Genomic DNA, 272299 nt, shown 5'->3' on the forward strand with positions numbered 1-272299 from the left:
TGGCTGTGTTGACTGACTGCCCCACTCCCTTGGCCCTGTTCCAATGTTGCCACTGATTGTCTCCCCAGGCCTACCTCTCCCCTCACCCACAGCTGCACTGATACACCTCAGCCCCTCCCCCCCATGCCCACAAATCCTGGAGCTGCAGCCTAGTCTGCTGTCATGACAATGGAAACCTAACTAGGCCCCATGCCTGGGTCACACACATGCCTGGATATGACATGTTTCACACGTATGTTACAGGTCTTCTGCTTCATGACGCATGCAATGCTCTGTATCACGTTTTACCTCATGGTTTCCATGGGTTGTCTGTCATGTTTTGATCCATTCTGCACACTCATTATTCACCCCATGCTTCACCCTCCTGGGTTCTGCATGATTTCTACACATTTCTGGCAAATGGTTTCCATGTAGTGTGTGTGGCATGACCTGGTTGCATACACATTACACACCTTTCTTTACTCACTGTTCCCCATGTGGTTTCTGCTCACTGTTCATGTGGGTGCCCCACAGAGAAGTGACATGTTTCTCATGCCCATACATGGGCTCCATGTGTTCTTCAGCTGGGCTTCAAGTTTGTTCTCCTCCCAGATAACACACAATGTCCCCATGGCTTGGCATATTCGCTCATGGCTTTCTTGTGCTTCAGAATTTGTTGCAGTTGTCTGGGAAAGGGTCTTTTTAACACGTGGCAACGTGCATTCACCTTCCAGCTTACGTGCGTTTGACCCAGGCTTTCCACATGGCTTCTACATGTTCAACTCATGACACACACGTTAACCCATGGTTTATTCATGGCTTCCATGTTATACCCACAACTGACATGGTTTTTAACCACAACTCATAGGTCTTGAACCCATTCGTTATACACAGCTCACACGTGTCTGATACATTTCCCTCACAAATCACACACATTCCCCATGGTTTAACCATGGCTTACGTGTTAAACCCACAATAGACATAGGTTTAACCCACAGTTTATACATGGCTCACATGTATACATGTCCTCACGGCTCACACACAATTTACACCTCTTACTCAAGCTTCATGTCCACAGTTGACACACAGCTCAGGTGTGTGCCTCACCCATCCCTCACATGTGTTTGACATGCTTCCCAATTGATATGCATTTTTCCCATAGTGTATACACAGATCATATGTGTTTTACAACACAGTTTGTGTGTTTTACCCATGATTCACATGCACTGTGCTCACAATTTATATATGACTCACATGTGATACCCCCACTTCACATTTTCCTTACCCCTCACATGTCTACCTCATGTTTTCCTCCCAGTTGACAATGCAGGCTGCCTCATGGTAGGCTTAAATGTAGTTTACTCACACATATCATGTCCATGATTGCTACACGGCTCTTACCTGCACCTCACACAGGTGGGCCATGCAGTCCCCCTTACCCCGCTTCAGCTTACATGTCCATCACCCATGGGTCAGATGCACTTTACCATGCCCTGTCCACAGCTGACACATAGTTCCCATGCAGGGGGAAAGCTCTCCTCACACGCCTTGCCCATGGCACATGCCCTGGCCTGTCTCAGCCCAGAACCACGCATGCAACTTCCCCAACCCACCCCTCCATTTCTCCTTGTGACTCCTGGGCACACATGTGCCCCCCCCCCCACAAAGTGCTTGATGCATCAGAAAAGAAGAAACAAAGCCCCCATGGGGCAGTGCAAAGTTTCTTATGACTGAAAAATACCCTTCTCTGCTCCCCCCATCTTACCCTGGGGTAAGACACCCCCAGTCAGTGGCTGGGTTAATCTGGGATAAGCTCTACTCCCCTTGTTAAAAAATAGATGGATATCATATAAAAGCCCAAAAAAATCAGGCAGCCAGCAGCTGTCTAAGGGGCTGGGTCTTCAAGGACCCCCACCCCACAATAAAAAGGACCCTGGGAACAGGCAGCAATAAATAAAGGGTTTCCAGCCCGTTCCCAGGACATGTCCAGCACAGAAAGGAGACCGCAAAAGGGTGACAGAGCAAGACATGTGCAGCTCTGGGTGCTTCTGGGCTGAGAACACAGATTATAACCTCTCCACTCTACCCAAGACAGGCATGGGGTCCTGAAGCCGGCAGGTCCACGGTGCCAGGAGGGGATGGAGGCTTTCAAAGGAAGGAGATTTTCCACCTTAAAATGGAAAATAAAAAGTAGTGGGACAGAAGAAAGAGGGAAGACCAGAAAGAAGAAATGCTGGGATTACTGACCTCGAGAGAAAGCAAAAGAGATTGAAGTTAAAGCCCCTATAAAGGGCCCAGATGTCTTCAAAGTGAAAGGGAAAAAAGATCAAGCAACTTGGAGTGAGAAAAGAAGAGATAGCGGGAAGTTTCTCTTCAAAATGAGAAAACATAGCATATTGAAAAGGGAAGCTAAAGGCATTGGAGGCAGATTCACAGCTGGCAGGCTGAGGCACGCAGCGAGGAGCCTGAGGACTAGTAGTGGGGACCAAAAGACATCCCAAGAGCCATGTGAAGGTGGTGAAAGTGATTCCCAGGGAGGCTGGAAAAAGGCTGATGCTTTGGTTAGCCACATCCCCCTCCATTGAGGAGAGGCTGAAGGAGCTCCTGGTCTGGTGGGAGCTGTGGAGAAAGCCTCAGCATGTCTGCCGGGGGAAAAGAAAAGCCTGAATGACATCTACCCAAGAGCTGTAAAAGAGTCAGCCAAGGCAAATTCTGCCCCACTAATCCTCATGTATTATAAATCTTGCAGTCTCAGGGCAATCACGGGGGAAGGCTGTAAAGGGGAAGGAGAAAAGGTAAAACTTCCTCTTTTGTGAGGGCAGAACTTCCTCGTTTGCCATTTCTGTGGCGACAGAAAGCATTGCCCCAAACCGCAGGCAGGGGACAATGTGGGGGAAACAAAGCAAGACTTCCTCTTTTGCCATTACCACAGCAATGAAGCAAGTGGGAAGCACGAGAGTTCTTGAAAGGCAGGACTTCTGCCTCAGCTGTTTCTCCAGTAACAGACAGGAAGTCAGTAACAGGGACCCAAGCTCTAAAAGGTGCCAGGAGGCAAGAGATGGGGGTGGAGGGGACAGGATTTCCTGATGGGCTATCTCCATGGTAACAACTGATTGTCAAGAAATAAATCAACAAAACCACTGGCACAGAGGCCCCCTTGCAATAAAAAGGGGTGGGGGCTTTCTCCTCCATGGTTTCTATAGCGACAAGCAGGGAACAGAAAGTTTCCATGGTGACTTCCAGGAATAAAAAAAGTAAGGGGAGGTGGGACTTCCACCCTGACAATTTCTGACCCACCAGGAAGGAAATCAAGGGACAAAATAGGGAGGTTTAGATGTCTCCATCTGCTGTAAACACAGCAATGGACAGGGGCACAAAGAAACATGGCAGGCGCTCTTGCCCCCAACACGGCTGATGCTAATGCTATGTTGCCTCCCCAGTCAAGGGTTGCCCATGACCTGCCCACCCAAAATAAACACAGTTGATAGCGATGCCAGCCAAAACAAATATGACTGACACTCCCTCCTGAAGCCAAAACAAAACATGATCAACCTGGCCTTAGCCAAAACAAACATGGCTGATGCCTCCTCCAAAGCCAAAACAAATATGGCTGACATGCTGCTGCACATCTGACCCAGCCAAAACAAACATGGCCAACAGGTCTCTCTCCCCAGACACACATAAAAAAAACATGGCTGCCACACAATGGCCAGCCATAATAAATATGGCTGATGTCAATGCTGACCATAAACATAGCCAACATCTTCCCCAGCCAAAACAAATATGGCTGATGCTACACCCCCACCCCCCGCAAGCTAAAACAAACATGGCCAACACCTTAGAAAGCCAAAACAAACATGGCCAACACCATCCCTCAAGCCAAAAAAACATGGCTGAGGCCACCACCCAAAGCAAACAAAGCCAATACCCTTCAAAGCCAAAATAAATATGGCTGATCTCTTCCTGAAACCAAAAATCATAGCCAATAGCAATGTCAGCCAAAACAAATATGGCAACTGCAGTGTTGAACCATGACCAACATGGCTGCCACCAATACCAGCCCAAACCAAAGTGGCTGACAACTGGCCAGCCCGAAAATTTCGGCCAACAACATGGCCAACAATCCCCCTCTCCCCTTGACCCTGGCTGAACAAATATGGCTGTGATTCCATCCCCTCCAACCCCAACCCCTGCTGAACCAAAACCAAGATGGCTGACCAGTCGAATCCCGTCATGATCAAGATGGTCAATGCCCCCCTAAAATCCTCCCCCTACCCTCAAATATTGAGCTAAAAAAAAGATAGCTGATACTTTGGCTTTCATCAAGTCAGAAGGGCCACCCTAGCCATGTCCAAACCATGATGGCTGCATCAGCCTTGGCCAAACCAAAATGGCCACCACTCTGACTATTTCTGAACCAAGATGGCAGCTTCAGTCTGGTTTGAACCAAGATGGCTACCACCTTGGCCATGTCCAAACAAAGAAGGTCGCCATCGGTAGACCCGGCACCCTCAAAAACAAAGATGGCTGCCTGGTAGCCAGGTAATTGCAGGGGACAGGGCTAGGAGAGCCCCTGAAACCAGCTCCCTCCCCACATGTAAACACCCAGGGGCCCCCTAAGAGGCCATCAAGGGGGAGGACATCTCCCATCACTGTGAAAAACAGACCCCTTCTCCCAAACGGGGGAGTCCCAGAGGCTCCCCCAAAAACAGAAGGGGTGGACCCTGAGGCAGGAGTGGAGCGCCTTGAGGAAGCAGATCTGGCGGATGGATATGTAGATGGATGTCGGTGTCACGGCTTCTGAGGCCCCGGCGAGAGAACGACAGGAGTGGAGAGGCCATCCACGCTGAGGGACGGGGTGGGTGCCGAAGCCCCTGCACTGGTTGGGAACTGTTGAGGGGACGGGTTCAGCCGATGGCCCTCACTCCCGACCCACAGCCCCACCATACCTCTGTGGTGCCCCTCACTCCTGACTTGCACCCCATCCCATCCCCCCCACAGTGCCCCTCACTCCAAACGCAGTTTCCCCATAGCCCCATGGCACCCTTCATTCCTGACCTGCACCCCACACCATCCCCCCAGTGGTGCCACTCACCACCCTTGACCCATAGCCCTACCATTTCCCCTGGTGCCCCTCACTCCCGACCCGCAGCCCACCTGGAAGCTCAGCCTGGCCGGGCTCCGTGGCGCGATGGGGCTCAGGGTGCTCCAGAAGTGGATGGTCGGAGGCAGGGAGCTTGGGGTCAGCAACACCGGGGTCTGCAGGGGGAGACGGGTCAGGCTCTGCCCAGCTCAGCCTCATACCCTGGCTTCCAGCCCTACCCATCAGACCCCAGCCCTACACTAGCCCTGCCCCTCCGACCCACAAAGGCCCTCCCCATGCGAGCCAGAGCCCCACCCTGTGATTTCCATGGCTCCCTCTAACCTGTCACTGCCACACCCAGCTCCTCTCTGGCTCTACCCTTATCTTCAGGCCACACCCCTATTTCTGGCGCCATTCTCCCCTCCTTGATGCCACCCACTTCTTCTGGCCCTGCCTGTCCCTCTGTGGCCCCACCCCAATCTCACCCTGAATCCATTAGGCTCCACCCACCCCTTCCTAGCTCTGCCCATCCTGGCAGTCCAACCTCAGCCTCCCCTCTCTGGCTCAGTCCACTGCTATTTGGCCCCATCCATGACATGCAGGGCCTGGCCCCCAATCTTCTCCTTCCTGTATTTGGCCCCACCCCCTCTCTGGTCAGGCTCCATTCACTCCCTGGCTCACCAAGGTATGTCCAGAGAGAGCAGGGCTGGGAGTGAGGGCAGGGCCAGCCCCCCCAGGTGCCAGCAGAGCCCCACTGCCCCCCTTGTCCTGCCCTGGCAGCTCCAGGTCCCGTGGCTTCCGGCCCTTGGGGGGCTGTCCCTCAGCAGGGGCGGACACAGGGTCAGGTTCAGGGGGTGAGGCCTCCTCAGGCTCCTCCCGTCCTTGCCCAAGGGGCTCCAGCAGCTCTGGGGGGGCCGTGTGGTCCAGCAGAGCCAGGACAGGCTCTGCCCCCTCGAGCTTGGGCTCCACCTGCCCCAGTTGCAGTGGCTCCTCCAGGGGGCTCTCTAGGGCTGGGGATGGGGCCACGACCACCTGTGGGGAGAGTGGGATGCAGCCAGCTCAGGAGGGCCTTAGACTCCTGGGTTCCTACCGCAGGCCATGATCAGATGCTCAGATTCCCATCCAGGGCTGGGCCCAGACAACTGAGTTCCCATGTCAGGCTGACCCTGGATACCTGGATTCCCACAACAGACTGAGAGACAACACCTGGGTTCCCATCATAAAATCAGGGCTGGGACACCTGGGTTCCCACCAGAAGCTGAGCCCATAAACCGGGATCCCACCATGTGGTCAGGGCCTGGAACCCTGTATTCCCATTGCAGGGTCAGGGCCTGCAAACCATAGGGTTGTCCCCCTATCCCAACCTTACCTGCAGTTCCAGGGTCTCAGTGACTGCTGCGTCGGGTTCCTCTTCACCAGGGGCCAGACAGGCAGGTGGGGGTGGTGCCGAGGTGGGTGTGGGGCCAAGTCGGGCAGGGCCACGGAGCAGGGGTGGGGCCTGCAGCGACTGGAGTGTGAAGGTTGAGTACAGCCCTGAGCGCATGTACTCGTTGCGGCTGCTGCGAGGCAGTGGGGTGGGACCGGGGGTGGAGCCAGGGGGCGACACCTCCCCTGACCCCACCCCCCGGGCCTCCAGCTCCACCCTCCGTAGCCCTGCCCCCTCCTCGGCCCCACCTCCCTCCAGTTCTGGGAATGAGACGAACTTGTAGACGAACTTCTGGCCGCTGACCTTCCGGATGATGTTCTGGGGGAGCACGGGGAGGGATCAGCACCTGGATGCCTGCACTCCCACCATGGGACTGGGACCTGGACACCTGGGCTCCCACCACAGGGCTGGAGCCCAGATGCCTGGGTCCCACAGGGCGGGAAGAGACCCTGTCTGTACTCCTGGGTCTCAGGGCAGTATGTTGGGGGGAGGCCCTGCCTGGCCCAGACACCAGGGTCCCACAGCAACTTTGAAGGGATGGGGGTGGTGGTGAGGCCTTGCTCAGATGCCTGGATCTCCCAACAATTTGGGGTTTGGGGTGGCCTGTCCTGGACACCTGGGTCCCACCTTGTCGTAGTAGTAGCGCAGGGCACGGCTGAGCTTGTCGTAATTCATGTTGGGCTTGTTCTTGCGCTGCCCCCAGAGTCGGGCGACCTCCTCGGCGTCCAGTAGCTTGAACTCCCCATCCGGCGATGTCCAGGCAATGAGATGCCCAGCACCACGCTGGCCCAGCAGCTGCAGCAGGAACTGCCACAGTGGCACTGATGGGTCCGAGCCTCGGGGGGGGGGGGGGAGGGGCGAATACGGTGGGGTCAGTACAGCCCCCCAGGCCCCACACTCCCAATCCACAATCCTCTCCTATCACCCCACAATGTCCCTCCTTCCTGACCCACAACCTCCCCATCTCCCCACAATGTCCCTAATACCTGACCTGCAGCCCTCCCAGTCCTGTGGTGCCCCTCAGTCCCAACTCATAGCTCCTCCTGTAAACCCACAGTGCCCCTCACTCCTGACCTGCAGCCCCACATCACCCTGCAATACCGCTCCCAACCTGCAGCCCCTCACCTGCTGGCAGAATGGGGGGCTCCGTGCCGGGTGCAGGTGTCTCCATGGGCCCCCCCCACCAGACCCGCAGCCCCAGACTGGTCCCAGCGCCAGGTGGAGACTGGGAGGGCTGGGGGCTGAGCGGGAGTAGGTCACAGGTCCCAGCAGCTCTCCCAGGCCCCTTACTGGACCCAATATCTTCTGGTCACTGGTCCCAGTAGCACCTGGTAACTGGTCTCACTGGTATTTCCAGGCCTCACTACTTCCAGTAGCTGCTGATTATGGGTCTTACTGGTATCCCCAGGCTCCTACTGGTCTTGGTATCTTCTGGTCACTGGTCCCAGTATTTGTCAGTTGCTGGTCTCATTGGTCTTCCCAGGCCTTTTAGTTCTCTCAGTAGCTGATGGCTACTGGCCTTCCTGGTCTTCACAGGCCTCTTATTGGTCCCAGTATCTTCTTCTTATGGGTCTCATTGGTATTTCCAGGGTCTTACTGGCCCCAGAAGCAGTTGGCTGCTGGTCCCATTGCTCTTCCCAACCCCTTACTGGTTCCTGTAGCACCCAGGTACTGGTATCACTGGTCTTCCCACGTCCTTACTAGTCCCAATAGTAGCTGGTTGCTGGTCTCACTGGTATATCCAGGCCCTTGCCGGTCTCACTAGCAGCCGGCCACTGGTCCTACTGGTGTCCCCAGACCCCCCCACCCCCCCGCACGCTCCACCCCCCCCAACCCCGCACTACTCCCATTGGCAGCTCCGGGGGCGACGCGGCGATGATGATGGTCACGTGGGGAAGGGGCGGGGCCCGAAGGCCTGACTCCTCCCCCGGGGACGGGACGAGAGAACGCAGCAGCCGCGCCCCGCCCCGCCCCGCTGGAAACAGCTAGGGTGGGGGCGGGGCTGTGCGTCACAGGGCACGGCCTGCAAGTTCTCCCCCACCCCCCACATCTTAACACACTCTCCCCCCGGGGAACCTAGGCGGCCGGGCTCACAGGACATCCCTCACCTTCACGTCTAGAGAGAACCCAGGAGCCTAGCCCCGCCTCCACTCCGCTCCCACCGAACCCAGGAGTCCGGGCTCCCAGCCCCACAGGGACTGACACAGGGCTGACAGCAATGACTTTATTCACAGTTGGGTGGAGAGGCGACCAACTTCCAGCCCGGACAAAAAACCTAGGCATACGGGTTGCAACCCCCATCCTAGCCAGAGCAGGGAGAGCACCCAGACATCTGGGCTCCCAGCCCCCTCTTTCCCAGCCCCCCCACCCTGCTTCAAGAAAACCCAGGCATCTGGCACCCCATCCATGTGGGCAGAGGGGGAGCTAGAGCAGGACATCTCCCTGTGGCTCCTCAGGCAGGTCCTTGAGCCCCTGTAGCTCCCGCAGACCCTGGGCAGGAAAGAAGTCATCAGGCAGGGAACCAGGTGTCTGGGTGCCAACCTCCCTTCAAATGGCCTCCTGCTACCAGCTGCACCCGCTCTGGCCTCAGGCCCCCAGGCTGCAGTCCCCTCCCAGAGAACCCAGGCATCTGATTGATCTCACTTCCAGCACTAGGCGGATGTTGGCTTTGATCTTTGCGCTGTCCTTGGTCAGGGTCTCACTGAGCCTGGTGGGGAGAGAGAGAGTGCCTGTCATGGGATCAGGGATGTGCACAGCTCTGGAGGGTAGCAGCTGAGGACAGATGAATATAACAGCCCAGGGGGAGGGGGGCAGCTAGCACTGGGATACAGCTAGCTCTTGGTGGGGTTGACTTGGACAACTCAAGTCTAATACCCCAGGAGGGGGGCAGCTAGCACCGCAACACACCCAGCTCTGAGGTGGAAATGGCCAAGTAAAACACCTCAAAGGGGCCAGTGATCACAGGGCCCTGAGATGCAGAAAGCTCTGAGGCAGCAGTGGCTGAGAACAGCTGAGTGTAACACTGTGTGGCCAGCTCCTGAGGTGTAACAGATAGGAACTACCTGAGTGTAACAGTGTGAGGGGAGGGGGTGTTGCCTTGTTGCTCCCATAATGCAGCTGGCTTTGGGGTAGAATGACTGGAAAACAGCCAAGTGTAACACCTCTCAGACCTAGATGCAGCCAGCTCTGGGGTGGGGAACCAGATGAAAGTGGACCAAGTATAACACTACAGGGGAGAAGGGGGGTGTCCCTGATGCCACAATGCAGCTAGTTCTGGGGTGGAAAAGACATGGACTGGTTGTGTATAACCCTGAGGGAGTGGGTTTGTCACTGCCATAAAATGCAACCAGTTCTAGGATAGAACAGCCCAGGAACAGGGCTCCCTGGGCCCAGGATGCAACCAGCTCTGGTGTGACACATTCTGGCTAAATATAACCTGATGGGGTGGCGGGGGAGGCCTGCTGGTGCCACACTGCAGCCAACTCTGTGGTGTGGAAGCTGGGCACTGGCCACCTATAACAACCTAGGGATAGGGCTTAACAGGGCCATCATGCAGTCAGTTCTGGGGTGGAATGGATGAGGATGGACTGAGTATAACACTACAGGGGAAAGTTGGCTTTTGGTGCCTTGATGCAGCCAACGATGTAGGAGAGCACTAGGGACCAGCTGAGTATCAGCCCAGGGACTGGGCTTCCCAGTGTGGTCCTGCAGCCAGCTCTGGGACACAACATACTAGCCAAGCATAACACTGCAGGGGGCAGTTGCTGGTGCCATGTTGCAACCAGCTCTGGGATAGAAAGACTGGGTGCTGGTCAAGTATAATACAGCATGAGGGGGCTTGTCAGTGCCCCACTACAGCTAGCCCTGGAGCAAAACATATGGGTGAGTAGAACCCTTGAAAGAGGGTCTTAGTGCTATAACACAGCCAGCTCTAAAATGCTGCAGCTGGGTACCAGCTCAGTATAAACACACCATGGGTGGGCAGGGGGCAAGTAGGCTTGGTGGCATCAGAATGTAACCAGCTCCAAGGTGGAACTGCCTGAATATAACCTTGCAGGCAGACAGCATGTCTACTGAGATGCGCCCAGCTCTGGAATACAGCAGATGGGGACCAGCCAAGTATAACAGCCCAGGGAAAAAGCTCCTCAGGGTGGCACTGTGACCAGCTCTGGGGTAGAACACACTGCTTTGTATAACTCTGTGAAGATGGTGGGGGGACATGGGATTATCAGTGGCACGATGCAGCCAACTCCACCGTGGAACAGCCGTGTGCAACAGCACAGAGGTGACTCACTGGCGACATGCAGCCAGGTCTTTGGAAGAGTGCTAGAGACTGGCTGAGCATAACAGCACACAGAAACGGCTCCCTGGGGACAGGACACAGCCAGCTCTGGGATGGAGCACACTAAATACAACTCTGAGGCTTGCTGATGCTAAGCTCCAGTTAGCTCTAGGGCAGAGTGGCTAGGCACCAGCCCAGTATAAACACAACACACAGGGGCCTTACCAGTGCCATGATGTGCCCAGCACTGGGATGGAACAGCTGGTCACTGGCCAAGTATAACAGCATAGAGGAGACTCCCTGGTGCAGTGATGGGCCCAGGTCTGGAATGGAACAGCCAGGCACCTGCTGGGCAGAACCCAGCTGGAGGGTGGGGGGGACTTGCTAGTGCCCTGCTGCACTCAGCTCTGGGGTAAAAGGGCTGAAAACTGGCCAAGCATAACATAGCACAAAGGGGGCTTGCTGGTGCCACGATGCGCTCTGCTCTGGGACAGAGTAGCTGGGCACAAACTGAGAAGAATGCAGCCTATGGGGGCCCCTTGGTGTGGGGGTGTCCAGTTCTGGGGCAGCCGGGAAGGCACTCACTGGCTGAGCAGGAGGCTGCGGCGGTGGATGAAATGCAGAGCCTCAGGCAGTGTCAGCTCCGCGAAGAACCCATAACCCAGGGCCACACACACCCGTGATGGGTCTGGCCTAGGGGGAAGCAAAGGGCAGGGGTCAGAGTTCAGAGGATGCTGAGGGGGCAGGGGGAAGGAAGACACTCACACCTCAGCGCTGACGTAGAAGTTGCAGCCCAGGTCGACCTGCGTCTGGAGAGGGCCTGATAAATCCTGCAGGGAGGAGGGATCAGCGGGACCAGGACCTCTTGGGGACCCTGCAGTCCCCTCCCCCAAGGATGGAGGAGGTCCAGCTCCCAGATGCCTGGGTTTTCCCACACTCCCCTGCCCTGCCCTGCCCTGCCCTGCAGACTCCTAGGCTCTCCCAGAGCCCCCCCCCCCCCACAGCTCCCAGATGCCCAATTTCTCTCCCTCCCCTCCTCCCAGCTCCCAGAGGCCTGGATTCTCTGTCTACACCCCACCCCATGGCACCCAGACACATGGGTTCTGCCTCATGCCCCACCCCATGAGCCCCAGATGCCTGGGCTCTCCCCTCAACCTGGAGCCGCTCGAGGACATTGCGGAGCTGCAGCAGCTGCGCCAATTGTTCGAACACTGCATCACGGTGCCTCAGGATGTGCCTGGGGAGACAAGGCAATGAGGATGGCTGCAGGTCAGGAGTGAGGGGCACAGGGGGTGGGGGCTGCAGGCCAGGAGTGAGTGAGGGGCACCGGGGGGGAGGGGATGGGGGCTGTGGGTCGGGAGCGAGCGCGGGCACGGGGGGAGGGATAGGGGCTGAGGGTCGGGAGTGAGGGGCACCGGGGGAAGCGGCCAGCGCTCACTGCAGGTCTCGCTGCAGGACGTCGCTCACGAAGGCCTCGTAGCGCTGCACTTTCTCCGCTGGCGCCATAGCTCCTCGAGGATCGCCCGGGATCAAAGGTCACCACCAAGCCACACCCCCCTTCCCCTCAGAGCAGCCCTTCCGGCACAGGAAGGACACGTCTGTCCAGTTCCGGGCTGCTACCAGAAATTAAAAGGAGGGTACTTCCGGTTTGGGGGAACCTTCCCTCAGGTACCCTCCAACGTCACATCCTGCCAAGAAGCGATTATTCCCTCCCTCCCTCCCCCAGACTGTACCGATAGGACTGAGGGAGACTGAGGGGTGGGGCCTGGCACTCTCCCTTTCCCCAGGAACTTAGACCAGTCCCCGCCCAGCAGGCCCGCACTTGTGAATCAACAAGGGGGTCCCCAGATCTGACCCCCAGACCTTTGGGGGTCCTCACCTCGGTCTCCGTCTTCTAGTCACGGGCAATTTGGGTGTGAGCAGACCGAGACCTTGCCCGACCCAGCCAGGCCCCTCCCAGTTGGCCAAGTCGCAGCCAGCTCTGCAGGCGGGCAGCTAGGGAACGGCGGAGTATAACGGTCTATGAGCACGACCGAGATGCAACTAACTTTGGGGAGGAGTCATACAGAGCTGCAAAGTACAAGGCTGCCTGGAAAGGACCCCAAAGCACCAACTCTGGAGCGGGAAGAGTAAGAAGAGGCCGGTACAGCACCAGATGGGAGGTGGGGGACTGAGATGCAGGCACCGCTGGGGTGGCAGAGCCGGTGGCGGCCGAGTACAAGGTTGTCTAGTGAGAGCTCATATGTAGCCAGCTCTGGGGTGGAACAGCCAAAGAACAGGCAGGTATCATAGATCCGCCACGGCGCAGCCCTCGGCGCCCGGGTTTGCAGGGCCAGCACGAGGTCAAGGAAGAGGGACCGAGAGCGCGCCTGTGATGAGAAAAAGTTGATAATTACTAAAGTGCCCCCGCCCAGCCGGGAACAGGAAGCATCTCTGCCACACTTCCGATCCGTAATGGGTGTACTTCCGCCTCCGCTGGGGCATGCCGGAAACAAAAGTAATATTTGAGAGGGCGCCGCCGTGCTGGGTGTGGCGTTGGGCTGTCACCATGTCGGCTTTCAGGGGAGGGAAGGGAAAGGGAAGGAGGGAGAGAGAAAAAGAGAAAGTGGCCATGTTGTTCCGGGGCGGGCAGTTATTTCGGGCGGAGGGTGGCTTACAGAGTTGTGGCAAGCCATCGAGGGCTCCATGACAGGCAGTTCAGGACAGATGAATATTACTTTTCTAAAACTTGTAGGGGCCCCACGGGCCAGTTGGAATGGCCTGGCGGGCCTCATCCAGCCCCCGGGCCGCATTTTGACCACCCCAGATGTTTGGGGACTACAACCAACCACAATCTTGGAATGCCATATTGGATGCGATCCTCCCCCGCCCTTCAGCATGCACACGCCATCTTCGTTGTGGCAAGCTGTGTCCTTAGGGGAACCTCCACCTTGGGTAGCGCCCCGAAACAGCCGCCGTCTTCCACGCTGCCAAGATGGGTGTGGCAATGATATCATCTTGGGTGCGGCCTGCAGCGATTCTGGCCAAGAAGGTAGAGGGAGTCACTGCCTTGAGTGGGCTGATCAGGGAAGGCCTGAGGGGGCAACCTTGAGAACCTGGCTGAGCTGGGGGTAGTGGCAGGTTTGGGTTCCCTAGGTTCCTGGGGCAGAGCTTTACCCTTTCCCACCCCAAAGCCCATTGATGGAGGCAGGGACAAGCCCCAAGGCTGCACAGACAAGCTGCGCTCCAGAACCATAGAGACAGGGCGGGGACAAAGTTTTTAAGGAATGGACAGGTGCTAGGAGCAGACCTGGTGTGTGACAGAGCAGGTCCTGACAGAGACCATTCTGAGTAGGGCATGGATTGCGGTGTGCTGGCTGGCCCCTGTGGTGGGCTGCCATCTTGGGTGTGACAGGGCAAAGCTAGAGGCAGCTATACTTGGTGTGGCAGGAAGGGTGGGGAGGGAGCACAGCTGCAATGAGTCACACCTGCTGGAAGGGGGTGGGGAGTGGGGAGTGGTACAACACAGACCCCAATGACCACACCACAGCTTGGCTTCCGTGGAGACTTTTATTCATGTCCATACATTGGGTACAGCACATTCCCACCCAGACACACCTGGCATGGGGAAGGGGGGCTGAGGAGAACCCAGGTGTTGTGGGAGGAGGGGGGTTGTTCTGCTGAGCCTTAGACTGGAACCATTCCAGCATGGTATATAAATGGAGAATTAATCCTTCCTGTGCCAGGCAGAGCTGTACCCCCCTCCATTCCTGTCTTCCCCCTTCTCTAACCCACACAGGGCCCCAGCACAGAGGGTGAATAGAGGATCTTCCCCTTTGGGGTACAGCTCACAACAGCCTGTATTGGCATTAGACTGAGCTGCCTGCCACCCCACCAGGAGCTGGGAGCATCTTAGCACAAGGCAGCCCCTGCCCTGCCCACCCCCAGCACTCTACTGATCCACCCCAGAGCTGGCTGCACCCTGGGGAGCACTGCACCCAGAGCTGGGCACCTCTGGGCCAGGCCCACAGTTTTTGCATTGGCCAGGCCACTCTGGTGTCCCAGAGGTGGCAGCCTGTTGTGGGAGGAGGGAGCTTCTTTTTGAGAACACCCGAGCTTATGGCTCTGGCATGGGGCAAACACTTCTGGACCTGCTAGTGGCTCATGCAGCATATAAAAAGGCACCTATATACATATATACACACGCACACGTGTCCATACATACATACATATATATAGATAGATAGATAGATATATGGTGGAGCTGGGCCTCTATCCCCTGCAGCAGCTGCCCCCCCACCTTGGAAAGGGTGTACTGGAGTAGGAGGTAGGGCCTAGAAGTGGGGGGGGAGGGGCTCGATCCTGAGCTATGTAGCCTGAGTAACTTCCCCCCACCCCACATAAGACAGGGGATCCCTTAGCAGCCCTGGATCTGTTGATTGGGGGGGGGGGGGTTGCTGTGGGTGAGGAGGTAGCTGGAGGAGCAGGACACCCCTGGGACCTAGGTTCCCCCATGAGGGTTGGGGGTAGAAGCAGCCCCCCCCCGCCAACAGCCCCATCCCTCATCCAACTGGGTTTCATGTCTGGGAGTGGGTTAGCTGGCCCATCCCCCCTCAGGTTGGGGGGGGGCAGCAGCTGGCCCCTCTCTTTACCCCAGACACCTAGATTTGCCCCTGCCCACTTCCAGAGGTGGGGGGGAATCTCTATTTATAGTATTGCCATGAACAAATAAAACCTAGAAGGAAGTAAGGGGCAGAGCCCCACCCCCAGACCAGCCCCTACACCCCATTCCCTGCCCCATCTCCATGCAGTGTCCTGTGTGAAAGATCAGGCTTCAGGCTGGTGAGGAAGCCAGGCTGGGGGAGGGGCTTTATTCCAGCTCCACCCCCTCAGTGTCCAGAGGGCTGGGTCACAACAGCAGGCTGGGCCCGTGGGTCTGCCCATTCACTGTGGGGAGAGCAAGGGGTTACACAAGCAGCGGGGCACCCTCAGGCTCCCCACCTTGTGTCTCCCTGAAGGGGGTGGGGTTATAGAGGGCCATCAGGACTGCCTGGGGAAAGGGCAGAGCCATGCCAGAGTAGGTAGAGCCATGAGAGGGGTGGGGACATACCAGGTACATGGGGGGTGAGGGCAAGTACCTGACCCGGAAGCTAAAATTCAGTATCCACCACATGAAGGGCAGCACCCCCTGTGGGAGAAGAGACACTGGGGGGGGGCAGGGCAGGGCTGGGCTATGCTCAGGGAGTGGACCCTGTGGGGCTACAGCGGGGCAAGGCCAGGCCAAAGGGAGGGAGGGGCAGTAGGGAGTTAGGGCACTGCAGGCAGTACATTAGATGGAATTAATGCCCCCAGGGCCATGGGGTAACAAGACGTGGGGAGTGGATAGGGGAAGGGTTCGGAGGTCTCCGGGGGGGTGGGGGGAGTTGTCCAGAGGTCCTAGCTTTGTCAGGGTGTGTCTGGGAGGTTCTGGCAGGGCTGCTGCTGAGAGGTTGCAGCAAGGAGCTCCCACCTGACAGAGGAGGTAGCAGGAAACTTGTTGAGCTGCAGGTGCCCCCCTAGGCGGGGAAGGGGACATCTAGGAGGTACTGAGAAGCTAAGCTAAAGGGGAGGGGGAGGGAGGAGTGGAGTCCAAGGGGCAGGGTAGGGGTCTAGGAAGGCATGTGCAGGGGGGCCAGGTCCCAGCTGCATAGAAGAGGTACAGGGGGTTCTAGCTGATCAGGGCCAGGGGGCAAGGCAAGGGGGACAGAGACAGCTGTGGGGTCCCCCTTCTGAGCAGGGGAGGCCTAACAGGGTCATGTGGCTGGAGTAAAGTGTCCCAGCTAGGTGGTGGAAGACAGGGTCCAGGGTGTCCTAGCTGATCACTGAGGACCCGGGGGGGTCCCAGAGGGGGAAGGAGGGGCCCCACAGTCCCCAGGCCCTCACCAGAGTCAGGGAGGGAGGCCGAGCGCAGCCCTGTCTCCTTCTGCAGCTGGATCTCCTTTAGTGCAAATATTGATGTCGCTGCAGGGAGGATACATCAGAGGTTGAAACCACAACTCCCACCCCCCCATCTGTTACACCCTGACTTCAGCCAAGCCCTGCCCCTGCCTGAAACCCCACCCCTTAACCCCAAGTCACACCCCTTCCCCTTTAAGCCCTGTTTCTGCTGCCACCAGGCTATGAATTCTGGTCATCCTGCCCCCAAGGTCTACATCCCCCAGGCTGAAACTCAACGCACTATCCTAGGCCTTTCTACTCCCCATTAACCTCACCCCCAGGCCTATATCCTGCCTCCCCCTAGCCCAGACCCCACCATAGGCACCCACCTGCTGCCCTAGCCTCTACTCCCAGGGCAAGTCACAACCCCTGTCCTAGGCCCTGCCCCCACTCACTGTCCGGGAGCTTGGTGACACGCTCGCCCAGGCTCTGGAAGAAGGGGTGCCGCATGGCATCGTCAGCTGAGATCCGCTTGCGCCCCTCAAACTACAAGACATAACCCCACCCCAGCCATCAGGGGCGGGGTAAGGGAAGACTTGGCCCCACATGGAGCAGAGAAGAAAGGTGTCCCTTTGAAGAGGCAGGGCCAGTCAGGGACACACACAACCCACCGGACAGAATCAAAGGCCAGAGTCCACTCCCCCTTCTTCCAGCCCTTACAGGAGGGCCTATGGGTGTTGATACAGCCATGTGAGTGGTGGAGCCAGCAGGCCCAGGTCCAAGCCCTGGCCCCTGGGGTCAAAGGATCAGAGCCAGATCATTGGGGCACACGCACTGACTGAGGGAAGGGGCAAAAGGGGGAAGCCCCCACACCCCTGATGGCAGGGGCAGACCAATGGGCCTGCTGGAGATGGGGGGAGCCAAGGTCAAGTCCTACCCTCTGGGAGACAAGCCACACAACCCCCACTCACCTGCAGCAGCTTCCCCAGCAAGTCAGCCCCATCATTGTCCAGCCTTTGGGGCAGGGTGGGGGGGCGCAAAGGGCAGGAGAGAAAGGTCAGACTACCACCCCTGTTGTCACCTGCTGTCACCTTCCACCCCCCACCCCCCCATAAGGTCCTACCTCATAGTCAGTGTGCTACTTCCTGGCCCTACCCCTTTCCTCCCAGCCTCCTGGCTCTGCCCTCACTCACCGGGGGGAGTGGCTGAGCAGGGCTTCTGGGCGGTACTTGGGATAACTGTAGGCCCTGAACTCCTCATTGGACAGGATGCCTGGCCATGTCTCCTCCGTGGGGGTCCCTGGGAGGAAAGGGTGAGAGGGAGGAAACACCCCCCCCCCCCACTACACTTCCCTTGCCCCTCCCTTCTGTGCTTTCACCCCCCCCCAATTCCCTCAGCCCCTACCTCCACAACCCAGATTCCCTCAGCCCCCCAACTCTGTGCTCCACAGCCCCCACAATTCCCTACCCCCTGCCATCCTGCAGTACCGAGCATTCGGAAGATGAAGTGCAGCTGCTCCTCAACAGTGGAGCCTGGAAAGAGCGGGCGGCCTGTGGACATCTCATAGAAGATGCAGCCCACACCCCTGTGGGACACTGGGGTCAGGGTGCACTGTGGGGACCCAGGGATCTGGGATGCAGAGACACACCCACGGAGCGCCAGATATCTAGCCCACATGCCCCCACACAGGACACAGGTGTTTGAGATGCATTCCCACACCCCAGGGGAACCAAGGCATCTGGGACATACCCTGGCCCCCACCCCCATTGCAGGACACACACCACACATCCATGGCCCCCAGTCTCTTACTAAGGAAGCCAGGTCCCATGTTCCTGAGGGGGAGGGGTGGTCTGTGCTCTGGCCCCCAGCCCAGAGGCCATACAGCAGGGGTGGACAATTATTTCAGGCATAGAGCCACTTACTGAATTTTGGGAAGCCATCAAGGGCCGTACGACAGGCAGCCAGGGACAGATAAATATTAATTTTCTAAATTTAAGGGCCTGATGGGCCAGATAGAATGGCTTGATGGGCCACATTTTGCCCACCCCTGCCATACAGGAACTGTGTTCAGGAGGAGCTTGGGGGGCAGATCCCTGCCTCCCCCAGGGCAGTCACCACTCGGCCATGTTAGTCCAGTACTTGGTGGGGGTGGTTCTTGAGGAACAGGGGGGAGTATGGACAGTCCAGGGGTAAAAAGGGGTCTCCAAGAGGCTGTGGGGAATGGGAGGGGGTCCTGAGGGTCTCTAGGGAGTGAGGGGGAAACCTTAAAGCAGCTATGGGTTGGGTGGGTTCTAGAGAGGTCTTTGGAGATGATGGGGGGGAAGGATTGGATAGATTCTGTGGGGATAAGCAGAGTTCCCTGAGGGTCTATAGGGAGGCATCTGAGAGCAGGGCTGTGAGGATTGTGGAAGGTCTGCAGGTGTTGGGGGTGGGGAGCAATTCATACATGGATGGGGGCTGAGCACTCAGTGGAGCCCAGCAGCATGTCAGGTGGCTGCAGGGAGTCAGTGTGGTGTTGGAGGGGGGAAGCCCCGCAGGGCTCTGACCCATCATCAGTGTGGGAAGGGGGTGAGATAGGTGGTGGAACCCAGGAGGATGGGGGGGGGGGATGGTCAGGGAAGATGAGGAGGTCTTGTCCCCCACTCTGCACTCACCACATATCAATGGGAGTGGAGTAGTCAGTGGAGCCCAGCAGGATATCCGGGGGCCTGTACCACAGTGTTACCACCTCATTGGAGTATGTCTTGGTGGGTATCGACTTGGCCCGTGCCAGGCCTGATGGACAGAGATGAATGTGTCAGCAGGGCCAGGTCAAGGCAAGGGGCCTATTGGGGTGAGAACCTGGGGGCAGGGAGGCTGCAGGGCCTGGAGGGGCCTGTGGGTCAGTGAGCGAGCTGGGGGAGTCCCACCCAGGTTTGGGCAGGGTGTGGGAGGCTGAGGATGGTGGGGAGGAGGGGTCTCCCCAGAGTTGCTCAGCTGGAGCTCACTGCTTTCCCTGATGAACTGCTTGGGAAAAGCCTCTCAAAAGTTGGCCAGCTTGAGCTTGCCACACACATTGGTGCACAGGTCCTGGGTGGGTTCTGGGGTGCTATAAGGGCCATGAGGTAGGGTGCGGGGCCAAAGAGGGGCTCTTACTCAAGTCAGCCAGCTTCAGCTTACTGTACTCATTGATGAGCAAGTTCTAGGGGGCTGTGGGGAGCTCCTGCTGAAGCAAACCAGCTTGAGCTTGCTGTGCTCCCTGATAAAGCAGGCTTTGGGGGGGCCATAGGGGATGTGGGGCTCTCACCAAAGTCAGCCAGCTTGAGTTCCCCACGCTCATTGATGAGCAGATTCTGGGGCTTGAGGTCACGGTGTAGCACCTTCAAGCGGTGGCAGTAGGCCAGGCCCCGCAGCAGCTGGAACAGGAACAGCTATGCCCAGATAGGCAGACATCAGGATTGGGGGGAGTGTCCTTCTCCCTCTTCTTGCTGCTCCCACCAGCCTACAGCTGTGCTCAGGCTTTCCAGAGTGGCTGCATCCCCACCCCCCCAGTACTTGGGAATGCCTCAGGAGCCCCACTCCCAAGCCTCCACAAAGGCTTGCCCCGCTCCATTCACTCCCTCCCCCACAAAGCCTTAGGGACCCCTCAGAGCTGCCCATTTCCCCCCTCATACCTTGACATTATGCATGTTGATGACGTTGCCACAGTCATCCAGGTACTGCTTCAGGTCCTTGTCCTGGGTTGGGGAGAAGGAAGTCATCTGCTGGGGGCAGGGCCAAGCTTAGGGTCATGTGGTTTAGGGGGGGGGGGGGGAAGGGGGGGGGAAACCTGTGGGTCCCAGGGTCTAAGGCATCCCATGGCAGATTGAGAGGGGGGAGGGAAAGATCCTTGGCAGGCTGGGGTCAGGCATCCCAGGGTGGGAAGCTGAGGAGAGAAATAGAGGCGGTCTTTGTGGTTTATGGGGGGGTCCCAGCAGCCATGGATGCACACTGGCCTGAGAATTGCTGGGGCAGCTGTAGGGATCACAGAGGTTTCTTGGGGAGGTCTGAAGGTCACAGATAGGGCTAGGGATCCCAGGGGTAGATGAAGGGTTTCTGGGGGTCCCAGGGGGTTGGGAGGGATCTCACCAGGTACTCGAACACAAGAGTCAGGGCGGTGTCCGTGTGGATGATGTCATGCAGTGTCACAATGTTGGCATGTTTCAGGTCCTTCAGCAGGGACACTGCACAGGGGGATAGGGAACAAACAAACAAACAAACATCCATCCATCACTGGAGGGGCTCCCTCCACCACCAGCCCACTTCCCCAAGGCCCAAACCCAGTCGCCACCTATTTTACCCTCCCCCATACCCCCCCCCCCCGAGCCCTCTCCAAACCTGGGACCCCCACCTCTCAGAGCGCCCCCCCCACAAATCCCTGGGGCATACCAAAGGCTGCCCACCCCAACTCCACAGGTGCCTGACCCCCCAGGAAGCACCCCCCTTGGGACCTTCCCAGAAACACCCTTTCTACCTTGTACACTCAAGGGCCCTCCCACCTCCCCAGCACATGAGATGCCCCCACTCTGCCTGTGACTTGCCCATAAACCTCTAGAACCTTTCCTCCACCCCTGAGCCCCACCTGCCCAAGGCCCTGGAAACAGCCCCACCCCTCAGGAACCTCCCCCTTCTGCCCTTAAGAACTCTACTGATCCTCCGTTTCCCCAGAGGACCCCCTATACCCTCGCGGATGGCAGTGCATGGTGCCCCTTCCTCATGCTCCAGCCGAATTTCCTTCAGTGCCACCAGGTTGTCAGTCAGTTTGCTGCGGCCCTTGTACACTGTGGCATATGTGCCCTGGGGTAACCAAAAGGAGGGCGGGGTCAGGTGCAGGGAACTCAACCCCCACCCCCGACATACACATGTTGTGGGGAAGGCAATGCCACACCTATCCCCCACACTAGCTGTGTGTCACCCCAAGGCATATCCCACCCCCAATCTAGAGTTCTGTCCCCCATCCGGGGTCATGCTCCTCAATCTGGGGTCCTCATGGGGTTATGCTCATCTCCCCTCCAACCTAGCGTTGTGCCCCCATCTGGGGTGATACCCCTTCCCCAGCTGGGGTCAGCACAGGCTCAGGCCTCCCTAACCTGGGGTCACTCTCAGCTCATGTCCTCCACCCAGTGCCCCTCCATGTTCTCACCTCTCCCAGCTTGTCCAGTTTCACGTAGGTCTCTAGTTTCCCGAACCCAATCTCTGACTGAGGGAGGGAGAGACAGTGACAGTGAGGAGAAGGGGGTGGGCCATGGCCCCTGGGACTGTTTCAATAGCTGATGGGGGGCTCTGGGGGAGGCTGGGGGGGGGTGGGGAGGGCAGTAGCAGAGATCCCCTGCTACTGGGATGTGGGGGGGTAAGAGATGTCTGATGCACTGAGGGGGTTTCCTGGGAAAGGGAGGTGAGGGAAGGGGATCTGAGAGGGTTCTTGAAAGGGGTGGCCCACAGGAGGTTCCCAATTAGGGGGCTGGTGGGGTCCCACAGAAAGGAGCCCCATGGGGGGTGAGGGGGGTCTGCAGGGCAGCCCTGTGGGAGGGTCCAAGGGGGGGGTGTTACCAGGGAGACGCGGCGCAGGCGCCGGCTGAGTGGCTTGTCAAAGAGGGGACTGTTGAGTGACAGCTTCTCCAGGTAGCCCTCAGGCAGGCGGATGTCAGCCGGCAGCGACAGCCTCTTGTTGATGTCCTGGGGCAGGAAAAAGGGAACTGGAGATGGTTCCCAAACCCCCAGTAACACCCCCAGTACCCAGGACCCCCTCCTACACCCCTAACCTGTTTCCCCTCTCCTATCTCCAACCCTCTCCAGCCCCTCAGTGCCCCCATTCTACCCCCATGCTGCTCCCCAACCTCCCCTGTGCCCCCCACTACCCCCCAACATTCACCTCGCACCCCAATGCCCCATTCTGCCCACAAACCTCTCCTCCCCTCCACTGTTCCCACCCCCACCTCAGTGGAAATCTTGCGGGCAGTGCTGGGCCGTAGGCGGAGCCGCACAGGCGACTGCACCTCATCAGAAGACGTCCCCGAGGCCTGGTCGCTCTCCCCGTCCGAGCCCATCTTCAGGTCCTCCTGCACCATCTCTGTGGGGCCACATACCATGGACGCGCCAGGCACACAGACACACCGTCTCAGCCCTGCTCCAGGACCCTGTGCTGGCAGCCCTTCCCCCCCAGTGGCCACGGTAGGATGCACTATTAGAACCCAGGTGTCTAGGTTCCTCTTAGTCCTCAATCCCCACTCCTCTCCCAGGGCTGAGGGAGAACCCAAGTGCTCCGGCTCCCAGCTGTAAGCACCAGACACCACTCCCTGCCCCTCCTCCCAGGTGTCCTGGTTTCTTACAACCTCCCCTTGCTTTAATCCCACCAGCCCGTACTCCCCACCCAGAGAACCCAGGCATCCAGGCTCCCAGCCCCACCTGCTCTGCCCCCCAGCCCCACTTGCTCTGCCACACAGGGGGGAGCCCAGGCATCCAGGGTCACCTAAGGGAGCGCTGCGGGGGCCATGGGCGCTGAGGCTGCGAGTGATGCCCAGACGGGGCCGGCGCGGCAGGAGCGCATGGAGGCTGCGGGAGGAGCCCCAGGGCCGCCCGCTCTTCACCCCAGGGCCTGGTGGGGGGACCACAGATGGGGGGAGGGGGAGGAGTTCACATGGAGGATGGGGGGGATTGGGTCAGGTCACATATGTGGGGCAAGGTCAAATGAATAAGAGTGGGGCCAGAAGTGGAGCCACAAAGGGAAGGACCAGAGGCAGGGACACATGTGGAGGGACAGGCAAGGGTAGGTGTCAGGTGGTAGGGGCGGGGCCATAGGGGTGGTACAGGGGTAGGTTCACATGTGGGGTCCAGTGCATAGGGCAGGGTCACATGTGGAGGGGCAGGATTTGGGGTCACATGCAGGAGATGGAAAAGGGGTGCATGTGGGGCAGGGTCACGTGTAGGGGCATAGGGCAGAATCAAGTGCATAGGAGTGGGGCAGGGGGTGAGGCCACATGTGGAGGAAGGACAAGGGGCAGGACCACATGTGAAAAAGGGGAAGTGGATGGAGTCACAAGCATGGGGGCAGGACAGGGTCACACATGGGAGGGGCAGGACCACATGTGGAAGGAGGCAGGGGGCAAGGCCACACACAGGGAAGGGAGAAGAGGCAAGGCCACATGTGGGGGCAGGATCAGGTGTGGGGAGGGACAGGGTTACATGGAGAAGGGGGATGGCCACAGGGAGGGACAAGTGGGGGTGGGGCCAAGTGCAAAGAGGTGGGGCAGGTTCACAGAGGAGAGACAGAGCAGTAAGGTGGGAACAAGGTCACATGGGGAGGGGACAGGGGATAATGGGGCATGGTCATACACAGGGAGGGACAAGGGGTGGGGCAGGGGAGAAAATTAAAACAGACAAGGAAAAAAAAAATGAAAAAAAATAAAACCAGAAGAAATAAAATATGCCCTGGTGGGTGGGGGCAGCAGCTCCTGGGGCAGGGAGAGACCCCAGGCATCCCGGCTCCTAGGCCCCTTGCTCTAACCTCCCTAGGCCCTGTTCCCCCAACGAAACTGCGAGCCTGCCCCCTAAATGGAGGACTCCTTACCCACCCCACCCCCCTGCAATGGTTGGTTTTGGCACACTGATATGACAAACCCTTCCACCCCCATGATATGCCCCACCTGGCCACTGGCTGCTGTCCAGAGAACCCAGCCAATCACTGCTTAGCTCTACCTCCAATGACCACCCCTCCCCGCCACAGGGGGACCATCTTAAAGGGGCAGCCACTTCCCCAGACTGGCAAAGTGGTGGCCAAGAGCATTTTAGAGGCATAACCACATAAATATAAACCCTTAAAAGGGCAGCCAAGGCTCCAGGAAATCTTAAAGGAGTGACTGAGGTCCCCTTTAAAGGCACAGAGACCTTTTAGGGCCTTCCCTTTAAGGGCTGCATACCTTTAAGGGGTGGCCCATATGGGAACAGTTGTGACCATGGGTGGCTTCACAGAAGGGTGGCTCCACCTAGTGCAGTCTCAAAGGGGCAACCAGGGACCCTTTAAAGGCACAGCCATACTAATACAATCCCTGCCTAAAGGGAGGGTCATGGCCACACATTATCTTGAAGGGGTGGCCCAGGACCTCAAACCTATGCCTATAATAATGAGGGTCCTTTAAAGGGAAAGTCATAACCATAGACCACCTTAAAGGGGAACTCGCATGTTTAAAGGGGCAACCACAGGCCTAAACTGCCTGACAGAAATGCACCAAAACTGTTTATAGGACACCCACGTTCTTAAAAGGGGCATCCATGGCCATAAATTGCCCAATAAAAGCACACCCACAACCCTAAAAGAGCATTCCCTCTTAAGAGGGTGGCCACAGCCACAAGTTGCCCTACACACACAGCCACAACCTTGAAGAGGTACCCACATTCCTAAAGGGGCAACTACGACCATAAACTACCTGACAAAAACAGCCACAGCCTTAAATGAGTGTTCTCACTTTCAAAAGGGCAGCAACATCCCCAGACAACTCCTTTAAAATAATCTCAGCCCAGATTCCATGCCCCTACCACTCCAAAACAGGGATGGCAGGAACCTGGGGAATACAGGCTGGGGAACACCCCCCCCACCCAAACACTGGGGTCCTGCAGCAGACCGCACCCCCCTCACCACTGTCACTGCTGTTGTTTTCCTCAATGTTGATCTGGTCGCTGGGGCTCTTCTCAGCCGTCCGGCTGCCCCGCAGCGTCATTGACAGCTGCCTCTTGATCTTCTTCATGCGATCCATGGTGGGGCCAGGACAGGGGCCGCTGAAGGAAGATATGGGGAGTGTTAAACTGTGCTGGGCTGGGATGCTTTCAGCTCTGGTGTGGTACAAATATAAAACTGAAATGGAAGCTCAGGCAGGGCCCAAAGGCACCCAACTCTGGGGTGGTACAAGTGGGGAGGAGCAGTCGCATATAACACCAAAAGGGAGGCTCAGTCAGGGGCAGAATGCGCCCAGTTCTGTGGTATGGCAGTGGGAAAGGGCAGAGTATAATACTGCAAGGGGAGAACTCACTTAGGGAAAGGTGCAGCCAGCTCTGGGGTGGGGCAGGTGGACAACAGTTGCATGTAGAAGAGCACCTGGTTCAGCTCTGGGAGCAAGTGGAGTGGAGCCTGGCAGGTGACAGCAGGCAAAGGGGGTGGGGCTGGGTGCCTGGATTTTCTGGGCAAGAAGGGACTGAAGCAGGGGGCTTGGAGGCCAGATGCCTGGCTTCTCTCCAGCTCTGGGACAGGAGAGCGGGGTGAGAGCCCAGTCTGATCTCCTATAAGCCCATGACACCCCCCCTACATGCCCCACCTCCAAAAATGTAGGCAGGGCTTGAAGGAAGGCCCTGGGTTCAGGCAAGTGGATGGAGCCTCAGCTGGTGGGAGGGGGAGCAATGGAGGTGGGAGCAGGGACAAGGGCTTGTGGGAAAAGCTGTACCTAGGAGAGTCTCCAGGAGATTAGGGGAGAGGTCATAGGGTTGTGGGGGAGAGCAGGCAGGGAGAGGAACTAGTGGGCAGAAATGTGGGGTTGTAGGAATCAGTGGGAGAAGCCTGCAAGTCTGGGCCATGCCTACAGGTCCTCCAGCATCCCACACTGATCTGCTCTGCCCCCTTCAGAGACCTCTTCCCACAGCCCTATTATGCCTCCCCCTGGAGCAGGAAGGCAAGAGACATCAGTAGGGACCAGTCAACATCCAGGACAGCTCCTGCCCTACTCTCCCATGGGGACACTGCAGTGTGGGATAGGGGACAGCAGGGTACCAGCCTGGAGGCAAGGGTGTTGGGAACCCAGGTTCTCTTGTGGGGGAAGCAGGAGGTGATGGATCCAAGCAGCAAGTTGGGGATGGGGGCTGGACACCTGGGTTCTCTGGATGGGGAGTGGAGGCTGGGGGTTAGAGCAGAGGGAGCTGGGAGCGCATTCACTTGGTTAGTCCGGTGGGGAGGAAGTGGGGCAGAACAGAGACTGCTAGGGTAAAGCATGCAGGTGGGAGAGATGACAGAGCAGCAGCTCTCTACTCCCTCTCTGCCTCCCCAGCGTGGCTGCCCAATGCGAGTAGCTGGGAAAGGTCCAGCTGCTCTGAGAGAATAAAAGGCCAAAGCTCAGGATTAGAGCCCAGGGAGAGGCAGGGTCTTCAGCCTCCAGGGGATGCTGTCCCAGAGGCCTGATGTTCAGGCACATCCTTGTGCTGGGTCATTCCTGGCCTGTAGCTGCCTACTACAGCTCTGTTGTTCCCCTCATGCCTAACCTGCAGCCTCCCCAACATACCTCAGGGAACACATGGTGGGAGGGTTAGGGTTGAGGGGACAACCCACATCTCATAGCTGGGAGGAGGGATCTGGGGATCCCACATAGCCCCCCCAGAATGGGGGTGGGGTCTCCAAAAGCCTCCCCCCAGCTAATACAGCTAGTCTAGTTGGAGGCTATAAAGTCCCTGGGTGCTGCCCCAGTGATGGGGAACTCCCTCCCATCCCCCCTGCAGTCCTATCCATTACCTTCCTCATGAAGCAATCCCATACCTGGGGTTTGAGACAGGGAGGGGGCAAGAAGGAAGAGAGCAAGAATGGGAGTAACTTACCCACTCCCTGTAGCCAGGCTGCTACCCTCCAGGTCCAGAGGCATGGACTCTTCCCCACACCCAGTGCCAGAGAAGGCAGGCCCCCCAGAAGCCCCTACAGCCAAGTGCTATCTACCACCCAAACTCCATACAACTTCCCCACACAGATCTGCCATGCAAGACTGCCCTCCCCCAACACCAAGATTCCTCCCCACATTAGCTTGCTGGGCCTGTAGATGAGACCTGGTCTTTTCAGAGATGGGGAGGGAGAGGGGTCCAAACAGCAGAGATCCATCCCCACCCCCCTTCCTGGGAGAACAGAAAGCTCCCCCATAAACTCCTGGTTAACTCCCCCAGGCAACCCTGGATCTCAGAAGAGGTATGTGTGTGTGGAAGAAATCTAGTGACATAGAAAGATCCAGCCAGTCACCACTGCAGGGGATATGGGGGGGGGGGGGACACAGTGAATGGTTCCATCCTCTCTGAATTGGATTCCCAAGGGCAGGTGCCAGCCCAGGGCCGGACCAATGGGGAAGGAGAAAGGGGATGCATCCAGGGCTGGGCCACATTAAGTCCCATCAATTCAGGATCCCGTAGGCCAGCATGGCTCCATACAAGAGAGGAATCCAGGAAAGGGCAGAGCCCAGGCAGGCTGGAGGGGGAAAGCATATGTCAGAGCAGATCTCTGTCCTGGAAAGGAGAGCCACTGGATCCCAGCAGGGAAGGGAGGAAATGCCTTGAGGATCTACTTCAGCTACAGGGATCAACAGGATGAGGAGTGGATCCCAACCACCCAATCCCAGGCACTAAGGGAGATCCCAGTTGGGGCAGCGGGGGGGTCCCTTCTCTGCAAGATCATACTGGAGTCCCCAGAGATCAGAAGTCAAGAGGCATTTCCGCACCCGGGGCAGAGAGAAATCTCCAGGAATCAAACATCCCAACAGATTCCCCACCCCCACCAACCAAGGCTCAACAAGGGGTAGGCCCTAAAGACCAGAGGTCACCATCAGTCCAAGAGGAGCAGGGCCACCCAGGGTCAGAGGCCCCCCCAAGGATCAATGTTCACAGCATAGGAGGAGGGATTAAAGGTCACAGTGGAACCAGACCACACCCAGAATATGGGATATGGGAGCAGAAGACAGGCGGGCAGGACCCCTCGCCCCTCCGCTTACCCCGGCGGCGGCGGTTGCAGGGGGCTGGGGGGGGAGGGGGGGTTCAACGCGGCTGGTCCCAATAATCCTCGGCCATGGCCTCCGGCTTGGCCGTCCCGAGTTCGACTCCGCTCAGCCGCCCATGGGCACCCCGGGGAGCGGCAGGGTCCGCGCGACTCCTCCCTGCGGCGGGCGAGCGACCGACTATCAACTCCTCGAAAACCCTTACCACCACCCACCCTACGACTGCCCCACGACACCCCCAGCCGGGCCCTTTCACCCTGTTCCTGCCGGAACGTACCATTCCGGCCCCCAAGCGGGGGGACACTGCCAGGCTCCCCTACCTGGAACCCCTCCCAAGCATCTCTCTACCCCTTTCCGCCGTGTTTACAAGGGGTAGAAAACCATTCTCTTCATGGACTAAAGAAGGTACCGTTGATATGGTTACTTCGCCTCTAAAAAAAAAAGGCAGGAATAATGCGCCCCTTTTGGGGACTTGGTGCGGTCCAAGATGGAAGAGCCCGAGCGCGTCCATTGCTGTGCTCACTGGGGGGGGAGATAGCTTTCATTTCCTTGATTCACAGGAGCCGCAGAGAGAGGCCTGTCATTAATGACGGGGTTATTTCGTCATGATCTTGGAAATAAAGGCCTCCTCATGTCTCGGCGCCTTAAACTTGGGCCCCCAGCTCCGAGCCGATTCTGATAATAGTATGTTCCAAACAGTCGCCTCAATGGAACCGCTCCAACGGCCCGCCCCTCCCGCCCTGCGGGGAAGGTACCATCGTCACCCGCAGGGGAGGGGAGGGGGGGATGAAGTGAGCATTTGGCTGCGGGAGCCCTCTGCAGAGGGGCCGAGCCATGACTTCTCGTCATAAACCTCTGTCTGCGGGCTACGACACGCCCCATATAGTGCGGGAAACGGGGCGAAACCATAACCCCGGCGGCTCCATTCACTCTCTCTCCCAATGTAGAGTAAACTCGCCCTACTACGCTCTTTCCAAGCAAACAGGGGAGTGGGCTACATCATTACAAATAGGGGTGAGTCTCCATGTCATTCTAATAGGCCATAACTCCAGAAGGAATTTCGACTGCAACACGTCAGTCAATTAACCCCACGTAGTAATTAGAGTCTGAGGATTTTTTTACGTTGTTAATAAAGTCTTACAAATGCGGGGGGGGGCGGGGAGTTGGGTTCTTTCTTCATGCTAAGGAGGAGAGTTAAATAGTTTGGACCACTGAGGGGGCCAAGAGCCGTTAGGCGCTACCACAGAGCAAGCCCTTTGGGCGGGGGGATGAAGCTGGACAGCCGTATTTCTAACCAGACAACCAAAAATAAAACCTGACGTCATGTTTTGAGAAGGTTAAATAATAAATGCCGTTAAGTAACCAGCAGGGATGGGGAGGGGGTGGAACCGCCCCCCCCCCCCCCGGAGATCGGGAATGGTTTGATTCACAGGCAGGGCCCTGCCATTCTTGGGCGCAACCACATCCCAAAACGGGGGTAGAAAAGCGTAATTAGTATGCGACTTAACTTAGAACTAGAGGGAACACGACCTGGGAGGAAAGGGAAGAAGGAGAAAGTACGTTTGAGCTCCCCAACCACTGCGAGGTAGAGTGAGAATGGGAAAAGGGAGAGAGGAAGGGAATAGCTCCCTGCCCCCCCCCCCCAAGGGCTGAGTAATGGTTTGGTTCAGTTAGGACCGGGGAGCCTGAGCCCCACCACTACTCCAACCGGGGGGGGGGAGACCCCCCCCCCCATAGTAGCTCTTATCTGTATCTCCAGCCTTACCCCTATCCACCCACCCATTGCTTAGCCTGGGAGGTCTGTACAGCACCTGGCACCTCTCAGTCTTGGCCTGGGGTGGGGGGGTCTCTACAGTACCTAGCACTTCCCAATCCCAGGCTGGAGGGTCTAGAATCTCTAGATGGCACCTGACACCCTCTGAACTTGGCTTTGGGAGGGTCTGTACAGTACCTGGAGTGGCCCCAATCCCTGCCTGGATCCCCACAGTGCCTGGCACGGCTACATCTGCCCCTGTGAGAAGAATCCAGGCACCCTGCCCCTGCCTCCCCTAGCACTTACCTACAGCCAGCCTCCTCCATGCCTGCTCTATGGCTATGGATCCCCTGGAGCCCTCTGTTCTCCCTGGCCCTGCCCCGGGGCGGCCCCTGAGCCATTTGCCACTGGCTGGACCTGGAGCTTAGTTGTTTGCAGGAAACTGGCACAACCCAGGCAGTGCCTGCTTCTTCCCCTGCCCTCCCTGGGGCAGATGGGGAAAAGTGCCCCCCAGGGCAGTCTGTTGTGGGTAAATGGGCCCAGGGGAAGGGGCCTTGGGTCTAGACAGCACCTTGTACCCCCTGACCAGCCCAGGGGAAGAGGTCTGGGGTCAACCGTGGATCCAGAGCACCCTCTGCTGGAAGAGCAGGGCAGGGAAAGAGATGGAGGATGTGAAAAGGGAACATGGAAGTGGGAGCCAGCAGGGGAGAGTGGGGGAAACGGTTGGGCCCAAAAAGCCCCAGTTCTGAGGGGGCAAGTCACCAGCACAAATATTCCCTTTTCTCTCCCTCCAGCTCCTGCCAAAGGCACACTGGGCCAAGATGCAGCCAGCTCTGGGGTAGAAGGGCTACAGCCTGGTTGGTCGTGAGGTGGGGAGGGAGAGGAGTGGGGGGTGTCTACATGGCCCAGATGCCTGGGTTCCATCTGTGTACATGCAAGAGACCCAGACACCTGGGTTCTCTGTGTTTATGTGGGTACCTGTGAGGGTCCCAAATGGCAGGGGTCTGCATGTGCATCCCAGACTCCTGGGTTCCATGTGCATGCATGTATGCCAGAGGTCTGGGTTCTGTGTATGAATGTGTTCTGAATGCCTGGGTTGTGTGTGTACGCATGTCTGGGACATCTGGGTTGTGTGTGTTCTGGGCACCTGGATTCCACCATGTATATGTCCTCGATGCTGGCAGGGGAAGGGTGACATAAGCTTATAGATTGTGTAGTGAGGCTACTTCAACATGCTGTAATTACAGCACGTCAGAGTAGACTGTTAGTCAACTCCTGAGTCTTGTGCATCAGCATCCCTGTGCTGAAAAACAGCAGCAGGGACACTTTAAGTGAAGCTCATTCAATCAGTTTTAACTAAAGCACCCCACTGCCATTTTTCAGCCCCAGGATACTGATACATGTGATGCTTCAGGTGCTTTAATTAAAGTAGCTCTCAAAGCTGCTCTAATTAAAGCCTCCACCCTCCCACCCCATGTATAAACATCCTGCAGTTCTATGCATGTCTTGGATGCCTGGGTTCTACATGCATGTGTGGGTTAATGCCAGATTCCTGGGGTCCCTGCCAGGGCTGCCTCCCCCTACCTCCTCCATCCCCACAGTAGCAGTCCCTGCTGGCCCCTGGCTCCAAGTGGGCATCAGGCTCAGTCCCACTGGCACCCATCTGCTGCCCCCTTTGACCTGAGATGCAGCCAGCTCTGGAGTGGGAATAGCTCAATATAAACACAGGGATTCATGTTGCAAACTGCTGGAATGGGAGGGGCTGGGAGCCCCAAAGCCTTGGTTCTCTCTAGCTGTAGGGAGTATAGGAATGCTGGTAGAAGGGGGGGGTTCTCCCCCCAACTCCCTGGGCCCAGAAGAACTGAGCTCTTCCCACACCAGGTGACCTGGGTGAAAACTGGAAATCCTCATCACTAGGCCATGTGTGAACTGCCAGCTAGGCAATGAGTCCACCTGGATTCAAGGGAGAGCCAAAGAGACAGCTACAAAAACTCCTTCAACGCTGGCTGAGGGTATATCCCCTACTAGCCCACTCAGCCCCTAGATTGAGGGATCCATATAGCACCCAGCACACCCCAGTCCCAGCCTGGTGGGTCTGGATCATGGGGCACTGTACATCTGGGGAGGTCTGTACAGTACCCAGCAGGTAACTGGGTATGGCCATGCCTCAGTGCTCCACCTCAGACCTGCCTGCTTCTCAAGGCCTGAGGAAGCCTGCCCTACGTTGTTGCATGTGGCTGTTCCCTGGCTGCCCCTGCCCAGCTCACTCATCAGCCAGCCCTCAACCCGTGGTGCTATATGTAGCCATTCCCTAGCTAACTAGCCCCAGAGTAGAGCACACTGCAGAGCAGGAATGAGCCCTAGCAGGGCAGCACTACATGCAACTGTTTCCCCATTGCTGCATCCCAGAACTGGCCCCATCTTGGTGCCCAATGAGCCTTGCTAGGATGGTGTTTGTAGCAGCATGGGACTGGCCACATCACACCCCAGAGCTGGCTGCAGTTCAATAGCCAATGAACCCTCCTAGATACAGCAATTTCCTGGATGCTACACCCCAGAGCTGGCTGCAGCATCTGTGCACCGTGAGTCCGGCTGGCTGTATCTTGGTGTACAAAATGACCCTGTGAGGGCTTGTTATGTGGCTGTTCCCTAGATGCTCCACCCCAAAGCTAGCTGCACTGCAGCAATGAAGTCATGGTAGCATCCACTCAATGGCAGAAATAACTGGCTCCTTCCTGCCTCCAACCCCCTTTCTAATTTCCCCACAGAAGGGGGACATGGGGGGGGGGGGGGGGAAAAAAAAAAAAGAGAAGAAGGTATATAGACAGCCAGAAGCACCAAATCACAAGGCACAGACCCAAAGCAAGTGTCACGTGCAGGGGGGTAGTTCTTGTTTGACTGGTAGTTTAGATATACCCTAATCACATAACAGGGACCCAGCACTAGGACTGGGGGCACCCAAGGGGATTTACTTAACTGACAGCCACAGCCACCAGTTGCAGGATAGAGTCTCAGCCCAAAAGGGGGAGGAGGGCATAGCTAATGGAGGCAACCAGAGGCACAAGTCACAGGTCAAATATAACACTAGGGCACAGGGATAATGGGGGGGTACCCAGAGTAGGGGGGGGGGGTAGGTGCCTGCATTACTGACAGCCAGGAACATTAAATCACAAGTCAGAGGTACAGCACTAAGCCTTGAGGGCACACGGGGTTTGCCGAGGGGCAGGCACATGTTTAACTGATAGTCTGAGGCACCAAATCACAGGGGGCCAGGAAGAGACAGGAGCCCCCACTACTAAACATGGCTACAAATTTATTACATACGCGCGTGTCGTTCAAGTACATGGGGGGGGCATGGAGGGGGTCTGGCCCTGCCATGGGAGAAGGGGCCAGCAAGTGCCCTTCCCAGGGCCAAAAAAAGGGGGGGCCCTGGCTTAAAAATATAGAGCTCTCTGGGTAGGGGCAGGGTAGCCCCCCACCCCCACTTGGCAAGAGATAAATAGGGGGGCAGGGGGGTCTGTACAGCAGGGGCAGGGCATGGCATTGGGGGGGAGGGGTTAAGGCCTGGTGCCAGCAGGGGTGGGGCCTGCACCCGGCCATGGTGGGTAGGGCCAAGGCCAGGTCCCACCCAGAGGCAAAATGAATGGGAAAGGGATGGGGCCAGCAGGGCTTCACTCAGCCCAGAGCCATGGTAGGTGGGGCCAATGTATCCTCAGCCCAAGGCATGGCAAGCAGGGGTGTGGCCACACCCCACCCTGAGCCACAGTTTGTGGGGCTAAGGCTACACCCCACTCTGAGGCATGGTAGGGGAGAAGGGGGCAGGGCCAAGAGGCCCCGAACCATGGTAGGAGAGAGGGAGGGCCATGCCCTGCCCCGAGCCCCAGCAGGTGGGGCTGGAAGTGGGGCCAGGGCCAGCAGGGCCCAGGCCCACACTGAGGCCTGGAGGGCAGGGCTACAGGAGCCCACAGGAGGCCTTCTTGCGGCCTCGCTTGGCTTGCAGGGCAGCACGTGTGGCCATCTCGAAGACCTCCCGCACACCGTCCTTGGTCTTGGCTGAACACTCCAGGTAGCCGAAGGCTCCAATGCGGTTTGCCATGTCCCGGCCCTCCTCCGGCTTCACTGGCTCCTGCAGGGCAGGGAAGGGCACATCAGGATACCCATGTTCTCCACCCATGTGGAGAGGGACTTCAGACACCTGGGTACTATTCCCATTCTTGGGGTTTGAGGGTTGGGTTAAAGCAGGCAGTGGGAGCTGGGAGCCCAGACACTTGGGCTCTATTTCTGTTTGGGGTAGGGCAGGTAGATGGACAAGTTATTGTTAAAAAGCAGGAATAGAACTAAGGTCTCTGGGTTTCCTATTCCAGGCAGTTAAAGTGGGAACTGGGAGCCTGGGTTCTATTCCCCCCCATCCCCCCAGCAAAGGAGGAGGGGAAAAAAAAAATCCACCACAAACAAAAAACCCCCATAAAAGCATGGAGCAGGAAGTCCCAACATGGGTTCTCTCCCAGCTCTGGAAGAGGAAAAGAAGAGTAGGAGCTGGGAGCCCACACACCTGGCTTCTATTTCCAGTCTGGAGGAAGCAGGGACTGAGAACAAGGAGGCCTGGTTCTATTCCCATTTGGCCGCGGGGGGCGGGGCACATATTAAAAAGCAGAGAGAAAGGAGCTAGAGGCTTGGATACTTGGGTTCTAGGAGGTGGCAAAGAAGGAGAGCAGGGGTTAGGAGCCTGGACAATCTGGGCTCTATTCTTTGGATAGGTGGCGAGTCTAAAAAGAGAGGACTAGAGCAGTGAGCCAAGACCCCTGGGTTCTAGTCCTGTTCTTGGGGTTTGAACAGGTGGGGTTAGAAAGCAGGAAGTGGGAACCTGAATACCTGGGTTGCATTCCTGCTCTGGTGGCTGGTGGGTTAGGGCAGAGGAAATCTGGACACAATCCAGAAAGGGGAAAAGTGAGGTGGCAGTGTGCAACCCTGATTTTTTACCCCATGCTGGGCAGGGACAGTGAAGTGGAAGAGGCTGCCCTGGATGTCTAGGTTCCCTGCCCTGTGCCACATGGAACCCAAACGCCCAGGGCTGCCCACTGTTCCCATGCCCCCTGCTGGGTGGGGACGGGGTGGCCTAGCCCAGATGCACGAGTTCACCTGCTTCATTTTGGCGAGTTCACGGCGTGTGTGGTCATCATTGCGCAGGTCCTTCTTGTTGCCCACCAGGATGATGGGCACATTGGGGCAGAAGTGCTTCACCTCAGGGGTCCACTTCTCAGGGATGTTCTCTGCAGGGGGAAGAAGAGAGAAAAAGAGTATCAGGACAGTTGGGTTCTAGTGGTGGGGGAGGGGGAGAGTCTGGGGACAGTCCAGACTTCTGAGCAAGGCTGAAATCCAGGTAAGAGGAGTTAGGCACCTAGATGCCTGGGTTCTCCCCTAGGCTTGGGAGGGGAGTGGGTTTGATGTGGATGCCAGGACACCTGGGTTCTCCCCCAAGTTTGGGAGCCAGAACTTAGGGATTCTCGCCCAGCTTGCAGCAGTTAGGAGGGCCAAACTAGGACACCTGGGGTCACTCCCCAGCTCTGGCAAGGCCTAGGGTCTGGTGGGCTGAAGCCAGGACACTTGGGTTCTCCTCCAGGTCTGGAATGGGACTGGGGTCCATGGGGTAGAGCCCAGACTCCTGGGTCCTGTCCCATCTCTGAGGGGAGGTTGGCATTCTGACTGTCCATCCTGACTAGAACCCTGGAGTAGGTATGGGCTGTGGGGGCACCAGGCCCAGGCCAGGGTAGGACTTACCCAGGCTGTCAGGGCTGTCAATAGAAAAGCACATGAGAATGACATCTGTGTCTGGGTAAGACAGTGGTCTCAGGCGGTCATAGTCCTCCTGCCCAGCTGTGTCCCACAGTGCCAGCTCCACCTGCAAGTGAGGGTGTGAGCTCAATGCACAGCCACCCCTGGGACCAACAGCTGCCTGCCCACCCCAGATTGCCATGCAGTCAAACAGTGCAGCCACTCCGCCATCATTAGGCTTCAGCATGAACAGCACAACTTGATACCTGTTGGATTCTCCCAAGCCCATATGCCTCCCAAGTCTCCCATGCTAGGAACATATCAATGAATCCACTGTACCTCTAACTCCCAGTCACCTTCATAGTAGGAGAGCTCCCACCCCACAAAAACACTCAGCCAATAGGGTCCCAGCCCCGAAACAGGACACTACTACAACATGCTTCAATTAGTTGGACATGTCAGAGCATCTCTGCCCTCCAGTGGCTAGAGAAAGCCAAAGGCCTTCGCTTTCTCCCTGCTATGACCCACTTGCCACCCTCTGCCCTCCCTCCCCGCCCCACTTGCACCCATTTGCCACCATCCCCTCCTGTCCTCCACCAAAACATACCTGCTTGCCATCGACCTCGATGTCAGCGACATAGTTCTCAAAAACAGTGGGGACATAGACCTCAGGAAACTGGTCCTTGCTGAAGACTATAAGGAGGCAGGTCTTGCCACAGGCCCCATCCCCCACAATCACCAGCTTCTTCCGTATAGCAGCCATGTCTGGGAAGGAGGGAGTGGTATGTGCCTGTCAGGGCCCCTGCCTGGCCAAGCAGTGCCCAGGAGCACAAGGAGAAGGGAGGGGAGGGGCAAGGCACTGGCTGACTAACTACCCTGGCCAAGAGCCAGAGGAAGTCACTACCCTGGGTCTGTCACACCCACAGCCAGCAGAGGGGGAGGGGGAGCTCCCAGAATCTCATCCCCAGTCCTGTCTTGGGGACAGGTTTAATGTACCAGCCACTGCCAGAAAGGGGAAGGCCATACTACCATGGCTTCTGAATAGCTCTAGGGAGACTAAACCTTCCCTGGGCCCTGCCCCATGCCTCTATTTACCACCCAGATCAGGATTCGAACCAGGATCTGAACCAGCAGTCCGTGGCTCACAGACCAAGCCTCCAGCTAGTGGTTGGGAGGGCACCAATGAGGGAGAGCTGGTTGATAGCATCCACCCTCCTCCCTCCAGCCATCAAGCTCCAGGCTCAGGAGTGGGGCTGAGATTCAAGACCCTTGGGTTCTCTCCCAGTTTTAGGGGCTGGTGGGTTAGGGCAGAGGGATTTGAGAGCCTGAACACCATGGGCTCTGTCCAGTGGGGGGCAGGAATTAAGAGCAGCAGAAGCTGGGAGCTCAGACACTTGGGTTCTCAGCTTTTTTTACATCAGGACCCCCTTGTAAACATCAATGGCCAGCCCCAACCCAGTGCTTCTCGGTCCCAACCTGCTGTGCCCAACTTCCCAGTACATGGGGCAGAGGCCTCACAGATTGGAATTCTGCCAACCTATAAGGGAAAAGACATGGTTCCCCATGTCTCCCCTTTAAAGAAGAATTCATTTTTAAACCTTATTGATCCATTTTTTAAGTTTGTTCACAACCCTTTAATATACTTTTGGGTCACAACAGTGGATCACAACCCACAGGTTGAGAAATGGTGGTCTAGGGCACTAGCACAGCAGGGGCTGGGAATCTGGACACCTGGCTTCTCCCCCAGCTCTGGAGGGAGCCATGGAGGGAAACCAGGACAGGGAGGAGCACAGCAGTGGCCTGTTTCCCCACCTCTCCAGGTCAGCCATGCCACCTGCCTCCCCTGCCAGCTTGGCCTGGAGCAGCTTTATCCTGGGGCAAGCGCTCTTGCCCTGGCCCCCACACCAGCTGTCTCAAACTAGGAGTTGTCCCCAGCACAGAGTTGCCAGCCCCTGCCAGAACCACACTGCCACCAAATGCCACATCCTCCATGCCAACTAACCAGAAAGCACTCTTCTGCCCCACAAGTGAGCCAGACAAACCTTCCAAAGAGGCTTCAACTCAGTGCTTCCTTCAGCAACAGATGTGCAGGCCCCGGGGGGTGGGGGTGCAGCTTCTCCTCTACACCCCCCCCACCTGACTTTTCCCAGGCCTGACACCACCCAGTTTGAGCTTAGGCTAAGCTGCACAGGACCATACCCCACCCTCCCAACCAGGAACTGCCCTTACTCCTACCCTGACTCTCCCCGAGTCAGGATCAGTCCCCTACCACTGTGACAACTGAAATCAAGCTCCAGCCCCCAGATTTCCCCTCTCACAGCCCAATGGGAGAGCCAAAACCCTCCAGTTTATGACCCCTCCATGATTCAGCTTGGCCCCAAGGCAGAACTAAGGTCCCATTCTCCACCCCCCCCTTAGATTCTGACTGCACTACAGCAGTGCCAAGTCCCTCCATGCCTTGCCCAACGCATCCTAGGCAGAACCAAGAAGACCCCTCCACTCAAATAGAACCAAGTACCTCACCCCCACAACACAGCCCAGCTTGCAGTCACCTGGGCAGCACCAAGTCCACTCATTCCTCCAACAATTATGCCCACCCTCAAAAGACAGAACTAAGCTTCCCCCCTGGAAATAAGCAAATGCCTGGTCTCCCTCACCCCGTAACTTGTTCCAGTTCCCCCAGGGCAGCCCCCTAGCCTCCAGTATCTCCTCCCCTCAGGGCAGAACCAAGCCTCCAACCCAGCCCAGTCCCAGCCAGGACAGAACCAAATGGCTTCTCTCCCAACCTAGATCAGCTTCTCAGGGCAGCACCAAGCCACCCTAGAGTGCCACTCCCGCCCCCCCCCCCCAGGTGGAACTGAGCCTGCTCCCCCAGACCTCCTACTCCCCACAGCCAAATCCCCGCCTTAATGGTTTTATGTCGCTACCCCCACCGCACTGCCACATAGACCCGCCCCCCTACCCCCGCCAGCCCAGCCCGGAAGGGAGTTGACTTAACCCCCACCTTTCCCCTGTCTTCGAGCATGCGCGCAAGGCCACCAAGACCACACCCAAGCAACGCCCCCACCCCCTCGCAGCCCGCGCCAGCCAATCCGCGACCGCTCCCTCGCCCGCCGCGCGCCCCGGGGGCCACGTGACCCACGCCAGCTCCCTAGCCGGCCTCTCCTCCGGACAGGAGCCCCACGACCCTCCGTGGCGCTTGCGCAGAGCGCACCCGCCCTAATAACTCCCAGTGCCAGGGAGCTGCCCGTCATCGCAGCGGAGAGCCGCCACTAGCTCCGAGCAGTTCCCTTCCCGGCCTCAGTTCCACAGCTCACCGAGTCCCTTGGCCACCTCCGTTGCCGGCTCCGCCCGGCTCACACACTGCCCGGACCCTCCAGCCGCCTCCTCAAGCAAGCCCAGCCCACCCGCCTTGACAGACGAGGAAAAACAGCTAATGGAGAAGGCTATATACAGGAGCCTCAGCCAATCCCCGTCGGAGGGCGGGGCCCGGACCAGCAGTTGAGCTCGCCCACCTCCGCGACGAACCGCCAATAACCACGCAGGGTTCTGCCTTCTTTGTCCAATCGCTGTCGGAGAGTGGGGTATCGGGACAAGTGATGCCCTGCCCACGCTCCTTGATTGACAGGGTCGGCGGTCCACTCAAAGTGGTGTACAGGAAGGGCTAGGCGCGACACCCACTCCCTGACAGGCAGCAGGCTGCCCACTGGAGTTTTCTACTGTAGGTTTGAGCAATGAGCGTTGCCCCAAAGCGGGAGGCTTTCCGAAGGCCCACATCAAGCGCTGAGTGACAGGTGAACTTGCTCAATGGAAGAGAAGCCTGGGAAAGCGGGGTTAATACGTCAGGAAGCTGCGCGTCGATTCTGACTGACGGCGGGCCGCAGCCAATCGGAGAGGCGTAGCAAGTCCAAACCAATTCGCACGTTGGGGCGGGGCAAAGCTTCAGGGTTGTCTGTCAGCTGCCGTGCACGAATCAGAGAGGTGACCAATCAGCATTAAAGAGGGAGCCACGGGAGCACGGCCTCAAGGTGGGCGAGGCTAACGTCACTCTAGGTCACGCATCCGTAGATGATTTACAGTTTCGAGAGCCAGTGGGCTGGCCTCCCTCCTATTTGGGGTTCATGACTTCTCGTCAATGGAAATACTTCTGTAGCGGCTATGTTGGTATCGCCTCGCAGCGACCCCTTACGGCCACGTTGGAACCCTCCTCAGCCTCCCCCCAACTTGGCCATCTTGGAATCGGCCCCTCAGCTCCCCCTTGAGTGAAGCCCCTTACCCCCCCCCGCCCCAAATCTTGGCATCACCCTCCTACTGCCATCTCTGAGACAGGGTGTATCATCACAAACAGTTGTAGCCAATAGGTTACAGAGCAGCCAGGCTGACCTCAGTCCAAAGCTGTCCCTCTCTAGGGCACTTCCAAACTCAGCCCCTTCTCCATGCTCTGCCTCACCCCTTCCCCAGGCTAACTTTGTGCAGCACCTTGCCGTGTCCCCTGGTCCTCCTATATCCAGGCCCTGTCCCATTCCCCTCACCCCCATCACTTTGTCCTCAACTCCAAATCATAATTGCCCGGGACAGACCCCTGGACCTGCACTCCCAACTACACTCAAGCTAGGATTTCCCAGGAGTGTACCCAACCCCGCTCAATAAAGGGAGAAAAAACACCGCCATATCTACCTTAATTTGACTTAATCTCTCCACAGAGAGATGGCAAAGGGGAGGATGGTCGCAGCCCAAGCAGATAAAGGAACTAGAGAAAAATCTCACCAGGCTGAGCAAGGCAAAGACGTGGCAGATAGATTTCAACATAAATAACTGCAAGGTGACACACCTAAGGGGAAAAATAATCTCAACTCTAGCTATATGGCACTGTGTGATGAACTGTCACCACTTGGAAAAGAGAGCTTGGGGTCATTGGAGATGGTTCTCTACAAGCATCCAGACCTTGAAGACTACCCAGTTCTAGTCCCTGCACCTCCAAAAGGAAAGAGAAGAACTAAAGGTGCAGAGAAGGGTAAAGGATGATGGGTGATATGGAGGGGCTTTCACAGGAGAAACTAGAGAGACGAGAGAGAGTGTGGGGTGGACAGATGGATAGAGTGGGTATAGAGAGATAAACAGACCTATTCAGTTGAGAAAAATGCTTGAGGAGGGACATAAGTGTCCAGGGCAGATCCAGAGGGGTGCACTTGCACCCTCACTTTGATCCCTGCTCCACCCAAATTTTAAAACCATCTATCTGGCAGTGGCAGTACCATTTCTAGTCAGACAGTGCTGAGGGAATCACTTAACTACATGGCTCGTTATCATCTACCTCAGTGGTTGTCAACCAGGGGTACGCATACCCCCAAGGATCCTTTAAAAGGTTGGAAGGGATACGCAGAACAAATGAGAAAAATTACTGGGGGTGCACTGATATACCAGTCCCATATTGGATCAGTACCAATATAAGGAAAATTAACTGTATTAGCAATTGGTTCTTTTTGGCTGATGTGGCCAATAATGTGGCTGATAAATGCCCTGTTACATGCATGCAGCCACAGCGCACAGGCAGTCAAAAGCACAGCATGGCAGTGAGCAGCAGGGTCTGGCTGGTAGGTCTGTTGTGAGGGAAGGGGCAGGGGATGGGGCAGATCAAAGCCCCATGGTGAGGGAAGGAGTGGTACTGCTGCTGGGGCAGAGCGGGGGACAGAACCAAGAATGGCTTGTCTGGCTGGGTGGGGGCAACTCCCACCACTTCACACACACCAGGAGAGCATGGGGGCATGCTCCCCTAGATCTGTGCACAAGGTGAGGGCAGGCTGCTGCAGCAGGCTGGGGCCAGGGAAGCACCAGGTTCTTTCCAATGGAGGTGGTAGGGGTGGGCTGGAGCTGTGCTTGGGACAGGCAGCAGCAGCGCTGGAATTTTGAGGTGGCTGCAGGCCACCCCCTTTATTAGATTATATATTAATAATGCATTTATTATTAATTAATGTACCTGTCTTATATCACACAATTGGTAACATTAAAAACAAGAAAAAATATATAAAGGGGTATATGAAAACAGTTGAAAGCCCGATTGACCTGATCCCTTCTAAACTCTTCATTCTGCAGGTGTGGCTATCTTACACTCATTTTTATTGGTCTTGGTGTTCCACCAATCCAGCTATCCTTTCTTCTGCAATACTGCTGTCTGTTAGCTGCTTCTGGTAATGTAGCTCCTAGATTGTTTTTTGACACATTCCAAAGTCATTGACAAAGTTATATTTGTTCTTGCTTCAATCTTAACTTGAATAATACAATGCTAGGCCCTTAGCACATTAGTACAGCTTCCAGTTAAAAATAAATTGTGTTCATTTTGGGATGACATTTTATCTGTGTTTCATATGGGATAGTGCATCTCACAACGTGCGCTTGCCTAATCAGAATCCTAGATCTTTCCATGATGAAGGTTTACAAAACACTAAGGGGGCTCTCCTTCCAGCTTGGTGCACCACCACACCAAATGCAGCACTTGTCCAGAAGAGGCAGTGCATTAGATTGACCCAGCTTGCCCAACATCTGCATAGATCAGGTGCTTCAGCAAGGCTTTTTGGTATTTTTAACTACTAGCTGATTGAATCAGCTATTAGATAAAAGTGACAAAAAAACCCCACTGAAGTGCCTGATGTATACAGATGCAGGGAAGCTGGGTCAAATTAACAATGCTTCCTCTTCTGGTAAAGTGCCATTGCCCCCTACCCTCATGTCTGTCAGTGCCCTAAATGGCAAAGAAAAAGACAATGGTAATTTATTATTGACCGTCTGTCACCAAACAAGAAGGGGTCACCACATCAAGCTGCCAGGTAGTCAGTTTAAAATGCACACAAGTTCTTTCTCCTGAGTGTGTCATTAAAGGCTGGACTCATTGCCACCAGTTGCAGAAGCTGAGAATTGAGCCAGATCCAAAAAGGGATTGGACACATGCTTGGAGGAAAGGGGCATAAATAGAGTATGAGAGTTAGGGGCATAGCCTCTGAATTAGAACTTCCTAGACCTCAAATGCTAACTGTGTGTGTGATAGCCACCAAAAGGGCCAATCAAATACTGTGCATCATTTAGAACAGAATTGAAAACCAAATGAAGGAACATCATTGTGCCATGCTGCAAAGCCACAGGGTGCCAAAGTTTGAATCCTGTGTAAAGGTCTGCTCACCATGTTTCCAAAAGGATGGAGTCAAATTAGAAAAGGTGCAGAGAAGGACATCCAAGATGATCAAAGGGCCTAGAGTGGTGGCCAGGCCAGAGGACAACTATAAAGGCTAAGACTGGAGAGGAAAAGGCTGAGGGAGGAAAGGATGGAAGTTCAGGTGCAGATCCAGGGTGGGATTCACTCGTGATTCCTCCTCATCCATCCAAAGTTTAAAGCCAACAGCCTGGCAGCTACAAAAGCATTTTGAATCAGGCAGCAGTGAGGGAGTTGCTTGACTTCATGGTTCATTATCATCTAACTTGATTCTTCCTAATCTCATTCCATAGGTCTTCATGACCCTCTTCCCTCTGAAATGGTCTTTAAATGGTTATACTGTGCCAGGTATCCTTCTCTGAGTCTGTTGCTTCTGGTAACATAGCTCCCATTTCACAGCACTGAAGGCTGGTTTTTAACACTAGCTAGAAACATTAACTGAGGTGGGGAAATGCATTCAACTTAGGGGTGGAAATCACTTTCCATGAAGCACTGGAGACACTGTCAAGATATTCAAGCAAAGTAATCTGTTTGACAAATCTGAAAGAAATGTACATTTAACTAGAATAATAGAAAATGAGGCTTGGAAGGGACCTCAGGTCATCTAGTTCAACCTCTGGCTCAAAGCAGGACCATCCCCAAATTGACATCCCAGCCAAGGCTTTGTCCAGCCAGGTCTTAGTAAGGATGGAGATTCCACAACCACTCTGGCTAACCTGTTCATGTCTTACTGCCCTCCTAGTGTGAAAATATTTCCTCATATCCAACCTAAACTTCCCTTGTTGAAACTGGAAACCATTGCTTCTTGTTCTGTTATCTGAGAAAGTCTAGTTCCATCCTTTTTGAAACCACCCTTCAGGTAGTTGAAGGTTGTTCTTAAATCCTCCCTCAGTCTTCTCTTCTCCAGACTAAATAAGCTCAGTTCCCTCAGCCTTTCCTTATCAGTCATGTTCCCCAGCCCTCAGACCATTTTTGTTGTCCTCTGCTGGACTCTCTCCAATTTATTGACATGCTTTCTGCTGTGGGGGACCCAAAACAGGACACAATACTCAGCATGTAGCCTTACCAGTGCCAAATAGAAGGGAAGAATCCTTCCCTCATTCTGTCAGCAACATTCTTACTAACGCAGCCTAGCATGCTGTTAGCCTTCTTCACAAGGTCACACTGTTGGCTCATATTCAGGTTACTGACTGGACTACTGTAACCCCCTCCCCCCCATCCTTTTCTACAGAGCTGCTAAGTCAGCCAGTCCTTAGCCTCTACCAGTGCTTGGGATTATTCCATCCCAAGTACAGGACTTGGCACTTGTCTTTATTGATGTTCATGACATTTCTTTTGGTCCAAATCCTCCAGTGTATCTGGGCCTTTTTGAATCCTAGCCTTACCATCAAGTCTATTTGCTGCTCCACTCCACTCGGTGGCATCTGCAAACTTGCTGAGGGTGCTACCCATCCCATCTTCCAGGTCATTGATGAAGATATTGAACAAAACAAGCCATTGATTACTACCTTTTGAGCCCAACCATTCAGGACTAATGAAACAATATCTGCAATTATTTTTTGCCCAGTGCATTGGGTTTTTATAGAAGATAACGCAAATCAGTTCACATTCCAATAAAGGTTTGGGGTTTTTCACTCTCTTATGTAGGGTTTAGGTGATGTCTGGGATGGTTGGATAGAGATGATCCCACCTCAAGCAAGGGGTTGGACTAGATTGACATTTCTCAACCCATGGGTCACAACCCTAAAAGTGGGTCACAAGAATATATGAAGGGGTCATGAACAAATTTAAAGGAAAAAAATGTGGGAAACCATGGCTCTTCCCTTGGAGTTTGGCACAATTCCAATCTGCAGAGGGCTGCTAGGAGCCCCCCTGCCACCCATACTATGGGGGCTGGGACCTGGGGGCAGTGTGTTGGGAGTTAGGAACTCTAGGTTGAAACTGGCTATCAATGTTTACAAATGGGTCCTGGTATTAAAAAAGGTTGAGAACCACTGGACTAGATGACCTCCCTTCCATCCCTACTTCTCCATGATTCTGTGAGCCTTAAAGTGATCACTGTAGCTCTAGGCTCCTACCTTACTAGTGACACCTTGAGTTTCTTTTTACCAGGATAAAACCATGTTGTGTTAGATGTGATGAATCAGCACACTATCTGCAACCCCCTTTTCAGAATCCTAGATCCATCCATCTGGAGATCTATACAGGAATGGAGGATGCAGGTTAAGTGACTGGGAACTGATGTTCACCAAGATGCAGGATGCTGGAACCAGTGGAAACCCATTGAAATAGGGCTGCCATAGAGGGAGAACACTTTTCCTCGCATTGCTGAGTAGGATGTGGACCAATGGTTTGAAGTGGCAGCAAAGGAAATTTCAGTTGGATCTTAGGGAAACCTTTTTCACCCCTAAACCCAGGAAGCAGTGGAATAGACGCATAGGGAATGTGGGGAGTCTCCATCACTGAAGGTGTTCAAGAGGCTGGCTGAGCACTACTTAGGGATGATCTAGGTACAGCAATGTCTTTTCCTAGACTTCTGGGTTTTACTGGTTGCCCCCTCCCCACCTTTCTGCTACATGTCAGGGTGTTTTGAAGCCTTCCTCAGAGGCATTGGATGATGGCTGTGGCCAAGCCTGAGGGTGGGTGACAAATGGGCTGTGCCAATGTTCCTGCATGTCCTCAACCCTGCAGATTGCTGGCTACAGGCCCATGCCCCTCCACTCAGGGCCAGATTGGTATGGACTGGTAGGGAGTGAGACTGTTTGCCTTCCTCTGTAGTAGGGGCATGGCCTCTACTTGAGATCTTTAGAGCATATATAACATTTATATACCTTTTATAACAGCAGGATGTTGGTTGCTGCGATCTCTGCTTTCCCCGTGGCAGGGTCATGTGTGATGTCTGGTGTCATGTCAGGGCTGACAGATCAACTGTTTATTTCTGCTGGACTACTCTGATTCCACATCTACCACCTCAAAGTGGCCCAAGGGAAAATTAAAATGAATATAATCTCAAACATTTCTTGCTCAATTTCAATGCAAAATAAAAATTAAAAACCATAACTAATAATGGTCTTTAAATAGCCAAATAGGTTCAAATCACGAGGAATTGGCTTCTTGGAAGAAACCATTTAGTTTCTTCCTCCACAAAAGTGATGGCATTTTGGGGTGTTATATGCAGCTGTATCTCAGCTGCTCCCCCCAAAGCTGGCTGCTATTGGCACATGTGGGCCCCCTCTGGGTTGTTATAAGTGATCATTTCCCAGCCATTCAGCCCCAGAGCTGGTTGCAACCGGCCCAGGGATGGTTTCTTGTTTTTGGCAGCAGCTGTGGTCAGACTACTGTAAATCTTGCTAAATACTGTATTTATCTGTATATCATACTCCTCCTAAATAAGCACTCAAAAATTGAGATGATTTCCAAATGGCTTTGTTAAAATAGGTTTCAGCATATTGAGAGGAGACTGAATTAGGGGTATCATAATGCCCAGCGGGATGCCTATGCCATTATACATCCCCATTGGCTGAGCTTGGCTTACACTTGGTTATGAGTGAAAAAGTGTGGTTGTTTGGATTTTCTAACTTATTGAAATACCTTATTTTTAAGGAAAATATCATTGTTGCCCCCCTTCCTCTGCCAGGGCACTGGTCCAATCTGAGGGTGGCTGCTATGTGACTGAATATGTTAATTTGCAGTGGCTACCTCATTGCTTTGCATATGCTTGAACACAAGCATATCGTATTTGCAGACTACCATATTCTCACAAAGAGTTTTCTGAATCCCTTGCCAAATAAAGAACAAAAAAGAACCTCAACAGTAATAAATTAAAGATCTAAATGAGTTAACAAAAACCATTAATACTTTCAATTTGCTTACTGTTTCCATTAAAACTTAATAAATAAAAATAGTAATCAACAATCCTAAATCAGATAATCAACAATGCCCAAATTATACGTATAAAAGTAATCAATGCCTAAACTGTATGTATAACTGCATAACTGGCATCTAAACAAATTATGAATTAGTTACTAAAGTAATGCAATCTAAAAAACCTAAACGTTCATTAAAACCCAGAAAAACAAAACCCCTCTCAAAATGTGAAACCTGAATGTCCCCAAACCCAGAAAACTTGCAAAACTCAATAAAAATCAAATAAAAAAGACCTATTTTTCAATGAAACAACTTCAAAGAAAAGAAAAAAAGAAAAATCCGTGTATGTGCACACACAGTACAATGGGATTTAATGTGTGATCCATACTCGTGCCTCCATGATTCTGGGGTCATGTGTTAGATCCTACTGTGTTTTACTGCCAGTGCAGGAGCAGTCTGGGATCAAGGCTTGCAAGGGTGGGAGAGTTTTCTCCTCCATAAGCCCTGCAGCTGATACAGCTCATGGCAGGGGCAGTGCTGGGAACACCACTGTCACTGAGAGCCTGGTAAGCTGCAGAGCTGGCAAGTGGGTGGTGCACCCCTGTGGTTGGAAGCCCCTCAGTTGAGGTTCCCAGCCACAGGGGAGCACCTGACCACACCTTCAAGTTACTGTGTGATTAAGACAAGCTACAATGTTATTCCACAAAAAATGTGTAATAACTGTGTAGCTTACTGCTTGGTTTATCAAAGCCATTTAGTGGTTGAACATGTAGCTGGGTCACAACTTAAGATGCAATTAATCAGTTAAATGTAACACATGCATGGGGCTGTGTGCAAACTCTGAAACACAACCCAAAAAATACCTTCATCCCACATAAAATACATCAAAAGGCACCATTAAACCCCCACCAAACAACTCCAAGACACCCTTAAAACCCCCTGAAATGACTCCAAAACAGCCCAGAAAACCCTAAACTACTTTTAAAAACACCCTGGAAACCATGAAGCTGTAAACTCAAGATACCCTGAAAAGCCCCAAAATAACCTGAAAAAGGCCCTTTAAAACCCCCCAAATAACAAAGTACCCTGGAAAAACACAAAACAACCAAAAACATCTAACACCCAAATACCATAAAAATGCTATACTCCAAAATACCCTTAAAAGCCCAAATGACTCCAAAATATCCTTTAAAAAAGCTTCATATCGCCCCAAGAAAACCCAAACAAGCAAAAACAACTTAAAAAAACCTAGAAGTACCCTGAAAAATGCTCAAATGCTCATAAAATACACCAAATAGCCCTCAAATACCGTAAAACACCTAAGATCCCACTAAAAAGGGGTTCTTACCCCTCCCCCAGGTCTAAAAATGTCATCTTCAGATTAACCCAAACTGCTTCTTTTTCAGGGTTCCCAAGCTTGTGAGGCACCTCGTGCAGACAGAAACTGAAGTAAGCTGGTGGTCATCATGCTCCACCACCCCAGCATTGCCCAGTAGCCAACTTGGATCCCCTTTCCCCTCAGGAATGACCATGCTGGAACTTTTTTCACTTCTCTTGGAGCCATCTTGGAGCCTGAAACCCTCAGCAGCAGCCACCATGGAGCTCCTTCTTTCTCAGTAGTGGCCATCTCGGAACCTGTTCTTCCTCAGCAGCTCCCATCTTGGAGTGGTAGCCATCTTGGAGCCCCCTCAGCAGTGGCAACCTTGGTTGCACCAACACACCCTTTGCCAAGTGCCCCCCAAAACAGACCAGGCGGTGGGGGAAGGGCGCAGGCGCCGTTTGCAAACGTCTATTTATTCGTTAACTCCCAGTAACAGTTCCGAACTACGTCCCCTACCCAGCCTGTGCCCCAGGGGTGTGGGAGGGGCTCTGTGAAGGAGATAAGAGGGGTGGGAGTGGCACACCCCTGGGCCCCCAGGAACAACAGCAGCCCCTCCCCTGCTGGAGAGGGGGGCAGAGCCAAGACACAACACGACTAAATGGTGATGAAGGGGAGGTTAAGGCGCCTGGAGAATATGACATCACCATGTTGGCGGGGACAGGGCAGAGGGCAGGGCCACACAAGGCCCCACCCCCTCACAAAACGAGAACACAATGCAATGGGGTCCCAGGGAGGAGGTGGGGCCAGGGGGCTCAGCCCCACCCTAGCGAATAGTATAACGCACATAGGGGACTTCAATGTCACAGTCGTTCTCGTCGTTGCAGCAGAGCTCGAAGACGAGGGCCTTGACATGGCGGCCCACCCGCTTCTTAGACACCTTGGCCACGATCTCCGTCATTCTGCAGAGGGGGTGGGACCAGGTCAGTGCCCAGCCAGGAACCCCTAGCTCTGGCCCTCGGGGACACCCCACTACACTTGTTCCCACCCCCTAGGGGAAACTCCACTTGACCCTACCCACAACCTCTGCCTAGCCCTCCCCACCAAAGAGCCTCATCTGGCCCTGCCTGCCCAGCAACCCCCACCCCACCTTCACCTGACCGTGCCCTTAGAGGGACCTCCACATGACCTGACCGATGAGCCCACCCACCACCTTCACCTGACCCTGACCCTCAGTCTCTATGTGACTCCACCCCCTGGGCAAACCCACCTGGCCCTGTCCCCCACCTGGGTCCCACACCCCTGGGGACCCCCAGCTCAAGACATGCCAGCTCCCTAGGGCCACAGGGGTGTCCCTACCTGACTAGCCCTGGGGAATCACAATTGGGAAAGAGGGACACTCCCAAGCCCCCAAGGAGAGCCCCTCCCCCACATCAGCCCCTCCCCCAAGGGAAATGGGCCCCCCCCCCGAACTGACGACTGGTCCTGGCGCTCCCGTAGCTTGGCAGCTGGCATGAAGAAGGAGTAGAGCATGGAGACACCCTGCGACAGCATCGTAATCTCCAGCCTGTGCTCTGTCTGGGGGCAGCAAGTGGGGGGTAAAGAGGGTCAGCCATGGCCCCCCTAGACCTGGCTTCAACCGCTGCCATCCTGGGCAGGCTGAAACCCCACTTATACCCAAGCCACTACCCACTGTCCCAAGCCCCACTGCCTTCCCAGACCTGGGAAGAGGGCCCAGGCATCCAGGCTCCCTCCCAAATTCCCCCTGCTCTCATTCCCCAGCCCGCAACTCCCTTCCCAGAAAACCTAGACATCCAGGCTCCCAGTCCCCTCCATCTCCTGACATCCCTCCCCTCCCAGAGAACCCAGGTGTCTGGGCTCCCAGGTCCCTGCAATGCAATCCACATCCCACACCCCCCTGCTTCCTGCACCACAGCAAACCTTGAAGTAGTTGAGGAACTGCCGCAGAGTCATCTCCTCGCCATTAGGTTGCACCCCCTGCACCTCAAACCGGTCCCACAGTGTCCACTCCACATCATAGTACTGGGAGGGGAAGCAGCGGGGGGGAAGTGTCAGGGGACAGCTGGGACCCCCACACAGCCCAGCCGTGACCCACCCACCCGCTTAATCAGAATCTCCAGGACAAAGCCAGGACTCCCGTCTTGGCCAGACACACCCAACACCTGACCCGGAGCCCTGCAACCCAGACAGACCCCTAATGGCCTAGGCAAGATCTCCCACCTCTACTAGACCTCCACCCCCTCCCCCCAAACCAGGCTGGGGACCCCCACACACATCAGCCAGACCCACTTGTACCTGGCCGAGATGCCCTCTCAATGGCTTTGCCATGACCCCCCCAACACATGGACACCTTCACCAACGGTGCGGCCTGGCCTGGGCTCCCTGTGACCCAGCTGTGACTCTCAACCCAGCAAGACCCCACCACAACCCAGCTGGGACCCCTCCCATACACCCAGACCATGGCTTGGCTGAAATCCCCCGACTCAACCAGACCGCTGCCTCCATCCCTGGTTGTAACACCCACCCACAGCCCAGATAAAAATCCTCTCCCCAGCCAGGCCTCCCCCTGCCAATCCAATTTGCCCCTCTCCTGTCACAGTCCAGCCAGCCCCTCCCTTCCCCAACCTAGTCAGAACCAACCCCTCCCCAGCCAGGCCTCTGGCCTTCCAGCCTGCCTCCATGGTATTACCAGGTAACGCTGTACCTGGACAGGCCCCCACCAGCCTGGAATGGAGAGAGGAGGAGAAAAGAGAGTGGGGCTGGCTGGGCTGTAGAGTCACGGGGGCCTGGAAGGAGGCAGGCTCCTGACTGTGGGCAGGTGATAGCAAGGGATGAGGTCGGGAAGCTGTGCTGAGATGCAGCCAGCTCCGGGGACAACACATCAAAGAGAGAGCCAAGATGCAGCCATTTTTATGGTGTAACAGCCAGGAAATGTCTGAGTATAACACTGCCTAGGGAGGGCCAATATACAGCCAGCTTTTGGGGTGGAACAGCCGAGGACAGCTAAGTATACCATGTGACAAAGAGGACTGATATGCACCCAGCTCTGCTACGGTTAACAGCTGGGGAACAAATGAGCGCAACACATCCAAAAAGGGTTGAAATGCACCCAGCTCTGGGGTGGAACAGCCAAATATAATGCATCAGACAGCTGAGATGTGCCCAGCTCTGGTGTATAACAACCCAATTAAGGAACAGCCAAATATAACATGTCCCAGAGAGGGCCAAGATGCACCTAGTTCTGGGCTGGAACAACTGAGTATAATACATCCCAGAGATGGCCCAAAATGCACCCACGCTCTGCGGGGAGATACTTACCTTGTTGCGGGGGCAGGCAACGGGCTCAGAGAAGCCAACGAAGGGAAGGGCCAGGTTGAGGAAGCCATTCTTGTAGGAGGCCAGGAGGCGATGCCCCTGTACCACCTTGTACAGCTCCAGGCATGCCAGCCCCACCACAGCTGCTGTTGTTGTGGCAATAGCTGGAATGATCTTCCCTGCAATCAGCTTGCTCTGGGGCAAGGGAGGTGGGAAGGGAAGGGGGTCAGTGCTTGGAAACTGCCCTCTACCTTCCACCCTAATACTACCCCCCTCCTATGGCTCCAACCTCACCTTGTGCCGGTCGGCCGGGGGGATGTCGTAGTTCTCGGCCCGCAAGTTGGATGCAGCCACGATGAAATCCATGTGGAAGTTGGTGTCATCGTCCTAAGAGAAGGCAGAGGAGGGGGTCAGAGAGGGGCAGCCAGAATGCAGTCAGCTCTGGGGCAGAGCACCAGAGAACAGTTAAGTGTAATGTTGAACTAGGAGGGTTGAGATGCGGCCAGCTCTGGGGTGGGGTAGTAGAGTATAACGCTACAAGAGGGCTAAGATGTCCTCTAGGGAGCTGGGGCATACAACTCTTAAGAAGAGGCTGAGGGAACTGGGATTATTTAGTCTCAGTCAGAGAAGACTGAGGGGGAATTTAATAGTAGCCTTCAACTACCTGGGGGGAAGGGGTGTTTCAAGGATGATGGAGCTAGACTGTTCTCAGTGATGGCAGATGACAGAACAAGGAGCAATAGTTTCAAGTTTCAGCAAGGAAAATTTAGGTTAGATACCAGGAAAAACTCTCACCAGGAGGGTGGTAAAATTGTGGAACAGTAAAATAATGGAACTGGAACTTCCCAGAAAGGTTGTGGAGTCTCCATCCTTGAAGGTTTTTAAGGCTTGACTAGACAAAGCCTCAGCTGGGCTGAGATAATTGGGGATGGTCCTGCTTTGAGAGCAGGGGTTTGGACTAGATGACCTCTTGAGGTCTGTTCCAGCCCTCGTTTTTTACAATTCTATGCAGCTAGCTCTGCGGTGAGGTACCCGAGTAATGGCTGAATGTAATGTTCAACTCAAGCAAGCCGAGATGCAGCCAGCTCTCATGTGTAACAGATAAGTATAAGGCTGCATGGGGAGGACTGAGATCTGGCCAGCTCTGGGATGTAACAACTGGGGAACAGCTGACTCTAACACTGGATGGGGGAGGGCCGAGATGCACCCAGCTCTGAGGTGAGGCAGCTGGGAAACAGCTGAATATAACACTGAACCATGATGGCCAAGATGCAGCCAACTCTGGAGTGGGGTGGCTATGGAATGGCTAAGCATAATGCTCCCTAGGGAGGGCTGAGGCACGGCCAGCTCTGAGGTGGAGCAGCTAGAGATGGCCCAAATATAATGCCCCAAGAGAAGGATGCAGCTCACACAAGGATGCAACCAGATCTGGGGCGGGTCAGAGGGAACACCTGGAATACATCCCCACATGACAAGGGCTGACATGCAGCCAGCTCTAGGGTTGGGGCAGCTAAGGAACAGCTGAGTAAAATGCCATGTGGGGGGCTGCAGCTGGCACAGGGATGTAACTAGCTCTGGGGTGGGGCAGAGGCTAGGTCTGAAGTGGAGTGGAACAGCTGAGTAAAACACCACACAGTGGTGGGAGGTATCCTCAGACACGAGAAAGCAGCCAGCTCTCAGATGGAATGGCTGGGGGACAGCTGAGTACAGCGTTGCCCTGCGAGGGCTGGGATGCAGTTTACTAGCACAAGGGAATGGCCAAGTGGAATGGAGGGGGAGGTTGGCTTCTGGCTGGCTCTGGGGGCACCCACCTTCTCAAAGTCAATGGGGAACATGCGGAAGCCTTGCAGCTCCTCAGGGCTAGGCAGTGCTGCCTTCAGTTCCTCCAGCCGGCTGTCATCTGGGACCAGGGAAGGAGTAAGTGGGGTCTACCTGCTCTCCAACCCACTCTATACCCTTCCTCCTATCCCACACCCTCTGGTACTGTCCCCAGACCCCTGCTGTACCCCTCTGCTCCTGCCCCAGCCATCCCTACTCCTTCACTCCTGCCCCAGATCCCCAGACCCATGCTTTGGTCCCAGCCTCTGCCCCGTAACCCCACCTACACTCCTGCCCCAGCCCTCCTCTTCCCCTACCCCCAATCTTCCTGCCCTTGCCTCTTGCCACCCCCCCCCCCCCACACACACTCCATACCCTCCTGCCACAGCCCCCTGTTGGGCAGTACCAAGGGCAGGGCTGGCACTCTGCAGCTCCTGGTCAGAGACATGAATACGGACACCGGCCTTGGGGGTGAAGTCGGGCACTTGCACCTGGCGCAATAGTGTGGCCACAGCCCCCATGTCCTGTGACCCAGTCAGCCCATAGCTCTGTGCCAGCAGGTTGGCTGCTGCCACCACGTAGGACAGGTGCAGCAGCTGCAGCAGGAGGGAAAGGTGGGGGGGGGTGTCACTGGGGGAGGCAGACATCCCCATGGACCACCAGCACCACCTCCTCCCCCCACACCCCCTGGTACCTCCTGCAGACCCTCTATGACCCAGAGCACCCCACACAGAACCAATAACCAACCCCAGGCCACTACAGACCCTCCCCCCCACAGTTTGCCTGGTATGTGCCACATCACTCCACACAGACCTCCTAGCACCCTTCAGGGACCCCTACAAACCCTTGGGCCCTCCCACAAGCCCCCAGCACCAGCCTCCCCTGCCCAACATACCCCCCCCCAAGATCCTCACCTACTCATGAACCCCAGGGCAGTCCAAACACAGGCTCTCCCATCAACCCACACAGAACCCCAGGGCCCTCCACAGACCCCCAACACTTCCCACAGAGCCCCAAAGACTGCTCCACAGATGCTCAGCACCCTATGGATCCCCCAGGACTCCCCAACAGATTCCAGGACAGCCCACACCCCCCAGGGACCTCCCCCCAACACTCCTTGTAGACTCCCTGAACCCCTACATCCACCCCCCCCGCCCCAGGACCCAGGCCTTCAGCAGCCCAGGGCATTTCAACACCCCTCTGAACCTCTACAGACCAGCCAGGATCCCCAGTGACCTGCCCCACCCCAAACACCCCTTACATCTCCCTCAGTACGTGCCTACCCAGAATCCTCAGTGCCTCATCAATACCCTCCCAATGCCCTTCCAGTATCCCCAGTGCACCCCAGTCCCACCCCCAGTATTCCTGGTGTCCCACTAGTACCATCAGTGCCCCCAAGTATCTCTAGGACACTCACATTGTCCACGTCGAAGGTGAGGGGGTGGGGACAACGCTTGGGTCCTGACCAGAACAGTGTCCCCGAGTTGGTCTTCTGCAATGTTCAGGGCAGGGAAGGGTTAAACCTGATGGTCCCACCCCCTCCCCCCTGCTGTAGTACTTCCGTGTGCCCTGGGGGAGTGGGGTAGTGTGGTTTGTATAACAGCAGGTAAATGCCATGACAGCATTGCCCATGCTTGGGGAGTGGCCCGTGTCCAGGGGGTAAGACCATGCAAATACAGAGCAGGTGGACTTTATTGTACTAGATGTTCTCATAGGCAGGGCTATACAGTAGGGGATGGAGCTAGGACCTAAAGGGACAGGGGCAGGGCTCATCTGTCTGGGTGGGAAGTCCTGCAGCAGCTGTACTGGGTATAGGGCTAGGTCCTAACAGGGCAAGCCAAGGCTCTCACCTGGTTGGGCGGGAAGTTGTGCAGCAGCTGGCGGATGCCATTGCGGTACTGTGCATGCCAGTGGTGGCAGGCCCAGGCCACACAGTCTGCCCAGGAACGCGGGCGCTCGCTCACCAGGCTGCGGTGCACGGCCTCCAGCACTTCCAGGGGCTGCGTACCCGGCAGCCGCAGTGTCCGCTCCAGGAACTTGGGGTCTCTGTTGGGACCTGCCTGTTAGCCGGGACCTGCCCCCAGCCTGGCTGGACCCAAGCTCTTGACCTGGCCCAGCCCACCCTCACCTGCACCAAAGCCCCACCCTCACATGCAGCCAAGCCCTGCCCTCAACTGTACCCAAACCCTACCCCCATCCCCAGCTACACCCACCCCACCCCACCTGTAACCAAGCCCCAGAGACACCACTGCTTACCAGGAGCCAGGCCCCGTCTCCAAGCACTCCAGCACAAGAGTGCACAATCCCTGCCATCTGCCAAGCCACCCCGTTCCCACAACTGCCCCCACTCACGTAATATACTGGTTGACATTCTCTGCTGGCTGCTTGAAAAGACCTTCAAACTCATCACGCGCCCACTGCAGGGACACATGGCAGGGTTACTACAGGACCTAGGAGTTCAGTCTCCCCCTCCCCCCCCGGCAGGCAAAGAACCCAGGCATCTGGGTTCTCATCCCCTACTCCCAAACCAGAAAACCCAGTCATCCAGATTCCCAAGCCTTCTTGTTCCCACCCACTAGACCCCACTCCCCTCCCTAGACTGAAGTAGAACCCAGGTGTCCAGGCTTCCAGCCCCTCCCCTCCCAGAGAACCCAGACATCCCCCAGGGCACCTGCAGTGTGTGCTCAATGGCGTTAGGGAAGTTTTTGAGGGTGCAGATGGGGATGGACTTCTCAGGTGGGTCCTGGCTGGAGCTGTAGGACTCTGTGAGAAAGGGGATCACCACCTGCACATTTCCCTTGGTACCCAGCGTGCCTGACTCCAGCAGTGGCTTCCGGTAGTACACACAGCGCCGATCCATGTACATGCCTGCAGGGATGGGGGGGGAGAGGCAGCTGAGTATAATGCTGCACAAGATGTAGTTAGGTCTGCTGTGGGATGGCTGTATAATGCTGCAGAGGATGTGGCTAGTTCTGGGGTGGGGCACAGTTAAGCATAACTGCATCCTGGAGTGTTAACTTTGGGGTGGGGCAAGTTAACATGCCATATGGGATGCAATTAGTTCTGAGGTGAGGCAGCTAAATATGTTTGATACTGGACAGAATGCAGCTAACTTTGGGGTGCAACACAGCTGAGTGTAACACTGCACAGGATGCGACTAGTTCTAGGGTGAGACATGACTGAGACTCCACAAGTTGCAGCTAGTTCAGGGGTGGGCACATGTAAGCATAACACTGCATGAGATGTGGCTGCTTCTGGAGTTATGTGCAGCTGAGTGTAGCTATATGGGATACAAAGTATAGTGCTGCACAGGAGGCAGCAAGTTCTGAGGTGCAGCAGAGCTGAGTATAACACTGTAGAGAATACTGCTAGTTTTACAGTGGGGCATGGTCAAGCATAACAGTGCAAGTGATGCAGCCAGCTCTGGGGTAAAGCATCTCTGAATGTAACACTGTACAAGATGAAACCAGGTCTGGGGTAGAATGTGGGGCGGAGGGGGCAATACAGTTGAATATAATGCTACCTGAGATTCAGCCACAGTTCTGGGGTGAGAGAGCTGAGTATTAAGTCTGCAGAATGCAGCTACTTCTGGGGTAGGTGCTAGAAAACAGCTAAGTATAACACTATATGGAATTCAGCCAGCTCTGAGGTGGGCAGCTGAATGTAACACACAAGCTGCAGTTAGTTCTGAGGTGTAACGGCCAAGTATAATACTGCACAGAATGCGGTTACTTTTGGGGTGGGGCACAGCTGACTATAGTGCTATATGGGATACAACCAGCTCTGGGAAAGAGCACCTAGGAAATGGTCAGGTATAATAACCAAGACACCCAGCTCTGGGATGGGACAGCTGAGGAATGGCTGAGTATAACGCATCAGAGGCTGGGCTGAGGCCTGCTTGGGGTGGGGGAGTGGGAAAGAAATGGGAGAAACACAGGACACGCACGGGCATCGACATTGTCAAGGGCGTTGGCAACCCCATCCAGTGCCTCAAAGAAGTCATCATCGTAGACGCGCTCTGTGTCAGGTCCCACGCGCTCCTGCTGGCTCGTGATGTGTAGCTGTGGGTTCATCTCTCGCACAGCTGCTGCTGCTGTCTCTGACTTCATTTTCTGCAGGGTGCAGGACAGGCCAAATGAAACTAAGGAGTCTGGGCTCCCACCCCACTTCCTTCCCAAAGAACCAAGGAGTCCAGAATCTCAGCCTGCATCCCTCCCCCCCAGCAAGAACCCAGTCATTCAGCCTTTGGAAATGACACCAGAGAGAACCCAGGTGCCTGCAATAGGTGCTCAAATTGCTCTGCCTGAAAGACTGGGGGCACCCACTAAGTGGGAAAAAGTCCACCCTTGACCCCTCCCCTCCCACCCTCCCAGGCTCATCCGATTTCTTGTTTACAGGCCCTTTCCCCACCCCCCCAGGCTAACCCTCTCCTTCAGTCACTTCTTACCCAATGCTCTACCCCATCACTTCCTGTTCAGCTCCTAGACTCTGCCCCAACTTCATAGCCTACTCCCAGACCACACCCCCACCTGCCACTGGTGCCCAGTTCCCACTCCCAGCTCACCGAGACATCCCAGGGTCGGAAGAGGAACTGGCGGTTGAGGTTGGACTTCTCAATGGTGTCCATGTCGGTGACAGTGATGCCACCACCTGCACCGCAGCCCAGCCCCAGCACCGCAAAGTTCTTGAGCAGCTCGCAGCCAATGGCCCCAGCCCCCACCTGCCACACAGAGGGAAGGGAGGGGCCACCTCAGTGGGGCAGGGCCAAGGCAAGCCCTACCCCACCCCTGCTTCCAGTCCTGTTCCCAGGGCTTCCAGTCAGGCTCCAAGGCCCTGCCCCCACTTGCTATCTGCAACCAAGTCTCTCCATTTACTTTCTGCCTAGTTCCAGGCATGGCCCCTACTGGCTCCACGGACCCACCCACCCATTCCCTGTCCTGTTCCCAGGCCTCACCCCAAGACTTACTCCTCATTTTCTGTCCTACCTCAATCTCTAGCCCCACTTCCTATCCTGCTATAATTCCCCACCCCCATCTCCCCTGTTGCCAGGCCCCACATCACTTCCTGTTCTATTCCCAGTCTCAGGTGGACAAGCATGTTCCACCTTCATTTGGCAGCCACTGGGGACCTCAGGTGGCAACTCCTCCACGGAGCCATTGCCAGGGGTATGTATCTGGCTCACACCACAGATACCTGCCCCTTCTGTGAGCAAAGGGAGACCCTGGTGCACATCTACCTGGAGTGCACCAAGCTGCAGCCCCTTCACTGCCTCCTGCAGAACCTCCTGCTGAGGTCCTGGCTGTGCTTCTCCCCTCAGATTTTCATTTTTGCACTCCCCACCCACAGCCCCACCAGGGTCCTGGGACCTACTGGTCAATCTCCTCCTGCTTAAGCTTGTTATCTATCTGATCAAGGCAGTGGCTCTGATCGGGAGGACCCCAAGGGACTGCAGGGCTGTTTTCCTGTCCTTTGTCCATTTACATCGCTGGAAAGTTTCGCTGGGCAGTGTCCACTGACTCCTTACACTCATTTGAGGACCAGTAGGTGCTGTGCAGTATGCTCTGCTCGGTGATCCCCGCTCAGTACACTTGTTACAAATCTATAACCCCCACTCCTTTCCCCGTTTTTCTTTTATTGATCCTAAAGAATCAATTGGTATGTTATCAGTGATGTCCTCTGTAACAAAGACCAGACCTTGCCTTCTACTTTGTCCCATGCACACTAGGGAAGGAGCTGCATACATATTAGCGGGGTTGGGGCAAGAGACTCATTTCAGTGGGGGAGAGGGCAGGCTCAGCAGCTGTCACTCACCACAAAATACTTTTGCCGGCCCAGTTTCTCTTGCAGGTTAGCCCCAAACACAGCAATCTGCCCATCGTAGCGGCAGTTCCTCTGGGGGAGGTGAACACCCATCAGCACCTGCCCTGTGGAGCTCCTCACTCCCAATCCGCAGCCCCGCAATCCATCCATGATGCCCCTCACACCTGACCCACACTCACAGGGCGGCACTGCTCCTCGGTGAGCTGCTCCTCCTTGCCCTCCTCAGGCAGACACTCCAATGCATCAAAGTAGAGCCACTGTGTGATGGGCATAAACTTCCCCGAGCAGGCCTAGGGGAGAGGGAACATTAGCAGGGAGCCCTAGAGTCCAGGCTCCAACCCCACTTTCTCTTTCCCCCCACAATTCACTGTCTGCCCAAATCCCCACACACCTAGCCCCCCCATTCTCAGCCCCCAGATCCCACTCCCCTTCCAGAGAACTTAGTTGTCCAGACCCTCTCCCTTCCAAGTGCTGGGCTGGGAATCCAGCATCCAGTTTTGTTCATGGCACTGGGCTGGAACTCAGCTGTCCAAGTCTCCTGCCCTTCTCTTGCCAAAAGCCAGAGTTGATCCCATGTGTCCTGCTAACCTGACCCTCTCCCCTACCTGCAATGGAGGTAAAAGCTAGGTATCGGGGCCCCCAGCCCAGGTTGACAGCCAGGTCCAGTCCCCCATCTCTGCCCTCAGCTCAGGATGAAACCCAGGTGTTCAGGTGCCCCCTTTCCAGCCACAGTGGAATGTGTTTGGGTACTCCACACCACCCAGGGTGGAACCGAGGCATCAGTGTGTTCTACCCCCCCATACAGAAGAGACCCAAGTGATGGTGGTACCTTCATGACCTCCTGGGCAGCCAGCCCCCCAATAAAGGCAGCCAGGGGGGCCAGGTGCCCAGCAGCCTGGCAGGCCAGCTCCCGAATCAGCCCCTCATCCAGCTCTGGGCGCGGCCCTGCCTGCGCCTCCAGCAGTTCCTGCGCCAGCCTCAGCACCTCAGCTGCATCCTCCTACAAGCGGGGATTGGGAGGGTCCCAGAGGTCAGTCCTGCCCTCTGTGGCCCATGCTCTGCCTCCCACCAGTGCCCAACCTCCTCCGTCTTAACGCTGAGGCCTCACGCCCTTAGCCACAGGCCCCGCCAATGCCTTGCCATATGGCTGAGGCCTCACGCCCTGCTTCAAACCCCACCCGACTGGCCCTATGACCACCCCCACAGCCAAGCTCCCCATCTGTGGTGCTGCCCCTGTAAGCCCCACTCCTCCTTTGATATCCAACACCCAACCCCAAGCCCTACCCCTTTGCAGACAGCCCTGCCCCTATCCCAAGACCCACCCCTGCCCCAAATCTCCACCCCCTCTCCAATAAACCCACCCCACATTAAGCCCCACCCCACTGCTGATAGACATGTCTCTAGCCTAAGCCCTGCCCCATTTTGTAGTAGCCCCAGCTCCTGCCCCAGGCCTCATCTTCATTAGTACCCGCTAAGTACCCTGGGCCATGCCCCTTCCCTGTTAGCCCTGCCCACTCTCTAAACTCCATTTCTTGCCTGACAACCATTTCTCCAAGCCCCACCTCTTCCCTAGTACCTTGGCTCCTCTCTCTCAAGCCCTGCCTCCAGCTGCACCTGCCCACATCCCAAGCTCTCCTCTCATAACCCTGCACCCAATGGTAAGCCCGCCCTACCTGGCTGCGGGGGCGGGGCAGGCGGGAGTGGCACTGCTGGAAGCCATGCAGTGCCTGGAAGCCAAGGTGCAGCTGGGCTGGGCGGTCCCATTTCCCAAAGTCAGTAACCACAAACTCAGGCATTGCCAGTGACTCCCTCAGCCGCTTCTATGGGCGCAGCCAAAGGGGGTGGGGTTAGGTTCCAGGGCCCCACCCATACCTTTAGTCCTGCCCCAATGCCAGGGCCCCACCCACCTGTACCCCGGAATCTTTAACTCTACCCCCAAACACCTTCTGCCCCCGCCCCAGGGCTCCTTAGCTGTGCCCTTGAGACAGGTCCTCGACCTGAGGGCCTCCTTGGCCCCACCCCCAGGGCAGAGAAAACTCCTAGGCCTGCCTCCATTCTCTGGGGCAGTAATTCACCCCTCCCCCTTCCCAGAGCAGAAAATCCCAACCCCTGGGAGCATTACTCTCTGCCCACAAGGCAATAATTCTTTCCTCCCATTCTCTGGGCCAGTAATCTCATCCCTGGCTCCCCTCAGGGCAGCAATCTCCCCTCCTGGGGCAGTTATGCCCCCCCCAGCCCACCACTCACAAAGCTGATCTTCTTGGGCATCTTGACCTGAGCGACAATGCCACCACGCACGTAGTCCCCAAATCCGCTCGTGTCCCCGATACTGAAAGTGTAAGGACCTAGGGGGTGGGGGTAGAATCAGGGCAGGGGCAAGCTACAGAGACCACCCCCTATCCCACACCAGGGCTGCCAATAATGGACAACCTCCCACCCCCAATGGAACCCAGGCCCCAATGCCCAGGGATTCCCCCACCAAGCCCCCCAGGATGCCCCTGGACATGAGACAAGCTCCTGGACAAGCCGGAGGTGCCCCCAACCCAAAGCTGTACCCCTATACCCCACTTTCTTTCCCAGGCCCCGCCCCTATACACACCCTGCATCCCACTTCCTGCCTTAGGTCTGACATCTATATATCCTACTTCCTGCCCAGGCCTTACCCCCGCTCCCACTTTCTCTTTTAAGCCCCAGCCCTGCAGCCTACTTCCTGTTCCAAGCTCCACCTCTGCATCTCATTTCCAGTCTCAAAACTCACTTCCACAACACACTTTGTCCCAATCCCTACCCCCATACCCCACACGTCCCACTTCCTGCCCTTGACCCTGCTCCCAGCTCACCAAGGACCTGGATCTCCATTGGGGGGCAGTGGTTGAGCTCCTCCATGCCCTCCACCTCAGTGAAGGTGACGAAGTCCCCACTCTCAAACCCATGGCGAGCCTCGTCCAGGCATGTTACCTCCCCAGGGCAGCCCTGGGGGAATGGGGGGGGGAGGGGAGGGTGATGCTAGCATTGAGACCCAGGAATCTGGGCCCCTGCCCACACATTAAGAGGCTAGGAGGGAACCTAGGCATCTGGGCTCCCACCCTGAGAAATAGGAGAAGAACCAGGCGTCTGGGCCCCCATCCCCACACCCAGGACACAACCCGGGCATATAGGTCTCCACCCCAAGAGAAGGAGAAACTCCAAGCATCTGGGCCCCTAACCCCTCACCTTAAGAGCCAGAAGAGAACCCAGGCATCTGGGCTTCCAGCTTCCCTTGCTCTCACCTACCAGCCCACACTCCAATCCCCAAACACAGGCATGCAATCCAGGCTCCCACTCCCTGCCCCTAAGAACCCTGGCACTCAGTACCTTGGTCACCATAGAGACCATGGTGCTCAGAGGCTGTTCGCCATTGGTGTCTGTCACGATCATCTCATCCCCAAAGTCACAGAAAAGCTGTCTGTGGAGAAAGGGAGGGGGGGGAGTGGGGGAATGAGGAGGCCAGTCCTAATGCCTGGGTCCCATGGCAGGGATGGGGGGGGGGCTGTACTCACCCAAAGAGTCCCCGGATGTCAGCCACCACAAGCTTAATGCCCCGGGTATGGCAGAAGTCACCCACCCACAGCTGCTCCTCCAGGGGGGAATTGGTCAGGACCACTATCTGCCAAGAACCCAGGCATCCAGGAAATGTGAGACCCCATCACAGTTCCCAGCTGCCACTGCCTTCCAAGAGTGGGAGAGAACCTAGGCATCCTAGTTCCTGATCTCCACTGATATAACTCCAAAGGCTCCCCTTCCCAAGAACCCTAGCATCAGGGCCCCCAGCTGCCCTCACTCTAACTCTCCAGTCCCCACTCTTTTCCCACAGCTGAGAGAGAACCCAGGTGTCTGGGCTGCCAGTCACCACGGTAACCTGGGATCTGGATTCCCAGACTCACCCCTCTCCCAGAGAGCAGAGGCTTCTAGTCTCCCCACCCCCCGAGAACCCAGGTGTCCGACCTCCCAGCCATCCCTGCTCTAACACCCCCCTCTCCTCTCCCGAGGAACTCAAGTGTCCAGGCTCCCAACCCCCCCTGCAACCCCCCCACTACCCTCCAAGAACCCTGGCACACAAGCGCACCTGGAAGGCGGCCAGTAGGTCCTCAGTGAGGGGCTCCATATTGGCACTGACGGTCACGTAGGAGTTGAGCTCGGCCAGACGCGGCAGTGACACCTCTGCCCGGTTCCGCCCCACATCTTCCTCATGCAGGTAGAACTTGCAGAGAGGGAAGGCAAGAGTCAGGGGACTGGAGCAAGGGTGGGGGGGCAGCCCCGAGGCAGGATTGTGGGGCTCAGGGCAACTGTCTGGGTGGTGTTCTGTTTCATCACTCCCCCAATGGCCCTGTCCCAGAGCTGGACGCACTACAGAGGTGGGAGTAACAGACAAGGGGGGTAACATGGGTTGGTAGGACACACACATGGAACACAGGCATCCAGGACACACAAATATGCACACACACAGACATGCACGCATGTGCATATGCGCATATAACCTAGGCATCCAAGGCACACACACCCATGGAATCTAGGACACATGCACACAGACACAGGACACACCAGAACCCAGGAATCTAGGGGACACATGCATACAACCAGAAACACAAACAAACAAGCCAGGCAACTGGCACCCCCCACCCCACAAAGCCCAGGGTCTCTCTCACCTGCATGGGGGGTGGGCCCTACCTGCGCAGAGAGGTCAGCCCATTGGGCAGGCTCAGGGTCATGCAGGGTCACAGCCTTGACCCCACCCAGCACCAGGTTCTTGGCTACTTCTAGTCCCAGGCCACGGAGCCCGGAAACCAGCACAGCTGCACCTTGCATCCGTCGCATGGCCTCATGGCCCAGCACATACCTGTGTATTTTGGGAGGGAGGGGATGCCATTATACATGGCCAGGGCTGCTCTGCCCCAGAGCTGGATGTACCTTGGACACTCCCCAGGCAGTGTTAGACTGGGCTGTTCCACCCCAGAGCTGGGTGCATCTCAGTCCACCCCAGGCAGTGTTCTACAGGGCCACTCCACCCCAGAGCTAGCTGCATCTCAGGCTTACTTGCAGAGTGCTATGCTTGGCCAGGCTAGCTCTGCCCTAGAGCTTGGTATAGCTCCATACTCCTCCAAGCAGAGTTGTACTGGGTTGTTTGACTCCAGAACTGGATGCATGTTAGCCCTACCCATGCAGCATTCTATTGGGCCATTCCACCCCAAAATGGCTATGCCTAAGGTTTCCTCATGTGGCATTATACTTGGCCAGTCTCCACTGCTCCCTCCCCTCCAGCTAACTGCATCTCAACCCTTCCCCACTCAGTGTTATACTAGGAAATTCCACCACAGAACTAGGTGCATCTTATGTTTACTTATGCAGTGTTATACTCAGCCACACCAACTCTGCCTGAGAGCTGGGCACAACTCAGCCCTCCCCACACGGAGTTATGGTGGGCTGTTCCACTCTAAAGCTGGCCATATCTTAGGTTTCCCTGTGTGGCAATATACTCAGGTAGTGCCCACTGCTTCCCCCACAGAGCTGGCTGCATCTCAGCTCTCCCCATGTGGCATTATGCTATGCTACTCCACCTCAGAGCTGGGTGCATCTCGGCCCCATGCAGTATTATACTCAGCTGCTCCACCCACAGCTGGCTGCATCATGGGCTTTTTTGTCCGGCATTATACTCAGCTGGTCCCCAGTTCCCTCACAAAAACTAGGATCATCTCAGCCCTCCCTGAGCTGTGTTACATTCAGCCATCCCAGAACTACCCCTCCCCAGAGCTGGCCACATTTCAGGCTTCCTCATGGCGTATTACACTGGGCTTTTTCCCTGATGTCCCATGCCAGAGCTGGCTGGGTCTCAAGGCCCAGAAAGCCTTCCGCAGCCTCTCTCAAGGCACAGCAGGCCTTCCCCAGCTGTTTCACAGCCACTCTGCCCAAGGTTGCTGCTTTGGGGTCTGTTTCCTGAGGACTGTTATATGCAGCTGTGCTCTAGGCTGCTCCACACCAGAGCTGGCTGCATCTCAACCTTCCCCAGCACAGCATTACATTCAGTCATGCCCTGCTGTTCCACCCCATAGCTGGCCACATTGTAGCAACAAATTCACCCTCCTAGGGATATCTACTTGACCATGTTCCACTATCCCAGCCCCAAATCTAGGTGCATCCCAACCCTCCCCACACTGTATTATACGTGGCTGTTCCACTCACCTAGCTACATCTCAACCTCCCACCCTGCCCCATGCTGTTGTACTCATCTTCTCTCCTGCTGTTCCACTCCAGATCTGGCTGCATTGCACCCCTCCCACTAGAGTGTTATACTCAGCCATCCCCCACTGCTGCACCCCAGAGCTGGCTGCTGCTCCAAGCCCTTCCCTTTGCAGTGTAACGTGGCTAAAACAGGGCATCTTTCCTGGAAGATGTTCTGTATGGCTGCGGTCTGGACTGTTCCACCCCAGTGCTGGCTGCATCTTGGCCCTCCCTGTGTGGCATTATTCTCAGCCATTTTCCCTGTGCTCTACTCCAGAGCTGGCTGCAGAGCTATGCCCAGGTGGTGTCATACACAGCAGTTCCCCTGGCATTCTACCCCAGAGCTGGCTGCATCTCAGCTCCCCATGTGCTGTGTTATACTCAGCTATTCTTTTGCTGCCCTACCACAGAGCTAGCCACATCCCAGACCTCCCTACACACCATTATACTCAGCTGCCTCCTGGACCACAGCTGGCTGCATCTGAGCCCTCTCTTGACAACATCATACTCAGCTGTAACCCACCCCAGAGCTGGCTACATTGCAGGCCTTCCTATGTGCTGTTGCATTGGGCTCTCCCCTCCCCGTCCCACCCCACCAAAGAGCTGGTTGCATCAGGCACTCACAGCTGCCTGGAGTAAAGGCCCTCGTCGATATCCGCATCGCTCCCATTCCTGGCCATTCCCTGGGGGAGGACAGAAGGGGGTACTTAGCTGGGGGCCAAGATCTGGGCAGTAGAGGGGGACACATGGCAGGTGGCAAGAACATGGGGGGGGGCAGGGCACATGTGCAGAGGCAGATATCAGAAATCATGGGGAAAGGACATTGGGGCCTACTGGCATAAATCCCAAAGGTAAGGGGCTTGGTGGGGGAGGACTAAGGGGGTGATAGGAGCTGTGGAGGGGGCACAAAGCTGTGGGCAGCAGCTGTGGGACATGGCATGCTGAGGTGTTATGGGGATGGCAAAGCTTTGGGATGCAGGGCTGTGCTGGGGGATTGTGGGGGGCAGGGCTCTGCTGGGGGCTCTGGGGAATAACAAAGCTGTGTGGGGCCTGACTGTACTTGGGGAGGCTGTGAGGGAGCTGTTGAAAGGGACAGAACTGTGGGGGTGCAGAGCCATGCTGATGGCTTTTTGGGGAACAAGGCTCTGCTGCAGGCATGTGGGGGTGGCAGAGCTTTGGGGGACAGGGTCGTACTAGGGAAGATGTAGATGCCAGTCCTAGGCACGGGGAGGGACAGGCTATGGAAGGCTGTGGGCACTTCTGGGGATCCCCTGGGGCCATGCCTAAATTCCAGGGGGCTGGGTACTGGGTGGGAAGCGGGGACCATACAAACACAGGAGGCATGGGGGGTCTGGAGGAACCCTATTCATATTAAGGGGTTTTGGAAATCTGTAATCATGTTGGGGGATGTGGGGGGGCAGGGAGAGGATACCAGGTGGGTGGGTGGCATAGGAAGGGTGGGGGGGCTGGGAAGGCTGTGCTAATGTTGGGGGATGTGGGAGAACCTTGCAGAGGGTTTGTGGGGGGCCTGTACTCATATTAGGGGAGGCATGTAGAGGTCTAGGGGGGTGGAGCTGTAGGGTGTAAGGGGGGGGTCGTGTGTGAGGGCTGGACAATACTCACACCAAGGAGATTTGGAGGAGCTAGGGGGGGCGGGGTTGTACTCACATTGAGAGGTGGGGGGGAGTTCATGGGAGCTGCATTGACATTGAGGGCATAAGGAGGGGCAGGAACAGAACCACACTCATACTGCAGGGCACGTGGGGGGGGTCATACTCACGTTAGGGGGCGCAGGGGGGCACGGGGGGCTGCGGGCGTCAGTGCCGGGGGCGCAAGTGCTGCCCGTCTTCGGCTCGGACCCAGACACACGGCGCTTCTTGGACAGCGGCGAGCTGGACATCTGGGGGGGGGAGGAGGGAGAGAGGGGGCAGGGATAGGGGATGAATACAGCTGTTGCCTCTCCCAACTCCCTGACTCTCCCCCAACTGTACTGTGTGTGGCTGGCTCCTCCACCAAGCTTTACCCAGAGGTAGGTATGTCCTGTCCAGTCCCCACCCCTGTGAGTCAGGGCTAGTGACTCAGCCCAGTCCCAGGGGATGAGGCCAAAGTAGCTTGCCCCTAGGCAGGTACCAGGGTGGGGCCCAGGGCCCATCAAATCTAGACAACCCAGGCATCTGGAGTCCACCCCACCACCACAGCTCCCTTTTCTCCCAGAGAACCCAGGCATCTGGGGACCCAGCCTTCCTTGCTGTCACCCACCAGCAGAGTGCACCCCAGTACCAGGTTTTGCCCTAAACCAGATGGACCTCTACAACCCACTGGGCTAGCACTGGTAGACACCCACTGAGGGGTGGAGCTTATCCCCAGATAATGCAGCCACAACCACTGCAGGGGGCAGGGCTTATCCAGGAGAGTAAAGCCACACCCAAGGAAGGGTGGGGCTTATCCTGGGATGGCCAAACCCAGCACAGGAAACAGGTCTCATTTGTGGCCACCTGCCACTCTCTATGGTCACACCCACAGAGGAGTGTGGATTTTTGGAGGCTGGCACTGCTGTTCCCTACCTAGAACCCACTTCATTTGGGGCCTGGTAGGGGCAGGAAGGACCCAGGGGGAGCAGGGGGAGCCCAAGGTGCAGGCAGGGAGTAACAACAGCATTTCCCCAGGGGGCGACTATCTGCACATGAAGAAAACCTGGTATCAGGGGGGATAGCCCAGATGCCTGGGTTTGCTGGCCATTCTGGAAGGGGGCCGGGAGCCCAGACTCCTGGGTTCTGAGACCACAGTGAGTGCTGGGGGAAACTTGGCGCCTGGACACCTGGGTTCTGACTCATCAGTTTACACTTACTTCCAAAACTGGACTACAGCGGCAAACTAGAAACGTAGATGCCTGGGTTCTACTTGGTATTTAGGAAAGGGACAGTGCCCACAGGCCCCAACTCCCCAGTCACCTGGGGCGGTGGGGAGCAGCTGGGGCCATGGATTCAGAGAACCTCCTGAGGGACTAGGGAGGGTAGTGACAGGAACATGGATAGAACCCAGGTGTCTGGGGTGCCACCCTGGCCCCCAGGCTTTTTCTAGGCAGAGACTAGAAACCAAGCATCCAAGACTCCAGGCCTCTCCCACCTCAAGTCAGGACCACACCAAACCCTGCTCTCTTCCTCAGCTGGGGGAGAACCCAGGCATTCAGCTCCCAGCCCCTCCTGCTCTTACCCCCAGCTCCCACTCTCCTCCCAGAGTATCCTGGCAGCTTGAATCCCAGCTGCCCTGTGAACCTATAGAACTAGGTCTTGTCCCATAGCTCCTAGTCTGCTGCCTCCCAGATTCCCCTTCAGACTGCCAAGGCAGGGGTAGGGCTGACTCAGGTCAGGGGGTCCCCAACCTAGGAAGAGTCTTGGGACCCATGGACAGGCCCAGAGATGAGATGGGGAGGGGCTGGGTCCTTTGGGGGGGGTCATTCTGTGCTACCGGGGAGCAGGCAGGGCCTGATCCTGGGGTCCATATGGGGGGGAAGGAGCTAGACTCAAGGAAAAGGCAAATCCTGGGATGGGGGGCATCCTGTGGAGGGGCCTGTTTCCAAATTACATGGGGGAGGAAGAGAGACGCAGTCCTGTGGGGAGGGTCTGAGGCGCAGGTCTGTTTCAGATCATTAAGGGCCTGATCCTGAGGAGTTTGGGAGAAATACCAAAGGAAAAGGTTACAGGGAGGGGCAGGCCGGGCCTGATCCTGAAAGTTCCTGGGGACCCACATGCCGAGGAGGAAGGCAGGGTTGGTGCCCTAATCCTAGGAGGCCCAATCTTAGCCGTCAGGAGGTCACGAAGCTGGCGAGGTGGCCCCGATCCAGGTCTGGTGGGTCCCAATCCTGAGACGGGCGGTAAGGGGTGGGGGGGGGCAGTGCACGGTGTTGGGTAAGGTGGGAAAGGTCCTGACCCTGGGTCTGGAAGGTCCTGGTACTTAGGGGGCGGAGGCGATCTTAGGGACCAGCGGCCTGATTCTGATCCTGGGGCGGCCACGGGGCGAGGGGTGCAGGGCCCGATCCCAGCTCCGATGAATGGGGGCCCGATCTAGGACTGGGGTGACCCGGAGCAGGGGGCCCGATCCGAAACTAGTACCAATGAGGCTGGGGCCGGTGCGGCCGGGTCGGTGCCGCTCTCGCCGCTCCGCTCCCCTCCGCTCCGCTCCGCACAAGATGGCGGCGTCCGCCGGGCCCGGAACAAAACCCCCAGCTCGCGGCGCCTACCGGCCCCGCCCCCCAACCCCCGCCACTCGTCCATTGGCCACAACCTAGCTTCCTCTCACGCTCTCAATGGTCTGCCGCACCCGCCGCCCGCCTCCCATTGGTCCATTCTCTCGCTAGGGGGCAGGGCTAGAAGCGGACCCGCCTCGCAGTGACCCTGGGCCCACCCCTTTCCCTGCGTCACATAGGAGACCCGGATGGCGCTGAGATTTTTTTTTTTCCCCCCCCCCGATACCGATCGCCCCGCCCACTTGCCATCCCATTGGTCCGCCGCCCCACCAGGCACCTCGCCATTGGGTTGCGTTGCTACAAGGGGCGGGGCCTCTTAGCGTCCAGGCCTCCCACCCTTTTATGTAGCAGCAGGACCCGGCTGTAAAGCGAAGCGCGTGGGGAGGAGCCGGGTGAAGGTAGGTTCCGCCCACCGCCGCGGTGAATAATGCAGGATGGGGCGGAGCCTCGTGACACCACTACGCACCTTCCAAGCACGTGTAGGCTTGCGGGAAAGGAGCCGCTGCAGCTAGCTGGGGGCGGCGGAGGGGTGTGCAGGGGTCCCATGGCACCAAGATGCAGCCAGCTCATGGGTGGTGAAGGGCCGAATATAACTGAGGTGGGGGTCACCCGGGGTAACGACGCAGCCAGCTCAGGGGTGGGACAACTGGGAAAGCTGAGTAGAACAGGGCTTGCAGGGTTTGCCTGGCTTTGAGATGCGGCCAGCTCTGGGGTGGGAGAACCCAGACAGTTCAGTATAATACCCTGATGGACAGGGCTGCCAGTGGCATTGGGATGCAGCCAGCTTTGGGATGGGGTGAATTCAGCCAGCCCTGGAAAAAGGTTGAGTATAACATGAGAGAGAGTCAGCCAATGGAGCCAGCTCTGAGGGGGGTGAAACCAAAAAGCCAAATATAACATCCCCTTTGAATGGCACTGAGATGCAGCCATCTGTGGCACAGGGAGGGGTTGTCTGGCTCTGGGATACAGCCAGCTCAGGTAGGGCAGAGGGAAGGACTAAGTAGAACATCCATGGTTGGGAGCAGGGGAGAAATACAGTCATCTCTGGGGCATAGCCCAGGCCCAGACACTCCTACCCCAAGGCCTCCCCAGTACCCCACATCTGCTCCACCACCTGACAGAGGGTGTGTAGACCCTCTCAGATGCCTTTGTTCCTGGCATGGGTCTCGTACATGTGCATGCAGTCCCACCCGATTGCCTGGGTCCTGACTGTATGTGCAGCCCCTCCCTGACACTTGGGACTTTCACCAGTGTGCAGCATCTTCTGGACACATGGGTTCTTCATGTGCAGCTGCTGATTCTCTGGGTCCCAAGTCCAAGGTGGGGGTGTCTCCCACTCACTTGCATCCAGGGCTGCCATCCTGTTGCAGGGTGAAGCCTCCTGCCTTTGGGGGAGAAAAAGGGAGGGGAAGGGGGAAGCCCCCCACTCCAGGTGCCAGCCTGCTCTGGGCAGTACCATAGCTCCTCACCTACCACATGGTCCCCGCTTGGACCCTGCACACTAAGCCTGGAAGCCTCCCCAGTTCTGAGGCATCACTGCCAGCCACGTGCCAGAGTCAAACAGTGGGGCACAGAGTGGGCAGAAAGCAAAGCAGTTGCTGCCCCAGGCAGTCTCTGGGAAAGCTGTAGATTACAGTAATCTCATCCAGGCTCTCAGCCACCTGCCACAACTCACCACCCAGCCCCTGCTCCCCTCCCAAGGGACCCAGATGGCCAGGCTCCCACCTCATTTCTGGGCCCCCTCTAGCACCACTCCAGGTTACCAGCATCCCCTGTTCCCACTCTCCCAGTCACACTTCACCTCAGAACCCTAGCATCTGGGCTTCCAGCTCCAACCTCCCACCCCCAGCCACACCCCTCTCAAAGGGACTAGGGGCTTTTTGGATCCCAGGGGCAACAAAAGCACTGCCTGGGGGAACTAGGGTGTTCAAGGTGTTCAGGGGAAGGGGGTGCAGGGCAGGAAGCAGAGCAGTGGATGGGGTAGTGGGCATAGGACAGGGAGTAGGAAGTAGAACAGCAATTGGGCCATAGAACAGAGACCAGAGCAATGGGTGGGTTAGGAGGCACAGGCAGGGTGCCAAACATAGAGCAGCACTGGAGCAGGAATTCTCTGTCTCCTGATGTTCCCTTCTTCCTGGACACTGCATTTCCTGGAACACTTGCTCTATGGCATACAAGGTGAGGTCCCAACCCCTGGCAAGGGTGGGGAGGAAGGGAAGAGGGAGTAGAGACAGCTAAGCAGTAGCCATATTGCCTGCTGGGGGAGGGGGCACATGTTGTATAGGACAATACGGTACATAAAGGACTGCTGTAGAGCCCAAAGCAGCTAGATTCTATAGAATGGGGGGTGACTAACTCCTTCTCCACTCTAACCCCCTCCAGGGGAACCCAGGTCCCTAGGGTCATAGCCTCCCTGACTCTGACCCCCACACACACACCACACTCCCCTCCCAGGGAACCCAGGCATCCAGGCTCCCACCTCCCTCCCCACACCCCTTCCCCACCCCCCCAACTCCCACAGAAGCAAGGCATCTGGGCCCCCAACCCCCTTCCTGGTGATTAGCACCCCGACAAACACAGCCAGCTAGGCATCAGGCAGATCACACAGGTTTATTGGTAAAGGGGGGGGCCTATCAGTCCTCATCCAGAGGAGGGAACACCAGTGTCTTAGGGTCATAGTAATTGGGGTCCAGCACAGGCAGCCCCTGTGCCTCTCGCTGCCGCACCAGCCGCTCTGCCTCACGCCGTGCCCACTCCTGCAACCTGGGGGAAGGGGGGGAGGGGGGAGAGTCAAGAAGGATCCAGGCTCCCAGCTCCCCCTGCTTTCACCTCCCCCCCAACCCTCTGGCAGAGAACCCAAGCACCTAGGCTCCCACCTCTCCCTGTTTTCACTCTCTATCCCCCACTTCTCTCCCAGATAACCCAGATGTCCTGCATTTCCCACCCCCCACACACTGCTAACCCGTTGTCCGGCATATAGTGCATCAGGGTGAAGCCCATGACGACACAGACGGAGATGGTTAAGAAGAAGATAATGCGCATGCTCCACAAGTCCACAACTGGGTCGTCATCAAAGCCATGGTAATCCGGGTTCTGGGGTAGAAGGGGAGAGGGGGCATCAGTGGCTGGGGGGCACCACTTGCAGCCCCCCCACCCAGCCTGCTCATTGCCCAGTGTGCATCCAGCTTTGGGGCAGGGTGGCTGAGATACAGCTGAGTATAACAGGGCATGGAGTCTACTTGTTTAGTGTCCAGATGCGCCAGGCTCTGGGATGGGGTGGCTAAGAGATGGCAGAGTATAATGAACCCTGGAGACTGCTTATTCAGCGTCCAACTACACCCAGCTTTGGGCTTGGGGAAGGGAGATGCCTGCATAGAACAAAGCATGGAGACAGCTTGTTCGGTGTCCAGATTTGCTTAACTCTGGGGTGGGAGATGGCTGAATATAACACAGTAGGGAGTCAGCTTGTTCAGTGTCCAGATGCATCCAGTTCTGGAGTGAGTCCAACTGAGGCAGAGAGACAGGTTATTCAATAAGCAAGTGCACCAAGCTCTGAGGTTGAGGGAGAAGGGGCAGCTGCATTGAACAAAGCATGGAGACACCCTGTTCAGTGCCTGGATGAGTCCAGTTCTGGGGTGGGGCAGAAGGGGACACCTGGATATAACAGGGCATGGAAAGAGGTTGTTCAGTGCCCAGATGCACCCAGCTCTGCAGTGGGGTGGCTGGAAGATGGCTGAACTTAACAGGGCAGGGAAATGTCCTGTTCAATACCCAGGTGTGCCAAGCTCTAGGGTGGAGCCAAGTGGGCAGCAGAATATAACAAAGCAATATAACAAAGCAAAACAGTGCCTGGATGCACTCAGGTCTGGGGTGGAATGGGGTGGCTGGGAGGCAGCTGCGTATAATAAAACGCAGATGCAGCAGCCTGCCACCAAGCACTTGGGAACTGGAGCCCAGGCCCTGCATGACAGAGACAGAGACCCACTGCCAGGCCCTAGGGCCCAGACACCTGGGTTCTCTGAGTTCTGGTAAAGCAGTGCAAGTGTGAGCAGGGGAGGCTGGGAGCCTGGGCACCCGGTTTCTCAGGGAGGGGAGTGGGGGCTTGGGGATGAGAGTAGGGGGAGCCCAGATGCCTGGCTTCCATTTCCCAGTCTGAGAGGGCAGCAGGGAGTAGGAGTTCAAACCACCACCTCCCACCCTGGGAGGTAGGTCCTGGGAGGAGAGCTATCCTCACCTCATAAAGAAGCAGGCACAAGTCTGGCTGACCTTGGCGATGCCCTCTGCCAATCCTGGACAGGGGCAGAGAGGAAGGGAAGAGAACCCAGGCACCTGGCATCCAGCAGTTCTTATGTCCCAGCCCCTTGTAGAGCTGAAGAACCCGGGGGTTCAGGTTCCCAGCCCCCACATCTCATGGGGATGTGCCAGACCAGGGAGCCCCTGGGTGAGGGGAAAATTGAACCCAGTTCTCTTAGGTTCTGATGCCCCTGCCCCTCCTTATTCCTTAACCCCACCCTTTCTCCTCCTTGTGCTGTCCTGTGGCCCCACCCTCCCCCACTACCCCCAAACACCCTTCTGTCCTCCACTGCCCCTTGGTCCCGCCCCCAGTGCTTTGTCTCGTCTCTATACCATTGGTCCTCCCCCAAGCCTTGGCCTCGCCCCTTCACCGTCACCTTGCGCAGCATTGCTGTCTTGTGATCCTCAATGTCCTCGAGCGCCCGCACGGGGGTGGGGGGCGGCGGAACCCCCGGGGTCACGACAGCGCCGCCTCCTACGCTGCCCGCGGCCGCGGCTCGGCGGGGGCCAACAGGCATCCGTAATGCCAGCAGTGCCCGGCCACTCAGACGTAACGCCTGTCCGCCGCGCCGCAGCGCCGCCATGACAACCTCAGGCTCCAGGCCGGAGCCGGAAGCGGCCGGGAGGGGGAAGAGGCGGGCCACTCCGGAGAGTTTTCTTAAATGCTGGCGCGCCACAGTGGGACTATATGAAGAACTGGGGATGGGGGTGGAGTTAAATACTGTCGACTTTAAAAGGGGGTCCTTAAAGGGGCATCCAAATACTGCCTTTGTTACTCAGTGCTATAGAACTGTATCATGTAGGTACTTTTTTATTTACACCCCTCCCTGGACTGTTCTATGTTTTCCATCCACCCACTCGGACTGTACCACATCCCCTCCAGTGTCTTAGTGATATCCCCCAGGATTGTACTATCTTTCTTCCATGTATAACCCCCTCCAGTTTTTTGTTTCCCTTAGACTGTACCATCTTCATCCCCGCCGCCTCTCCCCACACCTGGATTTTCATATTTCCTCTTTTCTGCCCCCTGGACCGTACTATGTACTTGGTACACCTGGACTGTACCACGTTTCTTCCTTCTATCCTTTTAAATGGTAGTCTCTCCGACTGTACTTCGTGCTTCCCACCCCAGCCCTATGCAACCTTCCCCACCCACCATACCTGTGTCCCAGCTCGTTCCCTGGACTCTCCGAAGTACCCTAGGACGGACCCGTAGCCTTGCACAGACCCCAATCCAGGGGACTGCCAGATTAACTCCCAGCCCCTGCTGGGCCCTGCATCCTGGGGTTTCTCTCCCTCCCCTGGGCCTGGGGACATGCGGAGAGTGTTTCCTCCGGGAGCTGGAGGCTGAACCAGGGGAGACGCACGACACTAGGCCAGCAGGCTCTTCCCTCCTAGCCCACCTCTTTCTGCCTGGAATCCCTTCCGTGTCTCGCAGCCACTTCTCCCTGCCTGACCCTCGGATCCCACTGTGACACGTTGACACACGTGCATGACACCGGGGGCTGGAGGACCAGGAGTGCGGCGGCTGCAAGACCCGATGGGACATAATAGTTCGGTATCTTAGTGCAGTGACGTCACTCAGTAACTAAATCAGACCGCTGATTGACGGCGTCACTGACGAAACACATCGCTGTTACTGGAGAGGCCCATTGTCTTTCTCCATCAACAGGTGGTGTGGTTCTGATGACGTTATAAAAGAACGCTGATGACTACCTCTCGGATGCTGCGACGTTTCATCATTAAGTCACTGGAGCGCCTCAACCGGAGCGCCTCGCGAGCCGGGGGGCCTGCGTTGTCCCAGCCAATCAATTACGGTCTGTGGAGGCCATGGGAAAGCTCTACCAATCACCTGCGAGCGGCTGCTGACTTCACCAATCAAGTAGCAGTGAAGCCAGGACTAGTATACGGAGCTACCTATCTGCTGCCGTTCCAGCGTAGACCCTCTTTCCGTCCAGGGGAGGAGCTCTCGGTATACTTCACCAATCGCAGGGGACCTGAGGTGGCGCTGTGGCCTCTTCCACCCAATCGCAAACCGACGGGGGTTGGACCCCCTCCCATCGCAGCCCAGCTCAGGAGTTCCACCAATGACAACAGAACGTAGGCAGAATTTCACAAGGAGCCCCCAACACCCTCTACCCGCCGGGAGGAGGCGGTCACTTCAGTCCCCTCGACCAATCACAGGAGGCAGGAAGCGAGGCCTGGCGCGGACGAACCAATCCGCGTGGAAGGGTGGGCCTCCTCCCGAGCGGCGGCGCGACGGGCCAGTGGCCTGCCGGTGCGGCGAGACCCGCGGACCAATGGGAGCACGAGGTCGGGGGGCGTGGTCGCACCTGCTGCTGCCTTCAGGACTCGGCCGCTGGCGCCGCCATCTTGCGAGTCGGGCAGGCGGGCGGCGGGGGCACGGGGAGTGCGTCCAGCCCGGCAGGCGCCGCCCGCAGCGCCGCGTGGGACAGGTTAGTGCCGAGACGGGGCGCTGAAGGGGAAGGGCGGGGCTTCACAGGAGGGGGCGGGGCTTGGGGCAGCAGTGGGGCACTGGGAGCGAGGGGGTGGGGCCTGAGGGAGGGGCCCCTTCCGGAGAACAGAGCCATTCGCGCTCCTTCCCCACAATCCCAGAGAGCACAGGTGTCACCTCTGCTGCCGTCAGAGTTGGGGGAGAACCTGTCGTGAGCCCTTTCCTCTCCTTATCTGTCCCCAGGTCCCGTGGCAGCAGCTTTGGGGGCGTCTAGGTGCGTGGCAACGTCCCCCCTTCTCCCCCCCGACCCGGGGCCTGGCGAGCTTGGAGGCGCTGCCCCTGTTTTGGAGGACATGGAGTATGAGAGAAGGTAACCGGCCCCATAGAGCCATGTGGACTGTTCCCCATGCCCTCAGCCCAGGGACTTGCCCTGGGGGTCTGGCTTGGCAGGTTCAAGCTCTGCAGGGGAGGGGAGGCTTCCCAGGAGTGTCCTGGAGGGACTGCGGTGGGTACTAAGCTGTGCGTGGTGGCAGGGCCAGTGCTGGGCTAGAGGGAGGGGAGGAGCCACCAGACTGGGGTGTGGGAATGGTTCTGAAAGCCCCTTGATCCCTCCCCCCACTGTCCCATTTCCCCAGAGGTGGGCGTGGTGACCGCACAGGGCGCTACGGCACGGCAGAGCGGCCCCAGGACGAAGGTGGCAGCGAGGGGCGCAGCCAGCGGGATCACGATTATCGGGACATGGACTACCGCTCCTATCCCCGAGATTTTGGGGGACCTGAGCCCCCTATGGACTATGATGACTCTTCTGGGGAGCACAGCGCAGAGGTGGGTGCTCAGGTACCCACCAGCACACCAAGTGGAGGCCTTACCTGCCTTGTGTATTCCCCCCCGCCCCTGTCCCCTTCCTGGCCTTACTTCTGAGGATAGAGCGGGAAGGGCAAAATATGGCCTGCAGGCTGGATCTGGTCCTCCAGGCCATTCTATCTGGCCCATGGGGCCCCTCTAAAACTTAGAAAACTATTATCTGCAAGTGGTTGCCTGTATAAAAACTGCGGAGACGCTAGCGGCAGGAGGATCTGGCAGCAACAGCAAGGCCCATTCCCAGCCCCACTTCACTCCCAGTCCCCAACCCAGAGCTCCTGCCTAGTAGCAACTTCTGGTCTGTGACCCTTACCTCAGCCTCCTTCTGAGAGTAGAAACTCGGATAAGAACAGGTTCAGGTTGAAGAGAATCGTCTGTGATTGCCACGTGGGACTCTGGCTCCATGCCTTCATGTGCGGCTCCTGGCTAGAGTGTCAGGAACATCACATGGAAGCATGGAGTGGGCCCAATCTCATGACACAGGACTTTCTGTGGCTCCTGGCACTGTAATGTGGAACTGGGTTGGGCTGGCACAGTGCCACGCTCTGTTGTCTTGGCTATGCAGCCAAGACCTTCATAATGCCAGAGCAAGCCCAGCTTGGCCTGTTCTGGCTCAACCGAGCCCGGCAGCACATGGTTCCCAGCTGCATAGCCAGGACTGCAAGATGCAGCAGGAGTCATTCGGGGCCGAGCTGGGCTGGCTCCATGGCATACTGTGTGGTCCTGGCCTTGCAGCCAGGAACCCCAGGGGCTGGGCTGGCTTTGACAGGATGCACATCAGGCGCCAGTCTGGCTGGTGCCCACTGTTCCCAGCTGCAAGGCTGGAACTGTACGGTGCGGCGTGGAGCTGGCCCGGCCCCAGCAGTTCCCAGCTGGCTCCTGCTATGTCTTGTGGTGCCAGCCAGTAGCTGGGAACTGCACATTGCAGGTGGGATGAGCCAGGCTGGCTCCATGCTGTGCTGTGTGAGACCCAGGCTTGCCGCCAGGAACCATGCAGCAGAACACAGAGCCAGTTCAGCCTGTCCTGTGCCCCCCCCAACAGTATGTGGTTGTGGCTGCAAGGCCGGGACCTGAATGGTGCAGCATGGAGCCAGCCTGGCCTGGCTTGTCCCAGCTCTGGCACGCTGTGCCTGGCTGCAAGGCCGGGACCCATGCGGTGAGGTATGGAGGGACCAGACTGTCTCCCTGCTCTACTACAAGGTCCCTGGCCTTGCAGACAGAACTGCATTGGACTGTGCTAGCCACATTCTGTGCCATGTGGGTCACAACCTTGTAGCCAGAATGGGATGGGGGTATGGTGGGAGGTAGAGAGCCAGCCCCACCCAACACACACCCACAACTTCCAACAGCCCCCACACACTCCCCACCCCATATCCACACCTACATTATCCTACACACCCACCCTTACCCACACACCCCACTCACCATACACCCCTGCACACCCTCACCAACTCCCCAACCACACAACCCTCTACATACATCCCCTTACATGCCACACACACAATATGCATGAGTAATAGTGTATTTTGAGCTATTATGCAATCGTCTCTAGATACGCTATGCAAACGCACACAAATCAAGACAAAACTATACTTTCATGGGACGGGGCTATATGCGTGGTCATCAATAGCTCAGCAAAACTTGTTAAGTGGCCTTCTAGCTGAAATAATTGCCCACCCTGATAGAGGCTTATCTGCTGCTTCTTGCTGCCGCTGGCCTCACCTCCAGTATAGGCTCCTCCTGCCTACCCTGCCCTTTGGGACAGAGGCCTCTTCCCCCTTGTCCAGTTTGGGGCAGAAGCTCCTCCTTGTGGTTGAGATCCCACCCTCTGCCTTGTTACAGGAATGTAAGCCTGCCTTGTTCTGAGGAGGGATTAAAAGCCCTGATCTCACTGAATCTCTGTTGACCCCTCCCCCTGAATATCTCCTTTTAGGACTCCTATGAGGCATCATCAGGCTCAGAGCCACTGCGGAAGCGGGACAGCCCAAGTGAGGCGCTGGGCTTTCCTGGAGACGGCGACTACCGGGATCAGGACTACCGGCCTGAGCCTGAGGAGGACGAACAGAAGGCCAGCAGCATTATTATGCTGCGCATGCTGCCCCAGGCCGCCACAGAGAATGATGTATGCCGCCTTTTAAATCCAGGCCCTGCCTCTTCTTTCAGCCCCACCTCCTCTGGGGTAGAGGGCCCATCTTCTGCCCTATTGCTGGAGGCCAGCAGCATACTCATGTTTTACCACAGAGAATGATGCACTGTCTCTTTAAATGCAGGCTTCACCCCTTCTGTCTCCCCCTCCCACCCTGACCTGGGTTGGAGGGCGCATCCAATGCTAGCTTCAGGAGAACAGTGACGTGCTCATAGTGTGTCATTGAGAAAGATGGGTACTGCCCCTTTAAAATGAAGCCTTGACCCAGAAGGTCAACAGCTGCCCTGGGCTTATTCTTCTTGCTGCCCTAGGCTGTCATGGGGAAAAAATGGATGCTGTCCCTTTAAATATTGGGAACCTGCTCCCTGCTGTCCTGATGCTGCTGAGACCCGGCTGCCCTAGAGAGTTGGCCTCACTTCTTTCTGATTGGTTGCTCTATCCTTTAGGGCTCGTCTTTGGGGATTTCTTGATTGGGAACTTGGACCCCTGAGTTATCTGGGAGGGGAGTGGGGGCTGTGGGGGGAGGTGTTGCTGGTAGCCTGGACAACCTGGGTTCTTTGGGAGGGGAGCAGAAGGCAAGCAGGAGACCACGGGGCCTGGTAGCCTGGATGCCTGGGTTCCCTCCAGCTGCGTGCCATATTTTTTCCCTCCCTGCCCCCAGATCCGGGCCCAGCTGCAGTCGCATGGGATCCAGCCTCGCGAGGTCCGGCTGATGCGCAACAAAACTTCAGGTGAGCTCCTGGTGCCCCTGCCCACTGCATTCTGGCCCCCCCCTTCCTGCCCCCAAAAGCTAGAGGAGGGGTGCAAAAGCTGTCCTGGTGGGTCCGTGTGAGGCCTGTCTCTGTCTCTCTTCGTCTGTCTTGGATTCTTTCTGCCTCCTTGCACACACATTTCTGCTCCCTCCACCATAGAGGGGGCTTTCTACCCCACTGTGGGGGGTCCTTATTGCCCTGCCAGGGGCGCAAGGCCGGAACTGCCCAGGTAAGTCTAGCTCATCTCCAGTCCTCCTTCATGTGAGGGGCTAATTCCTGGGGTTGGGGGGGAGGCATCTGCTTTTCTCACCCCACCTCTCATGAGGGGGTGTGACTTTGCACAAGGGCTACATTAGCCTTGTACCCCGCTTCCCTCCCCCTGGCTCTCTTCCATGTGGGCAGGGGACCACTGGCTTTCACAGGTTCCCAGGGGTTGGGGTGGGTGCCATGCAAGGCCCAATGCATTCTGGGAGTTGGAAGGGGGGCAGAGTCATAGCATCTCTTTAGCAATTTGCCATAGCACCCCAGGGGATTTAGGAACCCAGGAGTGCCTTGTGGGCATTAGCTACTGAGACTCTACTTCCATATGCAAATACAGTCCGGACACCTGTTTTCTTTCCCCAGGAGTCTGGGAGAGCACAGGACTGGGGTCTGGACAGTTGGGTTCTTTTTCTGTTCCCATAATTGAATGGGGGCTTGCTGACTCAGAGATGGGGGCAGACCCTGGACACCTCTCTCTATTTCCATGAGGGTTAAAGTGGGGGTCAGATGACTCAGAGCCCAGATGCCTGGGTTTTCTTCCCACTCCCTGTTGGCTAGGAACAGGGATCAGGGGGCTATGGGCCTAGACACCCAGACACTATTTTAGCTTCAGAAAGGCAGTTGGGGTCCTGACAGCTTACAGCCAGGGTGGGGTGGAGGTGGCACAGCGGGGAGTGTGGAATCTTGGGTTCTACTTCAGCATCAGGGCAGCCACAGGGTCCTGATAGCTTAGAGTAGGGGTTGTGGGACTCAGAACCTGAATGCCTGGGTTCTCTTTCAACCCCCAGAAGCCAACAGGGGTCTGTTGACTCGGGGGTCAGGGGAATTGGGAGTCTGAACACATGGATTCTGTTTTAGCTTTAGTGTATTGGGGGCCTGATAGCTTAGAGTAGGGTTGGTGGGGCTGGGAACCTGGAGCCCTGGGTTCTTTCTGTATTCCCAGGAGGCTTAGAGCTGGGTCTGGGAGCCTGGATGCCTGGATTCCATTTCCACTTGCAGAAGGCTGTGGGGCCCTGCTGGTTATTAGTTAGGTGCCTGGATACCTGGGTCTTTCCCATTATTTCCACGTTCAAATCAGGGATCAGGAGGATGGGAGCCCAGGTGACTGGGTTCTCTTTTCACCCCCAGAATCCAGCAGGGATCTGTTGACTCAGAAGTGGTTGGGTGGCTGGAGGCCCAGATGCCTGGATCCTCCCTTCACATTCAGAGCAAGGGTCAATGGATCTGAATGCCTGGGTTTTATTGTAGCTTCAAAAGGACACTGAGGGCCCAGTAGTTCAGAGCAGGGGCCCCAGACACCTGGGTTCTGTCCCCTCTTAGAAAGTAATGGGGGGCCTGCTGGCTCTGAGCAGGAATTGGGGGGTTGGGGGCCTAGACATCTGGGTCCTTGCTGCCCTCCCCCATGCCCAGCGGTGGCGCGGTGGGGCCGGGCCGTGACTAACGCCTGCGTCTGTCGCTGCTGTCTCCAGGTCAGAGCCGCGGCTTCGCCTTCGTCGAGTTTAATCACTTGCAGGACGCTACCCGATGGATGGAAGCCAATCAGGTTGCTTTGCTGCCCTCGCACCCCCCCACGTATTGCCCCCTCCCCCACCCCAGGACGCCTGGGTTCCGCCGCAGGGGCAGAGCGAGCCCGGACGCCGGGGAGGGGGGCTAGGTTCGGTTCCGGCACTTGGAGGAGGAAGCGGGGAGCCTGGACACTTGGGTTCTTCACCTAAGAGTGAGGGTGGTAGGGGAGCCCTGATGCCTGGGTTCTTTGTCTAAGAGTGGTAGGGAAGCCTGGATGCCTGAATTTTATTAATTAAGAGCCTGACTCCTGGCTTCTTTACTTGGTTCCAGACTTTCAAGAGTAGGAGAGTGGCAAGGAGCCTGGACACTTGGGTTCTTTGTCTAAGAGTCAGGGTGGCAGGGAAGCCTGGATACCAGGCTTCATTATTTAAGAGCTGGATGCCTGGGTTCTTTGCTTGGTCCTAGGCTTTTTGAGAGGAGACTGTTAAGGAGCCCAGATGCTTGGACTCTTTGTGTAAGAGCCAGAGAGTAGGAGAGGGAGCCAGGATGCTTGGGTTCTGTTCTTGGCTCCAGGAGGCCGAGTGCTTTAGAATGAAGGTGCTAGGAGCCCAGATGCTTGCGTTCTTTTTGGAGCTCAAGGGCAAGAAGGGGGCAGTGCTCAGAGCATGGGATACTGGGAGCCTGGACTCCTGGGTTCTCTCTGTGGTTCTGTCAAGGGACTGGTACGTAACATGAAGAGGCAGGAATGGGGCAGGAGGACCAAGGTCTTGCACGCTTGGGTTCTCTTTCTAGCCCAGGGAGGGGTGGCGGTCAGAGCAGATGGGGTCAAGTGCTAACTCAGGCAGTTAACACCTGAGGATTGGGCACCCAGATTCCTGGGTTCCCTAAATATCTGAAAGCATAGAAACAGGATTTGTGGGAACCACGCACCCTGCCTCCCCCAGGTACCTGGGTTTGCTGTGCCCAGCAGCTTGGAGATGGGAGCCCTGATGCCTGGGTTCTCTCCACATCTAGAAGCATAGAGGCAGGATCTATAGGACCACACTCACCCAGGTGCTTGGGTTCTCTGTGCCCAGTGAATCAGAGGTGGGTGCCTAGATGCCTTGGTCCCCTCTGTGCCCAGGGGCTTGGAGGCAGGAGCCCAGACACCCGGGTTCTCTCCATGTCCGGGACTTAGAGGCAGAATTTGCAGGACCCCCCTCCTTTCCTTCCCGCCTTGGACACCTGGGTTCTCTGTCCCCGGCGGCTTGGAGGTAGGAGCCAGGACGCCTGGGTCCTCTGCAACCCCACCTCCTCCGTTCCCCCACCCCCTGTGAACTTTTTCCCAGCAGTGCCCCCTTCCCCCACAAGTGGACTCATCAGCACTCAGAGGCATGTTGGAGGGAGGGGGAGACCTCTCTCTGGCGCCCCCCTCCCCCCACAGGGGGGCCCGGCCCCGGTGGGCCGGGGGGGGGGGTGGCTTTTAGCAGGGCTGGGGGGGGCGATCGGGGGCAGCCCAGCGGCTGCCTTCTCTGTCTCTCTCTGTCTCTCTCCCTTTTTCTCTCTCTCCCTCCGTCGCTGCCGCCTGGGGGTCCGGCCTGGCCCCCCCCCGCCCCCCCATCCTCCCCTCCCGCTCTCCGCTCAGCAGAAGGGTCCCTGCCTCTCTCTCTCCAAGCTGCGGCCGTGACGGGTGCCCCCCCCGGCCCCCTAGCCTGACACCCCTCTCCCTCCTGCAGCGTACCCTCACCATCCTGGGCCACAAGGTTTCCATGCACTACAGTGACCCGAAGCCCAAGATAAATGAGGACTGGCTTTGCAGCAAGGTGCGGGGACCTGGGGGGTGGGGGCAAGGGGAGGCAGGCGGGATTCTGGGTGCAGGAGATAGGGGCTGAGTGGGGGCTATGGTGACTGGGGGCGGGGGGGCGGTTTGCTCTGAGGGCAGGGGGAAGTGAAAGGAGTAGGGAAAAGTGTTTAGGAGAGGCTGGAGGGAGGAGGTGGGTTGTGAGAGCAGAGGAGGTTGGGGGGCCAGAAGCCTGGGGGCTGGCCTAGGACTTTGGTGGAGGAGAAGGGGCATGGAGCTGGCTCAGGGATGGTGGGGGATCATCATGAGGTGGGGGGGAATGGGGTCTCACAACTTTCCCCTTCCATGTCCCTCCTCACAGTGTGGCGTCCAGAACTTCAAGCGTCGGGAAAAGTGCTTCAAATGCGGTGTGCCCAAGGCTGGTGCGTGGGGGCTTGGGGGTTCTGCAGGGGCTGTGGGTTTCCAGGAATCTGGGGGGAGGCTGTAGCGGGGCTTGGGCTGGCTGGGCCCTCAGGAATCCTATAGAAGGCTAGGGAGCTGGGCTGGCCCTTGTGGATTCATGGGGGCTGGCAGGTTCCCAGGAAGGGGGCTGGGGTGGGGGAACAGACCCTTAGGGCAGGGTCCTGGGCTGACTATTCCTGTGGATGGGGTTCCAGGGGAGCTGGGGGTGCCAGGGCTTGGATATGCCTTAGGGGGTTGAAGTGGTAGGGAAGGCCTAGGGGCTAATGTCATGTTCTCCCTCTCCCTTCCAGAGGCGGAACAGAAGCTGCCCCCTGGGGGCCGGCTGGAAACACTGGGGCTGGGGGCACTGGGGGGCCGGGAGCTTAGCCAGGGGGGGCTCCTGCCCTTGCCCCAGCCCTACCCAGCTGTGCTGGCCCAGCCCCTGGCACCACCCGAGCCCAGCGCTGACAATGCCAATGACAGTGAGTGCCTGTAGAGGAGTATGGGCTGGGGCTGGGGCTGGGGCCAAGGAGGGGAAGGGGGCTGGGTAGTTATGAACTGATCCCTGCTTCCCCTCAACAGCTATCATCCTGTCCCCGCAACCTATACCAAAGTCTGGGGGTGGGGTCTGGAAGATCTCAAGGGGCCAAGTTGGGGTCTTTTGGAGCTGGAGCATCTTGGTTGGGGTTGGGCATGCACTATAGGGACAGTGCATGCTTGGGAGATGGCAGGGACCTGAGGGGGGAGTCAGGCACGGGTCTGTGGGAGCTGGGGGCATCTCAAGGGACTGCAGGTAGGGATCTGTTGAGGTTGAGGGGAATCTTGGGGGCATGGGGTAGGGGGTCTTGGAGCTGGGGGAATCTGGGGGGCGTGGATGTCATCTGGGGTGCTCAGGCAGGGGGCTGGTGGGGAATCTGAGTAGGGCTCTAGGGATCTGTGAGGCCCATGCTTTGCCCTCCCCACCCCCCTTCTATTAGCAGCCATCATCCTGTGCAGCCTGTCCCCCAGTGCACACCAGAGTCCATCCAGGGTCTTGTGGCTGGCTGTCGGGATCTTGTGGGGCCAGGCAGGATCTAGGAGTCAGGTTGGGGGTGGTCTCAGTGGAAAGGTGGGGTTTTGGGGTCCCCAGGCAGGGGCTGTGGGGGATTTTGGAAAGCCTGGGGGGGCTTCTATGGGCCCTGTGCACTGATACCCCCTCCCCCCCGAACCATCATCCTGGCATTGCAATCCATGCTGGAGCTGTGGGGGGCCACGGGGGGGGATCTCAGGGGGCTCTGGGACCTATGCAGTGACTGCCCCACACCCTATGCCGGCAGCCATCATCCTGCGTAACCTGGCACCGCAGTCCACGCTGGAGTCCATCCTGGCGGCGTTGGCACCCTATGCAGTGCTAGCTGCTTCCAATGTGCGTGTTATCAAGGACAAGCAGACGCAGCTCAATCGTGGCTTCGCCTTTGTGCAGCTTGCCACCATTGTGGTCAGTGCCCCCCCCCCCCCACAGCCCCAAGGTTCTCTGTAGGGGTAAGAGCTGGGGGTGGGGTGGGGTGGGTCCAGGTGCTGGGGTTCTCTAGGGTCAGGGGAACCAAGACATTGAGGGTTCTTTGTAGGTCAAGGGTGGGGAGAGCCCAGATGCCAGGGTTTTCCAGGGTCAGAGGTGCCCGGACTTCAGGGTTCTTTGTAGGGCAGGGGGTACCAGGATGCTGGGATTCTCTGCAGGTTGAAGCCAGGGGTGCTCAGACACCAGGATTCTCCAGGGTCAGGGGTGCCCAGATCCTGAGGTTCACTGTAGGGAAAGAGGTGGGGGTTTGCCTTGGGGCAGGGCCCAGGCACTGAAGTTCTGCAGGGTCAGGGGGCCCCCAGATGCCAGGATTTTCTGCAGGGCAGGGCAGGGGGGCCCAGGCACTGGGATTTTCCAGCATCTAGGGGTGCCCAGATGCAGGGTTCTCTGTAGGGCAAGGTGGGGCCCAGATGTCAGGTTTTTCAGGGGTATGGTTGTGGCCCAGACCCCTGGCTTCTGGGCCCCTCATTGGGATGACAGGGAGAGCCCAGATGCTGGCTTCTGGGCTTTCCTTGAGGTTTGGAAGAGGCCTGAGGGATATTGGGTTAGAACAGGGGACTCTGGGATGCCTGGGTTTTCTGGGAGGGTAGGGGGGTTGGGAGCCTGGACACCTGGGTCCCATAGCCCCTGCCACCGTCACTGGATGGTGCCCACAGGAGGCTGCCCAGCTGCTGCAGATCCTGCAGGCCCTGCACCCCCCCCTGCACATTGACGGCAAGACCATCAACGTGGAGTTTGCGAAGGGTTCTAAGCGGTGAGTCTGGACACCTGGATTCTCTGGGAGGGGTGTGGGCCTGGGGGTGAGAGCAGGTGGGGCTGGGAGCCTGGATGCCTGGGTTCTTGTCCTATTTGTGTGGGATTAGCTGGGAGACCTCTATTAAATCTCTTCCTTTCCCCTTCAGTGACATGGGTTCATCAGATGGGAACCGCATCAGCGCTGCCTCGGTGGCGAGCACAGCCATTGCTGCTGCCCAATGGGCCATCTCCCAGGTAGGTCCCGCCTGTTGCCAGACATTGTGGGTAACCTGCAGGCCCGTTAGAGTAAGGGAGGAGAGGCTTTCATGGTGTTGGGTTGGGGCCTATGTCAGAAAGGCAGGTAGGAGAGGGCGGGGCTTGTGCCTGAGGCTGCAAGTGGTGGAGCCTGTTGGGGCAAAGGGAAGTGCCTGTGTGTGGGTGGGCTGGCGGGGTTGGAGTTTTTGCTTTCCCAGTGTCTTCTGCACCTCCTGTGTATCATGATGTGGGGTTTGTCTGACCCCTGTAGGAGTAACAGGCGGGAGGGGCATGGGCCTGAAGGTGGTGAGGTGGGTGGGCCTGTCTAAGCAGGGGCTGGCTATGATGGGCAAAGTGAGTGGGGCCTGTGTATGGTGGGCAGCACCTGGCCTTCTTAAGCATGTGGTAGGTGATTTGGCCACAGTGGGTATGGGGTTTGGCCACAGTGCATGGTGCCCATGGTGGACAGGGCTTGGTCCTTTTGGACATAAAGTGGGCAGAGCCTGGCTCTGGTGGTTACAAGGTGAGTGGGGCCTCTGTGGCATGTGGGACTTGTGTGTGATGGGTATGAGGTGCGGGGGAGGCCTGTTCTCCCTGACTTCTCCTTTGCTGCCTCACAGGCATCACAGGGTGGGGAAGGGGCGTGGGCTGCTGCTGAGGAGCCGGCTGTGGACTACGGTTACTACCAACAGGATGAGGCCTACACAGCACCCGGGGCTGAGGCTGCGCTCTACCCCCACACCTACCTGAAAGGTGCCCCCACCCCACCGGCACCTGGTCCTCCCCATGCCCCCACCCCCAAGGGTGAGGCCACACCTGCAGGTAAGTGCCTCCCCAGAACAGGGGGGAACCCAGGCATCTGGGACCCAACCTACCACCCCTCAGCCCTGCTGCTTTCCCACAGCCAGAGGGAACCCAGGTGTTTAGGCCCCAGCTCCCTGCTCCGCCCAAGAGTAGAGGTGCACTGATGCATCGGTCCAATTATTGGATTGGCACCGATATAAAGAAAATTGACTGTATCGGAAATCAGCTTTTTTTGCCTAACGTGGTTGATAAATACCCCATGTATGCGTGCAGCCAAGGAGCATAGCCTGGTAAGTCTGTTGTTGTGGAAGGCAAGGGAAGAGGGAAGGAGCGTGGGGGGGTGTGCAAATTGAGATCCTCATGGTGCAGGAAGGTGTAGGGCTGGGGTAGGCACTGCCAAGCTGGAGCAGGGTGGGACATGGGACTGAGCTGCAGCTTGTCTGGGGGAGGTGCAGGGGCTGGGGCAACTCCTGCTGCTGCATGCACCCCAGGAGGGCATGGGGGGCATTTGCCCCTGGATCTGCATGGGGATGGGGTGGGCTACTGCTGTGGGCTTGGGCCAGGGCTGTGTCGAGCTCTTCTTGGGGTGGGGGTGGAGGGGCTACAGTGAATTTTGGTGTGGCTGCAGCCCGTTGTTGTGTTGTTCCCCCCCCCCATAACACTTGTTCCAGCACTGCTGCCACTGTCTGACCCAAGCATAGCCCTGCCCAGTCCCCAACAGGAAGAGCCCAGCAGCAGCCTACCCTTGCCCTGCATGCAGATCTGGGGACACATGTCCCCCATGCCCTCCCAGGGCACGCACAGTGGCAGGAGCCACACCCCGTTCCCTGTGCTCCCCAGACAAGCCACAGCTGCATCCTGTGCCCCATCCTGGCTGGGCAGCCCCAGCCTCACTCCCACTCCCTATCTTACCACAGGGGGCCTCAATCTGCAAACCCACATGCCCCTCCCCCTCCTCCACAGCAGACTTATCAGCTGGATGCTGCTTTTGAAGCTGTTGAAATGTGTATTGGAAATTGAATTGGTATCAGCCAAATGTCTTGTTAAAAACTGGCTATTGGTATCAGCCCAAAAAATCTTTATCAGTGTACCCTTACCCAAGGAGTATTGGAACCCAGGGGTCTGGGCTCTCATCCCCCTCTGCTCTACTCTGCTCTTCTTTAAGACTACCTAGATCCCAGTTTTCTTCCACTACAGGAGAGAACCCAGATGTCCAGGGTCGCAGCCCTTACTGTAGGAACCCAGGCAACTAGGACTTCTCTTCCCTTTTTCTTTCCTCCTTAAACCAATCATCCAGGCTCTCAGCTGCAGCCTGTTAGCTTTCTCTTCTTTCCTTCAAAAGTGGGTGGAACCCAGGTGTTTGAACTCCCTCCTACTCCTAGCCTCCTCACCCCCCCCCTTCCAGCTCCCAAACAGGTGGAGAATGCAGGCATCTGGGTTTCTAGCTCTAACTCCTTCCCCCCAGTTGTCCATTCCTAATCTCCCCAAGTGTGGCTGGAACCCAGGTGATTGGGTACCCATCTATAGGCCCCCTTCCCTTCCACCCCCAAAGAAGTGGAGAACCCAGACCTCCAGCTCTAGCTTCCCAGCCCCCACTTTTCTCCAAGACGGGATGGAACCCAGGTGCCTGGGATCTCCGCTCTACCCCCTGGTCCCCAACCCCCAACTTCCATGGCTAGAGCCCAGGCACCCAGGTCCTACCCACAGTGCCTTGTGCCCACAGGGGCAGAAACATCGCTGGAGCCAGGAGTGCCTGGTGTAGAGCCTCTGCCTGCTCTGCAGACTTATACCCGGCCTGGCCAACCCCCAGCCCTGCCTGGCTTGTATCCGCAGCCCCCTGAGGCCCCTGGTGCTACCGGTGCTACCACCCAGGTACCCCTATGTATGCCATTGTAGGGAGGAGGGGGGTGTGGGATGGTCTTGCTCTGGGGCTGAGGGACTGGGGGGTGTCAGCCATGGGGTTGAGTGTCTGTGCCATAGGGCTGGGGGGGGTTGTGCTCCCTTCCTGCTCAGGGCTGGGGCAGGTGTCTGCCATGGGGTTGAGATCTGAGAGGGTCTTTACCATAGGTTGGAGGGTGTGTGGCTGGGGGGGAATCTCGGCCATGGGATTGCAGGTCCATGAGGGGATATGGGGGTGTGGTATGCAGGGGTCCTTGCCATGGGGCTGGGGGTTTGGGGGGATGCTTAGGGTTTAGAAATATCGCTGACCTGAAGCTGGGGTCAGCGAGGGCCCTGCCATGGATCTGGTGGATTAGCAGGGGTTCCTGCCATAACGTTGAGGTTGGAGGGTCCTTGTCATGGGGCTGGGGGGGCAGGGGCTGAGATCTGTGTGGGGCAGGGGTATTTTTCTCTCCTCCACCCTAACTGTGCATCTCCTTTTCCCCCACCCCACCCCAGGCCCAGCCCTACACTATCGTCTCCCCGGCAGTCCTGAAGCCTGAGGTTGCAGCCCCTGCCCAGCCAGCCCCCGCCTCCGCCCCCAGCACCCTGCCTAGTGGCCCTGATCCCTACGGCCAGTACCGTGAGTGCAGGGGTGGGGCTGGGGGCAATGGGTTGGGGATCCCAGCTATGCCCAGCTCTGGGATGGAACAGATGGGTTTGGTTGAGTATAACACAGTAGGGAGAGGGCATATATGCAACCAGCTCTGAGATGGAGCAGTGGGGAATGGTTGAGTATAATGCTGTACAGAAAAGGCTGAAACGTAGCTAGTTCTGAGGTGGAATGGCTAAATATGGTATTGGGAAGGGTGTGATATGATCAGCTCTAGCATAGGGGACCAGAATGGCTGAGTATAACACCAGACAGGGAGATACTACCAGCTCTGAGGTGGGGGCAGCTGAGTTATAACATCCCATGAGAAAGCCTTGCTTAGAGCCAAGATCTGGCCAGTACTGGGTAGGGTGGCTGGGAAACACCTGAGTATAATAGCACACAAGGAGACAAAGATGCAGCTAGCTCTTGGGGAGATGGCGACAGCTACATACAACGTCACAGAGGGAGGGTTGAGATGTGGCCAGCTGAGGCCACAATGTAGCCAACTCTGATACAGAACTGCTGAACATCTGGGGTGGGTCAGCTAGGGAACAGCCAAATATAACAACACACAAAGCTGAAATGCAGCTGGCTTTGGGATGGAGGAGATAGAGACAGTTATATATGATACCACAGTGAGGGGTTGAGATGCAGCCAGCTTTGGAGTGGGTCCCTTAGGGCAGGCTAAGTACAACAGCCCAGGTTGGGGGTCAGATGTGGCCAGTTCTGGGGTGGAACCCTTGCGAATGGCTGCATATGGTGCCACAGAGGGAGGGCTCTTATGGCACTAAAATAGAGCCAGCTCTAGGGAAGGACAGCTGAGTACAACAGCTCATAAGAAGATTTTGCCTGGGACTGAGAGGCAGCTAGCTCTGGAGTGGAATGGCTGGGTATAACAGCAGAGCAAGAGCTGAGATGTGTCCTGCTCTGGGGTGGGAATAGCAAAGTATAACACCACCCAGGACTGGCTATTGGTTGGGGGGTCTTTGCCCCTGCTCCCTCATTTCACCCCCTCCCTCTGCTCCCCTCCCCCCAGCTGTCCCTGATGTCTCCACCTACCAGTACGATGAGACCTCAGGCTATTACTACGACCCCCTCACTGGTCTCTACTATGACCCCAACTCTCAGGTGAGGGCAGTGGGACTGGAGGCCCAGATGCCTGGGTTCTCTGGGAGGGGAGTCAGGATTGCTGGGGAACGAGGAGCTGAGAGATGTGGGGGCTGGAACATTAGAGCAGGGTGGCTGGGTGCCCGGATGCCTGGGTTCTCTGTCGGGGGTGAGAGCAAGGGGGTGGGAACCCAGATGCGTGGTTTCTCTCCAGCTCTGGGGGAGGAAAGGGTTGGGATTGGAATGCAGATGCCAGATACCTGGGATCTCTGGGGGGGTCTTAGCAGGTGGGGTGGGGTGCTGGGGCCAGGGCTAGGGTCTTGAAGGTGTTGTCCCTCCCAGGCTGATCCTCATCCCCTCCCCTCCCCCAGTACTACTACAACCCTGGCACGCAGCAGTACCTGTACTGGGATGGGGAGCGCCGTACTTATGTACCTGCCTCTGAGCCTGGCACTGATGCCCACAAGGATGGGGCAGGTGCAGGGGGCACCAAAGAGGGCAAAGAGAAGAAAGAGAAGCACAAAACGAAGACAGCCCAGCAGGTGGGTGAGATGCAGCCAGCTCTGGGGTGGGGCAGTTTGGGAGCAGCTGAGTATATAATGTGGCATGAAGAAGACCAGGATGTGGTCAGCTCTGTGTGGCATGGCTGGAGAATGACTATAACAGTGCATTGCATGGGGAACTGGAGATGCAGCCAATTCTGGGGTGAAACAGTTGAGGACTAGCTGCGTTAGAGTACTGTATGGGCAGAGCTGAGATGTGGCCAGCTCTAGGGTAGAATGGTTAGGGGTGGCTGGGTATAGCACTATGGAATTTAGCTAGTTCTGGAGTGGGGCGGTTGGCAATGGCTGAGTGTAATGCTGCATGGGGAACTTGAGATCCAGCCAGTTCTGGAGTGATAAAGCTGGGGAACAGTTGAGTATAACAGTAATTGAGAAGGGCTGGGATGCAGCCAGCTCTGGGGTGGACAGCTGGGGAATGGCTATGTATAACACCACCCTGAAGAACTGTGATGTGGCTGGCTCTGGGACACAGTTGCTGGGAACACTAAAGTATAACACTACCCAGGGAGTGGTGAAATGCAGGCAGCTCTGGGGTGGGGCAGCTAGGGAATGGTTGAGTATAACATAGCATGGAGAAGGCTAAGATGCAGCCCACTCTGGGGTGTGGGGAATGGCTGAATATAATATTACATGAAGAAAACAAGATACAGCCAGTTCTGGGGTGGAACATCAGGGAAATGGCTAAGGAAAATGCTGCACAGGGAAAGCTGCTATGTGTCCAGCTTGGGTGGGGTGGCTGGGGAACAGCTGAGTAGAACGTATGAAGAGGACGAGATGTAGCCAGCTCTGGGGTGCAACAGACGGGAAGCGGCTGAGTAGAATGTTGTGTGGGGAAGGCAGTAATGCACCCCGCTCTGGGGCAGACCCAGCTGAGTACAACTCCCCACCCCCCCCAATATGGGTGCAGATTGCCAAGGACATGGAGCGCTGGGCACGCAGCCTCAATAAGCAGAAGGAGAACTTCAAAAACAGCTTCCAGCCCGTCAGTGCCCTGCGTGAGGACGAGCGGCGAGAGTCAGCCACTGCCGACGCCGGCTACGCCATCCTCGAGAAGAAGGTGCCCTCCGACCCCTGTGGGACCCTGCCAGAACCCCCCGCCAAGAACCCCTAGACTCCCTGGGACCTGCCAAACTCCCCTGAGACCCCCAGCAATCCTCACCCAAATCCCTGGGACCTCTCCTAGGCCTCTAAACCCATCCCAAGATCCTCTGGGCCCCCTAACCCTCACCCCCCTCATGCCTGGAACCCCTGGATACCTTCAGGTTCTCACAACCCACTCTGGGATCCCTCCCAACCCCCCTGGGACCCCCCCAGGAACTCCAACCACCTATGGAACACCCCCCCCCCCCCGGAACTCCTGGACCTTCCAACCACTCTTAGACCACCCCCCACCCCCTCAGGTCCTACCCAGTTCTCATCCCCTTGCCCCGCCCACCTTATCCCACCTACTTCAGGCCCAGCCAACCCTTAAACCTACAGCCCCAGGACCCCCTCCTATCCCCATACCCCCCCAAGACCCTCCCAGGGCCCCACCCAGTCCCAGGACCCCCACTTCTCAGTCCCCCTGGACATCCCAGGAAACCTGCTAGCCCCACTGCCCCCCCACCAGATACCAGCTTGCTCCATTCTGCTCCTCTTATTCCCCCATTCTGTCTCTCCAGTTCTCACTGCCTATCCACCCCAGGACCACCCCTCAGCCATGCCTCTCCCCCCTCCTCTGACCCCCACTGCCTACCCTGGACTCCAGTTTGTCCCATGCTGTCCCCCAGCCTCTACTATGCCCCCTCCAGTTCCCCTTACTCAGTCCTGGACCCAGCTAGTTCCAGGACCTCTCCCCAGCCCACTACCCTGAACTCAGCCACTCTGTGTCTTCCCCCCTCCCCAATCAGGCTCAGCTGGCTCCATGCCCCCTCCAGTCTGGACGCCTGGATTCCCTTGTCACATCTTCCTTTATTTTTTCTCTAGTGGGGGGTGCTGTGGGGCTGAGCTGGGACCTCAGACAGGCTTTTGGGATCCCTCCTGTCCCACTCAACCAGTCCTGTTGCCCCTGCCCCAACTGACACTCCCCTCATATGTCTGCCCCAGGGGGCACTGGCTGAAAGGCAGCACACGGCTATGGACCTGCCCAAGCTGTCTGCTGAGGACAGGCTGGTAAGAGCTCCTGGATGCCTGGAGGGTGTTGGGACTGGGGGGTCCAAGCACCTGGGTTCTGGGAGTCCAGACACCTTTGTTCTCTGAGAGGAGAGTGAGGCCTGGGGGGTGAAAGCAGTGGGGCTGGGAGCCCGGACACCTAGGTTACCTGGGAGGGGAGTGTGCTCCTGGTGGCTTGCGGGAGGGTGCCTGCTCCTGGACTCTTGGGTCTCTCCTGCAGAGCCCACCCCGGGGGCTGGTTGCAGCGTACAGCGGGGAGAGCGACAGTGAGGAGGAGCCAGAGCGGGCAGTGGAACGCGAGGAGAAGCTGACAGACTGGCATAAGCTGGCCTGTCTGCTCTGCCGCCGCCAGTTCCCCAGCAAGGAGGCACTCATCCGGCACCAGCAGCTCTCAGGCCTGCACAAGGTGGGCATTCCATTCAGCTGGGATCCCACCACCCCAACCCCAGAGCCAGCTGCATCTTGGCCCTGGGCAAGACCTCCTCATGGAGTGTTATACTCAGCTGTGCCCCATCCTGCCTTCCAAACTGGCTGCATCTCTGTCCTCTCTGTGATGTTGTATACAGTCACGCCCATTTCCTCTTCCACAAAGCTGGCTGCATTTTGGCCCCAGGAAAGGCCTCCTTGTTGGCTGTTATACGTAGCTGTTTCCCACCAGAATCAGTTGCATCTTGGTCCTCTTTGGGAAGCATTAGACTCAGCTGGTTCCAAGCTGTCCCATCCCAGAGCTGGCTACATTTCAGCCCTAGGCAAGACCTCTTTACTTGCTGTTATACTTGACTGCTCTTCCCAGAGCTGGCCGCATCTCAACCCTCCCCAGGTAGTACTTGGCTCGACCATTCCTATCTGCTCCACCCCAGAGCTGGTTGCATCTCCCCTTTCTCCTGTGCCATTGTAATTGCTGTCCTACCCCAGAACCAGCTGCATCTTTGGCTTGGGCAAGACCTCCTTATAATCATAGTCAGCCTCTCTTATTGTCGTGCCCTGGAAGTGGCTTCATCTCTGTGCCAAAAGAGCCATCCTCCTGTCGTGTTGTATGCTCCACTCCAGAGCTGACTGCATCTTGGCCCTTTCTCTGTGGTGCTGTATACAGCCATCACCATGTATTCCACTGCAGAGCTTGCTGCATTGTGGCTTTCATGTGCCATTATACTTGGCCTTTCCCTAGCTGCCCCACTCCAGAACTGGCTACATCTTGGTCCCAGGCAAGACCTCCTTATGGGCTGTTATACTCAGCTGTTATGCCCTTAGTACATGGAGGCCAGAAGAGCCTTCACTATGTGGAGTTATATAAGTGCAGCCTTTCCCATCTGGTCCACTTCTGAGATGGTTGCATCTCCCCTCCCCCTGGGCTGATTATACTCAGTTGTTTCCTAGCTGCCTTGTCCTGGAGTTGGCTGCATCTTGGCCCTCCCTGGATGGTGTTAAACTTGGGCGTTTTCCAGTGGTTTCACGCCAGAGCTGGGCACATCTTGGCCTTCCCTCTGTGGCAGTATATACAGCCATCCCCAGCCCTTCCACCCCAGATTGGCTGCATTTTGGCCTCCCCATCTTCCATTATACTTGGCCATTCCCCAGGTGGCCTGCACCAGAGCTGGCCTTATCTTTGCTCTGGGCAAGACTTCCTCATGGGTTGTTATATTCAGCTATTTTTCCTCCCACCCACAAGAACTGGCTGCATCTTGGCTGTCCTTTCGCGGTGTGGCCATTTGCATCAGCTGTGTCCCAGAGCTGGCTGCATGTCCCCCTCAGCTATTATATTCAGCCATTTTCCAGCTGTCCCAACCTGGAGCTGGTTACACCCCTGCCCCCTTGCCATTATATTCAGCTACTCCTCCCCTGAGCTGGCTACATCTTTGCCTTCCCTGGGGTCTCACTCTGTCCCTTCTCTCTCACAGCAAAATTTGGAGATCCATCGCCGGGCCCATCTGTCTGAGTCAGAGCTGGAAGCATTGGAGAAGACAGACATGGAGGTGGGTGAGGGCATAGGGCACTTGGGGCTGCAGGCAGGGCCAGGAGCTGGGACTTAGCCCCTGCCCCTTCTCCCTCTACAGCAGATGAAGTATCGCGATCGGGCAGCTGAGCGGAGGGAGAAGTATGGTGTCCCTGAGCCCCCGGAGCCCAAGAAGAGGAAGTATGGGGGCATTGCCCCGGCCACTGTGTGAGTGTCCCCTACCACTAGCTCCCATAATGTTCCATGTGGCTAGCCCAGCTGTCCTGTCCCAGAGCTGAGCACATCTTGGTCTTCCTGTGCTCTAGTATACAAGGCTGTTCTCCAGCTGTTCCAGTGCAGAGCTGGCTGCATCTTAGCTTTCCCGGTGCAGCATTATACTTGACTGTTCCCCAGCTGCCCTGACCAAGGGTTAGCTGTATCTTAGCCTTCCCTGTACCCTGCTCTACTCTGCTGCCCACCCAGAATTAGATGCATCTCATCTTTCCATGTATGATATACTCAGCTGTTCCTTAGCTGCCCCTCCCTAGTTCTGGTTGCATATGATCCTTTTCTGTACAGTTATATAATCAGTTGTTCCACAGCTACCCTGCTCCAGAACTGGCTGCACCTGGCCTTCCTTGTGTAGGTCTACACATGCTATTAATTTGAAGTAGGCTTACTAGAGGTGCTCCCGCTTGGGAGCAGATTTGCTCTCATTGGGAGTAGCCTGGTACAGGGGTGCTTCTGCCCTGCTCTGCCCCCTTGCAGCAGCCAGGGGGAGCTCCAGGCTCCCCCGGGTGCTATCCCATGGGCTGTCAGGGAGCACGGGTGGGTCCCTATGCACAGAGGGCCAGGAGAGCTCTGCCAAATGCAGCAGCAGCTGTGGTTCCTGGCTCTGTATGCATTGGGAGGGATCCTGATGTGTACTGGGGCTCAGACCTCACCCACCCCATGCAGCCTGGGGCTGGCTGGGAACTGTGCTGTTCTCAGGCAGGTCCAAGCTAGCTCCAGGCTGCATGAGGAGTTTCCTGCCCAGCCTGGAGCTGGGTGGGAACTGTCCTGCTTCTGGGCTGGGCAGGGAACTCCTTGTGTAGCCTGCAGCTGGTTGGGACCTGCCCCAGAAGCAAGACAATTCTTGGACAGCTTCAGGTTGGGCGGGGAAGAACAGAGCTCCCAAGTTAGTCCCTGGGAGCTGAGCAGCAGTAGGACAAGGTGTGGTGGGCAGCAGAGAGCTACTTGATCTTGGTGCTACTCAGCTCCCAGCTCCCATGGGGAGCTAGGAGCTGAGTAGTGCCAGGACCTGGGGAGTTCCCCATCTCTTGTTGTCACATAGTGTGGGGCTGACCAGGAACAAATTTGTTCCCAGCCAGCATCTACACATATGCTTTTGCACAGTATCTACTACACAGTTATTTTACTACTTTTATTTATGGGTAGTAACTAACTGCACAGTAGACTAATTTATTGTGCAGTAAATGTGAGCATATGTAGGTGGTGATGCTTTACTGTGCAGTAGATTAGTCAACTGCACAGTAAAGCCTCTCACATAGATGCTCCCCCTGTGTCTAGTTATACTTGGTGGTTGCCCAGCTCTTCCATCCTGGAGCTGGCTGTCTCTAAGCCTTCATCTGTACACCAGTATACTCAGCTGTTCTCACAGATACATCACCCCAGAGCTAGCTGCATCTAATCCTTCCCTGGACAGTGTTATACTCATCTGTTCCCTAGGTGCCATGCCCCAGAGCTGGCTACATCTTGGCTTTTCCTGTACCCTGTTATACTTGCATATTGCCCAGCTGCTCCACCTAGAGCTGACTATACTCAGCCATTCCCAGCTGCTCCATTTCAGAGCTGGCCACATCTGATCCTTCCCTGGATATACTCAGCTGTTCCCTAGGTGCCCCACCCCAGAACTGGCTGCAGCTTTGCCTTCCCTTTGCCCTGTTATACACAGCCACTTCACCCCAGAGCTGGCTGTATCCAATCTTTCCCTGTACAACATTATATTCAGCTGTTACCCAGTTGCGTTACCCCAGAGCTGGCCACATCTTGGGGGTGAAAGAAGCCTCCTTTTTAACACTTTCATCCCTACAGGGATTTTGAGCAGCCAACACGGGATGGCCTGGGTAGTGACAACATTGGCAGCCGCATGCTGCAGGCCATGGGCTGGCGTGAGGGCAGTGGCCTGGGCCGCAAGAAACAGGGCATCATTGCCCCCATTGAGGTGTGCTGGTGCTCCCCTGTGAGCTGGGAAGGTTGGGCTGCTGCATGGGGTCTGGGGATCTGCTCCAAGTGGGTGGGATTGGTACTGGAGGAAATACTGATACTGGGCAGGTAGGAGGTACCTCAGAGTGGGACCCAGGCATTTGGGGAAAATGGGAATGGTTGTGGGGGGCATCAGGGTGGGTTGTGTGGGATCTTGGAGAGGTGGAGCAGGGTCTGGGCCAGCAAGGGGCATTTCCCAGGGCTTTGCAGGCTGGGGGCAGGGAATATATCAAGGAAGTTGGGAGATCAGGGCAGTCCAGGCAGTTTGTGGAAGGGGGAAGGTCTAGGCAGGTGGGGGTAGGTCAGATGGGTGGGATTGGTGCTGGGGGGGGGGTGTACTGCACAGGTGCAGGTGGGAGGTGTCTCAGAGGAACTGAGGCATTCAGGGTGCCAGAGGCAGATGGGAATGGTTAGAAGGGGGGTGGGGGAGCTGGGCATGCCCAAGAGGGGGTAGGACCCAGGAGTCTGAAGAGGAGGTCGGGGGGGGGCACTCCAGGTAGTGGGATTGGTGCTGTGGGGAGTGGGGTTCTGGACTAGAGGGAGATGTCTCAGAGGAACCCAGGCATTCAGGACTACAGAGGCAGATGAGAATATTTTGGGGGGTGGGGAGGGGGAGTTGGGTAGTTTGAAGTGGGGGAGGCACCCAGGAATCCAGGAGGGAGGTCCAGGTGGGGTGGGGAGGGATGTTGAAATGGCTGGGATTGGTACTGAGGGGAAGGGGGCCACTGGGTAGGTGGGGAGGTGTCTCAGGGGACCCCAGGCATCCAAGACAACAGAGGCAGATGGAAGGCAGTGCAGATGGAGCGGGGCTATCAAGACAGGTGGAAAAGGGTTTCCAGCAGGGGGAGTAGGTTGAGATAGGTCCAAGTGGGGGAAGGAACCAGGAGTCTGGGTTTTTTGGGGGGTTCCAGGTGGCTGTGAGGGACTCAGGAGTCTGGGCAGGGCTGTGTGGGTTGTCCTGGGCAATTGGGGGATATCCTGGGCCCCACCCTTACATCTCTTCCCTCCTCCCCACCTTAGGCACAGACACGGGTACGGGGCTCAGGCCTGGGCGCCCGCGGCAGTTCATACGGGGCAACGGCAGCCGAGTCATACCGCGAGTCCTTGCACAAGGCCATGCTGACCCGCTTCCATGAGGCCGAGTGACACCATCTCCCCCTTTCCCTGCTCCCTACAATGTTCTTTTTATAATTAAACAGGAAAAATGAGCTGCATGGTTGGCTGTGAGAGGTGCTGCTCCCCTCACCCCAGAGCTGGAGAGAACCTGCCTGTCCAAGATTTCTGCCCCGCTCCTTTAAGGCTGGGGTTCCCTTTAAAAGCCTCCTCTTAGGATGCCTTTAAGAGTAAAAGGGATACTGGCCTGGTCCCTTACTGCCCTTTTAAGTTAAGTTAAATGGTGGTAGTAGTTACTTTTGTTTTTGCCAGACTCTTTTTTCAGAAGGCATTCCCCTCACCCTTCCCTTAAGGCTTAAAAGGATAGCTGCCTTATCCCCCATGGTTGCCATGGAGACCCACACCCTGCCCCTCCCCAGGCTTGTGGGGAACAGCCCAAGCTTCCCCTAGGACACAAAACCCTTGTGGGGGGGTGGAGTGGATGTGGGGGGTGCAGTATTGGAGTGAGGGGACACAGGGCTGGGGGGCAATCATTTGGGGGGGGGGCTGCAAGGGACATTCCCTCCAAACTGATCACCCCCTTCAACACCCATGCAGACCACCTTGCCCCCTAGTACAGCCCCTCCATGCATACACAGACACTCTCCCTTACCACACAACAGCACGTACACACCATACACGCAAATCCCCGCTTGTGCGTGTGGCAGGGAGGCTGTCTGACACAACTGTGTGCACACACCTTTCCCCCCCCCCCATACACACACACAGGGATTCCCCACTTACAGATGCTAAGATCTCCCCAACACATCTAGACCTTCCCTTCCCTGGAAAAAGATCTTGCCTGCCCCTGCCCCCCCCCACACATCCATGGACCCTCCCCCTCTTTGACACACAAATCTACAGACACCCAGACCCCACCACAACTCAACCCCTCCCTGCCTCAGAGATGCCTCCAACCCCCCTTGCACATAATCCTCAGGACACAAATCACTACACACCTGGACAGACCCTACACTAACACTAACCCCACCACTTGCAGGGAGGCCCCACTAGATCCATAGATGCTTTGAGATGTAGCTCAACTGCCTGCCCTCCTCCCAACACAGGGTCCCCTGCAGCTGGCTCCAGTGTGGAAACCAGATATCTTTGTGGGGGTGGGGGTAAGTCTTTGTTCATGGGCAGAGAGCTGTGGGCCCTGAGCAGGTGCAGAACCCAGGAATCTGGGCAGCAGGGGGAGTGGGGGTGCCCTGGCCTCCTCCCAGTGCTACTGGGGTTGGAAGCCAGGTGTGTGTGGGGATCAGCCTCCCCCCATGGGGAGGGGTGGCAGAGCCCCAGTTCTGACCCCTGACCCCCTGCCCCACCCACATATAGGTGAAGCCTGAGAAGGGAGGGGGCCACGCAGATAGACCAAGAGCTTTTGGCTTCCCGTTTATTACAGCAAGCAATGAAAAAATACAACAGCCATTAAAACGGGGCGGGGCAGGGGGGAGTCTAGGCTCCCAGCCCTCAACCACCACCCGTTCCAGAGAACCCAGGAGTCTGGACTCCCAGCTCTTCCCAAGCTGGGAGAGAACGCAGGCATCCTGTAGTAGTTACCGAGGCTCTAAACTCCTCAAACTGAGCTCTTAAAGGGGACACGTCCTTTCTATTAGACCAGTGGTCTCCAAACTTTTTTGATTGCACTCCCCTATCAGTAAAACATTTTTGAGCACGCACCCCCAATATATGTATATTTATATAAATATACATCTAAATAGAAGTTCTAGTATTTTCTTCCTGCACCCCAATGGATTGTCTTGCACACCAGACTTTGGAGACCACTGCTATAGACTAGTGCACTCTGCCCAGGTCTTCCAAAGACAATGACCGGGTTGGGGGCAAGCTTTTCAAGAGAGGACCCCCCTCACTTCCTTCAGGCCCTTCGGGGGGCAAGGGGTGGGGAGTCATTTCAAACCGGGTCTCAAAAGGGCCAGGACCCCAAGAATTGGTGGGTGGGTCAGGAAACCGGCCTCTTGAAGGGTCAGTCACTTGGGTGTGGAGGGTGTAAAATGAACCTTAGACAGCGAGGTTCAACGAGAACGCTTTTAACAACACCCCCACCCCAGTAAGTCCGTAATCACAGGGAGGGGCGGCCCCTTTAAGAGAGGCCCTGCCTCCCGCAGGACTACTGACTCCCGGCAGCTGTCTACTCGCCACCATTGGTCGGCAGGGCTGGGAGGGGTGATCACCGGGCAGGGTCTGGCGCGCAGGTACCCCCAGGCGTGGCGCGGAGACTGCGCAGGTGGAACAAGCCTCGCAGATGCGCCACGGCGGCAGCCACGACGAGCACGTGGAACAGCTGGTGCGAGTGGAACTGGGGGCAGGGACGGGGTTAAAGGGTCCCTCCCACCCCGGAGGCCCCGCCCCCCGGGGCAGGAACCCTGTCAAGTGCCCGGGTTCCCGCGCCCCCCGGGATGAAGAACCCAGGCGCCCGGGGGGAGGGGCCTCACCCAAATGTCGCAGCGGCCGGGGCAGAAGCGCTCGGGCACGCGGGCCGCGTACAGTGCAGCCCCCAAAGCGTAGAGCAACGCGGGCGCCACCAGCCCGCCCAGAAGCGCCGAGCCCCCTGCCGCTGCCACGTGCAGCGCCGGCGCCAGCGCGCTCAACCCCAGCGCCGCGAACACACCTGGGGGGGTGGGGTCAGTGCTGGCCTCGCCCCCGCGTTCCACTAGCTCCGCCTACCTGCTCCCCTTGCATCGGCTCCGCCCTCCCGCTTGCCGTGTTCTATTGAGCCACCCCATCCCTTTAGGCCCCGCCCCACCCCTGAATCCCTACCACACCCACAGGCCTGCTCAGCCCACCAGCCGCGCCCCCATCCCCATCCAGGCCTCGCCCCATCCTACCGTTCCCCGCCCCCAACCCCTGGGTCCCCGCTCCCTGCACATCCACTGCTGCCCCCAGGACTATGAAGCCCTGCCTCCAGTTCCACCCAGGCCCCACCTCCATTTCCGACCTATAAGGGCCTCTCTGCCTCCTCAGGCTTCACCGCCTGCCCCACCTAGGCCCCGCTCCTCCTAACAGGCTCCAGCCCCTCCCCAGGGCCCCCCGGCCATCCAGGCCCTGCCTCTTGCAGACCCCGCCCCATGGCCGCTGAGGCCCCGTCCCCAAACCTCACCCCACCAGGCTCCACCCCACAACCCCATCCAGGGCCTACCCCCTTCACCAGGCCCCACCCCCTCACCAGGCCCTGCCCCCAGCTCCATCTAGGGCCTGCCTACAGTCCCTGATCCCCACCGCAATTCAGCAAGTCCAGGCCCACCCAACCCCCACCCCATCCCCCAGGCCCTGTCCTGGCTCACCAGTTCGCACTGCGCGGTAGGGCGGCGTGGAGAAGCAGGGCCCATGGGCAGTGCGGGCGGCAGCCAGGCCCAGAGCACAGACCAGCCCCTGATAGAAGCGACGAGGGCACGGGGCACACTCAAAGGCGTAGTGCAGCCACGGCACTAGGCTGCCCACCGTCAGCAGTGTGATGCCCCAGTAGTCCAGCCTGGGGGTGCAGGGGAGGATGTGAACCCAGCTATCTGGGGAGAGCACCCCTTCTACCCCCAACCTGCCAGATCCCACTCTTCCACCCAGCTTCAGATTTCTGGGGTCCCAACCCCCTCCTCCCTGGTCTCACTCACCAGCCTCCAAAAAGAATCCGGGCTCCCAGGGCCCCATTTCCTACCCAAAGAACCCAGGTGTCCTGGTGCTCAGCCCCTCCTGCTCTCACACCTGATGCCCTCCTGTCCGCTCCCAGAGAACCCAGGTATCTGGACTTCAATTCCCCCCTGCCCTGCTCTAACCCCTAAGCTCTTACTCCCTGCCCAGAGGACCCAGGTATCTGGGCACCCAGCCCTGGGAACAACCCTGGTGTGTGGGCAGTACCTGGAGAAGGCCCGGGCCAGGCGCTCAGAGTGGCAGTGCAGTGTGTGGAAGAGGCAAGAGAAGGCGAGACAGAGCAGGGCACCCACGAAGAAGGCAGTCAGGGCCAGGCGCTCAGGTAGGGGGGCTGCACCTGGGACCCCCCCCAGCCAGCCCAGGCCCAGCACCACGAACAGCACGAAGCCTGCAGGCACAGTGGGGAATGGCTGAGTATAAAGGCAGAGATGCAGGCAGCTCTGGGGAGGAGGAGCTGGGGAACAGCAAGTATAACACTGCTGAGGGAGACTGGAATGCAGCCAGCTCTGGGGTGGGACATCTGGGGAATGGCTCAGTGTAACGGCCAAGATGCTGGTAGCTCTGGCATGGTGCACATGAGGAATGCCTCTGGGAAGGTTGGGATGCGGTCAGCCCTGGGGTGGGGCAGCTGGGCATGGCTGAGTGTATTGGCTGAGATACAGCTAGTTGTGGGGTGGAGGAGCCAACAATGGTCACTCATAACACCACTGGGGGAGACTGGGATGATGCCAGCTCTGGGGTGGAGCAGCTGGGGAATGGTTGAGTTTAACACCACAGGGAAAGGCTGAGAAGCAACCAGGTGTCAGGCAGGGAAGCCAGGAACAGCCAAATATAATGCCCCGTGGGGATCTGGGAAGCACCCTACTCTAGCGTGGGGTGACTGAGGAATGGCTGAGTAGAGGAGCCAGCAACAGTTGAGTGTAACTGTCCAGTGATGGTTGAGATACAGACAATTCTGGGGGTGGGACTGTCAGAGAAAGGCTGAGTATAACACCATAGAGAGAGAACTTGGAGGAAGGCGAGCTGCATCCAGTTCTGGGATGGAGTAGCTGAGGATGGCCGAATATAACATTCCACGGGGAGGCTGGGATGCGGCCAGCTCTGGAGTGAAACAGGGTGAGAATGGCTGAGTATAATGTCTGCAGAGATGCGGCCAGCTCTGAGGTGGAATGCATGGGTACAGGCAAATATAACATCCCCTGGGGAAGGCTGAGATGTATCAAACTCTGGGGTGCAGTGGCCGGGGACTGGCTGAGTGGAACAGCTGAGATGTGGCCAATTCTGGGGTAGAGGAGCCCACAACAGCTGAGTATAACCTGGCCCAGTGAGGGCTTGAGATGCAGCCAGCTCTGGGTGGTGCAGCAAAGGAAGTACTGGGTATAACACCTCCATGGGAGGGCTGAGATGTGGCCAACGCTGTGGTGAAACAGAAGGGAATAACACCCCTTGGAGAAGGACAAAATGCGGCCAGCTGTGGGGTAGAACAGGGTGAGAATGGCTGAGCAGAATGGCTGCAGAGATGCATCCAGCTCTGGGGTGGAACTGGCTGGGGAATGGCCAAGTATAACTGCACAGGAGAAGGTTGAGATGCAGGCAGTTCTGGGATGGGATGAGTAGCCCCGGACCAGCGTAACACCCCTCCACACCCCTGCCCCGGCTGACCAAGCAGATGTGTCCAGATGTTGGCTGTCTCAGTGTGCAGGCGGAAGACACTGCGCAGGCAAGCGCCTACTGAGGGTAGGGGCGGGCGGTGCCCATGCACCAGGAACTCATTGTCCTGCAGCCACACAGGCAGTCTGGCGTGGGGCAGCACCCGCCAGCTCCCCTCCCACTGTGAAGGCAAGGTGGGGTCAGGGACCCAGGCATCTGGATTTCCACCCACTCTGCTCTCAAACCCAGGCATATCGGCACCAGCCTCCCCACTGCCTGCTCTATCTCCTAGCCCCCATTCCCTTCCCAGAGAACCAAGGTGTCTGGCCTGCCAGGGCCCCTTGCTCTAACACCCAAGACTCCAAACCCCACCCGCAGAACCCAGACATCTGTACCCCTAGCTTCCCTGCTCTCAGCCCCCTGCCCCCCACTGACCCCCTCAGAGAACCCAGGGGTCTGGTGCCTTGCCTTGCTGGGCCCCCCATCCTCATTGCTGGTGACATTGGCCTGTTGGGCGGGGGGCCCCATGGTGGGGGTGGGCCTGATTCCCTGCCCGCCCCTGAGTGTGGCCTCCCTCCTGTCCAGCACTATTCTCTGCTTAGCCAGCAAAGGGTGCCTGGGCAGAGAGGGCTGCTGACATCACAGTGTCTCACTGTGACATCACTGGGCACCGGCAGCGTGGGGAGGGAACACAGTTATCTGGGCTCCTCTAACACTACAGGCCCCCTCTCCATTCCCAGAGAACCCAGGCGTCTGGCTCCCACCCCCACCTACTCCCCCTACCCACCACTAGTCCCCTCCCAGAGCAAGAGGGAACCCAGGGACTAGAGAGATGGAGACACCAGCTGCACCCCAAAGCTGGGCACAGTTTGGTGGCCCCCCAGCCCCTCTGACCTGAGTCTCCCAGCAGGCCCTGCATCTCAACCCAGCCCCAGGAGACACCGCAGCTCAGCCCCCAACTTCCCACAGCCCCTGATCCCAGCCCTCTGCACCCCAAAACCCCTCATCCAGGCCCCCCCCAAGGCCCATAAACCCCAGCCCCCCATACACCCAGAAAACTCCAACCCCCATAGATCCCAGCCTCCATACCTCAGGGCCTAGCCCAAGCCCCATAGACCCCCACCCCATCTCCCAGCCCCTTCATACACCCCAGAGCCCACCCACCAGATCTTCCCCAGGGACCCCCAGAATCCCCATCTCCCCATACTCCCTGGACCTTCCTCAGAGACTCCAGCCCCCCATCCCCAGCCCTTATGCTCCAGGGACCCTCTCAGACCACCCCACTTCCCTTCAGCCCCCTCACCCCTCCCAAGTGCCTCTAGCCCCATGGACCTCCAGCTCTTCCCAGAGCATGGAGAGAAAACCCAGGCATCACAATAGCCCCAGTAGCATCACCCAGGCCCCACCCTTGCACCTAATTGGCCCCAATGTCTGCCCATCAGGGCTGGATGACTTTCGCCCCACTGCTGGTGAGGCCTCCAAGAAGACTTTGGGCGCCGGGTTCTAATTCGTCCCCATCCACCTCCATGGCAACCTGAAATGGCCAGAAGGAGAGAATGGGGATGGAGAGGTCCAAAGGCGTTCTTCATCCTGAAGCTGCCCTGAGGCCGACGGGTGAGGGATAGAATGAGGCCGCAGCCCTGGCCTGTGGTGCAGAAACTGAGTCAGGAACACACTGTGCTGGGGACAAGGGAGGGGACCCAGGAATCTGGGAAGGCAAGGGGGTGGATGGATACAGCTAGGGAGGGGACTCATGAGTCTGGGTGAGAACTCAGTCCTTCATGATATTGTGGGGGCAGGGCACAAAAGTAAAACTGGACAAAAGACCTTGGGGACAGGGCAGGTGGTATAATTTCCAATCCAGGCCAAGAGAGACAAAAGAGGGGCCAGTACCAGCAGTTACATTAGAGTAGTTCCCACATGGTCTAGCGGTTAGGATTCCTGGTTTTCACCCAGGCGGCCCGGGTTCGACTCCCGGTGTGGGAATGCTCTTTCTTCCTGCTGTGGGCTACACAAATCCTAGCATGCCCTGAATTTTTTAACTGCTGCAGCCCCCACTTCCCTCCTAGAGGACCCAGTCATCCACCTGCCCCCCTGCACCAATCTAACCTCCACTCCTCCATTACTAGAGAACCAGGGCATTGGGGCTTCCCCTTCCCAAAGAACCCGGCCTTCCCAGCCTCCACTATAGACCCCATCCTCCTCCCAGAGAGCCCAGGCGTCCCCCCATAAACAGCCAGGTGGTCAGTTATCCCCTCTAGAAACCCCCTCCTCCCTGCAGGGAACCCAGGAAGCTGTTTGTCCTGTGGTATTTTGACTCAGAGAGTACCAGGCCCAAAAGCATTGCACCCTGTCCCCTTCGTCTGTTAGCAGCACAGAGAACACAGGCAGCTACTCCCACATGGTCTAGCGGTTAGGATTCCTGGTTTTCACCCAGGCGGCCCGGGTTCGACTCCCGGTGTGGGAACAACTGGATCTTTTAGTCCTGGGGGGGTGGTAAGAAAAGGGAGCGGAAATCCCTTGCTCTCCCCCCACCAATGCCGCATCCAGCACTGGCAGACAAACCGGAGGTTCCGGGTCCTGGTCGCATCTCTTCTCTGCTCTTGCAGGTCCCACCTGCTCTCCGCCTCCTCAGACTTCTGTCCCCTCCTGAAGCACTCAAGTAGCCAGCTGAAGCCGTGCTGTAACTGCAAGGTTTTCACCCAGGCAGCTCTGGGTTCTGTTCCTGCTGGGGTGGGGCTTGAATTTTAGCTAAGCCGGGACACCTGGGGTCTTTTGCTCTGTGCTGAATGGGTGCTGGGGTCTGGATGCCTGGATGCCTGTGTTCCCCCCCACCCCAGCTCTGGGCAGGGAGGGGGCTCTCTGTGGGGGTGCCAGGCTTTGCCTCCCCCCTCCCCCATGGGCTGGGGGTTGAGGTTCGGCTCCCAGATCCCAAGGTTCTCCCTCCCACCGTCAGTGGAGAAAGAGCTGAGGTTCTTCCTTTTACCAGGACCAAAAAAAGAAATTATTCCCACACCGGGAGTCGAACCCGGGCCGCCTGGGTGAAAACCAGGAATCCTAACCGCTAGACCATGTGGGAAAAGACAAGCAAAACCTTGCCGGCTGTTGTCTTGTGAATGCGAAGGCCTGGTTTCTGCTCACAGGGCAAGGGAGTAGAGTCAGGAGAGTGTAGGTTGTGCATTGGAATAAGTAATCCTATTTGTAGTCCTCTCTCTCTCTCTCACACAGACACTGAGGTATAGATAGCTTGAATGCTCACTCTCTTGCTCTCTCTCTCTAGATACAAACATGGTGTATATAATATGTTACTTCACATTGTTATATCATTCATGGTCTTTAAAATAATCAGTTATAACATTCTAATATACAGTTATATGCTGTAGTGCTGTATCTCAGATGCAATATAGCCATGTTATTATTTTATCATGCATGTAGATATAGACAGATGTGTATGCGTGTGTGTATACACACACATATATAATGGCAGTATATCTACACATAGCTCTATAATATATGAATGTCATACCTGTATAAAATAGTAATTAGAGGCTAATAGACATGGCTATATTAACATGTGCATCATTCTCATGTGTATTAATGTGTCCATGTGTACACACATGCACTGATCTGATTGCTTAAAGCTTAGAGCAAATGTAATCACTATTCACACTGTTACAAATGTATGTTACACACACACACACACAGTGGGTAACATACATTCATAATGACACACTAGCTGTATCAGGGAAACAGGGGTTCCTGTTAGTTTGAAGAGAAAGCACCAATATGTCCCCAGGTGGCAGACCAGCTGAACCTGGACCAGATAAACCTGAACTTGGGCCAGCTGTAGGGAGAAGGCAGTCAAGGACCAATATTACAAATGCCTTTTTGCAGTTAGCAGCCAAGCAATGAGACACTAGGTCAGGTCAGAGCCCTGGGAAAGCAGCAAGGGAGCAACTGAAGCTTGGCCAGAGAAAGAAGCAATAGACTGTGCATTAAGCCGAGAGGATATACCTGTGCCAGCAGAAGCACACCTGGCTGGAAGAGAAGCCCAAGCCAATCCTGGTAGCCCAGGGGCTAAGAGAGCCACTGAGTGAGGATGGGGCTTGGGCAGCAGGATGATGACCCAGAGAGCTTTGGGGGGTTTAGTTAGAAGCAGTTGTTCCATTTCTTTTCTAGTTGGACCAAGGGGTGGGGCTGTAGGAGCGACCCCAGGAAAAAGCAATGGTCACGGGTCATCTGTGTCCCTGACTAACTGGCCAAGGGATCGTTGTCTTAGAGAAATGGGTGGGAATACAGAGATTTGAACCTGTGCTGTGTCAATCTTCCCCCACACCAACGCAGAGGGGTGGGAGCCTGCAACTTGCCTCAAAAAAAGGAGGTGTACAAATAGTGGAAGCAAATGTGGCTAGCATTGAGCGGGTCCAAAGGAGGGCCACTCACACAGTCAAGGGGCAGCAGGTCAGGCGCTAAGAAGAGAGGCTGAAGGGCCTGAATCTATTGCCTCTACAAGAGAAGGCTGAGAGAGGATCTGGTGGCTGCTTACAAACTCACTAGCGGAGACCAGTGGGAATTGGGGGAGACTGTTCCCCTGGGCACCACCGAAGATTACTAGGAATAACAGCCACAAATTGTTAGAGAGAAGGTTCAGGCTGGATATAAGGAGACATTACCTTACGGTTAGGGCTACCAGGTTGTGGAATGTGAGGTGGTGCCCTCTCCTACCTTGGGGGTCTTCAAGAAGAGGCTGGACAGATATTTCGCTGGGGTGTTATGACCCCGGTACTCGTTCCTGCCCGGGGCAGGGGGTCAGACCTGATGATGCATTTAGGTCCCTTCCGACTCTAAGTACTATGAAACTATGAAACCAGGAAGCTGGAGTCTGAGGGGCTGAGACCTGCCACCTGGCAGTGAATATGTCTGTGTATTCTCTATTGGACGCAGCTGCTTTTGCTCATGTTTCCTGAAAGATAATAACATCCCAGTAAACCAGTGGTAATTCAGAGGAACTTGCTTTGTTGTCTCTTGCCCCTTTCCAGATAAAACAAAAGCCCCACCCCCGCCAACATCCTAAGTGTAACAACCTAGATGGGCTGAGGTCAAGGGCCAGAGCCCAGTGTGGGTGAAACAGGCAGGCTGAGTCTGATGCAAAGCTGAGATGGTGAAGCTGGGCCAGAACAAACGGGCCCAGGCACATGTCAACAGCCAGGACCCTGCCAGATGTTCAAATTAAAGCTGGGTACAAACCAGCTATAGAGTTGCTACTCATTGTCAAGCACTAACTTTGTAGCTGGGTGCCCATTATTATGGCATGATCATCACTTTGGATGCATGGCCAGCCTACACTTATTGCATGACTGGATAGTTCATTGCCTGAGAACTCCATTTCATGTGAGGCCTGTCTACATGAATCATGCAATAAGTCTGTCAGTTGTATAATGTATGTAACATATAGCAGAAGTGCTAGTGTCCCCCTTGGGCTAATGCCAAGGCAGCAGCAGATTATACAGGTAGGAAAATGAGGACAGAGTGATGCCATGAGGTGCTCTGGGTTAGAGTAAAAGGCAGTCCAGGGGAGAGAGACTTAACGGTGGGAGTCTACTATAGACCTCCCAACCAGGGAGAAGAGCTCGACCTGGAATTCTTAGGTCAGCTTACAGAGGCAGTGAGGGCTAAGGATGTGGTCATCATGGGGGACCTGAACTTCCCAGACATCTGCTGGGAGGAGCAGTCAGCCAAGTCTGATCGCTCACGTCGGTTCTTAGCCGGACTGCAGGACCTCCATCTAACCCAGGAGGTGCACAGTCCCACCAGGGGAGACGCCTTGTTGGACCTAGTGCTGGCCACGGGTGATGACCTGGTGAGGGGGCTGCGGGTGATGGGCCACCTGGGAAACAGTGATCATCGCTTGCTGGAATTCACCATCCAGCGTAAGGTGGCAAAGGGCTGCAGCAAGGCAACAGCCCTAGACTTTAGGAGGGCTGACTTCAACAAGCTAAGGAGGATAGTTGGGGAAGCGCTGAGGACCCAGAGGGGAAGGGAATCAGATGTCGAAGGTGAGTGGTTGCTCCTTAAGGAGACGATCCTCCATGCCCAAAGGGAGGTAATCCCAACAAGGGTCAAAGGGAGCAGGAGGGCACATAAACCCCCATGGCTCACTAAGAGCATCCGGGAATGTCTCCTTGCTAAAAGGGAGGCATATACCCAATGGAGAGATGGGGTCATCGCCAAGAAGGACTATGTTATAGTCGCCCGAGGATGTAGGGGGGCAGTCAGGAGGGCCAAGGCAGAGTTGGAGATAGGACTAGCTTCCCGGATTAAGGACAATAAGAAGTCCTTCTTCAAATACATAGGGGGTAAAAAGAGGGTCCCGGGTAATGTGGGGCCCCTGCAGGACACGATGGGCAACTTAGTCATCACGCCAGATGACAAAGCTAACATATTTAACGATTTCTTTGCCTCTGTCTTCCTAAGTAGGGACCAGTTCAGCCACCTCCCTGCTGGGCCCCCCTCGGGCCCCGAGAGAGACACGCCTGGGCCAAGGGTTAGCGAGGAGTTAGTTAGGGTACTTCTGGAGAAGCTGGACGTGTTCAAGTCCGCTGGTCCGGACGATCTTCACCCTAGGGTTCTACAGGAACTGGCTGAGGTCATTGCGGGACCCCTGGCACGGCTCTATGAGCACTCGTGGTGCTCTGGCGAGGTGCCGGAGGACTGGAAGAGGGCCAATGTGGTCCCTATCTTCAAAAAGGGAAAAAAAGAGGACCCGGGAAATTACAGGCCAGTTAGTCTGACCTCAATCCCGGGTAAGCTCTTTGAAAAAATTATCCTGGCACACATCCAGGAGGGCCTTGCGGGGGAATGCATGCTCAGGGGCAACCAACATGGGTTTATCAGTGGCAGGTCTTGTCAGACCAACCTGGTGGCCTTTTACGATCAGGTCACCAAATCATTAGACGCAGGGGTTGCTGTGGATGTAGTCTTTTTGGACTTCCGGAAGGCTTTCGACACTGTCTCTCACCCTGTCCTCATCAAAAAGCTGGGAGACTGTGGTGTCGATGCCCACACGGTCAAATGGGTCGCCAACTGGTTGGAGGGCCGCACCCAGAGGGTGGTAGTGGATGGGTTCTTCTCGACCTGGAAGGATGTGGGCAGTGGGGTTCCGCAGGGCTCGGTCCTCGGGCCTGCACTGTTCAACATCTTCATCAGTGACTTGGATGAGGGGGTAGAAAGCACCCTGTTCAAGTTTGCTGATGACACTAAGATGTGGGGGGATGTGGGTGCACTAGAAGGGTGCAATAGGCTACAAGCTGACCTTGACAGGTTGCAACGGTGGGCGGATGAGAATAGGATGGGGTTTAACACTGATAAGTGCAAGGTGTTGCACATGGGGAGGAAGAACCGGCACCACACTTACAGGTTGGGGAACTCTCCTCTTGCCAGCACGGAGACGGAAAAGGATCTTGGAGTCGTCATTGACTCCACGATGAACATGGGCCGGCAGTGTGGGGAGGCAGTCAAGAAGGCCAATCGTACCCTATCATGCATCCACAGATGCATCTCGAGCAGGTCCAGGGAGGTGATCCTCCCCCTCTATGCGGCACTGGTCAGGCCGCAGCTGGAGTGCTGCGTCCAGTTCTGGGCGCCACACTTCAAGAGGGACGTGGACAATATGGAAAGGGTTCAGAGGAGGGCCACTCGTATGATCAGGGGTCAGCAGGGCAGGCCTTATGAGGATAGGCTACGGGACCTGAACCTGTTTAGCCTCCACAAGAGAAGGCTAAGGGGGGACCTTGTGGCCTGCTACAAACTGGTCAGGGGGGATCAGCAGGTATTGGGGGAGTCCCTGTTCCCCCGTGCGCTGCCAGGAGTGACCAGGAATAACGGTCACAAACTGGCGGAGGGTAAGTTTAGATTAGATATTAGGAGGCGCTACTTCACAGTCAGGGTGGCTAGGGCCTGGAACCAGCTTCCAGGGGAAGTGGTGCAGGCTCCTAGCCTGGGGATTTTTAAAAGGAAGTTAGATGAGCACCTTGCCGGGGTCATCTGACCCCGGTGCTCTTTCCTGCTAAGGCAGGGGGTCGGACTAGATGATCTACCTAGGTCCCTTCCGACTCTAGCTACTATGAAACTATGAAACTATGAGTATGGCTATAGGGAAGGATAGAGGCAAGAATGGTGCCAGCTGGGCATGCTGGATGGTAAAGTAGTAAACTGAGGCCTGCTTCAGGGCCCTGGGGCAAGTTCCCTAGGGATTAAATATCCATCCAGGTGTGTTAACCCTCGTCACTGGAAAGAAAGCACATTTCCTCTTGCTGCAGAGAGCAGGATGTGGCCCCATGCCTTGATGTGGCAGCAGAGATTTCAGCTGGATCTTGGGGAAAACTTCTTCATTATTAGAGCAGGGAGGCAGGGGAATTACAATATTCACCTAGGGAAGGCATGGAGTTACCATCACTGCAGGGGTTCAAGGAGACAGCCACTGGCTGGGGATGATCTAGGCATAGTGTTATCCATGCTGTGCTATGGGGATTTCCCAGGCTTCTGGGCTTTACTGATTGCCCACCCACCCTTTCTGCTATGTCAGGGTGTTTTTAAGCCCCTCTCAGAGGCACTGGGTGTTGGCTGCAGCCAAGCTGGGAATGTTAACAGTGCTTCTGCTGGGATTCAGCCCTGGAAGGGCCTGGCTGGAGGGTCTTGCCCCTCTGGTCAGGATCAGACCGATGCCATATTTAGGGCAAGGAAGGAATCATCCCTCCCCCCTCCGGGTCAGATTGATACAGACCAGGTAGGTTTGCCTGCCTTTCTAGCATGGGCATGGCCTCTGCCTGGAATAACTGAAGCATTTATTAAACATCTTTAACATCAGCAGGATGTTGGCTTCTATGGTGGTCTGGCTTTTCCCATGGCAGGTTTGGGTGCGAGGTCCAGTGTTGTGTCAGGGCTGACAGTTGTTTTACAAAGAGTTCAGACAATGGCTTTGTCTGGGATGGTTTGGGTAGGGCTGATCCTGCCTTAGGCACCAGGTTGGACTAGAGGTGACCTTTGAAGGTCCTTTCCAGCCCCACTTCTCTATGATACTATGAGTCTCTGATCACCAGAGGAGTTATGTAATGTAAGCTAACTATAGTACCATGGCTTTGGATATCTATCTATGCATCTATCTATCCATCTGATAGACACGCACACTAATGTTGTATATGCACGAATGCATGCTTATTCATTTTATGTCTCAACATGTGCACATGCACTTTACACACATACACGCTCATTTTATATACACATGTATTTTATTATACACATGCATGTGCGCACATGCACACACACACTAAACAACACACTCACAGCTGTCTGGTTGTGCAGGTCACCATGGTGCCCCCCAAAACCTTCTATTACCTCAGTCCAAAGGTTTGGGGTACCAGCGGGTTGTTGAGACAGGATGCTAGAGAGGCAGTTTCCCCTACACTCATATGAGTTTATTCAGCAGACAGTGCACACTCCCCTACCTAGAACTGCACTAGTTACCTTGCAAGTGAGTCTTGCCCCCTACCCTGTGGATCAGACAGGTCAGGGTCTCACTCAGACATTCAGGGCCCTGCTACACATTCAAATGAAAGCTGGCTAGAAACCAGTCATAAAGTTGTGATATATTTTCAAGCATTAACTTTGTACCTGCTTGGCTCTCTTCATAGCTGGACGGTGATTTTTATAACGTGGTCATTACTTGGTGCTTGTGGCCAGTCTCCATTTATTGTATGCTTGACCAGTTGATTGCAAGAACTTCTTTGCACGTTTGGCCCATCTACACTTATTGCGTGACTGACTAGTTCAGTGCGTGACGATTTATTTTCATTGATGTCAGCCCTAAATGCATTGGGTGATTCACTAGTGAATGGTATGATAATTCCTTTGCTCATGTGGCCAATCTACTTATCTCACACCATTCACTGGTCAAGTGTGTAAATGTAATGTGTGTCAGGAGCCTGTGGGGTATAATCTAGCTGTCCAGCAATCCCTTAGTTCCAACTTTTTCTATGCCTTTTGGACTCATATAGTTATTTCTCTACCCCCTCCATGACTATCACTACGGCTACTGGCCATTTTGAGGTTATTTGCATAATTGATAAGCACCCCCAGTCTGGCAGATCTTTTTCATTGCTTTGTTCCTCTTCCTAGCATCTTTTTTTCCACTGTCCAGGACAAGGTTTTTTTCCTGGGACAAAAACTGCACCTGCTTTGCTCAGCTTTAACAAGCAAGTGGTTTTCTGGCTAGGCTGAGGGCTGTGTAACACCCCATACATCACACCTTGCAGGAGCAGGCACAGGTAGCTTTATGGTCCCACCAGGATCCCCTGTACATAGAGACAATCACGTAGGTGTCTGGCTTCCCCCTCCAACAGACTTTTTTTAAGGAAAATTTCCATATCCCAAGTCAAATCAGGCAAATCAATTCCAAATCCATGTGAATCATTCAAGAACCAAATGTGGCCCTGCTACCGGCAAGCACCCCCGCCCCTCCAGCTGGGGCTTCAGATACTTCCAAATCCTTTGGTAGGCATCCTATGTGCAGGCCCGAGCCCAGAGACTTGGGGTTCAGATACCCTTGAGTTTTGCTTGCCCTCAGCTGTACGGTTGCAGGAACAATATAGGGAGGAATCTCCTGTTTCTATAAAGTCGGCGTATAGCCCAGATCTTCCCACTCGACATGAAAGTGCATTACCTCAGTAAGGGTATTACCCCCTGCCACATTTGTGGTTTTTCCCAACCAGTAGGAGAACTGCCTGGGTGATCATGGTGTCTCCCCTGCCAGGTAAGTACAGATACAGGGTGCCCCACATAAGACTGACCAGGCACCCAGGCCTTACCCCACTCCCCCAACACACACAGGGAACCCAGGCATCATGGACCCCCATGCACAGAGAACACATGCACCCAGGCCTCTCTGCTCCATGCCCCTCCCCCCACCAGGCCCCTCTACACAGAGAACCAGGCATCTGGGACTGCCCCCTCTACATACACATACACACACACACCCAGGCACCCAGGATCCTTTCTATACACACACAGGAAGCTAAGGCATCCAAGACTCCCCCTCAACAACATGACTCAGGTGTTAAAGCTCATTTCCACACACACATGCTAGAGACCTACGCATCTGAGCCTCCCCAGCAACACATACAGAGAAACCAGCCATCTGGGCTCCCCTAAAATGCATACACATAGGAACCCAGGTATCTGGGACACTGGCTGTGCAGAGCTCATAATTTATTGTCCCCAGGGGCAGTTGTCCCAACAATAAGGAGGGGAAAGCAGGGCTCAGCCCACACGGGCCCGGTTCAGCAGGGTGCAATATTGGGTCCGTATCGCCTCCACCCGGCTCTGTAATGCTGCTACCTCCCCTGCTAGTGCCAGCCCTGGGGATTAAGCAAAAAGGTCAAACGGTAAAAGTGAAAGATCATGGATTTGGGTTAATCGTGTGTGCATGTGGGTGTGTGTATGGCGGGGTACAGTTTCCATCTCGTCTTCAGGGGCATAAGTCAAATACTAGAAGGCAAAGGTCAGGGTCAGTGGTGGTATTCAGGGGAGTGGGGGGGTGGAGGCAGGGGGCCCAATCCCGTCCTCAGTAGTGGAGATCAGGGGCAGGGGTGACAGACCAAAGGTTGGGGTGGCAAAGATGAGGGATCAGCCATGACTCTTGGGGTGGGGGAGGAAAAAGGAGGCCCAATACTGCCCTTGGGGTAAAGATCAGGGGGAAATTTCCTGCCTCAGAGGTGTGAGAGGGTCCTGAACCCACTCTGGGTGATGACAAATCCTGCCCTAGGTGGTACAGAGACCAGGGAGCCCTGACTCTGCCAGGGCGCCTGATCCCGTCTTCAAGGCAAATGTCAGGAGTCAGAAGGTAAAAGCCAGGGGGGCAGCCTGACCCCACAGAGGGGAAGAGGGGCTTAATCCTGTCCTAAGAGAGGCTGAATGCTCTCTCACCTGTCCTAAGAGAGGCTGAATGGTCACTCACCCTCCTGGAAGCTGCGCTGTGCCTGCCGCAAGCTCTGAGGCACCAGGATCCCGAACCAGGTGAGGGGGTCACGGCCCTCAGGCCCCTTCACTGGCCCTGGCCTTTGGAGGGCCTCAGACTCCCCCACTGGCTGCCTCCCTCGGTGCCGCAGCCCTGGGAAAGGGCATGAGAGGGTCATAGTGCCCCTCACTCTCAACTCACAGCTCCCCCCCAACCTCTCATGGTGCTCCTCACTCCTCACCCCCCTCCCAATTACCTGTTACCTCCTCCTGATCCTGGTGTCCAATCTCCTCCACAACCGCTTTGAGGTTACCCAAGTCATCACGAATGATCTGGAAGTTGAAGTACCCATCCGGCCCCTCGCTAGGGAGGGAGAGGGCGTTGAGGGGGACGGGAGCAGCACCCTGGCAGAAACCCGGGCATCCGGTGCCCCTCACTCCCAACCCACCTGACACACACGCGAACGTGTGGCTCCATCTGGGCTCCATACTGCAGGGCCGACACCGACTTGCAGCCCATGGAGAACCGGGCCTTGGACAGCGAGAACCAGCCCTGGCGGGGACAGACAGGGGTTAGAGGGAGGGCAGGTCGGGAGTAAGAGGTACCGGAAGGGGCAGAGGGGATCTCGGCCCCACCTGCTCCACGCGGCCGCTCAGCGCCTCCCGCCGCTCCCGAAGCGCCTCCAGGGTGTCCAGAAGCTCCAGCACGAGCCCGTCCAGCGCCCACCGCAGCCCCGGGGCAGGATCGGGCCCCGGCACCAAGGAGCATCGCCTTTCCTCCACCGCCGCCTCCGACATCATCCCCACACCCGGACTGGATTCCGAAAATCCATCCTGCTTCAGGTCAGGGTGGGTATTCCCCGGCTGTAGCCAGCCAGGAGCCAGCTCTAGCGGGGCCTCACCAATCAGGGCGCATAGCGAGTAGCACTGCCAGTTCTCATTGGCCGGGTGCTCTCGGCGGGTTCGAAACGACTGCCGCCTTCTTGGGGGTGGGGCGGGCCAGGAGGGGTGAAACAAGCCCAATTGGGTCCATGTTGGTGGCCAACTTAGCTGAGGGCAAAAGCCACCATTCTTGTGACGGGCACGTCAGTCTGTTCCGTCTTCCCGCCTCCTGTCGCTTTACCATGCTGCCCTGAATCCCCTCCATCATCCACAATCTCTATCCGCCATCTTTGTTCAGGGCACGCCACGGCCTTGCTTGGCTGTAGGCGCCGCTAGGTAGCCTTCTGCTCTCTGATTGATCGAGCTCTTGGGACCAATCAGAGACAGCGGTGTTGGGCTTCCACGTGGAGGAAGAGAGCCGGAGGGACTAAGTCAGCACCATGGTAAGGGGCTATTGATTATTGTAGGGTCGCACCTGGGGGGGGGCAGGGCCGCGGGATGATCTGTCTCCCCCAGTCCACGGGTGACACCCGCCTGGTTCTCTGCTTCCCCAGCTGCGTCGCGAGGCCCGACAGCGCCGCGAGTACCTGCAGCGCCGAGCACAGGAGGAGCGTGTCCGGGCCAGCACCGAACGCAAGGGGCAGCTGCGGGCGGCGCTGGACGGTATCACCCCCACGGCCCCGCCCTACCCCTCACTCCCGCCATATTGGTGCCCCTTCCCCCTGCCCGGAGTGCACCCGCCTTGGCTCCCGGTACCTTTCCCTTCCGACCTGCGTCCCCCGCCCCGCGTGACGTCCTGTCTCCCCCCGCAGAAAACCGGCTCCTTCCCACCGAGCTCCGCCGCGAGGCCCTGACCCTGCAGCGCTCCCTCGAGTTTGATGGGCCTGGCGCTGACGGTGAGTGGAGGGGGGCGGGGTCCTGGCCCCCCCGGGACTCGAACCCGAGTGTGGGTGGGCGGAGTTAAGCGGGCCTAGACTTAAAGGGCGAAGGGTGGGGGCACCAGACAAGCAGTAGGGAAGGTACGAGGGGAGGGAGTGTGGCCAGGGGCGAGGCTAACCCGTGACTGCTGTCCAGGCCTGTGGGTGGCCGAGGACGACGAGTACCGCTGGGCAGGGGCTGAAGACCCCCGCGTTATGGTGACGACCTCGCGGGACCCCAGCGCACGCCTGAAAATGTTTGCGAAGGTATGAGGGGTGAGTGCTGTGGAGGGGGTGGGGTTTAGAGGGGCCTATCCCAGGGAGGGGATGGGGCTTCAAGTAGCTGCATGGTTTGTAAATGGAAGGGGTGGGGTTGATGCTCCCATGGGGGGAGTGCTTCTGGGGACAGGGGCAGAAGGGGCAGGGCTTATAGCCTGGCAAAGGTTACAGGGACCCCACCTATATAAGGGCCTGGGGCTGGCTGGGCTAATCAGGGCTTCTGCTTTGGAGACGGCTTCAGGAGGCCCCTCTAGAGGGAGGGGGCAGGTCTGTAGCCGTGGTGGTCCTGGGAGCTAGAGGCGGGGTGAGGCTTGGGCAGTACGGGGTGGGGTTTAAGGATAATCCTTCCCCCTCTGCAGGAGCTGAAGCTGGTGTTCCCGGGAGCACAGCGGATGAACCGGGGCCGGGCAGAGCTGGGGATGCTGCTCCACGCCTGCCGTGCCAATGGCCTCACTGACCTGCTGCTGCTTCATGAGCACCGTGGTGTCCCTGGTGAGACCTTGCCCCTTCTGTCCCCCACCATGTTCCTGCTCTCCTAGCTATATCTTGCTTCCCTGGACATTGGCTTGGTCATGCCCCTTCTGGCCCCACCCATTGTCCTGGCCCTGCCCCCTTAGCCATAGGCTTGGCCACACACCCTTTGCCTGCTGGCTGTGCTCTGGCCCTCCTGGCTCTGGCCATGTCCCTTCTCCCTCTGGTCCTGCCCTGTCTTCTTGGCTACACCTCTTCTGTCTCTACCATGCCCCTCTTGGCCAAGCCCCATCCTCCTGGACCGCCTCCTGCCCCTGGCCCTAGGGCATGCTGTGAGATGCTTTTCCCACATGCAGGTTGGGAAGGGCTGGTGGGCAGAGCCTAGTGGTGCATGCTGAGAAGGGGGTGGAGCCAAGGATTGCAAGGGTTGGCACAGAGCAATGTCTGCTGAGGGGGTGATGAGAGGGGGCAGTGCCTGTTGGGAGGGATTGGGCTTGCTGGCAAGGACCCACTGACCTACTCTAGCTCCATCCCCAGATGCACTACACTGTCACCCCTTGCCAGATCAGTCCATGTTGGGAAGGGATGGTGGGCAGAGCCTAGTGGGGCAGGCTAGGAAGGGGGTGGAGCCAAGGATGTAGCCAGGGCTAATGGGGAACAGTGCCTGTTGGGAGGGGGCTGTAGGTAGGAAGCAGTGCATGCTGGGAGGATATGGTCTGCTGGCAAGATCCCACCCCTCCCTCCCTGCTGATGCCACCCCCACCCCCTGGCTCTGCCCCCAGATGGGCTGATTGTGTCGCATCTGCCACTGGGCCCTACAGCCTACTTTACACTGGCCAACATAGTGATGCGCCATGACATACCTGGGATCGGCCCAGCGCCCCAAGCTACCCCTCACCTCATCTTCCATGGCCTCACCTCTCGCCTGGGCCAGCGTGTGAGTTTGGGTGGAGCTTCTGAGGAATGGGTGTGGCTGAAGGAAAGAGAAGGGAAGGGGCTTGAGCTGAAGGGGCAGAGCTTGGGTTTGGGATGGGATTTGTGGTGGGATGCAGCCTCTGTGGGGGTTGGGGGGCAGGCAGCCATATCTGAGTCATTCCCCCACTCTGTCCTTCCCGTCCCCTCTCAGGTGACAAGCATCCTCAAGTACTTGTTCCCAGTGCCCAAAGAGGACAGCAAGCGCGTGGTCACCTTTGCCAACCAGGATGACTACATCTCTTTCCGGTGGGTGTAACTGTGGGAGGCAGCTGGGAACGGCCAAGTGTAATGGGGAAAGGGAGCTGGGATGTGGCTAGCTCCAGGATGCAACCTGTAAGAATGGCTGAGTATAACACTGTACGGAGAAAGCTGAGATATGGCCACGTCTGGGCTGGGGTGCCTAGAAAACAGCTGAGCATAATGCTAGAGAGAGGCTGAGCTGCTGCCAGCTGTGGAATGAAATGACTAGGGAACAGCCAAGTATAACATCACACAGTGAGTGCTGAGATGCAGCCAGCTCTGGGGGAGTGGTTAGCTGGCATTAGCTGAGTATAACACTAGGATGCAGCTAGGTCTGGGGTGCGGAACAGCCAAGTATAACACCATAGAAAGAGACTGAGATACAGCAAGCTCTTATGGGGAACAGTTGGGGAATGGTTGACTGACACCTCATGAGGAAGCCCGAGATGGAGTCAGTTCTGGGGTGGGGTAGCTGGGTATAGTGTGAGGATGTGGCTAGCTCTGGGGTGGAACAGCCAAGTATAACAGCACCTGGTGTTCCTGGTGCTGAGGAGCAGCCAGCTCTGGGGTGGGGAACTACCAAGTATAATGCTCTAGAGAGGGAGTAAGATGCAGACAGCTCTGGGATAGAATAGGTAAGTATAACAGCAAATGGGGGGGGAGGCCCTCAAGAGACAGCCAGGTCTGAGAAAGAGCAGCTGGGGAATGGCTGGGTATAACATTAAAGCAGCATTTCCCACCCTTTTTTGCCTCACAGCATACTTACCTAAATAAAAAAGCACTCTGGTATGCTGGACATGGGGGGTGTGTGCCCGTGGCCAGCCAGATGCTAATTGGGTGGCAGGGGGCCGTGCGTGGCTAGCTGGATGGCATTTTGTGCTGGAGCCATGCTCCTTGTCTGTTTGTATCCACACCGGCAGCAGGGAGGGGGTGTAGCTCCAGCCCAAAATGCCATGACAGACCTGTTGGGAAATGCTGCTCTAGAGAGCCTTAGATGCAGCCAACTGGGGCAGAAGGGGTGGGGATGCAGCTGGCAATGGGAGCAATGCAGTACTCTGCAGGTGTAGAAAGGAGCCTGGGCTTGCTAGGGGGTGAGACTGGGGGGACTGTGAGCCTGAATGCCTGGCTTCTTGTGGAAGGGGAGTGGGGGCTTAGTGTGAGAGCAGGGGGACTGGGAGCCCAGATTCTCAACCCTGCCTCCCTCCCCCATGTTTAGGCATCATGTGTACAAGAAGCTGGACCAGCACAACATCGAGCTCACTGAGATTGGGCCCCGGTTTGAAATGAAGCGTAAGCCCTGCGCCCACCTGGATTCCTTCCCCTGGCTCGGGGTGGTTCCAGACTGTGGGGGTCCCCCCTGATTTACCCTTCTCTCCGTAGTGTATATGATCAAGCTGGGGCCGCTGGACCAGGAGGCAGTGGCTGACGTGGAGTGGCGCTGGCACCCCTACACCCGCACTGCCCCCAAGCGCCACCTGCTTAGTGTTTCCTAGGCCCAGATGCCTAGGTTCTCTCCTGCCAGGGGACTGCTGGACGCCTGGGTCTGCTGTCCCATGGTGGGGCTCGGTCCGGGAGCGGACACCAGGATTCCTTCCTAGTGGTGGTAGTTCTGGATCCACAATTCGGAGCCTGGATGCTGGGGTTCCCTGCCCGGTGTGGGGGGCTCTGGCTTTAGGATCAGGCTTTTGGATGCCTGAGTTCCCTGCCTGGTGTGGGGTATTCTGAGATCTGGGTTTCCTGCCCAGTGTGGAGGGGCTCCGGGCCTCGGATCAGGGTCACAGGTTCCTGGGTCCCCTGCTTAGCATAGGGGGTCTCCCGGTCTAGGGATGTCTGGGTACCCTATCCAGTGTGGATATTTTTGGGGTCTGGGATCAGGCTTCTGGATGCCAGGGTCCCTTGCCAGGTGTGGGAGTTACTGGGGCCTGGATTAGGTTCCCAGACATCTGTGTTCCTCCCACCCCAATTGACACAGGTGAGATTCAGAGCTGCACATCTGGTCCTTTATTTCCACAGTGCCTGGTACAATAAATGGCTCCTTTTGGTCCCTGCAGCTCCACTCTGTTCTTGAAGCCAGGCATTTGGGCCCCCTACAGAGCTGAAGAGAACCCAGATATCCTGGGGGGCCTGTGTGTGTGAGGGGGAACTACACTCCTGGCCTGCAGGGGTGTCCCCTCCTCCCCCTCACAGCCGCGTCCATTCAGCAGGAGGTGGCCGTGGCCCCCTTGGCTTCCCCACACGGAAGTTAAAACCTGGAGTTGAGTGAGAAAGTTGAGGTAAGGGGGGGAAAGGCCCCCCCTTAAAGAAACCTGGGTCCCTGATCTTCAGGCCCCCTTGGATGCCTGGGTTCCTGATTTCTGCACCCCCCCACCCCCATGGCTGGGTTCCAGAATTCTCCCCACCCCCCTGGACACCTGGGTTCCCAGCTCACCCCTTGGTCACCTGTGTGCCTGACTTCTGCCCCCCCATCCTGGAGGACTGGTTCCCTGGCTCCCCATAATTTCTGCCCTGGATCCCTAGCTTGTTTCCAGAGGCCTGGGTGCCAGGGTCCCCAGCTTCCCTTCCCCCAACCCCCCCCCCCCCCAATCATCTGTTCTATCATGGCTTTGATGCCTGGGTCTGTGTCCCCAACCCCGCAGCTGTGTTCCTACCGAGGGCGGTGGGAGGGGCAGGGCTGGAGCCCCTCTGGGGGCCCTCATTGCTCAGATCCTCATAGTCCTCAGTGGAGGCAGGCTGGGTGGGGCCTGAGCCTGTAAGGGAGGGCAGAGTGGGAGTAGCCAGCAATGAGTATAGTTGCTGACCCCATGTGCTCGGCTGCAACCCATGGACGCCGGGTCCTTGATTTCTGATCCCCACACCCCTACTCTGGCTGCCTGCGTCCCAGCTCCAACCCTCTCCCTTGGACGTCTGGGTTTCCAACCCTGCAAACTTGGGTCACTGATTTCTCCTCCCAAATGCCTGGGTCCCCAATTCAACGCCCCGTATGCTTGGGTCCCCAACTACTCCCCCACCACCCTTCCACCCCAGATGTCTGGGTCCCGCTGGAGTAAGTCTCCCCTCCCGCAAAACACTCACCCCTCCAAGCAGGAGATGAGTTGAAGCCCTGGAGAGACAAGGAAAGATAAGCTAAGCAACAGAAGCTAGGAGTCTAGGTCCCCAGAAAGCACCCCACACCCCCTTCTGAGCTGGGAAAGAATCTGGGGGTCTAGGCTATCTCCAGTGGGGTTTGCTGGGGTCCCTGATTCTCCCCTAACCCTTTCCCTGGATACCTGGGTCCCTGACTTCCCCACCCCAGATGCTGGGTCACCCTTGGGGGTGGAGGGTCCTGGAGGTCACTCACCAGGGTGCTGAGGCCATGTGATGGTGGGGCTCCACGTGCTGGGGAGGGGCAGCCACGAGGGCTGGAGTCACCTGTGAGCGGACAGTGGGTCAGAGCTCCCTGGTGGCTTGTGTCCCAGCACCAGGCATGTGGGTCCACCTCCCACCTTTCCCAGATGCTGGGTTCCCCATTCTTCTGGACACCTGGGTCTTGACCTTGGATGCCTAGGTCATCAGTCTCTCCCAAGCCTCCAGGCCTTAGATGCTTGAGTTACCCCATGCCTCTGTACCTGACACTGGGTGCCTGGGTCTATCCCATCCCCTCCCCTGCCATGGACACCTGGGTACCCCACCCCCTTGACCTGGATACCTAGGTCCTGAATATGAGACTTCTGGGTCCCCCACCCTCCTTCACAAATGTCTGGGTCTGTTACCTGTGGCAGGAAGGGGGCTGAGCTGGGCATACTCAGGGGCGGGGCTAGACCGTCGCACCGGGCTGCCTGGCAAGGAGCAGCTGGCTTGGAAGGCACTGGGCTCTAGGGCTGGGGGGGGGCGGGAAGGGGCTGCCCCACCCGCACGCCCCCGCATCTTGTTGACCACAGCATAGGTGTCATTCATCTTGGGTGGCCGCTCGGGAGGTGATGGTTCAGCTGGCACTGAGATGCTCCTGTGGAGAAGACAGAGGGGGAGAGATGGGGGCACTGAAATGGGATGATGCACCCCAGATCAGGGCACATTTCCCTTGCCGTTTTACTTGGCTGTTTCCCAGTGGTTCTACCCCAGACCTGAGTGCATCTCGTGCTGTTACATTCAGCTGTGCTGCTGGCTGGCTGCATTTACCTTCCCCCGTATGCTGTTCTATTCAATAGTACCACCCTAGAGCTGGGTGTAGCTCAGCTGCTTGTCTGTGTGGCTGTTCTGCCTCCTAGCTGGGCTTATCTCCTTGAGTGCTATACTAGGCTGTTAACCTAGTCATCCCACGCCAGAGCTAAGTAAATCTGTGTGCACTTCAGACCTCCTTTGTGCAGTTCTAGCTGGCCATTCCCACCTGCTCCAGCCCAGAGCTGGCTGCATTTCAGCCCTCTAATGTTACATGATGGCTCAGCTTTTCTGCCCCAGGGCTGGCTGTATTTAATCCTCCCCACTCTGTGCTGCTATGCTTATCCATTCCCCACTGACTCTGCCCCAGAGCTGGCCATATCCACAAAGGAAGGATCCCATGGGATAACACCTGCTTCTGGGTAAAATATACCATCCCTTTTCCCCCTCCCCAAGGAATCTGGGATTCCTCTGGATTTGATTCTTGATCAGGTTAGATCAGCCATGCTAGGGTGAGGGGTGGGTACCCGGATGCCTGGGTTCTCTCCCAGCTCTGAAAGGGGAAGTGAGGCCTATAGGGTGACAGTGTGTGTGTGGGGGGGCAGAGGCTTGGGGTGGTGAGAGGAGGGAGAGCTGGGAGCCCGGATGCTTGGGTTGTTTGTGAGGGTAGGGGTGGGGTCAGGGGCTAGGCTGGAATACTTGGGTGCTCTGAAAGGTGAGTGGGGGCTACGGGATGCAAGCATGATGGGCTGGGAGCTAGGATGCCTGGGTTCTCTGGGGTGGGAACAGGCTGGTGATGAGAGGGGTGGGGCCTGGACGCCTGGGTTCTCTGGGTGGGGCAGGGGCAGGGGCAGGGCCCAAGCCCAGACACAGGGATCCTGCACTCACCGAAGCACGTGGGTGCGGGGTGGAGCTGGGGGGTGCCGAATGGCGACGGCGTCGTCGTACAGTGGCAGCCGGTTCTGCAGGTAGTAGTGGTGGTAGCTGGGGCTGTGGGGGAGGGGGTGGCAGGCCCCACCTCCTCCCAGAAGCCCCACCTCCAGCCCCGCCCTGGTTTCGCTTCCTCTGCCAGGAAGTTGCTCAACCCAGAGTGGGGGGCAGGGCCTGGGCCAGGGCACCTGGCACCCTCCCCACCCATCCCATCCCATCACTCCATCTGTCAGTCTCTCCACTCTTACATGCACATCTCATGCCTTCTGTATTCATCGATGCGTCAGAGGATGGATGGGGGAATGGACTGATGAAAAGAGGGGGCTTGGGAATGGATGAATAGAGACGGATCAGGGTTGGGGGTGTGTGCGTGGATGGATAGAGGAATGAATAGATGTTTGGACAGAATGGAGGAGTGATGGATAGAGAGAGGGGTTTTGGGGATGGATTGAAATGGTGGAGGCATAGATAGCAATACAGGAGAGTTGGGGATTGGGGGTGGATGGTGGTGGAGGGATTCATAGATTGTTAGGGGCTGGAAGAGACCTCACAGATCATTGGGTTCAGCCCCCTGCTGGAGGGATAGAATAGCTAGATGGTGATAGAGGATGCCTGGGGATGGGAATAGATGGAATGGACTGATGCACAGCTGGATAGATGCAGAGAATGAGACATAAGGGTGCAGGAGAAGAGGGCAGATGGATAGGGTGTGGGACACCTCCCTCCATCCCCACCCCCATCCCTCCTGGCTGCCCCCCACCCCCGCAACTGCCCCTGCCTCCCATCTGTCTCTATTTGTTGTGCTTCCCCTACCTGTAGCCCATGTTTCCTGCCTTGCTCACATGATGCCTGAGTGCCATTGTTTCTGGGCCTGGGATCACTGACAAGCGAGGGGAGACACCCAGACCCCATATGCATGCGCATGCATGTGTATGTAGCCATGCTTCCCAGATACCTGGGTCCCTCATGTGCACGTGTGTCCCAGATGCCTGGGTTCCTTGTATGTGTGTGTGTACGCATACATATCCCAGAATCTGGGTTCCTCGTGTGTGTCCTCCAAATGCCTGGGTTCCTCGTGTGTGTGTACACGTCCAGGATGCCTGGGTTCTATGTGTCCTGGACGCTTGGGCTCTGTTTTGTGTGTGTGCATCCCCAGTGCCTGGTTTCTTTGCGTCCGTGTGTCCGTCCCCCCAGTGCCTGGGTTCCTCGTGTGTGTATGTCCCGGATACCTAGGTTTCTTTTGTGGGCACGTGTGTGTGTGTCCTGGATATGCCTGGGTTCCTCGTGTGTGTGTGTGTGTCTCCTGGGTGCCGGGGTTCCTCGTGTGTGTGTCATGGATGCCTGGATTTCGTGTGTGTGTGTGTGTGTGTGTGTGTGTGTCCCGAATGCCTGGGCTCCTTACGTGTGCATGCTTGTGTTCCTCATGTCTGTGTGTGTTTATGTGCATCCTGAATGCCTGGGTTCCATACGTGTGCATACTTGTGTCCCATATGCCCGGGTTCCTTGTCTGCGTGTGGTCCCCCCCCACCGGGTTCCTTGTGTGTGTGTCCCGGGTTCCTCGCGTATGTGTGTGTCCCCGTCCCAGGTTCCGTGTGTGTGTGTCCCAGGTTCCTTGCACGCGTGCGTCCCGGACTGTGTGTGTGCGCGCATGCCCCGGATTCCGTGTGTGTGTGTGCGCGCGCCCCGGATTCCGTGTGTGCACCCCGAATTCTATGTGTGTGCATCCCGGATTCGTCGTGTGTGTGCACGTGTCCTGGATTTCTCGTGCGTGTGCATGTTTGTGCGCGCGTCCCAGATTTCTTGTGCGTGTGCGCACCGTGGATTTCTCGTGTGCGCGCGTGCTGGGTTTCTGGGGGGGGGGGGGGGTGTGTGTGTGTGTGTGTGTGTGTGTGTGTGTGTGTGTGTGTGTGTGTGTGTGTGTGTGTGTGTGTGTGTGTGTGTGTGTGTGTGTGTGTGTGTGTGTGTCCCCTATGCCTGGGTTCCTCGTGCGCAGATATGTGGAAGCCTGGGTTCCTTGCATGCATGTCCTTCCCCTGGATGCGTGGGTTCCTTGCGCACATGTGTACCCATGTCCCGGATATGTCTGGGTTCCTCATGTGTCTGTGTCCTAGATAAGCCTGGGGTACGCGTGTGTGTGCGCGTGCGTGTGTCCTGAATGCCTGGATTCCATGTGCGTGTGTCCCAGATGCCTGGGTTCCTCATGTGTGTCCCCAGATCGCTAGATTCCTTGCATGTGTCCATCCCGGATATGCCTGGGTTCCTTGGGGGGGAGGGGAAAGCATCCTGGAAGCCTGGGTTCCTCATGTGTGTTTCTGTTCCCTGAATGCCTGGGTTTGTCATGTATGTGTCCCAGATGCCTGGGTTCCATGCGTGTCTCCTAGATGCCTGGGTTCCTTGTGCACGCACGTCTCAAATTCCTGGGTTTCTCATGTCTGCGTTTGTCTTCACTGCCTGGGTTTCTTGCGCATGTGTTTATTTCCTGGATGCCTGGGTTCCTCACACGTGTGTTCGTCGCCTGGATCTCTCGTGCGTACGTGTGCGTCTCCCAGATGCACATGTGCGCACACAAGGAACCCAGGCGTGTGTCCTGGATGCCTGAGTTCCTTGTGTTTTTGCCCCACTAGATGCCTGGGTTCCTCGTGTGTGCGCGCATCCCAGATGCCTCAGTTCCTCACGTGTGTGTCCCCTAGATGCCTGGGTTCCTCATGTGCATGTCCGTCCCGGATGCCTAGGTTTTTCGTGTGTGTCCGTGTGCGTCCGCGTGTGCGTCCGTCTGTGTGCGTCCGCGTGTGCGTCCGTCCGTGTGCGTCCGCGTGTGCGTCCGTCCGTGTGCGTCCGTCCGTGTGCGTCCGTCCGTGTGCGTCCGCGTGTGCGTCCGTCCGTGTCCGCCCGTCCGCCCGTGCGCGCCCGTCCGCCCGCGTGCGTCCGCCCGTCCGCCCGCGTGCGTCCGCCCGCGTGCGTCCGCCCGTCCGCCCGCGTGCGTCCGCCCGCGTCCGTCCGCCCGCGTGCGTCCGTCCGCGTCCGTCCGCCCGCGTGCGTCCGTCCGCGTCCGTCCGCCCGCGTGCCGTCCGTCCGCGTGCGTCCGCCCGCGTGCGTCCGCCCGCGTCCGTCCGCCCGTCCGCCCGCGTGCGTCCGTCCGCCCGCGTGCCCGTCCGCGTCCGTCCGCCCGCGTGCGTCCGTCCGCGTCCGTGCGTCCGTCCGTCCGCGTCCGTGCGTCCGTCCGTCCGCGTCCGTGCGTCCGCCCGCGTCCGTGCGTCCGTCCGCCCCGTGCGTCCGTCCGTCCCCCGCGTGCCCGCCGTCCGCCCGCGTCCGTCCGTCCCGCCCGCGTGCGTCCGTCCGTCCGCCCGCGCGTGCCCGTCCGTCCGTCCCGCCCGCGTCCGTCCGTCCGCCCGCGTGCGTCCGCCGTCCGCCCGCGTCCGTCCGTCCGCCCGCCCGCCGTCCCGCGTCCGTCCGTCCGCCCGCCCGCGTCCGTCCGCCCGCCCCCGCGTCCGTCCGTCCGCCCGCGTCCGTCCGTCCGCCCGCGTGCGTCCGTCCGCCCGCGTCCGTCCGCCCGCGTGCGTCCGTCCGCCCCGCCCGCGTCCGTCCGCCCGCGTCCGTCCGTCCGCCCGCCCGCGCGTCCGTCCGCCCGCCCGCGTGCGTCCGTCCGTCCGCCCGCGTGCGTGCGTCCGTCCGTCCGCCCGCGTGCGTGCGTCCGTCCGCCCGCGTGCGTCCGTCCGTCCGCCCGCGTGCGTCCGTCCGTCCGCCCGCGTGCGTGCGTCCGTCCGTCCGCCCGCCGTCCGCGTGCGTGCGTCCGTCCGTCCGCCCGCGTGCGTGCGTGCGTCCGTCCGTCCGCCCGCGTGCGTGCGTCCGTCCGTCCGCCCGCGTGTGTGTGTGTGTCCCCGATGCCTGGCTTCCTCACACACGCATGTGTGTCCTGGAAGCCTGGCTTACTTGTGCACATGTGTTTTTGTCCCCCCAATGCCTGGGTTCAGCGCACGTACGTGTATGCGCGTTCTAGATGCCCAGGTTCCTTACATGTGTGTCCCCTAGGCCTGTCCCCTCTTCCCAGGCACCTGGGTCCCTGTCTCACCTCCTTGAGGTTCTCGTAGCCAGTCGGGTCATCAGCCAGTGCTGCCTGGAACATCTCGGCCACAGTGCGGTGCAGGAATTCGTACTGCTCCTGCACGGGTGGACGTGTGCTGCTAGGAGGTGAGGTTGGGGGGGGGGGGGGGGGGGCAGGAGAGGGTGTGGGGGCTAAGAAGCAGGAAGGATTGGGGGGGTTGTGGGATCAGGCCAGGGGGCAAGGGGCTGTGGGAGCTGGAGGGGGGCAGGAAGGGGAGGGGATGAGTGTGGGGGTGGAGGCTCACCAGGGTCTGCACGGCCGCCGGGCGCTGCTTCCGTATCTCCAGGACAAGGTTGAAGAGGCTGAAATTCGGGGGGATCCTCTGGTGAAAAGAGGCACGGGAGAGTGAAGGTGGAAAAAGGAGAACCTAGGCACCTGGCATACACGTGCACATGCAGGCAGGCAGGCACACGTGTGCGCTGCAAGGGGTCACATGTACACGTGCTGACACCCAGACATGCGCACTCACCCGTTGCACCAGCAAGTCTCGAACCAGTTCCGCCGCGCAGATCACCCCAGTCCGGCCGCAGCCCGCGCTATGGTACACAGACACCTGAGCCCCGCCCCTTCCACCAAACAACATCTACCTGCTCCGCCCCCCACCAAGCCCCGCCCCGCCTGCACAGCCTAGCCCCGCCCTCCCGATCCTGCCCACAGCCCCCTTGTCCCTCATTAGGCCCCACCCCGAAGGCATGCCCACTTCTGCCTTGTACCAAGTCCCGCTCTACCAAGCCCCGCTCATTCCCGCCCTCTTCCTAAAAAAGCCCCGCCCCATCCTGAGGCCCCACCCCCACCTGCAGTGGACGCAGAGCGGGGACGGGTCCGCGCCCTGCTCACTCCGCATGCGCTCCACCAGCGCCCGTAGCGGGCCGCAGCTGTCGGGGATGCCACGGTCAGGCCAAGCCAGGTACTGCGCATGCGTCACCCGCCGCGACTCCTGCGGGGAGGAAGGTGAACACTCAGCGGCCTCTGGCGGCCGCGGGTTGTGCTATAGCTGGAGTGCTCCCGGCACCACAGCGCCCCCGGTGGCGCCTACTGTAGCCAGCGAGTAAAGCGCCCCCTCTCGGCCCCCCTCCTGCCCTGTGTAGGGCCCTCCTGCCGCTCCTGGGGCTATTACCAGCCCAGTGCCCCACACTGGATTTCCAGTTGCCCCCTCCCCTGCTGCCCTCTCCCCCATATTACGAACTCTCATGATTTTTTACATTGTTCTTCAAGTCCATGCTTCAGGAATATGATAAATGAACTCTTTCTTATTATTACACTTACACACACATATATACATAAAAAGAAAGAGCTCGTTTTTCACATTCCTTAAGTGTAGACTTGAAGAACAATGCCAAAAATCATGAGAGTTGGCAATACTGTGGCTCCCTGCTGTGGGGTATTACAGCTCGACCAGTGCCCACTACCAGACCCCCTTCCCCCCAGACCTGTAAGACCCTTGTTGCCCCCCTGGGGTATTACAGCTATCACAGTGTCGTTTCCCCTCCCCCCAAGAATGCTGGCTGGAGGGAAAGGCAGGGACCTTCTGGAAGGTGATGCAGAGGAACCGAGTCACGATGTCTGGATTCAACTGCTGCTCCTGGGTCTGGAGGGGAGACAGGAACAGATATGAGATGGGGGAAGGAATGGGGAGATGCAGCCAGCTCTGGGGTGGAATGGCTAGGTAATGGCCGAGTATAATGCCATTTAGAGAAGGCTAAGATGTGTCCAACCCTAGGATGGTGTAGCTGGGGTATGGCTGAGTGTAACATTGCATTTGGAGGTCTGAAATACAGTCAGCTCTTGGGAGAGAGGCTGTGGGACAGCTGAGCATAATGCCACTCCAAGAGGGCTGAGATGCAGCCAGCTCTGAGTGGGGCAGTTGGGAAATAGCCAAATATAACAGAACATAAGGAGGGCTAAGATGCAGCTGGCTCTGGGGTGGAACCACTGGGGAATCCCTGAGTATAACAAGAGCCTGCTGGTGCCGAGGCTCCAGCTCTGGGGTGGAACAGCTGGGAGCAGCTGAGTATAATACCACTCCAAGAGGGCCGAGATGCAGCCAGCTCTGGGTCAAAGGGGCTGGTGAACAGCTCAGTATAACAGCTTGCCTGGTACAGAGATGCAGCTGCCTCTGGGCCAGAAAATGGGGGAACAGCTGACTATAACAACACTTAAAGGGGACTGAGATATGTCCAGCTCTGGGGTGGAGTGGCTGAGTATAACAAGGGCCTGCTGGTGCTGAGATGTAGCCAGCCCTCTGGTGAAGCACTGGGGAACAGCTGAGTATAAGGCCACGCTAAGAAGGCTGAGAGGTGGCTGGCTCAGGGGAAGGGCACTATTTGGACAGGAAATGGCTAGGGAGTACCTGGGTGATGCAGAAGGGTCCCAGCTGCAGTGGCTCATTCTCCAGAGGCCAGTAGCGCTCACACTTTTTCTGTGAGGGGAACATCAGTCACCAGGAGAGGGGAGATTCTCCCCTAACCCCTCAGAGAAGAGGGAGAGCAGGGGGAGGGAGGCAGGGGATCTCCCCAGAGCCCCCACAACTCACCCGGCCCATCTCTACTTCTCGGCAGGCCATGATGATCACCTGGAGAGGAAGGAACAGCAGTGGGTAGAATCCAGGCTTCCAGCCCCCACTCTTTTACCCACTAGGCCCCACTTGCCTCCCAGAGAACCTAGGTGTCCCGGTCCCACTACCTTCACCCGATACTGCCACACCATCCTCCAGAAGTCCAGCAGGGTGTGGGGCAGTGGCCCCTGTGTAGCAATGTAGCACCTCTGGGTCCCAGCCCCCTGTTGGGGATAGATGGGGGATAGAATGACTTTCTCCTGCTCTCCAGCCCCTCCCTCTTGCCCCCATCTGCCTCCCTCCCAGCCCCAGGGGTACCTTGATGAAGTTGGCGTTGATGTAATCGCCCTGCCCCTCCTCTGTCACCAGTGTCAGCACCACCCGTGTCTGGTCATCTGGGGGTGAAGGACAGAGGGGTGAGTACGCCCATTTCTGGGGCACCGTGAGGCATATGGGGAGGTCAAGAGGTGGCAGCTCTGGAGTGGCACAGCTGGGAACAGCCAAGTATAAAAGCCCAGCAAAGACTGAAATGCAGGCAGCTCCAAGGTGGGGTGGGGGAGGATGGACAAGTATAACAGTACAGGGGGATGTGAAGATGCAGCCAGCTCTCGGTGTGAGCAGATGGGAATGACTCAGTATAACACAGCTAGCTCTGGAATGGGAGTAGCTGGGAATGGCTGAGTATTATACTCAGCCACGGGAAGATCTTGCTTGGTGTCAAGATGCAGTATAACAACTCATGGGGAGGCTGACAGGCAGCTAGCTCTGGGGTGGAACTGATGGGAACAGCCAAGTAAAACACAGCCCAGGGAAGACTAAGATGTGGCTGACTCTGGGATGGGGTGGCCTGGGACTGCTGAGTATAACACTCCATGTGCGCCCAGATCTGGGGTAGAGCAGCTGGGTAACAGCCAAGTATAACAGCACATGGAGAGGCCAAGCTGTGACCAGCTCTGGAGTGGGACAGGTTGAACTAGCTGAGTATAACAACACAGCACGGGGAGGGACAAAAGACAGCCAGCTCTGGGGGTGGGATGGCTAGGGAACAGCTGAGTATAATGCTCCATGGGAAAAGCTTGCTTGGTGCTGAGATGCAGCCAGCCCTGGGGTGGAATGGCTAGAGACAGCTGAGTAAAACAACACATGGGGAGGCTGAGAGGCAGCCAGCTCTGTGGTGGAACCGGCTGAGTAAAACATAGCACTGGGAGGCCCAAGATATAGCCAGCTCTGGAGTGGAACAGATGGGAATCGCTGAGTATATATAACCCAACATGAGGAAGACTGAAATGTCAGCACTGAGGTGGAACAGCTGGCCTGGCTCTGAGGCAGCCAGCCAGCTCTGAGGCAGAGCCCTGGGGAACAGCTACCTATAACACACAGCCCCTCCTCTGAGGGGGAGTTGGACCCCAGCCTAGATGCCTGGGTCCCCCTGTCACTCACAGGGCAGGATGTCCTTGTAGCGGTTCTTTCTGATGTTGTCCCGTGCAGCGCCGGCATCTGTGCTGTATCCTGCTTGCTGCCGGAAGGCCCAGGCCTGCTCCTTGATCTCCTGCGGCGGGGAGAAGGAGAGTAGTTAGCAGGCTCTGGAGTAGATAGGGTTAATGGGGCAGGGTAGCCAGGCTCAAGGTGCGCCCAGCTCTGAGGTGGAACAGCTGGGGAATGGCTGAATATAATGTCTAGGGAAATGCAACCAGCTCTATGATGGAAAAGTTGGGTATATCACCACACATCACCCCCCTCCACAGCCCCCATTGCCCTCCCAGAGCAGGGAAAAAATCCAGGCTCCCATGCCTTCCCCATTCTCCCCACCCCTGGGCTCTACCCCAGAGATGGCTGCATCCCTGACACAAAGGCAGCCATTGTTCTGCAGGTTACAGGGCAGGTGCTGATAAGGGGGGTATCTGCACAAGGGGTGTGTGGCCTGGAGGTCTATTTTACATATGGGAGGAGCCAGTGGATATATTTGCATAAGGGGTGGGAACCCCTGCTGCTTTCTGCCACCTATGGGCACAGAGGTGGAGAACTGGGATGCCTGGGTTCTCTGGGAGCCTGGGGGATGAGAGCAGCGGGGATGGGAGCCCGGATTCTTTGTTGGGGCTAGAAAGTAAGAATGGGGTTGGAGGTTGTGTGCCCGGATGCCTGAGTCCCTGGCAGGCTGCAAATACACAACTGAGAGCGGGGGGCTGGGCTGTGTGTTGTGTTCTCCCTGCAATGGCCTCAGCTGTGACCTCTCCCTGGTTTCCAGGGGGCCTTGGGCTTGGTCTTGAAGCCCTGGCTTGGCATGAACCGGAGCGTGCTCCATCCACTCCATGCATTGACCTGGTATTCCAGTGCTTCCAGGACCGGTGCAAAAAAAAAAAAAGGCATGGGAGCCCGTGGGGCAGTGCTTGCCTGGAGATGCAGCCAGCTCTGGGGTGGCATGGCTGGGAAACAGCCAAGTATAACAGGGCAGTGGGAAGGCCAAGATGCAGCCTGTGCTGGGATGGAACAGCTGCATATAACATCCCAATAGGAAGGCTAATATGTGCTGAGATGCCCCACTCCCGAGCTAAATGCAGCAGCTGAGTATAGTGCCCCCCTCCCCCCATACACACAGCCCAGCATCCTCTAGTGTTCTGCTGGGCTGCACCTTAGGTGGAGCATAGCTCTCACCTCCCCAAACCCCACTCCCCTTAGAGTAGGGAGAGATATCTGAGCTCCCAGTCCCTCTGCTTGCACCCTCCAGCCCCTAATCATCTCCTGGGAAATGCAGGTACTTAGTCTCCCAACCCTCTAGCTCTAACCTAGCAGAACCTCCATCTGGAGACAGAACGCCCCCTAGAGCAGATTGGGAACCCAGGTGTCCCAGGTTCCCAGCACCTCCCCCTCCCCCTCCCACCCTTTTACCTCACCTGGAACTCCTTTTCGAGCAGTCCAGGATCAGGGCGCACCCGACACTGCAGGAAAGCCTGGAGAGGCCCCACAGGGGAGGCCATGGCTGGAGTGGGGGAGGCTCTGGGGCTGCCTGGACAGATGGACAGACCAGCAGACGCCCAGCACAGCGATGAGGAAGTCCTGCTCCCCGCCCTGCTGGGATGGGCCCTGAGCAGGGCCTGGCGGCCTGCCAGGAGGGCGGGATCCCTGGTGTCTGGGCGGGTGGAAGAGGGGGGTGTCACTCACCTCCCCCCCCCCCCCCCCGACATCAAGCTGCCCCACCTTAGAGCTAGGTGCATTTCAGCCTTCCCTGTGCCCTGTTATACTGGACCAGTCCCCAGCTGCCCCTCACCCAGACCTGGCTAAGTTTCCCCATATACTGCTGTTCCCCAGCTGTTCCAACCTAGAGCTGGCTGCATCTTGGCCTTCACCATGTAGTGTTATATTTGGCTGTTGCCATCAGTTCCACCCCAGTGCTGGCTGCATCTCCCCATATATCATATTCTGCAAGGCTAGCAGGCCCAACCCCAGAGCTGGCTGCATCTAGGCCTTCTCTGTTATACTTGGCCATTCCCCAGCTGTTCCAGCCCTGGGCTGATCTCAGCCTTCCCAATGCAGGGTTATATTCAGTCATTCTTATCTGTTCCACCCCAGAGTTGGCTGCCTCTAAGCCTCCAGGTGTGCTGTGATAATCAGTTGCTTTTCCAGCTTCTCTACCCCGAGCTGCCTGCATCTCTGTATGCATTATACACAGCTACTCCTCAGCTATTCCACCCCAAAGCTGGCTGCATCTCGGCCTTCCGTGTTATGCTCAGGTTCTTCCCACTGTTCCACCCCAGAGCTGGCTGCATCTCAGTAGCAGACCACCCCTCCCTACATGCTGTTCACTGCGGCTGATCTCTTTCAGAGCTAGTTGCATCTTGGCTGTAGGTGGCCCTGCTCAGGCAATGTTATACTTGGCCATTTCCCAGTTGCCCCACCTCAGAGCAGGCTGCATCTCAGACTTCCCCTTGCACTGTTATAGTCAGCCATTCCCAGTTGCTCCACTCCAGAACTGGCTGCATCTTGGCCCTCCCTGTGCCCTGTTATACTCAACTGCTCCCCAGCCATGCCACCCCTGACTGCATCTCCCTATATGTTATACTCAGCTGTTTCTCATCTGCTCCACCCCAGAGCTGGCCACATCTTAGCCTCCCCTATGTCCTGTTGTTCTCAGCCATTACCCAGCTGTTCCACTCCAACACTGGGTATAACTCAGCCTTCCCTTTGCACTGTTATACACAGCCATTCCCAGCTACATGGCCCCAGAGCTGGCTGCATCTAGACCTTCCCTGTACCCTTTTATACTGAGCTGCTCCCCAGCTACTTGACCCCAGAGCTGGCTGCATCTAGGCTTTCCTTGTGTCCTGTTATATTTGGCTGTTCTTTTCTGCTCCACTCCAGAGCTGGTTGCATTGCTTCCTTTCCTTCGTACCACTCAGCCATTCCCACCTACCTCACCTCAGAGCTGGCCACAACCCAGTCCCAGATGAGCCCTGGCTACATGGCCTTAAATGCAGCTGTGTGCAAGCCAATCCACCACACAGCTGGGTGTATCTTGGTCCTAGAGCAGCTCTCCCTACTTGGTTCCCTTGCTGCCCCACCTCAGAGCAGGCCACATCTTGTAGCAGTCCACCCCTCTCCCTACTTGAACAGTGACTGCAGGAGGCCAAGTGCAGCCAGCTCTGGGGCAGCTGGGGAAACCTGGGGTGCTGGGGGAGGGGTTCAGGGTAGGTTGGAAACGGTGAACCTGCTCCTCCACCCCAGCCTGTGGGGAGGTCACGGGGCCCTGAGTCTGCAGGGAGGAACTGGAAAGAGATGAATGAGAGGGTGACATATATGAGGGGGGAGGGGTGGCACTGGAAGCCTGGATACTTCGGTTCTCCAAGAGAAGAGCGGGGCTGGGGGTGGGAGTGGGAGCAGAGGGGCTGGGAGCCTGGATGCCTGGGTTCTCTCTCTGCAGGGGTCAGAAAGGGAGGGGGCGTCTCAGTCGCTCACAGGACAGGGGCCTTCTTATGTGGGGGGTGCAGCCACCCAGGGCCACCAAGGCCTGTTGTTGTCATAGCAACAGTGGGGACATGACCCTGCTGGTCGGTGCGGGGGGTGGGGGGTCAGGCAATGATGTCACCGTGCTGCCACTTTACGGCCCCACTCCAAGGTGTCCCCATGATGTCATGATGTGCGATGATGACCCTACAAGGCCACGTGGCGTGGTCAAGAGGCCCTCCCGGGGGTGGGGGCACAGTCCAGAGAGTGATGTCACGGGGCCACGGGTGATGGTACAGGGTAGCGTATGGGGGTGGGGCGGGTGATGCCATCACGTGCCACAGCAACGTCACAAAGAGGGGGGAAGGGTAGAGACAAGAGCTAGGGGGCTAGGAACACAAGTGACAACACAACACCGTGACAGGATGACGTTACCGCGCAGCTCAGGGGTCAGCTGGCGCCGTCACGCTCCACCTCCTCCCCATTGGCTTCCTCCTCTGGGCCCAGACTTTCGATTGGCTGGGAGCTGAGGGGACCGAGACGTCCACCATTGGCCGCCGCCCGGTACGCCCCCCCTGCTCCTCCATTGGCCACGGCGCTGCTCAAGCCCCGCCCCTTCTGGTTCGGCGCGCCTGATTGGCTCTGGGCGCCGCGGCGCGCCCCCTCGGCTCGCTGTTGCTGCCTGTGAGTGGACCCGGAAGTGCTGCCTGGGAGGCTGGAGCCGGGGTAGGGTGAGGGACAGGGTCACGTGGCGAGGGGGGACCAGGGACTGACGTAAGGGAGTGACCCACGTGGACGGTACCCCGGGGTCATGTTGGGATGGGAGGGCAGCTTCTGTGGGAGGGTCACGTGGGGGTTGGGGGGCCCGAGGGCGATGCAAGGGGGGACCCCCTGGGCAGGGAAGCACTGCTAATTTAAGGGGAGCCCAGGTAGTGACTGAGTTGCGGGTGTATCCCAGGCACTAGGTAGGGAAAGAAGGTGTAGGGGCTGGTGGTTACCTCGGGAGTGATATAATGGGAGACCCGCCCCGGGGAGGGAATCCCAGTGATGATGATATGGGAGGGGCTTACTGGGGGGGAGGGTAACTGTGGTTCCCCCAGGATGGCAGAAGGATGTGGGGTGTGGGGCATATCCATGTGGTCCTATAGTGGAGGGGGTCTGCCTTCCCCTGGTCTTTTGGGGGGCAGGGACTGGTGGTGGTAGGCTGTAAGGGCTGTCAGCTGGACCCCACCCCAGAGCTGGATGTATCTCAGCCTTCTGGGTGCGATGTTCTACTTGGCTATTCCCCAGTCTCTCCACCGCAGAGCTGGCTGCATCTCAGTGCTGGGTGTTATACTTGGCTGTTCCAGCCCAAAGCTGGCTGCATGTCTGCCTCCCCCATATACTGTTTTGCACAACCGCCATAACCCCAGAGCGGGCTGCATCCTGGCATTGGGTCCCTCCTTATGCAGTGTTATACTTGGCTATTCCCAGCCTTCCCACTCCAGAGCTAGGTACATCTTAGCCTTCTCCATGCCATGTTATATTTGGTCATTTCCCAGCTGCTGCATCCCAGAACCGGCTACATCTCAGCTTCCTCATGTGCTGTTATACTCAGCAGTCTGCAGCCACCACAGTTCCAGAGCTGATTGCATTGTGGTGTTGAGGGGTCCCTTCTTATGTACTGTTATACTTGGCCATTCTGCAACTGCCCCACCCCAGAGCTGGCTGCATCTCTGCCCTCCCTTTAGGGACTCTAAAACAGAAGAAAGCACTAGATTAGCCTTGGCACTAGGAGGGCTTCTTTGGTGTTAAGATGTGGCCATCTCTGGGATGGTGCAGCTGAGTATAATGCCTTGCCCAGCACCGAGATGCATGCAGCTCTTGGGTGGAACAGCTGAGTATAATGCCACAGATACAGGCTGCATCAAGTTGCAGCTAGCTCTGGGGTGAAACAGCTCAAGTATAACACTATACAGAGGCTGCACCCAGTGTAAGGTTGTAACCAGTTCTGAGGTGGAGCTGCTGGGGAATAGCAGACATGCTGTAGAGGGAGAGCTGAGTTGCAGCCAGCTCTGGGGTTCTGTATCTGGGGAAAGTCTGAGTATAGCACTGGATGGGAGGACTGAGATGTGGCCAGCTCTGGGGTAGAACAGGCTGAGTGTAACACTATATGCAGAGACTGCAGTCAGCTCTGGGGTGGAGCATCTGGGGAACAGCTGAATATAACGCTGTGCAGGGAAGGCTGAGTTGCAGCCAGCTCTGGGGCACAGTAGCTAGCAAACATCTGAAAACAACCCTGCTGGAGGATGGTCAAGATGCAATCAGCTCTGAGGTGGGAACAGCCACATATAATGTCCACCTACCCCTGATAGGCTTCCCTGGTGGTGATGTGGTTTGGGACAGGAAGTGGGGCCCTGGGACAGCATTTACCCTGTGACTGAGACCACTGCCATGTGGGCGGGCCGGTCCAGCCATCTCCTTCTTGCCCTGCCCTGATGCCTGGTTTCTCTGAGAGGGGAGGGACAGCTAGGGGGTGAGAGTAGGATGGGCTGGGAGCAAGGATGCATGGGTTCTCTGCAGAGCCTGGGACTAAGCACCACCCTCTGTCTCTTCCACAGGTGCTGCCTGGCATGTGGGAATGGCAACAGGGGAGGAGATGGCCCCAACCCTAGGTGAGGCTCTGCTCCCATGGGGAGGTGGGGGGAGGAAGCAGGACCCTGGGGTGGTGGCAGGGGCAGGAGCTTGCCATGTGGGGGAGCAGGGCTGTCTGGGGGAGACACTCTGGTGCGGGGGACTTTTACCAGCCTAGACACCTGGGGTCTCTTTCTCCTCTGGGGGAGAGTTGGGGCTGGGAGCCTGGGTTCTTTTTCAGTTTGGGTCTGGTGGGTCCCAGCAGGCATGGGAGTTGGGAACCCAGACACCTGGGTACTGTCTGCACTTGGGGAAAGGAGCAGGGCCTGGTGGGCTGGCTTCCTAGACACCTGGGTTCCCTCCCTGCTCTGAGATGGAAATGGGGCCCAACTACCTAGAGCTGGGATTTGGAACCCAAATGCCTGAGTTCTCTCCCTGCTCTGTAATAGGAATGAGGCCTGGGAGCCTGGACTCCGATGTTCTCTTTCTTGTTCCAACTAACCAGACCTCATTTCCCACTAGGAGCAGGGGGTACTGGGAGCCTGGATACCTGGGTTGTCTCTCCACTCTGGGGAGTGGAGCCTGGTGGGATGGCTATCCAGGTTCTCTCCTGGATCTGTGATGAGAATGGGGTCTGGCTACTTACAGTGCTGGGGAAGGGTGCTGGGAGCCTGGATTCTTTAGGAGGGAAGTGGGGCCTTGGGGGGTGAGAACAGGGCGACTGGGAGCCCGGATGACTGGGTTCTCTCTCAGATCAGGTCTGGTTACTTAGGGCAGGTGGAGGTTGGAAGCCCAGACACCTGGCTTCTTCCCCTACCCTGAGATGGCAGTGGGGCCTGGTTTTTTAGAGCAGTGGGCAGGAAGCCTGCCTGGGTCCCCCCTCACATGTCTCTCTTTCTCCCCCACACAGGTCCTGAGGAACTGAGTGCTGGCCTGGAGGAAGCAGCTCCTGGCTCCATTCCCAGCCCCAGCCCCTGCTCTGGAGCCTCTCGTGGGGTGGAGGAGGCTGGGGGCCCAGGCTGGCGGGCACGGCGCAAACACGTGTTTGTGTTGAGTGAGGCGGGGAAGCCCATCTACTCACGCTATGGCAGCGAGGAGGCACTCTCGGCCACCATGGGTGTCATGACAGCCCTTGTCTCCTTCGTAGAGAGTGGCCATGATGCCATCCGCTCCATCTGCTCTGGTATTGGCTGGGGGGCAGGGTAGAGGACACCGGACTGGAGTCTGGTCTGGGTGCACTGGGAGCACTAGGGTGGTGTGTGGTATATGGACTGGGGGACAGGGGGCACTGGGGGTGTGTGGTATGGGATGGGGAGCAGGGTAGGAGGCACTGGGCTGGGGTCACTGAGGTGGGAGTAGGGTAGGGTATGGGGTGGGGGGCCCCGGGAAGGGTGGGGCAGTGTGGTGACAGGTACGGAGGCTGGAGGGGCATTGATGGAGGGAGTGGGAGAGGGGGAGCAGGGTGGGGCCAGCAGGGCAGGGGACAAGAAGGGGCCCCAATCCTGTCCCTGTGACCCTGGCTGGCTGGCTGGTGTGGGGGAGGAAACTGAGGGCCCCAGTCCTGTCCTTGGAACCTGAGAGACCCTGAGCTCATCCCCAGAACCTTGGGTGTCTAGCTTGGGGGAACCAATCCTGTCCTCTAGACCCTGGCTGGCTCTTGTGGAGGGGGCTGAGGGCCCTGATCCTGTCCCCAGAGACCTGAAAGGCCCCAATCCTGTCCCCTGGGACCCTGCCTGGGTGGTTCTTGGGGAGGGGGCTGAGGGCCTTGATCGGGTCTCTGAGACTCAAGGGCCTTGATCCTGTCCCCTGGATGGCTCTTGGGGCAGTGAAAGGCCTTGATCCAGCTGGGGCAAATCTATGTCTCTGCCTTTCCACAGAGGACCGGAAACTGGTGTTTGAGCAGCAGGGCCCACTAGTGCTGGTGTCGGTGTCACGCACGCGACAGTCGGAGGGGCAGCTGCGCCGGGAGCTGCTGGCCGTGCATGGGCAGATCCTGAGTGTGCTGACACGTAGTGCCATCGCCCGCCTCTTCCAGCGCCGCCAGGGCTATGACTTGCGGCGCCTGTTGGCTGGTTCAGAGCGCCTGCTGGATGGGCTGCTGGGCCAGTTGGAGAGCGATGCTGGCTTCCTGCTAGGTGCTGTGCGCTGCCTGCCCCTGGCCCCCAGCCTCCGTGATGCTCTTGGTGCCCTGCTTCAAAAGGCCACTGCCCCCAATCTCGTCCTCTCTCTGCTGCTGGCTGGGCCTGGTTGGGGGGAGACTGGAATGGTAGAGGGCAAGGGGGGACAGGGGGTGATGGAGAGGCAGGCAGGGCAGGACAAGGAGGGAAGGATTCAACAGGAGGGGCATAGACAGCTAGTTCTACATGAGGGGTCTAGGGAGGGGGAGCTGAGAGAGGGGGTCCAACAGGGGTCTAGGGAGGAGTCTCAACAGGGGATACCTAGGGAGGGGGAGCTGAAGGAGAAGCCTCAACAGGGGGTGCCTAGGGAAGGGCTCCAAGTGGGAGTGCTGAGTGAGGGGGTTCAGGAGGCGGGACTCAGCAAGGGGGCTCAGCAGGGTGCCCCAGAGGAGAGGGTCCAGCAGGGGGTGCTGAGGGAGGAGCCTCAGCTTGGGGTGCAAAGAGAAGGGGATCAACAGGAGGTGTCCAAGCAGGCGGAAGTGAATGAGGGCTCTCAGCTGGGGGTACCTAGAGAGGGTTTTCAGCTTGGGTTACAAAGGCAGGATTCTCAGCTGGGGGATCCTAGGGAGGGCTCTCAGCCAAGGCCCCCAAGGCAGGATCCTCAGTCAGGGGCTCCTAGGGAGGGCTTACAGCCAGGACCCCTGCGGCTAGATTCTCATCTGGGGCGGCCAAGGGAAGGTCCCCGTGGTCGGGGGGCGCCCCCGGGGCAGCTGCAGCTGGTGGCTGCAGCACAGGAGCGAGCAGTGCTGGAGGAGTGTCGTCTGCACCCCAGTGACCTGCAGCTACTGCTGAACCTGGTGGGGGCGAGTGCGGGTGGGCAAGCAGGTGAGATGTGGACGCCTGTGTGTCTGCCCCGCTTCAACCCTGATGGCTATTTCTATGCCTATGTGGCACGGCTGGAGACTGAGGGCCGTGTATGCCTGGCCCTGCTGTCCACCGACCGTGAGGCCTTCTATGCGGCCGCTGCCTGCCGCCGCCGCATTGAGGAAGGGCTGCGGGCCCACGGCTGCCTGCCTGGCCTAGTGGGGGCACTGCGGACGCCTGCCTATGGGGTGGGCGCCATAGGGCTGCCTGAGTTGCGCCACTTCATCTACAAGCCCCTTGACATCCCTGACAACTACCGCCAGCTGCCCCAGTTCACCAGGTAACTAGGATGGGGGGGTGGGACCTAGATGTCTGGGTTCCTAGCTTCCCATTCCTCAAGAAGTACCCTTGTTCCCTAATGTACTGGGGATTGTAGGGAGACTAGGGAGCTCCCAGTATGGAAGCTGGGGGCAACTGGGGGTGGGAGGGACCCAAGTGTCCTGGCTCCTTGCCCACTGGGATCTACCATCAGCTGTCTTATTTTCTCCAGTTCCCTATTGAATCGGGGTTTTGGGGGGCACTGGGGAACTCCCAGTATGGAGAGTAGGGGTAGCTGGGGATGGGAGGGACCTAGATGTCCTGGCTCCTAACCCCCTAGGCCCCAAGAATGACCTCCAGCTGCCTCATAGTTTCATAGTTGGTAGGGTCTGAAGGGACCTGAGCGGATCACCAAGTCGACCCCCTGCCATGAGCAGGAAAGAATGCTGGGGTCAAACGACCCCTGCTAGATGTTTACCTAGCCTCCTTTTGAAGACTCCCAGGGTAGGAGCCAGCACCACTTCCCTTGGAAGTTGGTTCCAGATCCTAGCTGCCCTGACAGTGAAGCAGTGCCTCCTGATATCTAGCCTGAATCTACTCTCCATCAACTTATGGCCATTATTCCTTGTTACTCCTGGTAGTGCTTGGGGGAACAGGGACTCTCCCATTGCCTGCTGGTCCCCCATGGTCAGTTTATAGATGACTACCAGAGCCCCTCTCAACCTTTTGTGGAGGCTGAACAGGTTCAGGTCTCATAGGCTCTCCTTGTAGGGCCTGCCTTGCTGCCTCAGTTTCTCCAGTTCGCTGATGAACTGGGGGGTGGGGGGTACTGGGAGGCTACCAATATGGATGCTGGGGAGAGGTGGGGGTGGGAGGGACCCAGGTATCCTGGCTGTCAGGGAACAAAAACTGCATTTGGGGGTGGGGAGCTTGCAGTATGGGTGTCGGGGGGAAGCTGGGGATGTGAAGGACCCAGGAGTCCTAGCTCCCTACTCGAAGAACTACCTCCAGCTGCTTCAGTTTCCCCCCATTATCTGACGAACTGGGGTTGTGGGGGAACTGGGGATGGAGTGAGCCAGGTGTCTTGGCTTCTAGCTCTCTAAGAGCTATCGCCAACTATTCCAGTTCTTCAGGGAATGAGGGAACTTGGGTGGCGGGGGTGGAGGTGGCATTGGGGAGCTCCCAGTATGGAATCTTATGGCAGCTGAGGGTGGGAGGGACCCAAGTTTCCTGGCTACCAGCTCCCTAAGAACGATGACTGTGGCAGGGGTGGGGGGTGGCAGCACCTGGTGGATTAGAGCAGGGGAACCTGGATGCCTACATTCTCTCCTGGCTTTGGGAGGATTGTGGGGCCTGGTGGGTTAGAGTTGGGGAGCCTGGATACCTGGGTTCTCTTCCAGCTCTTGGAGGGCACTGGAGGGAATAGAAAGGGAGGTGCTGGGAGCCTGGATGCCTGGTTTTCCCCCCAGTCCTGGTGGGATGTGGGATCTGCCAGCTGGATGAATGAACAGGTGTGCTCTGTCCTTGCCCTGGCACTAAGCCAGCTTGATTTGATTACAGTTCTGAATAAAACAGGGTCATGAGCACCCCATGGGGCCTGGGGTGGGGAGGTCTCCATTTGTTGTCAGAGATCTAGCCTTGACTACCCCCGCGGAGGAGTGTGATATGAACTGGGAAAACTGAGGCCTAGGATGGTGACTTGGGAGTCTAGAAGGCTTAGAAGCTAGGTATCTGGGCCCCTTCCTCCAGACCACACTCTTCTCCCAGACAACCGAGGTGTCTGGGCTCCTGGCGCCCTCTGCTCTAAACCCCACCCTGAGATGCCAGTTGGGGAGAGCTGGGAGAGAACCCAAGTGTCTGGGTTCCCCTCTCTCTCTTTACTCCTCTCTAGATCCCCTTGTCTCCCAGAGAGCCCAGGCATCTGGGCCCCTGTTTCTTACCCTGATGCCAATCCCCTCCCAGAGCTGGAAGGGGATTGGCATGTTTCCACCCAGGCATCTGGGTTCTCAGCCTCCGCTCCCCTCCTGAAGAACCCAGGCATCTGGTCTCCCAGCACCCTGCTCTCACCCTCCAGCCTCCACTCCCCTTTTGAAGGAGAACCTAGGCATTGGGGCTTCCAGTCTCCTTCTTCCATTCTTGCTCACTAGATTCCAGTCCTGTAGCAGCACTAGGAGGGAATCCAGGCATCCTGGGTTCCGGCTCCTGCTCTTACCTCTTAGGCCTCAGGCTAGTGCTAGCTCTGTGGGGGGACCACAGGTGTCCAGGCTACCAGTGTCTGACCTCCCCTGCTCTAAGGTCCCATCTGGAACCAGGTTATAGGCGGGGGGATCATGTGGCTGGGAGGTTGGTTTCTCCCAGGGGCTCTGACACCCTCTGACTCCTGCAGCCCAGAGCTAGAGGAGCCCTACTCCAGTGAGGAGGAGCGGTACCGCCTGTTTGACCTCTACCACTACTTACACAGCCGCATCCACAGCTCCTCACGGCCCCTGCGCCTCATCTACCATGTGGCTGAGAGGGAAACGCTGCTGGCCTGGGTGAGTGGGTGAGGTCTAAGAGGGCATCTGAGAAAGCAATGGGAAGAATTGTTTGGCGTTTGGGTCATTGATAGGTCTCGGGGTTAACCCTCATCTTCCTGGAGGTACATTAATTTTGTCTTTTTCACTGGTTTCTGGCAGGCTAGTTGCTATCAGTAGGTTTCTGAGTCAATAGGTGTTTCACTGAAATGGATCCTGCTTTTCTTTTTGATTTCCTGATGGGGTGGTTGCTGTCAGTAGGTTTCAGAATTGACATATGTCCCCTTGAAACAGGTTCTCACTATTTTTCTGCATGACTTCCTGGCAGGCCGGGCAGTTGTCAGTGGGTTTCAGAGTCACTGAAAGAGTTGCTTGTGCATTTCTTTGTCTTGTTGATGTTGGTAGGTTTCAGAGTTAAACATACATCTCCTAGAGATGAGTTTTTGTGTGCTGTTCTGTGTAATTGATCAGCATGGTTGCTCTCAGTAGGTTTTAGAGTCAACAGAAGCCCTGTTGAAATAAGTTCTCCTTGCTTTTGTCACTTATTTCTTGACAGATTGGGTTGTTACCAGTAGGTTTTAGAGCCATGGAAATGTGTTTGTTGTACCTTTTTCTGTGACAGGCTGGGTTTCTGTTAGTAGGTTCTAGAGTCAACACCTGTCCCATTGAAAGGGGTTTTGTGCCTTTCTCTGTGATTACCTGCCCAATGAGGTTGTCATTAGGTTACAGAGTAAATTCCACTGCCATTTGGTGTCTTTTCTCACAATTCCCTGGCAGGTCATGTATGTTGTCAGTAGGTTTCAGAGTTAACACTCATAATCTCAGAGCAGGCTCTTTGTGCCATTTCCTATGATTTTCTGGGAGATCGTGTTCATAATCAGTAGGTTGTTAACACACCTCACTTCAAAGCAGATGGGCGTAGCTATTCATTCTCCATCCTTCCTACCCCGCAGGTCACCAGCAAGTTTGAGCTCTACACCTGCTTCAGCCCACTGGTGACCAAGGCAGGTGCTATCAACATCCTCACCAAGCTGCTGCGCTGGATCAAGAAGGAGGAGGACCGGCTCTTTATCCGCTACCCGCCCAAGTACTCCACCACACCTCACCCCGCCAAGGGCGCTAAGGCAGCCCGGCCTGATGGGGCCGAGAACGGCTTCTTCTCTGGGCTCTAGGCCTCTCACACAGCTTTGGGAGAGGGGGTGCTAGGGGAGAGTAACACCCCCCTCCACCCTGTATTTTGGGGTCAAGTAGCTAATTTTAGGGCCCCTGTCCTCTTCTAGAGGGGAGTTCAACTTGTCTTGAGGAGAAATTCCTTCCATGCCACAGTGACCTGTGTTATTTATTGTACAGGCTGGAGGGGAGGGGAATGGCTAGGCCTGGAGCCAGGGTATCAGGGTGGTGGGGGTATCAGGCATTTGCAGGGTGTTTATTTTGCCCTGGCCTGGTGGTGGGGGGTGACAGTGGTGAGAAAAACAAGTTTGTCATCTTTCCATGTTTCCTTGGGCACCAAGTTAGCCATGGGTTTCTTAAACATGGGGCCATGAGGCATTTTTCCCTCCCTCTGCTTCAGAGGGATTGGGGGGCATTCCTCCTTCTTCCTAGCATCCTCCAGGTCCTTCTAAATGGGTGTTTAACCAGTGGAGCCTGTGGTTTTGGTGTGTCCCCCACCCAGTGTGTGGCCTACCCTACCAGTGTGGGTAGGCCAGTCACCCCACCTCCCCCTTGCCAGTGAGTTTGGGGCTCCCTGCTGCTTTTGAGGCCAGAAATGCAGCCACCTCTTGGAAGAAACTAGAATGACTTTGGTTTCTCCAACACACCCTGGCTCCACCCTGTGTTTGTTACCACCCTCCCCACACACATCCCCCTCCCTGGCATCCAGGTGTCTGTTCGTCTTTTGCACTTGTGTCCCTGGCCTGGGGCAGGGGGGTGGGGGTTGGACAGCCCAGAATCCTTTGCACATGCAAACTACTGGCCTCTAAACTGCACTTGAATCCCCTAAGGACTGCCAGCGTGGCTGAGGCAGTCTCCCTTGGATGTTTTTTGTCCCCCTTTTTACTTCCATTGCTCATGTCTCCCTCCTGGGAGCCCTGGCAGCTCTTCCCCTCCTATCCCTTGCTTTGGGCTGGTGTTGGTAGGGTAGGGTGGGACAGGGGGGGAGTAGATTTCCATGCATGGCATATCATGCCGGGGTTTCCTTTGGGTCAGACTGGTGTACTGAGAATCCAAATATCCTATTAAAAAGGAAAAAAAAATCCAAATTGAGTTGTTTTGAGACAGTCATCATGTGCTAGACCCATGGCTTGAGACATGTACGGTAAAAAGCCAGATTTAGATCTAGGTTGATGTTAACTTCTACTGGGTTTGAATTCTGTCCTGGAGTTGAAGTCTCCAGTTTTAATTCTCGCTCAGGTTTAATTATCTCCAGGGCATTATTACAGACGTTCAGTTTCTCCTGGGGAAGTCGTCGCTCTCCCAGGAGAAACCCCAAGTGTGGCAGATGTTCAGGGTTTTTCTCCCAGAGTAAAAATGGGGAAAAAAAAAAAAAAAAGAGAAAAAATGGGAAAAAAAAAATGGGAAAAAACAGAGTAAAAAAACAGGAGGAAAATAACCTAGGAAAAACCAAGGTTAAATCTCTCCCAGGAGAATGGGAGAGCGAATGTCTGTACATGCTTGAATTCTCTCCGAAGTTGAATTCTCTCCTGGGTTAGTTAGTGGGTGCCTGGGTGACACTTGCTCCTATCCCACGTTTGCCCTCTCTCTCTCATTGCTGCCACCTCTCCCTGGGGAGAATCTGGCCCCCAAAATGGCTTCTTCAGCATGTTTTTCTGTCACTTCCCTTCCTGTTCAAATATCAGTGGGTATCACTTGACCCCTTCATGGACATCATAAGAGAAGTGGGGCTGGAAAGCACCTCTAGAGATCACATTTAGTCCAGCCCCCTGCCTGAGGCAGAATCAGCTTTGTCCAAACTATCCCAGACACATCAATCATCAAACCTCTTTGTAAAACAACTGTCAGCCTTAACATGGTTAAAGCAGGGGGACCATGGCAGCCCAGAGTCTTGCTGCTGCAAAAGGTTGTTAATATACACTCAAGAGATTTCAGGCAGTGGTCTTGCCCCTGCTACAGAGGAAGTCAACCTCCTCTTTGCCCCCATCTGACCAGGGGACATTCCCTCTGCTGGCTGGGATCTCAAAGGTCCTCAAGATTCCCTGGTCTTAGCTGATCCTAAATTAACCCAGCACTAATAAACCTAGCGGTTGCTAGGGTCCCTTCTACTGCTCCCGCTATACATTACATACATTATACACTTAACTGGTTAATTATGCAATATATTTTGGCTGGCCACATTTACCCGGGTATAAAAACAGCCAACCTGCTATGAAGCTAGTGCTTGAAAATGTGTAATGACCCTATAGCTGGTTTTTATCTAGCTTTAATTGGAATGTGTAGCAGGCCCCCCTGATTAGCTCAGGCTTAGATCACTTGGCCTGGAGGGAAGAATAAGCCATACTGTTCTTGGAGAAGGTGGGGTATTGTTTGCAAGGTTAAAAAGCTATTTTGCAAGCAGTTGTCGTGCCTTTTGGGCTGTGGTTTCTCAGCCCTACAGGCCCTGATTGAATGCCTGCACTCCCAAAACAGAGGTTGCACCTCTTTGTCGGTAATAGAGTGAACGAAGAAAGGAAGTCGCTGGCCACAAGCAGACTTACAAGGAGCTGGAAATAGAAGCGTAAGACGCATGGAGACAGCCTTGGCTAGCCTCTGAAGCAGGTTATTTTAGTCTACGGGGGCCACTTGTTGCAGCACCTCGGTTTGCAGAAGCCTGGGGACCCATTAGCCATGCAGCCTCCTTGCCTCATACTAACTGCTGCCCTATCAGGCACACTCAGTCCCTGCTCTAGCTGTGGAGAGGCCTAGCTAAAGGCAAGGGCATCTTTTTGGCTAGGAGACAAGGGTGGCAGGGAATGGTACTGACACCAAATCTTTACTTGCTATAAAATCATGGAAAGAAACCCTGTTTTGAGGGGGTGGGTGTTGACACTGAAACTTGCTGATGAGAAAACCAACCTGCCAGGAGACTGTGGAAAAAGTTACAAAGAACCTGGTTCAAGGGGGATATGTGCTAACTCTGAAACCTACTGACAACTCATCCAACCTGCTAGGAAATCATGGGAAGAGGCATAAAGAACCTGCTTGAAGGAGATGAACACTAACTCTGAAACTGCTGACAACTAATCTGACCTGTTGGGAAGTTATGGGATAAGGCATAAAGAACCTGTTTTTGAGGGCATGCATGTTGACTCTGAGGCCTACCGATAACAACTCTGACCTGCCAGGAAACCTTGAAAAGAGGCAAAGAATCCATTTTGAGGGGATGAGTGCTAACTGTGAAATCTACTAGCAACAAATCAACCTGCCAGGAAATCATGGGAAGAACACAGAGCCCAGACATAGCAGTCCTCAAGGGCTGTTTACACCCAGGCGAAGGTCCAAATCTTTGCTCTTATTTGAGTAGGGGCAAAGGGCTGTACCCCACCTGCCCCTGAAGGTGGGGATGGTGTCTAGGCTCCCGGTGTCCCCTGCCATAACCTGCTAGCCCCAACTACCAGAGTGAGGACAGAACATAACCTCCCAGGCCCCCTACTCCAACCAATAGGCATCACCAGACCCCACTTGGCTCCCAGCATGAACCCACCTGACTCCCTTTCCCCCACAACACCCTTGCCACAGGTCTGTCCTGATCCCCTAATCTTTCCTGAGAATGGAACCCAGGTGTCCTGGCCCCTCTTCCCACAGCCTTGGGGACAGAACCTAGGTTTCCTGGCTCCCAGCTGCTTACCCTACTCCCAAGAGCTGAGGAAGGAACCCAAGAGTCCTGGGCCCAAGTCCCCCTTCCACTGGCTCCTAGTCCCCTTAAAAGCATTCACCACCCCCACATGCTCAGGGGCAGAGTTTGGTGACAGTGTTGCTGGGCAGGGGCGGAGTGCAGTGTGGCCACAGCGGCTGTTGGGAAAAGGCGGGAAAAGCCATTGGAGTGGGGAGGGGCTGAGGAGGAAGTAGCTTCAAGCCCACTCCCCCTACAGCAGCCTAGGGGGCAGCAGGGCCATGGCAGGGAAGGGGCAGGGTGAGGGGCAGATACATCCACCACAGTCCCAGAATGCTGTGCACTTCATGGGACATACACTCATGGCAATCGCATAGTCCCCTTCACCTCATGGGGCAAATACACAGATGACAGTCTCATTTTCACCTTGTGGGGCAGATACTCCCAGAGTAATCCCATAATGCCCTTCATCTCATGAGGCAGATGCATCCAATGGGCACTTCATAATGCCTATTACCCAGTCAGGCTTATAAAACAATTGCTATACCACAATGCCTTTCACCCTGGAGGATAACCACATCCCTGACCACCCCACAATGCCCTGCTTCCTATGCATGGAGGTGGATAAGTCCTATTTACACGCCCCCACACTCTTCCCCACACTTTTCTGTGGAGCAGGTAGAGGCCACAGTGGGTGGCGTGCCAGTCTCATCCAGTGGCTAGCTGCTAGCCAGTCTCATCCAGAGGGTGGCTAGCCACTAGCCAGTCTCACCCAGTGGCTATCCACTAGCCAGTCTCATCCAGAGGGTGGGTAGCTGCTAGCCAGTCTCATCCAGTGGGTTTTTTTCTTTTTCCATTGCTCAAAGACCTAGGCCCCAAGGCAGGGGAGCTGCTGTTGTTGGTGAAGCAACTGCAGAAAGGTACAAGAAGGGGTGGGGGGCTAGGGGGTCTGGGTGCCTGGGTTCTCTCCCAGGTTTGGGATGGAAGTGATTATAGCAGGGGGTGCTGGGAGCCTGGATGCCTGGGCTCTGTTATGGGGGGGGTCTGTGGTCTGAGAGGTTATAGTGGGAGGCCTGGATGCCCAGGTACCTGTGTTCTCTTCCAGCTCTGGAAAAGGAGTAGGGGTAGAACTGGGGGGGAGCCAGGACATCTGGGTTCGTTCTTAGCTCTGGGATGGAGATAGTGCCTGATGGGGCAAAGCAGGAAGCTGGGAACCCTGATGCCTAGGTTCTCCCCCAGCTCTGGAAGAGGGATGTGGCTTCTTCCTGCACGTAGCATGGAGGCAGACATGTGGGCCCCCCTCCTGGGAGTTCCTAGACAGAGAGGCAGATGGATGGTTGATCTCAGGGGAGATGGACGGCTTGAGCCCCATGGGGCATGTACTGACTCTCCCCTCTTTTTCTGCAGCAGGGGACCTGGAGCCCAGGATCGAGGAACTGGTCAGCAGGATCAGTAAACTGCAGCAGGGTGCGCTTGGCTGTCTGTCTGTCCATCCACCCTGCAATCCATCTCTTCATCCCTATATGCTCCCTTTTCCTTTTGCCTACGAACATCCCCAGGCACGTATGTGTGCCGCTTCCTTCACACCCTGCCCCACACCCAGCTGTCTGTCCATCCCCAGACACTCCCTCTATCCTACCCCCCTGCAGCCCCTCTCAACCATCCCATTTGGGATGGTCTGTCCCGCTGCACTCACCTTTATCTGTCCACCTTTATGCATACACCTCTTTGCCTTCTTCCTTCCCTCCAGCTCATTGTCTCTGCATCTGTCCATTTAGCTCTGCACACATATCTCTCCATCTCCATCCATCCACCCCTGCACTTCCTTCCTTCGTTCCTTCCTGGCACACACCTTTCATTCTCTTTCTCCTTCCAGCCCTCCTCCTCTACACATACCTCATTCTCTCTGCATCCCTTCATCCATCACATGCCTCATCACTATCCATCCATTACTCCATCCATCTATTCTTCACACATTTCATTCTTTCTGCATCCCTCCGTCCATCCTTCCATAACACATCGCATCATCCATCCATCATGCATCTCATTCTCTCTGCATCCATCCATTCATCCATCCTTATACCTGTCTTATTCTCTCTGCATTCATCCATTCACCCATCCGTCCACCCCTGTACACACAGCTGCCATTCCATCCATCCCTCTCTCACTCCCCCTCACCCTTTACTCTTTCCCCAGCCGAGCAGGTGCTGAGCACGGAGCTGGGTGAAGCCCGGGAGCACAGTGAAGACCTGTGGATGGAGCTGGAGGAGTGTGAGCCCCTGCCCTGCCCCCACAGTGCCCCCTGGCCTGTTCTGGGGCTCCCTGGTAGCCCCATGGTATCCTCCCTCCCCCCACAGTGCTCTTCACCTTGCCACAGGGCTGTCTCCTGCCTGCATAATGCCCCAAGCCATGCCCCTGGGGCTGTCCCCTGCCCCCACAGTGCCCCCCGCCCCTCCAGTTTCTGATCCTGTGGCTCAGGACAGAGATTTGTGTCCTCTCCTATAGTGACCGAGGAGCAGACAAACCTGGAGAACATCCACTGGCAGAAGGAAGGTGAGAACAGCCCAGATGCCTGGCCTGGGTTCTCTGGGAGAAGTATGGGCCTAGGGGAGTTACAGCAGTGGGGGCTGGGAGCTAGGATGCCTGGGTTTTTCCCCAGCACTGTGAGAGAAGTGGGATCTGGGGGTTAAAGTAAGCTAGGCTGAGAGCCCAGATGCCTGGGTTCCCTGGGAGGGAGTGGGGGCTGATGGTTTAGAGCAGGGGCAGCTGGGAGCCCAGACACCTGGGTTCTCCCCCAGTGCTGGGAGGGCAAGTTGTGCTTGCGGCTAGAGCAAGGGGATGAGAACTTGCCTGCCTGGGTTCTTCCCCAGCTGTGGGTGGGGATTCTGGGGTTTGGAGCAGGAGGCTAGGAGTCCTGATGCTGCCTGGGTTCTCTTCCCAAGCTCTGGCAGGGATGGGAACTGGTGGACTGAAGTCAGGGGGGCTGGAAGCTCGGACACCTAGGTTCTTCCCGTGGTCTGGGAAGTAAGTGGGGTTTTGGGGTTAGAGCAAGGGGGGCTGGGCACCTGGACACCTGGGTTCCGTCCTCCAGCTGTGGCAGGGATGGGTTAGAACATGCCCCCCACACATGGCTTGGGATTCGGAGCAGGTTTGGAGGTGCATGAGGTGCTGCAGCCAGGGGTTTGTCTTCCAGAGGCCTTGAGGGTGGTGCAGGTGCAGTGCCAGGAGGCTGAGTCAGAGTCCCAGCGGTGAGTTGGCAGGGGAGGAAAGAGGAATGGATGGATGGACAGACAGATGAGGGACCTTTAGGGGAATGGGGAATTTGAGCAGGGGGGAGGGAGAGCCCAGATGCCTGGATTCTTGGGAAGGGGGGGATGGGAGGTTAGAGCAGGGGGGTGCTGGGAGCCTCGATGCCTGGGTTCTGTGGGAGGGGAGTTGGGGATGGGGGACGAGAGCAGGGAGGTCTGGAAGCCTAGACACCTGGGTACTTTTCCAGTAGGGACTGGAAGAGGGGAAGATTGAGGGTCAAACATAGCTGTCACGCTTGGTGCCAGGACATGTGAGTTGTGTCCTTGACTTGGTGTGGAGTCTTGTGTTTACAGGGATGGTAGGCTCCAGGACTCCTGGGTTCTGTTTCATCTCTGAGATGGGAGTGTGTTTTACCAGTGGTGGGTGGAGACTGATTGCCTGGAAGCTTGGGTTCTTTCCCTGCCCTGGGAAGGGAGGGGTTTGGTGGGTCAGTACAGGGAGGGCCTGGGCACTGGTACACCTAGGTTCTCTCCCCAGCTCTACAGAGTGTAAATAGTTGGAGTGAGGGCAGAAGCCAGGACTTCTGTGTTTTAGCCCCACTCTGGGAGAGGCACAGAGCTTGATAAATTAAAGCAGCTGACTGGGGCCCCAGACTCCTGGGTTCTTTCCATGCCATGGCCAGCTCAGACCCTTGGCAGGGTCCCATTATGGGGTCTGATCCTCCTTCCTTCCCCCCACTGCAGCCAGCATGGCCTCTTGCAGGAGGTGCAGCAGCGCATCCAGGACCTCACCATGGGCATCCAGGAGGAGACCCTCAAGCAGAGGAAGCAGAGGTGCCACCCCTGGAGGGATGGGTCTTTAGCTAACAAGGAAGTTAGGGGCAGAAATCTGTCTCCCCAGCACTGGGAGGGCTAGTGCAGGGTGTGGTCAGGAGCGTGCATGCCTGGGTTCTTTCCTGGCTTGGAGCCTGGTGGGTTAGAGCAGAGGGGCTGGGAGCCAGGACACAGGGGTACCATTCAGCTCTGGGAATGCTCTTGGGATGGGTGGGTTAGAGCTGGAAGCCTGGGTTCTGTCCCAGCTCTAGTCAGTCTTGCATTCCTACACACACTTTAGTGCATGAGTGCATACATGGGTAAGTCCCAGATGCCTGGGTTGTGTGTGTGTGACCTGGATGCCTGGCTTGTGTGTACATATGTATGTGTGATAAACCTGGACACTGGGTTCATTTGTGTGTGTGCATGTGAGAGAAAGACCCAGATGTCTGGGTCTTTTCTGCATGAGTGGTGGGCATCTGTGTGTGTGTGTGTGTGAGCGCGCGCGCACATGTGGCAGGTGCTTGAGTCTAGTGCGTGTGTGCATGAGAGAAAGAGAGAGACTCAGGTGCCTGAGTCCTGTGCATGTGTGTGTGTGTCCTGGACTTGTGGATCGTGGGTGTGCATGTGTATGAGAGAGAGAGACCTGGACACCTGGGTTCATTTGTGTGTGTGAGACACCCAGATACCTGGGTCCTGTGTGAGTGCATGTGACCCAGATGCCTGGGTTCTCTGTGTCACAGACTCCTGTTGTGTATGTGTTTGACCTGGATACCTGGGTTAATTTGTGTATGCATTTGTGACCCAGATGCCTGGGTTCTGCGTGTGTATGTGACAGACCTGGGTCAGTGTGTGTGTTTGTGTATGTGAGACACTTGGATGCCTTGGGCTTATTTGTGCATCTGCGCACATGTGTGACCCAGACACCTAGGTTCTGAGCATATGTGCATGTATGTGTGTGTTCCCACCCAGCTGACCCCTCACTTCCTGCCATACCACATACTCCAAGGCATCTCTGGCCATGGCTGGGTACCATTACTATACCCCACAGCCACCCCCTCTCCTGCTTTCAGGCTGGAGTTTGAGCAGCAGCTGGATGAACTGATGGAAAAGCACAAGACCCTGCAGGAAGGGCATGTAAGAGACATGGGAAGGTCTCCTCATGGGGAGCCCGGATGCCTGGGTTTTCTCCCAGCACCAGGAAGGGAGTGAGGCCCAGTTAGTTGGTTGGGAGCCAGGACATCTGGGTTCTCCAACAGCTTTGGGAATGGAGTGGGGTCTGGTAGATTAGAACAGGGTGCTGGAAGCCTGGACACCTGGGTTCTCTCCCCATTCTGAGAGGACAGGGAGTCAGTCTGGTGAGTTTTCCCTGGGTAATTAACCCAGAGTTAATTAACTCCCCCTCTCCTCAGACCATGGATAAACTAGCTGTTGAGATCCAGAACATGTCAGACAGCCAGGAGCAGCTGCTGAGAGAAGGTGAACAAAGGGGCACTTGGCATAATGCTGGCCTGAGGGGTCTGTACAGCACTCGATGCCTCCTGATCCTGGCCTGGGGGGTCTGTACAGTGCATGGTACCCCTAATACCAGCCAGAGGGGGTGTGTGTGGGGGGTCCTGTACAGCACCTGGCATGTCCTGTGACACCCTCCCCCCCACTGGCCCAGATGAACTGATCCAGGCCAAGCTGATGCAGTTGCAGCAAAAGCTGGATGTGCTGCCCCAGGCTGGGGCTGGGAACAGTGAAGAGAGGAGGTTTCTGAAGAGCCTGGAAGCCAGTGCTGCCCTGTGAGTGCCTGGGTTCCCTGGGAGGAAAGAGGGACTGGTGGGATTAGAGCAGGTGGTCTGGGAGCCTGGAAGCTTGTGTTCTCTCCCAATAGGTATCAGAAGTGGGGAAGATTGGGGGTCACTTTGCCCCCCAACCTAGATCCCAGACACCTGGATTCTGTTCTTGACTGGGTGTGGAGTCTTGTGTTTTACTGGGAGGGTAGGAGCCAGGGCTCCTTGAGGCCACTGCATCTTGGAGGCAGAAGTAGGGGCTGGGAATGGGCAGGGGATGGGAGCCTGGATGCCTGAGTTCACTGGGTTGGTGAGAGCAGGGGGGACTAGAAGCCTGAATACCTGGGTTCTCTGGGAGGGGAGTTGGGGTTGTGGGGTGAGAACAGGGGGACTGGAAGCCAGGACGTCTGGCTTCTCTGGGAGGGGAGTGTGAGCTGGGGGGTGGGGGGTGAAAGCAGGTGGTCTGGACACCTGGATGCCTAGGTTCTGCTCTGTGGCTTGACCAGAAGGCAGTTCTGGCCCCCCATATACAATGCCAGATGTGGCACCCCGGCGGCGGGGGGCCTGGTGCTCACTCCCTGCGCTTCCCCAGAGAATTGTTGCAAGAGGAGAACCAAGGTGCCTATTCCCAGTTGGAGGTTGCCACCCAACACCACTGCCAAGGGCTGCAGCGATGCAACCGGTGAGGGATGCCTGGGTTCTGTCCAGTTCTGGGCGGGGAGTGTGACCTGGAAAGTTAGGGTGGGGCTGGGAGCCCAGGCACCTGGGTCCTTTTCAGCTCTGGGAGGGAAGTTGGGCCTGGTAGGTTTGAGCAGGGGGGTTTGGAGCTGGGACACTTGGGTTCTCCCTAGCTCCAGGAAAGGACTGTGGCCTTGGTGGGTTGGAGACCTGGGGCTGGGAGCCCAGATGCCACCTGGGTTCTGTCTGAGTTCTAGGAGGGAGTCAGAGAGCAGAGGGGCCTGGACAGTTGGACACCTGGGTTCCCTTCCAGCTGTGAGAGCTAGGGTCTCCTGGCAAAATCAGGCTGCAGCCCTGGTGGCCAAGCCTGGCAGCTACCCTTGCCACATCCCACCTAGGGTGGAGTGAGGTGGGATTGGCTCCTCTCCAGAGGTAGATGCATTCTCTAATACTCGCCCCTCTCCCCCTTCCAGGCTGAAGGCGGAGCTGGAGGGCCAGGGGTAGAGGAACAGCACCAGCCAGGCATGTGGGCTGAGGATTAGGGGGGGATGGAAGAGTAGATCCAAGGATGTGTATGGGGACGGTCAGAGGGATGGAGGCATAGGGTGGAGGGATGTGTATGGGGATGGATGGGTGGATGAGGTGATGGGAGGGAAGGATACAAGGGTGTGTATGAGGGGGGGATGGAGGAATGATGTTTGTAGGGCAGGTGGAGTGATGGTTACAGGTATGTGAACAAGGACGGATGGATGAATACAGGGGTGTGTATGGGGACTGATGGAGAGATGGATGGAAGGATATAGGGGTGTTGTATATGGATATAGAGAGGGAGGGATGGATACAGGGTGTGTATGGGGATGGATGGGGTGTGGAGGGATGGATGTGGCGGGTGTTTGAAAGGTATGGATGAGTGGAGGATGGGAGGGAGGGAGGGAGGAAGAGTGGGATGGATGGATGCGTACACAAGAGTATGTATAGGGATGGGGGGGATGGACAGGGAGGGATGGATACAGGAGTATGTATGGGGATGGGGGGATGCCTGGACACGGGTGTGCATGGGGATAGAGGGACGGATGGATGGATGAGGGTGCAGGTGGATGGAGCTGTGGTGGGCAGGACCTCCTCTGTCACAGGCCACCAAGGAGGGCAAGCCCAGTGCTGGGCCCCGTGAGCTGGGTGCCTGTTCCCTGCTGACTCCCTCACATCTGCCCACAGCTGGCACCCAGGGACAAGAAGGTGGCTGCGTGACACCAGGATGGCACCCTACGTTGGAGTGAACCCCCATGTCTGGGCATTTGTCCTTCCTCCAGCCTGGTACCAATAAAGCCATCACCCACCCATCATCTTCTCATTCATGATCTGGGCAGGAATGGGAAGGGTGGAGAGCCCCGACACCTGGGTTCTCCTTCTGCTCTGGGAAGGGAGTGGGGCATTGGGGAGGGAGAGCTGGCAGGGCTGGGAGCCTAGACACCTGGGTTTTTGGGGAGGGGAGTGGGGGTTGAGCATCTATCCCCATATACTCCTCTGGATCCATATCCATCCCCCCCTTCATCTATATCATACCCTTGGAACCAGAGATGACCCAAGCAGGGTGCAGCCTGTGCGGGGGCCCTGCCCCTGCACACCCAGACGCAAAGAAGCTGGCAGTGGATTTTGGGGGTTGGGGGTTTCCGAACAGCCGGATGTGAAGCCAGCAGCAGCAGCACTTAGTTGCTGCGACTGCTCTGCCCAGTTCTGCAGGGGCACCCCAAAGTGCTGGGCCCAGGGTGGTTGCCCCAATTTTCCCCATGCCTAAGGACAGCCATGCCAGGAACCATCTCTTCATCCATCCCTAAACATGCCCCTCCCCACATACATTTGCATCTCTAGCCATACGTCCTTCCCCATATACACCCCATGTCTCCATCCATCAATCCCTCCTTTCCCCACACTCCTCTGTATCCATCCCTTCATCCATCCATCTATTCCCATATACAACCCCAATCCATCTCTCTGTCGCCACACCCACTCTATCCCTCCCTCTATTTACCCATCCATCCTTCCCTGCAGACACCCCTGAATCCATCCCTGCCCTCAACCCATTTATTTCTCTGACTCAATCCATCCAATCCGTTGGGTAGCGGTCGATTCAACGTGCCTGTCACTTGACATAATCAAAGATGGCCGCCACACTGAGAAGCGGAGCGCTTCTGCTGGGAGGAGCGGCCATTTTGGAGGCGGGCACCCTCTGGGGGCGGCCACCCTGAACCTGGTCCCTTAGCCGCCCTTAGACCTCGGCCATGTTTGAAGAGGGCAGATGAGCGACCAGGCGCTGGGTGATGATCAGTAGAGCGGTTCGAGGCAGGCACGATGACCCGGAAGCGGAAGTAGTGCGGAAGTCAGCGCTTCCTCCGTGACCCCTTGTTTTGTTGGTGCCTCGCAAAACAAGGGAACCTCAGCGGCCAGCTATGGTGAGTGGGTCCCGGACACCTGTATTGTGTGGGTGCGGAGAAGGTGCGGAGAAGGGCTGGGGGCTCGGACGCCTGGGTTTTCTGGGTGGGGGGGATCTCAGACACCTGGATTCCTGTGAAGTGGGGCGCTTGGAGCCCGTTTGCCTGGGTTCTTGAGGGGAGGTGTGTGTCGGACACCTGGGTTCTCAGGTGGGGGGTCGGAGCAGGGGAATCTCGGACACCGGGGTTCCCTGACCCTGCCCCGCCCCCAGGACAGCGAGTTCTCGGACGCGGAGCCGGCTGGGGCGAGCGAGGAGACGCGCTCAGAGAACGGGGAGAACGCGCCGGTTTACTGCATCTGCCGCAAGCCCGACATCAACTGCTTCATGATGTGCGCGGGGGCGGGGCCTGAGCCACGTGGGGCAGTAGGGAGCGGACCTTGAGCCTGGGGACGGGGACTGAGCGAAAGGAGGAAGGGTTGTGAGGGTGGAGACGGGGTCTGAGCCTGGTGCGGGCATGAGGATTGGGGGCAATGTCTGCCTTGAGGGGAGCCTGTTTGGGGGCAGGCCCTGCCATGGAGGTGGGGCTTGTGCCCTTGGCTGTGGGGGTGGGGGCGGGGCTGGAGCCATAGGGTTGGGCCAGAGATGTTGGAAATGAGTGGGGTGCAGCCTGTTCCATGGGGATAGGTTGTGGGGTTGGGGGCGGGGCCTGTGCCATTGCAGGAAGGACTGTGGGGTTGGGGGGTGGGTGTAAACCAAGGATTAGGATGGGATCAGGGACTTGGGGTGTGGGGCAGTGGGCTGGGTGGGGGGCATGACCCCGGCAGGGTCTCACCTCCTGCTCCTCTATTTCCCTGCCCCCCATAGTGGGTGTGACAACTGCAATGAGTGGTTCCATGGTGACTGCATCAATATCACGGAGAAGATGGCCAAGGCCATTCGGGAGTGGTACTGCCTACAGTGCCGCGGTGAGGGGCTGGTTCTTTGGGAGGGCAGTGGGGGCTTGTGGGTTAGAGCAGAAGAGTTGGGAACTGGGATGCCTGGATTCTTTTGTGGGGGGAGTGAGAGTAGGGGGGGCAAGGAGGCCTTGGCGCCTGGATACCTGGATTCTCTAGGAGGTGACTGGGAATTGGAGGGTGAGAGCAAGTGGGGCTGAAAGCCAGAGGCCAGGGTTCGCCCCCAGGTGGAGGAGGAGAGTTGGGTCTGGCAGTTGAGAATATTGGCTGCTGGAAGCCCAGGTGTTTTTTTGTTCTCTGAGAGGAGAATGAGAGCTGGGAGTGTTAGAGACAAGGGGTGCTAGGAACTTGGATGCCTGGGTTTTTTCTGGGGGAAGCTGGTTAGGTTGGATCAGAGCAGCAAGGGCTGACCCAGACTCCTAGGTCTCGTTTTCTCCCCCAGAGAAGGATTCATCACTGGAGATCCGGTACCGTCACAAGAAGTCAAAGGAGAAGGAGCGGGACCATGAGCGGGACCGACCTGATAAGGATGATCTGCGTAAGAAGGCCCAGGAGCTGGGCATGGACCAGGCCCGTGGATCCAAGGTGGGGGCAGGGCTAGAGGTGCAGCCTGGCCTGTGGAGGTGCAGCCTGGCACAGAATGACCTCCCAGCATCTTCTAGGTGCTTGCCATGGAACTTTCTGCGCCGCCCCCCCCCCCGGTTCCATACCTGGACAGGATTCAATGACTAGCTCCAACTGCCATCCAGGCCCTGGTTGGTGGGTGGAATTAAGGGGGTAATCCCTGGCCAGCCTCTGATTAGCCCCCTTAGCTTTCATGCAATTGAGGAGCGAGAAGTTAAGGGTAAGCCCTGGTATTGACTCTTTGATTCATTGCCTTATCTGGCATTAGACTGGTGGGCAGTGTTAAGGGGAAACTGTGGTTGTGTCCTTGATTGGCTGCCTTATCTGGCATCTGGTTAGTGGGCAGAGGTAGGGTGAGCACTGGTCAGTCTCCGATTGGTTCCTTTAGCTGTCATGTGATTGAGTGGATTTAAGGGTATACCCTGGGCTTGGGTCTCTGGTCCCTTATCATACATCTAAGTCGTGGGCAGAGTCAAGGGGAAGCTCTGGCCAGCCTTTTTAAGTGGATATGAGATAATTGGCCAGAGTTAAGGGTAAATCTTGGTCTTGGGTCTGTGATTGGTCCCCTTGTCTGGCATCATATTGGTGGGCAGAGTTAAGAGTAAGCCCTGGGGATGGCTGTCCTGGCCCTTATTTTTCTATTGGTTGGACAGAGTTATGGGTAATCCCTGGCTAGTGACTCTAATTTCCTTATTTCATGTCTGATTGCTGGGTAGGGTTAAGGGTAAGCCTTGGCTGGCCTCTCTGATTGATTTGATTGGTTTCATTATCTCATTCAGTTGGTGGACAGTCAGAGAGCCACCCCTATGGTTTTCCCTTAACTCTGCCACCAATCAGATATGAGATAAAGGAATCAACAACATTGTCCAGGGCTTATGCTTAATTTAGCCCAATCAGAGGCGAGATAAGGGACCAGTCAGCCAACCCTGGGGTTTACCTTTTATCAGTCGGATGTGAGATAACAAGCCAAAGGTAAAGGCAAGCCTTGGCCAGCCTCTTTGAATGGTCCCTTATGTGTCACTCCATTGGTGGAGTTAAGGGTAAGCCCTGGCCAATGTCTCTGGCCCATTATTCCTCATGTAATTGGTCAGCACAGTTAAAGGTAAGCTGTGGGGTTTCAGTCTCTGGTACCTTATCTCACATCTGAACATCAGGCAGTGTTGAGGGCAAATCCTGGCCAGCTTCTCTGGCTCGCTTATGTCATCTCTAATTGGAAGGCAGCGTTAAGGGCAAACCTTGGTCAGCATCTCTGATTGGCTCCCTTCTCTCTTACTTGATTGGTGGACAGAGTTAAGAGTAAATCCTAGGGTCGGGTCTCTGCATGCTCCCTTATTTTGCATCAAATTGGGCAGTGTTAAGGATAAATCTTGGGCCAGCTCTTCAGATCGGGTCCCTTATCTCTCATCCAGTTGGTGGGTGGATTTAAGGGCAAACCCTGGCCAGCCTTTCTGATTGGCCCATCATTTCACACCTGATTTGGTAGGCAGAGTTAAGACTAAGCCCTGGGGTTATGTCAGATCCCCATCCCAGCTCCCCTGCAAGTTGATGGGGGAAGGGGGTGTGGTTGGGGGATGCCTTTGGTTCCCACATATGACTCCTCTCCTTCCCCTGCCCTTCAGCAGCAGATCAAGCGGTCAGCCCGCATGTGCGGGGAATGCGAGGCCTGCCGGCGCCCCGAAGATTGTGGTCACTGTGACTTCTGCCGTGACATGAAGAAGTTTGGGGGCCCCAACAAGATCCGCCAAAAGTGCCGACTGCGCCAGTGCCAGCTGCGTGCCCGGGTGAGCATCATTGTGGGGGGGGGGGGGGGTGCATTCTGGGGATTGTGTGGCCATTCCACCTCAGAGCTGGCTGCGTGTTGGCCCCAGGTGTTTCATAGTTGGTAGTATCGGAAGGGACCTGAGCAGATCATCAAGTCCAACCCCCTGCCATGGCAGGAAAGAGTACTGGGGTCAAATGACCCCGGCAAAGTGTTTGTCTAGCCTCCTCTTAAAGACCCCCAGGGTAGAAGCCAGCACCACTTTGCTTGGAAGTTGGTTCCAGATCCTAGCCGCCCTGACAATGAAGTAGCGCCTCCTGATGTCTAATCTGAATTTACCCTCTGCCAGCTTGTGACTGTTATTTCTAGTCACTCCTGGTAGTGCTGGGGGGAACAGGGACTCCCCCAATGCATACTGGTCCCCCCTGACTAGTTTGTAAACAGCCACTAGATCCTCCCTCAGCCTTCTCTTGTGGAGGCTGAACAGGTTCAGGTCCCTTAGCCTCTCCTTGTAGGGCCTGCCTTGCTGCCCCCTGATCATGCGAGTGGCCCTCCACTGGACCCTCTCCATGTTGTCCACATCCCTCTTGAAGTGCAGTGCCCAGAACTGGACGCAGTACTCTAGCTGCGTGTTAAGGCCACTGTTTCTCGGGCCTCCTCCCCAGAGCTGGCTGTATCTGGGGGCTGTGTGTGACTGATGCTCAGGGCTTCTTTCTAGAGCTGGCTGCATCTAAGGGTTATATGTGGCTGTTCCATCCCAGAGCTGGCTGCATCTTGGCTGTGGGTGTTGTGCAGCTTTTTCTTAAGGCTTTTCTCCACAGCTGGCTGCATCTGGGTATTATATGCAGCTGTTGCTCGGGGGTTTTCCCCAGAGCTGGCTGCATCTAGGTTTTACATGCAGCTGTTTCACCCCAGAGCTGGCTGCATCTGGTTGCCATGTGTGACAGCTGTGCATCAGAGCTGACTGCATCTCAACCCCAAGTGTTATATTTGGCCATTTTTAAGGACTCTGCCCCAGAGCTGACTTAATTTGTGTGTCATATGTGACTTATTTAGGGCTCCATCCCAGAGCTGGCTGTATCTCAGCATAGCAGGTCTGGGCCCTGGGAGTAGCTGTGATGCCCCTGGTGGCAGTGCAGCTCCTGCTTTGCTCTGACTCTCTGGGTCTCCCTTTACCTCTCTCCTGCCATACCTTGACGTAATTAGTTAAACAGGGAAAAAGAAGCTGCCTCCAGGCTCTAGAATGGGCTCTTACTTGCTATCAGTCTATGCACTAGTGTAGTAATTGCCTTAAGAGCTCATTTTATGGTCCCCAACCTTTCCTACAGCCATACCCATACCTTGCAGGTGTTATAGCTTAGTCACTCTCCTTTTCTAGGGCCTCGGCCTGTCTGGCTCTTACCCCTTTTGTTCTTACTGGGTCTTCTAGCTTGGGCCTGCCATGCTGGATCTATTTTCTAGGCTCCAGCCCTTGTGTTGTCCTTCATGACCTTGGGCTCCGGCTCTGGTTTCACCGCTCTTGGGTGCTGATTCCACCCCTTGAGGCTGTGGGCCCCTGGCTCCAGTTCTGCCTCTCAAGGGTTGTGGGTCCTAGGCTCTAGTCTTTACCCTATTCAGGCATGGGTTTCTCTGCCTATGTCTCCACCCTGCTTGGGCATTGAGTCCTCTTGCCCTTACTCCAGCCTGCTCAGGCACTGGGAATGAGCTCCCTTGGCTTCAGGCCATTACCAGCACTCAGCTTTGGCCCTCTTGGCTGCTGTTTACCTGCAGTTTGAGCCTGGCCCCTGGCAGGGGCTCAACCACAACCCCATGCCCCTCAGGCATAACTGGGACCTCCAGTCTCCCTCGATAGGCCCAAGTTAAGCCACTGGTGTAAACTGTAATGAAAAAGGTAAGCCCTCAGGCTAAAACAAACTAGAAACATCCTGGCTGCATAACAAAGTTCGGCTTTTTACAAGCTCTTAATTCTTTATTCATGGTCTGCTTGGTAGTGGGGTCCCCAGCAGTCTCAGCCACAGTCACTGCAGTGTAGAGCTCCTTCCTTGGTAGCCTGCAGTACTGAACTGACCCCAGGCCTCAAGCCCTGAGTTTTTTATATGCTGCCTAAGCCCTGCCTCTTCTGGTCATGTGCATCTACAGACACAGGTGTTCCCCTTCTGTGCCCGATGAATCTCCTGCTCTCCCTGTTAGGCTTAGCCCAGCTGCCTGCAGCCCTTTACTCAGGAGCTGTCTCCCTGTCTACCTTGGCACAGTTTGCTGTTCTGTCTTCACTCCCTGGGTGAGTTGACCTCCCTCTGGCAGCCAGCTCATTAGCAGCTACCTCGCTTCCTAGTTGCTAGTCCTCTTTCATCCAGCTCAGTCTGCTACGGTTTTCTCTTAAAGTAAGAGGAGCCTTCTGGCTCCCTGTTAAGTTTGGCCCTGGGAGTTACATGCAGCCATTTTTAGGGCTCTGCCCCAAAGCTGGCTGCATCTCTGCCTCAAGCATTATATATGGCCATTTCTTAGGGCTTTGTTCCAGAGCTAGCTGCAATGGGGTATTATAGTTAGTCATTCCCCTGTCCCCGACTTGGCTGCATCTTGGGCGTAGGTGTTATACGCATGCATTCATCAGGGTTCTGGCCAAGATCTGGCTGTATCCGGGTATTATATGCAGCTGTTCCACCCCAGACGTGACTCTGTTTTGGCTGTGGGTGTTATATGTAGCCTTTCCTCAGAGCGTTGCCCAGAGCTGGCCATATCCCAGCAGTAGCATCTCTCATCCAGGCCTTTCTCTCTCTTCGCAGGAATCTTACAAGTACTTTCCAGCATCGGTAAGTTTGTCCCGCCACTCTTGAGAGGGGCCCAGATACCTGGGTTCTCTGCCAGGGGAGTGGAGGCTGTAGAGGTGTGAGAGCAGGTGGGGCTGGGAGCCTGGATGTCTGGGCTCTTCTCTGAGAGGGGAGTGGGAGCTGGGAGCTTGGAATGAAAAGGCCTGGGAGCTCAGATGCCTGGGTCCTGCCCCTGACTGTGGCCTGCTCCCTGGCTCTCCCCGCGTGCGGGGCCGGCAGCTACTGCGGGGCCGGGATGACAACCTGCACCTGCTGAAGGAGCAGCTGGAGGCGGCCACCACCCCTGAGCCACTGTCAGACGAGGAGCTGCCCATTGACCCTGATCTCTACCAGGAGCTGTGTGCCGGTGCCTTTGATGACCATGGTCTGGTGAGTCCTCTTTTGCCCTGTTCCACTCCAAAGCTGGTTGCTTTCACCTGGAGTGGTGGTATATGCAGCTGGCTCTCAGTCATTCTACCCCAGAGCTGGTTGCATTTGAGCCAAGGTGATGGCTGTTTCTGTATCATTCCACCCCAGAGCTGGCTGCATCTTGACTGGGGCTGTGGGTGAGTGGTGCTGCCTTAGTTTGGAAGGGGGGGGGGGCACATGTCAGCTACCAGGGGGAGTCCCCCCACGGCCAATCTTGCAGCAATGCAGGTGCCACTGGCTGGGGCAGTGGCATATGTGGGTGTCTTTCAGGTATTCTACCAGAGAGCTGGTTGCATTTCATGCTGGGTGGTGTTATATATGGCTGTTTCTCAGCTGTTCCACCCCGGAGCTGCTGAATCTTGACCTGGTTGGACCCCTATTCCTGCCTGCCAGGAGCTCTGTGGGCCTCTAGGCTGCTGTTGGCAGGGGTGGGGGGTGGTTAGTAACTCTGTGGTTGTTCCCCAAGCACCTCTGTGGTACAAGGGCTTTTCTAGGCCCCTGGGAACAGTCAGTGCTATGGTTGGGCTAGTACTGCTTCCTGTTGAGGGCTCCATGGGCCTCTCTAGGCAGCTGGAAGTTACCTCTATTGTAACCCCCCCCCCACTGCTGCCTCCCAGAGTCTCCGTTGGCTTCTCTAGGCTGCTGGGAGGCCTGAATTCCTGCTTTTGTCTGCCCCCCCCACCCAGCCATGGCTGAGCGACCCTGAGGATGCCCCATTCTTAGACCCTGTCCTGCGCAAACGAGCAGTCAAGGTCAAGCACGTCAAGCGGCGGGAGAAGAAGTCGGAGAAAAAGGTTGGAACCTGGATGCCTGGGTCCCATCCCTTATCTGGGAGGGAATGGAGGTTGTGGGGGTAGTTAGAGTAGGGGGACTGGAAGCCTGCGTTCTTTCCCAGCTCTGAGAGGGGAATCGTGTGGGAGAGAGTCTGGAGAGTTAGGACAGCAAGGGTGGGGCTGGGAGCCCAGACACTGTGTCTCATCTCAGCTGTAGGAAAGTGAGGGGGACAGTGGTTAGAGTAGGGAGGGGTTGGGAGGCTGGACACCTGGGTTCTTTCCCTGCTCTGGGAGAGGGGAGTGGAGACTCAGGGGTTAGAGGAGGGAGGAAGTCCAGATTCATGGGTTCTTTCCTACCTTTGGGAGGGGAGTAGGAGCTGGTGAATTGAAGTGGGAGGAGAAGTTGGGGGAGCCCAGACACCTGGGTTCTATCTCGACTCTGGGAGGGACAAGAGGCTCTGGGAGTGGGCTGGAGCATGGGAAGGACCCAGGTGCCTGGATTCCCTGCTTCTGGGATATGCTGTAGGATCATTGGTCTGGGTTTGGGGCTGTGGGGGAAGTCTGGATGCCAGGTTCCTTAGTGTCTTGGCAGAGGCTGTGGTGGGGGGGAGAGGGGGAGGCCAGAGGGAGGGGCTTCATACTGACTCTGTCCCCACCACAGAAGGAGGAGAAGTACAAGCGGCACAAGCAGAAGCAAAAGCACCGGGACCGGGCACGGCACCTGGAACGTCCAGACACCAAAGACCCAGCTGCCCTTGCTCAGTGTTTGGGGCCTGGCTGTGTCCAGCCTGCCCGGCCTGCCTCCAAGTACTGCTCTGACCAGTGTGGCATGAAGCTAGCTGCCAAGTAAGCCCTGCCCCCCCAGTTCTGGAGGCCCTACCCTCTCTGGGGAGCCCTGCCCCCCTGACATGGGAGGTCCCTCCCCCTCTAGGAAAGCCCCCCCCCCATCCCCCCCCTTAGAGAAGTCCCCACACTCCTTCGTTCCCCTTTTTACATCTATCTCTTGTTCCTTCCTTCTGTAGGGGGAGCTGTGGGGGTGGGCACTCCACCTGGCTTTGAGGATCCCTTGGATCCCCCTCCATTAGCTAGCCCAATGTCCAGCTCCTGATGTTTCCCCCTGCCCCTTCTCCCCCAGCCGAATCTATGAGATCTTGCCGCAGCGCATCCAGCAGTGGCAGCAGAGCCCATGTGTGGCTGAGGAGCATGGCAAGAAGCTGCTGGAGCGCATCCGGCGGGAGCAGCAGGGCGCCCGGCTACGGTTGCAGGATATGGAGCGCCGCTTCCATGAGCTGGAGGCCGTCATTGCCCGGGCTAAGCAGCAAGCTATCAAGGAGGATGAGGAGGTAGGTGTGTGCCTGGACACCAGGGTCCCTTGCCCAGGATATGTGGGGGGGTGAAGGCTGTAGGGTGAGAGCAGGGGGTCCTGGGAGCCCAAACACAAGGGTTCTCTGGGAAGGGAGGAGGAGCTGGGGGCTTTGATCAGGTGGGGCTGATCTCAGATGCTTGGGTTCACCTTCCATTTTTCCGTCCCTCCCCACCTCCGCCAGAGCAACGAGGGGGACAGTGAGGACACGGACCTGCAGATTTTTTGCGTCTCCTGTGGGCACCCCATCAACCCTAAGGTGGCTCTGCGCCACATGGAGCGCTGCTATGCTAAGGTACTCTGCCTTCTGCATTATACTTGGCTGGTCCAGCTGCTGCACCCCAGAGCTGGCCGCATCTCAGCCCTCCCTGTGCAGCGTTGTACCTGGCCATTCCCCAGCCATTCCAGCCCAGACCTGGGAGCATCTCAGTGATCCCCATGCAGTGTTCTCAGCAGTTCCACCCCACAGCTGGCCATATTTTCAGCCTTTTCTATACAGTGTTATACTCCTGTTGTTTCCAAGTTGTCACACCTCAGAGTTGGCTGCATCTCAGCCCTCTGTATACAGTATTATTATTCTTAGCTGTTCTCTGGGTGTTCCATCCCAGAGCTGGCTGCATCTCAGCCTTGCCAGTTCAGCATTAAACTCTGCTGTTCCCTAGTCATCCCACCCCAGAGCTGGGCACATCTCAGCCTTCCCCATGCAATGTTATACGCAGGTGTTCCAGCCCAGAGCTGGGCACTTCTTTGCCTTCCCAGTGCATTGTTATATTCAGCTATTCCCCAGCCATCCAATCCCAGAGATGGGCAAATGTTAGCCATCTCTGTGGTAGTGCTGCATTTGGCCTGTCCTCAGCCATTCCACCCAGAGCCAGTTGCATCTTAGCCCTCCCTACATGGTATTATGCTCAGCTGTTTCCTAGCTGTCCTACACCCCAGAGCTGGTTGCATCTTGGCACTTGGCAAAGCCCCTGTAAGGTGTCACTTCCACTGTAACCCCCACTTTTTGCTCCCTCTCCTCTGCAGTATGAGAGCCAGACGTCCTTTGGATCCATGTACCCCACTCGCATTGAGGGGTAAGTGGGGACCCTTAGGCTGTGTCCAGCATATTTTTTTTCCCAAGGGCTATGTGGATTCCAGTTGTCTGTCCTCCCCAGCTGCTCCTGTCCCACCAAGCCCATACTTTTGGTTCCTACCTACACTACAGTGTTCCCCTCTCTACTGCTTCTCACTTCTTCCTTTCAGATGCCTGGGGGTTCTCTGGGAGGGAAACAGGAGCTGGGAGGTATGACCAAGGGGAGCTGGGAGCCTGAATGCCTGGGTTCCCTTGCTGATCCCATGGAACCCCTCATCCATCTGTCCCCTCTCTCCATGTCCCTAGGGCCACCCGCCTGTTCTGTGATGTCTACAACCCCCAAAGCAAGACGTACTGCAAGCGGCTGCAGGTGTTGTGTCCTGAGCACTCCCGTGACCCCAAGGTACAGGATGGGGAGCTGAAGGTTGAAAGTGAAGGGCACCATAGGGGGTGGGTGGGTGTGTGTATGCATGTGCGCGGAGGGTGCTGTGGGTTGGTAGTGAGGGCCACTGCAGAGCCTTGGTGGGGGGTCAGGAGTGAGGAGGCCACCATGGGGCTGGGGGCAGCAGAGGCCTGTGTGGGGTGCAGCACTGGTTGAAAGGTGAGCAGCAGAGGTTGTGGTTGTGGGGGAGGTGGGGTGACACTGGGGGTTGTGGGTGGGGCCAAGTGGGGTGTGGGTGGGGCTTAATAGATTTGGTGTAGAGGAGGGGGGAGTGTGGCTGTTGCAAACCTGTAGGCAGGGCCTGGGGTGGGCTATAAGGGAGGGTGAGGGAGGGAGGGAGGGGGATCATTGGTAGGGCCTGGAGGTGGTAGGTGGGCCAGCAGTTCACTGAACCTCTCCCTTGTCCCCCTTCCTGCTCCCCCCAGGTGCCCGCGGATGAGGTTTGTGGGTGCCCACTGGTGCGGGACGTCTTTGAGCTGACAGGCGACTTCTGCCGTGTGCCCAAGCGCAAGTGCAACCGGCACTACTGCTGGGAGAAGCTGCGGCGTGCAGAAGTTGACCTGGAGCGTGTCCGTGTGGTATGGCCAACTGGGGTGGGAGAGGGGCAGGGCTTTGGGAGTGACTGTGTGGTATGGACCACTTGAGGGGCCTGGCCTGAGAGTCAGGTGGTATAGCCCAAATGGGGCCTGGGATTGGCCACTTGGTAGAGCCCACATGGGGTGGGGGGAGGTCTGGGGATAGTTTGGTGATACAGTCCATGTTGGGGGTAGGCCTGGGGTATGGCTTTGTGGTGCAGCCCACAGGGTTAGCAGGGCTGGTGGGGGGGATATCTATATGGTATGGCCCAGATGAAGGGTGGGGCCAAGGGCACAATTTTGGGGTACAGTTCACATGTAGGGGCAGGGGCTGAGGATGGTCATGTGGTACTGCTCATGGTAGGGGTGCTTAGGGTACAGTCTGCCTGGGGGTATAGGGCCTTGGTTTATGGGCCTAACAGAGGGTGGGACCCAGATTATGGTCGCTTGGTATGGCCCATATGGGGCATACAAGTGGTACAGCCCACAGGGGCCAACGGTTGGGTCTGGTGTAGCCATTTTGTCTTGCCTAGGGGGGTGAGGCCTGGATGGCAGCTATGTGGTACATCCCATAGTAGGGGCTAGAGCATACACACTTGATACAGCCCACGGGGCAGGAGAGCAGGATCCTGGGCATTCACCCTCCCTCCTCCCTTCACAGTGGTACAAACTGGATGAGCTGTTTGAGCAGGAGCGCAATGTGCGGGCGGCCATGACGAACCGGGCGGGGCTGCTGGCACTCATGCTGCACCAAACCATCCAGCATGACCCGCTCACCACTGACCTGCGCAGCGCTGCCCGCCGCTGACTGTGAGCTCGGGGTGGGGGTTGGGCACGGGGAGGGGGCACCAAAAACATCTGCCTTCTCTTCCCCTCATAGCTATCCAGGGCTGCCCACTCCCACCCTCCACCAATAAGCCTCTGCCAACTCCCCACAGGCCCCTGCCCTTCCCCCCATGCACCACTGCCCACTCAGATCTGGGGCCTCTCTATGCAGTGTTATAGTTAGCCATTCCACCCCAGATCTGGCTGCATCTCGGCCCTTGCTTTGCAGTATTATGTTCAGCTGTTTCCCAGCAGTTTCTCCCCAGAGCTTGGCTACATTTTGGCCCTTGTTATGCAGCATTCTACCTGACCACTCTTGGCTGTTTTACCCCAGAGCCAGCTGCATCTTAGCTTTCCCTTTTGGTGTTATGCTCAGCTGTCCTACCCCAGAGCTGGCTGCATTTTTCCTTCTCACATATGTTGTTACACTTGGCTGCTTAACCCCAGTCAGCCATGTCTCAAGCTTTGCTATACAGTGTTATACTCTACTGTTCCCAAGCTGCTCCACCCCAAAGCTAGCTGCATCTCAGTTCTTGCTATGTAGTATTGTACTCAGCCATTCCCAAACTGCTGCACCCTGGGGCTAGCTGGGTCTAGGGCCTTGCTATGCAGCATTATGTCTAGGCATTCCTCAGATGCTGCACCCTAGAGCTTCACTGCATCCTGTCCATCTCCATGCAGTGTTATGCTCTGCCAGTCCCCAGCTGTTTCACCCCAGAGCCAGTGGTTCTCAGCCCTCCATCTGGGGTATTAAACCCATCCATTCCCATCTGCTGCACTCCAGAGCTGCCTGCATCTTGGTTCTCCCCATTCAGTATTATACTCAGCTAATTCCTAGCTCTTCCACCCCAGAGCTGGCCGTATTCCAGTCCCAAGACCCTCTGACACCCTTCTTTCTTTCTCCCCTCAGGGTCCCTGCGAGGTGATGCCGGGTGCTCGAACAGCTCTGGTCCTTTATTTTTTTTAACTCAGTTTTTCTTTATACTTTTTTGTTCTCTTCCTTTCTTACAAAATTTGAATAATAAAAAAAAGAAGTGGTGGTGGAGTCTGAGGGGGAAGCAAGGCCTTCCCTTATCCCTACCCCAGGCTTAACTGGGGAGAGGCATGAATGACTACTGTTGCCCTATCCTTGTCTCAGCCATAGGAAGAGCCTGAGCCAGGATCCTGCTCTTCCCTGTTATGTGGGGACAGATTCACAGCCCACGGGATGGAGGGGCAGGTATATGCCCCCATCACCTGCACTCTGGGGGGAGTGGATCTTTGCATTCATACTGTTTCCAAGTGCCCTCCTATCCCCCTCCTGGCACTGGGGGGAAGGGAGGGAGGGAGGGGGAGGAGAGGCAGGGTGTGATCCCAGTTAATAAAGTTGGCCAGTTAATGAGCTGCCTTGGGTTTGTGTGTTGGGGCCTGGGGATAGTGACCCCCTAGGGGAGAGGGATGTGTGTAGGGGAGCACTGGAATGTATGGGGAATTATACTGGAGAGATGGGGACACTGGGGTGGGGGGACAGGGAAAGGAAGCCTGCCCTCCCCATGCTCCTGCCACCTCCTGCTGGCCTGCCCCTTTGTGGGCGTGGCCTGGGTGGAAAGGCCCGCCCCTTCCTCTTGTGTGCCTCACCACCTCTCCCAAGGGTCACGTGCCCCATATCCCCGGGTCAGGTGCTCACGCTGAGCCCCTCCCTTCACGTCGGTTGCCCGGCTCCTCCTTCCCCGTGAGTCACGTGACTTCACCCACCCCCCTCATTCGCTCCCCTTTCTCTGTTTCGCGTGGGCGTAGCTTCCGCTTCCTGTGCGAGCCTCCGCAGCCGCCTCTGCACCCTCCCCCCGCCCCGCCCCGGGGAACGCTCGCGCGCTGCGGCCGTTAACTGCCCGGCTCAACAGCTGCAGGCACGGCTATGGCGCGGAGGCGGCGGGGGCCGACGGCCCCCCGAGCGGTGAGCGGGTGTGAGGGCAATGGAGGTGCAGTTGTGGCGGACGGTTGGGGTGCGCCTGGCGGCTGCGGGGGACTGTGGAGCGTGAGGAGGGGGGGGCCTGTGGAGAGTTGATAGAGGCTTATTGAATGGGGGGGATGGAGGAGGCAGATGTCGAGGGGGTGGTGGGAGGGGAAGTCTTGGGGTCACTGTTTGTGAAATGGGGTGTGATGGGTAACTGGGGGAGGTGAGAACTGTTTGGCAGCCCTGGGCCTGTGGGTGGGCTGGGGAGGAGGTGTTGTGGGGGCCTGTGAGGAGTATATAGAGGGTTATTGTGGAGGGGAGCAGGTAGGGGGGGCTGTGCAGGTAGTGGGGGGCTGGTGAGTAGTGCTGGGGACCTGTTTGGGGGAGGTGGGCATGTTTGGCAGCCCTAGGGGGCTGGGGGAGCAGCTCTGGGGGTGTGTTTGGCAGTTCTGGAGGGGACATGATGGGGGCAGGTGTCTGAGGGTGGAGGAGTGAGGCAGGGGCTGTTGGTTCAGCAGATGTGGGGGGTATGAGGGGAAACGGAGGACTGCTGTGTGGGGGTGCTATAAGGCACAGCTGGGAGGGGGGCAGTGAGCATCTGGCAGCCTGAGGGAGGTTCTGTGTGTGGGGGTGTGTCTAAACTCTTCCCTGCCCCCAGGCCCTGAACTGCCCCCCTACACGCACCTCCTAGCACTCCTGGCCCTTGGGGGCTTGGTGTAAGGGGGGGGGTAGGGGGGGCAGTTAGGAGTAGTTGGAGGGTTGTTGGGGGGGAGGGGCAGATTCACCAGCCCTGGGGGGGGGCGTTGAGGGGCTGCAGGTGTGTGTGTAGGTGAGGGTTGGGGACAAATGTGTAGGGGGGGGGAAACTAAGGAGCAGCTGTGGGGGTGGTTGTTTTGGGCAGTGGGGGCATGTTTAGAAACCTGGGAGGCGGGGCTTTGAGAAGTAGATGGGAGCAGGTTGGGGGGAGGGGTGTGTTTGGCAGCTCTGGGGGGGAGCAAAGGAGGGGGAAGGGCCAGTTGTGTGTGTATATATGTGTGGGAGAGGTTTGGGGGCAGTTGTGAGGAGGCTGAGAGGAATTGGGGGGTAGTGCCAGGGGAAGGGGCAGGTTTGACAGCCGTGGGGAGTTGGGTTATGTGTAAGAGGGGGGAATTTTATTGGGGGATTGTGAGCATCAGTTATTGGGGGGCTGTTGGGATAGGAGGTACATGTTTATCAGCCCCTGGAGGCTTCCTGTTGTGTGGAAGGGAGAAGAGTGGGGGTAGTTGTGTGGGATGCGTCTGGGGGAAGTGGGGGTTTAGCTGCCCTGGTGGGAGAGGTGTGGTGGTGCAGTTTTACTGGGGGGGTTGTGTGGGACACTGTGTGTGTGTGTGTGTGTGTGTGGCGGGGGGGGAAGAGCAGGAACAGTTGCTTGAGGGGCTGTTGGAGGGCAGTTATTTGGGGTGGGGAAGGCTGGGGGTGGGCTTTGGAGACCAGGGCTGGGGCTGAGGGGGAAGGGCTCTGTGGGGCAGGAGGGCAGGTTCAGCAGTCCTGGGGAGGACAGGGGTAGTTGTGCCGGAGACTGTTGGAGGAGGAGCATGTGTTTGACAGCCCTTGGGGTGGGGAGGTCTGATGTGGGGAGCAGTTGAGGGGCTGTTGGGGGAGGGGCTTCATATGGCAGCCCTGAAGGAGGGATGTGATCTGAAGCACAATTGTGTGTGTGTGTGGGGGAGCTTTTAGGGGAGAGGGTGCATGTTTGGGAGGGCTGGGGGGTGTAAGAGGGCGGGGTGGCAGCAGTTGGGCTATGAGGAATAGGACTGAGGCTAGTTATGGGGGAGCCTTTGGGGAGATGGAGGGGGTGCATGGGGAGTTGTAGGGAGAGCTATTGTGCTGAGGGAAGGGGACAGTTTGGGGGCTGTGAGAGGTGGGGAATTGCGGGGGCCAGAGCGCAGACTAGTCAGGGTGAATGGAGGGTGAGATGCAGTAGTTTTCTGGTAGTTAGGGGGTGTGGGTTTTTCATAGATTTCATAGACTTTAGGGCTGGAAGGGACCTCGGGAGATCATCGAGTCCAGCCCCCTGCCCAAAGGGCAGGAAGTCAGCTGGGGTCATAGGATCCCAGCAAGATAAGCATTCAATTTACTCTTGAAGGTGTTCAATGTAGGTGCTTGAACCACCTCCGATGGCAGACTGTTCCAGACCTTGGGGGCTCGGACAGTAAAGAAATTCTTCCTTATGTCCAGCCTGAAACGGTCTTGCAGGAGTTTGTGACCGTTCGACCTCATCATTCCTTGGGGCGCTCTGGTGAACAAACGTTCCCCCAGATCCTGGTGGTCACCCTTGATAAACTTATAGGTGGCCATCAGATCACCCCTGAGCTTACGCTTTTCCAGGCTAAAGAGTCCCGTGGCTCTCAGCCTGTCATAGTAAGATCTGTTTTCCTGACCTCTGATCATGCGCGTGGCTCTCCTCTGGACTCTTTCAAGCTTCTCCACATCCTTTTTGAATTGTAGAGCCCAAAACTGGACTTTGAGGGGCTTGTCTTGTTGTTTCCTACTTGTTCTACCCCAGAGCTGGCTGCATTTTGAGGGGCTTGCCTTGTCTGGTGGGGATGGTTGTGTGTTTGGTACCCCAGGAGGGTTGTGGGAGCAAGGACATGTAGCCCTTGGGGTGAGGAGGGCATGAGGGAAGGGAGTAGGTAGCCTGGAGGGTGTCTGGTACCCCTGGGAGAGAGAAGAGAACAAAGGTGGGGTGTTGGGACCAAGGTTTGGGAGGTGCAGAGGAGGGAGAATTGAGGCCAGACAGCTGCAGAGGTCTGCCCATGGGCCAGGGGTGCTAGGAGGTGTGTGTGGGGGTGGCAGTTCAGGGCCTGGGGGCAGGGCAGCATGGTGGTGGGGGGGTTGGGGCTCAGCCCTGATCTGGGGTAGGGAGTGCCTGCTGCTGAGTCCGTCTAGGGCTGTCTTCTGTCTAGTGAATAAGGGCTGGAGCCTGGGGGCACTGCTGTGGGGTGGCACAGGAACTTAGGAGCTTGGTATGGGGGTATGTATGTGGGTGGCTCCATGGGGGTGCTCCAAATGCCCCCCCAAATCCTGACCCCTGACCCCACCCCCCTTGTTTATTTCCCTTCCCTGCTGAAGGGGTGGGGCTTGTGCTGTGGAGCCTTGGAGTCCTGGTTTTGCCTGGGTGTAGAGTGGGTTGGAAGGACAGGGTCTGTCTATGCTTTCGGCTGCTTGGAGGGGAAGCTCTAGCCCCCTGCTGGGAGGGGCCCAGTTCCCTCCTGGCACTTCCTGCTGCTGTTGCTGGCTGGGCTAGAGTGGTGCCCTGCTGTACTGGCTGGGTGCACCCAGGGTGCTGGGGAAAGGGTCCTGAGGCTTTCCTGTGGTCTCTTTGGGCCTGGGGGGAGCTGGCTTTGGAAGGGAAAGGGGGGGCAGAGGGGAGCAGCTCTGGGACAGGGGTATAAGGTGCTGGGGCTGGCTGCGTTGCTCAGGGGTTGGAGTTGCTCCTCCCCCTCTCCCAGGTCAGACTGGGCCACACTGGGAGGGGGTTGCTGGGTGGAGGGGAGTTTCTAGGGGGGTGGTCCCTGGTTGCAGGAGTGAATGGGTGGCTGAGATTTTTACCTGCCGAGGAGTTGGCGGCCTGGTGAGGGTCATGTTGTGTGCCAGGATGTGGCCAGCTCGGGTGGATTTGTTGGGGAGCAACTAGAATGTGGCTTGATGGGCATGTTGTGTGCTGGAGTGCAGCCAGCTATGGCGTGGAGCTGCCTGGGGACATCTGCCTTCGACATGGCCCCAGCACTATCTGTGTTGACATGTGGCCAGCTCTGGGGTGGAGGCCATGTAGAGCTGGGCTGTAAGGGCTGGGCTGGTGCTGGAACCTGGCCAGTCCCCTCACTTCCCTAATCCCTTGCAGGCAGCTTGACCTTGGTGCCTCATTCCCCTCCCTTCCCCAGCCTGCTCCAGGGCCTTGGGCACCTGAAGCCCCACCCACAGGCTGGCATTGGGCAGAGCTGCATGAGTCATCCCTCCCCTCTGCTGCAAGCCAGCCTCTCCCTCGCTTCCAGGAGCTAGGTTCGACTTCCCTCACCACCTTCACCCTTTCCAGCTGATTGCATCCTGGACCTGTGCTGGGTGTTATACTCAGGCATTCCGTACTAAATCTGGCTGCATCCTGGTGCTGGGCATTATATTTTGTTGTTTCCTACTTGTTCTACCCCAGAGCTGGCTGCATTTTGATGTTGGGCATTATATCTAGCCCCATAGCTGGCTGCATCCCAGTAGTGGGTATTGTATTCCACTGATCCAGCTCAGAAATGGCTGCATCTCTGTACTGGGTGTTCTCTTCTGTCTTGGAGCTGCCTTCATTTTGGTGCTGGGCACTGTGCTTGGCTGTTGGACCCCAGAGCTGGCTGCATCCCTTGGGGTGTTTTTGTCCTGCTGTTCTACTCCAGTATTAGCTCTCTTGTGGTGTTAGGTATTATATTTGAAATTGGAGGCGGTTGTATTTTGGTGCTGGGTATTGTACTCACTCATACCACCTCAGAGCTGGGTGCAGTTTAGTGCTGGGCATTATGTTGGGTCGCAGAGCTGGGTGCATTTCAGTGCTGGGGCATTACGTTGGGTCCCAAAGCTGGCTGCATCTCAGTGTTGAGGGTTATACTAGGCCCTTCTACCACAGAGTTAGCTGCATCTCAGTGCTGGGTATTATACCTGGCTGTTTTATAGCTGTTCCACCCTGGAGCTGGATATACCTGTTGAGCTGGCTGCTTGGTGTTATGCTCAGCCATACCATGCTAGAGCTGGCTGCACACTAATGCTGGGCATTATACTTGGCTGTTCCACCCCAGAGCTATCTTCATTTTAGTGCTGGGCATTATATCTGGCCTTCCCCCAGCTGTTCCATCCCAGAGGTGGCCACATCTCAATGTGGGGGTGTTAGTTAAACCTCAAAGGAGCTGGATTTGCTTGGAAACTGCCACGTATTAACTCACGATGGGGGCTGGGACCCTGGACGCCTGGGTTCTCTTCCTTGTCTAAGTGGGAAGTCAGGGTTGGGGGCCTGGCAGCCTGGACTCCTTGTTTCGCTCCCCAGTCTAGGTGAGGGGTGGTTGCTTGGGGGGGGGGCACTGGCAGCCTTGATGCTGGGGTTTTCTTCTCCCTCTGGGTGGACACCTGGGTTCTCTTCCTGCTCAGTGTTAGGTGTGGGGGGGCTGGATGTATGGTGGGGCCTGGGTTCTTTTTCTGCTTTTGGCAGGGGAGCTGGCAGCTCAGATGCCTGGGCTCTCTTTCTGTTCTGGGCAAGGGGACTGGTAGCCAAGATGCTGGGGTTCCATGCCCAGGGACTGGCACTAAGGCCTGTCTCTGCCTGCAGTAGCTGTGCGGTGCCTCCAGCGCCATGGCGCAGGACTGGGTGGACTGCCCTGCTCTGGGGCCCGGTTGGAAGCGGCGTGAAGCCTTCCGCAAGTCAGGCGCCACCTGCGGCCGCACCGACACCTACTACCAGAGGTATGGGTGGGGGGAAACTGGGGGAGTTCCATGTGGGGTGGGGTGGGGTCCCCTGCAGTTGTCAGGAGGCAAAGATAAGCCCTGCCCCACTGGCAGACTTATCTTGGTTGGTGTGGAATGGGGAGAGGACAGCTGGGACACCTGGGTTCTCTCCTTGCTCTGAGAGGGTAGTGGGGCTAAAGGGTTAGAGCAGAGGGGACTGGGAGCCTGGACACCTGGGTTCTCTGGGAGGTGAGTCAGGGCTGAGGGGTTATAGTAAAGAGGGGCTGGGAGCCCAGATACCTGGGTTCTTTCCCTGCTCTGGGAGGGGGGCAGGGGCTGATGTGTTGGAGCGGGGATGGTGGAAGGGCTGGGAATTCAGACACTTGAGTGCTTTTCCCACTCTGGGAGAGCAGTGAGGGATATGGGGTGGTGGTATTAGGAAAGGCAATGTACCCTAGGATGCTCGTGTCTCCTGGTGCTGGGAAGGTATTGGCTTCTGGTGGGTTAGGTTTGGAGAGGGGATGTTAAGAAACTGGATGCCTGGGTTTTCTTCACCCTGTGGCCTGTCCTGCTGGGAGCCATTCCCCTTAGAACTCAGGAGTCCAGCCTAACTGGGAGAAAAGGCAACCTGCCCTTGCCCTGCCCTACCCCCCACCCTGCCTGGCACCTGGGAGCTTTCTTTTAGAGGCTTCAGCCCCCTTCACCTAGTCCTTAAATGCTGCCCCCCCACCCCCTGCAACCCATCTGCCTTTCTCTTCTGCCCCAGCCTTTCAAGATAGTCCTGGCTTTTGACCCTTATCTCTTTGGGGGTTACTACTGTGCTAGTGTGGAGCAAAATCATTTCCCCTATGCCATATTAACCATCAGCTTTAGTGCTGCCCAAGTGGGATAAACTTCCACCTTGTCCCCCACAGACTCCAGCGACTTTCCCAGAATCCTCCCTACCTGGTTCCCCCTAGTGAGCCAGCCCTACCACTTCCTGTGCCATATTGATCAAGCAGCTTTAGCATCGCTGGCTCCCATGGCCCTTCCCCTCCTCCTGCAGCCCTGCCCCCTTGTCTGACCCTGACCCTCTTCTCTCTCCTCCCCTCACCCCCCACAGCCCCACGGGAGCCAAGTTCCGCAGCAAGATTGAGCTGAGCAAGTTCCTGGGGACATCTCAGGACCTCACCCACTTTGACTTCAAGAAGGGCATTATCTGGGAGCCCACATCCCAGGTATCCCAGGGGGCACTGTTATGGTGTTGGACCCACCCCCAGGCTGGGTAGAAGCACCCTATTTTTCACACTCAATTCAGTTTCCCCTCAGGCTTGGGTAGGAGCTAACTATTGCCCCCATCCCTCCTCCAGGAGGGGAGTTGGGGCTGGGAGGTTAGAGCAGGGGGTCTGGGATCCAGGTTGCCTGGGTTCTCTCCTAGGCCACAAGAGTATGGTGGGAGGTAATGGGCTAGAGCAGGGGAGGTTGTGAGCCCAAATGCCTGAGTTCTCTCCCAGATCAAGGAGGAGGAGGGGGTGTCTCGTGGATTAGAATATGGGTGAGGGCCAGGGAGCCCAGATACTTGTGTTCTTTATCTGCTTTGTGAAGGGAGTGGGCAATGGGAAGTTAGAGGAGGAGGCTGGGAGCCAGGATGCCTGGGTTTGCTGGGAGAGGAGTGGCTTGTGGTGAGGGATGTGAGGGGGCAGGTGTGTTGACAGCCTGGACATTTGGTTTCTGTTCCCCAGATCTGGCAGGGATAGGAGTTGGTTGGTTAGAGTCAGGGGGGCTAAAAGCTCAGACATGGGTTTTCTCTCTGCTCTGGGGAAGGAGTGGGGGTGGGTGGCCTGAATGCATGCTGCAGCCCTCCTTGCCCTATGTCTGTGGGTTCATTTCCCCCCCAACTGCTAAATGCTGCCCCCTCCCCACCCCCCGACTGCTAACTGCCTTCCCCTTCCTCCCCCCAACACAGGTCCGGAAGGGCACCAAGCGCCACCTGTCCCCGCCGGACACCCCAGAGCCCCTAGACCCAGAGCCCAAGAACCACCCAGAGGAGGTGCCCCTTGAACCCAGCTCCCCTGGGCCGGAGCCCCCTGAGCCACCACCCCCCCTAAAGCAGGAGTCCCCTCCACCAGAGCCCCATGAGGAGCCAGAGCTCCAGCCCCTGCCAGAGCAATGGCCCCTGCCAGAACGCAGGAGCAGGAAGCGCCCACCCATCTCCCCTGAGCCCTTGGAGCCCCCCCTGGATGGCATTGTAGCGTGAGTGCAAGAGGGGACCTGGACACTTGGGTTCTCTGGGAGGGGAGTGTGGGTGGGGCTGTGAACACGGATCTCTGCATTCTCTGAGAGGGTAGTGGGGGCTGGAGGTTAGAGTGGTGGGGAAGGGGGAGATGGGTGTCCAGATGCCTTCTTTGGGAGGGACTATGGGGTGGTAATTTTGAGGTGTGGGGGCTTTCTCCCTGCTCTGGAAGGGCCATGGAGTCTGGTGGGTTAAAGCAGTGGGGGCTGGGAGCCTGAACACCTGGGTTCTCTAGCTTTGGGAGGGCTGCTGGGAAGTAGGGGTGGCAGCCCAGCCTCCTCCCCTCCCCTGCTTGCCTGAGCTGAGATAAGGGGCTGTGCGGGAGGCTTCCTGCTCTGCCAAGGCCAGCTGTCTCAGAGAGGGTGGGGCTGTCTGTTTCCCCCCCCCCCCCCCCCCCCCCGACCTTGCCCCTCACTACCACAGGTGCTGTGCCAGCTGCCAGACTGTTTTCCCTGGCGTGACACTGCCCACTCAGAGACGCTGCCGCTGGCTCTGCCCCGACTGCCGAGGTGGGTGAGTTGGGGGTGCAGGAGGGCTAGGAGCAGCTGGTTTAGCTCTAAGATGTGGCCCACTCTGGGGTGGAGCAGCTGGAGACTGGCTGACTATAACACCATGCTCTGGGCAGTGCATCCAGCACTGGGGTGTGGCCAGTTCTTTGGCAGAGCAGCTGAATATAATAGCACACATGTGGTGGTGCATTTACCATTATGTTGCAGCCAGCTCTGGGGTGAAACAGCTGGGGAACAGTGAAGTATAATACCATGTTTGGGGCAGCTCATCTAGCACCACATTGCAGCCAATTCTGGAGCAAAATGGCTGTTAAAACAACTGAGTGTAACACCATGCACCAGGCAGCACATCCAGTGCCAGGATGCAGCTAGTTTTGGGGTGGAACAGACCAGTATAATATCATGCTTGGGACTGCTCACTTAGTACTTGGATGCAGCCAGCTCTGGGGTGTTCTTCTCAGCTGTTCCACCACGCTTGGGGCAGCTCTTACAGTGCCAGGAAGCAGCCAGTTTTGAGGTGGAACAGTTGGAGAATGGCTGAGAACACCATGTTTGAGGCAGCTTCTTCAGCACTGGGCTGAAGTGGAATGATTGAATATAACACTACACTTGAGACAGATCATCTGACACCCCTGAGCTTGCTGCTTCCAGGTACTATAATCAGCTGATCCACCATGCCCAGAATGGCTCTTCCATCACCAGAAAGCAGTCAATCCTGGGGTAGGACAGCTGAATATAACACAATGTTTGGGGCAGCTCATTGAGCACTGAGATTTGGCCAGGTCTGGAGTGGAATGAGTATAACAGAGGAACAACTTGCGCCATGTGGCATTCTACTCAGCTGCTCTTCAGGTGATATGCTGCTCAGCTGAGGAGCTGGCTGCATCTCACCTGAACTCCTGGCCTTTGTGGCATTGTGCTCAATTATTCCCTTTTCTGCTGGAGAGCCAGCTGCATTTCCAGTTCAGCTTGATCCTTCTTCTGCCCAGCGTTGTACTCGGTCACTCCACCCCATAACTGGCTGCATTTCTAGCCAGGGCAATTTTTGCCTGGTGCTGCACTCTGCCACTGTTTAGCTGTTTTGTCTCAGAACTGGCTGCATTTCTGGGTCAGATTAATATTCTGGATAACCCTGGCATGGTGTTAAACTCAGCCGTTTCTCAGCTGCCCTACCTCAGACTGCTTGCCTCAGTGCCAAGTGAGCTCTCCCTAGGCAGTGTTCTGTACAGCTGTTCTTCAGCAGCCCTGCCCAGAGCTGGCTGTATCTCTGGGCAGGTTAACCCTGTGTGGTGTTATACTTGGCCATTCTTTGCCACCTTACCCCAGAGCTGGCCACATCTCAGCCCCAGTGCCCCCCTCCCTTATGTTGTGTGGCTGTTTACCCCCCCCCCCCCAATAGATGACTGCATCTCTCTGGACAGATTAACACCAGGTTACACTGGTCCCATGTCTCCCCGCCATGTAGTGTGGCCATTCCCAGCCATTTCCCCTCAGAGCTAGAGTTAGAGGAGGGGGCTGGGAGCCAGGATGCCTGGGTTTGCTGGGAGGGGAGTGGTTTGTGGCGAGGGATGTGAGGGGGTGGGTATGCTGACAGGGACGTGAGGGGGAAATGGCTCCATTGGGTGCCCTGCTCTGCATTGAAATGGTTTCTTTTTCCTTGCAGCCCAAAGAAGGGACTTCAACAGGGAGCAGCGGTTTTTTAAGGTGAGTGCAGGGGAGCCTGGACACCAGGGTTCTTCAGGATGGGACCAGGGGGTTGGGCAGCAGGAAGTCAGGGATACAGGCGTGGATGCCAGGGTTCTCTAGGAAGGAACAAGTCTGAATGCTGGGTTCGTGGGGATGGGAGTAGGCTTGTGTTGATGCTCTTGCTCTTGCAGCGTGTGGGCTGTGGGCTGTGCCAGGCCTGCCAGATTCCTGAGGACTGTGGGATCTGCACTGCCTGCACGGGGCGGGGCCGTGGCCCTGGCTCTGCCTCAGGCCCTGCCACCCGGCCTGGCCTCAAGTGCCTGCTGCGCCGCTGCCTCAAGATTGTCAAGAAGGTACTGGAATCCCTCCTAGCTGTGTCCCTCACTCTTGACCTATAGCCCCCCTATCCCCCTGCCATGCTGCTCCCTCCCAACCTACAGTTCTTCCCATCTCTCCATAGTGCCCCTGACTCCCAGTCCTTAGTCCCACTATATCGTGCCCCTCACTCATGATCTTCAGCTTCCTCCATTACCCCCTGTCCCACAGGGCTTTGGCTGTGGTGCATGCCAGGGCTGCCAGAACACAGAGGACTGTGGCACCTGCTACATCTGCCTGCGGCGCCTCAAGCCAGGGCTCAAGCGCCAGTGGAGGTGTCTCCAGCGTCGCTGTCTCAAGAGAAAGGTAAATGGGGAAGGATATGGAGCCTGGATTCCTGGGTTCTGCCTTTTGTTTTGTGGACTTAAAAAAATTTGGAATGGAGGTGCAGATCCTTGTGAATACCCACACTTAAAATTCAAATACTTTTGATTGATCTTTGTTTTATTTCATGGTCTCCTTAGACATAGTCTGTGGACCACAGGTTGAAAACCACTACCCTAGGGGTACTGCAGCCAGCAGGTGCCTCTCAGGAGTACTGGAGCCAGTAGGTGTCCCCCTATTGCCCCTCTGGGCACTTGCCTACCCGTAATTTCTCCTCTCCCCTTGCAGAAGTCAGTGGTGGCCAAAAAGGGCGGCTACGGCTCCCGCAAACTGATGGTGGTGAGTGCAGCTGTAGGGGGAGGGCGGGGGGAACCTGGCTTGATTCCATCCCCCAGGTCTAGAAGGGTTAGAGGGGCTAGGAGGCCAAACATCTGGGAGTGGAATGGAACTGGGGTGGGGGTTAGAGCAGTGGGGGCTGGGAGTCTGGACACCTGGGTTCTCTGGGGCTGGGGGGTGAGAGCAGGAAGTGCTGGGAGCCCAGGCACCTGGGTTTTCTGGAAAGAGCAGTGGGAGGTTTGAGGGGTGGAGCAGGGAGAGCTAGAAGTCCGGGTGCCTAGATTCGCCTCCTGGCTGTGGGGGTGCCTGTAGGTTAGCTGAGGGTAGCACCAGCATCTCATGCCTGGGTACACTCTACCATGCTGTGCAGGTTTCTGCCTCTGCATTTCCTTTTGCCTTTGTGTCTTAGTTTTCCCACTCTACTTTTCTACCTCTCTCCCTGCCTTGGGGATCTCTTTGTCTGGCTGCCCATCCACCCTTCCTTCTGTCTGCTCTCACATCTCTCTGGATCTGCTCTGTTGGTTTGCCCCCACCAGGAGGCCCGGCGCCATAAGAGGCTGCCCCCGGCCGCGCCCACCTCCGTGAGTGCCAAGTTGGGGTTGGGGGGTGCAGTGCAATGGGAGCTAAAGGGTTAACCCTAGCCAAGCAGGGGTGTGAGAACAGGGTGCTGGGATCCTGGATACCTGGGTTGTTTCTGCTCTCAAAAGGAGCTAGAGCTGAAACCCTATGCCATCCCCTCTGAAGCTGCTTGTCAGGGAGGTACTGGGAGGAGGCTTGGCTCTCAAGAGAGGGACCTGGGAGTCTGGGTCCCCCTGGCTCCTCCTCTGTCCCCTCACCTCCCTTCCTCCAATCTCTGCAGAAGTGGAAGCCAGCACTGGAGAGAGACCCCAGTAGCGCTTTTCCAGCTGGGCATGTGGTGAGTGACAGAGGGCCAGATCTCTTGAGTTCCAGCACTTGAAGGGGTGGGGTGATGGTGGAGCAGGCAGGCCTGGGTTCTCTCTTGATTCTGGGAGGCTAATGGGGTCTGGTCAGCTGGAGGGGGCTGTGTTGGGAGCCTGGTCACCTGGGTTCCAGGCTGGGGGTCCTAGCCCAGATGCATGGGTTCATCTTCTCCCCTGAGTGTTGAGTAGGATCTGGTGGGTCAGGGCTGGGAGTCGGGGTCCCTGGATTCTCCGGAAGGGGACTGCAGCCTGGGAGCCCAGATGCCTGGGTTTTATATCAGCTTTGGGAATATCTGCAAGGTGGGGTTAGAACCTGGGGGAGCTGATGGCCAGGACAGCTGGATTCTGTCCCCAGATGGGGATTCTAGAAAGAGGGGGATGGGAACCCAGGTCTCTGGGCTCCTTCCCCATTGTCCCCACTCCAGACTGGGGGGGTGGGGCAGCTGAACATTAGGGTACCCTCACACCTTCCTCCCCATCCCCCAGAAGCAGCTCAACAAGGTGAAGGATAAGAAGAAGCCGGGTCGGCCCCCCAAGCACCCCAGCGCCCGGGCCAGTGCGGTGAGTGAGGGCATCTAGATGCCTGGCTTCTCCCTGGCTTGGGCAGGGGTGGGGTCTTGGGGAGCTGGAGCAGGGGCCTGGGTTCCCTGTGGCTAGTGCATCTGTGATCTGGTACCACTATATCCTGTTTTCTGTGATGTGATTTTCCTATCTTATGAGGCCAAATCAGTCTGCGACGTAATGTGTCTTCAGCCCCATACAAGGTAGCTGAGCCTCTGCCCTGTTGGGGCAGGCAGAGGGGGTGCAGATTTCCTCAGCCCATGAGAGACAGCAGGGGCCCACCCTTCCCTGGTGTAAAGAAAGTCCCCCCCATAGGAGGGTTCAAATGCATCTGTGGTACAAAGGTTCCCCTTCTGGGGGAGATGTGCCAAATCTCTCCATGGTGGAAGTGGCTCCTTGGGCCAAATCTCTCCTTGGTGTAAGAACTCCCCAGCCTGCAGGAGGTAGGAGGGGCCAGACCTCTTTAGTGTAAAGATATGCTTAGCCCATGATGGCATTAAGGGTCAAACCTCTGTGGCAGAAGGGGCCAAAACCTGCACTGGTGTAAGGTGCTTCAGTCCCATCGGAAGCAGCAGGGACAAATGCCTCTGTGGAAGGGGCTTCCTGAGCTGAATCCCTCCCTGGTGGAAAGATTCCCCCTTAGCCCATGATGGCAGTGGGAGCCAAACCCTTCCCTGGTGTAAACCATTGTCTCCCCACCCATAAGAGGCAGGAGGGGGTCTAACTTTTCAGCTGTGTAAAGTGCTGCAGTCTTGTGGGAGGTATTTGGGCCAGAGCCCTCCCTGGAATAAAGTACCCCCCTCCCTACCCAGCCCACAAGAAACAGGAAGGGCCAAGTTCCAAAGTGTTTTAAGATGCTGCAACCTCATGAGGCACTGGGGCCAGAGCCTCTTGTGTAAACATAACTTTAACTTAACCCCCTGGTGGCAGTGGGGGCCAAAACCCTTCCTAGTGGAAAGATACCCCTTCCCCCAATCCATAGGAAGCAGGAAGGGCCAAGCCCTCCTGTGGTGCAGATGTCACAGCCCTGTGGGAGGCAGCTGGGCCAAGCCTCTCCCTGGTGGAAGGATCCCCTCAGCCCATGGTGATGGCAGATGTCAGATGCCCTGGTGTGTGCCACTTGATGCTGCCTCCCCTCCCCTGGCTGGTGGCACTGATGGGCATCTCTGGGGCAGGGCTCGGGGGGCCGGCGGCGGCGGCGGCGGTGCGGGGTGTGCGAGGCCTGCGTGCGCAGGGTCGACTGCGGGTGCTGCGACTTCTGCCGCGACAAGCCCAAGTTCGGTGGCGACAACCTCAAGCGCCAGAAGTGCCGCTGGAGACAATGCCTGCGCCTTGCCATGGTGGGTGCCTGGCCCTGTTCCCTGCCCCGGCCCTGCCCCACCCTCTGCAGGAGACGGTGCCTGCGCCTCACCCTGCCCTGCCCCCCCCTCCCCCATGGGAGATGGTCCGTGGACCTCACTGCAGTGAGTGCCAGTCCCCATTTGCTACACACTCAGCCGAGGCCCCGCCTCCTGCTGAAGCCCTTCCTCCCACAGGAGACTGTGTGCCTGTGGTCCATCATGCTGGGTGCCAGGCTGTGCCCCCACAGGAGATGGTGCTTGCTCTTCCCCATAGTGGGCACCTAGCCCTGCCCCCCCAGCCTCCTCCCTCCTACCCCCTGGGGTCTCTTGGGGCCAGGCACCCCCTGCAGGCCAAGGCAGGGTAGCGCAGGGCCTGGTGGATGTGGTAGGGGCCGGCAGGGAACACGGTTCTGGACTGAGGCCCCAGTTAGAACCATTTGTGTGCTGGGCCTGTACTGGGAGATGCTTTGGTTTTGTGATGGGGGGGCAGGCACTGCCTGTTACAGCTGCCGTTCCGTCTTGGTAATGAGAGAGACAGGGCAGAGCTGGACACACTGTACAGCTCCTGGCACCGCCATGGGGGTAGAGCCCAGTAGGGCCCCAACCCCCCGGGGTCAGGGAGGCAGCAGCCTTGTCCTCCCAGTCTTGGAGCTACTTGTGTGTTGCAGGAGGTGGGGAGATTCGGGACCCAGATGCCTGGGTTTTATCCTAGAAGGGGATCAGGGTGTGTGGTAGGGAGAGAGCAGGCAGGGAACAGGTGTGGGTTGGGAGCCTGGACCACCTGGGTTTGAGAGGGGGAAGGGGATTGGGGCAGTAAGAGAGGATTTGGGGGCCCAGATGAACTGGGTTCATTCTCTCATCTGGCAGGGGTGGGTGCCTGGATGCCTGGGTTCTCTTCAGCTCTGGGAGGGCAGTGAGTTTTGGGGGTTGGAATTTGGGGGGTTGCTGGGAGTCTGAACGCCTGGGTTCTTCAGGAGGGTAGTGAGGCCTGGGGGTTAGAACTGGGGGCTGGAAGCCTGGTTGCCTGAATTCTCTGGGAGAGGGGTTGGGGGCTGAGGGATTAGAATGGTGGGGTCTGGAGCTTGGCCACATGTGTTCTCTTCCTGCTTTAGGAGAGCAGTGGGGCCTGATGGTGAGTGCCAGAGCTGGGCTGTGCTGTGGACTGGCAGGGCCCTGGGGGATGGGGTGGGGGTGGGCTGGGGTTGGGGTCCCCTGCGCTCTCTCCCTTCTTGTCTCTCCCTCCCCAGAAGCGGCTGCTGCCAGGGCCGGTGGCGGTGGCGGGGCCAGTGCCAGGGCTGGTGCCAGGGCCGGGGCGGAGCGGGGGCGTGGGCGGCCCAGGGCCCCGCAGGGCCTGGAGGAGGCGGCGGCGGAGGAGGAGCAGCGCCTGTGGGCGCAGGCCGGCCCCCATCGCGCAGCCCGGGCGGCGCCGCTGGGCCCCCGGCACCACCCCGCCCCAGGTAACTACCGCCCCGCCTTTTGGCGCCACCCTGGCACTGCCCACCCCACCCCACCCCAGGTAACTACCCTGCCCCTCCACCAGCAGCACCTTGTCCTGTGTGCCGTCGCCGCCTGCCCCAACAACTACCCTTGGCCCTGCCCCTATCTCACTGCCTTGGGCAGCTCCCTGCCTCCTAGCCTTGGTCCTGCCCCTGCCAGATTCCTACAGCACTCCATTCTGGATAGTTCCCTGCTGCCCTTTACTCTCAGGTAACTACCTGCACCTACGCCTGTCACACAACTACAGCCAGCTCTGGCCCTACCCTTATTTCTCCCTTCTCTGTCACCTGTGAAGCTTCTGCATACTTCGGGCCTTGCATTCAGAGGTGTAAAAGGTCCTGGACACCTGGGTTGTCTAGTTGTTGTGGCAGTGGGGGAGGCTGGGAGCCTAGACAACTGGGTTCCATGGTTATTTGGGGAGGGGCTGGGAGCCCAGATGCTTGGCTCCTGGTGGATTTGTAGCAGCGGCAGGGACACGAGCTTGAGCCTGGGTTCCATGGCTGTATTGAGAGGGGAAGGGGCTGAGAGCCCAGATGCCTGGGTTCTGTGGTTGTACTGAGAGGGCAGGGGGCTGGTTGTTGGGAGCGGAGAGGGGGCCAGGAGCCTAGGCACCAGCATTCTGGAGTTGTATTTGGAGGGCAGGGGGGCAGTTCTGCAGTTGCTTTGAGGAGAGGGGAGGTTACTGGCACAGAGCTGGGAGTCCTGGATGCCTGGGTTCTGCGGCCAGTCAGTATGTTAATGGGTCCAGATTCCTCTGGGAGGGGAGTGGGAATAGTGGTTAGAGGGAAGGGTGCCTGGGTGGGTGGCAGCGTGTGGCAGGTTAGTACTGCGAGCTCAGGTTTCCGGATTCTCCCTTGTTGCTCGGTGGGGTTGAGCCTGGGGAGTTAAAGCTGCGGCCCAAACTCTTGGGTTCTCTGTGCTAGTGACTCGCGGGGACCACGTGTGACTCAGTTTCCATTCTGTTGGTGGCGGGGGGGGCTGTGCCATTCATGTGGGTCTCTGCCCCCCACATGGTCTTGTGAAGTGGGGGGCTGGACTGTGGCCAGGGCTGGGAGGTGACAGGTTAATGCCACTTATTCCAGACCTGCCTCAGCCCCGATTTGATTTGTTGGGATGCCTAGGTTCTCTCCAGCTCTGGAAGAGAAGTGGGTGAGGCTGGGAGCCCAGACACCTGGGTCCTTTCCAGCTCTGGGGGGGAGTTGGAGACAGTGGATCAGAACAGGAGGTGCTGAGAGCCCAAATACCTGGGTTGTCCCAGGAGGGGAAGTGGGCTTAGAGCAGGGTTGGGGGGCTGGGAGCCCAGATGCCTGGCTTCTCTGGGAGGGTTGTGGGTGCTGGGGAGTTAAAGCAGGGGACTGGGAGCCCAGTGGATGCCTGGGTTCCCTGCCACTTCAGAGAGATGGGGGAGTGGGCTGCATGTGCCCTCCCATTAACCTGTCCCTCCCCTCCTTCCACAGGACAAGGAGGCCCCGGCAGGGGTGGATTTGCTACTGGGGGCTGAGAAGCGGGGATCAGGGGGGGCAGAGCCACCTGGGCCCCTGGCACTGGTGACAGAGCGGCCGGGGCGCAACCTGGTGCTGCTCCCTCCTGCGCCCCCCCGCACCTTCCCCCTTCTGCTGCAGCGTGTCAAAGAGGAGCCTGCTGCAGCCCCTCCACGTGCTGAGGTGAGACCCACCCCCCACATGGGAGATGGAGGCCTGACAATGGGTGGGAGGAATCTGAGCTCCCCTGGGGGTGGGAGAGGGTCTGAGCCTCATGGGGCATTCTGAGTTCCTGTGGGAGGAGGGGGATCTTAGCCCTTGTGGGGGAGGGGTGATTATAAGGCAGGTAGGAGGCCTTCCTTGCTGCCAGGTGTGTATAGGGGGCGACCCTCATGGGCCTGCCCCCCACCCCCTGCCAGGTCCCAGAGCCCAGTGCCAGCCTGCCCGACCTGGGCTTCCTCATTGCCTCAGCACCTCGTGTCAAGCAGGAGAAAGTAGAGCCCAGCCCTGGGGAGCACTCGCCGGCAACCCTCATCTCGGTAAGACTCCCCCTTCACCCTTGGACAGATGCCTGAGTCCCCTGTCTGACAGTCATGGGCTCTGTTGTGAGAGGGGAGAGGATGTGGGCCCCAGGTGTCTGGGCTTTCAGCCCCCCTGTTCTAAACTACTAGTCCCACTCCTCTCCAAGAATGGGGATAGGACCCAGGTCTGGACTCCTTGTTTTTGCCACTGAGCCCCTACTCCTTTCGCAAAACCAAGAGTGAACCCAGGTGTCTGGACTCCCAGGCTCTGCTCCCCATCCAGTAGCCAGAAAGAACCCAGGTGTCCAGCCCCCTCAGTATCCAGAGACTGAGCGCTGCCTTTTGCAGGTGCCATCGTCGCAGGCCGAGGGCCGGGGACTGGGCAGGGATGTGGTGGTGCTGGACGAAACGGAGGAGGATGAAGAGGAGGAGCCCACGCCTGTGGTGAGGGCTGGGGCCTTGGAGGAGGTTGCTGCTATGGGCTGGGGGGAGGGGAGGAAATGTGTGGTGGGGGTAGCTTGGCTGTGTACAGGGTGTGGGGCTGGCTTTGTGGGGGGCAACTGTAGGGCTCTGCCTCGGTATAAGAGGGCTGGGCTATAGGAGGAGTGGTAGGGGGAACCAGGGGGCCTGGCTGTGCTGGGGAGGTATGACTGTGATGGGGGGCAGCAGTGGATTTCTGTTGGGGTGAGGGAGTTGGCTGGCCATGGGGGTCAGTTGGGGGAGGGGGGCTATGAGTGGGTGTTTGAGGGGGGTATAGGTATTCTCTCTTAGATCATGAAGGTGCTGAGCCTGAGCCCATGGGAGGGTGGGGGTATCTGTTTGGGGGGGGGGGGGTCAGGGTCCCATTCTGCCCTCATGCCTCCATCTGTCTCTCCCCCCCCCATAGATCATGGAGGTGCTAAGCCTGGGCACGCTGGCACTGGGGGCCCGGCGCCCGCCCCCGCCTGAGGATGCGGCGCTGCGGCGTTTCCTGGCCGAGCTGCAGGAGATCCCACTGCCAGCACACTGGGAGGTGGTGCCGCCTCGGGGGGAGCCTGACCTACGCTTAGTGCAGCGCTCGGCTCGCTCTACTGTGGCTTCGGCTGTCATCCGTATTCGCCCAGGCCTCTTCTTCCAGGTGGTGGCATGCGACCTGCCTGTGCCTCCTGAGCATCAGCTCTATGCTGGGCACCCGCCTCGCCTCACCACCGTGGATGAGGTGGTGGAGCTCATCTGCGACCTGGAGGCCTATCGCCTCTGCCCCGGCTGCCCTGCCGGACCCCGTTCCCCGGCCTGCGCTGTGCTGGTCTATGCTGGGCCCTGCCCCCGCTGCCGCAGCCTGGAGCCCTGGCCCTCAGGGGCTGGGCCTCCCCCCAGCTAGCCCTGCCCTGCCCCCCGCCTTGTCAGCCCCACCCTGAACAGAGCTTTCTATTTTTGTGACACTGGAATATAAGGGGGGGAGGGACATCCTGTCTTGGCAGTGCCACTTCCTGTTTTGTGGTTGGAGGGGAGCAGGGTTCTGTTTGTACTGGTCCTGCTCCCCCCCTCCCCCCCTCCCTGGCAAGCCTGGTGGGGAGGGGCAGGGGACTGGGTACCCCCACCCCTTGTGCTTAGTGGGGAGGGGTTTGGGGTGGCCCTACCCCTTGCTGGACATATGGGAGGAGCTTGAGGTGACCCCACCCCTTGTTGAATGTATGGGAGGGACTTGGGGTGGCCCTGCCCCTTTGCTGTGCTTAGGGGCAGGGCAGCCCCCTGCCCAGTGTGGAGCTATACTCTCTATTTTTCTGGCTGGTGGGGTTGGCATGAAAGGTCAAAGAGTACAAAAGGCCTTGCTTCCTAGTTTGGAGCACCACTTCCTGTCCTGTTTTGGACTGGAGTGGGAGGGCAGGGTGCAGGGCAAGGCAAGGTTTGTACCAGCCACTCCCACATCCCCCAGTTTGGCCCTGTTCCCTATGGCCTATTTTGAATGGAGGGAGCAGCCCCCCGTCTCCCATAGCTGCCCCTCCCCCCTGTCTTCCAGGCCTAGGCTTGGGTGGGTGTGGCTGGACAGACAGATAGGCCTGCCCCCATGGCAAAGCAATAGGCCCCACCCTCCTTGGGCCCCCCTCCCTGCTTTGGGTTTTGTGGTTCTTTGTTTGAAACTTGAATCTGTGGTGTCTCGGTGGCTGTTGGGGGAGGGGGTGGGGCCGGGGAGGGGAGGGGGTGGGGCCTATGTGGGAGAGGGGAGCCAAGCCCCACCCCCCTCCCTGGGGTCTGTAATTCAGGGAGTTGTTTTTTTTTTCCGCCGAAGCCATATCCAACCCCCCATTTCCCTCTTCCCCTACCCCCCTTGTATCCCCCCAGCTGATGGGGGCAGGGGGGCACCAAGCACAGATCTCCCCCCTCCCGGCCCAGGTTCTGTTGGTTCCTTGCCCTTCCCCTGAAAAATGAGAATGGGGGGTTGCCCCCCCACACAAACTGGTCTCTATTTTTTTTATGTATTAAAAGTTTTAAGGAGTAGGTGAGTTTTGTGTCATGCGTTGTGCCCAGCCCCAAGTGGAAACAGGTCTTTGTCCTGCCTCTGCCCAGCCATTGTGTGTTGGGGGTGGGTACATGGGGCTGTCCATTGTGTACTATCTCTGCCTGGGGATCAGGGCAGGGGCTAAGGGGCAAAACAGGGCACCCATCTGTTCCTCTATCCATCTCCCTCCCCAGGCTGTGTTTCTGTGGCTAAGCTGTGGGAAGAACTTGGCAGACTTTGAGGCCTACTATGCCAGTTCTGGAGTGTTTCTGTGGATGTGGCCAAGCTCTGGGAGATGATTCCCAGGTAGGCTTTGAGCCTGACTAAGCCTGACTGGGTGTGGGGTGTTTCCATGGAGACAACCCAGCTAGAGGAAACAACTCCTAGGCAGGTTTTGAGGCCTACACGGCCAAGCTGGGTCTAGAGCATTTCCATGGGGGTATCCAAGCTACGTGGACAACTCTGACAAGTTTTAAGGCCTACAGCCTACATGTGGAATGTTTCCGCAGAGACATTCAAGCTGTGTGGACAACTCCAAGGTAGGCTTCTGAAGCCTACTGTCATCTGGGGTACTTCCATAGAGATGGCCAAGCTGTGGGGGAAATGCCCAGGCAGGCTTTGAGGCCTACTAGGTTGAGGTAAACAGTGGTCTGAGGCTGGCCTTGGCTCTGCCAGCTGGGCCAGGCTCCTCCAGGGTGGTGGTCTCAGCCCTATTCCAGGCCTCTCTGGGGCTCATGCGTCACCACTCCCCCTGGCTCCTGCTTTTCTGCTTGTCAAAAACAACCAGGTCCCCAGGTGAGACTGTTGTTATCGAGCCCCTGGTGGATGAGGGAGCTCTTGGAGGTGCTCCAAGAATGAGGCTGTGGCTTAATGGGCCTCAAGCGGGGGAAGATGAGCTAAGCAAGAACTTTGAATGGTGGGGGAGTGGGGTGGTCTCCTCTGAGCCACTGTGGTTCCCTGGTGCCCAGATACCATGGTTCTCCAGTCTTTATGTGTGCCCAGTGCTGCAGTTTCCTTTTACCTCCAACTGGACCCCAGGGCTTGCCCATGACTAATCTTAATGCTGAATGTAGCCCTAATCTGAACCCCAGACACCAGCCTAATGCAATCCCTATCCCTCACCCCAAACCTATCCCAATCCAAGTCCTAATCCTAACCCTAAATCTAATCTCAAACCTGATCTTAACCCTCATGCCTATCCCCATCCCTGTCCCTGTCCAATGCCTAATCCTAATCTTAACCTCAAACCAATCCAAACCTGGCCCTACCCCCCCACCCTAATCTCAATCAAGGATGTTCTAATTTGGACCCAGTCCTAATCCTAACTTTAAACATAAACCCGAACCAGCCCCAATCCAAGGTCTAAACCTAATACTATCCCAATCTAGACCCTAACTCTGAACCAAACCTAGTTTTAACCCCAAACCAATCCCTATCAAAACCCGAATCATCAACCAATCCCAATCATGATTTCTGAATTCTCCCCCAACCCAGTTTTACCTTCAGGCTAGCTCTTGAGCCCAATCCTAATCCTAATCCAAGATCTGAACCTGACAAAGACTAAATGGCACAGCCCCTCACCCAGCCCTCAATCCCAATTCCAGACCACTTGGACCCAGTGACTCTAACTCCCATTTGATCATTAATAGCAGCCCATCCCAACCCACACTTTAACCCCTACCCTGCATTCCCACACTTAATCCCTAATCCCAGTTCCCTTCCTAATTTAATCCCAAATACCAGTGTAACCTGCCCCTAATGCCTGCCCTGCATTTCCACACTTAATCCCTAACCTAACCTAAATCCTGATTCTAATCCTTACCCATTCCTAATCCCTATCCAACCCAACCCTAACTCCTACCCCTACTCCACTCCATGCTCCCATCCTTAATCCCAGTGCTCCCCTACTTCTAATCCTGTCCCATTCCTAATCCTAACGCCACCCCCTCGTCCCTCATGGGAGCCTCTCGGGCTACTGGTGAACAGGGGACATCACTGGTGAGTTGAATCTCTGTAATTGCTTCCTCTGGGGCAGTGGCTATTGGGTCAGGTGGCCTTGTTTTGGGCTGGGCCCCATGTCTTTGGCTTTGAGGTTGTTGGTTGCATGTTTCTGGCCTGGTTGATAATGGAGGATTTCCCCTTGACAGTGCTGACTGAGGAGGGACATTGGAAAGAGTAAAATAATCTCACTTTTGATCCCTAATCCCAATTTTTGCACCTGACCAAACCATAGCCCTTATTCCTACCCAAATGCTCACCCCCAACCACACTTTGAACCTCATATTAGCGTGACTTCCACCCTTACCCTGAACTGTAGACTTCGTCCCAACCTCAACACTAATCCCAATTTCAACCCTACCCCTAATCCAAGGAACCCATAACCCCTTAATCCTAACTCACAAAGTCACCTTTTAATCTACACTTGGAACCTCACCCTGCTACAACCCAGTTTCGGCCCTTTATCCCAACTCCACCCCTGACCCAACCCACATGTCACAGACCGGCTGGGCACTGTGAGTGTATCCATTCTATTGCAGGCCAAGTAGGCGCTGCAAAGGTATCGGCTACTGGGCTGTTTGGTTCAGTTTTGGATCAAGGATACAAAGTTGGGAGTGAAGCAAAGGCAAACTTACTATAGCTTACACAACAGTTAACAGAAAGATTAAATGCAAATAGCAGATAATGCAGTACTAAAGAGAGAATAGTAAATGGTAACAACAGAATTGGATCAATTCTGTTGCAGGCTAAGTAGGCACTGCAAGGGTATCAGCCACTGGCCTGTTAAAAACAACAGATAAACATGGGTTGGCTACTTATCGGCATTCACCTGGCATCAAGGTACTATCAAGTGATTCCAGTGAAGTCAGGAGTCCTCCATCAATGTTGTCGGAGGGATTACTGGGGAAGGTCCCTTGATCAGGATCCTATCCTCACTCACACTGGGAGTCCGGAGTCCAGGCTTGGAACAGCAATGACCGTTCTGTTCCCTCCTTTCTGCTGGTCACCTGTCGCACATGCTTTTTTTTTTTTTTATACCTAGTCTTATGCTAATCTGTTGGCTTTAGAGCCACTCACAATCTTGCCTGATAGCTGTTACCCTATGGGATTGAAAGGTGTTAAAAATTATCATACACGGTAACTACCTACACTTGGGTATATCCAATAAGCAAATTACAATGCAGCACCTTTAGGTTTGAAATTGACATTACTCTGCCTAAGCCCAACCCTTCTAGGTTTCTCTGAATATGCTTTCTTGGGACATGCTTTCCTGGAAGGTGTTGGGTGTGTCAGGCGGTTGGATCCAGCTTTTGTAGTCAAGGCTGAACCCTGAGCAAAAATCGTTAGGTCAGCTAATCTTGCAGCTACAGCTTTGACTTTGGGGCCCAGTCAGTTCCACAATTAATATGAACAGTTTTATCATTTTGGTCAAACTGATGACAGACAAATTACATTTGTGGGTTATGAATTTACAAGATTTATATTGGCTAATATTACCTGTTAGGCAAAATACCAAATGCCTCCAAGAAGCACATATTTATTGCTTATTAATCCCTCTGGTTCTGGCTATCACACCCCCATCCCCAATCCCTAAAGAGACATTTGGACCAGAGTCAACTAGAACACTTATTCCTAATCCCAATAGCTGTCCCTCAATTTGATCCTAATCTTAAAGCCTAAAACATTACCCTAACACAACTCAACCTCAAACCTAATCCCAATTTCAGCCCTACCCGTAATCCAAGGGAAGCCTAAACCCTAACCCATGTCCACAATTCCAGTTGCACCCTACTACAATCCAACTTTATCCCTGACCCTAGTCCTGACCTAACTCCAACCAACCCTAATCCTAATTTTGGATTTAAACCACCCCCAATTTAACCCTAAATACAACCCAATCCCAATCCACACTCCCATCCTAAAACAACCCAATCTGACCCCTAACTCCAGCTCAACCCCTAAAGTAATACCCCTAATCCTGAGTTTTGGACATGACCAGACCCAACCAAAGGCCTTAATCTCAATACCAACTCCAAATCCTAAAACTTAACCCTAACCCCCAAACATACAAGAAGTTTGCTCTTAACGCAACCCAGCATCAACTTTGACTCTAATCCTAACATCAACCCCACCCCTAATCCACGGGCACCATATGCCTTAATTCAAGCCCCTACCCCCAATCTAACCCTGAATTCAAGATGACCCCAGTCTACACTTGGTTCCTCACCCTAACATATGCCAACCTGGTCCCCATACCCGACCAACACTAATCCTAATTTTTGGACATAACTAAACCATGATTTCCCCCTTATCCTAAACTCTAACCCCAGTTCACACTCTGAACTTTACCTTAATCCAACCCAACCTCCACCCTAACTCCTAATTTTAACCCTAATCCCAACCTCAACCCTACCTCTAATCCAAGGAAACTAAAACCCCTAATTTCAAACACTACCCCCAACATGAACTTGAATCCAAGATGACCCCAATCCACACTTGGAGCATCATCCTAGCACAACTCATTCTTATTCCTGCCCCCAATTTGACCCCTATCCCCAACCAGCCTTAACCCAAACTTTGGACCTGACCCAACCAGAGCTGTTAATCATAATCCCCACCTCCTTAAAAAAACTTTAAACTATAAATCCAAACTACACCCCAATCCAATCTCTACCCTAACTAATTTTAACCCCAACCTCAACCCTAATGTCAACCTCACCCCTAATCCAAGGGAACCATAATCCCTAGTCCCAACGCCCACCCCCCAACCAACCTCTAAGATGAGCCTTGACCCCCATTCACACTCTGAAACTCAGCCTAACCCAACTCCCCCAGTGCTAACTGTGATATGTGCGCTGCACATAACACAGGCAGTCTGTGTGTGGTATGTGGCAGACTGGGCAGGGAGTATAGGACAGGGAGCAGAAAGCAGAACGTCTGGTGGAGCAGGACACACAGGGCAGGGAAAACAGAACAGAAGATGGACAGGGAGAAGAAAATGGAGCAGCATGGCAGGGAGCAGAAAGCAGAACATCCTATGGAAAAATGGATGGGGCACAGAGAAGATAATAGAACAGTGGGTCAGGCAAGCGGGCAGAAAGCAGAGTAACTGATAGGGCAAGGGAAAGAAGGGCAGTGGCACTAACCTCTGACCTGTACCCTAACCCAACCTTGACCTCCAACTCCACTTGACCCCCCCCCACCTGCTTCTCTTTGTCCTATGTCATAAGTTCCTGGGCAGAACATGGCAGCTGCCAGGTTGGAGGGGCTCAGATGTGATTGGGGTTGGGGGGCCCTGGTGAGGGGTGGCATGGACAGGAATTTGACACTGGGGAGGGGTCTGGGTAGGACTGGGAGGAAGCTGTGAGCACTGGGAAGGGAGTGTGGCAAGATGAGGGGCTTTGGTGAGCACATTATACACAGGGAAATACGATAGTGATCTTTCTCTCTTCCCTTTAAGGGCTCAAATACCAGGGTGAAAAGAGTCATTTCCTGGTGGAAATTTCCCTCTGGTTACTGGCTAGAGTAATTAGCTGTGGGGGTGGATTTCTGGAAGGGCAATTAGCATGAGGTTGTTAATGAGCAAGGGGAACAAGGGGTGTCTGGGAGCTCCTATAGGGCCGTTGTCTCCATCACCTGACCCCTGGTCCTAGGGGAACCTGAATAGAAGCTATAAACCCCCACTCTGCAAGTTGGGGATGAACAGACAGTTGGACATCTGCCAGACACTGCTCAGGTAGGGGAGTGGGGCCTGGCAGCCTAGGTTCTTGTTCTGCTCTGTATGAGTGGGGTCTGATAAATTAGAATGGGGAGTCTGGATGCCTGGGTTCTCTGCCAGTCCTGCAGGAGGATCAAATAGGTTAGAAGAGAAGCACTGGGAGCCTGGATGACTGGGTTCTTTCCCAGCTTGCAGGAGGGGAGTGGGGTGTTGTGAGTTAAAAGAAGGGGAGAACTGGGAGTCTGCTTTGTTCTTTCCCCAGTTCAAGGGGTTGAAGCAGGAAGGGGCTGGGAGTCAGGCTGCCTGGGTTCACTGGGAAGGGAGTGAAGGCTAGTGGGTTAGAGCAAAAGGGGAGGGTGAGCCCAGATGCCTGGGTTCTCAATGGGGACCTCCCCCCACATTACTTGTCCATAAATGCTCCTGCCCCATCTGCCCTCTATTCTCCATAGGGGCACTGGGAGCTGTACAAACTCCCCAGGTTGGGATCGGGGTGCTGGTTGCCACCTGAGCCTCCCAGGCCATGTTATATGTTCCCCAGCTGCCTTATCCCAGAGCTGGCTGCTTTTCTCTGCCCCACAGTTTTGGCTAGGCTTGGGTACCAAAGGTTATAGGGAAATGGGTAGAGAGAAAGCTCCCAGTGCTACTCTCGCCAGGGTGGCTTCTGTAAGTCTGGGTTCTCTCTCTCTCCAGCAGGGAGGAGAGTGGGGCTTGCAGGGTCAGAACACAGCAGCTGGGAGCCCATACACCTGGGTTCTTTCCAGCTCTGGGAAGGGCAGTAGAAGCTGGTGAATTAGAACTAGAAACCTGGATGCCTAGGTTTCAGCAGGGAAGCACTCCTGTTTCTATGCTTCCCTAGCCCCATCCCCTCAGTTTCATAGTTGGTAGGGTCAGAAGGGACCCGAGCAGATCATCAAGTCCGGCACCCTGCCGTGGGCAGGAAAGAATGCTGGGGTCCAACGACCCTGGCTAGATGTCCACCTAGCCTCCTTTTGAAGACCCCCAGGGTAGGAGCCAGCACCACTTCTCTTGGAAGTTGGTTTCAGATCCTAGCCACCCTGACTGTGAAGCAGTGCTTCCTGATGTCTAGCCTGAACCTACTCTCAATCACTTGTGGCCATTATTCCTAGTTACTCCTGGTAGTGCTTGGAGGAACAGGGACTCTCCCATTCCCCACTGGTCCCCCCAGTAAGTTTATAGATGGCCACCAGATCCTCTCTCAGGCTTCTCTTGTGGAGGCTGAACAGGTTCAGGTCCCGTAGCCTCTCTTCATAGGGCCTGCCCTGCTGTCCCCTGACCATGTGAGTGGCCCTCTTTTGGACCCTCTCAGTGTTGTCCACATCCCTCCTGAAGTGCGGCACCCAGAACTGGACACGGTACTCCAGCTCCTTACTAATGTCACATAGAGGGGGAGGATCACCTTTCTGGACCTCCTCGTGATGCATCTATGGATGCATGACAAGATGCGGTTGGCCTTACTGACTATGTCCTCACGCTGCCGGCCCATGTTCATCTTGGAATCAATAATGACTCCAAGATCCTTTTCTGCCTCTGTGCTGACGAGAGGGGAGTTCCCCAACCTGTAGGTATGCTGCTGGTTCTTCCTCCCTAGGTGCGGTACCTGGCACTTGTCAGTATTGAATCTCATCCTATTCTCATCTGCCTACCCCTGTAACCTGTCCAGATCTAGTTGTAGCCTGTTGCTTCTTTGTATTGTGCCCACCTCTGCCCGTGTCTTAGTGTCATCTGCAGCCTGCCAGGGACTCAGGCATCTGGGCACACAACCCCCACCCCTGTCAAAGTCACTGATGAAGATGTTGAACAGTGTGGGCCCAAGGGCTGAGCCCTGGTGGACTCCACTGCCCTCATCTCTCCAGGTTGAAAATGACCTGTCCACCACCACTCTCTGGGTGCGGCCCTCTAGCCAATTTGTGACCCATCTGACTGTGTAGGCATCAGTGCCAGTCGCCTAATTTTTTAACGAGAATGGGTAAAGAGACAGTGTTGAAGGCCTTCCTAAAGTCGAGAAAGACTAGGTCTACCACAACACCTGTGTCTAAGGATTTTCTGACTTGGTCGTAAAAGGCAACCAGGTTGGTCTGACAGGACCTGCCTCTAATGAACCCATGTTGGTTGCCCCTAAGCATAATCTCCCTTGCTGGTCCCTCACAGATGTGCTCCTGGATAACTTTCTCAAAGAGCTTCCCCAGGACTGAGGTAAGACTAATGGGCCTATAGTTTCCTGGGTCCTCCTTCCTCCCTTCTTTGAAAAGGGGAACCACATTGGCTCTTTTCCAGTCCTCTGGCACCTGCCCAGAGCACCACGAGTGCTCGTAAAGCCATGCCAGGGGTCCCGCAATGACCCGTCAATTCCCTCAGCACCCTGGGGTGGAGATCATCTGGACCTGCTGATTTAAACACATCCAGCCCCACCAGAAGTTCCCTAACTAAGTCCTCCATGACCATAGGCCTGGTGGTGCCTCTTTTGAGTTCATCTAGAATCCCAGTGGGGAAGATGTCCTGGTCCCTGCTCAGAAAATGGAAGCAAAGAATTTGTTAAAGAGGTCAGCTTTATCATTTGATGCAACCACCAGATTTCCAAGCATGTCCTGCAGGGGCCCCAGGTTACCTGGAACCTTCTTTTTACTCCCTAGGTATTTAGAAAAGGACTTGTTATTTTTGATCCTGGTCGCTAGTCCTAGTTCTGTTTCCACCTTAAGCCTTCCTAACAGCTCCCCTACGGTCTAGAGCAACGGATCCTTGAGAGTTCTTGGCACTCTGGTGAAGTGCCCAATGATTGGAAGAGGGTCAATGTGGTGCCTATATTCAAGCAAGGGAAGAAAGTAGATGTGGCAAACTACAGGCCCATCAGCCTTACCTCTATCCTGGGGAAGGTCTTGGAAAAGATTATCAAGGAGGCCATCCTTAACAGACTAGCTGAAGGCAATATCCTGAGGGATAGCCAGCATGGGTTTGTTGCAGGTAGGTCTTGCTTGACCAATCTCATTTCCTTTTATGACCAGGTGACTTTCACCTGGACAAAGGGGAAGAGATCGACATTGTATACCTCGACTTTAAAAAAGCCTTCAGTCTGGTATCCCAGCATCACCTCTTGGCTAAACTGGCTAACTGTGGCCTTGATGTCACCACAATCTGCTGGCTGGGGAACTGGCTCTGTGGTAGGATCCAGAGGGTGGTGGTTGACGGGAGTCAATCATCTTGGTACGCTGTGACCAGTGGGGTCCCACAAGGCTCTGTCCTAGGGCCTATACTGTTTAACATCTTCATCAATCATGTAGACACTGGTGTCAGAAGTGGACTGGCCAAGTTCGCTGATGACACCAAACTTTGGGGCAAAGCATCCACGCCAGAAGATAGGCGGGTGATCCAGGCTGACCTGGACAAGCTCAGCAAATGGGCGGACGAGAACCTGATGGTGTTTAACACTGAAAAATGCAAGGTTTTCCACCTTGGGAGGAAAAACCTGCAGCACCCTTATAGGCTCAGCAGTGCTATGTTGGATAGCACTACAGAAGAAAGAGACTTGGGTGTCATCATTGACCACAAGATGAACATGAGCCTCCAATGCGATGCTGCGGCTAGTAAAGCGACCAAAACACTGGCTTGCACCCATAGATGCTTCTCGAGCAAATCCCGGGACATCATTCTCCCCTTGTACTCGGCCTTGGTGAGGCCGCAGCTGGAGTACTGCGTCCAGTTTTGGGCTCCACAATTCAAAAAGGATGTGGAGAAACTTGAGAGAGTCCAGAGGAGAGCCACGCACATGATCAGAGGTCAGGAAAACAGACCTTATGATGACAGGCTGAGAGACATGGGACTCTTTAGCCTGGAAAAGTGTAGGCTCAGGGGTGATCTGATGGGCACCTATAAGTTTATTAGGGGTGACCACCAGGATCTGGGGGAACGTTTGTTCACCAGAGCGCCCCAAGGGATGACGAGGTCAAACGGTCACAAACTCCTGCAAGACCGTTTCAGGCTGGACATAAGGAAGAATTTCTTTACTGTCTGAGCCCCCAAGGTCTGGAACAGTCTGCCAGCGGAGGTGGTTCAAGCACCTACATTGAACACCTTCAAGAGTAAATTGGATGCTTATCTTGCTGGGATCCTATGACCCCAGCTGACTTCCTGCCCTTTGGGCAGGGGGCTGGACTCGATGATCTCCCGAGGTCCCTTCCAGCCCTAATGTCTATGAAATCTATGAAAATTTTCCTGCTATACTCGGCCTTGGTGAGGCCGCAGCTGGAGTACTGCATCCAGTTTTGGGCTCTGCGATTCAAAAAGGATGTGGAGAAGCTTGAGAGGGTGCAGAGGAGAGCCATGCGCATAATCAGAGGTCAGGAAAACAGACCTTATGATGACAGGCTGAGAGCCATGGGGCTATTCAGCCTGGAAAAGCGCAGGTTCAGGGGTGATCTGATAGCCACCTATAAGTTTATCAGGGGTGCTTATCAGGATCTGGGGTAATGACTGTTCACCAGAGCCCCCGCAAGGGGTAACAAGATCGAATGGTCACGAACTCCACTGTGACCGGTTCAGGTTGGACATAAGAAAGAACTTCACTGTCCGAGCCCCCAAGGTTTGGAACACACTGCCACCTGAGGCGGTTCAAGCACCCACTTTGAATGCTTTCAAAACACATTTGGATGCTTATCTTGCTGGGATCCTATGATCCCTGCTGATTTCCTGCCCCTGGGGCAGGGGGCTGGACTTGATGATCCTCTGGGGTCCCTTCCAGCCCAAATATCTATGAAATCTATGAAACCCTTTGGGCTCAGAGGATTGTCTCCTTAAGGAACGACCACTCGTCTTGGACTCCCAACTTCCCTACCCTTCATGACCTCAGTGCCTCCCTGACTAATCTCCTTAACTCATTGAAATTGGCCCTCCTGAAATCAAGGGCTGTTGCCTTGCTGCCAGCCTTTGACACCCTGCGCTAGATGGTCAATTCCAGTAGGTGATGATTGCTATCACCCAGGTGGTTGAGAATCCGCAGTCCCCTCACCAGGTCATCGCCTGTGGCCAGGACCAGGTCCAGCAAGGCATTTCCCCTGGTGGGACTGCACCTCCTGGGTTAGGTGGAGGTCCTGTATCTCAGCTCCAAAAAGGGGGAGAGACCTCAGGCATCCAGGTTCCCAGCCCCTCTCCTCTAACCCCCTCACAAGACCTTCTCCCAAAGAACCCAGGCTGCCAGACTCCCAGCCTGTCCTGCTTTTGCCACCAGCTGGAGCTGGAGCATCTTGCCCATTCCTCTGGGGTTATGAGCTTTGATGTGCCCTACTCTGGTGTGGAACCCTAGCAGTATGGCCCAAGCCAAAGGATTTTTTTTTCTCACAAGCTCCAATTTTTTAATTGACCATCAAACGTTTTTAGTGTTTTTTGCTTTTGCTTTTTACTGATAGATGTTTTATGTCATGTCAAGATACCTTTATTGCCGAGCTGGGGTGAGAAGGATAGGGTTCAACTTTAAGGGTTTAATAGCAACCATAGTGAAAAGGTTTGGGTGTCAGGAAAAAAAAAGTGTTGGAAATTCTGCTTGACTGCAGAGATGGTTGTATAGTGTGCTGTCCCCCTGCCCCCCCCCCACTGGGGATCTCCTACTCGCCCCCTCCACACCCTCCTATCCCCCACCATGCTGGCCCCCTCATCCCCACAAGGGGTCCCCTACTGCCCCACTCCACATCCTAATGTCTTCCACTGCAGCATGCTACCCAGCATCCAAATCTTTATTACCTGCCAGACCTACTCTCCCTCTCCCAGCACAGACGACTCCCTCCCCACCATGAAACCTACCTGGGACCCAGGACTGTTACAGGCAGCCTCAGATCTAGCAGCAGCATGTGGCTGAGAGGACATTTCCTGCAGGGTGCTTTGCCCCAGCTTGGACACCAGGGAGTGCTGCCATGGGCTTTCTGTCCATGCTTGATCCAGCTGCTTTATGCTTTTACTAATGACACAAGTTCTTTTTTTAACTGACTTCCCTAGAAGCCTTTTTATACTGACAGTTGGTAAATTTTACTGACTCAGTAAACTGGTTGCTAACCAGTCCCTCCCTAAACCTCCTTCTCTCTCCACAGCACCAGCCACGGCTGGTCCCAATGGCACTGACTTCATGCTGGTGGGCTTCCCACCTGGCCTGTCCCTGCACCTGGCACTGCTGGACCTGGCAATACCCATTGTCTTCTTTGGCTTGGCAGGGAACCTGGGCCTGGCTGCACTCATCTAGGCCAAACAGGCACTCTGTACCCTCATGTACTTCTTCCTTGGCCACCTGGCTTTGCTGGACTTGGGTTTAAGCCTGGCTGTGGCTCCCAAGATGCCCTGGGGGCCGTGATGGGGCCAGCTGGAGTGCCACCATCAGCCTGTGCTGTTCAGATGTTTTTCTTTGTGGCGGCAGCTGATGCTGAGTTCTGCCTCCTGGCTGGCATGGTCTATGACTGCTATGCTGCTGTGTGCCACCCACTGTGCCACATGGTGGCCATGGTGCCCCGGCTCCGCTGGGGCCTGGTGGTTGGCTCTTTTGCCGCCGGGGTGGCTAGTGGTGCCACACATTCTGGCTTCACCTTCCACCTCCCCTTTTGTCACTCCCAGGAGCTCCCCTTTTGTCACTGCCACCTGTCCTGGCCATTGCTTGTGCTGACACAGGCCTCAACCAGCGCCTGGTTCTGGTTGTGTATGGCATCATCCAGAGTGCCACCCTGGCAGCCATTTTGGCCTCCTATGGGGCCATTGTGGGGGTTGTGGGGCGGGCAGGTTCAGGGCTTGCAGCCTCTACCTGTGGCTCCCACCTCACAGCCATGGCTATGCTCTATGGGACCCTCATGTTCATGTAGCTGCGGCCTGAGGAGGCCAGTTCTGCCCTGACTGACAAGATGGCTTCTGTCTTCTACATCATTGTCATCCCTGCTCTCAATCCAGCCATCTGTAGTCTTCATAATGCTGAAGTCAAGGCTGCCCTGTGGCAGTGGGGAGAGGCTAGGGGCAGGGGTGGGGGCTGGGTTGAGGCAACATGAAGAGGGCAAGTTTTTACTTACTACTTACCCGCTCCTTACTTCCCACTCACGGTGTCTCTGCTCACCTCTTGGCCCCTATTCACTGCTTATTCTGCTTTATTTTCTTCCTACTCAGCTTTTACACACCTTTTACTCTTCCTTTACTCACTCCCTGCTCACTGTGCCTCTGGTCACCCCTTAGTCCTGTGCTTGCTGCTTACACAGCTTTTTTTTGCTCTCTATTCAGTCTTTACTCACACCTTATATCACTCACTCCCTGCTCGCTGAGCTTCTGCTCACCCCTCAAACCCTATTTGCTGTTTACTCAGTCTTTTTTACTCTCTACTCAGCCTTTACTCACACCTTCCCCCTACCCGACCCTTACTCATTTCTTAATTATTCTTTCTTCACTCCTTATCCACCACCACTCTGCTCCCAGCTCACCCTTGACTTGCCTCCCCATTCAATATCTCCTTTCTCCTCTCCATCTACTCACTGCTTACTCACTGTTTACTCCATACTCAGTCCTTATTCACCCTTCCCATATACTCCTCCATTACTTACTCCTCACTCCCACTTTTTTCCTTTTTCCCTTGCGCTGTTCCTACAAGTTGCTCTCCATTTACCCCTTGCCACTTACCCTTTACTCATCTTCTACCCTCTTCTCATTTGTCCTTTCCTTGTTCCCTCCTCCCTGTTTGTTTGCACCTCACCATTTTCCAACTCCAGTCTAGCCTTTCTTTACTCCTACTCACTCCTTCCTCATTCTCTACTCAACCTCACCCCTTACTCATGGCTTATTCCACCCCTTGCTCTAGGCTTCCATCCCAGCCATGACTTAATTATGACTGGACCCTTCTCACCTGTATTGACTCCCTATTCACCCTCTCCTCATCCCTCTTCATCGACTTGCTGCTTTCTCATCCTTTGGTTGTCTTCTCCTTGGTCACTATTTCCTCTTTCCTTACTCCCCACTGACATAATTCTCACCACTTACCTGCTACAGCCTAGCCTTATTCCCTCTCTCCTTGGCTTAATGCATTGACCTCCTCCCCTTAATTTGATAGTAAAATAGAGTTTTTTTAACCCTGTAGCTTCTGGGTGGCACAAACACCTGTTAAGAAGGGCTAGACTAGGTCAGACCAGTGGTCCATCTAGCCCAGTATCCTGTCCCTGACAGTGCCGGGGTGGATCCTATAGAAGGGAGGCATTGCACTGGATATATTTAGAGTGATCTATCCCCTATTAGTTGCCCTCTGTGGCATCCACCAGGTTTGAGGTGGGGAGGCCAGAAGAAACCTGTCCAACCTCCCTGTTGACCCTCAGATATATTCTGAGAACTAAAGAAGGTTGGAAGAACTAGTTCCATTACAATTCAATACTCCCAACCACAATACTGCATACATACAATAAAAATGCATTAATCATATAATTCAGCAATTGTAATGATAATATCTAATCGCATATACTTTTATGATGTAACATATCTATAACATATGATGTAATATATGTACACTAATGGTTCTTGACCTCTTCAGACTTGAGGCACCCATCAAAAATGGCAGAACTGTTTTCCACTTATTTTTTTGACTACAGAAACATAGTAGAGCAGGTTTTCTGTTTCAAAGAACTTAGGAAGATCACAGCAGGGCAGATAGTCTGGGTTTTGTTGTTGTTATATTTTTAACAGCGTGGATTCCTATTTGAAATCTCTGGGTTTATCTTGTGAATCATATCTGCACACTTAACAGTGCTGACATTGTGTAGCACCCTGAAAAGGATCTCAAGGCATCAGAGGATACTATGGCACCCTGACTGAGAATCATTAATATACACAATATAATGTGTGTGTATGTATATATAATACATTGTACATTTATATTCTATATGTTCTGTATACATTATATTACAGTAAAAGCTCTAATATCCAACATCCCCTGGGAATGGGGGATGTTGGATAACAAAATATGTAGGTTAATTGAGCAGCCCAGGCCACTGCTTCTTCTGCCACATTTAGGTCACCCTGCTGCCCCTCCCATGGCATCACTGCCCCTCATACGGGCACTGCGGGACAAGGAGATGGGAGCCACACAGCCCTGCACAGCTTGTTATACCCCTGAGCTGTGGGGGCTTGGCAGTGTAGGCTGCTTTGCCCCTGGGCCATGGGGGCTCAGAGAAACCAAAAGTGCCATGGTGGGCACTTCCAGTTTCACTTTATCTTACAAGCTGGCATGCTGGTTAATTGAGCATGCTGGCTTGTAAGATGCCGGTTAACAGAACTTTTACAGTAATTGAATATAATCATTGCATATAATGATAATGATGACTTTTAATAATTCATTTATTATTCACCAATAATAAATCCATCAAATAATAATTAATACATTATGATAGCAATCTAATATACACTATAATAAAAACAGAATACAATTAAACACACTATATGTATACCATATAATAAATTATATAAATATGTAAATAAATATGTAGACATAGAACTATATAATATAAATTATTAATGGTTTAATATAGCATAATTGAATACACTGTAATAGAGTCAATTATTATAGTTCAATTACTTTATCTGTAAATAAATTCATAAAATAATAAGCAGTTAGCTATAGCTATTAGCTATTAGGCCTGTGCAAAGTGGCTAGTATTTGCTTTGGATTCAGATTCGGCCAATTTGGGGGACAGTGATTAGATTCAGTTGAATCTGATTCAGAAATTCAGCAGGAGCCAAATCTGAATCTCTGAATCAACCAGGTCAGGCCCATCCCCCACCCCTCTCCCAGCCCCGTAATGGCCGCCCCGCCCTGAGGTAATCAGGGAAGTGGGTGACCTGGAGGAAGCACAAGTAGGAAGTGCCAACAGGGGAGGCATGCTTATTCTTTCTGAGAAAGTAGGGCAATCGGCTAGTTACCTCAGGTGTCTGTACACAAGTGAATAGAGCCTGGCAAACAAGCAGAAAGAACTGGAAGTTCTCGCACAGTCATGGAACTATGACATGGTTGGAATAATAGAGATTTGGTGGGATAGCTTGCATGACTGGGATAGCTTGCATGACTGGAGCACTGTCATGGATGGGTACAAACTATTCAGGAATGACAGGAAGGAGACAAGAGGAGAAGGAGTCACACTTTATGTAAAAATCTATATGATTGCTCAGAGCTCCAGTATGAAGCTGGAGATAGGCCTGTTGAAAGTCTCTGGGTTAGGATCAGAGGGGAGAGCAACGGGGTGATGCTGTGGTGGGGGTCTGCTATAGACCACCAGATCAGGAGGAAGTGGTGGATGAGACTTTCTTCAAACAGATAGGAGAAGTTTCCTGATCACAGGCCCTGGTTCTCATGGGGGACTTCAATCACCCTGACATCTTCTGGGAGGACAATAAAGCAGTGCACAGGTAATCCAGGAAGTTTTTGGAGAGTGGTGGGGACAACTTCCTGGTGCAAATGTTGGAGTAGCCAACTAGAGGCTGTGCTCTTCTTGACCTGCTGCTCACAAACAGGGAAGAATTGGTGGGGAATGTAGCAGTAGATGGCAACTTGGGCAGCTTTGACCTTGAGATAATTGAGTTCAGGATCCTGAGGAAAGAAAGGAAGGTGAGTAGTGGAGTAAGGACCCGGGACTTCAGAAAACCAGACTTCGACTCATTCTGGGAACTCATGGGGAGGATCCCCTGGGGGGCCAGTTTGAGGGGGAGAGGAGTCCAGGAGAGTTGGCTCTACTTTAAAGAAACTGAGGCTGCAGGAACAAACCATCTGGATGCGAAAGAAGACAAGCAAATATGGTGGAAAACCAGCTTGGCTTAGCAGGGACCTCTTTAGTAAGCTAGAACACAAAAAGTAAATTAATAAGTGGAAACTTGGACAAACAGCTAAGGAGGAGTATAATTATTTTGCTCAGGCATTCAGGGATGAAATCAGGAAGGCCAAAGTGCACCTGGAGTTGCAGTTCACAAGGGATGTGAAGCGTAACAGGAAGGGTTTCTACAAGTATGTCTGTGGCAGGGCACTGTTTGTGCCTGCCACTTTAAGGGCCTGAAGCCAGCAGCCGGCAGGTGCCTGATGAAGGCAGCCATTTTGGATCCAGGGCTGCCCACATAAACAGGGCATTTTGCTGCTGGAAGGCTATGTAATAACATTGCCTGGCTGCAAGGCTGCTGGTATCTTCTGGAGGTAAGGGCAGGAGCTGTAGGGGATGGGTAGGAGGCTCCTGGTCCTGGGCATGACCTAAAATTGCACCCTGCCATGAGTGGGTGGCCTGGTGGGGCTCTCAGTGGTGTGGGAGCCCCCAGGAAATGTCAGACCAGTTACCACCCCAGTGAAAGGTGGGTTGGGATGCCTTAACCCCAGCTCCCACCTTCAGGTGGGTTAGGTGACATTGGAGGTAGAGGGGGCCACGGCCACCTGAGCCCACCTGGTGAGGGAAGCCCTGAGACCCTGAGTAGAGGGGGTGGTGTGGAGCTCTGTGTATGGGGGGAGAAGAAATAGAAGGTTGAGGGCCCAGTACACATACAGACCCTGAGTGTTACCCTGAAAGGGGCCCGAGTGTGCTTAGACCCAGTCGGGTAATTGGCTGGCCACTACCCCAGTGAGGGTTGCAGGAGAGGCCCAACAGATGGTATGTCTGCCACCTGAGGAATGGATTAGCTAAGTCTATGGCCAAAGGATGCCCACTCCAAGAGGGACCAAGGTGGCATAAGTTGTTGATGCAAGGAAGAGACCCTGTGAGAGAGGGTAGAGTGAGTGAGGCCTGAGCAAGAGGTGGGCAGTATGAATGGGTGTATGACTGAGGCCTGACGGTGTGGCCTAAGCATGCTCTGGCTGTAGGCTGGGGGCACTGTAACATCTGGATGCCATCTGTGAGGCTTGGGCCATGGTATAGGGGAGGTATGGAGCTGCAGACACCCCCAAATATGGGCATGCAGTAATGGGCAGCCTCCCACCTTTATTTAACAGCATATTTACCAACAAGGCATAGTGGATGAGACAGGTGGGTGGCATGCCCAGAGGCAGGTGGGGAGCTAGCTGCGGCTAGCCGGGATACCTGCTTTGCCACAATGTCAATAACAAGAAGAAGATCAAGGAAAACGTAGGTCCATCACAACGGACTGTCTGGTTGTCCTCCATCCTTTATTGATATAAAAACATATTTTTCTTGAAGAGAAAAATAGAGGACATAAAGGCGTTGGGTTCTGTATCAATAGAGTAGCAGAAAACCAGAATGTCCTCAATGATGGCCACCCTAGCCAGCACTAAGATCAGTCTAGCTCCATTCTCTTCAGAACCTCCCTTCAGATAGTTGAAGGCTGCTATTAAATCCCCTCTCAATCTTCTCTTTCCCAGACAAAATAAAACCAGTTCCCTCAACCTGTCCTCATCAGTAGAGACTGAATTTGCAATATCATGACTTTTTCAGATTCCATGAAATCTGGCAGTGCCCGCTCAATCTGTGAAATCTGCATTAAAAAAAACTTACCAAGAACGGCATCAGGATGAGGACCGGCCCATGGACTTGTACACATCCAGTTTTTCTAAACAGTCCGTAACCTGTTATTTTGCTGCTCATCTTCTCTGCAAACTGGGTTGCCAGTCTGGGTGCTGGCCTTGCCTGTGAAGACTGAGGTGAAAAAGGCATTGAGCACTTCAGCCTTTTCTGCATTTTCTGTTGCTAGGTTGCCTCTCCCATTCCAGAGGGAGGGGGAACCCACTCCTCCTCCTCTGTTCTGGTCCCCTTTTGTTAAACTTCCTGTCACTGCCCTGGAGGGCATTCCTAAGGCAGTGGTCACTCCTCAAGGTGAGGGCTGATGTTTTTCAAATTGACTGATCAGCCCCAGGGGTGCTCAGAAAGTACCTGATTTTGGTTGGGTCCAGGTGATGAGATCAGAAAGGTTATTTAAAGGGTCTCTCCAACTTGGGAAGGAGAGCCATCTTCTGGTCACTGAATTGAGCTATGGGCCTCCAGAATTCTCTGGATGTGAATGTGAGTAACTTACCTTAACTCTACTTAGTGTGGAATCAAACGAAATGGATGCTTTAACTTTGGTCAAGCTAAACTGCAAGTTGTAAGATGACCGTGACAGTTAAGTGGGAAATTGCTGGCTCTGTATGTTAGAGCAAAGACAGAAGGAAATGTTTGTTCTTTGTATTCCCAAGTGTTCTGTTTCACCCATATCCACAGCCTTGAGATAGCAGAGAAGTATGTGTCTGTTGCTTCTGAGAGAACAGAAAGTATGTGTTTGATATCCTTAACTGCTTGCTCAGGAAAACTGACTATGCAATCATGTCCTGTGTAAAGGCTGTTTGAAAGTATGTAAGATGGATGATTCGGCTTGAAGGGAAGGATCTCCTTGGAGTGCTTGGTGAATCCACATTGCTCTAAGTTCTCTCCTACAGCTGTAGCTCTGAATAAAAGCTTCTACTGACCTGACCCTAAAGTCTATATGTGTGGTTTTTTTTGGTTTTTTGTTTTTCCACGACAGTTCTTGGTGCCGTGACTTGGATCCAGAACACATGTTGAGGAAGGAGGACCACGGACCATTCCCCACCGAACCCTGGGTGCCAAACTTAAGAGACCTGATTCAAAATCTCTATTGGGTTTTGGAGGAGGAGTGGCCGTAGGCTCCCAACTTGACTGCGGTAACTGGATCTGAACCTTGTCAAAACAGGTCGGTTTAGAACCTTAGTGCTGGCTAAGAACTTTTTGTCTGATAATTCTGTCTAGTAAAGTCCGTTCTGTTCAGGGAGAATCTGTCTGTAATCACCTCCATCCAGCAGCACATTGGGCTCATAGTCAGTTAACCGACGCAATTTGGGGGGAGGGGTCTGGCCTACTGAATGTTCCCCATGTGTGAATGAATTGAATCTGTAAGGGATTAAGGGTCTTGTGAAGGCTCATCCCAGGTACACCCATCGGCCATACAGGCTGCCCTCCGTGAAGGAGTCCGACTCTAGCAGTTGAAGACTCGGGTGGTGTGATTTTACAGATTTATAAGACTGGTTTTGTCTTTCCCAACCCTTTTTCCCAGTAGCTTCTGCCAAAACAGCAGTGAAAGGATCCCTTTTGTGTTTCATCCCTCCCAATTTGTCTCTGGAATGAGCCAAAGCTGAATCTGATAGTTGTAAGTCTCAGCGGACAAGCCACGGGGCCCGACAGACTAGCACAGACGTACCTATAAATCTTTCCCTTGTCTTACCCATGTGTGTGAAAATGAGGACAGGTCAGTCTGGCATACTATATGTACAGACATTATTCTCCCAAGGCTTGCAAGTACCTGGATAAGTGGAACTGGTATACTAGGGACGATCCCGTAAAGCAATTTCCACAGGAAGGAACATTCCATCAGGATAAAATAGTGCACTTAAAAGGGAGTTTAAAGTTCCATAGATCCAAAATACCATAAACCTTGGGGGACACATTCTTTTATTGGTATGATAAAATGTCTAAAAGACGGACAGAATCTCAAACTAGAAGTCTCAAAGACTTGCAAGAAAAACTAAAACAGCAGTTAAAAGCTGTCTGGGAGAAATTGGCTGCTCCCCCAAATTTTATACGCTGTCCACCACTCCAATATATCCAGCATTACCTGAGGCACCCCCACCGCTGAAACCAGCAGAAGACATCCCTGACTTCTGTTCGAATCCAGCTCTCCTGGGACTCCCCAATCAGCAACAACCAGTTCAACATCAGGCTGCAGCCCAGGCTGGTGACTCATTAGCTAAAGCTCCTTTGATAGACTCACCTACAGAGCTTGTTAGCCCAGGCTCATCTACCACACCTGCCACTCAATCGTCACCAGTGTGGCAGTCTACTCCCAGGTCACAACCCACCACAGTTGTGCTTAGAAGAATGGGCATGGGTATAGAAAGATCTCTGATTCAGCTCAGCCCCGGAGACCGCAGTTACCGAATCCCAGTGGACCAGATGTACAAAATTTCCCCCTAAGACAAATGCCAAGCATCGGCCCCCAATGGACAAAATATAATGACCTTACATGCACCTTGGACTCCAGGTGACCTCTATAATTTAACTCAAATTCCCCAAAATCAGGGAAGACCCAGAAAAATTTCAGGAAGAATTGCAGACTGTCATAAATTGTTATAATCCAACATGGGCTGACATTAATCAGCTCATGCAATCCATTTTGCCCAAAGAAACTATGCGACGTCTGTATGCTTCCTGCAATTGGCCAACTGAAAACCCAGGGACTGGCCAAGAGTTTATTGATAAGAGAAATGCTTTAGTTCAGGCAGTTCTCACAATTTGCTGAAAGGAAGTGGACTGGACGAAAATAAATACCTGTAAGCAAAATAAAAATGAACACCCCAGTGACTATTTGGAATGTCTCAAAAAGGCGTTTGAATGGTATTCAGGAATGGATGACCCTGTCAGAAATGCCAAACGAGCAATAGTGGCAGCATTCATCCAGGGACTTAACCCTAAAATTGCTGAGAAAATTATTATAATCCAACATGGGCCGATACTAATCAGCTCATGCGATCCATTTTGCCCAAAGAAACTATGCTCTGTCTGTACACTTCCTGCACTTGGCCAACCGAAAACCCAGGGACTGGCCAAGTATTGGCTGGGAACTACAGGCCCATTAGCCTGACTTCTATCCTGGGGAAGATCTTAGAAAAGTTTATTAAGGAGGCCATCCTTGAGGGACTGGCCCAGGCTAACATTCTAAGGGACAGCCAGCACAGGTTTGTTGTGGGTAGGTCTTGTTTGACCAATCTCATTTCCTTCTACGACCAGGTGACCTATCACCTGGACAAGGGAGAAGAGATTGATGTCATATATCTTGACTTCAAAAAAGCTTTTGATCTGGTATCCCATGATCACCTCTTGGCCAAACTGCCCAGTTGTGGCCTTGGCTCCACCATGATCCGCTGGCTGGGAAATTGGCTTCGTGGTCGGACCCAGAGGGTTGTGATTGATGGCAGTCACTCAGCTTGAGAGGGTGCAGAGGAGAGCCACGCGCATGATCAGAGGTCAGGAAAACCGATCTTATGATGACAGGCTGAGAGCCATGGGACCCTTTAGCCTGGAAAAGTGTAGGCTCAGGGGTGATCTGATGGGCACCTATAAGTTTATTAGGGGTGACCACCAGGATCTGGGGGAACGTTTGTTCACCAGAGCGCCCCAAGGGATGACGAGGTCGAACGGTCACAAACTCCTGCAAGACCGTTTCAGGCTGGACATAAGGAAGAATTTCTTTACTGTCCGAGCCCCCAAGGTCTGGAACAGTCTGCCAGCGGAGGTGGTTCAAGCACCTACATTGAACACCTTCAAGAGTAAATTGGATGCTTATCTTGCTGGGATCCTATGACCCCAGCTGACTTCCTGCCCTTTGGGCAGGGGGCTGGACTCGATGATCTCCCGAGGTCCCTTCCAGCCCTAATGTCTATGAAATCTATGAAACTAAAGATTTAATTGAAGTCCTCACTGCAGCCAACTATTTTCACAACAAGATGGAATGATCCAAAGATAGTGCTGAAACCAAGCTAATGGCCTTACAGACTTCTCAGTTGCAGGGCCCAGGTAGAGGAAGAGGACATGGATGGGGAAGGGGAAGCCCGGGCAGATTCAGGGAAAGAGGTAGATCCCTGGGCCCACAAAACCAAGACTATGGTAAACAATGTCATTATTGCAAACAAGAAGGACATTGGAAATCAAAATGCTCCAACTGCCCTGACCAAAGACCCAGACCTCAGTCCCTGCCCCCACCTCCTCTTATCAATTTTCCCAGTGTTAAATAGGACAGCTTGAGGGACAGTGACAACATTGCTTCTTTGCTTGTTACCGACCAATCTGGTCCATTTGTTGAATGCCTTATTTCTGGTAAATCTGTTTCCTGCCTTGTTGATACCGGAGCTTCTCGCTCCATGCTGAAATCCACTATATTTCCTTTTCTGCCTCATTCTCCTAAAACTGTAAATGAAGTTGGCATAGGTGGACAACCTATCCCACATCCTGTCTCTGAACCTGTCTCCATTGCTATTGGCCCTTTGTCTGAGAATCATGCCTTCCTTCTTAGCCCCTGTGTACCTGTCAACCTTTTTAGAAAGGATTTGTTGTGTAAATTGAGATGCATAATTTACTGTAGCCCAGATGGTGTTTATCTTGAGGTACCGGAACATAGGGAAACCGAGCTTGTGGCTTTGCTAACCCAGGAGTACTCTGATCCTGACACTTCCTACTTGCAAGAGGAACTGTTAGCATGAGTACCTCTACAACTGTGGTCCACCCATGCAAATGAAGTGGGTCACATGTTGAGCGTGGAACCAGTGCGCATCGCACTTAAACCCTGCCAAGCCGCTCCCTTGTGTCCTGCAGTACCCCATCTCAAGGGAAGCTGAGGAAGGGATCAAGCCTGTCATTTCCTCACTCCTTAAGCAACGGATTATTGTCCCAGCATGCTCCCCTTGCAACACACTTATCCTACCCATTAAAAAGCCTGGTAAAGATACTTATCGTTTTGTGCAAGACCTTCAAGCTGTAAATGCTGTTTTACCTACCTTTCCCGTGGTCCCTAGCCCTGTCACTATTCTTTCCTGTATCTCTCCAGATGCTCTGCTTTCTTTTCCATTCCTATTCATGAGGATAGCTAGTACCTGTTTGATTTCACCTATCAGGGACTCCAATATACCTAGACAAGACTCCCTCAGGGATATACAGAGTCCCCCACCTTATTTTCCCAAATCCTGAAAAAAGGTTTAGACCCCATCACGTTCAAAGGGAAGTCCACCCTTATTCAGTATGTTGATAACTTGTTGTTAGCCTCACCTACTCTGGAGGCCTGCAAACAGGATACTTTGACACTCCTCACAGCTGTAGTTCAGAGAGGCCACAAGGCTTCAAAATCCAAACTGCAACTTTGTAAGTCTAAGGTACATTATTTAGGACATGATATCTTAGCAGGAGAATGACATCTTTCCCCCAGTAGAGTTGAAGCTATCCTCAACATTCCCAAACCCATGACTAAGAAAAAAATGAGGGGATTTTTGGGTGCAATGGCTTATTGTAGGCAGTGGATCCTGGGTTATGCCGCTTTTGCAAAACCCTTGCAAGCATTCACTCATGATTCCACCCCAGAACCACTCCCTTGAACTCCTGAAGCTGAACAAGCATTTGTGTCCCTCACTGTTGCTCCTGCCCTTGGACTCCCCAATTATAAAAAACCCTTTGCCTTGTTTTGTCATGAAGGAGAAAAAATTGCTTTAGGGGTACTCACTCAATTGCATGGTAAAAAGCATTGCCCAATTGCATACTACAGCTCTTCTCTCGATCCTGTGGCTGTGGGACTTCCTCCTTGTCTCCGTTCAGTTGTAGCCGCTGCCTTGTTGGTTGAAAAGGCAGATACTCTAGTTTTGAGACACTCTTTGACTGTTGCAGTTCTACCTGCTGTAATAGCCCTTCTCCTCAAAGGCAAAACTCAGCACATTTCCAATTCCTGCCTTACCAAATATGAAAAACTTTTATTGTCAGCTGCAAATGTGACTAAGTCGCTGTTCAGTTTTGAATCCTGTGTCACTTCTGCCAATTGCCTCTGATGGTAAGCCCCATGATTGCCTATCTGTCACAACTCAGTTGTTAACTCCTCAAACTGATCTCAAAGACATTCCTATCCTAAACTCTGACCTTGTTTTATTTGTTGATGGTTCCTGTCTTATAAATAATGTAGGCCAATTAGTTACAGGATATGCAGTATGCACTCAGTATGCTGTTTTAGAAGCCTGTTCTTTACCCCAAGCTCGTTCTGCTCAAGTTGCTGAACTCATTGCTTTAACACATACCTGCATCCTTGCAAAGGATCAAACTACAACCATTTATACTGACTCAAAGTATGCCTTTAGTGTTGTTCATGATTTTGGACAGATCCGGAAACAAAGAGGGTTCCTCACTTCATCAGGGACCCAAATCAGTCATGGTTGTTATGTTAATGCGCTCTTAGAAGCCGTTCAACTGCCTTCTGTTATTGCTATTGTTAAATGTAAAGCTCATGAAAAACCTTTTGATGATGTCACATGAGGAAATGATCTGGCATACCGTTCTGTCAGAAACACGGCCCTTTCTGGCCCACAGGCTTCTAACTCTGTTCTTGTTTGTTTTTCAGCAGACCAGTCTCCCTTGGCTAGCCTTTCAAACCTAGCCTTTCTCCAAAATCAAGCTCCAAAAAAGGAAAAGGATGACTGGCTGAGTGCAGGATGTTCACTGCACTCTGACTCTCTCTGGTGCTCCCCAGACAGCTGCCTGGTAGCGCCTAGAGAGCTCCTCCCACATCTTGCTCATCTAACCCACTCAGTGGCCCATATGAGCAAAGGGGGGAATGGTTTGCCCAAAATTTTCCTTCCATGGCACGACAGTACTGCAACTCCTGTCCCATCTGTTTAGCTCATAACATTGGGCAATGGGTAAAGACTTCAATCGCAGCCCATCCCCCTCCATGGGGACTGTTTGTGAATTTGCAAATTAATTTTGTGCAGCTACCTGAGTGTTGTTCTTATGAGTATATTCTTGTTATTATTGATACGTTCTCTGGATGGGTGGAAACCTACCCATGCATATACATGCTGATTCCATCATAGTAGCTAAGAAACTGCTTAAAGAATTCATCCCTAGATTTAGATTGCCCCTCACAATAGATAGCGATAGAGGCACCCATTTCACAGGACAAATAGTCAAAAACATCTGCTAAGCACTCAACATACAGCAACATCCGCACCGTAGTTATCATCCACAATCAAGTGGTGCTGTAGAAGGTAAGAACTCTGGTTTAAAGACACGCATTTAAAAAATTTGTGCTGGAACTGGCCTCAAATGGCTTGATACGCTGCCCATTGCTCTTATGCACGTTAAGAACACTGCCAATAGAAAACATGGCCTAACACCTTATGAAATACTCATGGCACAACCCATGAGGATGCCAGCCACACCACCTGTTGCCTTACACCCATCAGACCTACAACTGACTGATGACACTGTACTGAACTATTGCAAGGCATTAATAAAGTATGTCAAGTCTGTTCATTCACAGGTCCAAGAAGCCTTACCTCAACCACTGGATGTTCCCTGTCACAACCTCGAACCAGGTGATTGGGTCTACATAAAGATCCATCAGTGGAAAAACATGCTTCAACCCAGATGGAAAGGACCATTCCAGGTGCTTCTGACCACTAACACTGTTGTTTGTTGCCAAAGTCACCAGACGTGGACTCACGCCTTGCACTGTAAAGAGGTATCACCTCCATTAGCCCCTGAAGCAGTTGAATTCCAATGAAAGTTAAGACCTTTCCCTGAGGCCAAAGACAAAGACCCTCAGGACCTCACTCAGGCAAATGAGGAGCATTGGAGTACAAGTGCTAGTAACCTCTCTCCCGAACCCAACACCTCAGCCAGCCAAGTTCGCTAATCAAAACAAAGATACCATCTTCGACCACGGACCACGTAGAATTACTTAAGACAGCATCGTGAACATCTTCCTTTTAACCCTCTGTATTAGATCTTCTGTTCTAACGCATGGCAATTTTTTTTTGTCTTTAGTTAACCAAATTAGGATAGATTTAAACGTCTCTGATTGTTGGATATGTAGTCATGTCCCTATCCATTCTACCGGGGGAATACCCATGATACTGGTACCCTTAAATGCAACCCAAATGTCAGCTCCTTACTATTCAGATTACCAGAGAAATGAAACCTGGCAAGACAAACTGCAGCTGAGCTATGTATGACTAGCGTATGTCACCCCTGGAAAGTTTTGTTAGACTTGTAATAGATCTAGTATTGCAGTAGGAATCAGTAAGTGTGAAGTGGGATTTAAGGTAAACGGTGCTATGCTTTATAACGGTTCTTGGATAACTAATTACTCTCCCAATTCAGTTGGATTCTCAAGGTACTATTCACAATGGATGTCGCATCCACGCTGTGATGATACTGATAGCAGTGGATTTACTGCACTAGCCGGTCACTATTTTGCATGTGGAAATAAGGCCTATAAAAATCTCCCTTCCGGTTGGAGGAGAACATGCTATGTCTCTGCAGCATATCCTGCCTTCACTATTAGGTCTCACTTACCTAAGGGAAGAATTCGTAATATATGTGAGATCATAGAACATCAAAGGTTTTGGGGTATAATGTTCCCCAACTGTGGTGCCTGCTTAGCCATGTCCGAAATAAAAAAGATTGCAGCATCTCTAGAAAAAAACAGCTAGTACTACTGCCGTTGGGTTTCATGAAATAAGTAAAGAAATAAAAAAAAAATGAGACAAATGATGTTACAAAGTCGCCTAGCCCTAGACGATATGCTAGCTAGCAAAGGAGGTATGTGCGTATTAATAAAAACCGAATGCTGTGTATACATACCTAACACTTCTAGTGCCATTGAAAATCAGGCAGAAATTATTGAAAAAGAAGCCACTACTCTGCGTAACACTGACCAAGGCAGTATGTGGTCTTGGCTGACCTCCTGACTCCCAGACTTAGGGGCCCTTAGTAAGAAAATCCTGTATGGAATATTGTTTGTCTTAATAGTTCTAGTAATGTTTTAAGTCTTGGTACAACTGATCCTCTGCTGCTTAAAAGCCAGCAGACAAAGCTTTAGTAAGACAAGAAAACACACCGCAGAGTCTAAAATAAAGGTGTTACAAAAATGTGAACAGATTGAAAGGAAACATGAAAGGCTGCAAAATGAGATGGAGAGACTCATAAGAATGATAGTTTAAGGCTAAAGGTGAGACTAAAAGTCTCAAAGTGGGGACCGTGGAATCAAACACAATGGATGCCTTAAACTTTGGTCAAGCTAAACTGCAAGTTGTAAGATGACCGTGATAGCTAAGTGGGAAATTGCTGGCTTTGTATGTTAGAACAAAGACAGAAGGAACTGTTTGTTCTTTGTATTCCCAAGTTTTCTGCTTCACCCATATCCACAGCCTTGAGATAGCAGAGAAGTATGTGTCTGTTGCTTTTGAGAGAACAGAAAGTATGTGTTTGATATCCTTAACTGCTTGCTCAGGAAAATTGACTATGAAATCACATCCTGTGTAAAGGTTGTTTGAAAGTATATAAGCTGGATTATTCTGCTTGAAGGGAAAGATCTCCTTGGAGTGCTTGGTGAACCCATGTTGCTCTAAGCTCTCTCCTACAGCTGTAGCTCTGAATAAAAGCTTCTACTGACCTGTCCCTAAAGTCTATACATGTTTTTCCACCACACTAGGAACTTAGATTTAAGTATTCTAGTCATGTATCAAAAGGCTAACCAGCTTATACTGTTTTGCTCAAGGTGGTTTTCTTTCTATATTCTGTTGTTTTATATCCTTTCCTCATCCTATTCTTCTTTGATCAGTAAATCTATCTGTTTTAGCATGCCTCACTGTGTGTACTTAAGAGGGATGGGACCAGCCTTGTTAGCTCACTTTGCTAAGTTGCCTAAGGGGGGCTCAGCTTTTTACTTTTCCCCAGTACCAGAGGCTGTTTGTGAATACTTCAGGCTAATAGAAGCACCCCAAAATCCCAGAGTGGGTTAAGTGACCCCAAGGTCTACAGGGTCTGTGTACCCCAGGTGCCACAGAGCCCTAACAAAGACCCAAGTCTGGATGGTGGCAGCGGTTAACCCTAGGCTTGCGAGTGGGCTCCAGGAAGGGGGTTGGTTGGATGTAGGCACCGCAGGGGAGACACTTGGAGTGTGGTATTTGTTCAGGTGCAATGAGATGGGTGGCTAAGTGCAGAAGAACCCCCTACTGGCCCACCACATACCCAATAGTACTAATATTGGTGGCCTCCTATGGCATCCTTGAAAGGATCTCTTAGTCCCCTGACACCCTGGCTGAGAATTCATGGTTTAACTTCAAGCTTTAAATAGACACAACCACCACAGTATCAAAACCATAGATCCAGCCAGCGGGGGTGGGGGGAGATAAGACTTCTGCCAGTGCCTTACCATCGTAAGAAGGAGTTTGTTCCAATCAGCTCAAGAGAAGAGGACACTGCTAACCCATGGCAGAGGAAGGCCAAAATGCACATTAAGTTTCAAGGACGGTGTTAAAGAAACGATTTCATTCAGTGATTGTCAAACTCCAACCTGCAGTCTAGATTTGGCCTGTGTAGCTGTGTCATCCAGCCCATGAGGCTCCCCATGCCTCTGGAAATTCGGTGTAGGGGGAAAGCAATGACAATGAATACTGCCACAGTTCTCCTGCTGCTAGATTTCCAAAGCCTGTGAGCTGGAATGCATGGACCTGTGTTGAGGGCTGAGGCTATGGGCATGATGTGGCATACATGGCCAGCTCTGTACCCTGGATGGGGCTCAGCTAAGATGGTCTGCTGTGTTAGACTGGGTCCCAATTGAGCCAGCTCCATCCACCAAATCAGGCCCATGAACCAGATCCAACCTGTGGACTGACCCCCCACCCCCAGCAGGGCCAATGGGCATCACCAATTTAATCCAACAGGTCCATAAAAGGGTGGTGCTAATTTATTTTTAGATTTGTGAAAACATCTGAAAACAGAAACCCTAATTTTCCTTGAATGTTTTCTGTAACAGAATTAGTGACAAAGGATTTGGAGCTAAACCAGCCAACTTTCCAAAACCCTGTGTGAAGGACTGGAGAATACTCACCTGGGGTGTTCCCTCAACCACAGACATGGGTCCAGCCAGAACAATACCTCCACGCTACTGCAGGAGCTCCCAGATCCGTCTTATCACCTTGTCAGGTGAGCTGGATTGGTGGGAATCCACAGCCAGAGCAAACTGGGGCCGAGCCCAGAACCAGGAGCAAATGGGGAGGTGAAGAGGGAAGACAACAGGCAGGCAGGCCGGATGGATGACTGAGATGCCCAGCCCAAGACTGACATCCCTGGGAATGGGGTAAGAGCCCAATTGGGTCCTGGAGGCTCTGGGGAGCCCTCACCAAAGGGAAAAAAAAAGGAATAGGGAGAGGGAATGGATGCTTCCTAGCAGCTGGCTCATTTTTTTTTCATTGGGTGTGCTGATTAACCGACATAGGCTGCCAATTAAGTTGGGCGTGGCAGGGATCAAAAGAGAAAATAAAAGAGAGAAACTGGGAAGGAAAACCCCATTTGCCATTGGTGTCATGTGTCAGGTGCCAGAGAGAAGGAAGCTAAAGTCCAGGGAAGAGAGAGAGGGAAGAAGCTGACGCTCTCCCACAGCTTACTTTTTTTTGTGTGTGTGTTTGTTTGCATGGACTGATTAGCTGCTGCAGGCAGCCAATTAAGCTGGGCCTGCCAGCAATCAGCAAAAAACCCCCACCCCTCTCCATTTGCCACTGGGCGTGGAGAGTCAAACGCCAGTGAGGCGACAAGCTAAACCAGTGGGTTGCCCAGGTCTCGGCCATGGGAGAGGGAATTTAACGTGCCCAATAAAGAAAAAAAAACTACCTTTCTTTTTGGTCCTTCTGTTGCTCTCTCCGTTTTTCACTGACACGGAGCTCAGGGGTGTGAACCAACTGTCAGTCGTGATTGGGGTGGGGAAGTCGCCACTCCACCCTTTCGTTAACAGCTTCAAAACATCAAAGTTATGGCAGGTGGGAAACAGAGAGAGTAAGAGCCCCATCCAGACTGACTGAGGGTCACGGTGCACTGGAGAAGACTGGTGAATATCAAAAGGGATGCAAGGGCACACACCTGTACTCAGTGACTACCTGACACCTTTTCATACAATTGTAGAGAAGCATTGAGCTGGAAGGGAACTTCAGGGGGGCTGTGTCTAGTCCAAACACTGTCTGAAGGTAGGATCAGATCCATCTGAACCCTTTTAGACAGTATTTTGATGGATGTTTTTGAAGAGTTTTTTCAAGATGTGACATTTTTTATCTACTCTCCAGAATTGCAGTAGTTTTCCATCTTCAAGAGAAGATGGATCAGGGGTTTGATCACAGTCTTCCAGTCCCTGAAGGGTGGTTGCAGAAAGGATGGAGATGGGCATTTCATTGTGGCTGTAGGGGACAGGACAAGGAGTTTACTCTCCCTTTCAGGATCTGCTCCCTGCTGCTGTGTCACCTAGGAAACTGGGAACAATGGACCTGGGGGGGCTACTCTGAGGGACAAAGGGGTCCAGGAGACCTCTTTGTATTTTAAAGAAATCTTACTGAGGGTGCAGGAATGAACCATCCTGATTTTCAGGATGACCAGCAAGTGTAGCAGAAGACCAGCTTGGCTTAGCAGGGAACTCTTCAGTGAACCAAAAAGACAAAAACGAAGCTTACAAGAAGTGGACAAACAACTAGGGAAGAATCTGAGTATTGCTCGGGCATGCAGGGATGAAATCAGGCAGGCCAAAGCAAAATTGGAGTTGCAGCTAATAAGTTCCATGATGGGTAACAAGAAGGGTTTCTACAAGTATGTCAGCAACAAGAGGAAGATCAGGGAAAATGTGAGTTCCTTACTGAATGGCGGAGGCAACCTAGTGATTAATGAAGTGGAAAAGGCTGATGTACTCAGTGCATTTTTGCCTTAATATTCATAGGCAAGGTCAGCTCCCAGACTACTGCACTGGGCAGCCCAGTTTGGGGAGGAGCCAAAAAAGCAGGTTATAGACTATTTAGAAAATCTGGATGTGTACAAGTCCATGGGGCCAGATGCAATGCACCCAAGCATCCTGAGGGAGTTGTCTGATGTGATTGCAGAGCCGGTGGCCATTATCTTGGAAAACTCATGGTGATTGGGAGGTTGCAGATGATTGGAAAAGGACAAATACAGGGCCCATCTTTAAGACGGGGGAGAAGAAGGATCCAGGGAACTACAGACTGATCAGTCCCTGGAAAAATCATGGAGCAGGTCTTCAAGGAATCCATTTCTAAACACTTGGAGGAGAAGGTGGTGGTTAGAAATAGTCAGCATGGATTCACCAAGGGCAAGTCATGCCTGACCAACCTGATTGTCTTATAGGATGAGATGACTGGCTCTCTGGATGTGGGAAGACCAGTGGACGTAAGCTAAGCAAGTCTGGGTTGGATGAACGGAATGTGAGGTGGATAGAAAACTGGCTTAGGTCATTGGGTTCAAAAGGTAGTAATCAATGACTGAAAGCCAAGTTGGCAGCCAGTATCAAGCAGAGTGCCCCAGGGGTCAGTCCTGGGGCTGTTTTTTTCAATGATCTGAAAAATGGGATGGGGTGCACCCTCAGCAAATTTGCAGATGACATCAAGCAGGGCAGAGTAGTAGATAGGCTGGAGCGGGGAGGGCTACGATTCAGAGAGACCTTGAGAAATTGGAGGATTGGACTAAAATAAATCTCAAGAGGTTCAATAAGAACAAGTGCAAAGCTCTGCACTTAGGGCAGAAAAATCCCATGCATCAGAACAGCCAGGGAAACAACTGGCTAAGCAGCAGTTCTTCAGAAAAGGACTTGGGGGTTACAGTGAACAATAAGCTGAAGATGAGCCAGCAGCATGCTCTGATTGTCAAGAAGATTAATGGCATACTTGGCTGCATTAATAGGAGCATTACCAGCAGATTGAAAGAAGTGATTCTTTCCCTCTATTTGGCACTGTTGAGGCCATATCCAGTGTACTGTGTCCAGTTTTGGGTTCCTATACACAGAAAGGATGTGGACAAATTGGAGACAGTCCAGTGCAGGGCAACAAAAATGGTAAGGGGGATGGGGCATATGACTTGTGAAGACAGGCTGAGTGAACTCGGCTTATTTAGTCTAGAGAAGAGAAGACTGAGGGGAGATTTGATAGCAACCTTTAATTATCTTAAGGGGGGTTCCAAAGAAGATGGAACTAGAGTATTTTCAGTGATGGCAGATGACAGAACAAAAAACAGTAGTCTCAAGTTGCAATAAGGGAAGTTTAGTTTAGATACTAGGAAAAAACTTTCTCACTAGGAGGGTAGTAAATCACTGGAACAGGTTACCCAAAGGGGTTGTGAAATCTCTAACCTTGGAGGTTTTAAGAAATGGCTACACAAAGCCTTGACTGGGATGATCTAGTTGGGGATCGGCTTGCTTTGAGCAGGGAGTTGAACTAGATAACCTCCTGAGGTCCCTTCCAACCCTCATTTTCTATGGCTCTATGGCCGTTAATGTGATTCAGTGGCCTATGATTCTGTGGCCTTTGATCTGATCCAGCGGCCTCATTCTCCAGCAGGGGACACTGAGGCTGGAGATGAGAAGGAACTTTTTGACTCTGAGGATGGTCAAGGATTGGAACAGGCTTCCTGTAGACACTGTGTAGTCTCCATCCCTGAAAATGTCCAAGAGCAAGCTGGATGGACACTTGGCTGGGATAGTTTAGGCAGGGATAATCCTGTCCTAAGCCATGGATTGGACTAGATGACCCCATGAGATCCCATCCATCCTGACTGTCCTATTATAAGAAAATTAACTTTTGTTTTTGGAGGTTTTCCACCACTTTTATGTTTGTGTTTTTAATCAAAATCCTCCAATGTTTCATAATAAAGGAAGTTGTAGGGTGGAGTCCTTCATGTAATGTTATCAAAGAGGACAGAGTTGGAGCATGCTAAATCCTGCCTGGGTATTTGTTACTTCTGACATAGTCATTTCTCCCTGGGCGTAATATGGCCTAATCCTGGCCAGGTAGAATTTCCACCTCCAGTTCTCTGGTGCAGACAAGTCTATGGATGGAGGGGGGAAATGGTATCCAGAGGACATGAGGTGACCTGATGGAGGGAGGCAATGGAAACAAATGATGTACCATTCTGGTCTCCAGTCCAGCCAATCATCCCCTGACCATAGTGCAGATCAGAGCTGTGGCAGGTATAGCAGTGGTAGTTATGACTAGATGTATTTAGGTCAGGTTGTTAGTGGTTGTTGGATGTGGGTGGTAGTGGCTATAGTGAGACCTGGTTGTGTGTCAGTTTGCTGGTGGTTAGTATTTTTTATGTAGGGGTAGTAGTGGTTGTACTTAGGACTGGGTATAGCTAGTGGTTGTTGGGTGGCAGTTATAGTGATTGTAGGTAGGACTGTTTGTAGATAAGGTCTGGTCATAGTTAGTGGTTGTTGTGTGGGATTATAGTTATAGTTAGGATTGGTTGTAGTTAGGTCTGTTTGTAAGTAGTGGTTTTTGGCTGGGGGTTATAGTGGTTATAGTTAGGACTTGGTTTAGTTACTACTGGTTGTAGTTAGTGTGGCTGCAGATTAATGGTTGTAAGTAGGTTGGGATGTACTTAGTGGCTGTTGCATGTGGGCTGTAGTGGCTCTACTTAGGATGAATTGTACTTAGGTCTGGTTATGGTTAGTAGTTGTTAGATGGGGGTTGTAGGTAGGGCTGCTTGTAGTTAGGACTGGTTGTACTTGGGTCCCATTGTAGTAATTTGTTGTTGGGTGGGGGTGTGGAATGGTTGTAGTTAGGTATGCTTCTAAAAAGTGGTGTTGGGTAGGGGGTATAGTGATGGTAGTTAGGTATGGTTGTAGTTAGGTCTGACTGTGGCTTGTGGTTGTTAGATCTGGGCGTGTGGTGGTTGTATTTAAGACTGGTTGTAGGTAATGGCTGTTGGGTGAAGAGCTGAGTAGGGTGTAATGGCTACAGCAGTGGGGATTGGGTTGGCCCCTCCAGCCCCACCGCTGAGCCCACAGTAATGCAGCTCCTCCCAGATCTTTCCTTGATAATGGAAGCAATGCCATTGGTGTTTCCACTGTAAGTCACCGTTTCTGAGCCAATCAGGACATAGCAGGGAGGGTCTGACACAGATTTTAGGATGGGGTAGGCAACATTTTTTGGCCAGAGTGCCGAAAAAACCATAATGTCTACCTTGGAAGGTTCCAGAGTGCCGACATGCTGGAGCCCGGAGAAGTTGTTTGCAGCTTCCCGGCTGCAGCTGGCCCATGGAGTCCAGTCTCCTTGCAGCAGGGCTTACAGCCTCCCAGCCACTTGCTGGGAGCAGCCTGAGCTGCATGGATGGCAGCAGCTGCTTAGAGCCTGGGCTGGTGGTGGTGTGCCAAGCAAATGGCCTTATGGCCTTGCATGCCATGCTCGGCACATGTGCTGGGGGTTGCCAACCACTGCTTTAGGAGATGCTAGAGTTAGTGGCTAACATGACGTGTTCTTCTGGCATTCATCTTGTCTCAACAGCTCTCTGAGGGTATCTTCCCGGTCCTATAAAGCCAAATGTCCATGCCTTGGACTCCTCATTCTTGCCTACACCAGGCTAGTCTAGTTTCTATCTCACCTGCTCTTGGAATTTCCAGAGATGGAGATTTCAGCCTGTCCCTAGAGAATTTGTTCCTGTGCTTGACTATCCTCCTAGGTAGAAAATTCCTTTTTAATATCCAATCTGAATGTTCCTGGCTGTAATTTACCATATTGTTTTTACCTACCATACTCCCCCTCAGATAAGACATGCAACTTATTTTGGGAAGGAAGAATAGAGAACAAAAGATTGTTCCAAAGTCATGGCTGGGTCCAGACCACAAGGTCTGCAAGAGCAAATGTTTTCTCTGTCTCTCAGATGCTGCTGAATTGACAGCAGCTCTTGGTTGCTCAGGCAAAATCTCTGAGGTCTGATGCCAAACAGAGAACTTCACCCCTGCCTCCTTAGAAGTAAGGCAGCCATTTTAGCTGCCACCCATATTTTCATTGCTCTATTTCAGAGCAGAAAATTAGTGTCCCTGCTTGAGAACCCCCCTGCCAATTTTGGAATCTGTTATTTTGGGAAAAGGATGTGGATGGTACACAATTATGGCAAGACCATTACTTCTTATCCTGTTTCCTATGGCCACAGGGAACAGTCTACCATAGGGGTGGGCAAAATGTGGCCTGGGGGCTGGATGCAGCTTTCCAGGCCATTCTATCTGGCCCCCGGGGCCCCTAAAAAATTTAAAAAATTTATATTTATCTGCCCTGGGCTGCCTGTCATGCAGCCCTTGATGGCTTGTCAAAAATAAGTAAGTGGCCCTCTGCCCAAAATAATTGCCTGCCCTTGGTCTACTATGACATTATACCCACTGTTCAAGTACCTTGGTTCTACTTCCGTTTGGTGGCTCTGACTGCCATGGGGTGACCCTCTTCATATATCCAATTGTTGATGGCTCTTGGTAGCACATCCTTGCCACCCTAAATAGTGGCACTATATCCATTCTCCATACCTTATCCTTTTGTCGTGGGTGAAGAAAATGCTCCTTTTATGGGAAAGATGAGGATGAATGTGGTCATGCCTACAGCTCTCAAAAACCCTGCACCAATTCCCGTGTTCCCCACAATTGCAGACACCCTTCTCTTCCCCATGCAGGTGTTCATGATTCTGTTGCCGTGGAAGGAATCAGTGAGACATCTATCTTCAAGTTTCTCCTCCTGGGTCTCTCTGAGTGCCAAGACCTGCAGCTGCTGATTTTCACAGGGCTTCTGGCCACGTAGTTGCTGAATATGATCAGCAATGCCCTCTCTCTGGTAGTGGTATGCTTTGACACCCCGCTCCACAGCCCCTGTACTTTCTCCTCAGCCAGCTGGTCCTGGTGGACATGAGCTTTGCCACCATAACAGTGCCCCAGGCTCTGGTTCATGTCCTCACCTAGCACTGGGATGTCCCCTTCTCCAGCTGCATGGTCCAAGTGCTCCTCTTTTTGGCCATTGGCAACAAGGAGGGCTACCTGTTAGCCATCATGGCCTATGACTGCTATGTGGCCATCTGCTACCCAGTGCACTATGCTGCCATGGTGACACAGCCCCTGTGTCTTAAGATGGTGGTGCCTGCTGGGCAGTGGTGTCCCTACTTTCTTTTCTGCACACTGTCCTAGATACCAGCTTGCCCTACTGTAGCAACTGCCTAGAACGCTTCTTTAGTGACCTGCCACCAATTCTGCACCTCTCCAGTACCCGGCCCTTCCTCAATGAGATGGTGTTCTTCACCAAGGGTGTCATGGTGGTCCTGAGCCCCTTTGTCTTCATCCTGGCCTCCTATGCCTGTATTGGGGTGGCTGTGATCCATCTACATTCAGCCAGCACCCTACACTAGGCCCTCTCCACCTGTGGCTCCCACTTGACTGTGGTGACACTTTTCTACAGTATTGTCACATGGCTCTACTTCTGCCCAGTCTCTAGCTTGGCTCTAGCCCATGACTGTCAGGTGGCTCTTTTCTACACAGTGGTGGCCCCTCATCTACAGTCTGAGGAACAAGGAGGTGATGGTGGCACTTAGGAGGGCCTGGAGGAAGCTCTTGGCTTGGGACAAGTGAGTCAGGACTGCAGTATCCGCATGTTGCACAGAGTGGAAACTTTGTGTATATGGAAAAAGTTGGCCCTGACTGGAAAAATCTTTCTGCTTTCTGCTTTGCAAAAGCAAGGCACAGGTCTCATTTGGTGGTATGTGGTATACAAGAAAATATAGCATCTTTCTCTTGCTTGCAGGTTCCACTGGGTACTATTGTTGTCCATCAGCACTCTTTCCAGCTCTCATGAAGTTCTTGGCCTCTGGGTCACCCTATTTCAGTAAGTCCCCTATCTCTCCACTTGCCCCCTGGAGAAGGTGTGTTCTCAGAACAATTCTCAGGCTTTCCCCTGATTACATTCGATCTAAACCAGAAGCAGGCAATTATTTTGGGTAGAGGACCGCTTACCGAGTTTTGGCAAGCTGTTGAGGGCTTCATCGGTAACCCCACTCCTTGACAGGTGCCCTGTCCCCTGATCATCATCTTGTGACTGGAAGTCCTGTCCCAAAACCCCTGACCTTTGCCACCAGAAGTCCCTCCCCCTGTCCCGGAAGTACTCCTTTCAGCAAGGGGTACATCTTCAAACCAGGAAAATACCAAATTATATTCTAAAAAGTGAACATCTAAAACATTAATTAATTTGATTTAAAAACATATTTTGACCTGGTTTACATGTGTTTGTGTAGTGTACGTAGAGGTGATTGCACAATAGCTTAAAATGAAGTCTTGTGCTTGTATATTGTGTGGGGGTGTAGGTTTGTGGGGGGCTGTGGGTGTGTGGGTATGTGGGATGAGGGAACATGTGGGTGTGGATATGTGGGATGTGTGGGGGTATGGAGCTTGTGGGGGCATGTGTGTGAGGGAGGGTGGCTGGGGTGTGTGAGGAGGTATGGGTGTCGGGGTCTGCATGTATGGCAGTGCAAGGTGGGTGTGGGTGCCTGTAGTACTCACCCTACAAACACACACAGACACACACACACACTTTGCCCCTGCCTGCACACACACATGTACTGGTGAGGCCATGTGCTCCCCATCTGGCCATGCAACTGGGAGCCATGTGGTGCTGGAGGAGTGCTGGGGTGGGAAGCAAGGAAATGGCTGGGGATGGGTGGGGTTGGGTGCCTGCCTCCTGCTGCCAGATCTCCCTGGGTCCTACTGCCCCTGGGTCCTGTCATCTTTGATAGGCAGCCAAGAGAAGATAAATATTTTCTAGATTTTCTAGGGGCCCCACAGGCCAGATAGAATGGCCTGGCTGGCCAGATCCAGCCTGTGGGCCATATATTGCCTGCCCTTGATCTAAACCCATGAGGTGACTGAATCCAATGAAGGGAACCCCTTGTGTTTCATAGGTCTCCCACACCTGGTGCCTCATCTTAGATTTGGTTCTCTCAGGCCACTCTCCACAGACCTAGTGCCCTTCAGACCTGGAAGTGTCGAGGGAAAACAGCATTGATTGACATTTAGAGTCTGAATCACATAGCAAAAGGCTGCTGCAGAGGCTGAAGGTCAGAGCAAGAAACAAGTGACTATATCTTCAATTTTTAAAAGAACCACTAAAAGCTGTTTGACAAGAAGAGAGGTTACATTTGTACTACTGGAGGCATTCACAGTTGCCACCATTCTTCTGTAGAAGATTGATAACCCTAAGTTAAGGCACTACTTGAACAAATACGTGCCAAATACAAGCAGTTTCCCATGTACGAACAAGCTTCACCAAGATTATCTACTAGGAGTAATTGCTTCAACTGTTCAGTCTTCAAAATCTGCACTGGCAGAATATGAATCAATCTTGATTGTAGCAGACAAAGCAACAAATACTTAAGATTACCATGTTCTGCACATTTTATTTGTACCTGGGAGTTAGACAGACTGCAACCTGCCTATTTTTCAAACAGAGCTGGTTCACCTCACGTCTGTCAATTTTTCTACTGTGGCAAAATCTCTAGTGAGGGAGGTTGTAAACTATGGCTTAGAATTTAACAAGATTTCAGCATTTTTGCCTGATCAGTGATAATCAGGGATCTGGGTTTTCCATTTCCCATGGAAAAACAGAGAAAACCATGGATTCCTGGTTTTTATCAGAGAAAACACGGATTTCTCTTGTTAGCAGAGAAATCTGCGGATTCTCCACTTTTGCAAAGGGCTCTTGCAGGCTGGCACAGCTTCAGTCTGCAAGAACTGATTGCAAAAAGGGCAGGAAACCCCCAGCCCTGGCTGGAGGGGTAAGGGAGAAGGCAGGGCCTGAGCCTCTGAGGCAGCCAAGGCTGGGCTCAGGCTCAGACTCACCCTTTGCCCCTGGAGCATGGAGGTAAGTGGGGCTGTGGCACAGGTCTGGGGAAGATGGTAGGGGGCTGAGGGAGTGGGGGGGTGCTGCTGGCCCCAGGCAGCACATAGCAGCTGGGAGCAGGGCCGGGGGGTGAGGGTCGGGGTGTCCTTCAGTGGTGGGGCTTTGTGGGAAAGTGACGCAGGGCACAGTGTGGTGGTGCCCGCCATGTGCAGGCCGCACACATGCAACCTGGCCAACTGCCCAGGAGAGGAAGCTGGCATGCAGCTGGAGCACAGCTCTGTGGCCGACTGCAGCCATGGTGAGGGATTGGGGATGGGGAGCAGGGGCTTGGGCTTGCACGCTATGGCTGCTGCTGCTTACCTGGAGGCCCGTGACAGCAGTGATGGCTGCTGCCTACAAAACCTCCTGCTGCTGCTGCGGAGCCATGCCAGGAGCTGTGCAGCTGGTGGCAGCGGCGTGGCATGGCGCGGGGTGGTGTTGGGGATGGCTGCATGCCGCCTGACCACCACCACGCTGCCACTGCCACCCGGCAGCTAGCTGCACCGCTTTGGGTATGGCTCCATGGCAGCAGTGGGAGGTTTTGTAGGCAGCAGTCATCACTGCTGTCACGGGCCTCCAGGTAAGTGGAAGCAGCCACTGCATGTGAGCCCCTGTGCATTTTTCCCCCCCGCCCTCCCCGCACCCACATCCCTCGCTGTGGCTCCAGAATCGGCCACGGAGCTGTGCTCTGGCCACATGCAAGCCTTCCTCTCCCCCTTCTCTGGGTAGGTGGCCAGGCAGCATGTGTGCAGCCCACACATGGCGAGCACCACCACACTGTGCCCCACAACTCTTGCCTGCAAAGCCCCCCTGCAGAGGGGCACCCTTGCCCTCAGTCCCTGGGCCTGCTCCCAGTATTGGGGCTGGCTGCACTCTCCACTCCCTCAACCCCCAAGCATCTTCCCCAGCCCTGTTCCACAGCCTCCAAGCCCCACTTACCTCTAGGATCCAGGGGTGAAGGACATGGCTCCATGGTGGCAGCGCTTGCCCACAAAGCCCCACCACCCTGCATGCAGCCACCACCACCCCGCACCACCTTGGAGCTGTGCAGCTGGTTGAGGGGCATGCCGCTGCATGCAAGCCCCCCGTTTCACCCCCCCAGCTGGGCGGCATTTATGGGGCCTGCACATGGTGGTTGCCACTGCACTGCCGTTGCCGGGCCTTGTGCCACTTGCCCACAAAGCCATGCAGGTGGCTGTGGGAAGGTAGCTCAGGGTGCAGTGGCAGAGTTGCAGTGGCAGCCTCTGTGTGCGAACCTCCTGTCAGGCCAGCTGGCATGTGTGTGACCCACCAATTGGCGCCCCTGACCCTGCTCCTGGGAGTGGGCACAGGGGCACACTCCCCCCCCCTTCTTGACCTACCCCTTCCAGCACCTTCCTTTTCCCCCAGCCTGTCCCTTCCTCCCACACACACTTACCTGCTGGGGTGGGTGTCAGTGTCTGTGTTTACATGTCTGGGGAGCTGTTGCGAGGGGCATCAGGAGGGCTGTTGAGACTGTGGCAGGGAGTGTAGGGCACCAGCAGTGCTGGGGGGGCTGTGGGGGGCCTTTAATTTTTATCACGGATTTTGGGTTTTTAATCAGAATTTGCCATTTTTAATCAGGGAAAACCAGGATCCCTGATGATAATGCAAAGTATATGTGCAAAGCTTGCTTTGATGTGCTCCCTGGAATGAGGTCCATGCAATTCATGTCACTTGCAATGAACATATCCATTCTTTAGTAAGTGACATCTGCTGCACATATTTTCCTGATGTGGATAACCTGGTTTCCTCTTTTTAAAAAGTGTTCAAATATTGCCTAGGCCATAAGCTTCGAGACAGGGAGTCCATCACGAAACAAAGAGGGGATCTACATGAGACTGTCACTTCCACCAGAGCCGGTGCTTACAAGGTGGAATTTATGGCTTAACACAGTTTGTTGCAATGCAAAGAATATGAAGTGCTACCAACAATTTGTTTGCAAGGAGCTTGAAATCACACCTGGCACATGGTACATGCTTAAACTATGTGATCCCTATGTAACAGAGTGGCACTGAAGATTAAGTTAAGTTTGTGGCTGAAAATGAAATCCAGTTCATGGAGCTTCTAATGTGGTTTGAAAGCTGGCAGGCTGTGACCCACCAAGGGCACAAGCTGATGGATTTGATAAGCTGGCTCAAAGACATAGCATCACAATAATTTTCAAATTGTCGGTGTGAAAACCAGTGGAGACAAGAACTTTCAGGTAGTAGCTGCAAAATTTACTCAGTGCTACAAGTATGATCAGTCACTACCACTGTGGTTTAAACAACCATCTGCATCCTTTTCCAATTAGAGAACTAAAAGAGCCCATGATCAGAGACCAAACAGTATTGGGTATAAGGGATACAACCCCCAGGAAAAGACTGTGAGAGCTTAATTTGGAAGAGGCAGTTAGAATGTGCCAAGTGACTGAGATAACAAGTGCCATGCTGCAGAAGCTGGAGGAAAAAACAGAACAAGCTGAACTAGACAGGATTACAAGACTACAGAAACCTAAAGCTACACAAACAATATAAAAAAGAAGATCTCATTATGAAGCAGGCAAACGGGCCAAATCCAGATGACATCTGCATTAGACTATTTTAATGTGCACTAACTAAATACCATGTTTTTTTTAGTGGTGCTTTAATTTGCATTAAAATAGAACATGCTCATTAAAGCACATGTGTAGACATGGCCACTGAGGCAGTGTGTGGCAGAGCACCTTTGGTGTCTGCCACTTTAAGGCTGAGAGCAGGCAGCTGGCAGATGTGGGCCTGCCCTGAGAAGGTGGCTATTTTAGATCCAGGCCCACAGGGCTGAGACAGTAGCCTGCTGTTGGCAGCTGAAAGAGCAACACCCAGCTGAGCTGCTGCTTGGAACATCTTTGGAGGTAAGGGAGAAACTATGAGGATGGTAGGAGGTTCCTGGGGGCTCAGGCGGGTCCTGAGTTCCACAAAGAAGACTTAGGCCTAGTGAAAGCAAGGCCCAGCCTAGAAAAGAGGCTTATTGTTTGTAGGCCTACACAGGGGCTAGGCAAGCCCCTAAGTTGGAACAGGCAGGAGTGAGGCCTGGGGCTCAGGTGAGTCCAGTTGAGACCAGAGCCATATTATTAAGAGCTTTGTAGTTTTACACAAGCCCAGGGTGAGATGGCTGTATGGTGTGGCCCAGAAGAGGACCCCTGTTTTCTAAGGAGGGAAACTACTGCAGGGCTGAGACCCATGAACCCCAACTGGTCAGTGCAAGAGGGCCAGTGCTGGAAGGCTGAAGGGCAATTAAGCCCAATGCAAGGGGCAGGCCTGGGCCCTGATGAGCTATCTGGCACCCCAACTGGCCTGGAGGTGGGGCCAGAGTCTAAGGAGGCTGAATGTCCCCTTGATTGGGGGGCGGGCATCACTGTTGAGGGGAAGAAAGGCTCAGCAAGACAGTAGGCTGAGATGAAGGAGTCTGAAACTCAGCCTCTGCATGGAAGACACCCAAAGTGGTGCGAGCGAGAGGCAGCTACCAGTAGGAGGCTGCAGTAGAAGGTCTGGTAGAGAGAGCCCAGGAACAACATATGTCTGAGTAGGCATTTGACCAAGGCAGGTAGGCCTGCAATGGTCCTGGGTATGACTTGAAACTGCACCCTGATGAGGGAGAATGTCCTGGTGGGGCTACTTGTTGTTAGAAATATTGTTAGAACTGCACAGTTTGCATCTCGTACCTGATAAGAAAAAACACTGCCAAGGACATTTCTCTCCCTTGGCCATTGCTAGCTTTTCTAATGCTAAATTACTCTCTACCCCCACACTCCCCCTGACTTTCACATGCAGATTACAGAAGCTGGAATTCAACTGACTGTGTCCTTGAAAGGGGGGGATTTCAACTCTTGGTGACCTAGAGAGCTTTCTGAGCATGCGCAATTAGCTGATGCATATATGCCTATCCGCCCTGCATACTTAAGTAGTTAATTATAATATACATGCGACGAATGAAGTGACGTGATCACATATATGTTTGTATGAACCGGAAATGAGTTGTAAGAGTTCCTGTTTCTGCACACGTGCCCAGGAGGAAAGAAATAAAAAGCCAGCTAAGAATTTCCTCAGTGGGCAGAGTAATCTGAAGTCCTCTGACTCTACTCCGACCCTATTTGCAAATACACCTTTTGTGCTGCTAATAGTGTGTGCCTGAGAATTATTTGCGAGCCTCCAAAAGAAACGAACTGCAATATTTTGCATCATTATGGTGGGGGAACTCCCCAGAAATGCCAGGCCAGTTGCCTCACCAGTGAAAGGCAGGGAGGGGTGTCTTAAAATCTGACCCCGCAAACTCTGGTGGATTTCCCAGACCTAAGGACAGGCAGGAGGGTCAGGCACATTTCCAGATACCTAAGCTCCATGGGGTGTAAGACCCCAGAGGCTCCAGCGAGGGGGCAGAGATGCAGAGTGGCCCAAGTGAGAAGGCATATGGGGGAGGCCCCAGGAAGGGGGCAGTTAGGCCAAGGTAAGTCTACAGATATCTGGGCCCACAGTTGAGCCCAAGGCTGATACCCTGGTAAGTCCTCAGATGTTGTGAGGCTGAATTTGGGTCATAAAGTTAAGAACTGCCCAGTCTGAGGGCACTCCGACTGTGAGCTTCAGGGGGGAGTGAGAGTGAGTCCCAGGTGAGCCTCTGGAGCTCAAGTCACAGTGTGGGGCACTGGAGCAATATGGATGCCATCTGCAAGGAATGGGGTTGGTCGGAGTTATGTACAGCCTCCCCCCCCCCCGTAAGGGGGGCTGATAAGGGAAAGTCAGAGTCATGTACAGCACCCCCTGGCATCAGGGCAATATAATGGACAGCCTCCTGTATTTTACACTAGTTTTTGGAACAGCAGGCAGGTGAGGCTGGGTGAGCTGCCCTACAGAGACAGGTGGGTGGGCCAATGTTGAGTCCTGGCCCCAAGATGGCCCTCTGTCACACATTGATATGGATTTCCAAGTGAAGACAAGGCCTGTTTAGGCAGGTTCTGTGACAGTCTTTAGGTACATCCTGGTATATTCCCCTCAGGTCCCATTCGGAAACAGGAAAGAGTGATCTGATTTTGGGGGAACCCTTGAGCTTAGAACCCCGGTACAACTGTACCTCCAGGTATCACCTCTCATAGGCTCTGGATCTAGCTCAGTTGCCTGCCCCTGCCAATGGTGGCTGAAGATAGCTTACAGTGGTTTTTATATGTCTAGACGAAACCAACCAATCTTGCCTCAGTGATAGAGGATGGCTGAAAAACACCTGCTAATTTTCAAAAGAAAAGTGGAAAATGTCATTGTCATTGGATTGTATAACAAATTTTGTTCCCCTAATGAAAATAAGCCCACAGTGGGCATGTGCATGTCTATGATGGCTTAAATTTACTGCACAGTAAATGGGAATAGGTTGGCATATACATGCGCTTTAACACCTGCACATTAGCCCCAAGTCAGTCCACACACAGCATTAAAGTTAGTCTCAAGTCAGTCCATATACACAGTCTTACTGCACAGTAAGATGTCTACACATGTTACTGTCCATTAACTGATCAGGTGTAAATTTGATGCCTGCATCATGCAGGCATCAAATTAAGCACAGGTTGGCATAAGTCACCATATTTACTGTGCAGTATGGGCATGCACATGTAGATTTATGCTTGTACTGTGCAGTAATTTTGGTTACTGCACAGTAAATGCGTACATGTAGACGCGCCCAGTATCATGTAGAGTTTGGAGAAGAGTGAACCTGGTTCTACCTGAATAAGTGACCATGGTTGTGAAGTCCCCAGATGGTGGTGGGAGTATCTCCTGGGCCAAGCACCCCGACTTACCTGCCCTGACTTGATGGAAATGTACTTGAAGGAGGGGTTAGGGGGTGTTCCTGTGCTGTTCCGGGGACACTAATATTCATGGGGTCAGTGCCGCTGGTGCTAGGGCTCCTCCCCTACAACCCGGTCCACTCGCCCACTGTGGAGGCTATTAGGCCTCTGTTCCTAATTATGGGTTCCGGCTCCTTGTGGTCTCTCATTGGGCCTCACTCTGTCAGTCTCGGGGGAGGGTGCAGGCCTATGGTTTTAGCCTGGCACTCAACCCTGTTTCTTGACCCTTCTCCATTCCTTCACCGGGTGGGTCTCTGCAGGGTTGAGGATGGCTGCAGAGACTCTGAGCTCCCAAAGCTGGGATACAGCCCTCCACTGCTGTGCATGGGGAAGTGTGTTCTATCTTCCCCAAGCTGGTCCTGGCTTACTCTGGCAGGTCAGTGTTGTGGGGAGCCTGTGCTGGCTGGAGTCCACCCCAATGAGCTGGGTGTCTTCCCCCACTGGCTTCCCTCATACCTGGCTTCTTCTGGGGCTTTTAAATCTCCCGCCATGGTGGGCATGGCTGACATAATCAGCTGGCCACTACCCAGCCTGATTGCCAGCTGCTTGAAAAGTCAGTGCAGTGCCGGCTCGCATAGCTCTAGCTCTGGTTTTTGCTCCCTCCTGGGTAAGTTTCCTATGGCACTGGGATCCCTGGTGCTGCCTTCAGGAGTGCCAGGGTCTGCACCCAATGCCTCTGACCCCTGTGAGTGGCTCCAGCCACCACAGTGGTGTTTTTGGGGTTCCCCCCATTCATGTAAGGTCAATGATAACATGCTTCTTATTTCCTCAGATAGCTATTGAATAAGAGTATCCCATCTGTCCCATACCCTCCTGTCCCAGAGGAGTTCTTTTCCTATGTCACCTGTGAGGGAAACTGGGTTGCATACCTTATTCATAACCCTTCCCGCCACACATTCCAGCAATGGTTGACTCCCTTCTCCTCCTGCTCAGGAAACACCACATCCCATTGCCATGGAGAGCATCAACAATATTCCTGTGTCTGAGCACCAGGATCTGCAGCTCCTGATCTTTGTGAGGCTTCTGGTGTAGACAGTGGAGTCATGGTGTAGTTATGTACATGTAGGATGACTAGAGGCTGGAGTCTTCTAGAACATCTGAAGTCCTAACCTTAATGATGTCATGACCTACTTTTAAAAGCTGAGCATGTGCAGTGAGTTGTTTGTTTGGTGCCCAAGGGAACATGGCAGTTAGGACTGTTATGCTAATGAGTTATTATGGGTTGTTGTGATAGTTTGATTTGTATGGTCCTAGCTGTGATTGACTGGATCTCCACATGATTGACAGGTGGTGCGATCTGAAAATTATAAAGCCTGTCCAGTGTAGCGGTTGGGGCAGCTTTTTGGGGTCATTGTCAATGGATGGGGTTGGAGCTTGCTGAGACTTGCTGTCTTGGGCTATCTCCCTCTTTGATTGGTGTGTGTGACCCGAGCGTGAATATAACATGCATACAACTGACTAAGCATTTGAGTTGTGTTGGTTGCAGGAATGATGCATGCCCCAGGCAACTGAGGGGACACAGCAGGAGCATGGTGGCAGCAGCAGGAGTGGCGGGAGTGTAGTGGTAAGTGGGGGAGCTCCCACAGATGCTGCTGGTGCTGTCGGTGGTGGTGGGGATGATGAGTGCTGACCAAGGGTTGGCAACCACCCACAGCTGCTGCTTGCAACATCATCAGTGGCCACTGGGGATTGCGGACCGCCCCCAGATGCTGCTGGTGGTATTGGTGGTAGAGTGGCAAGTAGTGACCGCCCACAGGTGCCGCTAACATTCTCAGTGGTGCCTTTTTGTAGGGGGTGCACTGCCATGCTCAGGGGGTGGACATGCACCTGTGTGCACACCCTGCATATTGCCCCTAGTTGGTTGTTTGGAACCCAGAGTTTGTTGATGAGTGAGTGAGAACAGTGTCTGTAGGACAGTGTTTGGGAGCAATGAAAGGAGGGTCCTGATCACCTGAGCACTACCTGGCCACTCAACTGTGTCATCGCGTTGCATTGGTTGGGTAAAGTATCACTCCTCCCTTTTCTGAGGTGCTTAGTACCCAGCTGTGGGAGGGAACAGCATAGAAATTCTCATGGATGTGAGGCTGCAGAGCAGGCCTTCCCTGCCTGTCAGCTCTCTAGGGTGATATAGTCTGCCACTTAGAAGGTGACAGACTGCAGGCCTGTGTGAAGTGGCTAGTATTTGCTTCGGATTCAGACACGGCTGATTCAGGGGACAGTGACTTGATTTAGTGATTCGAATCACAGTCCCAAATTGATTCGGCTCCTGCAAATTTTCTGAATCTCTGAATTGAACAGGTCCCATCCCCATCCTGCTCTCCCAGCCCCATGAATGGCTGCTCTGACCCAACATCTCAGCTTTATTTATTTTTTTTAAAGCCCTGCACTCACCAGTTCCTGCCAGGCCAGGAGGAAGGGAGGGGCGATTCCCACTGCCCCCCACTATACCGCATTGCATGGAGGGCTTTGTCATGAGCCCCCATTCCCTGCCTGCTCTCCCTGCCCCAGCTCCTGACTCTTTTAAAAAAAAAAAAAACCAAAATCAAAAACCCCACACTTGCCAGATCCTGCCAGGTGGGGGGGGGGATGATCCCCGCTGCCTCCCACTGCTCTGTGCTCCATGTGGGGTGCTCTGCCACAAGGCCCCTGCAGCAGCTGGTGAGTGTGGGGCTTTTTTAAGAACCGGGAGTTGGGGCTGGGAGACTGGGTGGGGGGGATGGGGGTCTCATGGCAGAGCCCCCCAAACAGCATGGGGCAGTGGGGGGCAGCAGGGATTGCCCCCCACCCTGCCTGGTATTAGTCAGTAAGTGGGTACTTTTTCTTTCTTTCTTTCTTAAAAACCAGGAGCTGCGGCTGGGTGAATAGCTATCTGGGGGGGAGGCTGAGCTTCAAATCGATTTAGACCTTTTTATTGGTCTCCTTATTCAATTCAGATTTGGAGATTGGGCTGCCAAATTGGGCCAAATCTCCTCTGAATTGAATCTGGACCCAAAGCTTTGTACAGCCCTAACAGACCGGTGTTCTTTAACTGCATATTGTCTGTATAGTGTTTATAATACTGCTGTTATAGTACTTCATTGTAGTTGTTTCTTGTCATAATATATTCTTGTTGCTAACTTTACACACACTTATGTGTATAGTTTTCACTGGTAGTGTTTGCACTTCTGGTCAGGGCTGGGCAGTAGGCCAGTTTCCAGAGGGGGATTTAACTCTTTGGTTCCTTGAATCTAACAGGGAAGTTGGTAGGGTATAGAGGCTTAACAACCCTGTGTGTGTGTTTGAGAACGTGGGTGGGTGCCTGAAGTGTTCTACAGGGTTCTCTGTTTTATTCTTGTGTCCTTGCCATCTTTTTCCCAGTCTGCACTGGCTGTCTGCTTGGTGAATGTGTTTAGCAGCTCCCTCCTGCTGGACATGGTATGGTTTGATGTCCAGCTTCATGGCCCCAAGTACTTCTGCCTCAGCCACCTGGCCCTAGTGGGCATGAGCTTCGCCACCATCACAGGGCCTCAGGCTCTGGTTCATGCCCTTACCCAATGCCAGAACATCCCCATCTCCAGTTGCATGGCTCACGTTCTCTTTGTGGGCAACATAGAAGGCTATCTGTTGGTCATCATGGTCTATGTCTGCTTTGTAACCATCTGTAACCCACTGCACTATGTGGCCCCTGTGCCTCAAGATAATGGCAGCCTCCCAGGCAGTGGTGTCACTACCCTCCCTTCTACATACCATGTTGGCTGCCTACTTGTTATACTGCAGCAACTACCTGGAGAACTTCTTCTGTGACTGCTGCCCCCCTGGTGTCTCTCCTGCACCCATTCCTTCTTCAATGAGGTGCTGCTCTTTACCGAAGGAATCGTGGTGGGCCTAAACCCCTTTTGTATTCATCCTGGCCTCCTATGCCCACACAATTTGTGCTGTGCCAGTGCCCTATACAAGGCCCTGTGCATCTCTTGCTCCCACTTGACCATTGGTGATGCTTTTCTACAGTACAGTCACCTGGCTTTACTTCCTCCCAGCCTCCAGCCTGGCTCTAGTCCATGACTGGCAGATGACTCTTTTCTACACAGTAGTGCCCCCTGCTCTGAACCCCTCACTTACAGCCTGAGAAGCAAGGAGGTGATGGCAGTTCTTAGGAGGGCCTGAAGGAAATTCATGGCTTGAGACAAGTAATTCAGGACCACAGCACTCTCGCTTTGCAAGGTGCTTTGGGTGTTTATACACATGCTCCAGGAATGGGGGGGGGGCCTTTATAGATTTCATAGACATCAGGGCTGGAAGGGACCTCGAGAGATCGAGTCCAGCCCCTGCCCAAAGGGCAGGAAGTCAGCTGGGGTCATAGGATCCCAGCAAGATAAGCATCCAATTTACTCTTGAAGGTGTTCAATGTAGGTGCTTGAACCACCTCCGATGGCAGACCATTCCAGACCTTGGGGGCTCAGATAGTAAAGAAATTCTTCCTTATGTCCAGCCTGAATCGGTCTTGCAGGAGTTTGTGACCGTTCGACCTCGTCATCCCTTGGGGCACTCTGGTGAACAAACGTTCCCCCAGATCCTGGTGGTCACCCCTGATAAACTTATAGGTGGCCATCAGATCACCCCTGAGCCTGCGCTTTTCCAGGCTAAAGAGTCCCATGTCTCTCAGCTTATCATCGTAAGATCTGTTTTCCTGACCTCTGATCATGCGCGTGGCTCTCCTCTGGACTCTCTCAAGTTTCTCCACATCCTTTTTGAATTGTGGAGCCCAAAACTGGACACAGTACTCCAGCTGCGGCCTCACCAAGGCCGAGTACAAGGGGAGAATGACGTCCCGGGATTTGCTCGAGAAGCATCTATGGATGCGAGCCAGCGTTTTGGTCGCTTTATTAGCTGCAGCATCTCATTGCAGGCTCATGTTCATCTTGTGGTCAATGATGACCCCCAAGTCTCTTTCTTCTGTAGTGCTATCCAATGTAGCACTGCCAAGCCTATAAGGTTGCTGCAGGTTTTTCCTCCCAAGGTGGAGAACCTTGCATTTTTTGGTGTTAAACACCATCAGGTTCTCTTCTGCCCATTTGCTGAGCTTGTCCAGGTCAGCCTGGATCACCCACCTATCTTCTGGTGTGGATGCTTTGCCCCAAAGTTTGGTGTCATCGGCAAACTTGGCCAGTCCACTCCTGACTCCAATGTCCACATCATTAATGAAGATGTTGAACAGTATGGGTCCCAGGACAGAGCCTTGAGGAACCCCACTGGTCACAGTGCACCACGATGAGTGACTGCCATCAATTACAACCCTCTGGGTCCGACCATGGAGCCAGTTTCCCAGCCAGCGGATCGTGGTGGAGCCAAGGCCACAACTGGCCAGTTTGGCCAAGAGGTGATCATGGGATACCAGATCAAAAGCTTTTTTGAAGTCAAGGTATATGACATCAATCTCTTCTCCCTTGCCCAGGTGATAGGTCACCTGGTCGTAGAAGGAAATGAGATTGGTCAAACAAGACCTACCCGCAACAAACCCGTGCTGGCTGTCGCTTAGAATGTTAGCCTGGGCCAGTCCCTCAAGGATGGCCTCCTTAATAAACTTTTCTAAGATCTTCCCCAGGATAGAAGTCAGGCTAATGGGCCTGTAGTTAGCCGGATCCACTCTCCTCCCTTTCTTGTGTGGTAAAATGCCGGGCTAGCGGTTCCAGCACCACTTAGGGGAGCCGCAGGCTTTGCGGAGTTGTGCGAGCGCGCGGCTTGTGGGGCGGAATTGAGGTAGCTTTTTAGCCGCCCTCGAGGTTCGCCGAGTTGGCACAAGCAGACGACTTAGAGTAAGTAGTTAGTGTCTCTTAATCTATAGGGTGTCCGTTGGTTCACGAGGTTCCAGAGCCAGCCCTTGCGTTCCAACAGTGGAGCTAGTCCAAAGCTAGGTGCGGCTAACGGCTCCTCAAGTCCCAGAACTGGTCAACGGCTCATTGAGATGGAATGTTAGTAATAAAAGTTATTACAGAGTAGATATAGAGTAAAATAAAAAGATTTTATTCACTCACCTGGCCTCACACTCTTACGAGTAAGAGGGGAGGCCGGTTGGAACGAAACTGCAGTAAATACAAGTATAGCGAGCGTAGGTATGCTGTCTAAGCTACGATGAGAGGCAGTCGAGAAGTGGAGTCTCCGATTGTTTCTTCAGTTACAGTGTGCTGGATACTAAAGGGGTCTGTTGGTTCACGGGGTTCCAGATCCAGCAGCTGCCGACTCCATAGTCCCAGAACTGGTCAACAGCTCATGAATGGGATATTCTATAGGGTGTCCGTTGGCTCACGAGGTTCCAGAGCCAGCCCTTGCGTTCCAACAGTGGAGCTAGTCCAAAGCTAGGTGCGGCTGCCGGCTCCTTAAGTCCCAGAACTGGTCAACGGCTCATGAATGGGAAATACAATGCAATACTGTAACACGGTGAATCATTGTCAGTTGTTGGATTTCCGAGGCCTTTGTCTTCGCTGGGGTACGCCCAGGCGGGGAGGCTGAGAACCGGTCTGTGGGGTGATCAGGCCCACAGAGTTTTCCAGTTGTTGTCTCTGCTGCTTTCTGCTTTTTTGCCTCTTTTATAGATGTTCGTTGGACTGCCTCTATGACACTAACTATAATATACAGAGATAGGATAATTTTCTTTTACATAATAATTGCTAGGCAGATTTTCTACATAAGTTTCATTTCTGCAGAAACGACACTTCTAGATAAGAAATGAAATTTACAGAATGTGCATGTGTAGCTTAATGCCAGCGGAGAAAAGTACAAAGCGTTCATTTTGATTAACAGTCAAGACTTCAAGGTTACATAAATGTGAGAGTGCCGCGCGGCAGTTATACAGAAAAGGGAAAATAATATAAAATATATGCTAAATAATATAAAATAGTTACATCTTGAAGATCGGCACCACATTGGCCTTCTTCCAGTCTTCGGGCACTACATCAGAGCGCCAGGAGTTTTCAAAGATCCGTGCCGGGGGCTGGGCTATGATGCTCGCCAGCTCCTTGAGTACCCTGGGGTGCAGGTTGTCAGGGCCAGCTGACTTGAAGGTATCCAGCTTCTCAAGGTGTTCCTTCACGAGGTCAGCATTTATGGAGGGTAGGGGATCCCCATCACCCGGATCTCTCTGTCCCATAGCAGGCATGGGCGTCCCATGGGACTGATGAAAGACTCCAAGAGCCACTCTAATCAAAGTGCCTGAAGCATCATGTGCATCTTTGTCCTCATGCTGAAAAACTGTGGTAGGGGGGCTTTAACTAAAGTTCATCAAAGGAGCTTTAGTTAAAGCATCCCCGCCACCATTTTTCAGCATGGGGATCATGATACATGTGATGCTGGAGTGCAGTAATTACCATGCTCCATCAGACTCAACTAACTGAGTCTGTTCAGACATACTGTAATTACAGCTTGTTGGACCAGCCTTGCTGCATGTGTATAGGTGCCCTTTGTGTCTGTGGAGAGTGTCAGGGGAGCCTTTGTCCCAGAGAACATCTCTTTTCAGGATCTGTTTTCCAGAATGGCTGAGTTATATTCTCTTCATAGATGAAACTGGTTAAATACATGGTTTCTCCCTCTTTTTCCCCCCCCCACCCACAAATGCTCGTATATGTATTTATAACATTTAATAGCAGGGTTGACTGACCCAGCTTGTGCTGGAGGGATAATGCCCTGAGATAACGAGATGGAGGATTGCTGAGGAGGACTTGTACTGGGAATAGGACAATTTGTTTGAAAAAAAAAAAAAATAGTGGTGCCCACTTTTTGGCTCCATGGGCCAGAGCAGTGATGGTAAAAGTGTCTGTGCCCACATCCATTCCTTGAGCCTTCTGGAATGCATGCAGCTAAGGCCTGCTTTGGCTGCAGCTGTGTACCAGATCAGGCCTCTCTACCCCAGCCACAGCCCCAGGTGTACTGTATTGAGTGATCCCTTCCCTAGTCCCACTTGCACTGGCTCTGACCCTCTGCCTCAGCCCCAGCCATGTGCACATCAAATCATAGATTTCATAGACATTAGGGCTGGAAGGGACCTTGTGAGATCATTGGGTCCAGCCCCCTGCCCAAAGGGCAGGAGTCAGCTAGGGTTAGATGACCCCAGCAAGATAAGCATCCAGGCATTTCTTAAAGGTATCCAGAGTAGGTTCTTGCACCACTTCTGGGGGGAGTCTATTCCAGACTCTGGAGACTAGGGTTGTGTGTAGATGAAACAAAATTTCCCATTTACATCAATGCAACTGCGTTTGTGTTTGCATACCTGGGATTTCCCACCACTTTAAAGTCCATTTAGTGCCTTAAACCAACACTACTCAAAGATGTTTTAATTTGTGGAGCTTTCCTGTTACACTGCTCCAACTGAATTTTGTTCATGTAAAGAGCCAGAGACTCCAAAGATTTCTAATTAATCCCCTCGCCATGAGGGGATGCTGAATTCCAGCCTCTAGCCAGCAGGTGCCGCTGTGTGTGTGTGTTTGTTTGTTCTGGGTGATTTTTTTTTTTTTTTACCCCCCTTCACTCGCAGCACCTCTCAGTTCAGGTCGGGACGTGTGTGCTTGCTTGCTGAGGCCAATTATTGTTTTTAAATGGGGGAGAGAAATAATCATATAATTTTCTACCGCCTCTTTATTGTTCGCCCTCCGAACACCTATAGTCTAGGTCCTCTTCCCCCCTCCCAGCCCATGTACTCTCCTGTACTCCTGCCCCACCAGGTACCCTCCATTTGCAACCCCCACACTGTGCTGCCAATGCAGTGGCCATAGCTCCGCATGACAGCTGCAGCATCAACATAATAGTAAGTTTTTTGCAAGTAGTTTGAAACTTTGGAGGAGTGAGTGGTTATATGACTTCTTTCCATATTGCATACCTTCTGAACTTCATTACATTCCATTTCAGACCCATGACAAAAAGTCCACGTTCAGCAGGATGCTGCCGGCCAGACCTGACACCCAGGGTATGCAGCATCCTGGGTGATATTTAGGTAATATGTCCCACCAAACTTGTGTGTGTGGCGAGGGAGGGAGTGGCAAAAGTCCAGTTTTTCAACTGTGCACCAAGCTCCCCCTCCTCTTCCTCTTCTTCCCTTTTCCTCCCTCCTTGTAGAAAACTGTTGGAGCGGAACTTGCCGGGGATGGCAACCAGCCCAGAGCCCAATGAAAAGAGAATGGAGTGAAGATCCTCAACCATTTTTGTATTTATTTTATTTTTGTATTGTGAAGTTGTATATAGTTGTTGTTGCTGCAGCATTTTCAGTAAAATGTTTTATTTTTGTTTTTATATATGTGTCATGTTTTCTTTGGGGTGGTTGGTTTGGTTTTCGGAGACCGTACCCACCTCAGCTTGGTGGGGATGCTGTGCTTGGAGAGGGGTGGTGGGATTTTATGGTTTTTATGGAGTCATGGCATTACTGGAAAGAGTTTCAGGGTGGACCTTATTGGAAGCAGGGAGCAGCTAATTAGCCAAGGCCATGGTTTCAAAAAGCACTCTGCTCCCTATAGAAAGGCCAGAAGTGTTATGCATCAGACGGCTACCCCCAGACGTATTATTGAGGTGGTTGGAGAGAAAACCAGCCAATCTGAAATACAGGCCCTGTTTGTGTCCATCCTACAAAGCTGCTGGACTCACTCTCATCCCTGGCTGGCTGTAAACCACTCCCCACCTGCTTCCTAGGCCCATCCCCTAAAATCAGGCAGAAGCAAGTACAAATCAGAATTTTTTGTTCCTATTTATTTTTTTCACAATAAATTGAATTGCAATCAATTTGACTGAGAAATCACAATAAAGCTAAAACAGCATAGACTTTTTTTTTAATTCAGCAATGCTGTTGGTAGTCAGCTGGTGAATACATCTTGTTTTTTTTACACTACCACCATACAAAATGATAAAACACCAATTCACAATATGCTCTCAGAATATGCTCCTATGGTCTCTTGAGTATTCCCTTGATATGATATGGAAGGCTGACTGGTGGAAGGGCAAGAGGGAGGGAGCCAGCCAGTCAGCCTGGTTACTGGCTCTTCCTGGTTACTGATGACCGTACCACTTTAATGGAGTCATGGCATTACTGGAAAGTTACAGGATAAACTGTTATTGGATAGAGGGTGGTCAAATGCTTGGCCAGTGTTAGTCTGCAGTCAGCATTTTCTTGCAAGAAAGAAGACTAGGCAACACAGGCCGAACTGCAGCTACCGCCCCTGTTCTCCCTAAGACAAAATGTAAAGTGTTTGTTGTGGGAGACTCCATCCTGAGAGGGACCGAGGGGGCAATCTTCCACCCCGACCCCTTAGCCCAGGAGGTCTTCTGCTTCCTGGGGACTCACATCTGAGACATTGTGGAGAAGATCCCTAAGCTCCTCCAGCCCGTAGACCACTATCCCATGCTCTTTATTCATGTGGGCACCAGTGACATGGGTCGGAGTGCCCCAAGCCGGGTGATGAGGTGCTACAGGGATTTGGGAGTGGGGCTAAAGGGTCTGGGGGCACAGGTGGTGTTCTCTTCGATCCTCCCAGTCTCAGGATAAGAGCTGAGGGAGAGGAGGATCCAGGTAGTCAACCAAAGACTGGTGCTGGTGTCATTGGGAAGGCTTTGACTTCCATGACCACAGCCCACTCTTTGGCGGGAGAGGCAGTGAGCTGCTGGGAAGACATGGCCTCCCCCTCTCTCTCCTGGGGAGGAGGCTCTTCTCAGCCAGACTGGCTGACCTGCTCCACTGGGCTTTAAACTAAGCCCATTGGGGGACGGGGGGACTATCGCCACTGTTGGCCTGCTGAGCAACCCTTGCAAAGCCAGCAGTACAAGACACTTAAGAGAGCCCACCCCTGCCCCAGCCCTGGTACAATCTGTGGGCAAGGCAGAAGCCCCCAAGGGGACACTTGCCTCCCTGTACACAAATGCCAGGAGCTTGGGATGCTTTAATACAAATAATTACGACACCATAGGGATAACGGAGACCTGGTGGGACTCCACCCATGACTGGACCACGGGCATAGATGGCTATAACCTCTACAGGAGGGATTGAATAAGTAAAAGGGGCAGGGGTGTAGTTCTTTATGTTAAGGAAAGCTACGTGTCCCTGCAAGCTGATGTTGGTCACCAGGGTGGATGACTAGAGACCCTCTGCGTTAAAATCCATAGGGAGCACAGCACAGGGGACACAGCGGTGGGAGTCTACTACAGACCTCCCACCCAAAGTCAAGAGCTTGACCAGGAGTTCGCCCGGGAACTGGCTGAGGCCGCATGCTCCAGGACCTTGGTTGTCATGGGTGACTTCAATTACCCGGACATCTCATGGGAGGATCCCTCAGCAAAATCTGAGTGGTCGCAAAGCTTCCTATCATGCGTGGATGACCTCCACCTGACTCAAGAAGTCTGCGGGCCAGTGAGAGGTAAAATGCTGCTTGACCTGGTACTGGCTACTGGGGATGACTTAATCGGCAACCTAGTAATTGATGCAAAGGTGGGTGACAGTGATGACGAGCTGATCACCTTCACCATCCGCCGTAAAGCTGGCAAGTCAGTCAGCAACACGGAAGTCCTTGACTTCAGGAAAGCCGACTTTGACAAGCTCAGGAGGTTTGTCAATGAGGCCCTAAGGGACCACGACCCCAGGGGGAGGGGAGTCCAGGAAGAGTGGTTGCTCCTCAAGGGAGTGATCCTCAGTGCACAAGCTAATTCTATTCCATCTCGGAGAGGAGGCAGCAAGAGGGCACAGCAGTACCCCTGGCTCTCCAGGGACCTAGCAGACCTCCTGAGGCTAAAAAGAAAGGCCTACAAAGGATGGAGGATGGGATTCACCTCCAAGGAGGAATATTCTGCACTGGTCCAGTCCTGCAGGGAGCAAACCAGGAAAGCCAAGGCTGCAACTGAACTCCAACTAGCTTTGGCATCAAGGACAGTAAAAAGTCCCTTTTCAGATATGTGGGGAACCGGAGGAAAAGCAAGGGCAACATGCTGAACCAGATGGGACAACTGACAACTGATGCCCAGGAAAAAGCCAACCTATTAAATGGGTACTTTGTGTTGGTCTTTCATCAGTCCCATGGGACACCCATGCCCGCTATGGGACAGGGAGGTCCAGGTGAGGGTGATCCCCTGCCCTCCATCAATGCTGACTTCGTGAAGAAACTCCTTGAGAATCTGGATACCTTCGAGTCAGCTGGCCCTGACAATCTGCACCCCAGGGTACTCAAGGAGCTGGCGAGCATCATAGTCCAGCCCCTGGCACGTATCTTTGAAAACTCCTGGCGCTCTGGTGTAGCACCTGAAGACTGGAAGAAGGCCAATGTGGTGCCTATCTTCAAGAAAGGGAGGAAAGTGGATCTGGCAAACTACAGGCCCATTAGCCTGACTTCTATCCTGGGGAAGATCTTAGAAAAACTTATTAAACTGACTTTTCAAAGAGGCTGGTGGCTTGCAAAAAAGCAAGCCAGACTGCTGTGGGGCGACACACTATCCAGCCATTGCAAATGCTGGTGTGCAGGCTGGCACTCGTGTGTTGCAACCCACCCAGAAAGCCCCCCTGCTTATTTGTTCAAGAGAGATTGCCAGCCCCTCCCTCCTGGCACCATGTAGGAAGCAGCAGGAAAAACAGAGGGAAATAAACCAATACAATGAACGAAATCTACCTTTGCAACCAAGCAGTGTATGGGTGGATATGGAGGCAGATCCAGGAAGCCAGGAAACTATGAGGTTTTATTGTTTGCAACACAGTATTATAAGCAGTTACTTGTGCTTCTTTGCCTTCACCCCCCATGGCCCTGAGCCCTGTCTCCCAGAAATGCAGTGGCACCGTCCTGGCCCTACTGGCAGCTGTATGGCCGGCCTGTGACCCCATTGAGTTAGTGGGACCAGGCTCAGCTGTAATTCTCTGATCATCTTGCACAGAGGCAAGATGGGCAGATCAACTTTTCCCTGTGGGCATCATATCCTTTTATTTAGGTAGTTCTGCACACTGAAAGGCATCCTTGAAAGTGTCATATGACCTCTGTAATTCAACATGGGACTTGTTGACCACGTCTTTCAAATTCCGAATGGTCTCTCACAGTTCCTCGAGGATGGTATCTTCCTTATGCAGTGACTCACGGAGTTCGTCCCGCCAGGCATCTTTGCATTCCATTCTGGCTACTGAGGACTCCACCAAAACTTCGAGCGAGGTTTCACAGGACTGTCTCTGCTTGCTGTGAAAATCTCTGCAGTGCTCTGCTGTACTGTGAGCAGGGCACTGTTCCTGGCGGCCATGGGTCACGGTGGCTGATAAACAAAGAAAAAAGCAATGATTGCCTTCTCCCCCTACCCCCCCATGCAGTGCACAAAATGCCAGCAGGCACAGAGACGGACCCCGCAACACAGGGGCACCACGCGTGCTGCCCAAAACTTATGAGTACTCACTCTGGTAACAGGTCCATGGTTGCCCCTGCCCAGGCTAGCTAGAAAAAATTAATTAAAGCAAACAATTAGCTATTGAACCCAGCTTGCACCACCTCCGAAAGAACATGGCAACCCACCTACAGCAACACATGAATTTCTCCCCTCCCCCTGGCCTCCCAAACCCAATCAATACAAACCTGGGAGTTGCCTGGCTTTGGCAAGAGGCACATTAGAAGAGACTTATCAGGCCCAGCATTTTCTTGGGTCTCAGTAACAGTAGATGATGTATCAGCTGCATGGGCTTCTTTCTGACCCTCCACCTCCTATGCTTCATCATCCATGCTACTCTGTAGAACAGAAGAGCTAAGTGGCACTAAGTGTAAGGTGACTGATGGTTCTTCCTGCCAGTCATGGTCATCAGGGAGCAGTCTCTGTACAGCTGAGACATGCTCATGGTTTCACCCTCAGGCGGGGCTGCTGCTGCCACCTCCTTCTCCTCCTCCTCTAGCCCAACCCTGGTGCTGAAAGTCTCTATATCCAGGTTGTTGCCCGCAGCCTTGGAAAGAATGATGGACAGGTTGTCATAGAAGAGGGCAATTGTGTGACCTGCCCCAGAATTAGAGTTTCCATCTTTGGCTCTATAAAATGCTGATCTCAGGGACTTGATCTTGCACAGGACCTGGGTCCAGTCATGATTGTGCATCTGCATCCCTTTTTTTGCCTCTCATGCCTGCATGCCTTTTGAAATCTCAACATAAACAGGCCTATTTCTCCTACTTCCCAGCCTGTCTATGATCCTTTGCTCTGACCAAATGCCAATTAAGTCCTCCAGTTTTTCCCAGGTCCAATTGGGTCCACAGGTGCTAAAGGTATTAGGCTCCTGGGCCATTGGCTCCATACTGCTGGCTCTGAGACATGGCGAAGCAGTTCGTGATGAACAGCACAAGAGATTTGTGAAAGGTGGGCTTGCAAATCTTGTGGCCGGGGATGCCTTTATACTAAGATTGTGCTTGCATGAGGGGCTGAGAAAATTCCATGGATTGTGAAGTAATTACCTGTAAGTGTCAAAACACCCAGAGGTGATGAAGCACCCAGTGAACAAAAAAAAGCCCTGGTAATGAGGTAAATAAGGCCATTGTACTTTGGGAAGGCTGCTCAATGGGCATGTTGCAAAAATTGATACCTACCTACCTTCTTGTGAAAAATAATTTTATTACAGAAGCACAGCCTGTTTTCCCTAAAGTGGCAAAAGGTTTAAGGAGCCAGGAGAGGAGTAGGCAAAACATTTTTTGTTTGCAAGCTTGATTACATCAGAACACCAGTGGCTGCTAAGCTCAGGATGAAAGGATGTGCAAAAGCCCCAATGCCCCAGGGTGCTGGGTTGAAGTGTTGAAAAAGCAGCTACACCAGGCTCCAGACCAACCACCCTGGTCCTGCTCGCCACTCGGTGCAGATGGGTGAGAGGCCGCTGCTGATGGAGTGGGGCAAAATGGAGAATGAGAATGAAATACGTGACATGATGGAGGACACGGAGCAGGAGGAGGAGGAGGTGGCAGTACTGCTTCTGCAAATACTGTTTACCTGAGGGTAACTGATGCAACACATGAGAAGGATAGGGACTGTGCTACAGTGTTCCAGTGGCAAGTTGTGTTCCTGCTTTAATAGCATTAACAACAATAAGAAGAAGATACAGGTACCAGGGGACTTGGAATACACTGAGGAAAGTAAAGAAGTGGAATTTGACCAGGCTATATTAAGAAAGCTGAGGAGGAGGACCAGAATCTGCATGGTGTGGGCCTGCGAGAGCAGCTTGGACTGCTGGGAGTGAATCATGCTGACCACTTGGAATGACCAGCAGTGGCTGGAGATGTTCCAAATTAAAAGGGAGATGTTCTGTCATATCATCTTAATGCTGGGGCCACACATCACGAGGCAGGACACTAACATGCATTGGGCCATCCCACCAGACAAGAGGGTTGCAATGGCCATCATGAAACTGACTAGCCCATCCACTACATTGCCAACCAGTTTGGCATGGCTGCCTGCACAGTCGGGCTGGCAACTCGTAAGGTATGCCAGCTGCTTAAGGAGATCGTTGCAAAAAAATCCACCTGGTGAATCTGGAGCAAGTCATAGATAGCTTTAATGAGAAGGGGTTCCCGAACTGTGTGGGGGCTTTAGACAGCACTCACATCCCAGTGCTGTACCTTGCAGAGAGTGGGAGGACTTAAACAGGACCCCTTGGGGTCTCGGTATCATCTCCTTAAGGAACGACCACTTATCTTACATTGAACACCTTCAAAAGAAATTTGGATGCTTATCTTGCTGGGGTTCTATGACCCCAGCTGACTTCCTGCCGCTTGGGCAGGGGGCTGGACTTGATGATCTTCCGAGATCCCTTCCAGCCCTAATGTCTATGAAATCCATGAAATCTATGAAATCTTGGGCACCCAGTTCCCCTACCCTACAGGACTGCAGTGCCTCTTCTGCCAATCTCCTCAACTCATTGAAGTTGGCCCTCTTGAAGTCAAGGGCTACTGCCTTGCTGCAGGCCTTTGCCACCTTGTGCTGGATGGTGAATTCCAGCAGGCGATGATCACTGTGTCCCAGTTGGTTAAGAACCTGGATGCTTCTCAAGCAAATCCTGGGATGTCATTCTCCCGTTGTACTCAGCCTTGGTGAAGTTGCAGCTGTAGTTCTGCATCCAGTTTTGGGCTCCACAATTGAAGAAGCTTGAGAGAGTGCAGAGGAGAGCCAACACATGATAAGAGGTCAGGCTAACAGACCTTATGATGAGAGGTTGAGAGCCATGGGACTCTTCAGCCTGGAAAAGCACAGGCCCAGGGGCGATCTGGTGGCCACCTGTAAGTTTATTAAGTGTGTTCACCAGGATCTGGGGGAACATTGGTTGGCATTTTCTTCTAGGTTGGCGGATCTCCTCTGGTGGGCTTTAAACTAGGCTCATGGGGGGAAGGGGAAGACGAGGGCGGAGGAAGCATCGGACTGCTAAACCAAGCAACACCCACAAGTACAGCCCAGCCTAGGCCGACGAGCAGAACATATACACAGGTAAGCGACAGGGGCCAAGGTAATGCTGAAAGTAGGGGGCCAGTGCACACATCCACAGGAGGCCTCAAATGCCTCTACACAAATGCTTGTAGTATGGGAAACAAGCAAGAGGAACTTATCCTCCTGCCAGCTGACACCAACCCAGACATAGTGGGGATCACTGAAACGTGGTGGGACCCAACACATGACTGGGCGGTGAATGTTAAGGGCTATAGGCTGTATAGGAGGGACAGGATAGGAAGGAAAGGTGGGGGCGTGGCACTCTACATTAGGGAGGAATACACATCCTCGTCAATTAGCAAAGAATCAGAGGAGGGGCACTCTGAAGTGCTCTGGGTTAGGAGACAAGGCAGTCACAGGGAAAGAGACTTAATGGTGGGGGTCTACTACAGACCTCCCAACCAAAGGGAAGAGCTCGACCAGGAATTCTTAAGTCAGCTTACAAAGGTAGGTCAAAGGACGTGGTCAGCATGGGTGACCTGAACTTTCCAGACATCTGCTGGGAAGAGCAGTCAGCCAGGTCTGACCGCTCATGTAAGTTCCTAGCCAGAATGCAGGACCTCCATCTAACCCAGGAGGTGCCCAGCCCCACCAGGGGAGACGCCTTGTTGGACCTGGTGCTGGCCATGGGTGACAACCTGGTGAGGGGGCTGAGGGGGCTCGATTTCAGCCCTAGATTTCAGGAGGGTGGACTTCAATGAGGTAAGGAGAATATTTGGGGAAGCACTGAGGTCCTGGAGGGGAGGGGAGCCAGGTGTCCGAAAAGAGGGGTCGCTCCTTAAGGAGACGATCCTCCAAGCCCAAAGGGAGGTAATCCCAATATGGATCAAAGGGAGCAGGAGGGCACACAAGCCCCCTTGGCTCACCAAAACCATCCAGGAATGTCTCCTAGCCAAAAGGGAGGCGCATACCCAATGGAAGGGAGGGGCCATCACCAGGGAGGATTATACTGCGGTTGCTCAGGGATGCAGGGGGGCAGTCAGGAAGGTCAAGGTGGAGATGGAACTGGGACTAGCTTCCTGAATCAAGGACAACAAGAAGTCCTTTTTTAAATACATAGGGGGCAAAAAGAAGGTTCTGGGTAATGTGGGACCCCTGCAGGACACGCTAGGAAATTTGGTAGTCACACCAGACAACAAAGCTAACATATTTAATGATCTTTGCCTCCATTTTCCTGAGCAGGGACTGGAACAGTCACCCCCGCTCTGGGCCCCTCTTACACCCCAGGGGAGGCGCACCTAGGCCAAGGGTTAGTGAAGAACTAGTTAGGAAACTTCTGGAAGGGCTGGATGTATTCAAATCAGCTGGTCCAGACAATCTCCATCCTAGAGTACTGAGGGAATTGGCTGAGGTCATTGCAGGACCCCTGGCAAAGCACTCATGGTGCTCTGGTGTGGTGCCAGAAGACTGGAAGAGGGCCAATGTGGTTCCTATCTTCAAAAAAGAGAGGAAGGAGGACCCAGGAAACTATAGGCCAGTTAGTCTTACCTCAATCCTGGGCAAGTTTTTTGAGAGAATTATTTTGGCATATGTCCACGAGGGGCCAGCAAGGGAGATTATGCTTAGAGGCAATCAACACGGGTTCATTAGCGGCAGGTCCTGTCAGACCAACCTGGTGGCCTTCTATGACCAGGTTGCCAAATCCTTTGATGCAGGAGTAGCAGTAGACATAGTCTTCCTGGACTTTCAGAAGGCCTTACACTGTCTCTCACCCCGTTCTCATTAACAAACTGGGGGACTGTGGTGTTGACACCAGCACAGTCAAATGGGTCACCAACTGGCTGGAGGGCCGCACCCAGAGAGTGGTGGTGGATGGGCCATTTTTGACCTGGAGGGATGTGGGCAGTGGGGTCCCCCAGGGCTCGGTCCTCGGGCCCGCACTGTTCAACATCTTCATCAGTGACTTGAACGAGGGGGTAACTAGCACCCTGTTCAAATTTGCTGATAACACTAAGATGTGGGGGGATGTGGGCATGCTAGACAGGAGGAATAGGCTGCAATCGGACCTAGACAGGTTACAGGGGTGGGCGGATGAGAATAGGATGGGATTCAACACTGACAAGTGCAAGGTGCTGCACCTGGGGAGGAACAACCGGCACCATACCTACAGGCTGGGGGACTCCCTTCTCATCAGTACAGAGACAGAAAATGATCTTGGAGTCATCACTGATGCCAAGATGAACATGGGCTGGCAGTGTGGGGAAGCAGTCAGGAAGGCCAACTGCACCTTGTCATGCATCCACAAATGCATCTCAAGCAGGTCCAGGGAGGTGATCCTCCCCCTCTATGTGACACTGGTCAGGCCGCAGCTGGAGTACTGCGTCCAGTTCTGGGCGCCGCACTTCAAGAGGGATGTGGAGAACATGGAGAGGGTCCAGAGGAGGCCACTCACATGATCGGGGGCAGGAGGGCAGGCCCTACGAGGAGAGGCTACGGGACCTGAACCAGTTCAGCCTCCACAAGAGAAGGCTGAGGGGGATCTAGTGGCCTGTTACAAAGTAGTCAGAGGGGACCAGCAGGCATTGGGGAAGTCCCTGTTCCCCTGAGCACTGCCAGGAGTGACCAGGAATAACAGTCACAATCTAGCAGAGTGTAGATTCAGACTAGACATCAGAAGTTGCTACTTTATGATCAGTGCAGCTAGGATCTGGAACCAACTTCCAAGAGAAGTGGTGCTAGCTCCTACCCTGGGGGTCTTTAAGAGGAGGCTAGATGTACACCATGCTGGGTCGTTTGACCCCAGTACTCTTTCCTGCCATGGCAGGGGGTCGGACTCAATGATCTGATCAGGTCCCTTCTGACCCTAAAAACTATGAAACTATCTGTTCACTAAAGCATTGCAAGGGATGACAAGATCAAATGGTCACAAAATCCTCTGCGACCGTTTCAGGCTGGAGATAAGGAAAAACTTCTTTACTGTCTGAGCCCCCAAGGTTTGGAATAGACTGCTGCTGGAGGTGGTTCAAGCACCCACTTTGAATGCCTTCAAGACACTTTTGGATGTTTATCTTGCTGGGATCCTGGGATCCCTGCTGACTTCCTGCCCCTATGCAGGGGGATGGACTCAATGATCCTCCAGGGTTCCTTCCAGCCTGAATGTCTGTGAAATCTATGAAAATAATAGCCTTTGTATTGGGAGCCTGCATGCTGAACAATATCTGTGAGAGCTGAGGACAGGTTTTCAAAGACCCATGGGAAAAAGAAGTGTGACAGGCAGTGGCAACACAACAGAGACGTGGGGCAGCAGCAGCAGCACAGGGACCAAGGAGATATCCTCAAGGAGAGGCTGGTTGGGTGGCCCTTGTGCATGATTGTCTGGCAGGATATATTGCTGACAACAATACCTAGTGCTTTGTTGTAAAATAAATTATTTGTTTTACACTTTAAATCTGTCTGTCTACAGGGGCATGCAGTATTGCAGATGGGGGGCAGAAGGGAGGACGGTCAGGGGAAGGGGGAGGAAATCTGGACTGGGATAAAGGTTTGCTGCTTCCAGACTGTGAGTGGTTTGGGAGAGGGGGGCATTACGCACCGTCACCCACATGTGAATGAGCCCCCCCACCACACACACACACACACACACACACACACACACACACACACACACGGGTGAGAAGGATAACTATCATAACTCTTGATGGGCTAGGTGCGGGGGGAGAAGGGGACACCAAGCCAAACAGCAACACACATTTTGAAAAATGTGAGTTGCTTATAACATAGCCCCACCTGCTACTCTTACGATATAGCAGTTATCATAGCAGCTATAGCTAATGAAAGAACCCCCCATATATTTATTACATGGTGGGATGGGAAGGGAAAGGAATGGGAGGGAAGGATTCATATGGCTTGTCTTTGGGTTTGAGATGGGGTCTTTGGAATTGCATACTGATGGAGAGAGACCAGACTGAAGGAGCATAGGCAGGTGCAAGTGGCAAGGATTTTGGGGTGACTATGACCGTGCCCAGGGGGGACTCCCGGTGAGAGTCAGGACTGATAGTTTGGTCCAGGGGTGGGAACTGGGGAGGCTGGGAGGTTTAGATGAGCCTTCTGCTGTACTACATTAGGAAAGACATTCTAGGGGGTAAATTGGTATTTGCCTCCCCTTACTGAAATCTGTGGGGAAAGACACACGGGGGCTTAACTTACTCAGAAGTGCCATTTGTGCAAACATGAATTCTGTGCTGTGCAAACAAAAATGTACTTCACAAAAAAAGCGCCGCATTAAAATTTTTGGGCGGTCTACATTAACACCTGTGTCGTCTACACATGCCCTCAGATGGTAAAGACGTTTTTCCTTATGTCCAGTAAAACTGTCTCCAGACAGTTTGTAACCATTGGAACTTGTCTTCTTTTGTGGTGTCCTGGTGAACAGATGTTCTCCCAGTTCCTGATGCACACCCCTTGTGATGAAAGGCTGTTCCAGCCTCCTCCTTGCCCTGTTTCCCCCTTCCTCTCTCTCTTATGTGTCTATCACGTGTCTATCACTCTGGTTGCTAAATAACCAGCTCTGCCTATGTGCCTGATGACAGGTGAGAGGTGAAAGCTCTCTATTGTGTTAGCACTGACCTCATGGCATGGCTCATCCACTAGCTAGCGATGATGTTTTTCAAATTGATTGGCCAGCATTCAATAACACCTGCCCTGATTGGGTATGGAAGATTAGGCCAGAAAAGTCATTTAAGGGCATCTTCCTCCTGGAAGAGAGGGAGCCATATTGGGGAACATGGGGTAAGCACACAGCCTCTGAAGCTTTTCTAGGTTCCAGATGAACATGTGAGTAACTTACCTGAAACTGATCTAGAAATACAGCTTACTGTGATGTAGAAGCGTGACAAAAGGCTACCTATCTAGCCATACTGTTTGCTCTGGGTTATTCCTTGATACTTCTCTATCCTGTACCCTTCCCCAACTCTACCCTCTTTAACCAGTAAAACTCTCCACTATAACAAGTGTGGTGGATTTTCTGGGAGAGAGATTGGGCACACATTTTCTAGTCCCTATGCTTGGCTGGCTAAGGGAGGCTACTTTCTGTGCTTCAGGCTTAAGGAACCACCCCAAGTTCTTGCTGTGGGTCAAGCACACTTAAGGTCTACCAGGCCTGTGTACCCAGATAATGTTCAGACCCCTGGCTGGTGGCAGTGGTTACCCCAGGCTTGTGGGTGTGGTCCAGGAAGGGGGTCGGCCGCATCAGTCTTTGTATTTTCAAGCATATGCTTTTCCTCAGCAGCCTTCCCATGGGCCCGCACATGAATGACTGCTACCTCTTTAGGCTGGTGGAGTGTTTCTAGTAGCTTGATAATCTGGGGGCCGTTAGCAATTTTATTCCCAGAAGCCGTAATGAAACCCCTTTCTTTCCACAATAGTCCGTGCGCATGGACCGTAGAAAAAGCATAACGAGAATCAGTGTATACATTAACCCGCCGGCCTGTCCCTAGCTGTAATGCTCGGGTGAGCGCAGTGAGTTCCGCGGCTTGTGCCGACCATGAGCTCGGCAATGACTCCCTCCATACTACCTTATCCAAGGTTACCACAGCACATCCTGTTTGTCTTTTTTCATCGATGACAGAGCTGGAGCCGTCTACGAAGTATTTAGCATCTGGGTCTTCAATTGGGTCCTCAGCAAGATCAGGCCGCAACTGTGTGGTTTGATTCAGGACCTCAAGACAGTCATGCGTTGGTTTCCCTGGCTCCGGCAGCAAGGTTGCAGGGTTCAAGGCTGTAGTATGTTTGAAAGTAAGTCCTGGATTAGAGAGCAAAAATATTTCATACCGTGATTGTCTGGAGGGGTTGAGAAACTTTCCTCCCTCAGTCCCTAGAATCTGGGGAACTCCATGGGGAGTGTGTATTTCCATATCCGCACCCATGACTATCTTCTGGGCTTCTTCAACAACCACTGCTGTGGCTGCCACAGCCCGAAGACAGGCTGGCCACCCGAGCACAACCGGATCTAGAACCTTTGAGTAATATCCCACAGGTCTCCAGTTGGGCCTGATGGCTGTGTCAGCACCCCTGATGCGACCCCTCGATTCTCATGAACATACAGTCGATATGGCTTTTTACTATTTGGGATGGCCAGGGCAGGGGGCTGAATTAATGCTGCCTTAAGCAGATCAAAGGCATGCTGCATTTCTTTATTCCATTTCCATTTAGTGAGACTCTCCTTAGTCAGGGAGTCATACAGTGGTCTAGCCTTCCCGCCATAATCTGGTATTCATAGTCGACAGAACCCAGTTAGCCCTAGGAACGCCCGGAGCTCCTTGGGTGACTTAGGTGAGGTTAGACCTTGGATTGCCTGTATGTGATCCGCACTCAGGGCTCTGACTCCTTTTGAGAGCTTATATCCCAAAAATGTAATTTGAGGCTGACATATTTGGGCTTTTTCTCTAGAGACTTTATATCCTTTTTCCCCTAGAGTGTTTAGCAGTGATCTGGTGGCTTCCTTGCAGAGTTGCAAATTTGGGCTTGCAACCAGCAGGTCATCCACATACTGGAGGAGAGTCACTGCGGGGTGTGATCCCTTCCACTCCTCCAAGTCCTTCTGAAGGGCAAGTCCGAAAATATGGGGGGCTGCTATGAATCCTTGTGGAAGGACTGTCCACATGAGTTGGGCTTTATGGAAAGTATCTGAATCCTCCCATTCAAAAGCAAACAATTTTTGACTCTCTCGGTGAAGGGGAATGGAGAAGAAAGCATCTTTCAAATCTAGCACTGAAAATATTTCAGCTTCCCCCGGTACTTGTGTCAAAATCGTGTGTGGGTTCGGGACTACAGGATGGTCTGAAAGGACCTTCTTATTTACTGCTCGCAGGTCTTGGACCAGTCTGTATGAGACCCCATCTGCCTTTGGCACTCCAAGAATGGGGGTATTATATGGTGAGGACCCTTCCACTAGCCATCCGCACCTCTTGTATTTCTCTATTAACGGCTTGAGTCCAGCTCTGGCCGCTTGGCTGAGTGGATACTGCTTTACCTGAACGGGCCCCTCCCCATCCTTGAGTATGATCCTTACCAGGGAGACCGACTTAGCTCGGGCAGGTGTTCCATCAGCCCATACCGAAGGGTCTACTCCAGTCATGTGATCTTCAGAACTTACTACAGGGCGCCGGTCCTCCAGGAGAGCCATCTGATAGTTTGAGCTCTGCTTGACAGGTAGCTGGACCACCATCTGATCGTCTCTGAGAAATATCTCAGCTTGCAATTTTGTGAGTAAGTCCTGCCCAAGTAGTGCAACCCGGCAACTTGGAGAATATACAAAGGAGTGCTCAAGCAAATGGTCTCCCACTTTGGTGAGGAGTGGTTTACAAACAGGGAGTCGGGATTGCGTTCCCTCAATCCCTTCCACAAGTACATGCTGTTCACTAGTTCCTGCACAGGGGGGTTTTCTGGAATCATTGAAAATGTAGCCCTAGTATCCACCAAGGCTTCAAAGTTTTTGCCACCAACCCTAATGGTTACCATGGGATCTTCTCGGGCTCCAACCCGAAGGGTAGTGGTCTTAGATCCCCGTCCCCTTCATTCTGTGTCCTCACCCTTTTCCTCTGTCCGCATGAGGTGACCTTTTGTTTCACCCTCTCTCTTCTCCTTCAACTTTGGGCATTCCCTCTTCCAGTGTTCTTTTTCTTTGCAATAAACACAAACGTCTGCTCCCACTCTTTCTCCTTTCCCTTTCTGCATCCTAGCTTTTCCAGGGTTACCTCTAGTTATAGCAGCTGCCAGTGCTGCTATCTGTCGCTGAGCCTTTTTATCCTCCTTGCGCTCCTGCATATGCTCACGATTCCCATATACCTTATATGCAATTTCCACCAGCTCTGAAATCAGGTTCTCAGCACCTCCCTCAGTTTTCTGTAACTTCTTACGAATATCAGCAGCGGATTGACCAATAAACATAAGATTTACCATGCGTTGATTATCTGGGGCTTCTGGATCTAGGTCCGAAAACCTGCGGAACGCCTCATACAGCCTCCCGAGGAAAGCTGAGGGATCCTCTTCTCTTCCCTGTCTCACTTCATACAATTTAGACAGATTAGTAACCCGAGGCACTGCCTTTCCCATTGCTTCCACTATAATCCCCAGATACTGTGCACTCAGCTGTCTTCCTTCTGCAGTATGATTATCCCATCTCGGTTCCTCAACAGGGCAGGAATCACGCAAGGTACAACCAGCAGCTCCCTACGCTTCTACCCTGGCTGCTGCAATGCGCTCTGCCGTCCCCAACACTAATCTCCTTTCCTCCGGGGTCAGGAGGGTTTGGAGCATTATCTGGACATCAGCCCAAGTGGGTCGATGGGTTTGCCCAATAGATCGAAACAGGTCCCTCATCTTTTCAGGGTCTTCACGAAAAGAGGGGCTTTAATTCTTCCAGTTAAATAAATCTGAAGTACTAAATGGGGTGTAGACAAAAGTTGCATTGCCCCCCTCTCTGATAACCTCTCGCATCGGGCAGTTCAGCACCGGCTGTGACTCTACAGGCTTGTGCAAATAATTGCCCTTATTCCCTGATTCAGATGGGGCACTTGGCTGAGGCTCACGCTTTGAATCATTAGGTATGTTTTGATACGCCGGTGGTGGTCTCCCTGAGGGAGGGAGCGGTGGTGCAGAGGGACTGGATCCTGAGGAGTTGTCTGTTTCATCCTCGCTACCTGACAGGGTGACCGGAGAGCAGGTCCGATACTCAGTCAATTCAGAATTCCCCCCCTCATTAGACTCAGGGAGTACAGGCGGTCCTCCTCGAGTCTTTCCTTTAACAACCATCACATGAGACTTTACTAAGCATTTCTTAATCCAAGGTGGCTGATTTTGAACCACCCACAACCAACAATCGATATAAGGAAATTGATTCCAATATCCATTCTGCATAACTATTTCATGGATAGCTATCACTTCTTTTACTACAGAGGATCCTTTCAGGGTCCAGTGGACCCCAAATGTTGGCCACTCGGGTTGACAAAACTTAATTAAATTACCCTTTTTCATCTTTACTCCATAATCTGCCTGCTTTCCAAATTTACTGAAGTTCCATAATATACTTCCTAAAGGCGTATCTGGGCTCTCTACATGGGAGCGACCCATACCCATATGCCCAGAAGAGTGTGCTCAACGCACACCAAATACCAACAGGTCCTTACAACAGGCGATTTATAACGAAAACCCGGCCAAAATTTTTCCCGGTAATCGTACACATCTTTGTTCCTGGACCCAGACCAAATTGGGCAAGGGAATTCGTATACTCACTCAGATACCCCAGAGATCTCGATCAGAATGCCGGACTGTGTGTCTGGCGTCCTCAGAAACCAAAAATTTGCACAGGAGCCTTTAATTTCCCGAATATCCCGACTCACGTCTCAAACCCCTGGGCGAGCCCAAAAAGGCGGCTCGGTGCGCACTCCCCGTGGTAGCAGAGACGGTTTTGTCGCTGAATTCCGGGGTAGTCCAAAGATGCCCCACGTTGGGCACCAGATTTGATGCAAAAAGCGGTTCGTTTCTTTGGAGGTTCGCAAAGAATCTCAGACACACACTTATTAGCAGCACAAAAGGTGTATTTGCAAATAGGGTCAGAGCAGAGTCAAAGACTCAGATTACTCTGAACCCCTGAGGAATTTTTGCAGCCTGTATTTATTTTCTTTCTCCTGGGCACATGTGCAGAAACAGGAACTCTTACAGCTCATTTCCGTTTCATACAAACATATGTGTGGTTACATCACTACATCCATCGCATGTACATTATAATTAACTACTTAAGTGTGCAGGGCGGAGAAGTAAATATGCATCAGCTAATTGCGCATGCTCAGAAAGTTCTTTAGGTCACCAAGAGTTTAAATCCCCCTCCTCTTTCAAGGACACAGTCAGTTGAATTCCAGCTTCTGTAATCTGCATGAGAAAAGCTAGGGGGAGGCTGGGGGAGAGTGTGATTTAGTATAAGAAGAACTGTGGCAAGGCTGGCCAAGGAAAAAAGTCCTTGGCAGTGTTTTTTCTTATCAGGTACGAGATGCAAACTGTGCATTTCTAACAACACTCCATTTCTAACAATATTATAACAATACTCCATTTCTAACACAATCATAGGGATTGTCTATAGAAACCCTTGTCTCTCACCTCTGCCCTGGTCCATCCCAGGTAAAACATCACTTAGACACTTTCAAAACTTGTTTTCCTTAACATTTTCCCTTGAATTTCCTGTGGGGATGGTAAAACTAAGAAATGAAGGAAAGTGCACAGTGGGAGAACCCTCATGGGGGAATATGAAGCCCCTCATTAAAGTGATTTTGTGGACTCTGCTTTCCAGATGCTTGTAATCACCTCTTAGCTACAAACATTGACCACCTCCTTCTGCTGCTCTTGTTCCTGTGGCGGAATGCTGGGCTTGTGATTCCGGCACCGCTTAGGGAGCCGCAGGCTTTGCGGAGCGGGTGAGCGCGCGGCTTGTTGGGTGGGATTGGAGGTAGCTTTATAACCACCCTCGAGGTTCGCCGAGCTGGTGCAAGTAGATGACTTAGAGTAAATTGTTAGTTTTCTTTGTAATAAGTCTATAGGATGTCCGTTGGTTCACGGGGTTCCGGGGCTAGCCCTTGCTTTCCAACACTGGAACTAGTCCAATGCTAGGTGTGGCTGCCGGCTCAAGTCCCAGAGCTGGTCAACGGCTCATTGAGATGGGATGTTAGTAGTAGAAGTTATTACAGAACAGATATAACTTGGAGTAAAAATTTGTTTTATTCACTCACCTGGCCTCACCCTCTTATGAATAAGAGGGGAGGCTGGCTGGAATGAAGTTGCAGTAAATATAAGTATAGAGAGCGTAGATATGCTGTCTAAGCTACGAAGAGAGGAAATCGAGAAGTGGAGTCTCTGATGTTTCTTCAGTTACAGTATGTTGGATACAAAGGGGGTCTGTTGGTTCATGGGGTTCTGGAGCTAGCCCTTGCTTTCCAACACTGGAACCAGTCCAATGCTAGGTGCGGCTGCCTGCTCCTTAAGTCTCAGAACTGGTCAACAGCTCATAAATGGGACGGTGAATACAAAACTGTAACACGGTGAATCGTTGTCGATTGTCGGATTTTTGAGGCCTTGATTTTCGCTGGGATACGCCCAGGCGGGGAGGCTGAGAACTGGCTGCAGGGTGATCAGGCCTACAGAATTGTCCAGTTGTCATCTCTGCTACTTCCTGCCTCGTTGTCTCTTTTATAGATGTTGGTTGGACTGCCTCTGTGACACTAACTATGGTATAAGCTAAGCATACAGGGATAGGATTGTTTCTTTTACACAGTAATTGCTAGGCAGATTTTCTACACAAGTTTCATTTCTGCAGAAATGACACTTACAGATAAGAAATGAAATTTACAGAATGCACATGTACAGCTCGATACAAGCGGAGAAAAGTACAAAGTGTTCATTTTGATTAAAAGCCAAAACTTCAAGGTTACATAAATGTGAGAGTGCCGCACGGCAGTTATATAGAAAAAAAATAAAACAGTTACAAGGGGCACACGTGCGTGCAGAACACATGTGTGCCTGGATGCCTCCTCTCCCCGCTGCTCCTGGCTCCTGAGCAATGCTTGCACTGATTGTAAATACAAAGAAACTCACAAGAATATGACTTTATTTCCTTTATAAATTAATTGCACAGTCAAAAATACCCATTCCCACCTCCTTTCAAAAATGTCCCCTTCTCGTCTACTCTTCTGTCATAGTTTCATAACAATGATTTCCACCAGGGCCCCCTTTTTCTAATGTAATGGCAGTTCTTCAGGGGAAGAGAGAAGAGATCAGGATTTGTCACGTACTCCCATCCTTCTCACCTCACCTTACAGCAGATTTCTGGAGCAATATGTCCTCTATCCTCTGTAAAAATACCTATGCACTTGGTGCAGCTAAAAATCTATCTCCAGGGACCTGCATTGGCCATCATACAACACAAATCTGGAGGGTAATTGTGAGAGAGACATGCCAGTTAGCTTGACTTGTTCACACCTACTTTAATCTATTCTTTCATCATTGCCTTTCCTTATTACCATATCCTCAAGCGCCACCCTCCCCCATGAGAAAATCTTATGACCTGCTGATTTTCCCCTGCTCTGGTCCTCTCAGATGATCATCAGGGTGTAATTTCTGTTCTTGGGGGAAGCGGGGGATGGTAAAGCCACATCACAGTGGGAGTGTGAGAAAGAATCACAGTGGGTGGTGGGAGAATGACCACTGTGGGGGGGTGGCAGCATCACCACCATGATAATAGGATTTTGGAAGGGTGTAGGGATCAGAGGAACAAGAATAGCGGCAGGGGTTGGTTGTTGGAAAATGGGAGTGTCCATATATTCCTGCCTCCTTCAGGTATCTGACCTCCTTGCCATGACAGTGTGAAAGTGGGATTCTTTGAACGCACTCATGGGCTTTAAATTGGATCAGGTTTATGCACAGATAGGGGTCGTGCTCAGAGAGTTCTCTGCCTCCCCTCTTCACTGTTTATTAAGCCAGCCTGGCCCCGAACTGACTTAGTTGAACCCCTTGGTCTGGTGCCAAAAATTGAAACATTTGCAGAGCATGTCTGGTCCTCAAACTTTGCACATGCACTTGTGAGGGAGACCTTGGGTACTGCTCTTGTCCAGTTTGATGCTGCTGACCCCTGTGTTAACTGGTCACAGATTTAATAGATTTCATATATTTTTAGGGTTGGAAGGGACCTCAGTAGATCATTGAGTCTGACCCACTGCCCTGGGCAGGAAAGAGCACTGGGGTTAGATGACCCCAGTCAGGTGCTTGTCCAGTCTCCTCTTAAAGACCTTCACACTCAGCCTCCGGCTTTCAGATCCATGGGGTACCCCAACGTGTAGAGCTGCCCACAGGCAAAGCAAGGCTCCCCTTGACACTGCCGAAACTCTCGCTGTCCCCTCATCTATCCTGGTCACGACCTGCTCGTCCCAGCCTGCCCCAAAAATGACCCCAGTGAGCATCTTGTTCTGGCCTTTGGCTGCCTGAAAGCCCAGTGGATGTCACTGAACTACAGGCTCGAGGCAGAGCCAGAAAACATCACTACTTTCATAGTGGCAGCCTGCATGTGCTACAATACAAGGGTTGAAATGTTTAGCAGCTCATGGGCTCAAGAATTGTGGGAAGTGATTGTGGGAAGTTTCTATGAAACTATGAAACTATAAACTATAAGAGAGTGGCCAAAAGCAGACAGGGGTAGGCAGGGCATGGTGGGGCATTAGACATGCAAGCAAACAGTGATAGGGGTGCTATTGTAAGAAATTGCCTGGTCGTACACATTCTGGCTGCTACAGATGAAGAGTATGCTTTGTAGGACACAGTACCACCTTCTGAAGTTACCTGTTAAAGTTGAGTGAAGATGTGTTGCTTCAGTGTTTTGAGAAATTAAATAAAAGTTTTTGTTCAATGAAATGTGTCTGATCAGTGCATTGACTACATTGGAACTGTAGGTGGGAGCAGGGAGATGGTTGGCTGAGGCAGACAGGGCTGATTTCTTTGCTTTGGTGTTTTGGGGGAGGGGAAGGAAATGACATTTGGCTACTCCAGACACTGTGGCCTCTGGGCATCTAGGCAGATGGGGGTTCCAGCATCTCTGCAGGAGACACCTGGAAGGGTGGGTGGGTGGTCATTTGGGTGGCTTCCCATGGTTTATTTAAATATGAACCAATGAGAACATGGGAGGTTTGGAGGGGTCAGGGGAATGAAACTCCAGCAGGGGAAGAATGCCTGTGTGGGGTGGGGAGGGGCATTGGGGATAGTGTTATTACTGGTGGGGGTGATGTAGACAGGAGAGGTTGACCATGTTGGGGGAGGGTGCATGGCCAGGTGCCTCAAGTAGCAGGGCAGTGGAGCAACAGCCAGTGCTGGGGAGAACCTGCATGCAGGTAGTGGTGGTTGTAGTGGTGGTTGGGAGAGATATACCATGGACCAGGGGGGAATTGTGAGATGCAGTTGGGCACACCCAAAACAGTCAGCTATATCTGTTCAACCCTGAAGTCAGCATAACATGAAATCTGTCTAGCCATCTTAGTCCCAAATTGGAGTTCACATCGGAAAGGTGTCTGGTCAGTGGCCCAAAAGTTTGGGGTCCTTTGCCCCCTCCCAGTCATGTTGGCATTGCTTAGAACAATGGGGAGCTTAAGCCCCCACCCAGGTATGTGATGCCAGTTTTGTAGGCAGAGGAAGCAGGTTTCCCCCCTCCCTCAGGAACGTATCTAGCTCAGGTTACAACTCAGGGTTATATGAAGAGATGGGGCAGAGGAGTCTCCCCTTTGCAGTGGGCATGGTAACCAAATTGTCAAGTAGCAGAGTTTTGTGGCAAGACAGAGATGGCATTCTGCCACAATGTGTACCACCAGCCATAGTCCTAAAGTGGGGTTAGCAGCAGCAAGGTATCTGGTCAGCACCCCAAACTTTTTTAGGTGAAGGCAGAAAAAAGGTGTCCAATGAATGAGTGGAGGGAAAAGGCTGTGATGCTGTGGGCATTGGACACCACACATTTTGCTTTTACAGTAACAAATGATCATTATAAGTTACAACTTTGAAAGAGCATGAGTGTTATCATGCTAATGAGCATAATCAATAGCTTTGTCTAAATAAGGACTCACATTAATGGAGGCAACTGCTCTCGATTGTTCCCCTTTCAAAATAAACATACCCCCAAACTGGCTTCCCAGGCCTTCTGTGTGGCTGTCAGCTGCAAACAGGGGCTGGATTGGCTGGGACCCACAGAATAAAACACCTCCGAAACTGGCTGCCGTGCAATGTGGGCTGAAAGCCCTGCAATGCAGATTTTTGTCAACACCCCCAAACTCACTCCTGCCAGCTGTCTGGCCAAGCACTGAGAAAACAAATGTCAGCCACCCAGCGGATTGGAACTGTAAATAAACTTTACTGGAATAACAGTAATATTTTTAAAAATGGTAATAATTACAAAATAATTATTAAACTTTTAAAATGTAAAAAATAATGATTAACCCCATGTCAGAAGACACAATACATTGCTTAAAATATGCATACTAATTTATAACAGTGATGAAAAAAATAAATTACAATCAAGTAAAATATATCAATTAATCACCACTAAACACATAACATTTCAGGGCTTTATACCCTTAAAGTGAACTGAGGATATTGAAAGAGAGCACAGAAATGCTGGTAGAGCATTAAAACTCTTTCTTGGTGGATGGAATTGATCGTTGATGTGTAGCCACCAGGAGGAGAGCCTGCCAGTGCCTGAGAAGAAGGTGATGTACTGAGCAGTCAGTAGTGGTGAAAAAACAAATTAGGAACTATTTAGAAAAGCTGGCTGTGTACAAGCACATGGAACTGGATGCAAATGCACCCAAGAAAGTTGGCTGATGTATTTGTAGAGCCACTGATCATCATCTTTAAACACTTGTGACAATTGGGAATGGTCCTGGAGAATTGGGAAAAGGCAAATATAATGCCCATCTTTAAGAAAAGGAAGAAGGAGGATGCAAGGAACTACAGACCAGTCAGCTTCACTTCAGTCCCTGGAAAAATCATGGAGCAGGTCTTCAAGGAATCCATTTCTAAACACTTGCAGGAGAATAGGATGATTAGGAACAGTCAGCATGGATTTACCAAAGGCAAGTCATGCCTGAACAACTGAATTGCCTTCTATGTTTATATGATATGGTTCTGCGGATGTGGGGAAAGCAGTGGATGCATTATATCTTGACATTAGCATGGGTTTTGAAATGGTCCTCCACAATATTGTGAGCAAGCTAAGAAAGTATGGGATGGGTGAATAGACTAATAACTGGTTGCATTGTTAGGTTCAAAGAGTAGTAATAAAAAGTTGGATGTCTAGTTGGTATGTGGTATCAAGTGGAGTGTCCCTCCACTTGGTCCCAGGGGTAGTTTTGTTCAATATCTTCATCAGCCATGTGGAAGATGGGATGGAGTGCATCCTCCTGAAGTCTGCAGGTGATACAAGCTGTGGGAGGGTAGAGTTAGGATTCAGAGAGACCTTGAAAAATTGGAGGATTGGACCAAAAGAAATCTCATAAGGTGTACAAGTGCAAAGTCCTGCACTTAGGATGGAACAATCCCATGCCCTGGAACAGACAGGGGAAGAACTAGCTAAGCAGCAGTTCAATAGAAAAGGACCTGGGGGTTACAGTGAACAATAAGCTGAAGCTGAGCCAACAGTAAGCCCTTGGTGCAAAGAAGACTAACAGCATACTGGGCTGCATTAGTAAAAGCATTGCCAGCAGATCAAGGAAAGTGATGCTTCCCCTCTAGTCAACACTGGTGAGGCAATACCTGGAGTACTATGCCCAGTTTTGGGGCCCCATTACAAAAAGTATGTAGACAAACTGAAGAGAATTCAGTGGAGAGGAATGAAAATGGTTATGGGGCTGGGGCACATGACTTCTGAGGAGAGGCTGAGGGAACGAGCTTATTTAGTGTGGAGAAGAGAAGACTGAAAGGGGATTTAATAGGAAACTTCAGATGCTTGAAGGGTGGTTCCAAAGAGGATGGATCTAGAGTATTCTCAGTGGTGGCACATGACAGAACAAGGAGAAGTGTTCTCAAGTAGCAGTATGAGAAGTTCAGGTTAGATGTTTGGAAAAAATCTCCCACAAGGAGGGTAGTCAAGCACTAGTTGTGGAATCTCTATCCCTGGAGATAATTAAGACCTGGTTAAACTAAGTGTTGGCTGGGATGATATATTTGGGGGTGATCCGGCTTTGAGCATGAGATTGGAATAGGTGACCTCCATAGGTCCTTTCCAACCCATATTTTCTATGATTGTATGATTCTATGATTTTACCCTGGATTCATGTGCCCTTGGCCAGTATCTTCCTTGCAGCCCTCCTGAGAGCTGCCATCACCTCCTTGTTCCTCAGGCTGTAGATGAGAGGGTTCAGGGCTGGGGCCACCACAGTATAGAAAAGGGCCACCTTCTGACCACATCCCAAATCATAGTTGGAGGAAGGGCGGAAGTAGAGCCAGACCACGGTGCCATAAAAGAGTGTGACCACAGTTAAGTGGGAACCACAGGTGGACAGTGCCTTGTGTAGGCCACTGGTGGAGCGTAGACGGAACATGGCAGCTCCAGTGCAGGCATAGGAGGTCAATATGATGGCAAGAGGACTCAGGACCTCAAGAGAACCTTCGGTGAAGGAAACTGTCTCACTGAGGAAGGGCGGGGTGCACGAGAGGCGAAGAAGAGGTGGTAATTCACAAAAGAAATGCCCAATGCGGTTGCTGCAGTAATGTAGTCGGGAAGCCAGTATAGTGTGAAGCAAGGAATGCAGGGATACCAAGACCCAGGAGGCACCCACCATCTTGAGGCACAGATGCTGTGTCACCACTGTGGTGTAATGCAGTGGGTGGCAGATGGCCACATAGCGGTCATAGGCCATGATGGCCAAGAGGTAGCGCTCCACGTTACCCACAGTCAGGTAGAGGAACATCTGGGTCATACAGCTGGTGAAGGCGATGTTCCTGTGCTGAGTAAGGGCATGGACCAGAGCCTGGGGCACTGTGATAGTGGCAAAGCTCATGTCCACCAGAGCCAGCTGGCCAAGAAGGAAGTACATAGGGCCACTGAGCTGGGCATCAAACCACACCACAGTCAGCAGAAGGGAGTTGCTGAACACATTTACCAGGTAGATGGCCAGGAGTCCCACAAAGATCAGTGGCCATAGGTCCTGGCGTTCAGAGAGACCTAGGAGAATGAACTCAAAGATGGACGTGTCATTGCTGACATCCATTGCATGGGTTCTGGAGGGGAAGGAGTCACTTCTGGGAATTGTGGAGAACGTGGGAACCTTTGTATTCTGTTCTGATGGAGCATCAGTGCTTCCATGACGACATTCTGCAGTTGGCTTCTGCAAAGAGGTGGACTCTTCCACAGTCAGATCTTGGAAGATGGGGTGTTCATCTCACAGCTATCTGAGGAAAGAAGAAAGCATCATTAGGAACTACAAGAAAGCATGATGAGATGCTCCTGAGATGGAAACAGGGTTGAAATGGGGGGGAAGCTCCTTAAACCCAAAGAGCAAAGAAATCTCTGCAACATATAAGGGCCATGAGGAATTGGTCCCTCGTCTTGTAGTGTCAGTAGGAATTGCAGTAGTCAAAGCCTGGAAGAGAAAAGTGACACCCTCAAAAAAAACCTGACAGGTTTCAGGAAGTTTGGGCATTTCCAGCAATGGAAAATTGTCGTGCCAAGTCAAGGGAGAGATCAAATGGGCCAGGCCT

The 272299-nt window shown here is 54.7% G+C and overlaps 16 protein-coding genes, 3 non-coding genes and 2 pseudogenes across 51 annotated transcripts; 10 read left to right on the top strand and 11 right to left on the bottom strand.

Moving 5' to 3' along the window:
• Positions 1-770: 770 nt before the first annotated feature.
• On the bottom strand, positions 771-8281 carry ELK1 (ETS transcription factor ELK1). Of its 4 annotated transcripts, none has more exons than XM_090060949.1 (6): positions 7885-8281; positions 7116-7324; positions 6432-6806; positions 5744-6094; positions 5137-5238; positions 771-4869 (listed from the first exon to the last, which is right to left on the bottom strand). In XM_090060949.1, exons 2-6 carry the CDS (start codon positions 7161-7163, stop codon positions 4771-4773), a joined length of 975 nt encoding a protein of 324 aa, XP_089917075.1. In that variant the 5' UTR covers positions 7164-7324; positions 7885-8281; the 3' UTR covers positions 771-4770. The 4 variants fall into 4 exon arrangements, with proteins under 4 accessions (XP_089917075.1, XP_089917074.1, XP_089917076.1 ...); XM_090060948.1 differs by having other exon boundaries at positions 7116-7283; positions 7614-8281; XM_090060950.1 differs by having other exon boundaries at positions 6432-6569; positions 7614-8281.
• Positions 8282-8698: 417 nt separating this feature from the next.
• UXT (ubiquitously expressed prefoldin like chaperone) lies at positions 8699-13185 on the bottom strand. 4 transcript variants are annotated; one of them, XM_090061122.1, is made up of 6 exons: positions 12650-13185; positions 12209-12386; positions 11890-12007; positions 11536-11600; positions 9132-9195; positions 8699-8978 (listed from the first exon to the last, which is right to left on the bottom strand). In XM_090061122.1, the coding sequence occupies exons 2-6, from the start codon at positions 12274-12276 to the stop codon at positions 8913-8915; spliced, it is 381 nt and encodes a 126-aa protein (XP_089917248.1). In that variant the 5' UTR covers positions 12277-12386; positions 12650-13185; the 3' UTR covers positions 8699-8912. The 4 variants fall into 4 exon arrangements, with proteins under 4 accessions (XP_089917248.1, XP_089917246.1, XP_089917247.1 ...); XM_090061120.1 differs by lacking the exon at positions 12650-13185 and adding an exon at positions 11356-11463 and having other exon boundaries at positions 12209-12421; XM_090061121.1 differs by lacking the exon at positions 12650-13185 and adding an exon at positions 11356-11463 and having other exon boundaries at positions 11926-12007.
• A 1121-nt stretch (positions 13186-14306) lies between these two features.
• On the bottom strand, positions 14307-32912 carry CDK16 (cyclin dependent kinase 16). 4 transcript variants are annotated; one of them, XM_090059548.1, is made up of 17 exons: positions 28404-32912; positions 25316-25455; positions 23153-23278; positions 22620-22753; positions 22234-22359; positions 21827-21883; positions 21366-21480; positions 20773-20867; positions 20319-20381; positions 19952-20075; positions 19320-19440; positions 18153-18250; positions 17859-17964; positions 17637-17679; positions 17121-17211; positions 16672-16749; positions 14307-15696 (listed from the first exon to the last, which is right to left on the bottom strand). In XM_090059548.1, exons 2-17 carry the CDS (start codon positions 25431-25433, stop codon positions 15659-15661), a joined length of 1533 nt encoding a protein of 510 aa, XP_089915674.1. In that variant the 5' UTR covers positions 25434-25455; positions 28404-32912; the 3' UTR covers positions 14307-15658. The 4 variants fall into 4 exon arrangements, 3 of the variants coding, with proteins under 3 accessions (XP_089915674.1, XP_089915675.1, XP_089915676.1); XR_016443775.1 differs by lacking the exons at positions 17637-17679; positions 28404-32912 and adding an exon at positions 25707-28376; XM_090059549.1 differs by lacking the exons at positions 23153-23278; positions 28404-32912.
• A 540-nt stretch (positions 32913-33452) lies between these two features.
• On the bottom strand, positions 33453-39405 carry LOC149858557 (transforming protein RhoA-like). The gene is made up of 5 exons (XM_090059551.1): positions 39249-39405; positions 36539-36696; positions 35938-36058; positions 35299-35429; positions 33453-34285 (listed from the first exon to the last, which is right to left on the bottom strand). The coding sequence occupies exons 2-5, from the start codon at positions 36692-36694 to the stop codon at positions 34112-34114; spliced, it is 582 nt and encodes a 193-aa protein (XP_089915677.1). The 5' UTR covers positions 36695-36696; positions 39249-39405; the 3' UTR covers positions 33453-34111.
• Positions 39406-48777: 9372 nt separating this feature from the next.
• On the bottom strand, positions 48778-69819 carry UBA1 (ubiquitin like modifier activating enzyme 1). The gene is made up of 26 exons (XM_090059547.1): positions 69662-69819; positions 67330-67449; positions 66174-66232; positions 64002-64170; positions 63400-63534; positions 62834-62940; positions 62649-62739; positions 62135-62267; positions 61542-61639; positions 60968-61114; positions 60124-60294; positions 59474-59584; positions 59286-59366; positions 58039-58194; positions 57421-57586; positions 56146-56342; positions 55827-55891; positions 55325-55520; positions 54892-54966; positions 53881-54070; positions 53468-53556; positions 51951-52043; positions 51660-51851; positions 50262-50363; positions 49798-49898; positions 48778-49282 (listed from the first exon to the last, which is right to left on the bottom strand). Exons 2-26 carry the CDS (start codon positions 67447-67449, stop codon positions 49147-49149), a joined length of 3180 nt encoding a protein of 1059 aa, XP_089915673.1. The 5' UTR covers positions 69662-69819; the 3' UTR covers positions 48778-49146.
• A 2571-nt stretch (positions 69820-72390) lies between these two features.
• NDUFB11 (NADH:ubiquinone oxidoreductase subunit B11) lies at positions 72391-74769 on the bottom strand. 2 transcript variants are annotated; one of them, XM_090059182.1, is made up of 4 exons: positions 74422-74769; positions 74030-74084; positions 72758-72888; positions 72391-72558 (listed from the first exon to the last, which is right to left on the bottom strand). In XM_090059182.1, exons 1-4 carry the CDS (start codon positions 74670-74672, stop codon positions 72429-72431), a joined length of 567 nt encoding a protein of 188 aa, XP_089915308.1. In that variant the 5' UTR covers positions 74673-74769; the 3' UTR covers positions 72391-72428. The 2 variants fall into 2 exon arrangements, with proteins under 2 accessions (XP_089915308.1, XP_089915307.1); XM_090059181.1 differs by lacking the exon at positions 74030-74084 and having other exon boundaries at positions 74466-74750.
• A 1099-nt stretch (positions 74770-75868) lies between these two features.
• Positions 75869-99402, top strand: RBM10 (RNA binding motif protein 10). 3 transcript variants are annotated; one of them, XM_090059179.1, is made up of 24 exons: positions 75869-76544; positions 76787-76913; positions 77179-77368; positions 79338-79526; positions 80212-80281; positions 82033-82106; positions 83785-83871; positions 84211-84271; positions 84602-84772; positions 85607-85767; positions 86505-86602; positions 86751-86838; positions 87459-87660; positions 89366-89514; positions 90040-90163; positions 91212-91303; positions 91654-91824; positions 92753-92902; positions 93931-93996; positions 94217-94402; positions 95895-95969; positions 96054-96157; positions 98024-98153; positions 99215-99402. In XM_090059179.1, exons 2-24 carry the CDS (start codon positions 76897-76899, stop codon positions 99338-99340), a joined length of 2781 nt encoding a protein of 926 aa, XP_089915305.1. In that variant the 5' UTR covers positions 75869-76544; positions 76787-76896; the 3' UTR covers positions 99341-99402. The 3 variants fall into 3 exon arrangements, with proteins under 3 accessions (XP_089915305.1, XP_089915304.1, XP_089915306.1); XM_090059178.1 differs by having other exon boundaries at positions 75870-76544; positions 96051-96157; XM_090059180.1 differs by having other exon boundaries at positions 75870-76544; positions 87531-87660; positions 96051-96157.
• Positions 99403-101531: 2129 nt separating this feature from the next.
• LOC149858561 (adiponectin receptor protein 2-like) lies at positions 101532-104995 on the bottom strand. Its single transcript, XM_090061553.1, has 5 exons — positions 104669-104995; positions 103214-103394; positions 102646-102833; positions 101797-101972; positions 101532-101660 (listed from the first exon to the last, which is right to left on the bottom strand). The coding sequence occupies exons 1-5, from the start codon at positions 104907-104909 to the stop codon at positions 101532-101534; spliced, it is 915 nt and encodes a 304-aa protein (XP_089917679.1). The 5' UTR covers positions 104910-104995.
• A 1575-nt stretch (positions 104996-106570) lies between these two features.
• TRNAE-UUC (transfer RNA glutamic acid (anticodon UUC)) lies at positions 106571-106642 on the top strand. Its single transcript has one exon. It is a non-coding gene; the product is annotated as a tRNA-Glu (tRNA).
• A 409-nt stretch (positions 106643-107051) lies between these two features.
• TRNAE-UUC (transfer RNA glutamic acid (anticodon UUC)) lies at positions 107052-107123 on the top strand. Its single transcript has one exon. It is a non-coding gene; the product is annotated as a tRNA-Glu (tRNA).
• A 540-nt stretch (positions 107124-107663) lies between these two features.
• TRNAE-UUC (transfer RNA glutamic acid (anticodon UUC)) lies at positions 107664-107735 on the bottom strand. Its single transcript has one exon. It is a non-coding gene; the product is annotated as a tRNA-Glu (tRNA).
• Positions 107736-113931: 6196 nt separating this feature from the next.
• On the bottom strand, positions 113932-117466 carry VMA22 (vacuolar ATPase assembly factor VMA22). The gene is made up of 5 exons (XM_090058972.1): positions 117302-117466; positions 117115-117218; positions 116923-117029; positions 116667-116819; positions 113932-116067 (listed from the first exon to the last, which is right to left on the bottom strand). Exons 1-5 carry the CDS (start codon positions 117464-117466, stop codon positions 115970-115972), a joined length of 627 nt encoding a protein of 208 aa, XP_089915098.1. The 3' UTR covers positions 113932-115969.
• A 384-nt stretch (positions 117467-117850) lies between these two features.
• On the top strand, positions 117851-122479 carry IMP4 (IMP U3 small nucleolar ribonucleoprotein 4). 2 transcript variants are annotated; one of them, XM_090058969.1, is made up of 9 exons: positions 117851-117990; positions 118102-118210; positions 118360-118443; positions 118622-118731; positions 119103-119235; positions 119997-120151; positions 120341-120435; positions 121646-121719; positions 121810-122479. In XM_090058969.1, exons 1-9 carry the CDS (start codon positions 117988-117990, stop codon positions 121920-121922), a joined length of 876 nt encoding a protein of 291 aa, XP_089915095.1. In that variant the 5' UTR covers positions 117851-117987; the 3' UTR covers positions 121923-122479. The 2 variants fall into 2 exon arrangements, with proteins under 2 accessions (XP_089915095.1, XP_089915096.1); XM_090058970.1 differs by having other exon boundaries at positions 120036-120151.
• Positions 122480-122541: 62 nt separating this feature from the next.
• On the bottom strand, positions 122542-135231 carry PTPN18 (protein tyrosine phosphatase non-receptor type 18). 6 transcript variants are annotated; one of them, XM_090058963.1, is made up of 17 exons: positions 135041-135225; positions 133590-133698; positions 132468-132544; positions 132278-132373; positions 132129-132167; positions 131946-132014; positions 131121-131183; positions 130390-130532; positions 130065-130131; positions 129840-129917; positions 129563-129652; positions 125452-125525; positions 124179-124411; positions 123767-123837; positions 123502-123529; positions 123078-123176; positions 122543-122678 (listed from the first exon to the last, which is right to left on the bottom strand). In XM_090058963.1, exons 1-17 carry the CDS (start codon positions 135122-135124, stop codon positions 122611-122613), a joined length of 1488 nt encoding a protein of 495 aa, XP_089915089.1. In that variant the 5' UTR covers positions 135125-135225; the 3' UTR covers positions 122543-122610. The 6 variants fall into 6 exon arrangements, 5 of the variants coding, with proteins under 5 accessions (XP_089915093.1, XP_089915089.1, XP_089915091.1 ...); XR_016443717.1 differs by lacking the exon at positions 123767-123837 and having other exon boundaries at positions 135041-135228; XM_090058965.1 differs by lacking the exon at positions 125452-125525 and having other exon boundaries at positions 129563-129671; positions 129840-129897; positions 135041-135231.
• Positions 130390-147642, top strand: LOC149858568 (vacuolar fusion protein MON1 homolog B-like). 6 transcript variants are annotated; one of them, XM_090058956.1, is made up of 7 exons: positions 130390-130502; positions 137595-137813; positions 139688-139741; positions 140611-140883; positions 141578-143021; positions 145386-145533; positions 146466-147642. In XM_090058956.1, the coding sequence occupies exons 3-7, from the start codon at positions 139708-139710 to the stop codon at positions 146682-146684; spliced, it is 2118 nt and encodes a 705-aa protein (XP_089915082.1). In that variant the 5' UTR covers positions 130390-130502; positions 137595-137813; positions 139688-139707; the 3' UTR covers positions 146685-147642. The 6 variants fall into 6 exon arrangements, with proteins under 6 accessions (XP_089915082.1, XP_089915084.1, XP_089915085.1 ...); XM_090058958.1 differs by having other exon boundaries at positions 137595-137771; XM_090058959.1 differs by lacking the exon at positions 130390-130502 and having other exon boundaries at positions 137797-137861.
• A 228-nt stretch (positions 147643-147870) lies between these two features.
• LOC149858569 (synaptonemal complex central element protein 1-like) lies at positions 147871-158194 on the top strand. Its single transcript, XM_090058968.1, has 13 exons — positions 147871-150000; positions 151745-151804; positions 152534-152608; positions 152843-152890; positions 153531-153585; positions 153834-153896; positions 154330-154419; positions 155472-155535; positions 155811-155877; positions 156065-156185; positions 156769-156858; positions 157328-157376; positions 158070-158194. The coding sequence occupies exons 1-12, from the start codon at positions 149940-149942 to the stop codon at positions 157356-157358; spliced, it is 825 nt and encodes a 274-aa protein (XP_089915094.1). The 5' UTR covers positions 147871-149939; the 3' UTR covers positions 157359-157376; positions 158070-158194.
• A 936-nt stretch (positions 158195-159130) lies between these two features.
• Positions 159131-172023, top strand: CXXC1 (CXXC finger protein 1). 4 transcript variants are annotated; one of them, XM_090058991.1, is made up of 16 exons: positions 159131-159304; positions 159556-159674; positions 160150-160250; positions 160681-160823; positions 162485-162643; positions 165405-165431; positions 165669-165818; positions 166544-166651; positions 167292-167476; positions 167766-167973; positions 168178-168288; positions 169020-169069; positions 169375-169471; positions 169936-170088; positions 170747-170895; positions 171821-172023. In XM_090058991.1, exons 1-15 carry the CDS (start codon positions 159302-159304, stop codon positions 170891-170893), a joined length of 1761 nt encoding a protein of 586 aa, XP_089915117.1. In that variant the 5' UTR covers positions 159131-159301; the 3' UTR covers positions 170894-170895; positions 171821-172023. The 4 variants fall into 4 exon arrangements, with proteins under 4 accessions (XP_089915117.1, XP_089915116.1, XP_089915118.1 ...); XM_090058990.1 differs by having other exon boundaries at positions 159132-159304; positions 162482-162643; XM_090058992.1 differs by having other exon boundaries at positions 159134-159304; positions 162482-162643; positions 165708-165818.
• A 393-nt stretch (positions 172024-172416) lies between these two features.
• Positions 172417-192635, top strand: LOC149858571 (methyl-CpG-binding domain protein 1-like). 7 transcript variants are annotated; one of them, XM_090058986.1, is made up of 18 exons: positions 172417-172868; positions 178185-178318; positions 179403-179517; positions 180246-180532; positions 180996-181081; positions 182745-182785; positions 182959-183120; positions 183314-183448; positions 183755-183805; positions 184339-184383; positions 184662-184718; positions 185230-185304; positions 186480-186644; positions 187892-188101; positions 189599-189805; positions 190042-190161; positions 190492-190587; positions 191030-192635. In XM_090058986.1, the coding sequence occupies exons 2-18, from the start codon at positions 178209-178211 to the stop codon at positions 191501-191503; spliced, it is 2436 nt and encodes an 811-aa protein (XP_089915112.1). In that variant the 5' UTR covers positions 172417-172868; positions 178185-178208; the 3' UTR covers positions 191504-192635. The 7 variants fall into 7 exon arrangements, with proteins under 7 accessions (XP_089915112.1, XP_089915111.1, XP_089915109.1 ...); XM_090058985.1 differs by having other exon boundaries at positions 172417-172843; XM_090058983.1 differs by having other exon boundaries at positions 172417-172843; positions 178188-178318.
• A 9706-nt stretch (positions 192636-202341) lies between these two features.
• Positions 202342-211771, top strand: LOC149858572 (olfactory receptor 5C1-like; annotated as a pseudogene).
• A 16692-nt stretch (positions 211772-228463) lies between these two features.
• LOC149858573 (olfactory receptor 1J2-like) lies at positions 228464-229465 on the top strand (annotated as a pseudogene).
• Positions 229466-270870: 41405 nt separating this feature from the next.
• On the bottom strand, positions 270871-271809 carry LOC149858574 (olfactory receptor 1f45-like). The gene has a single exon (XM_090061554.1). The coding sequence runs from the start codon at positions 271807-271809 to the stop codon at positions 270871-270873; it is 939 nt and encodes a 312-aa protein (XP_089917680.1).
• Between the last annotated feature and the right edge of the window lie 490 nt (positions 271810-272299).

Source organism: Crocodylus siamensis, chromosome 8 (assembly GCF_052110815.1).
Source record: "Crocodylus siamensis isolate JL-2025a chromosome 8, ASM5211081v1, whole genome shotgun sequence".
Taxonomy (NCBI): domain Eukaryota; kingdom Metazoa; phylum Chordata; order Crocodylia; family Crocodylidae; genus Crocodylus; species Crocodylus siamensis.

What these genes read in the sequence shown, in the direction of transcription:
- LOC149858557 (XM_090059551.1), bottom strand. Translation starts at nt 36,694, where the DNA reads ATGGCTGCTATACGGAAGAAGCTGGTGATTGTGGGGGATGGGGCCTGT. An exon ending in TCGAGGTCGATGGCAAGCAG is followed by an intron (nt 36,059 to 36,538) that starts GTATGTTTTGGT and finishes CCTCACTTGCAG; the next exon opens with GTGGAGCTGGCACTGTGGGA. An exon ending in TGACAGCCCTGACAGCCTGG is followed by an intron (nt 35,430 to 35,937) that starts GTAAGTCCTACC and finishes TTCCCCCTGCAG; the next exon opens with AGAACATCCCTGAGAAGTGG.
- NDUFB11 (XM_090059182.1), bottom strand. Translation starts at nt 74,672, where the DNA reads ATGGCGGCGCTGCGGCGCGGCGGACAGGCGTTACGTCTGAGTGGCCGG. An exon ending in GGCTTGGGGGAGGACCAATG is followed by an intron (nt 74,085 to 74,421) that starts GTATAGAGACGA and finishes GCCCCTGTCCAG; the next exon opens with GATTGGCAGAGGGCATCGCC. An exon ending in CACTATATGCCGGACAACGG is followed by an intron (nt 72,559 to 72,757) that starts GTTAGCAGTGTG and finishes CCCTTCCCCCAG; the next exon opens with GTTGCAGGAGTGGGCACGGC.
- ELK1 (XM_090060947.1), bottom strand. Translation starts at nt 7,659, where the DNA reads ATGGAGACACCTGCACCCGGCACGGAGCCCCCCATTCTGCCAGCAG. An exon ending in TGCGCTACTACTACGACAAG is followed by an intron (nt 6,807 to 7,115) that starts GTGGGACCCAGG and finishes GTGCTCCCCCAG; the next exon opens with AACATCATCCGGAAGGTCAG. An exon ending in CGGCCAGGCTGAGCTTCCAG is followed by an intron (nt 4,870 to 5,136) that starts GTGGGCTGCGGG and finishes TCCCCTCAACAG; the next exon opens with TTCCCAACCAGTGCAGGGGC.
- PTPN18 (XM_090058963.1), bottom strand. Translation starts at nt 135,124, where the DNA reads ATGGCCTCCCCTGTGGGGCCTCTCCAGGCTTTCCTGCAGTGTCGGGTG. An exon ending in TCAACGCCAACTTCATCAAG is followed by an intron (nt 132,374 to 132,467) that starts GTACCCCTGGGG and finishes TATCCCCAACAG; the next exon opens with GGGGCTGGGACCCAGAGGTG. An exon ending in GACCCTTCTGCATCACCCAG is followed by an intron (nt 131,184 to 131,945) that starts GTACTCCCTAGC and finishes TCTCCCCTCCAG; the next exon opens with ACCCAGGAGCAGCAGTTGAA.
- CDK16 (XM_090059548.1), bottom strand. Translation starts at nt 25,433, where the DNA reads ATGGATCGCATGAAGAAGATCAAGAGGCAGCTGTCAATGACGCTGCGG. An exon ending in CCCCCGCAGCGCTCCCTTAG is followed by an intron (nt 22,754 to 23,152) that starts GTGACCCTGGAT and finishes GTGGCCCCACAG; the next exon opens with AGATGGTGCAGGAGGACCTG. An exon ending in CCCGCAAGATTTCCACTGAG is followed by an intron (nt 22,360 to 22,619) that starts GTGGGGGTGGGA and finishes TTCCTGCCCCAG; the next exon opens with GACATCAACAAGAGGCTGTC.
- LOC149858569 (XM_090058968.1), top strand. Translation starts at nt 149,940, where the DNA reads ATGGGAAGAACACAGAGCCCAGACATAGCAGTCCTCAAGGGCTGTTTA. An exon ending in AGACCCTGCAGGAAGGGCAT is followed by an intron (nt 155,536 to 155,810) that starts GTAAGAGACATG and finishes CCCTCTCCTCAG; the next exon opens with ACCATGGATAAACTAGCTGT. An exon ending in GGGCTGCAGCGATGCAACCG is followed by an intron (nt 156,859 to 157,327) that starts GTGAGGGATGCC and finishes TCCCCCTTCCAG; the next exon opens with GCTGAAGGCGGAGCTGGAGG.
- VMA22 (XM_090058972.1), bottom strand. Translation starts at nt 117,466, where the DNA reads ATGATGTCGGAGGCGGCGGTGGAGGAAAGGCGATGCTCCTTGGTGCCG. An exon ending in CACGTTCGCGTGTGTGTCAG is followed by an intron (nt 117,030 to 117,114) that starts GTGGGTTGGGAG and finishes CTCCCTCCCTAG; the next exon opens with CGAGGGGCCGGATGGGTACT. An exon ending in ACAGCGCAGCTTCCAGGAGG is followed by an intron (nt 116,068 to 116,666) that starts GTGAGTGACCAT and finishes CTTAATCCCCAG; the next exon opens with GGCTGGCACTAGCAGGGGAG.
- RBM10 (XM_090059178.1), top strand. An exon ending in CCCAATGGGCCATCTCCCAG is followed by an intron (nt 86,839 to 87,458) that starts GTAGGTCCCGCC and finishes GCTGCCTCACAG; the next exon opens with GCATCACAGGGTGGGGAAGG. An exon ending in TGTCTGCTGAGGACAGGCTG is followed by an intron (nt 93,997 to 94,216) that starts GTAAGAGCTCCT and finishes TCTCTCCTGCAG; the next exon opens with AGCCCACCCCGGGGGCTGGT.
- LOC149858568 (XM_090058956.1), top strand. Translation starts at nt 139,708, where the DNA reads ATGGCAACAGGGGAGGAGATGGCCCCAACCCTAG. An exon ending in GGAGATGGCCCCAACCCTAG is followed by an intron (nt 139,742 to 140,610) that starts GTGAGGCTCTGC and finishes TCCCCCACACAG; the next exon opens with GTCCTGAGGAACTGAGTGCT. An exon ending in GGGAAACGCTGCTGGCCTGG is followed by an intron (nt 145,534 to 146,465) that starts GTGAGTGGGTGA and finishes CCTACCCCGCAG; the next exon opens with GTCACCAGCAAGTTTGAGCT.
- LOC149858571 (XM_090058983.1), top strand. Translation starts at nt 172,805, where the DNA reads ATGGCGCGGAGGCGGCGGGGGCCGACGGCCCCCCGAGCG. An exon ending in ACCGACACCTACTACCAGAG is followed by an intron (nt 178,319 to 179,402) that starts GTATGGGTGGGG and finishes CACCCCCCACAG; the next exon opens with CCCCACGGGAGCCAAGTTCC. An exon ending in CTTTTCCAGCTGGGCATGTG is followed by an intron (nt 184,719 to 185,229) that starts GTGAGTGACAGA and finishes CCCATCCCCCAG; the next exon opens with AAGCAGCTCAACAAGGTGAA.
- LOC149858574 (XM_090061554.1), bottom strand. Translation starts at nt 271,809, where the DNA reads ATGGATGTCAGCAATGACACGTCCATCTTTGAGTTCATTCTCCTAGGT.
- IMP4 (XM_090058969.1), top strand. An exon ending in TGAGCACCGTGGTGTCCCTG is followed by an intron (nt 119,236 to 119,996) that starts GTGAGACCTTGC and finishes CTCTGCCCCCAG; the next exon opens with ATGGGCTGATTGTGTCGCAT. An exon ending in CCTCTCGCCTGGGCCAGCGT is followed by an intron (nt 120,152 to 120,340) that starts GTGAGTTTGGGT and finishes GTCCCCTCTCAG; the next exon opens with GTGACAAGCATCCTCAAGTA.
- CXXC1 (XM_090058990.1), top strand. An exon ending in GACATCAACTGCTTCATGAT is followed by an intron (nt 159,675 to 160,149) that starts GTGCGCGGGGGC and finishes TGCCCCCCATAG; the next exon opens with TGGGTGTGACAACTGCAATG. An exon ending in GGCATGAAGCTAGCTGCCAA is followed by an intron (nt 167,477 to 167,765) that starts GTAAGCCCTGCC and finishes CTTCTCCCCCAG; the next exon opens with CCGAATCTATGAGATCTTGC.
- UXT (XM_090061120.1), bottom strand. Translation starts at nt 12,276, where the DNA reads ATGGCGCCAGCGGAGAAAGTGCAGCGCTACGAGGCCTTCGTGAGCGAC. An exon ending in GTCCTGCAGCGAGACCTGCA is followed by an intron (nt 12,008 to 12,208) that starts GTGAGCGCTGGC and finishes TTGTCTCCCCAG; the next exon opens with GCACATCCTGAGGCACCGTG. An exon ending in AGGCATCTGGGGCTCATGGG is followed by an intron (nt 11,601 to 11,889) that starts GTGGGGCATGAG and finishes TCCTCCCTGCAG; the next exon opens with GATTTATCAGGCCCTCTCCA.
- LOC149858561 (XM_090061553.1), bottom strand. Translation starts at nt 104,909, where the DNA reads ATGCCTGGGTTTGAGAGCAGAGTGGGTGGAAATCCAGATGCCTGGGTC. An exon ending in CTGGCCCGGGCCTTCTCCAG is followed by an intron (nt 102,834 to 103,213) that starts GTACTGCCCACA and finishes CTGCACCCCCAG; the next exon opens with GCTGGACTACTGGGGCATCA. An exon ending in CTACCGCGCAGTGCGAACTG is followed by an intron (nt 101,973 to 102,645) that starts GTGAGCCAGGAC and finishes CCACCCCCCCAG; the next exon opens with GTGTGTTCGCGGCGCTGGGG.
- UBA1 (XM_090059547.1), bottom strand. Translation starts at nt 67,449, where the DNA reads ATGTCCAGCTCGCCGCTGTCCAAGAAGCGCCGTGTGTCTGGGTCCGAG. An exon ending in ACCTACTGGCCGCCTTCCAG is followed by an intron (nt 62,941 to 63,399) that starts GTGCGCTTGTGT and finishes GGTTCTTGGCAG; the next exon opens with ATAGTGGTCCTGACCAATTC. An exon ending in AGTTCCTCAACTACTTCAAG is followed by an intron (nt 49,899 to 50,261) that starts GTTTGCTGTGGT and finishes TGCTGCCCCCAG; the next exon opens with ACAGAGCACAGGCTGGAGAT.